The sequence below is a fragment of the Apus apus genome, chromosome 25, assembly GCF_020740795.1.
Source record: "Apus apus isolate bApuApu2 chromosome 25, bApuApu2.pri.cur, whole genome shotgun sequence".
Lineage (NCBI taxonomy): Eukaryota > Metazoa > Chordata > Aves > Apodiformes > Apodidae > Apus > Apus apus.
In genome coordinates this window covers 5,968,678-6,255,495 of record NC_067306.1, presented here as the reverse complement: position 1 = coordinate 6,255,495, position 286,818 = coordinate 5,968,678, and the positions used below count along the sequence as shown (strand labels likewise).

Here is a 286,818-nt window from a genome sequence, read left to right as displayed (position 1 = left end):
TACCCTGGCAGCTCTGAGACAGTGTGATATGGTCAATTTGCCAGGCCTCCCCATATCTGTACTGTGACCACCTCCCCTCCTACTACAAAGGTTTCAATTCTTTCACCTGCTTAATTGCAGCACATGTCTCACAGTCATGGATCACCTGCGCAATAGTGTCCATGGTTAAGTCCACCCCTCGGTCACGAGCCCATTTGTACATTGCATCTGTGCCCAGATGACCTGAAGTGTCATGGGCCCATCGAGCCAGAAAGAGTTCACCCTTATGTTCCCAGTCCAAGTCTACTTGGAACACGTGAGCAGCCTCATCTGCTCGCTCATTGTGTCGATGTTCCTCAGTGGCTCGACTCAGAGGCACGCGTGCGTCTACATGACGCACTTTTACCACCAGTTCCTCTATCCAAGCTGCAATGTCTTTCCACAGGTCAGCAACCCAAATAGGTTGACCTTTTTGCTGCCAGTTGTTCTGCTGCCACTGCTTTAGCCAACCCCACAAGGCATTTGCTGCCATCCTGTTGCAGGGTGGTATCAGGCCTACTGGCTCTCAGGTGCTTCCACGACTTGCAGTGTGGAGAGGTTTGTGAATGAGACCGAGGGTCACACGTGGCGCTGCCTCTCACAGAGGAACAGCCACTGCGGGACCGTATCTTAGAGGGTAGATTAGAATACCCTCTCACCATGGTCACAAATTGTTACTGAGACCAATGTTTAGTTTACAAATTAATTGGTTTATTAAGGGTCAACACAAACTGAGGGATCAAGGTTCAGGAGAGGTTGTCTAGATATCTATTGGAAAAGGGATTAAAAGGTACTGTGGTCTTATTAAATGCACACTGCGAGGGACAGGGGTAGAATCAATGGAGTGAAAGGGTAGGAGTTGAGCACAGCAGGAAAGTTTGAGTGTTTGTGTGTGTGTGTTATATTCAGACTTTCCGCTTACCTTCACTGCACAGCAAAAAGAAGCCTAGAAAAGTGATTGTTTCTTGAAATTTGACTGAATATTTGGTTTCATTGATCTATATTTCAGACTCAGGCTCATGTGAAAAGAGTCATGCAATCCAAAATACAGACTGAATGTAGGCCCTGAGGCTAGCTTTTATCTCTTATCTGTAGATACTACTTTTTCCAACCTGTACCAATGATTCCTTATAATCATTGAACAGAGATACAGATTTGCAGAGGAAGCTTCAGGCTTAACAGTCATAGATTGCTTTTCTAGGATGAATACAGTCACTCTTTGGAGGAGTTAATTTGCCCCAGAAATATGGATTAACACCTAAGAAGCAATTAGACAATCAGGATCACTTTAGATGAATCCCAGCATTTACTAAGGCTAATCTCGATAAAAATATTAATCTCTTTTGCAGTAAAACTATGAATTGCAGTTCAATATTAATGAATTTAAACTATACTGTATCACAGAACAGTAAGGATGAGAAAAGTCTTGCAAAATTACTCTCCTTTATTAGCACAATTGTGATTCAGAAAACTGTAATGTATGTATGTAATCATTTGGCATAAGATTTGTTCAACAAAATATTGGTTTTGTGTCTATGTGTGTATTCCCATTGGGAAGAGAGTAATTATTAGAATTCTCTGAACTGAAATCAGGAGAATAATTTATTTACAGCATCAGTGACAGTTCTTTTGGCTGCAAATCATGGGTTAATTTTTGTGATTGTGACTGTTAGAGTCAAACTTGTTAGTCATACAGTGATATACCAGTGGGAATATGACCGTTGTAGAGGTTGGATGAGTTTACTTTTAACTGTGAGTTCCCTCTCTTCATTATATCCTTTGCTTTCCTTTCCATTAATTTTGCCAAATTATAACCAACAAGATTGATAATGTTGGAGCTGCTCTAAACTCCAATGTTGTTAAGATTAAATAATTGTAAATTATCTTGTGATTTTGATGAACCATTCTGATACTTTCTACCACTGTACAAAAGACGGATTTTGGCATCTAGATTTGTATAAATTCAAATTTATATGAGAATAAACTCATGATCTATCAGTTAAAGCAAAAATATTAATTAATTTTAATTAATAATCAGGGGGGAAACTCCCTGGCATGCATTGACTAATTTCTGTTTAGTCTAGCAAAAATTTGAAACAGTCATAAAAAGACAACTGTATTTTCCACACCTGAGTTTAGATTATGTAAATCTCACTTTGTATTTCTATACTTGATTTCATTATTCAGATATATTTCTATAATTCTGGTCACAGAGGGGTCATGAACCAGGGAGACAGCAGCTCTTTCCTGTTGGGTGGAGGTTCAGTGCTTTGTAAATGAGGAACATTTTGCTCTCCAGAAGATTTCTCAGCAACCTTGTATATGAGTTGCATTGCTACAACTCCTCCAAGAGGGAAATGAGTGCTTGAGTCACTACATACATGCTTACAACATGCATATGAGCAATAGTAAAAGCATGTTAGCAGGGGGAGTACACCACAGGACTCACTGAGAGGGAATGGAAGATTTGGGTGTAGGGATTGCAACAGTGGATTAAACTGAAGAAAATAAACGTTAGAGATCTACAGATTAGCAAAACTCTTTTGGAAGGGGCTGGGTAGCTAAACTGAATGTTGCTAGTGCCCTGGACATAATTAGGACCAGGTTGGGGTTGAGAGGAGAGAGAACTTAAGAATCTGGAGGAAAAAAAGAATTAAAATTAGATAGGAAGAGGCTGGAGATGGATTGCATTGGAGGGGTATGGGAAAGGTGAGGAAACCAAAATAATCAGGAACATGTTTCTGCAAATGGAAGCCATGGGAATACACCCTCCTGCAGAAAAGCAATAGTCATCCAGCATCCCATTGCCTTGTTCACACAGGTTAACAACTTTCTGAGTCTAATTGATGACTGGTTAGATTACTAGCTCAGGGGTACATCTTCATATTGTAGACATCTGGATGAAGGTGAGATTGCCACTTTGGTGCATAAATGCTACAGAAGAATTTTTCAGGAGATTTTATTACCTCTTATTCCCCAAAACCACTAAAATTTCATCAGCCCTTTACTTTTGTGCAGGTAGTAGCAAAAGACAAGACCACCACATAGTCAAAGGAAATGCCCAATGCTCCCTGTGTTTGATGAAAGAATATTCTAAGGAAAAAATTAATTTATTCAATTCTATAATTACTTATCTTTTCATTACCTCTGAAGTATCCTGTATATCAGAATTATGTCTGTGTGGCTAAATTTTAGTGAGTTTAATTCTATCACAACCAGGTGTTCCTTATTTGGAAATAAATGAAAGCTACTTCAAAACATCTAATCTCATAAAAGTAAGTAAGCAAAACTGAAGACATGAATTTCTAATCAGTTCCTGGGATGTTTTTGATAAGAAGTCCTGTGTTTCTGTGTATATACAGAAGCATTTCCATTATTTTCTCCACAAAAAAAAAAGTCTTGAAGACTAGTGATTACACACACTGACATACTTACGTACAAACATACTACAGCCTGTCCTGTTGCTGGCATGCCAGACATGTGATCCCCTTTGACCCACAGTTCCTTCTCTGGCTGCAGGTTCCTGGGCCTCCATACACTTGCAAACAGAAGAGAGTTGCTTCGCACAGGAAGACATTTAGAAATGGAGCTTAATAAGAAGACAGAAAGACTGGGGTGATCAGTCACAGTAGGGCATCACTAGTTAAGCATACTGACCACCAGCTTACACATTACCAGTGCCTTTTATCCACTTTCTCCATTTACCCATGTAGAGTTCTGAAAAAATAGTTGTCTCAGACTCCCTGACAAACTGGACATTGTGCTTGGGTGGGGGGCCTAATTTGATAATCACCTGGACTCCGTTCTCGCAAGGAGAGCCCTTCATTTGGTAACCACCCTGACAAACTGGACATACTACTTGAAAGAGGAGCCTCTTCTTTGGCAGCCACCCTGATAAATGGAACACTGTCCTTACATTGTAAGAAACAGTGGCTGGTAAGAGGAGCCCTGTGGAGCCACAGTGTCATCTTGCGAAGAACCCCTTTCCTGTTTAAGGCCAGAGCACGTGTGTGAAAATAAAGGTCATTGCTCTGTCAACCGGGATGGAGGGGCCAAGGATCATATAGACCCCCGTGCCTGACCAACTCATTTCCAGAAGATTCCCAAATCCAACACTGAGTCTGCACAAAGCAGGCTGAGCCTTACCAGGTAGTAAGGCCCCTTACAACAAAAAATACGTCTCCCATAAAACTATTTCAACATATAAGGGTGACTAAATGGACACCACTCCTGCACGGTGCTTCTGGCACTGGGAACCATTCAAGACCTTGAGGTGCTGTCTTCTTTTGGAAGGGGTCTACCTCCCTGTCTGTGGGTGGTCTCTTCTATTCCAGGACTCAAGATTGGCTGGGCTAGGGCTGGATGCAGATGACATAATACATAACAGCACCTGAAACGGTGTGCTGAGTTGCCCTAACCTGGAGAGAAGTCACTGGACAGCGGGGGGGGGCGCTTCTGGCTCTGTTGAAAGGAGAGTGGAAATCACTGGTAGCCTACAGGCATGGTATTCTGCTGCTGCCTGCCAGATCTTTGTGGGACCTGAAGGGCTAAATAAAGGCTGAAATCTTACTGTTCTTTTAAGAACAGAGAGCCGAGAGCCCAGCTGAGCCAAGCCGAGGACAGCCCAGCGCTGGAGCCCAGCCGAGCCCAGCTGAGCCGAGCTGAGAGCAGCACAGCGCTGGAAGCCAGCTGAGACCAGCCCAGTCGAGCCAGAGACCAGCCCAGCCGACCCGGAGACCAGCCGACCAAGCCGCGATTGCCGCCCCGAGGGAGCCACCACACCGACAAAGCCAGGGGTGGAGCTGGGGAGCATCCGAGCCCTGAGCGCTGCTGCACCACCGTCAACGTGGGAAAACCTGCTGCCCACGTTATGCGTGTCTGCTGCTCTCCAGCCCAGGAGCCGTCACTACTGCGACGTTCTGCTACCTTCAACGCATCAGGAGTATAAGAACTCCATCAGCAAATCTTCCCTTTTTTCCTACCTCTGTATAGTTCACTCCCCATTCTTGCACCCACAAAGGCGACCCCCAATGGTGGGGAACTGTGATGCGCTCTAAATCACCTCCCTTTATTATAACAATCCTCTTCCTATCCTTTGCACCCTATCAGTGGCTTGTATTGTAGTTATATATTTGTACACCTCTGTTTTGTTCATAAAGTATCAGCACATATATACACCCCTCACTCAGTGTTCTCACACCCTGTTTGAGCAGGAATGCATAATAGCCATGGGAGGGGGGTTTCGACAGGTATCAATTAAAGCCTAAGGGGGAGGGGTTAACCGCTCGAACCCCGCCCCCCCTTTGTTTTGGTTTTGAACCTTTACACCAGGAGAGCCAGGGCCAGGTTCCATAAAAGAGGCAGACTCGAAATGCTGGGTGTGTGCACCTATATCATCCAAGGACCACCACATCATGCTGAGATCATCACTGGATCCAGGGGTGGTGATATCTTTCTTATCCTCTTTTTCTTCATCTCTGTCTCTTTGTCTCTCTGTCTGTTCCTCACTCTTCATCTCTCTCCCTCTCTCTCTGTTTCTAAACTTAGTGCATAGGGGTAACATAATTTCTAATTTTGCTGAGTTTTTCCAGTTGTAACCTGTTGTTTTGAGAGTACCATTTTGCTAGTTGTAATCTGTTGCTTTGGGAGTGATATTGTTGTGTGTTTCCTTTTGACAACCTTTATGCTCTTACTCAGTTTTAACTAAAGGTACATTTTGTGAAAGCCTCCTGGGTAATGGTCTTATTCTTGGAATACCACAGAGAAAATTCCCGAGCTTAATCTCACTGAATAGGTTGTTAAAAGAGATTAACTAAGAGAAAAGACCTGTATCTGAATCTCGCTGCGTTGACCCCCACCTCTGGGGAACTCTACATGTGCCCACTTCATGGAATGTAACACTGTACCCACTTAGTGGAAAGTGATATTTAGTATGGCCCTCCACCTCTGGGGAGCTGTGCCCACTTTGTGGGATGTGACAGTGCTGTACCCAACTTGTGGGATGTGACACCCTGTCCTTACTTGTACCCAATTTACTTTTATTCCCCTCTTCCCCTGCCCTTGGTTCCTCCACCAAATTCAGTAGGATTTTTTGCAACCCCAGAATTATCCTCCTGGCATACTATAATGCATCCCAACATCTCAGACAGCAACCCTCCTCACTCTCTAGGGTAATCTGAGGATATTCTCCCCTTTTCATTCATCTGGTGGGTGTGTCACACCATGACAACATAGGTGATAGTCCACTTGTGGTAGCCTTGAGGGTATCCAGGACAGCATCCTTTCCTTGTCTTCTTTAGTTGTTGGGGATCCTCTGCCTGTAATTTCTCCTTTGGTAGCCTCTCCATGGCCCTCCAGATCCAGGCCTCCTGCAAATGGTGATTTTCCTTTATCTGCAAGTCGCTCATATTATGAACTCTGCACTCCATCCCTCCAAATCATATTTTAAGTGTTGTTAAAAAAATCTGAATATATTCCAGTTTCAAACTTCATGTTTTTTCCTGTAAAACACATAATCGAGAACACTATTACAGTTATTCTCTATACCTCAGTATACAAGTAAGTTATTGACATTCTACAAGCAAAAAACAACACCTTTAAGGAGTGAACTAGCACTTCAACAGCTGTATGACTTCATTCTTAACCAAAACATGTCATGATCAATATTAATCTCTTACAACATAGTCATTTTCCCCTAGCAGGGAGGAAAAGGAAAAGGAAAAGCTTTTTTTCCCTTAAACTTGTCCCACATCCTGTAACACTAACCCTGTGCTTATAATTCCTTAACTTGCATTTAATTTCTCTGAAAGTTTTCTATTCTATTCTATTCTATTCATTTCATTTCATTTCATTTCATTTCATTTCATTTCATATTTCATTTCATTATTTCATTTCATTTCATTTCATTTCATTTCTATAATATTCTATTATATCCTCCGCCTTTTTATTCAGAATCTTCTGTAAGCACCAGAATGTAAGATGGGAGCATGGAAAACTCACTGCTGATGTTTCTTTTGATGTCAAGCATAATTCTGGACTCTTGACATTACCCTGAAGCATTATGCATGCTTTTGATCATATTATGGCTTTCCAGTATGTACCTCATCACATGCAGGTTTCTCCTTAATCAACAGCATCAACAGGATGCCCTGGGTTACCAGAAAGGCAAAGCTAACTGTTCTTAATCACTGGAGCTTTTAGGCTTTTTAGGCAGCTTTTAGGCTTAATACCCGAGGGTTTATCTGCCTGTGTTGAAGATCAGCACTGATATAATGTTGTTGTTTAACCTTTTATTAATCTGCTGTGAAACATCTGATTTATGAGAAAGCTGTGGGAGGCCTCACCTGAAAACTCCATTTTGCCAATTGGTTCAGGACTTAGGTGTTTAAGCTTCGGTCCTTTTCTTGTTTCTTGCTCTAGCTCTGCCACAGGCATGCTTTGCCTGACCTTTTATGTTTCTGATTTTTTACTTCACCTTGGCTACTTGAGTTCATGGTCTAAATTTCAACTTGTTTCACTGCTATGGACTTGTCCAGTGAATATAGGATAACCAAAGCCTTTTTTTGTCCAAGAGCCGAGTTGCAGTGCAAACAGCAGCTGGATGCAGTGAGTCATGGCAAACAGGAAAATGCAAATAAAACATGAATTACCTTGGATCAACAAGTGACAATACAACAATGCCTGAAACTGCTGGAATTATGTCATTGAGGACTTTCTGATTGGTAGCCTGCACTCTCATATACGAGGGTAATGTTGTTACAGTGTGCAGACACAAGGGGACCTGAGGAGAAGCTGTCACGGGTTGCTACCAAACAGCCACTCAGGAATCCAATCCTGAAACTGGCTGCGGAGTGTCATCCTCCTCTGGGCTTGATTGTACTGGCTCACTGGAATGGTAGTTTTGGAAAATCTCAGTTATCTGTGTGTTTGCATGTGTGTGTGAGTGTAAAACTTTGCCTCATGTAGCTTATCCTTTGCTTGGTCGACTTTTCACATTGAGCTTAGTGGTGTCCTGGCATCCCTTTCCCTCTGGCTCTCGGCTGACTGGTTACTGTCAATGATTCTACTCTGCTCCTTTTTGGTTTGTACTGTGACTGCTGCCTGTGCTGGTGAGGTGGGCTGCTCCTGTCTGCCTCGCTGTCACTCTTAATCCCTGGGCATTACCAGTCACAGCATCTGTGAACAGAAGTTTGTTACTCAAAACTAAAATCCTAATAGGATAAAGGAGTAATAGATCTCTAAATTCTTTATTGACACAACCACTGCAGAAGCCCAAATTTTCTGGCAATTTCTGTTTTGGCTTATCCTGTGATTTCTCTCTGAATAGAACATCTGACTCTTCAGGCAAGGGGACACATATACAAAGAGGAAATGTCCCAAATTCAAGCTTTCTCCAGGCCAGTCATTCAGGAAAACTGAGTCAAACCAATTGACTCTGTAAACCTTCAAACAGCAGCAAGCAAGGCTTATTGTCCATATCATAAGAGAATCTGTCATATTAATGTGGGAGGAGTGTAAGGGGTGCCTGCAGAAATGCACAGTGCTTCTCATTTTTAGATGGGAGAAACAAAGATTTTCTATGTTTTGGGCAGGTAGTTGAGACACAGAAAATGGATCTGGCACAAGGAACTTTTGCTTTCTGGCAGAAACAGGTAAATGGTGAAGTATATGAAGGATCTGTCACTGAATTTAAGAAAAAAGAGAAAAATAGGGTCTAGAGTGCAGAATCCCTGGTGTGAGACTGAATGGCAGAAGGAAGCAGAGAGAAGAGAGTCTGATGTGAAAAACAAAGCTTTAAGATGTGACAATGAATTCCTTACAGAAACAGTGGGAGCAGGATGAACTAGATCTGGTAAGGCAGAATAGAAGTCTTTCCTGTCCTGGAACGAGTGCTGGGCACCTAAAAACTATAAAAAGCACTTCTTTGTGGAGTCAGGGGATAGAATACTTTTCAAATATCTTCAAATGCTTACAGGATAGGAATCTAGATATAAGCTAGCCTTTTGGGCCTCATTAGAGTCAGTGATGAGAAACAGGCACTCCAAGAACATAGTTTATCTCATCCTAGGGTAGGTATCAAGACTAGGACAAATTGATTACATTCTGAAGCTGCTGTTTCTTCAACCTTGACTTCAAAAGGGCCACACAACTAGCTCATGTACAGAGATTTAGGATGCCAAGGGCTGAGGTCGAGAGAGGAAGAGTCCAATTTATGTCCAAGGTCTTCTTGGAACCAATGATAAGAATACCCATAGGATATTTAAATCTTAATTAATGTGTCTGAGATAAGTGGAATGAAGTACTTGTAACTGTATAAATGAAATTAACTGCAGTCTGTATATTCCAGATCCTCTCTGAATATAAAGTCCAAGGCACAGGTTTCTGCATGATGTGACTAAGAGCCCAATGGGGCTCATAACAGCTTGTTTTTTTCTCATTCTTCAGATTGCTTGACTCACTGTATTGGGTAGAAATTTGAGAAACTGGGCATTCTTTTGTGTGCTGATATGTTGCTTGTTTGTTTTGTTTTGTTTTGTTTTGTTTTGTTTTTTTTCTCAGATTAACTCTGCCTTGAAACAGACATGCCTGCAAAGTAAAAAATAAATAATATGACCTTTTTCCCTTTGACTATTACAGGAGTAGCACAGTAATCACAACTAAATGATAAAATACTAATTTTAATTTTTTTTCTTAATTATTACCAGAGCAGGAATCCCTTAGTGGCCACAGCAAAACCATTTTTGTTCAGAACAAAGAAAATGAATTTAGATTTCATAGCAACTTTGTTCCTAGCATCTACTTTGATGCTCTGACAGAACAAGAGGGTTTTTTAATTTGGTTTTCTCTTTTGAGTCCTCTCTTCAGGCAACTCTGAGACTGCAGATAAAGCAGTGGAATAAAGGCTCTTGATGTGGGAATGGAGAAAGGTAATAGTAGATATTAGTACTGTTGCATGGAGAAGGGTCGTGCCTTACTGCAGAAGCAAATCTATTTATGAAGATAGCAAGTAATTCTAAAGTCACACTGGATTTTAAGGGTATATTTGCAGAGGAGAAGACCGAAGAAAACAGTTCCCAATACCAACACTACCTCAATTGAACAAAATTTCCACTGCATAGTGCAAGGATATAATGAAGTTTCTAGGATGGGGGTTTCTGAGCTAGAAGAAGGGAAAGATTGTATCTCTTGGTGTTGAAAAGCTTTTTATCCTCAGCTTCTACATTTTTCCTCTCACAGGCATGCTTGGATGGTAATGAATGGAGCCACAGAATGTAACCAACCCCGTGACAGAGTTTGTGCTCCTGGGCTTCAAACACAGTCTTAAGATTAAAAAATTACTCTTCATGGTCTTCCTTATTGTTTACCTGATGACCTGCTTGGGAAACATCACCATTCTCATCACTGTTATCAGTGACTACCACTTGCACACACCCATGTACTTCTTCCTGGCCAACCTAGCATTCACAGATATCACTGAATCATCAGTAAATACTCCCATTCTATTGTCAGGCCTCCTCTCCCACCATAAAGCTGTTCCATTCAAGGACTGCATGCTTCACCTGTTTTTATTCCACTTCATTGGTGGTGCTCATATCTTCCTTCTTGCAGTGATGGCAGCTGATCGGTATGTGGCTATCTATAAGCCCTTGCAGTACTTGGCAATCATGAATCCTGCGGTTTGTGCAGGCCTAGTGGCAGGGTCGTGGGCAGGTGGATTCATTCACTCTGCAACACAGATTGCTCTGCTTCTCCCTTTACCTTACTGTGGTCCTAACACCCTGGACAATTTCCACTGTGATGTCACACAAGTACTGAAAGTGGCCTGCATTGACACCCACTTGATAGAGCTGCTGATGGTCTCAAATGGTGGACTGCTCCTCATAGTAATTTTTGTCTTGCTGCTCATTTCATACACTGTCATTTTAGTCAAGATAAGGAGTCAAGTCACAAAAGTAAAGCACAAAGCTTTGTCTACCTGCTTAGCCCAGATAACGGCAATAAGTTTAACATTCATTCCAGGAATATTCATCTATGCTCGGCCATTCGAGACATTTGAACTGGACAAAGTAGCATCCATCTTATTCACTGTGCTTGTTCCAGCACTGAATCCCATGGTCTACACGCTGAGAAATACCGAAATGAAAAAGGCCATCAGGAGACTCGTTTCTAGGGTTCTGTTCTCTGAATAAAAATGAATAGCCTAATACCCTGTTGAATAGGCACCCTTTTTCATTGTAACTATTGTGATTTATCATTATTAAAATACCTGAACTTCCAGCAAAGACACTTGAAGATGAGAAATCTTTTCTGGAGAGCTAAGTCAGAAGAAATGGAACTTGTATTTTCTTCAGGTTCCACTATGTTAACTAGGCTCAAGAAGAAATTTGGAAAGGAAGGTAAAGGAGGGGGAGGGAAGGGGAGACAAAGCTGCCAGGGCTGGCACAGCACTGCATACAGATCTCATTAGCATCACACACAGGGTTCATCATGGTAATAAGGCAGTGGGGCCAATGAAGCTGATCCTGCTGAGCTTCACCCTCTGCACTTTATTAGTGTTCTCTATGGGTGTCATTCCCTCTAATTATTCCTTCTTTGCTTGTCTATAGACAAATGGTATTTGGATTTGCTTTGTTTTGTTGTGTGTTTGCTTGCTTTGGAGTTTGAGTGTTTTGGTTCTCATCTGGGCTTTCAGTTCACTGCAGAAAGCACCTGTGGAACCAGTTGGGACCACAGATCTGATGTTTATGGGGGAACACGATTAACCCTGCACCCACAACGGAGCCAACCCTTAAATGCCAACTGTCCTAGTTGTATGCTTGGTCACTATCCCTGATTATGAAGCTCAGAGAGCACTGACATCATTCACTGTTGGCACACACAGCCATTGCCTTCTCACTATGTTCAGCTGAGCCAGTTCTAGAGTTGCTCTCCAGAGATTCCCAAGAGACTCCTCACTTGAGTAACTGGCTGAAGCACCATGATCTTGGTGCAGTGACTACCCCTCTGACAGTCTGCCCATTTGATTCCTCCCAGATGATGCCAACAGAGGGACCAGAACCAGAAAACCACACTCTGCTGACTGACTTTGTCTTCTCTGGATTGTCCAGCCACCCAGAACTGCAGCACTTGCTGTTCCTCACAATCTGCTTGATTTACACCATCTCCATCACTAGGAACCTTCTCATCTTCCTGGTCACAGTGCACTGAACCCTCCGCATGCCCATGTACTTCTTTCTCAGGGTCCTGTCCCTCCTGGATATTTCCACAGCATTATTTTTTTTTTTCTAAATTTTCCACTGGGCTGTATTGTGACTGTCCCAATAATGTCAGTTGGGGAACTTACATAACACAGAATTCTTTGGGCTTTGGAATGACCACATACTAAGTCGAACACAGGCATTGAGACAAATATCAATGCAGCTGTTCAAAAAAGCCCACTGTTTTCTACAGGATTAGATAAAATCCAGTGCAAGCAAAGAAAATTCATTTCCATGGCAGTTAGAGCTGTGTGCATGAAGCTGACCTATCCCCTGTTCTTAGGCACCTGCAGTGTGGACACCCACAAGTGATGTGGTGAGCCCCCTTTTCAGTCAATGAGGGGCAGGGGGAGAGAGGTCCATGCTGGGATATGGTCTCTCCAGAAGGCGTGTTTTTTCCTCCATGTGAGAGGATTCTCTCATTTAACCAACTGTGTCTCTGGAGCAGCCTGTTTATTTCTGCTGTCTCTAGAAAAAACACGGATGGAAAGTTCTTTTCCTGCCTTCTGTTCCTCACTTTGTCATTCATTCTAGTTATTCTTCATGTAACTGCAGACCTACTAATTTTATTCCTCTGCCTGTAACACAGCTACCTTTTTAATCATGTGTAGAAGACCTCAGAGGGTCTGAAGAACTATTTTGAGCCTTGCATTTCTGTCACAGGAAGGCTGAAATTACATATGTAGCAGGTTCTGGAGTTTCTTGTCTGAAACTGGCCTGGTTCCTTGCTTGTGATATGGATGGTGAGGAACTGTGATGGGAAACATTCTGTTAGTAAAGTTAAGTTTGAAATCCACAAAGATTATGTGAGGTATGGATTCTTCTTATACAAAAGAGGCATTTGTATTGTAGAGATGCTTATTATTCCTTGCAGAATTTTTGGGATGCTCAAATGACTGCTAAAAAGTTGGTTGCATTGCAGATAACACTTCTCCTTTATTTAATACATTAGACACTAAAATTAACAATATTTTATCTTCAAGGACTTTATCAATATTGTGGAAGCCACAAGGTATCTGTCCTCAGTGTGACTTGTTCTTATTGGAAAATCAAAACAGTTTCTTCAGTCTAAATGCTCAATATAAATATACTGGTTCTCAGAATTTTATCCTTGTCTTAAACAATGCAATTTACCTGTCAATATATTGATATTTGCAATGTATAAGCCTCACCTTAGCTAGCTGCCTAAGCTGCTTTCACACTGAACACAATGAAACAATTATTTTCACAAAAAAAATGTTTTAAATATCTTTTGGATGTTTACTCCAGAGTAGCATGAAATCAAGCTCAGTAAGTATTGCTTCCTCCTCAGAGCAAATAATCCCACATGAGGATTTGTCAAAGAATGAAGAGTTGAAATATGGCTGTCACAACTGTTAAGACTATCAGAATTGAATATGTGAATGGTTGGTTTATGGCACCATGGAAGAGGGTGCACCCCACATCACTTTAAGCCTTTAGCCACTTTATTAGGAGTGTAGAGGGCATACAAGCCAGCAGGCAAGCAAGAAAAGTTGTTTGTTGTTGTTTTGTTTTTTTTTCAGACAATGAGATCTGCTAGCTAACACATTTGAATGCAGAGATGTAGGCTTAATCTCACTCACTTAAACATGGCTGCCTAAAATTTAGTTGACACAGTCTACCTACAGTCTCCAGATCCTATCTGTACCCAATGGTAGAAGATAACAACCAGCAAGGAGAATTTACCTCACGACCATTTTCCAAGACAAGTCAGATGAATCACCACAGCTGCTAATAAAATTTCAAAACAGGGAGAAACATCCATTTATCAGAGAAGGAGTAAAGGGGCTGGAGTTGAGATTTCTCTAGATCTGGTCTAGGAGACAAGCTATTTCTTTTCTAGTGGACAGGGCAGCAAATATTGGATTTACCTCACTGCTTTGAGGTGTTTTAATATTTGTCATCTTAGGCAATATCTACAATTTGCCAGCTGAATTACCTGTGTGATTTGCCTGCAGTGCCTCTGCACTGGAGTAATTCATGCCTCGTGATCCAAGACTCTTCTCAGGTGGAATGCTCTGAAACCTGGTGAAGTTCTGAAGAAAGTTCCTTCCATTTTCAGTTTTATACTTGCAGTAAGGTTAACACTAAACAAGCTTTGAATCTTTTCCCCAGGAACAATCTTGCAAAGCTATCCCAGCTTTCGCTGCACTTTCAAACGCTCCTAAATATCCTTGCAATATGTCTTGGACAATGGTACATTTGTAATTAATATAATGTCTGAAACATTTCTGGGTTATGGTTCATGCACTTTGATGTAAAAAAAAAAATAAAATTATCCAAACAAACAAATAAACAAAAAAAAAACCCACTACATTTGAGTATCTAACAATAATTATGCTTTAAGATGCTATATGGTGCTGAGGAAGATCTAGTGTTAACTGGGCATAACATAAATACAGAGCAGTGAGCCTGAGCTGCACTGTCACATGCTCCCTTCTCTGTCTGGACACAAGTGCACTAATGAGAAATTATGTATCTATGTATATTACATGTGTCCAAGGTGAATTCCACAGCAGCTCAGCTCAGACACTCTGACCAGTAATTGGCCTCTGGATCCTGGTATCGCCAGTTGTGGCATCTAATGCAATGCTGGTTGTATTCTCAGAGTAATTATTTAAAAAGAAAAAAGGAAATACAAAGTTTGAAGATTTTCTTTTATAATCTTAATTTACCTTATATAATCTTATTAATCTTAATTTCTTATCAATTTTTTTATACAATCTGCTATGTCAAAGTAGTAAAACAACTGTTCCTTCCAAAGGAATATATTGACTGGAATGTGGCAGTTGCCAGGTAGGACATACAAGTGTTATCTTAGCTCTCAGAAGCTACTAAACTAAGGTCACATTATTGAAAAACAGGTAGATTCCAGTCATTCAGAATCTAGTGTAATGGAACAAACTACAGGCTGGGATTTCTGTGATGAGAGGCAGACTTGCATAGTGTAGACTTGTATAGTACAGATGTCCAAGGTAATTACTTTAGGCACTTTTAACACCCAGTGCAGATATAAACTGACCCCTATCTAAACACTAATACAATCGTAAGCAAATCACTCACTTGGGCAATAGTTTCAAATACAACTGTTATCTTAAATTGCATCTTAAATCAGTATCTAGCCATTAGTTGTAACTAATTGTAACTCCAAACTTAATCTTCTCTTTCATACCAGTCCAGTCTTATTTTACCCTTTCTTCTGGTTTTACTCTAGTTTTAATCTTAACTTAGAGAAATCTTTGACCTCAAATGGAACTTTAATTCTGGTTTGCTATCCTATCATGACCGTCATGAACAAAAGATAAATAAAAAGCAAACAAACAAAACAAACCTTGAAGGTTAAAATACACAAAGCAGGTATAAACATTGGAGTTCTTAAATCAGCTACACAGTAAGGGATGCCATCAATGCAACAACTGGGAAACAAAGAGAAACTAGTAAAGAGTTTTAGGAAAGGTTAGCTGTCAGACATCTGTTATAAGAGACACAAAGTTCAGCTCATGGCTCAATGCACCTGACTGCCAAATGATTCACTGTGGTTTCTTCTTTTTGGTACCAACACACCTAGGAGTGAGAAATATTCCCTATACAGTTTTGCAGAGTGCTGCATTCATTGTTCATCCCAAGGTGACATATATGCACCTACCACATATAAGTGAAAATTCCATACATTGCAGAAAATCTCCTTCAAATCACCAAATGTTAAAAGGTTTAAAAGCTTTTTCCACCTGGAACAGGTATCCTGGCTTGGTTAGTAACCTGGGCCTAATCCTGAGACATTCAAACTACAGTTTCCAGATTAGGATCATGCAAGAGAGATCTTCACTACCAATGTGGTTATGCTCATCTTGGAAGGTTTTCTCTGTTAGGAAACAGTACAGGTTTAGGCTACCCTAATTAACTGACAGTAAAGGCAGTAAAAAGTGGGGATAAGATCTTTCAGTATAATGTTCTTTTGTCTGTTTGTTTGTTTGCTTGCTTGCTTGCTAAAGAGAAAGGCAGCATAAATTAATTCCTGACTTCAGAAATGTCAAAATAAGTTAATGGCAAAGTAATCAATTACATTTTGCAATGTTGTGTTTGTTTAGACCCCACCAGGGAATTTATCTTGCCCAAGTATTATTGGAACCCTTTTTTCCTCATAATTATAAAACTGGAGACCCAGACTTAAGGAACCTTCATTTAAGCTTCTACTGAGTTTGTGTCTGGGAGCTGTTCTAATTTCAGCTCTATGAAAAGAGCTAGAGAATTATTTTTTTCTAATACACTAACACTGGTGTGATTAGCCTGAATCACTTAAAGGGACATTGCATTTCAATTGGTTAAAGCTTTTAAATTAATTCCTCTTTTTTAAAGACATTTCAGACTGTACTCCAAGAAGAAAGAGACATACCAAATAATTAATCCATTTAGAATTAATTTATTATTATTATTATTTTATTTTTAATGAGAGCTGTAAACCCCTCCTGTCAAACACTATCAGCAAGATACTGTGGTCCCTGAATTCATGCCTCTTGCTCCCTGTTTCCATATGTCACATTGTGTGGAAATACTTCAAAGGAAGAGCTGACATAAATTAGAATTTTTGTAGTAGACAGTACATACATCCTCAGTCAGTGTAAATCAGAATTTCGCCTCTAGGAAGGATTGGTTGTTGGTATCTAAGAAACACAGCCATTGATTTTGCTAGAGCCTAGCTCACTTACACTTATGCCATCCTGTCTGGGATGTTCTGGTTACATTACACCATTTAGTGGATTAACACCTTCACAGGCTGTAGCCAAAATAGACCGAGGCAGCAGTCTGTGGCTGGATTAGTCTCCCAAACTCCAATATGTGAAATATTGATTCTAAAATCCCTAACTTTATTTCTAGCTGGTATTAATTTTATGTATTTTTTCTGTCGCTTGAAGAGAAAGGCATGGGACTCTATAGCAGACATTTTCTTCACACATGTAAGGTTGATCCAAACTCCAGTACTTCATGAGGAAGACAGAGGGGTTTTAGTAAATATGTCACAGTAGCCCTCCCCAGATGTCCATGGCATACACCTTGGACAAGTGGGTATTTTTCACTGGGTGCTGCTGTCCCACAGATAGTCTGAAACCTCTCATGAACTGAGGCAGTGCCCATATCTAGTTCCTTATGTGCCTATCAGGAATTAATTTAGAACATTAGTTTAATTTAGAGTTTATAATTAACTGTTACAGAGCCAAACTCATGTTATGGACAAGAATAAAGAAGAAACAGAAGATGCAAAGGCATAATTTGTTGGGTTTTCCCCGTCCTTTAAATGTTAATGCCTATATATGTATTTGCATCTGTGTGTGTGCATGTTCTGAAAAACAAACAGCACACTGAAGTAAATGTATTTGTGATATGTTATATAATCCTATTTTGGTAAATGGTGAGAAAGTCAATTTATTTCCATAACTGAAGATGACATGTAACAAATTATTTTTCTTACTGTGAATTCATTTTTATGGAAGAACGCATTTTAACAAAAGAATACACTTTATAATTTCTTTCCATTAATCATTTTCAGAAGTGTGTGAGAAATATTTAATAACTAATAATAAATTTCTGACTATAATTGGTACTGATCTAATTGATATGGTCTTGTGGTAAGAATAGTTTAAGAATAGTTTCCTACTAGATAATTTTTCAGTGACTGTACATATTTTCTGATTTTTTGTCTGTCTTTTTTTTTGAGTCTGTGTATAGGGAATGCAGAAAGGTTGGTAGAAAAGAGTAATTCTTTCTACCCAGTAATACAGAAGAGTTGAATCATGTTGTGGAGGTGTGCATCTCTCTCCCCTGAGGTTCTGACTACTCTTCTGAGATGCAACTGAAATTTGTAGGAATTTAAGTATTTACAGAAGAGGTAGGTGTCTGTGGTCTAAATCAAAAACATATTTAAAAAATCTTATCCCACCAATTAAAAATGTCTTTCTTGGCCTGAGCTTCTGACATGTTAATAGAGTTTGTGGTTCTGTTAAGGTCTCTTCCTTGTACACTTCTGTTGTAGGAAGTTTGTCTGCTATCATATTTAAATTTTAAACTGTTCTGGGCAAACTTTACAGCTGTGTGTACACAACCAATGCCAATGCCAAGTACAATGAGACTGTGTTCCCGTGATTCCTTTTAAATATTAGTACTACTGTTAGCACTATAATATAGGTCAATAATGATTAACCAGCAATAATTTACATTGTTAAGGAAAATGTATCTTTTTATGTTTGGCATCCAATCTTAATTGTAGTATGATATCAGACTAACTTATTTAAGGTTCATTTCTGTCCAGCTTTCTCATAACACCTTATTGTCATCATTATATTGTTTTTCTTCTACAGGCAGTAGACAAGTAAAGTTCCTTGTGCCACAAAAATATTTCAGAGTTTAAGTATTGTCCTATGGTATATAGACAGAAAACTCTGTGTAAGTATGTATATGTATGTATAATACATTTGTTTAATAAGAGATTGTATATAGTTATATTATATATATATTTAAATACAATAATTAATATTAATACTGTTAATAATATAATTATATAATTAAATAAAAAATATATATAGTGTATATATTATGAAAAGTTACAGGTTAAATGTGAACTAAAAAAAAAAAACAGCGAATTCAGGATCACTGCTTTCCATGTCTGCTGAATGAGTTAATGTATTTGTGTGAATGAGTAGGGGACTTTAAAGGGGTGGGTGAGCACTGAACAGGGTGGGAATACAGGAAGAAGACGGAACATGTCTGAAGAGCAAGGGACCAGCCCTCTGAGGATAATCAAGGGACTCTCATCTCATGCAAAGAAATCAGCCCTGAGTCTGACCAAGGGTCTCTCTGACACAACTCAGACCAACAGGAGGACAAAGAAGTATAACTAAGGCAACCCTTGGTCTTTGTGCTGTGGTGCACGGTACAAGCATCATTATGCACCCAAATGGAAGGCCAGGACAAAATGTAAACTTAACAAAAATTTGTTATCGTACTCTGGGGAGCACCATGCATCATCTATGGGGGCTCTTCCTGCATCATTGCTGGTATGGAGGGATTGGCAGCTTTCTGCAAAAGTGTGGCAGAAGGGAAAGAAGAGATTGGTATTTGCCACATTGGAAGGATGGGGGGAAAGAGTGCCTGAGAGAACTGCAGTTTTATTTTGGCCATACTAAAATGGATCATCAAGCTGCCAAAACTCTCAAAGATTTGAGGTGTCCAAGAGATTATTGAGGATTTTTTTATAAATGAAGTTGTAGATTTTGATTCAATCTACTTTTTCCATTGAAGAACGTTAATAACAAATAAATTACACAGAGCCTGCTGACAAAAGCAGAACATCTGGGGAGCAGAGGCATGTACAATAACTCACTAAGAATTCTGCAGACTCCCCATATGACTTGTTTCATAATAAACTCCTCATGGTCCCATATAGACGTGATATTAAATCCTGCTGTTGTCATATAATCTATCTTTTCTGTGTCATCTAATATGAATCCTTGAATCAAAGAATGGTTTGGTCTGAAAGGGACCTTAAAGATGACCTAGTTCGATCCCCCTGACATGGACAAGGAAACCTTCCACTACACCAGGTTGCTCCAAACCCCATCCAGCCTGGCCTGGAACACTTCCAGGGAGGAGGCAGCCAACATGTCCTTGGGCAAGCTGTTCCACTGTCTTACCACCCTCACAAAAAAGTTTTGCTTCCTAATTATCTCATCTAAATCTACCCTCTTTCAGTTTAAAAATTGGCCCTTGTCCTGTCTCTACATGTCCTTGTAAAAAGTCCTTCCCCAGCTTTCCTGTGCACCATCAGCTACTGGAAGGTGCTCTCAGGACTCCCCAGAGCCTTCTCTTCTCCAGGCTCAACAACTCCAACTCTCTCAGCCTGTCTTCATTGGAGAGGTGCTCCAGCCCCCTAATCATCTTCCTGGCCACCCTGCAGACTCACTCCAACAGGTCCATGTCCTTCTTCTGCTGGGAGCTCCAGAACTGGACACACCACTGCAGGGAGTGTTTCATCAGATCAGAGCAAAGGGGGGTATCCGCTCCCTTCACCTGCTGTTCACACTTCTTTTGATGCAACCCAGGACACCGTTGACTTTCTGGGCTGCAAGCAGAGATTAGCAACTCATGTTGAGCTTCTCATCAACCAACACCCCTTATCCTCTGGGCTGCTCTCAATCCATTCTCCACCCCACCTAATTGTTCTTGGGATTGCCCTGACCCAGCTGAAGGACCTTGCACTTGGTCTTGTTGAACTTCATGAGGCTTGCATGGGCACATCTCTCAAGCCTATCAGGGTCCCTCTGGATGGCATTCCCCCCTCCTCTGTGTTGACCACACCATGCAGCTTGATGTCATTGGCAAACTTGCTGTTGCCAGTTCCCCCTATTCTGGCCAATGCTTGAGATACATTAGCAAGAGGCCATTGTGGGGGCCACTTGGCCTGAGAAATGAGTGTTACATCAGCTCCAGTGTCTATTATTCCACTTAATGCTACTTGTTGTCCTTTACAGGTAGGGATACATTGACACATAGGGCGTTTTTGTGAAATGGATTGCACCCATAAAATCTGTGGTTTCCCTGTAGATCCAAACCCTCCCCGCCTTTGTTGTGGTTCATAAGTGAACAAAGGGTTTTCCCCCCTAGGAATCAATATCAATTGTGCTATATGACTACCTTTCGGCACTGTAGAGGGAGGTAAAGGGGTCCATGCCATCATTTTAATTTCTTCATTACTGTCAGAGTCAATGACCCCAGGTAATACAAAGAGTCCTGACAATGATGTAGATGATCTTCCTAACAAAAGTGCATGCATGCTAGGGGATAAAGGTCCCAAAATATTTTTTGAAAGTAAATGAACAAAAGAGTCAAGTAACTTTACTGTGTGGGAGGTTGCCAGGTCCAGTTCAGCACTGCCAGCTGTTGCTGGGCGAAGACTTGAGGCACTGGTGCTTCCCTCTGCTGAGGTTGTGTCATCAGCTGTAGGACTTGTGTCTGTGTGCAGTGCCGACACACACTCCGTGACTGGTTTCCCTGCAGTGGCTGTCCCTGGAAGTTATACTTAGATTGACATTGATTAGCATAATGATGTCCTTTCTGACATCTCAGACAGATCCCAGGGGCTTTGGGCTTAGCACCCCCTTTTATCGCCAAACAATCTTTTTTCATGTGTCCTGGTTTCCCACACCCATAACAATTCGCTGCGCCTGACGGACCTTTCATAACTGCAAAAGTGGTGGCCATAGCCTCATATTTAGATTCTATGGTACCTATCCTGTTACAGGCTTCAGCCATCTCAATCAAAGTGGGGTGTTGATTAGGCAGGGAATTCAACAACTTTTTACAATCAGCATTAGCATTTTCAATGGCTAGCTTTAACAACAATATTTCCCTAGTTTCCGAATTATCAATTTGACAGTCCAAAGCCTGTTTCAACCTATCAATAAACTGCATATAAGGCTCTCGGGGTTCCTGGGTAATGGTGGTAAAAGCCTTTTGTGGTCTTTGTGAGTCAGGGACCTTGAGAAAGGCTTTTCTAGCCTCTTTGCAAACTGCTTCAAGGGCTTCCCGCGGACAGTCTTGAGCTTGGGTCACCGCGTCTGTGTGCTGACCCATGCCAGTAAGGTGTTCAAGGGTAAGTGCAGCCAGTGCTGCATTATTATGCCCCACATACGTTAAGAGGAGGGCCTGAAGCCCCCTCTTCCAATTCGAGTCCCATAGCAAATACTGAGTCAGGGTCAGTAGCAGCTGTGCTAGAGGCTTTAAGTCATGAGGAGTCATTACATACGTGTCAAACACCAAAGTAAGGAGGCTTGCAAAATATGGGAAGGAAAGCCCGTGTTCTGCAACAGTGCAGTGGAGTTCCTTAATGACCAAAAAAGACAGGGCTTCCCATTGTGGATTTCCCCCTCTCCCAGGCTTGGTACATAACCGAGGCAATGATTTTCTTGGCAATGTCCAGTTCTCCCTCTTTTAGAGCCTGCCATCTTATAGAAGCCTGCACATCGCGTGGATTGGGGGGACACAGGTCCGGCTCATCCTCTGGGTTGATAGGACCCAGGTGTAGGGGGTTATCTGGAGTACAACCTGCTGCATACGCACCCAAAAGTTTAAAATGTTGGTGCAGATTTCCTGACACAGGTTCAGTAGGTGATCCCCCTGAGGGTAACAAGGGTCACCAATTGCAGCAATTGAGAGACAGGACACAGCTTGATGCAAGCAAAATGTCGTTTGTTATATGCACAGGCTGCCTTTTATAAACATTTCCACTGTCCACGCAAATCATGTTCCTGCTTCATTGGTTCCCTTAACCTGTTCACGCACCAGTCATGATCCAAACATGGCTCCTCATAGGCTGCCTTTACCAAAATGCTACTTCTTTATCTAAGCGCAAGCTTCCTTATCTAAACGCAGACTTAGCACATTCCTCTGCTAACACAGATTTATTGTGGCTTATTACTGTCTGCTTCTCAGGGTTAGTGCTTTTCCACTTCACTATCAAGTCCCCTACACGGCACGCGGCAGCGCAGAGCGGAGAGCGGCACCGGCAGCGGTCAGAGCTGCTCCTTTAATTACTGATGATTAGAGAAGGGGCCGGACTTCCCGGAGACGGCGAAGCCGGAGCAGAGCGAGGAGACCCGAGTCTGAGCGGGAATCCTGAGAGGAACAGGAAGGCTGACGTGGCAGGGGGTGTGGCTGAGAATGGCAGCAAGGTTTAAAAGCGGCCATCTCGGCAGCTCCCTCAGAGCACGCGGCCGCGCGGGGCGGAGGGCGGCAGCGGCAGGAGCGGGGGCGGGAGCAGGAGCAGGGAGAGGCGCGAGGGCGGGGAGCGCGAGCGCACACGGAGAGCGAGGGCAGGCAGGAAGCAGAGAACACCGGTACATTTCTCTAGCATGGTGACGACACGCCCTAAAACCGTATTGAAAAAGGATATGGGAACTCAGACGGAGGTTCTGAGCAGGCACGCAGCTGTGCAGGTCTCTGGCTGCAGCGAGTGCCTGAGCCTGGCACTGGTACCAGAGGGAGCCAGTGGCACCGTGTGTGTGCAGTGTGAGCAAATCAATGATCTCCTCAGGCAGGTGGTTAGACTGACGGAGGAGGTTGAAAGACTAAGAACGATCAGAGAATGTGAGAGCGAAATAGATTGGTGGAGTCACACCCTGAGGCAAGGGCAGAAGGAAGAGGTGCTAGAAGTGACGGATCCCCTCCCCTCCTGTCCTCAGACAGAAGGAGAGAACGTTAGGAACATGGAGGAATGGAGGGAGGTCCGTCCTCGGAGAGGCAAGAAAAAATCCTCCCAACTCCCTCCACCCTCCGAATTGCCCCTGAAGAATAGGTATGAGGCCTTGGAACTTCAGGGACAGGAAAATGAAGCTGGAGTGACAGATTTGGCTAGTGAACCGCCTAGGAGTTGTCACTCAGCTCCATGACTTAGGACTTCTTCAACTAAGAAGGAAAGGAGGGTAATTGTGGTGGGAGACTCCCTTCTGAGGGGAACAGAAGGGCCCATCTGTCGACCAGACCCATCCCACAGGGAGGTCTGCTGCCTCCCTGGGGCTCGCATTAGAGATGTTAAAAGGAAACTCTCTAGTATGGTAAATCCATCTGATTACTACCCACTGCTGATTTTTCAGGTTGGTAGTGACGAAATTATTACAAGAAATGTAAGGGCAATGAAGAGAGACTTCAGGGCCCTGGGACGGCTGGTTAGGGGGTCTGGAGCACAAGTCGTGTTTGCCTCCATACCTCCTGTAAGAATGGGTGGAGAGATAAACAGGAAGAGTTTACTTATCAATGAATGGCTACGAGACTGGTGCCAAAGGCAGGGCTTTGGTTTTTTTGATCATAGGCTGCTCTATGAGACACCTGGCCTAATGGTGGCAGGTGGGATGCACCTGTCCCAGAGGGGGAAAAGGCTTTTGGGGCAGGACTTAGCAGGGCTCATTGAGAGAGCTTTAAACTAGATGTGAAGGGGGAAGGGGAGAAAACTGGGTCTGTTAGGGACAAGCCCAAGAGAAACATACCAGGGCCTGAAGGGGGGTGGTCTAAGGAGGATTTGGTCCCACCAGTGTGCTCTACTTGCTTCCTGAAATGCCTGTACACCAATGCACGCAGCATGGGGAATAAACAGGAAGAGTTAGAGGTCTGTGTGCAGTCTAAGGGTTATGATCTGGTAGCAATAACAGAGACATGGTGGGACAGCTCACACGACTGGAATGTGGCCATGGATGGCTACGTGCATTTTAGGAAAGATCGGTCGGTGAAGCGAGGTGGTGGAGTTGCTCTTTATGTGAGAGAGCAGCTAGAATGTATCAAGTTTTGTGCAGGGGCTGATGAGGGGCAAGTTGAAAGTCTGTGGGTAAGAATTAAGGGGCAGGGTGGTATGGGTGATACAGTTGTGGGGGTCTACTACAGACCTCCTGATCAAGATGAGGAAGTTGATGAGGCTTTCTACAGGCAGCTGAAAGCAGCCTCACAATTACAGTCCTTGGTCCTCATGGGAGATTTTAACTACCCCAATATCTGCTGGAAGACTTACACAGCCAGCCTTTCACAGTCTAGGAGGTTCCTCCAGTGCATTGATGACAACTTCTTAATGCAAATGGTGGATAAGCCAACTAGAAGAGGATCTTGTGCTCACCAACAAGGAGGGCCTTGTTGAAGCAGTGGTGGTCAATGGCAGCCTTGGCTGCAGTGACCACGAGATGGTGGAGTTCAGGATCCTGTGTGGGAGGAACAGAATATCCAGCAGGACCAGAACCCTGGACTTCCACAGAGCAAACTTCGGCCTCCTCAATCAATTGTTAAGGGAAGTCCCATGGGACAGAGTGCTAGAAGGTAAAGGGGCTCAAGATAGCTGGTCAACATTCAAGGACCACTTCTTGCAAGCACAGGATCAGTGTGTCCCAATGGGTAGAAAATCTAGTAAGGGAGCTAGGAGACCAGCGTGGTTAAAAAAGGAACTGCTGGGCAAACTCAAATGGAAAAGGAAAATCTATAGATCATGGAAGGAGGGGTTGGTTACTTGGGAGGAATATAGGACTGTTGTCAGAGAATGTAGGGAGGCAACTAGGAAAGCTAAGGCCTCCTTGGAACTTAAACTTCGCAAGTCGGGTTAAGGACAATAGAAAGGGCTTTTTCAAATACATAGCTGACAAAACTAATACCAGAGGCAATATAGGCCCACTGCTGAATGAGGTGGGTGCCCTGGTGACAGAGGATTTAAAGAAGGCAGAGGTGCTGAATGCCTTCTTTGCCTCTGTCTTTACTCCTGCAGGCTTTCCCCATGAGCCCCAGTTTCATATAGCCCCAGAAGAAGTCAAGATAAAGGAGGAGTTTGCCCAGGTAGATGCGGATTGGGTTAGGGATCAGTTGCATAATCTGGACATCCATAAATCGATGGGTCCGGATGAAATGCATCCAAGGGTGCTGAGGGAGCTGGCGGAGGTCATTGCTAGTCCACTCTCCATCATCTTCAGTAAGTCATGGGTAACAGGAGAGGTGCCTGAGGACTGGAGGACAGCAAATGTCACTCCAGTCTACAAGAAGGGCAAGAAGGAGGACCCGGGTAACTATAGACCAGTCAGCCTCACCTCCATCCCTGGAAAGGTGATGGAACAACTTGTCCTTGGCACTATCTCTAGACATATCAAGGAGATGGGGGTCATCAAGAGCAGTCAACATGGTTTTACCAAGGGTAAGTCATGTTTGACTAACCTCATAGCCTTCTATGAGGAAATTACTAGGTGGATAGATGATGGTAGAGCAGTGGATGTGGTCTATCTTGATGTCAGTAAAGCATTTGACACCATCTCCCACAGCATCCTTGTAGGTAAGTTGATCAAGTATGGGTTTGATGATCAGGCAGTGAGGTGGATCAAGAACTGGTTGAAAGGAAGAAGTCAGAGAGTTGTAGTCAATGGGGCAGAATCTAGTTGGAGGCCTGTGACTAGTGGAGTCCCTCAGGGGTCGGTACTGGGACCGGTGTTGTTCAACATCTTCATCAACGACCTGGATGAGGGTACAGAATGTACCCTCAGCAAGTTTGCTGATGTCACCAAGCTGGGAGGAGTGGCTGACACACCAGAAGGCTGTGCTGCCATTCAGAGAGACTTAGACAGGCTGGAGACTTGGGCGGGGAAAAACCTGATGAAGTTCAACAAGGGCAAGTGTAGAGTTTTGCATTTGGGGAAGAAAAATGTCATGCACCAGCACAGGTTGGGGGCTGACCTGCTGGAGAGCAGTGTGGGTGAAAGGGATCTGGGGGTCCTGGTAGACAGGAGGATGACCATGAGCCAGCAATGTGCCCTTGTGGCTAAGAAGGCCAATGGCATCCTGGGGTGTATTAGAAAGGGTGTGGTTAGTAGGTCAAGAGAGGTTCTCCTCCCCCTCTATTCTGCATTGGCTGCATCTGGAGTATTGTGTCCAGTTCTGGGCCCCTCAGTTCAAGGACAGGGAAGTGCTTGAAAGAGTCCAGCGCAGAGCCACAAAGATGATTAAGGGAGTGGAACATCTCCCTTATGAGGAAAGGCTGAGGGAGCTGGGTCTCTTTAGTTTGGAGAAAAGGAGACTGAGGGGTGACCTCATCAATGTTTACAAATACGTAAAGGGTGAGTGTCAAGAAGATGGAGTTAAGCTTTTTTCAGTGATGACCAGTGATAGGACAAGGAGTAATGGATACAAATTGGAGCATAGGAGGTTTAAGGTGAATATCAGAAAAAATTTTTTTACTGTGAGAGTGACAGAGCACTGGAACAGGCTGCCCAGAGAGGTTGTGGAGTCTCCTTCTCTGGAGACATTCAAAACCCGCCTGGACGCCTTCCTGTGTGATGTACTCTGGGTGACCCTGCTCTGGCGGGGGGGTTGGACTAGATGATCTTTCGAGGTCCCTTCCAACCCCTATGATTCTATGATACTTAGCTGCAGTTTGTCCCCATGGTTTACGACCTACAAGGGCCAGAATATCTCTTCCCATTAGTTGAGCAGTGCTCTGGGTTCTGCTCCCCATGTTTCCTCCTTCAGGTGTATATCGGAAAAGGGATTAAAAGGTACTGTGGTCTTATTAAATGCACACTGCGAGGGACAGGGGTAGAATCAATGGAGTGAAAGGGTAGGAGTTGAGCACAGCAGGAAAGTTCGAGTGTTTGTGTGTGTGTGTTATATTCAGACTTTCTGCTTACCTTCACTGCACAGCAAAAAGAAGCCTAGAAAAGTGATTGTTTCTTGAAATTTGACTGAATATTTGGTTTCATTGATCTATATTTCAGACTCAGGCTCATGTGAAAAGAGTCATGCAATCCAAAATACAGACTGAATGTAGGCCCTGAGGCTAGCTTTTATCTCTTATCTGTAGATACTACTTTTTCCAACCTGTACCAATGATTCCTTATAATCATTGAACAGAGATACAGATTTGCAGAGGAAGCTTCAGGCTTAACAGTCATAGATTGCTTTTCTAGGATGAATACAGTCACTCTTTGGAGGAGTTAATTTGCCCCAGAAATATGGATTATTCATTAACACCTAAGAAGCAATTAGACAATCAGGATCACTTTAGATGAATCCCAGCATTTACTAAGGCTAATCTCGATAAAAATATTAATCTCTTTTGAAGTAAAACTTATCAATTGTAAAAGGGTAGGAGTTGAGCCCGGCAGGAAATTTAGAGTGTGTGGGGCCGGCTTCCCGGTAATGGGCAACCACTCCCAGCAGCAGCAGCTGCGGCAAACACAGCTCTAATCCTGGGGCAGGTGGCAAGTGCAGGCTGGGCAAGCTCCTACTGCGGTCTGGTTTGGTTTAGGCTCAGGCAGGCAGCAATCCCTCGGGAGCAGGCAGGCCTTGGCGAGCAGGCTTGAACCCCATGGAGCAGGCAGGGTCACCATGGAGCGGGCACAGGTTCCCCCCTTTCTGCGTCTCCGGGCAGTCGTCGCGGGGCAGCCCCCCCATCCCTCTTGGCTCCTCCAGACAGTGGTGCTGGCATTCCAGGGGCTTCTGGTGCTGCAGCAGGGTCTCCTCCTGGGCAGGCATGGAACCCTGGGCTTGCAGATCTTGCCCTCTTTTATTGATCAGAAGTCACTGTTCAAGTAAAGTGCCACTGTTCAAATTAGCCAATTAGCATTGGCCAGGAACATAACTCCGTCAGAGGCATCTTTAACCTATTGTCCATTTTCCTGCCAGTTATCATAACCCTTATGTTGTTTTTCTTGTTGTGGAGTTATCTGGTAGAGCAAGAGGCCTGTTCCATTCTGTCCTTGGCTAAATCAGCAAAAAGACACCACTCTGGCTTTGCTGGCTTGAAAGGCATTTTGTTTAGTCTTATGTGGGGGAAGAGAAGATGGACCGTTCCCCACACCCAGACTACTCACTGGTGGGATGGGTTGAGAAGCAGAAAAGGTCTTGACACTGTGTAAGCACCACTCCGAAAGAATGAATAACATCTCTGCATTATCAACACAGTTTTCAGGACAAATCCAAAACATAGCCCCCTGCAAGCTATTACGAAGAAAAATAACTCTATTTCAGTCAATACCAGCACAATTCCTTATTTATTCTAAGCAATTAGTTTAAAATATACACATGTAAACATATTTGAGTTGAGATATCAATGTATATGCATGTGCACACATGTGTGTATGGGTATATCCTGGCCCTGAGAAAAAAACAACCAATTATTTTAAAATCATATGCAGTATAATAGCATTGAAATCAGCAGCCCCAGAGACAAGGAGCATAAGGGTTACTTAGCCATCTGACTGGAAGAGAGGCAGGACTTCCATATCAGGGAGTAGATACGACTGTGACACATGCAGATGTGATAGTTGTAGAAATTTACTAAAAATATTACTTTGCTGCACTAAGTTAGCTGAATGGGTTACTTTTAAAACAATGTGCTTTGTGAAACCGTATGCCAAGCATCCTGCAGGTTGTGATAACATCGAGTCTTCTACACCTGTGAAAGGTGTGGAGATCCTGAGGTTGATGATGAAGAAGGTGAAGGAGGTTCTCAAGCAGAAGTTCCCTTGTAACCTATGGCGAGATGACAGGCTGTCCCCACGCACTCATGGAGAAGCACAGTGAAACATTTCCTGAAGGTGCCAGGAGGGACGATTGTGGATTTTCAGCCTGTGGACTTGGATCTGCAGCCATGGAGAACCCTGCGCCAAGGGAGGTGACTGTTCCTGAAGCAGCCCATGACCCTGTGGGAAGCCTGTGCTGGAGCAGCTTGCTCCTGAGCTCGTGGGAAGGATTCGTGATGGAGAGGTTTGTTAAGGACTCTCTCCTATGGGAGGGACCCCGTTGGGAAGCAGGGAAGGACTGTAAGGAATCCTTCTCCCTGAGGAGGAAGGAGCAACAGGAAACAACAGACTGTGAACTGACTCTAAACCCCATCCCCTGTCCCCCTGTGCTGCTGGGGAGAAGGAGGTAGAGAAATTGTGAACCAAGTAATTTGGGCCTGGGAAGAAGGAAGGGGTGGAGTAGTGTATGTAAGCACTGCTCTTTGTGTTTTGTCCTGTATGCATTGGATTAGTGGTAATTCTCCCCACCAAGTTCAGTCTGTTTTGCTTGTGACCTTAGGTGAAGAACCCTCCTTGCCCTCTGTCTCTATGGACATTCTAGTTGTCTTTTGTCCTCCCCACAGTGTAAGTGGGGGGGGGGGGGGGGCAGGGGTGAGTGAGCGGCCATATATCTGGTTCTTTGTTTTCATGTTAGGCCTAAACCACAACAGCTGTGCTTTAAAAGTCTGAGTTGAGTTTATTTTTTTTGTTAAATATATCACGTATATTATACATTACATAATAATGTATAAATACACAATGGAATTAATTTCATGCAACTGTAGCCATGCAGATTGTATATCTTTAAGTTCAAGTTACCCATTTTTTTGTAGGAAGTTAAAAGAAACATGCACCTCCCCATCCTGATTCATCTGACTCCTTGATAATTGAGGGAAGGAGGGAGAACTGGTGCATGTACAGCAGTACTAAATACATGGTTGTGTGGGAGAGGATTCATGGCTGGAAGAGCAAGACTTCAAGTCAGAATTATGGAATTACCCAGCAGAGCTCCTGAAAGGGAGATGCATATTGAAAATGTTAGCAGGTATTTGCAGGATTTTAAAGTTTGGGATTTGAATAAGCTTCAGAAATGTAGTGTTCTGGTGTGGAGTGAAGCTAGAAATTGGGTAGCTGAAGAGCTACTGGTACTTGGGAAGAACTCAGGGACACAGGAGATAGATGTCTGGATTAAGGGAGTTTAGGTCTCAGTTTTCTTGCATTCACACATGATTCAGAGAGGGCTGATAAAACCAATGTCAGCTAGAATAACCCTGAGAGAACTCGGAATCAATGAGGAAGAGAAGTGTCACAGGCATTACTGTACTCATCACTGTATGAGGACTTGAGATGTTGACTGCTTATTTTGCCTGAGGATGAAGGATACTTGACTTTGATCTATAACAAGAAGGATGAGAACTTCAGGGAAAAGGGACAGGCACTTGTTTTAACTGAGTTTATCAGTAAAGACCTTAAAGAGAAATTAGTCTTACTGTGATTGGACTAGTAATAAGTGAGAGTTATGTTTTACTCAGACTGCCAGAACATTAATGAGACTAGCAGTTAAATGCCTTGGATCAGCACTTATTCTTTGGTGCCCATGACCAAATTTTGTAGGTAACAGTGGTTAAAAGCCTAGAATCTCCATTCACTTAAATCCACAGGCAGACATCAGAATTGCATTAAAGTATGCCAATCTCTGAGGAAGTTAGTGGATCTAGCAAGGGTTTGATCATCATCCTTCTAGAAGCAGATGAAATTTGTTTCTGTAGTAGTTACATAATAATCTAGGCTCAGGAATTCCCCATCAGTCAGAAATAGCAAGGAGATAAATTCAGATATTATAGGTACAGTTATTTACAGGTACAAAGATAAAGATACAATTAAAAGTCTGAGCTAGACATGTAGAGCGGAATTCAAATAGTCAAATGTAGTCTGATCCACTCTGATGGCACTGGATGTTGGCTCAGACATCTTCACCAAATCAGCTGATGAGCCACAGGAGGCCTCATTCTAGACCAGACACTAGAGACCAGGCAGGTTTTTGTGGAGCACGTAAAATTGCAGTCAACATCTGTGTTCAGAACATGGGTACCATCACTACACTTTCTAAGGGGAATTACATCTTTTTCCTTCCACTCTGTCCCTCAGGTCACTACACTGACTGATTCAGCTGCAGATACCTACATCAGCAGCATTGTAAATCATGCAGTATGAACATTCCCATAAGCAACTCATTAAAAGATGGCTTCACTGTGGAAAGTCCCAGAATGAGTCATCATGCTCATAAATTGTGATTCCCGAGTCTTGTGTAAGCTGTTTCTTTATGAATTAAATTGTTTGAAGAACTGAAAAGAGACAAATGAGAAAGTGCATTATGTAGCTTTCCTGATAAATTGGTTTCCAGTAGTGAAGATAAGAAATGCAACAGTGAAAATGGAACAGACCTGAGTTCAGAGCAGCCAGTCTTTCTCACTGTGGAAGGCAGACTAAATAAACCACAATCTGCAGCTGAACAGGAGAGAAGATCTTGACACTGGCAGATTTGTAACATCAGGGAAGTAGTTAGAAAAACTGGGAAATATTTACCACCGGTCTAAAGTGATATAGCAGGAAACAGGAAAGACGGAGTAACCTCAGTTGGTTCCTTGCTGATAAGGGCTGAACAACCCAGAGAGCAGTAGATGGTGATCTGTGTAGGATAGTCATAGATGCAAAGACATGGAAGTCAAGTGAGTCCACAGAAGTCTCTATAACCAAATAGAAATTAAGGGAAAGTGTTGCTGCATTAGCTGGATAGCTAGGATAGGATACAAGATGATGCACAACAGCCAAATGTAGTGGTAGGTTTCTGCAGAAATTTTTGTGACAGGATGGGAAGAGACTGGAGTTGACCAAACCACTTGGAGGGAATTTAAAGTGAGGCAAAGAGAAATTCAGATTCAGATGGACAAGGATTTGCAGTGAGCTGAGAAACTTTATACACACATCCAGCACAGTCCATGAAAGAAAGGAAGAGATGGAGAAAACAAAGAATGTAAAGATTATTTTTCTTTTTTGTTCAAGGTATGACCTGGAATTTTGACTTCAAACAAAAGCATCCAGAAAAGTGATGTAAGCAATATTTCTTTTCTCTTACCTCCTTCCTTTCTGGCTGGCTGTCTGTCTGGCTGGCTGTCTGTCTGGCTGGCTGTCTGTCTGGCTGGCTGTCTGTCTGGCTGGCTGTCTGTCTGGCTGGCTGTCTGTCTGGCTGTCTGTCTGGCTGTCTGTCTGGCTGTCTGTCTGGCTGGCTGTCTGTCTGGCTGGCTGTCTGTCTGGCTGGCTGTCTGTCTGTCTGGCTGGCTGTCTGTCTGGCTGTCTGTCTGGCTGTCTGTCTGGCTGTCTGTCTGGCTGTCTGTCTGTCTGGCTGGCTGTCTTCCTCGCTCCTTCCTTCTTTCTTTCTTCCTTTCCATTTTGAATTTTACTTCTTTTTGCCACTTTCTCCTCCTGTTAGTTGTTTTTATTTTTTTTATATATATATATTTTTCCATTGTCAAGACTGATTTCATTTCTCAGTAGCCTCAATAAGGGAACTAAACTAGAACTGTTCTACAACTAAAAAAACCTTACAGGTCAGAGCCTTTTCTCCTACTAATACATTTTCAGTATGCTTTATTCTCTACTTCAACATTGCTGGTGAAGTTACTAACACAGTAATGTGCAGATGCTGTACTTCAGATGGACATACCATCTTTGTAGCAAAATGGAAGAAGTGTTAAAAAAACCAGGAAGCAAAAGCTCGTAACTTTCTTGTAACCAAAAGAAAAGTGAGTGAGAGCAATGAAAGAACTTGGGTAAGTCAAAGGACTTTTAGAAGGAATCTGACCAATTTTTATGGTTTTCTTCATGAGGGAGGTGTCAAAATCCCCAGTTCCATTAAAATATATGTAAATGAAATTATTCAATGCATTCTATGAAAATACATCAGATTTTTTTCCAGACTGCCCTCATGCCAATTCATGGTGGATTAGTTTCATAGAGATATTTAGATAATTGAGTTTTCTTTATGTTTCCAGTGTTCTGTTGACTTCATTGAAAAACTGGACACTGCTGTGGGATTTTTCTGGAGAAAGGTGGAAGTCTGAATGTGATCTAGATAACCTCAGCTCTGTTGAAAGACAATTAAGAAAAATGAAATATTTTGTAAAATACCTGAATTGATATATGCTACAAGGTATACTGACATTACTAAGTATAAAGGGATTTAAAATTGTTTATTTGTTAACAACTTTGCAGCTTTCAGGCGAATTCACCTGAGGAATTAATAAAACTTCCTTCAGATGTGAGTGATGTGTACTTAGATTCCTTTTTTTGATTAATGGATGTGATCTAGCTCAATTGTATTATGTTAAAATGAATTTCATTAGCTTTTTTTTTTAGCTGTCTGCCTAAGAATTGGATGTGTCTACCCTGGAAGGACCTGCTTTTGTCAGCTGGAGAGGGAGTAGACATGACTAGCTCAGATAGAGGCATCTACACCACAAGAATTAGCCTACCCATGGAAGAATGGACTGATACTTTATGACCTATATTCCATTAGTTGCCAGTTCCCAGAGTGCAGAGAAAACAAAGAACATCTGATGAAATATGGACTTTTCCAGTTTACATTTCCAGTTAAAGTTGGTGGGAATCTGGCTTTCAAGTATTTCACCATTAGGAATTCCCTAAAACTAGGAAATGGGAAAAGGGCATGCATTTTAGACAATCTAAATATTACTAAGGTTGTTCAAATGTTTCTGTACATTTGCATTGCTGTTTGATTTTTCCATTATTACTGTCTGTTTTTCAGGGCTATGCAGAATGGAAATGAGCAAGAGAACTATACACTAGTTACAGAGTTTGTTCTTTTGGGATTGACCCAAAATCATGAAGTCCAGATTATTCTCTTCTTCTTCTTCCTCCTCTTCTATATGATCATTCTGCCAGGCAATATCCTTATCATTTTCACAATATGGGGGAATTCCCAACTGGGATCACCTATGTATTTTTTCCTGGCCAATTTGGCATTCTTGGACATCTGCTACTGTTTCATAACCCCACCCAAAATGTTGGCTGACTTTTTCTCACACCGTAACACCATCTCCTACAATGCCTGCATGGCCCAGCTTTTCTTCCTCCACTTCCTGGGAGCAGCTGAAGCTTTCCTGCTCATGGTCATGGCCTATGACCGTTATGTAGCCATTTGCAAACCTCTTCACTACAACAGGCTTGTGAACAGGGGTGTTTGCTGGGTCCTTGTTGGAGCTACATGGGGTGGGGGTTTCATCCATGGAATCATTCTATTTGCTCTCAGCATCCATCTCCCCTTATGTGGTCCAAATATTCTGGACAACTTCTTCTGTGATGCTCATCAGCTCATCAAGCTGGCCTGTGCCAACACTTCCATAATGGAGCTTTTGATGTTCCTCAACAATGGAGTTGTTATAGTGATGTGCTTCACACTTCTCCTAATCTCCTATACTATTCTGTTGCTGAAGCTCCAGACACAGTCCTCCAAGGCAAAGAACAAAGTAGCCTCCACCTGTGTTTCCCATATTATTGTGGTTTTTGTCATGTGTGGCCCAGCTGTGTATATCTATGGCTTACCCTTCCAAGCTGTCCCAATGGAAAAAGTTGTTGCTGTTTTCCATACAGTCATCTTCCCCCTGATGAATCCCATGATCTATACCTTGCGTAACAAAGAGATCAAAGGCTTGATGTGGAAGCTGGTCAGCAAACACATACTTCAGCGTGGAAAATTAAAAAGAAATATTTTGAAGTAAATAAGTGAAGACTTTTAAAAAATTGTATTGTGTTGGTTAATACAATTTTCTTAGCAACACCTCCATAGTGTAAATTTGTAGGAAACCAATATACATTAAGCAAGCTTCAAATAATTTATTCTAATTATCAAAAAGCCTTAGGATGACACTAAAATCTGTGTCATATTTTACCACTGGGCTGGGCTCCAGAAGCTGGAGATTGCAGTCACTCCTAACATACTTCAACAGTTTAGTAATAGGCATGATCTGGTTGAGCTCTCAGTATTCCTGAGAATATGCACAAATAATCTTTAAGTGATGCAGAACTGATCCTTTGTTAACATGCACAGTTATAATCAGACTTCTATAACCACTCTTCTATCATGGGCACCAAAATGGGACTTGTACTATTAAGTTCTTAGCTAAATTTTATCAGTTGGGTTGCAAAGATCTTTATAGAACATTAGAAGAATAAGAGCTGTAAATGGCTACAACAGCAGGCCTAGTGGCAGGGCTTAGTGGTTTGGAGGATGAAAAGAATGATTATCAAAGAACGCAGAAGACCTTCACCAAGTGACAGACCACTCCCTGACATCAAATAAAAAATTGTATTGGCTATAAAGCCCCAGGTCACTGGAAATGAAGGGTTATGTGAGGGGAAATGTCAACCTTAATTAGGAAAACAACCATGTCTTACAATTTGTGAAAGAATGCATAGTTTGGGTTAATGTTACAAAGGGTTCAGGTCTATCACTTGTGTCCATTTCCTTCTGTACATGTGTGTCCATGTGTTTTTGGGATGCACACTGAGCCTCCCTACTGGATGAGCCTGCAAAAAGGAAAGCAGCAGCCCTGGTCATTGACCTGGAATGGAGACCCTTGATTTCCAGGCTTGGCTTTAGCAGCTGGGCAGGAAGAATCTCTAAGCTGTGGAACTGCTGGAGGTAGTAGCTGCTTGTAACATCCATTAACATGCATCAATCCGGATGATCAAGATGACACCAGGATTAAAATAGAAGAAACCAGTTAAAAGGAAAACCTGGAGTTCTTACTAGTGGACTGTTTTTCCATCTTATCCTCATAGTTTTTCTTGGGAAACATTGTAAATAAGGTAAATAGGGCCACTAAAGTGAAATCTAGTAAGTTTATGCTGATGACTGTGAACAGGTCTATCCATTCACGAGTCTGATTCCATGCCTGTTTTTTTCAGGGCAGTCTTTACTTCCTTTTTCCTCAAAGTGTAAATGAAAGGGTTCAGCAGTGACGTTACAAGGGTGTTCAGAAGGGGTACTACTTTGTTCATATTTAGTGAAAATGTCAGCCCTCTTGGCCTGACATAAGTGAATGTGACTGCCCCATAAAGCATTATGACTACAGTCAGGTGAGTGATGCAAGTAGAGAAAGCTTTCTGTTGCCCAGAAGCAGATGAGATCTTTAATATAGTAAAAATGATGGTAAAGTAGATGACAGTCAAAAAGGAAGTGTGAAACAGAACCAGGGTAGCAACAGTGAAAACAAGCCATTCAGTATGGTGGGTCTCAGTGCAAGCCAGCTTCAACAGTGGTCCAATGTCCCAGTTAAAGTGACTGATGATATTGGGGCCACAGAAGGGCATTCTAAACACTAGAACAGTTTGCACAAAGACAGTCAGAAAACCACGCATCCAAGAGCCAAATGAGAGCTGAGCACACAATTTTCCACTCAGGATGGTGGTATAGTGGAGAGGGATGCATATTGCTATATATCAGTCAAAAAGACATGGCTGTGAGGAGGAAAAACTCAGCAGCACCAAGGAAAACGTGGGAGAAGGCTTGGGCTTTGCACCCAGCTGTGCTGATAGATTTCTTGACATTGAAAATATTGGACAAAAGCTTGGTTATAGTGGTTGAGATAGATTATTCCCAAAATGGAGAGATTTCTAAGGAAGAAATACACAGGTTAGTACAGAGTGTTGTCTTTTACCACTGTGGCAATGATGATGACATTCCCACTGACCCTCAAAAAGTAGATGACCAGCGCTCCCACAAAGAGCAAAACATTAACCCTTGGAAGGCTGGGGAAACCAAGGAAAATAAATTCAGTCACAAACATCTGTTTTTCCATCCTCTGCTTCTACTTCGTATGTTTCCTCATTAATAGATATGGCATGTAAAGTTTGAAGATTTTTTTAACGTGAGTTGGAAAGGGGAAATACATAGATATACATGTATGTGCATAAAGATGTGTGTATATATACATACATATACACATGTACATACACAAACACATACATATACATAGGAGATACTTTTAAATAAATTTTAACATTTACTTTAAAGAAACTAAGAGGTTTGAGACTTTAGTAGTTTTACTGTTTCATTTCTCTTTTACGTTTTTAGTGGAAAAGTGATCTTTCTTACACTAGAAGACTGAAGAATTTATGACTGACAGTGATATATATGGGTAATGTTCCCTGTACCAGCTACATTTCTAAAGGTGGGAGACATTATCATAATTTATGTCCTCTATAAGATAGATGGCTATCTAGTCAAAATTAATCTAGGCTCCTACTTCAAAGCCCAGAGTATCACAAAAAGTGATCCATCCCATCTGGACATAGGCAACATGAACTACTCCTTACGACAGGCATTTCTCCATCTGTTGTCCATAGCAGGCATAGGATACCTAGAAGGGAATAATTATGCACAAATTTTATTGTTTAAACAGAGATCAAATGTATATCACCTTTTGTATATACAAGACCTTCATAAGTCTTGAATATAGATGTAAGATTTCACTCTCTTTCCAAAGAATGCTAAAAAATTTTCTCTTCACGTAATATTTTAAATCTCTGCTTTATGAAGTTTTATGTCACCATTTTGTTGTTGCCTTGGTCTTTTTGATCCTCACAGGTTGTTGTCAAGCAGTTCTAACTGAAAGAAAGAGCATATGAGTCACATCTTAAACCTACTCATGCATTTAGTTTTACTGAAGAAAAAAAAAAGTACAAATGTGTGGCTGTCCTTTCATGCTTATCAAAATAAGCATTAAGTTGACTTGGGAGTAGAAATAATTATCTTTTCTTGCCAAGTACATTTTAACAATTGTGCTTCAGGATGGGAATACCTCAAAACATTGTGCCTCTACTCACCCTCATTTCTATAGTTACACATAAATGCAAACAGTTTTAAATTTGTTGGACAACAGCTATTTATGAAATATTTTCTTTTTCTTGTTCCAAACCAGAGTAAAATACTCTTCATGAAATCATTAGGGGGGGAATGGATCTCTTAAAAGGCATAAAGTGTCTGCAAAACTTTAAAAAGCAGCCTAACTGATAAATCTGCTTGGCAAACCAAAGAACCTTAACTGGTATCAAAAATTAAAATATTGTAATGAGTCATAAAAAGAGTCCCAAATTCCAAGACAGACCTGATAAATCACTTGCTGCGGAGTATGTCAGCTCTCTGAATTCAATTAATACAAATATTTGTATTTAGTTTCTCTGCGTTTCATTTTATTTTTGGTGGTAATGATGATTAAAATCTGTGAGCAAGCCTACACAGTCTCTTCTGGGTAAGATGGCTTTGTTAATGGTGCTGATGAAATAGAGTAAGAGCAAAAGACTTGTGGGAGCAGAATACCCAAACTTGTCTATTCTGGGAACTCTTTCTGAAGTCTACTACCATACCAGAATGGCAGCTTCCTTCGAAATTAATGCAGCCAAACACTTCACAAATGAAGTGTTCTGCCCCACATGCTGCTCTCTCTCACCTGAACTCTCACAAAGGAGTCCTTCAACCAAGCAAGGCTACAATCTAACTTCATCTTAACCTGCAGTGTTATAAATATTCTCTGTCATGTTACTATGGTGTGCTATTTTCTTGGCATTAGCCTGCTAGCACCTGTTCCTGCACAAGATTGTAATAAACTTGATACCTCTGTGTGGATTGGACTTTGCACACTGGGTAAAGAACTGATTTTTGGGACAACAAAAGCAGCAGAAATATACTTAGCTTTGTGTATGGTAAGACAGAAGGTATGATTGCTTGCTGAACTGCTGCAAGAGTATATCTAGCTAATTATTACATCAGTGCAGAACAAGGTCACCTGGTTGCCACCAGGTCAGTCTCAGTGGACTCTTCGGTAAAACAGAACTGACTTAACAGGGACAATAAGCAACAACGTATCTGGAGATGAGGAAATACAGAAAAGCACAATTCATGGAAATTAGGGGGAATAAAAGGACAGCTCAAAAGTCATGGGGTGAAATTAGCTGGAAAATTTTCAGTGAAGACTCCACCACCTAATAAAATGCTGTGAAGGTGTAGCAATCCCCTGAAGACCATTGCATATAAGGAGTAAGTGGCCAACAAAACACTTCACCTGAGGAGGCTCAGGCCTGTGCTGGGTTGGGCTTGGCTATGCTGGATGCTGGGCCATGTTGAGCTATGGCTGAGCCAGGCTGTGCCAGGCTGTGCTGTGCCAGCCCATGCTGTGCAGGGCTGTGCCACATGAAGAGCATGTCCATCAGACTGAGGCTGTGCCGTACAAATGCCCAGTAGTGGCAGTGCAACACCCTCAGCAGCTCTTTCTTTCTGTTTGACAGCAGAAATGATGAACACTGTTGTTTTCCTTTAAGAAAATCCTCCAGGAGCTTGAGTGACCCTTCCATGCATGACATCTGAGTGGCGTGCTACACCCTGTTTGGAGACTTGGCTAATGCTTTACAGCATCTGAAGGACATAGTTCTCTTCATAGCGTTAGCTTTTATAAATAGCATTCAAAATGATAGCTTACAGGGTGCGAGTGCTTTTCTTACAAGGACCACAGCAAACCAGCACCTCCTAGTGCAGAAAAGTAGGCACAGGTCTTCTTCAGGCCACCTCAACACATCAGGTAGGATGATCTTGATTCCCCTGTGCTCTGAGTGTGGACTCCAAGAGCCTGTACAACAGTCTTGTGGACCTCAGCAGGTTGATATCTCTCAGGGATATGAGAGCACTTGTCCTAAGGCATCTGAAAATGCCTGCATGACTATATCACTACACCGTTAATAGTGACCATGACTGTGTGGCTATGTTTTTGATAGATATCCATTGCCCATTGTCAGAGTTAGTCATATCACACCTATATTGTAGATACATTGTGGCAAATTTAAACACAACTGATGTCATATCATATCAGATGCCTTTTCTCCTGTCAGTAGAAGAATTGTCACTGCAGGTATTGAGTACTTCTGAGCTTTCAGCTGTGGCTCTGGGGCTCTGTGCTCAGTGTTGCCAGGAGCATCATCTAGTGCATGTTTGTGGTAAATACCCATTAAGAGCCTGAATGTGCTCAGGGGGAATCCATGCTTGAGGAACACCACCCTTTGCCAAGACTGCATCCCAGCATTGTGGGTAAACAGAATGATGTCCCTGCTGATTTCCCCCAGATGTCTTTTGAGCCTTTACAGGGAGATGGAGGTGTTGAAGGAAAGCACCTAGGTGATCCATAGAAATCCTGGGATGGATGGGCTGCTCAAAAAGGTGATGCACCGAAACTCTATTACACCCTTCTCCCAGGCTGGGATGAATTGACCTACACTCTTCTCAAGCCCCTCCAGCATTTTAGCTGAGGTGTATGAGTATCCCAGGGCTGCTGTCCAACAGCACAGTACAGGGTGTTGAGCACCACTCAACATGCCTAACCATGCTCTCTGTAGTTTCAGAAGGGATAAGCAGGAGAAAGACATCCAGGAAAGGGCAGAATAAAACTACAAAACCTTGCCTATTATTTTCACTATGTGCAGATCTGCTGGCTAAACCAGAACAGCCCAGATGTGCCTCAGCAAACATGGTACTTTCCTCTGTCACTTTCAGCAGCAAGTCATGACCTTTCCTGTGGTGGTGCCTGGGAATGAAGACTAAGGTCTGGGTGTCACCTGTTCTACCCTACATCCCTTCCCTCTCTGTTCTCCCCTGAAAACCCTTACCTCACAGGAAGGACAACAAAAAGTTCATCTCTTTCACTCTTCCTTACACAGATGGAGGTCTGGGCCTGCAGCATCTGAATGCCATTTACTGGTGTTATGGAAAAAATCAGTGTCCTGGAGGGTGTCTCCCTTGGGATTCCAGGGAGGGAGCACTGCATAAGTGTATCCCTATGGAGGTTTCAGCAATTGTTGTCCCTCCCCAGACATCCAAAGCAATTCAGCCTGCTCTGAGAAACAGAGCAGCTGAGGTGGTGCAAAAAGCGAAGGCTTTTCCAAACTGATGCAGCAGAACCTAATGAGGCTCCAGAAAGAGGATTCAGCTCACATCCTGCAGAAGATTTGAATGGGCCTGACTCCTTCAGATTTAGGCAGCATGGCTGACTGAGGTTGGCTTTTCTGCCTCTGAGAAAGGTCTACAAGGTCAACATCAGTCTGGTATTCCCTTCAGGCTATGGACACCTACTAAGTTTGATCAGATGTGTCACCCTTGGGAGTCTCTTGGACGGAAGAAGACAAAACCTCTCCTTGAATTACCAACACATTTGTTTGTGGCTGAAATAAGCTGAGCTACCAGTATTTCCTCTGCATGATTCACTCCTCCAAAATGTGAACTCCCCAGTTTCCTCCTTCTGCACCCTAAAGAGCATGGGAGGGCACATTCCCCATCTAATTTGCATATCTGGGGAGGGTGACTTCTCTGACTCCCCACTGACCTCCAGGGCAAGAGGGTATTGCCAGTGCACAGCCCAGTGCACTGTGTCTGCTCCAGAAAGCAGAGGTGAAGCTTAAAGAGAGAACAGCATTTATTTTCAGAGTTGCATGCTCCAATGGATCTAAAAAGGTAAAGCTAAAACAAAAGTGGACATTAATCACGTGACAACTCTTCTGTTACCACTAGGATAAGTTAGACATCAGATACCTATCTGCTGGGCAGTGTTGCTACAGCCACTATGGCTAAGATCCAGCTGAAATAAATTCAAGCCTAATGTAGCCTGGACAAAGCATGGCAAGTCCTCAGCTCTTGTCTTGCTAGCCTAGAACAAGTCTGCATTCTTCCAAGAGCAATGACATCACCTCATCTAGTGTATTAAAATACACAGCTTTCGGGGAAGCAATGGCCTTTCATGCCCCTTCTAGTGACTCATAGATTGCTCCTGGAAGGAAGGATCGTAGGCCCAACTGAAATAAAGGTTGTGTCACACCTCTTTGGCCTACAGAAGATTTGCTCTTTATTGGAAAATTAATCAGAGACTTTGGCAAGATGTAATGAGACCCACTAATATAGGGTCCTGTGATAGGAGGAGAACATTGCTTATCTGGTTTGCTAATCAAAAGCTCCTGCCGTTCCACCTCCAACATGCTGATAGTTTTCAGATCAATCTCTCCCCAGTGTCCCCTTGGACATGATGATGTGCTGGGGCTGATGGCGATGAGTGCTTTAACTCCAAAGCAATTGGTTTACATGGCAATGCAGCTATGGGAATTCCTGACACAGCCTGGTCTTTTGGGGTAAATTGAGGAGGGCAGCAAAGTGGGTGCAGCAGGAAGACTTCACTGGAAGGTACTGCTATTGTGCCTGCTGTGGACACTTCTGAACACTCATATTTACTCGTGTGCACAGCACTCTCTTGTCAAGGGGAAAGACATAGAATTGCAGAATCATTTAGGTTCAAAACGACCCTTGAGGACATGGACTCCAACTGCTAACGTAATTTTGCCAAGTCCACCACTAACCCTTCCACCTGCTTATCAATGCAGAGCTTCACCTGCCTCCTACAGTAACAAGTTACTACTATGACAAGGTACATACAGATTTGCATTAATAGTATCACTACAACAGGGTGCAGCAGTGTGTTGAAGATCCTGGTGGCTGTGAGAGACCAGCCAAAGAAAATTTCTCACCAGTGATTTTCTCCCACCCTCTTAATCCATTCCCAAACACAATGCAGATGCAATCTATTAAGCTACTAATTCCCTACAAAAAGTAGGGAAATTACAAACTACAAATTACAGTTTCAGGAAAAAAATGGTTTGTATACCCTTTACAGGGGGACGAGGTTCCAGCACATGGGGCCAACATGTGTCACAAGTCGTTCTGCCCAGGTTGCATAACACAAGGCCAAACATGCACATGCAGCCAATTTGGTCTAGGATCTGTGATACCCCTTTATCTGTTTCAGCCTCAGACCATTAACACTAATCCAATCCTAAACAACAGATTCTACTAAAGCAGCAGAAGCAGCAGAAGCAACCCATATAATAACCCAGAGGTGCCTCATGTTTCCTCCCTAGCTGCACTCACCTGGAAGGGCCCCAGGGTCTACCCTCTCCACCATGACACTGACTGCAGTGGGGTCTCCATAACACACCAGCAGCTCCGTATCATGCTCCCCTTGGGGGTGCTAGCCAGTGAGACCTGAAGAAGGGGAGCCTGGTCATACACAGGAGGAGGGAACCAGACCCAGCATTCAGCCAGGAGCACAAGCACTGATTGTGGTGCATTCCCTTTGCTCAGTGACAACACCCCTCTCCAGCTCCCCCAGGATCCTGGCACTCAGGAGGAAACACCTGTGCAGTGCTGTGGTCCTGGGCAGTGTAGATCAAAGGGGAAAGGGAGAAGTTGGCCTGGACATTGGGTGGACATCACTCCATGGAGTGACTGCAGGCTAGCGGTGAGCAGCAGGCTGTAGGGCAGATTGTGAGTGCCACAGTTCCAGGCTGCAACAGAAACATGGCACTGGGGAAGACAAAGGCTCTCCCTGTAGGGGTGTGAGGGCCAGGATTTGGCACCCATATGTATAGGACACAGAGAGAATGTGTACATGCCCATGGCCAGGGGGTGGAACTAGATAATCTTTAAGGTCTCTTCCAAGCTGAACCCTTCTATGATTTGAATTGGAGGTTGTCCATAAGGCACATGGAGGGGTCCATGAGTCTGCTTATGGGAAATGTGTGTGGGAGGTGTGGATTCTCTCATGAGGCACAACAAAGTACACAGGGGGAGTGGGGGGCCCCACAGGCCATATGGGGGAAAAATGTGGGTCCCCCTTTGCATGCAAAGGGAAGTTGCATTGGGTGTGTACATAAAGTATATGGGGAGACTGTGGCCCTTCTATGGGGTGTGTGACTGAGGGCAGGTTCCTTATGGGGGGGTCTAGAACAACTCTCCACCGCCAGCTCTCCACCAAGACATCTCTGCACCAGAATATCTCTATGCTGGGACAACTCTCTGTGGATCAGCAGATGACAAAGGGCTGTGCCATGGTGGAAATGTTCAGGCGGAAATGTGTCCCTATGGATAGCTGGAAGGGGAGAGTTGTCCCTTCCCACTTGTGGGGCCACTCACCATACTGTTTTATGTGTGAATGCAGTGAAGTGGCAGCACAAAATGGGCTCTTCCATCTGGCTCTTGTGACAGCCCTTGGACAAAGTGCAATGCCATGACCACTTCTCTGCTGAGGGACAGAGTGTCCAGGGAGCAGACAATACAAGCCAGGATGCCATTGGCCTTGTTGGCCATCTGGGCACACTGCTTGCTCATATTCAGCCACCTATCAATCAGAACCACCAGGTCCCTTTCTGCTGGGCAGCTTCCCAGCCACTCTTCCCCAAGCCTGTAGCATTGCTTGGGCCACAACAACCCAAATGATTTCAAAGCAAGAGCTGGCCATTCTTCACTAGGAAGTGCTGGAAACAACAACGAAGATGACCATTCTGTGCTGTTACTCTCATTTTTAAAGATAAGGCAAATAAGTGAATCAATGGCTTTTATTATTCCCATCTGGTATCCCTATTTCATTGTCTGCCTGTTTCCAAGCTGCTTTCTCCAGCCCCAAAAGACAGTGTCCCATGGGTTTTTTTACCCTTATCTCTAATCCCTTGCTACCACCTGAAAGCCAATAAGATTCAAAAGCATTTCCCTGGTACCACGTGAATCCTTAACTTTTTGTCTTACCTTCCTGCCTTTCCCACTGCATTTTTAAGAGTTGGGTTTTCACTTGTGTAAACAGGTGTTATTCAGATAATGTCTTTGTGGTAGTCCTAGGACCAAGATGAAAAAGGTGAATTCTGCTCAGAAGATGCTGCTGCAGTGGCAGTTCCACACTCCTGGGGGCTGGAACACAAGGGCTGCACTCCTAAACTGTCAGCCTGTTCCTGGGACTGGTAAGCAGTCCAGGGAAACCCCAGGAACAAGTCAGGATTCAGCATGAGTCAGTCTATTCCCAGCAGGCAATTTGAGTGGGGCATCTCAGTGATAGTGGTGTTGAGGGTTTGGTAGAATGGATGTAGCCAGACCATGTCAGCTGACCTCTGGGCTAGAAAACAGACCCTAGCACATACAATTTACTTTGAAAGAATATATAGCTTAAGCGCTTTTAACATGGTGATGACTGCAAGTGAACCCCTTGATGCATCCCTTGGTGCTGAAACAATCTCACCTAAGTTGAAGAATCACTTTACATTCCTAAGAATGGAAGTCTGGTGTGATTCCAGTTTATCCTCCCTTTGTGATCTCCAGGCACTTGTCCAGGAAGTGACTTCTGGAGGCCTCGCACCATAACTGAAAGCCCCATAAACATGCTTGAGAACACCTAGGCTGTCTTAATCTACTCTAGACACTTATGTTTTGTCACCCTGAATGTCTCACCTGAACTTGCATTCATTCATTCATAGAAACATTGCCAGGACACGTAGGGATGATGTTAGGAAAGCCAGTGCTCACCTGAAGTTCAGCTTTCCATGGGATGTGAAGGGCACCAGAAGGACTGCTACATTAGGTGTAAAAGGATGAAAAGAAAGAAAAATTTGGAACATTTATAGCATTTATACCATTTATAACAACAATTATAGTATGGATAAAGATGTCAAGCAGTGTTTGAATTTGTGAGACTTTCTGCAGTACTGATGCAGAACTGCAGAGGGAGCAGATGATGTGGTTTTCTTCCTGTGGTTATGGTCCCTGGAACAAACAAACCCACCACGACACTGAGGGGGTTTCTGGATTTATTTTAGCCCTGGAGGGAATGAAGTTTGTCTCATTGTGGACAGCTGGAACTTGGAATTCAGGAATGCAGTGAAAACGTACATGATTCACACCTTGGATGTATCCTGTGCATCTAGAGGAACCCTGGAAAGTGACAAAGGTCCAGCACAGTACAGCCAAAAATAACAATGCTGCAGAGAAAAAGGATGTCTGATGAGTCCAGTGGCAGGGGATCTCTCAAGGATATTTGGAAAGAGTTGTCCTCTGGAGGTGTTTCTCTCTCTCTAGGCCTACAGCTAGACCCAGCACAACTGCTTCAGATTGATCATATCCATTGTATTATAAACTGAAAAGATCGGTTCTTGTGATCTAATTGTGACCATTATGGCAGCCAGGACAGAATGAACTCTGTTTAGCTTCTGGAATTCATGTAATCCAGTATGCCCACTTCGGGTTGCCTGATACAGCTGAACAGGGCTCAGTTCACCTGTCCAAACATTGATGGTATGGAAACTATAAGAAAACCACAGTCTTCTGAATAGGCATTTGGATGCCATCTGGAGTACTCCCATATTGCAATATTTGCAAGTCCTGCTTTTGTTATGAGGTAAATTTGAGGTTTCACTACAGAAGAGTAACAAATGCTGATTCAGCTATGGTGACAGGGGATCATGTGTGAGCATATTCTAGGAGCGGCAAGAAGCAGAACTTGGGAAGCCTGAGAGGGGCACTGCCAAGGAGTCCTTTGATCAGTCTGGCTTATCTCCTTTGTAACAATGAACATTGCTGGAATTGTTCTTACATAAGTATTAAGATGGACTGTAGTAGGTCCTTACCTACTCATTATCAGAGCTCTGGCAAGAGGTAGTGGGATACATGGACATCAACAGAAGCCATTAAGCTCATGATTTTGATCTCATGGACTGGAGAAGGAGGTGTTCAAGGTCTAGCATAACAGAGGGTGGGGGCTGAGGGGCAACATTTAAGTGTTTGAATCCAGAGATGACCCAGGTTGGGGTAGAAGGAGAGAGGTGTGAGTTAGACTGGAGCCTGTCAGGAGGACTGTGGCTCATTAATGTGTCAGCAGTGTGTGTTTACAGTCACAGTGTCCTGGCTGATCATTATGAGTGAAGCCCAGAGAGCCTGTGCATCTGCCAGTGTTTTGGAAGAGCAAGTTTGGAGAGGTGGATCCATGTCTATTTCCTTTCCACATGCTGCGTGTGGAGACTGCTGACTGAAAGGACCATCTTCCTGGCACCTAGGGATTGCTGTTTGACTTCTGTAAGGGAACTTTGGTACAGGAGAAGTCTCTGGCTTTCTGCACTGCCTGTAGTCAAAGTCTGTGGGTTTCTGCTCTAATAAGCCCCGGTGGGAACACGTTTTCCAACCACATTTCTGCTCTCGCATCTCACACTGGGCTCCATTAAAAGTCCAAGTGACTTTTCTGCTGCTGCCTGTAATTTCTTCAGGGCATCTTTGTCAGATTTTGCCACAGCTGCAAAGTAACAGGGAGGTAGCACCAAGGGGCTCATTAAAATGCTGACAGCCATAATGAGCTCTGCATTTGGCTTTCTGCTGCTCCCTGTAGAATTGTAAGCATCGTGCAGCTAATTAAGGAGCTCCCACATGTGTTTAACTTAATACATACAGCATCGTTTTTGTTTGTAATTTTTTTAATTACATATGATGAGAAGAAGGGAAATTAAGATATTTTGAAAAGAAATTACTCCAGCTTACATCCTGATGGGAATCAGGCAGAGAGAGGGAAAGTATCTTTGTGATCAAGCAACAAGTGGTCAGAGTAAAACTTTAACTCTTGTGCTGGGAATAAGACAGTTCTCATTACAGTCTATTCTCTTGTCACTGCAGCCCACAGCAGTATCAAAGGCTTTATTTGCAATGCCTGTTCTAATTAGCACTGGGTTTACCTGTTGTACTAACTATGCACAGAAACAAGAGAATGTTCATCACCATTGCAAAAGAATTCCAAGGCCTTTTTTAAGGAAAGAAAAAAATCTTAAAAGAAAAAAGCTGTATCTTTTACTCTGATCCCACTGAATTCAAGGCTTCTCAGGACATGAACCTAGAAAAGAGCAGGCTCAATGGAGAGATGAGCAGTTGATAGAAATTTTCAGGGGCAATTAGACTAAGGCCTAGAGAAGCCTAAAGAAGAGAAGGCTCTGGGGAGATCTTATAGCAGCCTTCCAGTACTTGAAGGGGGCCTACAGGAAAGCTGGGAAGGGGCTTTTCATCAGAGAAGATAGTGATAGGAAAAGGGGTAATGGTTTTAAATTGAGAGAGTGCAGATTTAGGTTAGAAATTAGGAAGAGATTCTTCACTATAAAGATGGTGAGGAACTGGAATGGGTTGCCCAGGGAGGTTGTTGATGCCCCAAACCTGGAGGTTTTTAAGGCCAGGTTGGACAAGGTTTTGTGCAACCTGGTCTAGTGGGAGGGTTCCCTGCTTATGGCAGCGGGGTTGGCACTGGATGATCTTCGAGGTCCCTTCCAACCTTCGATGATTCTATGTTTAAACAAGTGAATGAACACAATTAAATTAAGAAAAACTGAACGGACATACAGAAGAGAGTGCTGTTGGCTTGCTAGATCAGAAATTACAGAATTAATGAGGTAAAGCTGTGGAAAGGAACATTTTCTTGGAATGGTGCTGCTTTTTTTTTTTCTCTCTAGTTATGACAATTTCTCAGCCTTTCCATGATGGGAACATACGAAGAAATTTCAGACATGAACAACGTATGCAGCTGAAATAGAGGGATGAATTTACTTGGAAATGTCAAATTAATTGTTGGAACTGTTAATTTAAAATTAATATAATATTTATGGCTGAAGAATGCTAAGAACTATCATCAGCAAAACAAAACAAAAATATAACCATGAGCAAAACAATAGGCAGATGGGAAAGAGGTAAACATTTCTTACAGTTAAAACTGTATGGACTATGAAAAACAATTATTTTGGTGGAGTGAAGTATTATTTCCTTCTGAAGTTCATTGCTTGTTTCTTACTTTTATTATTAAAGCCCTCATAACATTCTTGCTTTTGGTATCCATATTTTTTTCAGTCATGGACTGAAGTAGCTCTCTTCTCCAAGGCTTGCATGTTCTGACCTCTTAGGGGAAGTGCTAAAGACTCCAGTTGGTGTTCCCAGCAGACTGACCTTTAGAATCAGATGTAGGAATTAGACTTTTGAAAGACCCCACACAGGCAGCTGAGGGTTTATTTTGAGTGACCTTAGTGGATTTAGCTGAAATCAACCCAAAAGCCTTTCCTATAGTGTTTACCTAGTAAATGAACCTGTTGAAATAGCAGTACAGCTAGTCATCTGCAAAGTCCTGCACCTGTGACAAAACAAGCTTTCTCCAGAGGACAGGCTGGGTGCCTGGTGGACAAGGTGTGGAATCTGTCTTAGCACTGGGCACTTAAGATGATGAAGAGTATTACCCAAAATAATCAGAAACTGTTTTATGCTGAAATGCCTCTTGTAGATGGTTGGGGGAGAACCAGGGAATTCAAATTTTCCATTTTCTGTGTTCCTTCTCTGGTTTTGTTTTGGACTCAATGCTAGTTCAGAAAGGGTGAAATTCATCAGATGAGTACTTCATGGGTGGGATTTACATCACTATTAAGAAATTTATGTAAAGGCATCACAAGCACATTTCTGAGTAGACAATGGAGGTACAGCCAATAAAGCCATCTGAGTAGGTAGATTTCTATTTCAGAAAGAGCCAGCTTCCTTCTGGAGTGACATGTAGAGGCCCACTTGGTTATCTCAAGGCAAGTCCACTGGCCCTGGATACCTGACTCATTCTCCTAGTGCAACTCAGTTTTCTATCTTGCCAATGGCTAGATTGGGTAATAACAACCTTTTTCTTGTTGTGCAGGGTACCAGATTGTGTTTATACAGCTGAGGAAGGGGGGAAACTTCAGCTCCAATACTTGTGTTGCACTCAGTTCTTCTAGTGTTCTCTCAGCCTCATTTCTGTCTTTGTAAAAGGAGAAGCTGCTTGCAGAAGAATTTTTGTCCCTGAAAATTTATGTCTAAAGATAATCTACTGTGATGGATATCTCCCAGCACAGGCAGTGGCAGAGTCTGCCTTACTGGTTTGCTTTGGGGTAGGGGTGTGATTCAGAAGAGACTCTCTACATCCTCCTCCCTAATGTATTATTTCAGGTTATGGAACAGCTTGGATCGACACGAGCTGTTTCACTCCATGCAAACACTTTGTACATTCACTTTATCCAGTGGACTGTACTAGGCTATGTCTAGTCACAAACCAAACAAACAACCTCGAAAAAATCCCACAAACCAACACCCAACAACACAAAATGAAACCTGGTCATGACAGAAAACAAACCAACTAACAAACCAACAAACTTCTAAAGCATGGATTTGAGAGTCAGCCATGTGGCACCAGGTCTATTTCTTGAGAGCCATTGCAGGAGTTTGACAGAGCAGAGCTTACTGGGATAGTATTGAATGACTGTATAGAGCATGGCCACAACATGTATTCATAGTAGCTTTCATTTTAGATGTGAGATCTGTTCTTTCTTTTACAATATCTCATATCAAATCACTGGGTGTATCACTTGCATCCCAACTGGGTCTGCACACTTGTGTGCCAATGAACAAATCCTTCCAGAAGTCAGAACAGCATTGGACCTAATCAGACATGAGTTTCTTCCACCTCAAACATTAGAGAGCACAAAAGATGTATCACAGACAGTGTAGTGTCCCTCCTAGCGATCTGTAAGTGATTGTAGACCAAGGAATGGAGTGACATAAGCAGCTAGAAAGGCAGCCTGGTTAGAAGGATAAAATTACTCAATAAAAGAAAATGCCTACCAGCTGGGGAACTGTAAGCCTGAGAACTAGGCCTAGGAGACACAAATATTCTTAGAGGTGCAGCTGGCCTCTTTGAGGTACATATGGGGTACCTAGAAACTGGAGACATCCTGAGACAAAATCAGTAAATGCAAACCCCAAAAAACTGTAATGGCACCTTTTAATCTGAACAGGTGGAAACAGTCTGGGAAAATAAATTTAGTCTGGAAGAACAGAAAACATCATCACATATTGACTGTTACAGGTGAAAAATAGAAATTAGCAGAGCCTGATTGCTGATTGAAGTGAAGGTGTTCTGTGATCTCTTATGTCTCTGTGTTATAAAAAGTAATTTATTCAGAATGGAGCCTTTGTCACTGAGAACTTCCCATGCTGCACTTACTTTTCCCTTCCTAAACAGACTGAATTCTCCACATCTGGCTGCAGGCCCCCACTTTAGCCAGGATTCAGCTACCAGAGTATTGAGAATCTAACATGACTGTGTTGCCGCAGCTGTGTAGGCAAGGCTCACTGCAAAAGATCTATGAGGAAAGGCAGGCAGGCAGGCAGGCAGGCAGGCAGGCAGGCAGGCAGGAAGGAAGGAAGGAAGGAAGGAAGGAAGGAAGGAAGGAAGGAAGGAAGGAAGGAAGGAAGGAAGGAAGGAAGGAAGGAAGGAAGGAAGGAAGGAAAGGAAATTAAATTAAATGAAAGTAGAGTACTGTCTGATTACAGATGGAAGTGGAATTGTTGAGATGTGATTTCAGAAAATAAAAAAAAAAAAAAGGTATAAAATCTAAAAGAGAAAGAGATAAAAAAGACAGGCTAGTCAGGGCTGGTCAGGAATCATCAATCCATTTGGTCCACCACAGCTGTCACCAGTGTCAAGAGTTTGTGCCAGACCACAACTTTGCAGCACTGTCAGGGCCATGAGTGTACAACTAAGCCTCAAATGCCCAGGCCCAAGGTTGCATTCCAGAGAGCCATGAAAGTTCATTCTGCCCCTCCTGAACTGATGCTTACCTCATCATCACAGACTCTCATGCCCTCTTGTCAGGGGGGCATATACAGAAGACCGTCATGTTTGAGTAATCCTGGTGGTCTGCTGAGGTTCCCACTGATTGGACAAAAGGTAACATAGCTCCTATTTTTAAAAGGGGAAAAAAAAAAACCTGGGGGAACTACAGGCCAGTCAGTCTCACCACTGTGCCCAGCAAGATCATGGAGCAGATCCTCCTGGAAACTCTGATAAGGCACTTAGAAAATAAGGAGGTGATTGGTGACAGCCAACATGGCTTCAATAACAGCAAATCATGTAATGACTGACCAATTTGGTGGCCTTCTAGATGGAGTTACAAAGATGGTGGACACTGGAAGAGGAACTGACACAATTTACCTGGATTTGTGCAAAGCATTTGACACTGTCCCACATGATATCCTGGTCTCCAAACTGACATGACATGGATTTGACATATGGACCACTGGTTGGATCAGGAACTGGCTGGATGGCCACAACCAGAGAGTTGTGATCTATGGTTCAGTGTCCAAGTGGAGGCAAGTGACAAGTGGCATTCCTCAGGGGTCAGTATTGGGACCAGTGTTGTCCAACATCTTTGTTGCATGCATGGACAGAGGGATTGAGTGTATCCTCAGTAAGTTTGCTGGCAATACCAAGCTGTGTGGAGTAGCTGACACCCTAGGGCAAAGGGACACCATCCAGAGGGACCTTGACAGGCTGGAGAGGTGGGCCAATACCAACGTCATGAAGTTCAACAAGGCCAGGTGCACTTGGGTCAGTGCAACCCCAGGCATAAATACAGGCTGGGGGAAAATGGATTGTGAGCAGTCCTGAGAAGAAGGACTTGGGGGTGTTAGTAGATGAGAAACTTGACATGAGCTGCCAGTGTGCACTCACAGCCCTGAGGGCCAACCACATCCTGGGCTGCATCAAAAGAGGCAGAGCCAGCAGGTCGAGAGAAGTGATTCTGTCCCTCTGGTCTGGTGAGACCTCACCTGGAATACTAGGTATGGCTCTGGAGCCCTCAGCACAGGAAAGACATGGAGCTGTTGGAAGGGGTCCAGAGGAGGACCACAAAGATGATCAAAGGGCTGGAGCAGCTCTGCTATGAAAACAGACTGAGAGAGTTGGGGCTATTCAGACTGTAGAAGAGAAGGCTCCAGGGAGGTGTTATAGTGGCCATCCAATACTGAAAAGGAGTCCACATGAAATGTGGGTAGAAACTTTTCACCAGAGAGGGCAGTGATAGGACAAGGGGAAATCAGGAATAGACCTAATTAAATAGTTAGACACTGGTGTAATGACTCACACAGGAAAAGCTCTGAGAAGAAGCTAGGCTACTAGGCTGATATCCCCTAAAGTAATTGCAAAATGAAAGCCACGTTAATGGCACTAAATTGAGCATTTTCTCTTTCTAAGCATTTAGTGTTGAACCTTTTAGTAACATATACTCTACTTGGAAAAGTAGGTTATATGTGCTTGTAACCAGTATACATTTGTTTGTTTGTGTTTGTTTGTTTGTTTGTTTGTGTGTGTTTTTTGTGTGTTTTTTTTTCTCGCTGCAGATTAGTTGAAGAAAGAGCTCCATACTTGAAACCTCACAAAACAAGATGTGATTTTGTCACTTAAAGGTCACTGAGACCTGTGCATAATAAAACCTCCTCAGAAGAGAAGGCATCTCAGGAGGATGAGGAGTGTTCATTGGCTAAAAAGCAATTTCAAGGCATTAGGTGATAGAACAATACCAATTGATAAGATCTGAAAGGTATTTCTAAGGGTTTGAAAACAGAAGTTCTTCCTTCCAGGAATATGTGATTTTCTCAATTTGCATGGTGAGTTGTGGGAGCCCCCCAATATCGGCTCGTGACATCAGTATTTCTCTCTTTCCTTACAGCAATACCATAACAAAGATGATCTGAAGGATGAAATTTGATCCAGCTCCCTCAGGGGGATGAAAATATGTCTATCTGTTAAGATATTGTGAATTATCTTCTCTCCAAAACAAGAGGTTTTCTAGCCCTTGAAAACTTGTCTCAGTGTGCTATCGATAAATGTCAATATGGATATTCTATGTTATTACTCCCACAATTGTTTTTATCTGCTCTTATTATTAAGATTTTGTGATAGACTCATCTCAGGATTCTTGTTAACCTTTAGTAATAATTCATACTTCCTTCATTGTAATAGGCATGAATTAAAATATTTCCATTAAGAGTCCAAGGAGTATCCATCTCTACAAGTTGGACATTCAAATCTGAGGAAGTACCTTAAGCTCAGTGTATTGTGAGTGCCGAGAGGAAGAGGTCCAGAAGGCAATTTTCAGATGTATCTTCACTACTCACTTAAGATGAAGATGAGTTGTCCCTGCCAATGTTTATTGTTATCAACTAAGTAGAAAAATCTCCTATGACAAGCTCAAAACTTGCACTTATTTTAGGCATTTAGCAGCGTAAATGCCTGATTTGGTTACCTACATACAGGTGTCTAGTTCAGTTTGAAATGTCTCAAGGTTACCGGACCAGCCTCCCACTGTGTTCTCCAGTGGCAATGGTCCTCCCCAGAGTCTGCAACTCCTCTGTAGATGTCTTAAATATCTAGGAATTAAAGTGGATCCCTCTATGTTTAAAAGTTGCCAGAATAACTCAGTGATATTTTCATGAGTTAAAATGTTCTCTCTCAACTCTAGGTTGCAGAAAACTATAAATACATGTCCAACCTGCCAGCACGAAATCGATGTCATGGATAGTCAGTACTACCTAAGGTGTTATCAGACTTTTATTTTCATCTCTGTCTTTTTTTTTTTTTTTTTTTTTCTGTTCTGGGACTGTTATAGACAATCCAGGAACCCAGTTATGTAATCTACCTTAACGTGAGCTGAACCATGTCCTACACATACCTTCTATATCAAAAAAGGGTTTCTAGATGATTTGGTCATGTAGCCCTTTACCAGGAAAGATGTTAGAGATGGCTGAGCCAACTCACTGTTTCTGGAGACAGACTCCTCTGTTATTTGAATCACACTTCCGCAAATCCAGCGGCTAATCACAGGATCATAGAATGAACCAGTTCATTTTATTAGGGAACAAATTCCTCTCTGAAAGTGCTGGGTACAAGTTCTATGATAACCTGCTTGGATTTAGCACCTTATTTTTAGCAAGGTAGAGATATGTAGGATGAATTTAACTAAGAATATGACACCAGGGGCTGGGAATACTGTTGGGAGGTTTAGTTAAACCTTGGCAGTGGACATATTCACAAAGGCTATGTTCAATCAAGTGATGCTCCTTTTCTGAGCTCCCATTGGGTATGCCCCTGCTTACATGCTATATCAGAGCCACCCACAGTAAAGCTCCAGTCCTTCAACTCCCTGCCTCCCTGTGTCCCACTTAATTTTAACTGTGTCTTTAGGCTCTGAAGATCAGACACAGGAGAAGAAGGAAGGATCACTGCTTCATACTCAAGAGCTTCTTCTAAGTGTGAATTCATTTACCGTTACATGCTCAGCATTGAGTGTTGCTCAGAAAGCCAGTGTAGACTTCATCTTAGAAACCAGTGGGGAGGAGTAGAATGTGATTCAAAGGGGAGGTCTTCTTGAGCCTTGATGGTTGGAAGAACAACCAGTAAAAAGGAAACACTGTCTGATTTCAGGAATAAGGTTTTGGAGAGTCTCGTTCATTATTTTTTGGTTTTTGAGTGCTTTCCTAAAAACATTTTTATCTGTTTGAAGATAAGCTACAGATGGAGAATAAAACAACAGTGATGGAATTCATCCTTTTGGGTGTTACTGATGAACAATTCCAGTATGTGCTCTTACCATCCTGTTCATCACCTACATCTTGACATTAGCAGGTAACATTCTCATAATCACCATCACCCTGATAAACCATCATCTTCAGGCTCCCATGTACTTCTTCCTCAGGAACTTCTCCATTTTAGAGATTGGCTTTACCACCACTGTCATCCCCAAAGCACTGGCTAACCTGGCATTAAGGAAAAACACTACTTCTTTAAGGGGTTGCCTCACTCAAACTTTACTTCATGCTAGGTACCACTGACTCTCTCCTATAAGCTGTAATGTCCTTTGACAGATATGTGGCCATCTGCAAACTGCTACACTATGTGGCCATTATGAATTCACAAGTCTGCAGCCTGTTGGTGATTACTGCCTGGATTGGTGGGGCTGTTGTTATTCTTTCCCCATCAGTGGTGCATTTCCAGATGCCATTCTGTGGTTCAAATACCATCAATCATTTTTTTGATGATGGCACAACAATGATTCCGCTCAAATGTGGAAATAACAAGGTCCTGGAGTGCATCAGTTTAATCTCAGCAGTGTCCTCCCTAGTGGGTAGCCTAGCTATTACAGCTGTCCCCTACATCAATATCATAACTGCTGTGGCCAAAATCCCCTCTGTGGCTGGCAGATGGAAAGCCTTTTCCACCTGTGCTGCTCACCTCACTTTGCTGTCTATCACATACAGCAGCTGCATCTTCAGGTACCTCACGCCCAGCCAGACCAACAGTTTTTGTTCTCTGATGAAGGAAGTAGTGTCAAGTTTGTAGCATTTGTAGGTTTTAGAAATTCATGTCATGCTTGCTGCAACCATCTCATTTAAGCTTTAGGAAACTTGGGCAGGACTAATCTTACCTAACATCAGTGACTGGATTCAGCACCTGATTTGGATCTATGTATAAGCATCTAAAAACAGGCATTAGGATATGTCTAAGGATGGATGGAAAGACAACAGGAGCAATTAGAAGGCATTGCAGACAGCAGAAGGGGTGCAATGTGTATATAGCTTGACCTGAGGGCACTGCTGGCAAAACAGCAACACGGGAAATGACAGGACACTATTGAAAACAAATGGGGAGTATGAGCTTAACAGTTCTAATCAACCAGGTAGAAATTACCAGAGCAACCATAAAATATCAAAGAAATCTTTAAATGTACAAACCCCAGGCTAATGAATGAGTAAAGGGTATGCAGGTTTGGGCTTTTTATTTAAGGTGGTAGCTAGTGGTAAAGCGGAAGAACTTGGGAGGGAAAAAATAATATCAAGTGAAGCAACTTGTGTGATGGTGGCTGTTCAGGCCAGCTGGCAAAGAATCCTCCTCCTGATCAGTGCAGTTTTAAATAAGAGAAGAAATCTTTTGCTGTCATAGCCATGCTTGCATCTGACACTGTTGCATTAAAGGACAGAGTAATTTGGCAGCAAATAAATCCCCTGGTGTTCCAGCTTGTCCTCAGGTATCAGAGGGGCCAGGGGGCAAACCTCTAAGTTTGTCTGTTGTAGTGTAACTCGATAACTTTGCCTTCCACAAGCAAAAATGTATTCTAAAAGGTGATTGGCAAATTCCATCTCTAAAGGCTATGAGTGGAGTCACCACTTCAATAGGATGCCAAACTGAAAACCACACTGAATGCACAACAGTCTTACACACTACTGTAGAATACACCAGGAGCACACTGAAACATGATTTTGATCACACACGTGCTTGTTCCTATGGACATGAAAGTTGGAGTGTGTTTACCATAATCTGCTCGGCACTCACAATGTGTTTTTGGGCCAACTTCAAATTACATTCCAGCATGGCTCTCCAGTTCAAAATCAAAATTCAACAGCCATTTTTACCAGCTTGGCTTCCTATTAAATGATCTCCTCACATCTATAACACAGGTCCTTACAAAATTAAAAATCCAGAACAACAGCAAGTTCTCTTTAACTTGATTTCTAGAAAGGATGGAGCTAGCGCTGTACATTAATGTATCAGCAATTAAATCGGACTGTTCTGCCTTTCTGTGAGTTACCCACACTGGCTGGCTAGCATGGTTACATGGATGAAGCTGCACCAGGGGAGGTTTAGACTGGATAATAGAAAGAACTTCTTTACTGAAAGAGTGGTTGCTCAGTGAAACAGGCTGCCCAGGGAGATAGTGGAGTCACCATCCCTGGAAGTATTTAGAAGAAAGACTGATGTGGTGCTTAGCTACGTGATTTAAGCACTGAACAGGTAAATCAGGTTTGCCATCCTGTACATGAACGAACACAATATCCTGCTGGAATCAGCTCACTATCACTACCACATTGCAACTGAGCATTTGAATTCTCAACTCAGGCATTTCATCCTCTTCCCAAGATGATTTCACACATAAGCAAATTTGAACATGCTTTTACTGGGGGCCAGAAAGCGGAGCAGGAGGCAGCCCTGCTGGGCAGCAGTGGGAGGAAGGGCACAATAGGAAACTGTGTGTAATTGAGACCTGCATTTTTACTTTGCCATGGAGACAGCCATGAGCACAAAAGCACATCCGATGAGGGCATCTTGGACTCCATTACATCTGTCTCTGGAAGCCTCTCAGCATCAGTGGATGTTTGATGCATTGTGAAAATGGGGCACTGAGCTTTTCAGTCAGAGGAGGGAGAGAGAAGTAGCTCTTGGAGCACAAACTTCCTCAATTCTTCACGCATCCAGGGCTCAAAATAGGAGACTGTGGTCAATACTTTAGGGAAGATGCAGTATTTGAGTCCATACAAAACAATGCCATGAGCCTTCCCATTGCAGACTAATGGGCCACGAGAATCACCCTCTGAGGGGAAAGAAGAGGTCAGACATGTCAAGAGCACAGCTCCTCCTGCCCTAAGGAAGAAACTGGCCCTCTTGTATCCCACCAAATGAAGAACCTGCCCTTTCCCCAACTCCCTCCAGGCCTACCTCCACAGGGCTCGTAGCTGCCTTACTACTCCTCTAAGCCAATCCATGAAGCAATGCAGGGGTAGGTCCAAAAACTACCCTAACAACCCTGGAAAGAAGATTCTAGTCCTACTTTAGACATGTGGGAATATTCCAGACATCCTACTGTGTCAGGAGTGTATGAGAAAGGATCTGCAGCCTGCTGCAGCAGCGGTTAGGCTGGGTAGAATAACTTCAGGTATGTAAAAAGGCCACACTATACTGAAAGCTCAGGGAGTGCATCAGCTTCAGACTCCCTGAGAGGAAACTCTGAACATCATCCAGAAGAACAGAGTTCATTTAAATCCCTTTTATCACCCAGCTGAGAACCAACCTTACTCCCTAGTCCCAACCCCACCCCAAGCTTGGAGCCCAGAGTAAACACTTACATGGAAAGTTGATTTTTTTGCCATCCTTATCACCAATGCAGATCATAGACCGATACAGACAGAGCTCTTTGAAAGACTTCTCACACACTTTGTTACGCTGAACTTTCAGGTCCACCTTCATCAGCACACTAGTATTTGCCCCGGTCATCCATGTGCCACCCCACCCAGCCACTGTGCAGATGGTTCCTGGTTTCACACGCTCACACTGGGCAAGAGGATATAACTCACTTCTTCAGAGAGCCTGGCCTTTGGCTCCAGCTGCCAACCACAGAGAACATGTGGTTAGAGCAGATAAAGGAATGGGAACAAGCTCAAGGGTCTGGGGAAGTGAGCAGGGGGAGATGCCTGAAGCAGCAAGGCTGTGTGAAGGCAGACCTTCAGCAGCATGAGGTCATTTTTAAGGGTATCTTCTGAGTATTTGAGGTGGATAACCCAGTGGCCAATGTGGAAAATCTGCTGGCTCAACTCTTTCTTCCAGATATTGTGGGCTCCCAGGGCCACGGTGATGCTCACCTTCCTCCCAGGAAACACCAACATGTTCCTGCTGCATTGCCCACAGTGACACAGCCCTTGTGGAAGCTGGTTTGAGGGAGCTGTTGGTGGGATATGCCTCCTCAGAGTTTAGTTCTCAGCAATTTGCCTTCTGTAGCCTGGATTCCTTCCACAATTCAGCTGAGGGTCCCTTACCCCATGCTGATGTAGGGCTGGGGTGTCCCATTCCGAAGACAAAAGGGAAGGAGGGATTCGGAGACACCATACTCTCTTTTCAAGCAGCAGCTCTGACCTGAGGTAAGAACCATCAGGATAAGGACACCGCTGCTGAGGAGTCCTGTCCTGCTCACACAGCCCTGGCAGACTATTTCTGCAACACCCAGGGGATGGTTCGGCTCACAGTGAGCCCTGCCGTGCCTGAAGAGACACAGAGTGCTCTTCCACTCCAGACCAGGACTGTGGCTCTTCCTGACTGTGTGAGACTTGAAAAAAGGCACACATGGAAAAAAGACTGAGCCTTATTTTTTGCCAGGCACACAGTGAGCTGCTGAGACCACTGCATCTGAGCAAAGCAGGAATCCTCCACGTGCAAATCTAGCTGACTCGCTTACAATAAATGAGCCATGTAAGGCCTGGAGTGTGGCTTAGCTTCAGACGCACCAATGATCTTTCCTGGAAGAGAAATGAGAAGTGTTAAGATCATTACGACTCTTTCCCATCAAGTTCAGAGGTGGGTGAGGGGAGAGGGTCACCTGCTGACCTTGTAGCCCAACGGCAGCAATAACTCTCCTTCCTTGGGCAGTCCAAAGGATTGCTTATGGACAATGGAGAGGAAAACAAGCAACATCTCCTGGGCATGACTGAACTGACTCTGGATGTCTAAAATGCTGTCACCAGAACCTGTAACATGTCACTGGTTTCGGGCACATCTGAGCTGAGAGTTACGAGTAGAGAGCAGAGATATGAGAAATCCTTTGGACTGCCCAACTACAACCACAATAGGGTGACTGTCACCCCACAGCAGAATTCTAAAATGAGACAAACTATCATCACAACCAAGCATTGTTGTTGTTGCCTGCAAAGGGAGATCTTCAGGAGTTATGTGTATTTGCTCACACTGCCAGATTGGAGGACAAGAAAAGTCAGTGTGACAAAAATACAGTAAAGACATTGATACTAGCAGGAGAACAGAGAAGGCTAAGGCTAGCATACCTCCAAGAGAAAATACACCAAAGAAAATAAAAAGAATGATACTACAGCTGATCCTACCTTACAGCAGAGAGATAGGAGCAGTTATAAATTAAACATTTGACTAAACCATGGCACTTTCATATGCTGCCTCTACAATCAAAATTTCCTCCAGAGTTTCACGGAACAGTGAAACTGTCTCTACAATATCTGCAACTTGCACTTTCTGTCTCAGAACAATCAGGATGCAATTCAGATCAGGTCAGGACAGAAGCAGGTTATTGCTACAACTGTAGGGGAGAGCAGAGAGCAGCAGTGACAGACTCTGCTTATGTGAACAGCCCAAACAGGGCTGTTACAGAGTTCATACACCTTTGGATTATAAATGTCATTCTTAATCAAGCCATGTCAGATAATCAAGACATGGTAAATCACAACAGAGAGAGGATTACTTCAGACAAGGAGTGTCTAGACACTCCATCCTTCCACAAACAATTAATTCCTTCAGCAGCTTGGTCCTGACTCAGTGAGGCTATCAGGTCATGGTGCAGATACCTCCTAAATAGAGAAGTCTTCAAATCCCTGCCTATGAGGTATTAGCTATTTTACTTCTACACTGGGGGGAAAAGACAGCACAAGGAAAAAGTTTCCACAGCTTTCAAGCTAGCTTGCCTGCAGCAGAAGAGATGGATTTTGGATAGCATTTTGTTAGCAAAAGCCTAAGGACTTTCACTCATCCGTCCAAAAAGAAAGCTCATGCAACAAATAATACTTGAGCACTCCTTCCAGGTTTTTAGGTGGAGTAATAGACATTGATTTCTTCTCCAAAGGCCTTGTGAACAACAGAATAAGTTACGTGGTTTGTGGTTCGGTTTGTTGTTGGTTTTGTTTTTTTTTTGTGTGTGCTTTTTTGTTTGTTTGTTTGTTTGTGTTTTTTTGGGGGGGGGTTGTTAAGGGTTTTGTGTGTGTGTGTGTTGGGTTTTTTTGTTGGGTTTTTTGTGTCTTTTTTTCTTTTTCAGCTGTCAAATTGGTTGATTCCATCACGAGGAATTTAAAGTATATTAGATACTAAATTTCAGGTTCGTTCTAGACAGAGAACAACAATGCAGGACAGAGAAAAAGACTAAGGAGATGGTTAGGGGACCAAAAGGAAGTGGTGATGCAGAAAAATGGGCAGAAGATATCTGTGAAGGTTGCTAGCATTTGGGGAAAGAAGCAAAGGACGTGGCTGTGGAACCCATTCCCACACAGGCCTTTTTTCCCAAGCCGGACAAGAGAGGGGACACAGGCAAATTGTTATTCCCAGAGATGCCACAAAAAAGGGAAATCGACCAAGAGGAAAAGGTCCCAGTTCCCTTATGTGTATTGCAAAGAAACCCTGGGGGAATATGCATGCTCAGGTCCCAATTTCCATGGCAGTTTGCATAGAAGTGTGGGCAGGGAGGGCAGTCCTTCGAAGGGGTCTGCTCTGAGGTCATCTGCTCTGGCCAAGAGTGCTCACCCTAACTGAACCACAGGGCAGAATGGTGGGCACTCAGCAGAGAGCCAAGGCTGCAGCTCTGGCTGGGGGGGTCTGCACCATTTACCCCAGTGGTGACTGGTGCCTCCACCCAGATGGAGAGGCTGAAGAGAGAGGTTGCTTTACAGACTTCAGGCTATGAGAAGTGCCTAGACCTCTTGCATGGGGCAGGGATAGGTGGGAAACCTGCGTAGCTGACCTGCAGGGAAGTGAAAAGGTTGTGTGACATCAGGGAGGCAGAAAAGGCAATAGAGAGCTGGATCCAGGCCCAAAATGCAGTGAAGCAGTGTGTGGCCACACAGCCATAAACTACCCCACCAGTACACACACAGAAAGGAGGTAAGTAAATAATGAAGAGGAAGAAAATATTTCAAAGGCAAAAACCAGCAGGAAGAAGAGGCTTCTCTCAAAGCCCAAGGTGCGCCTGCAGAACCACTCTACAGTTCTGCAGACTGATGAAGAAAACCATGCAGCACCAGGTGAGATGCTGGAGACGAGTAAGGCAGCCCAGTCAGCTCACCATAACAACCAGTGCAAACAAGAAGTGATGGGTGATAGTAGTGGGAGACTGTCTTCTGAGAGGTACAGAGGAGTGCAGACAGTATTTTCATCAATCCAACCAATCAAGGGAAGGGGCTTGAAAGGGCAAATCTTATTGGGAAACTCAATAAAGGGTCACATGAGTGGTGCCACAGCCAGGGCTTTGGCTACTTAGATCATGGAAACCTGGTCTCCTAGGGGCTGATGGAGTTAATCTCTAAGAGGAAGGGCAGAGCATCTTTGGCCATAGGATTGCCAATTTAGTAAAGAGGGCTTTAAACTAAAGTTGTTGGGGGAGGGAATCCTCAATCCATCCCACTGCCAACACTTTGTGGCCACTGCCACTAATAGATATGCTGGGCCTGGAGAAACAAACAAGAGGAGTTAAATGTGTGCAAGCCTGCAGGGCTATGATGTTAGTGGCATCACTAAGATGTGGTGGGATGACACCTATGACTGGAGCATGGGTACAAGCCCTTTAGGAGGGACAGGCAGGGGAGAAGAGGAGGGGGTTTTGCCCTCTATGTCAATGACCTGCTGCAGTCCATGGAGCTCCACCTGGGGATGAATGAGGAGCTGAGCAAGAGCTTATGGGTCAGGGTTAAAGGTAAGACAGGGACACGTGATATCATAGTGGGGGTCTGCTACAGGACACTGGATTAGAAAGATGGAGCAGATGAGGCCCTCTGTGGGGAGATAGGAGCACCTTCACACTTACAGGAGGATTTCAACCATCCCAGTATCTGTTGGAAGGACAACACAGCAAGGCATCAGCAATTCAGGAAGTTCCTGGAATGCACTGACAACAATTTCCTCCTCCAAGTGGTAGAGGAACCAACGAGAAAAGGTGCTGTGCTGGACTGTGTTCCCAACAACAAGGATGGGCTAGTGGGTAACATGAAGCAACAGTGCAGCCTTGACTGCATCTTTTGTAGAGGTTTTCTTGGAAAAAATACCATCTGGCATTTGACATCTCTCAGAAAACATGGCCCTTTACATGAAACAACCTGTCTTCTTGTTCTCTTCTACAGTGTGAACAGGGACCAGTGCATGGTCTTTATAAGCAGCAGAGCTTGACGGTATCTACAGACTTGTGGAAGCTCGTTCAGACATGGGAGTAGAATTTAATTCTAGTGCCGAGTTTATGGCAATTAGAGGCATTGCGAACTGGTAAAAATCAGGGCAAAAAATAAACCCCCTAGAAACTCCACGGTGTTTTGTTGGCCACAGGCTCCGGTGCAGCCACAGGAGGGTCCCAGCCCAGAGCTCTCCCTGATGCTGAATCGTGAGGAGGCCGAGTCTCACACACCCACAGGGAGGCACTCGCAGCTCGCAGAGCAGGAGCTGCAGCGGCAAAGCGATTACCCTGGGCTGCTTCTCCTGTGAACATGCCGGCTCTAGCTGTCCTGGGCCTAGGTCTCTTTTTTAACGTGAGTGAAGAGCTCAGTGTCCATTCACAGTCACTGCACCGAGTCCCCTCCTGCTCCACATCAATACAAAGCTGGTACCAGTGTAAAAAAAAACACTTAATGCCTGGGGCTGGAGGGTGTGTCAGAGCTGGCATGAATTCTCTGTTCTACCACCATAGAGATAGAGAACGTCCTTTGAGAGAGTAAAGACCCTGCTGCATCCTACCTCTCTGCTCAGAGCCTAGGAGCCCCAGGTTTCACGCTTCTATGGTTTTATCACTGCAGCGTAGTTGAAAATGATGGTAACAAGATCACTGCCCTGGACTTCAAGAGAGCAGATTTCAGCAGCATCTTCAGGGAACTGCTTGTACCATAGGATAAAATCCTGGAGGGGAGAGAAGCCCAAGAAAGCTGGTCAGTATTCAAGGATCACCTCCTCCAAGCCCAAGAGCAATGCATCCCAACAAAGAGGAAGGCAGACAAGAATGCCAGGAGACCTGCATGGGTGAACAGGGAGCTCCCGGACACACACAAAAAAGGAAAGTTTTCATAGGGTGGTGTCACAGGCTGGTATTGGGGGGCTACCGGCTGTCAGGATGTTTTCGTGACTTCCCCCCCAGTTTGGAGAGGTTTGTGAATGAGAGGTTTGTGGAAATGAGGACAGGTAGCCTAGAGTACAGAGGAGTTGTCCGGGCAGCCAGGGATCAGGTTAGGAAAGCTAAAGCCCCAGTACAATTAAGTCTGGCCAGGGACATCAAGGGTAACAAGAAAAGCTTCTACAGGTACCTTAGTGATAAAAGGGAGACTATGGAAAACGTGGGCCCTCTCCAGAAGGAAACAGGAGACCTGGTCACATGGAACATGGAGAAGGCTGAGGTACTCAATGATTTTTTTGCCTCAGTCTTCAACGGCCACATCACCCAAGTTGCAGAAGGCAAAGGCAGAGACTGTGAGAAGGAAGATCCACCCACTGTAGGGGAAGAGCAGGTTCAAGACCACCTAAAGAACCTGAAAGTGGACAAGTCCACAGGACCTGATGAGATCCATCTGCATCTCCTGAGGGAACTGGTGGATGAAGTTGCAAAGCCACTTTTCATCATATTTGAAACGTCTTGGCAGTCTGGTGAAGTTCCCACTGATGGGAAAATGGGAACGATAACCCTCATTTTTAAAAAGGGAAAAAAGGAAAAACCCAGCAAACTACAGGCCAGTCAGTCTCACCTGTGTGCCCTGCAGGATCATGGAGCAGATCCTCCTGAAGGCTCTGCTAAGGTACATGGAAAATGTGGAGGTGGTTGGTGGCAACCAGCATGGCTTCACCAATGGCAAATTGTGCCTGACAAATTTGGTGGACTTTTACCTGGTTGGTATCACAGCATCAGTGGACAAGGGGAGACAAATGACATGATCTACCTGGACTTGTGCAAAGCATTTGACACTGCCCCACATGACATCAAGGTCTCTAAGTTGGAAAGATATGGATTTTACGGATGGAGAACTCAGTGGATAAGGAACGGGATGGTCACACTCAAAGAGCTGTGGTCAACAGCTTGATATCCAAATGGAGACCAGTGATGAATGGCATTCCTCAAGGGTCAGCACTGGGACTAGTGCTGTTTAAAACCGTTGTTAGTGACATGGACCAAGGAATTGAGTGCACCCTCAGCAAGTTTGCTGATGACAGCAAGCTGTGTGGTGTGGTCAACACCCTGGAAGGAAGGGAGGCTGTCCAGAGGGACCTTGACAGAGGCTGGAGAGGTGGGGCCATGCCAAGCTCATCAAGTTGAACCAGTCCAAGTGCAAGCTCCAGCACCTGGATTGGGGCAATCCCAAGCACAAATACAGGCTGGGGGAAGAATGGATTGAGAATAGCCCAGAAGAGGACTTGGAGGTGTTGGTTAATGAGAAGCTTTACATGAGCCATCAGTGTGCACTCGCAGCCCAGAAATCCAACTGCATCCTGGGCTGTATCAAAATAAGTGTGGCCAGCATGTCATAGGAGGGGATTCTTCCCATCTGCTGAGACCCTACCTGGAGTAGTGTCAAGTTCTGGAGCCCCCAACATAAGGTCACAGAGCTCTTGGAGCAAGTCCAGGGGAGGGCCATGAAAATGATCATAGGGCTGGAGCACCTCTGCTATGAAGACAGGCTGAGAAAATTGGTGTTGCTCAGCCTGGAGAAGACTCCAGGGAGACCTTAGAGCACATTTCAGGAACTGAAGGGGCTCACAAGAAAGCTCGGGATGGACTTTTTATAAAGGGTATGCAGTGCTGGAACAATGCGGGAATCACTTTAAAATGGAAGAGGGGAGAATTAGATTAGACACTATGAAGAAATTCTTTACCATGAGTGTGGTGAGACACTGGAACAGGTTGTCCTGGGAAGCTGTGGATGCCCCATCCTTAGAAGTGTTCAAGGACACATTGGACAGGATCTTGAGCAACCTGGTCTTGTGGGAGGTGTCCCTGCCAATGCAGGGAGGGTGCATCTAGATGATCTTTCATGTCCCAACCCAAACCATTCTATGATCCTATGATTTCTCCATGACTGGTGAGACTTCTAACACATCAAGATTCCAGAGGCTGTAGAAGGAACACAAGTAACCTCCCAGACTGTGTCCTAGCAAAATTATGCTTCTAATCATATCTCCTAGTCACAGAGACTAAGCTTAGAAATGTAGGTCTCTTCTACAAGACTAGACTCCTTCAGGAGGCACTGGTGGCCTGATTAGACAATGGGGGAGAAAGCACACAAGGTAGAAGGGCTAAGGCTTCCAAATATTCAGGCTACAGGATGCACAAATGTACACAAATACCACTTCTTTCAGAAGGCAGGCGGTAGGAAAATGCCCCACCTTAATTTGAGAGTGTGTTCGGGAGTATTTGCTGCCCACATTGAGAGCATCCCTGGTTTGCAAGTGACAGGAAGGCTGGAATTATTTAAACAGCAGGAAGATTTGGGCAGAAAAAACTCTGCTTCTTTGCTTGCTTCTTGTCTCTTGAACAGTCTTTTTTTTCTAGAGCCTAAAAGAAGCAGAGTCATTTTGCTGTCATTTCAGGGTCGTGAGAGTTTTAAATCAAAAACAAGGAAACCAACTGTTTGCCTTTTCCTTGGCCTTGAGGAGGTCAGAATAGCCAGGACCCCACCACCTTCCTGGAAGAATCTGGCAGTGTTGCTGTAGCACAGCCAGCGCAGACACACTCCGCCCTGAGCCGCTCTCCTCCCAATCAGCCGATGCCACCTCAATCACCAGCATCTCCCAGCAGGATCCGCCATTCTCAGCACTGCTGGTTTACCCAAAACAGGCCCTTTTCAGACAGGCAGCTCGCTGCAGCCTCCGGGCCCGGCCCTGCCGCCCGCAGCCCGCACTGACCCGGGAATGCCACCGTCCCCACGGGCTCAGCAGCGCGGCCCCATCCCCGCCCTCGCCACTCCCTCCACCGCACCGCTTTAGGGCGCCCCGACACCGGGGATCGGGATCCCCGGCAGCCTCCGCGGGGCGAGCGCTGGTCCCGGGTGGCGGCCCCGGGTGGCGGCCCCGGGTGGCGGCCCCAGCGCGGCAGCCGCCCCGCCCCCCCCTCCCGCCGCGCGGCTCTCGCGGGCTCTGGAGGCCCCGGACTCAATGAAACCTTCGGCGCGCGCTCCCGAGCACACGTGCCCCGCCCCCCGTCAGACGCACGGCGCATGCGCACGGCGCACGGCGGCGCTTCTCAGTTCTGCCCTTTCGCGGGCAATACAACTGCGCATGTGCAGTGCTCTCTGACCTGCCGGCGGGCAGGCCTGTGCGCCCCGAGTGCCCCGGAAGCGCTCGTCTGGTTGTTTCCGGCCAGCTCAGCCCGGGCGGCAGCATGTCGGGCGCGGTGGGCGCAGGGGCCGCGGGCTCGGTGGGCTCCGTGGTGCGGCGCTTCCTGGTCGAGTACGGCAGCGGCACGCCGAGCCGCCTCAAGGTGCTGGACGCCTACCTGCTGTACGTGATGCTCACCGGGGCGCTCCAGTTCGGCTATTGCCTGGGCGTCGGCACCTTCCCCTTCAACTCCTTCCTCAGCGGCTTCATCTCCGCCGTTGGCAGCTTCATCCTCGGCGGTCAGTGCCCCGTCGCGCCCGCGCCTGTCACCCTGGAATCCCCCTTTCCACCGGGCACTCTCCGTAGCAAAGCCTGGTTCTCCCCCAGCAGCCGCGGAATCCCCAGCAGCTCCCAGAGGCCTCCGGCCATCGGGGAGGTGGCCTAGAAATACCCAGATCTGTTGTAACCACCGGCTTCCCATGGCAGCCAGAGGCGTTCCCCAAAAACTCCAGGGAGTCACTCACAGCAGCCCTCAAGCCTACCTCTCAGCCAGGGAGTTCCCATTAAAATCTCCAACACCCTCCTCATCCCTTTCCCCATAACACCCATTTCTCCTCCACGAACCCCCAAGTTCCTGCCTGTGTTCATCACAGAGCCCAGCTCAGGTTCTGGAACAGGCTGCCAAGGGAAGTGGTTAAATCACCATCCGTGTAGTTATTTAGAAGATGAGCAGTTGTGTTGCTAAGGGATGTGGTTTAGTGGTGGACTTAACAGTGCTGGGTTAACTTTGATCTTAAAGGTTTTTTCTAACCAAAACAGTTCTATGATCAGCCCCACAGAGTCCTTGCTTCTTCCTAGCAGTTGAGGAGCCCTCTTGTATTGATGTCCTTTAGCAACCATAGTATGGTGAAACCCAAACTCTAGCAATGACTGCTTCAGGGTTTTGGTCTCCCATAATATCCCCCAAAGCCACCTTAGAATCATTTAGGTTGGAAAAGATCTGTGCAGCCTTCCCCAGCACACCCAATACAGGAGACAGAAATAACCCTAATTTCTATGCAAGTCCAATTCTGTTATAAGTCTGTTCCCCTCAAGACTTACTTGGCCAGCTCTGGTAGTGTGTGACTCTGTGAGACCTGGTTGCATGGAAGCCCTTTGCTAATTCCCAGCCAGTGTCCTGCTCAGCTTATAATACGGAGTTAACCCTTTCTTGTGGTACTCTGGTGGAAGAGTGACCTGGGGTGGGCTGCCCCAGGAAGACTGCTTCCTGCCATGACTTCATTTTGTGATCCCTAATCTTTCGTTCTTTCTCTGCCATGCAGTTTGCCTCCGGATCCAGATCAACCCCCAGAACAAAGGCGAGTTCCAAGGCATTTCACCGGAGCGAGCATTTGCTGATTTCCTCTTTGCCAACACCATCCTCCATCTTGTTGTCATCAATTTTGTTGGCTGAGCTCTAGAAGAGACAGTGAGGTACTGATTGTTGGCATCACAAAAAGAGTAACCACAGCTCATGTGATTTCATAGTTTTGTGGAGTTGGGAGAGAATTAGACAGCTAGTGAATCAAGGAGTCCTAGTTCCCAGCTCCCTCTTAGCCAAGTACAGTTAAGCTGTTGTCTTCTAGGTGGATACAGGGTTAGCATTTACAGTGCTCTGGTTTTGTGCCTGTAGGGGTTTTTTTACTTTTGTAATTTAAAAGGTAGTTTAACTAGAAGTGTTACAGAAACCTGCCCAGATTTCCCTCTTTTTGAAGGACTTTGGAAGCTGAAACTCCTGGGCTCTATTTCGAGGCCATGGTACAGCTGATTTTCAAGTTAGGAATTTCTCAGCAGATGAGGGGAGAGAGTTTGGGACAGGGAGAGTTTGGTGCTGGGAAGTGGAGGACATGCCCTGTTGCTACAGTTGCAAGGGGCCACAAGATCATTGTAGCTTGTGGGGTGTTTCTTCTCCCTCTGCAGAAACATCACTCACATTGCCTTTCTCTCTTTCCAGGTCTTGGGTTGCTCTTGAGCTCTGATGCCAAAGCCTGGCATTGGGAAGTGCTGTTTGCCAGCAGACTATTGCCTACTTCCCTGGTGGAAGGAGGGGAAGCAGGGCTCAAGATTTTTCACTGCAGACTGTCCTATGGAGGGGTCTGCTGCTTCATTACAGTCACTGTAATCCTTCTGTCAATAAAACAATTTCTAACACTGCAGTCTTTTCACTGTTGGTGACAAATACTGACGTTCTTCTGACACCCAAGTTCTCTCTCATTCACAGCCTCCTGTTTTTATACCCCTCCTTCCCTTTCTACCCAGCAGGCTTTTTTCTGTGCCCCAGTTTTCAAGGGCAGCAGGAAACAAGTTGTCATGGAAACACAAATGTCTTCCACCCTTTTCATCTTCCAGTTTCCTGCCCCTTTATGTTACAGAAATAAGTGTGTTCCCAGGCTTCAAAGCAGTGGAAAATCAGCGTTAGGCTGTGGTTAGCAGTCATGAATGGAAGGAAATGGAGGGTGCCCTCCAGCACATCCCAGGTGTACCTGTCTTCCCACCTAGCCTCCCATATCCCTCAAAACCATGTGGGGCACTGCTGGGTGTCCCAACTGGACTTGCAGGCTCGCTGAGGCCTGCTGGTCATACAGCTACACCACCACAGTGTTCTGTGGTACCACTGTTCTGAAGAACCACTGTTCTTCAATCTGATGTGCTGATAGACCCAGCAATGTTGGAAGGGGCTGCCAAACAGTGTCAGTGCCTCAGACAGAGCTGCACTTGATCTGTCTTGGGTCCATGGAGAAGGTGACCCCTCTGACAGCTGCATTGAAATCCCTTTCCCTTTCCTCTCTAACACATGGCAAAATGCTTAAACTGAACTGCTTTGACCCTTGGCCATTGCCTCCTCATGCCCAGCTTAAATCCTGCTTGAGGTCAAATGCTTCTTTTCCTGTTGGAAGAAAATCCTGTGGTGATCAAATTACAGGCACAGAATGGGCCAGCTAGCCCCTCCACACCTGTGCTGAATTTATCTGGGCTATCATGCATGAGTCTCTATCCTTGAACTAATCCTGCTTCACACTTGTCTAATTTGCTCTGCAGCTGAAGCCCTTGATAGTTAAATGTGTATTGAGCCGCTGTGACAAGTACTCGATAAAACATGAGGGCTGATTGCTTCAGTTTCTCAGCAAGGGTTATGGCTTCTGTAAGCCATCATTTTCAACTACGCTGCAGTGATAAAACCATAGAAGCGTGAAACCTGGGGCTCCTAGGCTCTGAGCAGAGAGGTAGGATGCAGCAGGGTCTTTACTCTCTCAAAGGACGTTCTCTATCTCTATGGTGGTAGAACAGAGAATTCATGCCAGCTCTGACACACCCTCCAGCCCCAGGCATTAAGTGTTTTTTTTTACACTGGTACCAGCTTTGTATTGATGTGGAGCAGGAGGGGACTCGGTGCAGTGACTGTGAATGGACACTGAGCTCTTCACTCACGTTAAAAAAGAGACCTAGGCCCAGGACAGCTAGAGCCGGCATGTTCACAGGAGAAGCAGCCCAGGGTAATCGCTTTGCCACTGCAGCTCCTGCTCTTTGCGAGCTGCGAGTGCCTCCCTGTGGGTGTGTGAGACTCGGCCTCCTCACGATTCAGCATCAGGGAGAGCTCTGGGCTGGGACCCTCCTGTGGCTGCACCGGAGCCTGTGGCCAACAAAACACCGTGGAGTTTCTAGGGGGTTTATTTTTTGCCCTGATTTTTACCAGTTCGCAATGCCTCTAATTGCCATAAACTCGGCACTAGAATTAAATTCTACTCCCATGTCTGAACGAGCTTCCACAAGTCTGTAGATACCGTCAAGCTCTGCTGCTTATAAAGACCATGCACTGGTCCCTGTTCACACTGTTAGAAGAGAACAAGACAGGTTGTTTCATGTAAAGGGCCATGTTTTCTGAGAGATGTCAAATGCCAGATGGTATTTATTCCAAGAAAACCTCTACAAAAGATGCAAATTCAAATTAATTTCCTATCCATAGTTAGGTATTAGAGTCTGGGATCTGCTGGAGGTGGATCAAGGCAACATCTCCTTCCCTGCCAATGTGGGAGGACTCTCTGGCATGCCCCATCTTTCTCCCTTCCTGCCTTTTGGGTCAGGAGAGATGAAAGAATGTTTGTGCTCAGATTCACTGCCTATATAATAGGATGCAGAGGTCAGTCAATTCAAAAGTCTTACACACTTATAAGATCTTTCTCTGCCACCGCCACCCTTTATAAATGTATTTTCTCCTCTCCATTCCCCTGCCTATGCTATACATAGCTCAATCTTTCTTGCTGTACCCAAAACAATGCCCCCATACCCAAAAGTAGGCTGTGGTGAGGGGCTGGGAAGGAAAGGTGCTTTAACCTTATTCAACTTTGGCTTGCGGTCTAACGTCTGCTGTTCTTTTCCACGTTTCTCCTCCTCTCTGCCACATGCCTCACCAGCCCTGCTCCCACACCCTCTGTTTTGCTCTCCGTTTTACAGAGGAAGCGGTTTCTGCGGTAGGGCATAGAGAAGCATCAAAAGGTGACCCAGATCTTGATTGTGGCGTCATGGAACTGGTGGTGTGTCCTCTTCCTACCCCACCTGGCCCATGAGACCCTTTCCACATCCTGTCTTACTGTGTTATTTCCTGCCTTTGCTTTGCACTGTGGTTTTTCTTTCTTGAAATAAACAACAAAGTGCAAAGTGCTGGGGGGAGGTACTGGAGGCAGCACATTGTGGTGGTGGTAGCTGAAAGTATTTTTGAACTAGATGTAGAAATTCAGTGTTTTGCAGTTCACATGCTAAGAATCACTTTAGTAGAAATATGTAACTTTAGCAGAAATATGTAACTTTAGCTGTACACTCATCCCCTCATTGGGCAAATCTGACCGCTCGGGTTGTTTAATGTGGAAGAGAAAAACAGATTTGGAAACAGGCAGCACACTGTCCTTCTTCCTTACAGGGAGAGCAGAGTTTGAAGTGCAGCACAACAGATTCAAGATGGATATTCATTTTTAAAAGTGACCCTAAAGGTAAATGAGCATGGAAACTTTTCCTCCCACAGCCCTAAATGTTTCTGGAATGACGTTAATCAGTTGGAAATCTGTGAAATGTGATAACTTGCCTTGTAATTAAAACATGGTTTAGGGAACTTCATCAGGCTGTTTCCCTGTGACATGCCAAACCTCATCATGAGTGTAATGTAAGCTTCCAGAGCTGCCTGGAATCTAGCATCTAAGAGCTGTGGGCTTTTTGCAGCTGGGGAGAAATTGGTGACTGTTGTGCCAAGGGAGAGACGAGAATGAGCCCCTGAACATCTGTTCTATAAAATAATCAGGGTAATAGATCCAGAAAGTTCAAAGTTGCCCTTTGGAAGGAGGGGTCAGTAGCTGTCACATATGACAGGCCACTTGCTAAATGGTCAGGGGGCAGCACATGGCAGGAGATCAGGAGACTGTTGTGTTGACACTCAGCACTGTGGATTCCAATCTGGCAGCAGGGATGTGGGCATTGTCTCCGCACAGGCATCCTGTCCCACACAAAGCACCAAGGCTTTTGGCTAAAAGCATGTGAAGCATGAGCCTTTCAAAAATCAGTGTTTCTTGCAATGACTGTGAATCCAGCAGGGTGAGAATTATGCCATGGGAAGGAATCACCTCCCACCACTTTGCCGAGGCTTTCCCAGCCACTTAGTCTGGGCACTGCTGTGAGGTACAAGCAAGGTTCAGGTTTGCAGGGGGTGTATGTTTCCCTCAGAGTGTCCTTCTTGTTTCTCCCTCCAGAGAAATCTCTGGTGCTTCAGAGACAGACAGAGAAATCCACATCACAAAAGGAGAAAATTTCCTTTCCAGTCTTGCCAGCAACCAGCTGAGCCTGGAGACAGGCCTGTTGTTATTAATGCAAAGCTGGCACCTTGCTGTCCATTGACACTTGGGAGTGGGGGATATTGAGAGGCAGGACATTTCAGGCAGCTATGTTCCCCATAGCAGTAGTCATCTACCTTCAAGAACCTTGACTGCTTCCTAGTCCACTCACTGTGGGCAAGTTTTGTTTCACCATTGTCTTCACATAGCAAAGTCTTTTCCTGGAGGAGATGCGCTCTCCTCCATTTCCCTCCCTCCAAGGCAGTCATGGTGTTCTCACCTACACACAGCGTGTTGATGTCCTGGAAATGGACTTGGTGTCTGTTTTCCCCATGAGTGAATCTGGCCAGTTGTTGCAAACTGACTGGTGGCCATATCAGGCTGAGAGAAAAGTCCAGGCGTCCCTTCACTCCTTCACCCCAAAGGCCAGGCTCATTCCTAAAGCTCATCTGAAGGGTAAAACGAGTTCCTCAAACTACAGATACAAAAGACAAACAAGTTTCTTATTTTTTATAAGAATTGTTTAATAGCAGGCCTACAGAAATGCCAAGATATCAGGGTGGTTGCTGGTACAATTAAAGAATTAGCAGCATACAAATTTCACATACATGCACTGTTTCCAAGGGGTGGACACGTACTTCAGTTTTATGCAATGATTATAATAGAAACTGGAAAATCTAAGGCTGTTTGAACTGAACAAAAAGAGCAAAGGTTGCTTTTTTACTACACACAAAACCAAATCTTAAGCTGGTTTAAATTCAGAAAATGGACAAGGACAGGGAGACTTAAAAAACAGTAAAAACCATTTTTTTCTTTTGTGATAATGAAGTGAGAATTTCACTGAATTTGGGACTTCTGGGAGACCTAGCAGCAAATCTTTTAGGGGAAAAATGATACCTTGCTCTGCTTTAGCAAAAGATAGCAGGACATTGGCCATAACACCTTATATAAGACTCTCTTTGCTTTTCAGAGTGTTTCATTTGCAACTGAAATGGTGTCTGCAGGGTGTACTCTAAGTAGTGCATATATGAAAGGAATCCAACTATGAAAAATTCACATTCAAGTGATATTTAGCTATTTAGCTGGCTGTTTTGAACAACACTGCCCCAAGCAGAAATTGTGTGTCATTTTAATGCAATTAATAGTGATGTTTGGCAATTTATAGTTATTTATAGTTATAGCAAACTGGGCTTGATGCAAAAGGAGTGAATCAGGCATGTGGGGGAGCAGAATGCTGAGAATTTTTTAGTAGCTTCCTAACAATGCAAATAAAGCAATTTATACTATAATGGCTGGCATGATATACAGAAACAGCAAGTGATACAGCTCATAACAGAAATGTCTGTGCTCTCTCTTGCACATGATGCTCTGGTAGATTCCTCAGCAGATTTTTTCGTACTTCAGAATGTCACCATGTCATAACTTTCATTCCTGTAATAAAAATAAAGGTATGTTAGACCATTATTTGGTACACAGGTGCAGCTACACAATTGTAGAACAGAAGTGCCTAGGCAATAGAAAGAGGACAATGAGACGCTGGGGCAAAACTAATATATTAGGTCTGAGATCTTAAAGCCAATATGCATAAAAATTTCCCAGCTGGAGACTGGTCAGGGGATGAGTCTGATGGATGAGGATAGAGAATGGTAGGATGTAGACAAAGAATGGATAAATTAAGTTAAATTTGCATGTGAATAAGGAAGAGTAAATAGGCTTGAGATGTGGGCAAAACCAATTATTATGGCCAAAGAAGTGGAGGGGTTTTACTGTTGGTAGACAAAAGGTGTATGGATAGGCTGCATAAACAGTTCTTAGAAAGAGAAGGAACATTTGTAGCTAATGAACTGATCCAGATGTTTTCTGTCAGAGACTTTACCACCTCTCATGTACACTTACTTTTTTATTCCACATAAGCATCGTCATCAGCACATTAAAAATTATTCCTTTCATTAAAACTATCTTAAGGCCCAGCTGTGATAAAGACAGCATGTTCAGGTTTTCATCTGTAAAAGTAACAGAGGAGGAAAGTCACAAGAGCACTGAGGTATCCTCACATCCGCACAAGCTTACAAGCACTTCTTAATGAAGCTGTTCCACTTTGTGTGACTGAGCCAGCTACTAGGATAGCTAACGAGTCAGTGAGTGGGACTGTCTCACTTAGAAACTTTGATTTCTTCTAGTAGGTGTTTCAAGTCAGGTTTTCATTCAACAACTACTTAATTATGCAATACGCAAGACTGCCAATCATCTAGCTGATTTTGAATGCAGTGTGTTATGAACCTAGGGCACTGGAGATTTCCCTCTTTCCTCTCCCTAAATATTTTTAAATGGAGATGAAGAAAATGAGTTAAATTTTATTCAAAGAACAAAAAAAAATCTATTTGGATTTTCTATTAATCTTAAGTTACAAAGCCATTTTCATTTGAAAATATATTAGGGAAGCAGGGAGCTTTAATCAAAAAGTAATTCTGTGCTTATCTTTGAAAACCTCTCTCTGAAAAGACTGATCAGACCAGACAAGCTTACTGATGAGTATTTTTCTGAAGTGGTATTTTGGAAACATTCGGTTAACTGTTGGTTTTTGTTTCAGCAAGGCTGCAGTTTGCAAAAGTACAGGTATTCAGCAAACAGGGCAAGTGCAGAGGCAGGCTCAGCTCCTTTGAACTAGCAGGAACATCAATTGCTTGGAATCCAGCACTGGCTAGTATACTCCCACAGCTGTGAGCTGAAGCAAAGCGTGCTCAGAAGCACAGTGTCTTTAGTGCAACTGGGCTTCTGAGCACACACTGCAGAAATCACCTGCTTAGTGTTCGGTTAATTAGTTGTTTGTGCACCCCAAAATCAACAGCTCTTTTGAAGTCTGAAATGCAGACAGACCTACAGTAAGGCTGACTCATATCAATGCCTTAAATAATTCTTTGATGGGGAGTGGCTGGCTAGCCATAGCAAGAGTATGTGGGCACTGGCTACACTCATCACATAAAATAAGCAGCTCAGATCTGGAAGACTACATTAACCCAAAAATTTCCAGCCTGTGTGACCTTTTAGGAAAGTTCCAGTCTGAGCTTTTGCTCCAACAGGAATTCTGCATACAGGAAACATTAGCAAACACTTGATAAGCCAAGCTTTACTTGTGAAATGTACATACCTGTCCTGAAGTGTAGAGACACCCCTGTAACACATACACTGCTAGTACCTGCAGATAGTAACAAATAATTTAATTAACAACATAAATGTACTTATTCTGGAAGTTCTTAAAGATATCTCTATTTAGAAAGGCTGGATTAGAGTTTTTGGCCAGTAAACCCTCCCATAAACACTCTTTTCTGCTATTTTCAGGGCAAGAATAAAGTAGGATGTAGTAAAACTTGAGCATCCCATTCAACAAAGAAATTTCAAGCTATATATAGAGATTTTAAGATCTCTCTGCTGTGACTGTACCAGTTTGCTGGTACCCTTAATCTTGCTTCCACCAAGGAGGCAGACAAGGGAAAAGAGGCAAAGAGACAATGCTCCTCTGGAGTGTAGGAGCCTAATTCAGCATTGCTTGTAGGGCTGGGAGGTGTGAACAAGTCCTGCTCTTACTAATAGCAGAGACTGGAGTACCTCTCGCCCTGTACACACATTCAACAGTGCCATTACCACTTTCAGGATCCTCGCCCTCTAGTTCTCCAAAGCCCTCATGATTTGCACCACACTGCATTTCATCTTTCTTGGCCCAGTAGGTTGACAGGTAGCTCGCTTCCTGTTTGTTTTCAGATATTGCCACCTCCACAATAGCACTTGTCTGCTTATCAGCTGAGTTAAGAGTAAGCTTTTCAGGGGAGTAATCTGTGATAAGGCACATTTCCAAATCCTCATCATCTTTAGAGGTCAGCCTGTAGACTGAAGGAGATGGAGTAATATCTGAAAATGGAGAAGAGACATTAGATGAAAGCACACTGTCACAGTTCCTTCAATTTTAACATACAGACATTTACGTATGGAGGTTTTTCCATTATTCCAGTGGGAATCGTGTGCTAGGACATCTTTAGAGAGTCAAGACATCCACAATAGAGCTACATGAGATGTATGTTGACAGACACAGGGTGGTCAGGCAGGATTCCCAGAGCATCTCAAACAGTACTCACATGCTCACCCACATCCTAGATGTCCACATCTAACCTAGTCATCCCTCTCTGTAACAACGCATTCAGCTCTACCCTGCAGTCTGGGCTTTCTTTTGGATCTCGACCTGAAAGCACTCAGGAATGTGTGTAACAGGAGGAGTGAGCACTCTCTTTGTGCTTCACTGCTACTGAGTAATGTGTCTGGAGAAAACTGAGCAGCCCCTGTTCTGCAAAAGCTTAGCCAAAACCACCACAGATATTCAAAATCCCACTTCCTCCACCTGTCCTGAGGGACAGTGGATAAAAATACCTAGTCTGAAGTGTGTCCACATTTACCACCCATATAATTGTGTTCCTATGGGAGAAAGCTACGAAAGGCACTGCAAAGTCGAATACATTGTTATATTTAGTGAAAGAAAGATGAAACAAATGTTTCACTATGTTCATTATGTTCACAGACAAGGCAGTGGAAGATTTTTTTCTTAAATTTTACCTAGAAGAAGAGACGCTTGGGGAACTAAAGGCTGCAGATTTAAGACACCTGGAGTTTATTTCAGTTTTCTTGCTTCAAATTCTGCTAGCAAGTCAGTTAGAGTAGGATTTTCCACACATATCAAAACATTACCTGTGGTTAAACTCTTTTTTTCACATTTAGCTTTGTAAACTTGTACTCTGAGCGTACATTTCATCTCACTCAGCTCTTGAAGTCTGATTCTTTAAGAAGGTGCTTTCCTAAATATTTGTTCATGTGTAATAGTAAAATGTTTTTGGGCATGGAAGTACTCTAGTGGTAAACAGATGAAATATCATAAAAGACATAAAGTAGGCAATATGGGATTTGGAGCTCAGCAAACCTCTGGCTGCATTTTCCATTGAACTTGACAACCACAGGTTTGAACCGGACCTTCAGTTCACACATAAACTGACAAAAGTGTTATCATGTAGGGTTGAGAGTTTAGATTCATATTAATTTCATTCCTGTTCATACATCACACTGTTAAATATTGTAGAAATACTAAGGACAGCTTAGCTCCCAATTTAATTTTAATTTCTTCACATGGGGGCAGTTAGGACTAAAACTTGATTTTTAGAAACAATCTCAAAATCTTTTTCAGTGCAGGCCCTAGTTCTATCCCTGAGACAAATGTTTTTCATCTGTTCAACTGCCAGTTGTTTGCACCTTAGAGAAATAGCCATACTTCTTTATTAGTATGATCTCAGAAAAAAAACCTAATCCACAAAGCCTAATGACTCATTCAGTGGCCCTTTTATCCCAGTTTTTTCCCTAGCTTCGAGAAAACCTGATGGGACTGTCTCTTTCCCAACTATGCAGAATATGTTCTAATGTAGGTTCTGACTTCCCCAGTCCCACTGCCCACCTCTCATACTCCCAGTTATTGTTTTGGAAATAGATTTTTGTGAATGTTTGTTAGGGAGAGGAAGGTAGGAGCAAATAAAAAGCTTGATAGAAGATCCTCACATAAAAGAAAGATTAACCAGGGTACATATTGTATATGGATATAAAAGAGAGGGGAATAACTTCTTTCCTTCTCTTCCATCCATGGCTGGCATCCAGGGAGGACTCCATCTGTCCATCCCTGTTGATCCCCAGGCTCATGCATCCCTGACCCTCATCACTCTCCCCTCAGCTCCTGTCTGCTCTGCCGCTCCCTCCGCCAGCTATGGGACGTTTTGAAACTGCTCACAGCTCAGGAAATGCTGGGGGAGCTGCTGGAGGTGGGGGGAGGCAATAGGGTTTTGCATATTCCTCAACACATTTGTATATAATTGTACATACTTTCTTTCATCATTAGTATTTAATTAAAGCTGTCTAGTTTTCAATCTGGGAAGTCTCTCTCCTTCATTATCTCTCCTTTCCCTACCTGGGCAGAAGGGGATCAAGAGCATTATTGTCGCTGGTTTAATTGACAATCCTAAGTCAAGCTGTGACACCTGACCAGCCTACAGAGAAAACCAACTCCAGAGGCTGATTTCAGAGAGAGATCAGCAGAAGCCTGTTCCAACATCAGACTGAGACCTAAGCCTTTTTTTTCCAAACAAGCTAAAGTAGAAATCTTGAACTGTTTTCACACACAGCTTGTATTATACAGAGATTTATCTCATTCTTCACTCCCTACAAAGAAAACTCTGGTCATCTCTGGCCAGACTGGAACTGGTGTGATAGAGTTCTTTTATCCTCTTATCAGTCCTCAGGCTGAGACATGATATTCCACAGCTACAGTCAACCTCGACCCATCCCCCAGCTCAGAGAAAATTTATACCCCCTCACGCACTAACACAGGCTAATCTTGAGCAACTTCAGTGACTTAACAAGCACTTTAGTGATGTTTGCTAGCTGTCCTCCAACAGAGGTTACAAAAAGTCCACCAGAGGTCCTTTGTGATATCTGCTAGCCCTGCATGGATGATAGGATGTCTACAGCAAGGTTAAATGTCCACATTTAATACCTGAACCCTACTCTAGACTTCCAATGCTTGTGTCTGAAGACACTCAGATAAAAGAAGCTAGGTTCTAATCCAGCATCAGCCAAGTAATCCAAAGTACAATGACTCTGTGAAGAGATTCAGTGTTTGCAAATATGAATATGCTGCTTCACTTACAGTGTGCAGGCATAATTCTGGTCTTCATCCTAAAAATGTGTTTGTAATTGCCTCTGTAATTATACTTGGGGAAGTCAAACCATGCAAATCACCCAAGATCTTTCTTAAAAAAACCTTCAAAGAGGAAGATTTCTAGCTGAGCCAAAACTAATGATAAATTAATAGAGTAAGATACCCACTATGTCAGAAGAAATCAATTGATCAAATAACCAAATAGTTCTCTAATACCAAAGCAGGATACATCTGGGCTTATAGCATGTATTGACCTTCAGGAAAAGTTGAGATGGAGTTTCCTTAAATTTCATATTGGGAAGCAATACCCTAATTGTGTTCACATATCAGTTTATTCATCCATCACCCAAACTGCAGGAGAGATTTACTATGACCTTGTCTGCTGTTCCTTTCACCAGTGTTAGAGGAAGATTTCTGGAGATCACAAGAAGAAATTTTGCTTATCTAATCCAGTCTTTAAAGCTCACAAGTGAATAAGCTGGCTTAATGCATCTGTGTAACAATTGTCTGGGGAAAAAAATACTTGAACTGGCTGTTCATGAAACTCTGTCATTTTCATAAAATACTTTTGCATGCTTTTTCTTCCAAAATCAGAGTAGGTTTTAATTGCCAGTTTCCAATTTTATATGTCAGAGAAGTCTAGAGAAAAAGTCATAGAATAATAGAATGGTTTGAATTGGAAAGGACCTTTCAAGATCATCTAGTCCAAATGTCTATTCAAATAATTTCAACTCCAAGAAACAAAACTTTCTGAATTAGAGATTAACAAATCATGTGGTGCCAGCCAAGAAAACCCTATTTGTTTAATGAGTAAGAAAAACTCCAAAAATATTCAAATTAATCAACCTAAAATCCCTTTCTAAAAAGAGATGGAGGATGATAATTTCGATGTTGATTTAAAAATACTAGAAGAACTTTTGATCATACATTTGGGGATTTACCTCGGATGTCGATGTCTGTTTCACACCAAAATCATATCCATTCCTGATTGATCTATTTAATGGGTACTTGTAATTAGATAACTTATCTGAGATCATAAATAGCATTTCCAAAAATTACTCTCCTAGCTCCAGTTTCCCACACACCCCATTTTGAATCATTGCATTTACCATAGCATAGTATCCTGGGAAATTTCTTCCCAATGTAATATGAAATTGTGCATTAAAAATTAATCCAGAGACAACTCTGAATTTTTTCCCCTTCAATCTAAGTAAAAGATACACTATATGGTGTTTGTAAAATAAGTCAGCTCTGCCTGGGCTAATATTTCCCTATTTATGATTACTGCAAAAACACTGACAGGACTGACTGACAGGACTCATAACTTGACGTTAATGATAGGTGAAAGCTAAGAGATTGATGATGCTGTCTCATTTCCTCCTATTTCCAGTCTCCCTGTCTCATCTTCACAAGCACATTGTTGAGAAATAATACTGGGTTCATTTTGTTACAGTCTTCATTCGTCCCTCCACTCTTCACCTGGAGTTCATAAAGTTAGACCTATTCAGAAACACCAACCAGTAGTCACTGCTCCCATCTTCCGCCCTTCATAGCCTGTCCTCCAAATCTTACTCACCAGGACTGACTTTAAATCTAGTTCCTTTTTCAAACATGAATTTATTGTATCTTTCAGTTTCCTACTCAACAAGAAGCCTCTGCAATAAATTTCTGCCTACCTGCTGCATATTCCAATGGTACCCCATTTTAAGTATATGGAAAAAGTGTCTACCAGGGGATGACATGAAGATATTTGAAATTTCATCCCATCTTTTCAGGTTTCTAGAGCATTTAGAAGTATAACTGAAGAAAGGGAAGAGCATTATAAATCATAACAAGTTTAGTTTCCCTTCCAAATACATTTTTTCTAGCTCCTGACTGCTCACACTGTAACACCAGTTTTTACATATATGGAAAGGGACTTTACTTTGGTATTTTACAACCCCAAAATGTCATTACACGTTCCCTTAGACTAAGAGATAAAAAATCCAATTTCTAAGCCGGTAGTCAGAACAACCTCCAGAAATTTTATAATTAGCATCTTAAAAATGTAAAAATCAAGTCTGAAAACTTTAATAGCTATAAACTCCATAAAACTGCTAAACCTTTTATGTAGCATTCAGCCATGTGTTAACTGCTTGTAGCACTCTGTGTGTTATTGCACCATGGCTATTAAACCTGTGTGGTCATCACTGTCTTCTTTAGCTGTTCTCTGCAGTGGGTCACTGCTGCACTGTAGCCAAACACTCCCTGGATTCCAAGACAGCATGTCTTTCCCAACTAATTTTCATTAAGGGATACTGAAAAGAAGTGGGAACATGGTTCCATGAATATCCCTAGTCCATCTACCCAGCAAACAAATTATTTGGCAGTCCTGGTATTAAGATGGAACAGAAAGCTCAAACTTACTTGGGGTAACAAGAAGTTGAGTCCCAGTTGCAAATATGAGTTTCACATATCCCTGATTGGCACACTGGTGTCAACCTCTACAAAAATGTTTTAGTTTTTTTCCCAACTCAAACTGAAAACCAGGTTAACAGACATTCCAGAGCAGGGAATAACTTAAGGGAGCAATGATGAAACACATTTATTTAAGTCACCCTCAAAGTAACAAAGAAATCTACTAGAAAATTATCAACATAAGAAATGGGAAATAATAATAATAAAAATAAAAATAAAAATAATAAAAATAATAATAAAAATAATAATAATAATAATAATAATAATAATAATAACAACAATAATGTTAATTTATTAACTTTTTACAATTGTGTATTTTGCCTTTTGGGGCAATACTAGGAATAATCTGTGTTTTGCCACCTGTAAACATCACCTACCATTCCCGTTCAATGTGTCGTTTACTGAGGCCCACTGTCTTTCTGTCCAAGTTTTCTCCTGAATGTTTCACCATTTACTACCCACCTGACTTGATCACCAGCAAGGTTCCTCTTCCTAACACTGGCCTCTATCCTCCTCCACCCCCATAATTCACACTACCCAGGAAACATTTACAAGAACCCCTTTGACCTTGATTATAGTCACCTCCTTAAAGTTTTCAGTAGCACATTTTAATCCTGTCTAGATCTTGGAGTTTGACAGAGAGCTGCAAGGACAATCTGAGCCTTCTAATTCTATTACTTCAGGATCCTCACTTAGACATGCGGTTGAAAGGAGTAAGCATTAAGTAAGGCCTTTCAGCTGTGACAGCTCAGCAAATCGTGATTCAAGTTCCAGTCACAAATAGAATCCACTTGCAATATTTGTGGATAATACAGTATCTGTACATCAGACAAACAAACTAAAGGCAGTCCAATTCCCATTCCAGTGTTAATATTAAAAATGTTAAGAGTATACTGTTCCTTGGTGGGATTCTGCTACAAGCAAAGACTAAATAAAATTATGCTAATCGCCATAAGTGGATATTTTCTAAATACTATAGCCATTCCTGTGTTTCAATACAGAATCACAGATTTGCAGAATCACAGAATTCTTCTGGTTGGAAAAGACCTTTAATATCAAGTCCAACCATTACAATCCAATGCATTTTCATCTGACTTACATAATCCATTACTTTGGTTAAGGTCAGCGGAAATGGCACTCTTTACCCTTAGGAGAAAAAAAATCCACATGACTTACTTGAGCAAAACCAGACTTTGTCTTAAGTTATCACAGGAAAGCAATTGATGGAAGAGCACTGAAAGCATGTCTGCATGCAGCTGCCTCCAGGAAGCCTGCTTGCACAGCCGCCATGGAATAAATCCTACTAGTCAAGATGAGATCCAGGCTACTATTATCTTTGACAGATGCCAGTTCTCAGATCTTGTGTATCCACAACAATCGTGCAAATTAGGCAAAGAAATCAAGGTAAATGTACCTGGCGAAACCAGAAGTCTTGTCCCAGATCCAAATGTGAGTTTGTAACTATTTCCATAGTCACACAATAGTGCAGGCTTCTACAATATCCAGAGTGGTTTTGAATGGAACCTTCAACAACTAAATACTCCATCAAAAGAAATCCTATTTATCTCTATGACCATCTCATTATCAGTTCTATATCTCAGATCACCTTCTCTTCCATCTAATTTTCTTTCCATTTGGTGTTTTGCATCTTTCCAATTCCCAAACACGTCTCTTAATATTTCCCCTCTATCATATTTATCCCATTGCTTCCAGAAAGTCATCCGCATCACAAGTTCTATTCTTCATCTCATTTCTTGTTTATTTGGCCTGCTAGTCATATTCCTCTCTAAAAAATCAGTTTATTTGCTGTTACTTCACAGCTGACCTAGTGATCAATGGTGTAGTATAAACTTCATCATCCCATTCCCTTGGATTTGCCATCTGTGTTAGTCAAGAGTGATTCTAGAGCACATTTGCCATTTAGCTTTTAAGTAGAAAGAACACTTTTTGGAATGCTATTTCTTTGTGGCAAGGAGACCATTGCTTATTGTGCCATTAAACTCTGAAGTTTCAGTATACATTTGGAAAGGTGTTAGGTTCTACAGTGTGATCAGAGCAAGTTCTGGAGGAGATGCATACAGACAACATATTAAAATGAACTCAGGCGGAGCCCAGATTTATAGCTCTTTACACTGCTGTATATGAATTTGAGATTCTTATTTTTCTCAGCGGGTCAGGAGGGTCATTGAAATACAACAAATTACCTCAGAGCTTTTCAGAATAAAGCTTCTTTCCATTGCTGTGTTTTTTAAATTTCAGAACAAAATTATTTTGAAGTTATCTTAACAATCATCACCATTTTAAGAAATGGAAATACTACTTTTTACAAGAGTAAAACCAAAGCATTGAGATATTAAATGTGCCTTCAAGTATTATGGAGATATTTGGAAAAATTGAAACATTTACAAAAAAACTATTGGTGTCTCAGGGTCTGCCTTCCTTTTTTTCACTTTTCCAAAGAGACTGGAGTGAGGAGTTTGGGGGAAAATTTTTTTTCAGACATTTGGGTTGCTGTCTTGTGGCAGCAACTGTCAAAGCACTATTTTATCATGCTATTTTGTTCAGAGAAAAATGTTTTGTGATCAAGGTCACCTTTCCATCTTTCCATAAAAGTCATTCAGTAGTGAACTTTATTTCTTGACCTCTTTTCCCCTTTGTCTATCCCTAACTTTTGAGACTGGTCACACTGTTCTCCAACTGTTTCACTCCTAATATGCTCCAAGCTTCATGTGGATGTTGAAGGCCATGGTAATTTCACAGTACTCAACACTAGTTGGCTGTGATTGCAAACTTGGTATAATTCTCAAGGATAATCTTGCTTTCTGAGCTTCCAGTATTTATATATGCTTCACAATGTGACAGACACCCACCCCCTATCATCACTACAGCTTTATTGAGTCTCTCCAAAGCAATTACCCAATATATGTTTATTTTGCACCCACATAAAATTAGGAATTTTTGTTAGGAAGTTTTGTTAAAGCATTAGCATTCACATACTAGAAACATCCTTTTTTGCCTGCTACAGCTTTATGAGACTAGTCTCATTGCTCTACGTTTTGCTGGCTCATGCTGGCTTTCACCATTTCCCTTTGCTTCTCTTCTAAATTAGGATTTTTTTATTTAGGACCCCACTTTCTGATGGCTTTCCAAGAAAAATCCTCTTGCATATGGAAAACTTCTTCTTTGGCCAGTTCAGCATCAGAAATACAGAGGGGTAAATATACATGCAGCCATGAAAATCACTTGCTCATCTACTTGTCAAAAATTTATAGTCCTAATATATTGTAGAGTAATGATATAGGCAAACTAACCTGCAAAGTGAAAAAAGTGCTTCCAAGAGGAATGACACCTGAGAACTCAGACATACCTGGAAAAACCATGAGTTTGGTTCCAGCTCCAAATATCAGTTTGCCATAATTCACATTATTGCACTGTGACATTATGCTTTGCAAAAAGGTGCCTTGATATGCACATATGCTGGATTGAGACCTGAGAACATGGCAATGCAAGATCTTACTGAAATAATATAACCAATGTTATGAGCCACCTCCTCGGCACATATAGTGGAATAAACACATCCTTGAGCCACATTCCTCTGCCTGCTTGATCATTCCTGACACTAGTCTCGATACTATCCACTACCTAATTAGTCATCTGTTTATTCTTTCCTCTGCCTCCACACAACAGCAGCATATCAATCAGTGTGTACATAGACAACTTTTCAGATAGTGTTTAGAAGCTTTCTGACCACTGCTGCTGAGTCACCAGACTGTGGAGGAGGTGAGAAACTACCAAATCTGAGATTGTATCATGTCCCAAAGTCTGCACAGTGATTAAGCTCACAACAGAAGTCTCCCGTCCAGCTTCTCCAGAAAGAAGCTGAAGAAGAACAAGGTCTTCCACAGCACCACAGGTTCAGCAATGATGTTTACACAGTGGCACACACACAAGCACACACTCTGTAAGTGCAATGAATAGTTAATTCTTCCATTTTCCAGAGCCACAGAAAACTGAGTTGCCCTAGGTAGCAGAAGACCCCAAATAATACGAGAAGGGCTGACAAGAATAATGCAGAAAAATCAAATAACAGAACCTGAAATCAGACCATGCATTTACAGAAGTTTGCATCTGAGCTAGTAAAAAAAACCAAAAACCGAAACAACAATAACAAAAACTCCACCAACTCCTTGCCCCCAACAACCAACAACAAACCGAAACCAGTTGGAGTCAAACTTCTATAATTTAGCCAAGAGTGTCCAACTACATCCTCACAATTTTCACAGCTTTGTATGATAAAAACTGGCTTAACATGTTGGAAGCCCTACACACCAAGTCATATATAACTGTAAAAATACATTCACACAAAACCAGAGATCAGGGCACACTGCATCAACATCCCACATCCTTCCTTAAATTCAACCCATTAAAGACCCCTGTCCCTGAAAAGAATGAGATTGTAGTTAATTCACTAGTTAATGAGCACACAAAATCCAAGCACAAGTGACACCTCTCTATCATTCTTTATGTGAAGCCTAAACTGCAATTCAGTTTGCTTTCAATTCCAAAGACAAAATGGGATTTAATGTCTGAGAAAGCAGAGAAAACATCTACGCTACAGGTGATGTAGTCACAATTCCATTCACTGTCTTCCAATCAGGAAAAAAAAAAAAAAAATTCTTTTTGGCAGCCTTCCAAGTGTGCTTTACTTTTCTTAACTACTTTTTCTTTTTAGAAGTTAAAATCTACAAAAGAATCTAGAATTGTGGCTGAAAATTTAATTGAAATTTAATTAATGAAGTAGTCAAAATTTTACTTAGGGGAAATGCCCCCTTATTTATAGTTACTGACCAATTTTGTTCTTCATTTTATTCCTGATGAAGGAAAGAGACCACAGACCTGGTCTCCTATTCTGCAATATTCAGCAGATACTCTAATAACCAAGAGATATCTCTTTCTACTTTTTGAAAACAGCCTCCTTCTGAATTGCATGTCATTATTCTCCTAGCAAAAGTTTAACTTGGTTTTGGGTGAACTGGATTTTTCCACCAAACAACTGAATGTGTCAGAATGTCAGAAATCTTACTTGGTTTTACTCTGAGCCTGGTTCCATATCCAAGTGTAAGTAGGTAGTTATTCATAGACACTGTGTTGTTTCCCATATCAAAAACCTTTGTACCCTCCTACCCACCTCAATCCCCCTGAATAACTGCTCTCAAGGAAATCCTTCAGTTTCTCCACACACACTTGCAGTGCATTACGTCTCACCTCCGTGTCCCTTGCTTATTCTCCTCCACACACTATAGGTTCCTTAATACCACATTGAAGAGCCACAGGGCAAATCCCTTTCCTCCTCCATCCTTGACACATCCAAACCTGCACCGCTCAGTAAAGACCATTTAATTTTATTTCACGTCTTTTTTCTTGCATTTCACTTACTTGTGTTCACTTTTCCCTTGCTCCCTTTCCCCAGAATGGATGCCTTCTGGATCACACTGGTTAGTCTAACACTTCTGTCCAGAGACAACTAAAACCAACCCAAATTGCTTCACAGAGCTACTACACTGCTATTTTTGCAGCTAGAGTACAGTGTTGTCTCTATTGAGGCCACCATGACTCAGAGAAGAGACAGCTCACCTGGGGCAATGAGAAGTTTGGTTCCACTCCCCCATGTGAATTTTTCCCATCCTCCAGTACTAGCACCATAGGACAGACCTTTACAAAATGGGCGTCATCATTCAAGGACATTTGGAGCAAGTGTGTGGCCACTTTCTCCATCCCAGGCAAAATGGCATTAAGGGTCAATCTGGATCATGCTGACACATTCCCTTGAAGCAAAGTCCATCCCTAGATATGGTCACACATAAATGACCAGACAGACAGTCATGCTGCTGCTCTGAATCCCCCAGTGAAAGGCCCCAAAGAGTACAGTAAGTGTGGAATCAGTGTTGGACTTACATGGCCTGACAATGACTCTCGTCCCTGAGCCAAAGACAGACAAACCAGCTCCCCTTGTCACACAGCGTTTCCTCTCTCAGCAAAAACCTTCCCAACCACTTAGCAAAGCTGGTCACCCACATCCCACTGAGACATTGCTGACTGTCACTGAGAGTCAGCTACATCCTGAAGATGCCCCTGATCACTCTGGGACCAAGAGCACCATTGGACTTATGCATACAAACCTGGTTTAAGAGAACTGCTGCTTCTGACCTGGCCCACACAAGTGGGGATTTAATGCAAGTTCATAATCTCAGAGACACCTCATCCTGATCCGTCTTAAATGAAAAATACTCTATGTTCTCTTTCCCCCATGAAAGGTGACCTAGATATGACATGCATATCTGCAAGGCACTCCAGTGCACACTCAAGGACTTTTGACAGAGGATGCACCAAGGAGAAGCTGCACACTCACTGGGCTGGACAGACAGTCTGGTCCCTGAGCCAAAGGTCAGCTTGTTGTAGCCAGAGTCATAAACCCACAGCATTTCCTCACATAACAAAAAGCCCAGACACTTCAGAAGCAGCACCTCTCCTCAAGCTTTTGCCTGGCCATCTTTCGGCTAGGAGGGGCAGCAGAAAGGTGACAGTGCTTCCCACTGCAACCTGGCAGGATCACCTTTGGACCTATGGGTATTTGTGAGAAACGCTGCTTCTCCTGAGCAAAGTCAGTCCTGCAGATAACCAGGCAACATGTGGCCTGAAGAGCCACAGACCCAGGAAAAGAGATGCCAGAAAGCCCACTGACCACTGGGCTGGGAATCAGCCTCATCTGATCAGATAAACAGAAGTTCTTAGGGATTTGGGAAGGGAGGACTGAGAAAACAAGGCACAAAGAAAACCTCCAGCTGGGCAGCAGTTGTACTCACTGGGTTTCACAGCCAGGCATGTTCCTGTCCCCAGTGTCAGTTTGTAGCTCCCTGCATTCACACAGTCCTTCACACCCCAGCAAAAACCGTCAGCTCTCAGGCCAATTACTCTACAACTCATCTCAAGGAGACCTGCTCCTTCCCACTGACACCAGACATTTGAAGTGAGGAATCACAGTAGCCTTGATAAGAACTCTCTTGGGAATCTCATCTGCAGAAGGGATGACAACTGACATTCTGGTGCAAACATAAGCATGATTAATTTTGTCTTTCTACAGCAGAGCAAAGGGTAACTCCTCAGGGCTGTGCTAGACAGAGCCACTGACAGCCCACCCCAGTTCTCACAGATATGAATAGCCACAGCACAAAATGTCCAACCCAGAGCAAGAGGGTTCAGGACCTGGTGTGCTTATGTGAAAGGCAGAGAGCAGGAGCGGGCAGGAGTAAGCAGAAGGAGTGAATTCACAGCCTTGTTGAATCACAGTGTCTGCTGATACCAAAAAAGCAGAGCAAAAAGCCCCACAGGTTGACCCAGTCTCCTGCCACGGGAGTTTTACCAGATCATGACCACAAAACTGTTCCACCAAATGGAGCAGGGAAAAGTTTAAAACATACTGGGATTTATCCTTAGCTGAGTTCCACCTCCAAAGACGAGCTGGTTGCCATAATTATTCACACAGTGTATGCCTTCACAACAAAAACCCCCTAAGTCACATTTGCCCTGCACTAGCTTATTGCTTCCAAAGCTGTGGTTCCCTGGCTGGGCACTTCTTTTACAACAGTTGCAGCTGGTGATCCTTTCAGCTCTGACAGAGATGACCTCTGAGTGCATCCTTGTCCCAGGAAGAGAAAAGAGGCAGGATTATGATCACAAGACCTTTCTTAGCCCTAAAATTTTTTTCCTAAAAGCAGAGATCTCCTGCATACATGGCACATCTTCAAAATTTCTTTCTTGGTTCTGGCTCTATGTCATTTACACAAACATACACACACTTACTCCTTCAGTCTGGGTTTTGACATACCAGGTTTCACCATCAGCTGTGTCCCACTCCCAAAGGCAACTTTCCTGGTGGAATCACACTGTGACGCATCCACTAACAAAAACCACAGACGCTGTAGAAAACAGTATAAGATTCCCAATAGAGATGAAGGGGGAAAACAGATGTCACCCTTGTCACATGCCTCTGATTCCCAATAGGCATATCTTTCTAGTTACATTCCTCTTCCTTCTCCAGGTGAAAACAATCATTAAAAGCATTAAGTGAGAAGTCCAAAAACCTGCCCAGATGCACAGATGAGAAAAGTGTCACCCCAGAGACAGGGGGTTTTATACCACCCCATAGCATCTCTGCAGCTTCCAGAACTGTTTAAGCAGAGACAGAAGTAGGCTGGTGAATGGATATGGAGTCTCAGTGGATGCAGCACACATCCCCATCTAAGTATAGAATGAAGGGAGAATCCTTCATTCAGGTTAACCTAGACATTGTAAAATACCTCAGGAAGGCAAAGCAATGGAACACACATAAAGCAAGACCTTGGGGCTTCTGAAGAATTCCATCAGCCAGTTTGCAAGCTTTTCACAGCTAAACAAGAAACTTTCAGAAACTCCTCTCATGGTTTACATCATCTGCATTAAATGAAACAGCACCTATCTTCTCCCTCCCATCTGTAATGTGATTCAGATACAAGTACATCTACAGTGCTTCAGTGGACACTCAAGGATTTTTGATAGACAACACAAAAGAAAGCTGCACACTTACTGGGTTGGATGGACAGTCTGGTTCCTGAGCCAAAGGTCAGCTTGTCATAGCCAGAGCCATAATCCCACAGCATTTCCTCCCATAACAAAAACCCCAGCAAAGGACTTCAGAAACAGCACCTCTCCTCAAGCCTTTGCCCAACCATGACAAGGCCAGGGAAACACAAATCCTCCATGCCTTGCTCCCGATTTCTCTTTTGGTCTTAAGCTGTCTAAAAGTGGGAATGCAGCAAGAGACACCATAAAGTAGAGGAGCTGGGGAAGAAAACATACTTGACAGAACGTGTAACTTTGACCCTGGACCAAACTGGAGTCTTCCTGTGTTGGTGTTCACACAGTGGTATACACTTCATCAAGAACCCAAGGCTCCGTCTGATTCTCACCCCATTTGCTCTCCTTTTGAGGAGAGGGATGAGTCCCTTGAACAGGAGACAGTGTTTGCTCTGGGAACTGCAACAACACAAGGAGGTGTCCTGGTTTTGGTTGGGATGGATAAAAACTCTGAAATTACTTTTTCAGGCTGCTTGGAGAATACCAGTCATTCACTGCCACCAGGAATTTTTAGGAGCAATGTCCCTGTCAGCCCTACAAATGACCTTGTAGAAAAAGCTATGGCAAGGTTCTCTGATGCAACTGGCTCATAGACAGAGCTGATACCCAGAACATGGGGAAATCTGTTCCTGAAACTATGTCTTGGGAAAAGTTGCTTTTCCAAGTTGGACTTTTGTGCACGTCTCAGAGACTTCCCTTGTGGCTTACCTACTTTGCATTGAATGAAAGAGTGCTTATCTTCTCCTTCCCATCTGTAATGTGACCCAGAAACACAGGTATGTGTAAGGGACAGAGGACACAGAGGAAAACTGCACACTCACTGGGCTGGACAAACAATCTGGTCCCTGAGCCAAAGGTCAGCTTGTTGTAGCCATAATCCCACAGCATTTCCTCCCTTAACAAAAAGCCCAGCAAGGCACTTCAGAAACAGCACCTCCCCTCAAGCCTCTACCCTGCTGTGTCAAGGTAATGGAAACACAAATCCTTCATGCCTTGCAACTGATCCTCAGACTTCTTGTTTTGGTCTTAAGCTGCCTAAAAGTGGGAATGCAGCAAGAGGAATCAGTGGGAAAATGGAGGAACAGGGGAAGAAAACGTACTTGGCAGAACATGTAGCTTTGTCCCTGGCTCAAACTGGAGTTTTTCCAAGACATAGTTCACACAGTGCTACACAGCCTAACAAGAACCCAAGGTGCAGTCTTCTCACGTACATCCTCTGGTCTCTTTTAGTCATAAGAGTGGTGAGCCCCTTTTATAGGAGACAGGATTTGCCTTGTGAACTGGGGGAGGGAAAAGTAAAACCGCACTTTCTCAGACTGCTGTGAGAATACCCGACGTTGACTGACACAGGGACATTTCAGGACAGAGTGCCAAAATAGCTTGGCTTATATTGCAGAAGGAAAAAAGCACTAAAAACATTTAATATCAGAACCTGAAATCAGGCCATGCATTCATAGAAGCTTGCATCTGAGATAGTATATGGGAAAACAACAGCAAAAACAAAATTTCCTTGATAATACCAGAAAAAGAAGGGACAATTCAATTTGCTCTCAATCCCAAAGACAAAGTAGGATTTAATTTCTGAGAAAGCAGAGACAATATCTAAGCCATAGCTCTTTCCACCCTCTTCCAATGAGAGAAAAAAAAAATGGTTAGGTATTCTTCTAAGAACTTTTTATTTTTCTTAACTGCTTTTTCTTCTTTACAATTAAAAATCTCCAAAAGTGCCTACAACTCTGTCTGAAAACTTAACTGAGATTTAATCAATGAATAGTTAAAATTTTACTTGAGGTTTCTGATTCAAATATTCAGGAAAGTTTCTTAGGCATGAGTATATGTGCACAGTTTTTAAAGGAGGAAAGAATTAATTTGGGTTTTTTTATATTGCATTGTATATCTCCAAATCCAAGCAGCCATCAGTTGGGATCAATTTTGTTCTTTATGATTTTATTCCCAATGAAGGGAAGAAAAACCACAGACCTGGTCTCCTATTCTGCAATATTCAGCAGATACTCTAATAACCAAGAGATATCTCTTTCTACTTTTTGAAAACAGCCTCCTTCTGAATTGCATGTCATTATTCTCCTAGCAAAAGTTTAACTTGGTTTTGGGTGAACTGGATTTTTCCACCAAACAACTGAATGTGTCAGAATGTCAGAAATCTTACTTGGTTTTACTCTGAGCCTGGTTCCATATCCAAGTGTAAGTAGGTAGTTATTCGTAGACACTGTGTTGTTTCCCATATCAAAAACCTTTGTACCCTCCTACCCACCTCAATCCCCCTGAATAACTGCTCTCAAGGAAATCCTTCAGTTTCTCCACACACACTTGCAGTGCATTACGTCTCACCTCCGTGTCCCTTGCTTATCCTCCTCCACACACTATAGGTTCCTTAATACCACATTGAAGAGCCACAGGGCAAATCCCTTTCCTCCTCCATCCTTGACACATCCAAACCTGCACCGCTCGGTAAAGACCATTTAATTTTATTTCACATCTTTTTTCTTGCATTTCACTTACTTGTGTTCACTTTTCCCTTGCTCCCTTTCCCCAGGATGGATGCTTTTCTGCTGCACATTGGTTAAATTGGCATCTGCAGTACCACTAGATAGCTATGACTGTCACTGAGAGTCAGCTACAGTCTGAAAATGAAGACTTTCTTCTTGGTCTGTGGGATTGAGATAATTGCTGGACCTATGGATACAAACCCAATTCTTGAGGATCATTGCTTCTGCCCTGAGCCAAAGCCCCTCATGGAGAGAAGCAGGTGACATGAAATCCCATAAACCAGGAAGAAAGATACTGGACAGCTCACTAGGCAGTATGTAGCTTTACCTCACATGTAAGGCAACTACAGGAAATTGGCAGCACTTACTAGGCAGAACCTGAAGATGTGTCCCTCTGCCAAGTGTGTGCTTGTCAAAGTTCACACAGTGTTTTCACCTCAACAAGAACACAAGCTCATGTCTGCCCTTAGCTGCACGCTGCTTCCATAGGTGAATTTGTTTCTATAGGTATTCACACAGTAATTGTCTGCAAAGGAAAAACCCTTTTTTTGTCCTCCTGTCACTCCTTATATTCCTGCTTGGCATTTCTTTGTCTTTCTCTACCCAGCTAAAGTCCTTGGCAACTTTAACTTAGATTTCCTTTGAAGATGTTCCTTGTTGATGGTCTCTTTCTATTTTGACAGAGATGATCACTGACTGCAAGTTTTGTCTTTCATTCATGCAGGGAAATGCTCAAGAACTAATAGTAAAATTCCTCTTTCAGCATTAGATCAACATTAAAAGCAAGGATACCCCCCTGGACCTTCCTGCACATAGTGCCAATCTTCAAAATACCCTTCTTGATTCCCCAAAGAGGCTTTGCTTGTTCAGAGCTCTGAAAGAGACAACCCAGCTTCTTTTGTCAAGGAGTGAAAACCTGAGTGGAAACTTGCCTGTAGCCAGAAACAGGATCAGCATATTAAAAGATAAGTCTGTTTTTTCCATCAGAGACAAATCTGCAGCTTCTGAGAATTAATGAGGACAAGCTTCTGGGTAATGGAAATAAAAGGACAGTGAGTGTCCTTAGAGGTCTGGCAGATTTCTGGGAACATGTAGTAGTGATAAAAATTAGTATTTGGGGTCAGAGTCCTCTATCCAGTTGTAGAAAGATATAACCCAGTGTTTTTCTTATTCTTTTTGAGGAAAAATAAACATCCAGCATACAGTCCATTGGGATGGATACTCTCTGTCCTCTCACAAGGACAATTAACTTCAATAGAGGCTGCCTGGAATATTATTATTGGAGTCAGTGCTCCAGAACCTACATTTAACTAATTTTGATCATTCACATATGAAATAAAGCATTTATCTCTCAATGACACACAAAGGAGAGCCCAGTCCTCCAAGAAGGTGTTTAGCTTTAAAATTATTTTCTTTTTCCCTGATACAAGGTCAGCCTTGAACTTAATTGCTCAAAGAAAGAAAGAACAATGGAATTTTAATGGCTGGTTCATAGAAAGGGAAATGAGCCTTTCCTACCCTTAATCCTCCAGGCTGCATTTCTACCTACCTGGTTTCACCACCAGTTGTGTCCTGCTTCCAAAGCTGACTTTCCAGTCACCTGAATTCACACAGTGAAACATCCACCAGCAAAAACCACACACAACTTTTGGCCCAGACAAGTATATGCATTTTTCAATAGAGATTAAGGGGGAAAACAGATGTCACCCTTGTTGCATAACTTTGACTTCCAATTAGGATGTCTTTCTAGTTGCATATCTTTGATCTTTCTGTAGAAATGCAGATAGAAATAATTCTGAAATGCATGAAGTAGAAAATCAAGCCTCTTACCCTGTTGGAATAATACAGTTGAGGCTACTTGGACATTTTTTAAGTAGCATAATTTTTGCCATAGTTAGGAGTACAGGATATCAGCCTTACTGATAGAATATCAGAATATCAGCCTTGGTGATGCTTGTTTTAAGATGTACCTGATTTCATAACTAGTTTTGTTCCTGTCCCAAAGATGAGTTTCCAGGAAGATTCAGTTGTGCCACAGAAATAAGCCTCCGTACAAAAACTGCAAAGGAGAGAAGCCTCATCATTTAAAAGCCAAAACACACTGTTGGACATATTGAAGTGAGATGAAATTTCCACCATTTCTTTAAACAACTAGTATAGCTGTTCCTAAAACTTCTCATGGACACAAGAGCTTAGACGTATGCCAGCTAGTCAATCTCAGAAGATAAGCAAGGGACCAGACGCTTAAGAGAAAGAAGTCAAGAAAAAATAAACAGAAGGAAATTCCTAGAGAAAACCAATTTAAGTTCCTGATTTTTCTTGTTTATTTAGTTGGCAATTAACTCAGTAAGGGATCCAAACCTCAGTTTCAAAGACCAGTTTCACCTAACATTTTCAGCAAGAAAAAGTTATTACTGAAAACTAATCTCAAATATATTCCCCTGTAGGAATGCTTCTTCTGGCATGGTGCCTGAACAACACAAAGGTCATTCACTGATTTTAGCAGAACAATATCAATTCCCTATCTGTTCCACTCACATCTACATGACAGAGAAGTTAAAAGCGAATTGTTCAGAATGTGCTCCTCTTGCCCCATGCCCTCTTTCTTGTGTATTTTACAGACGCTCTTCCATCTGCATTTTAAGGAAGATCTGACAAAAGACCTAAAGTACTCTTTCCTAACCACAGTAGTGAAGAGATACCTACTTCTTATTGCTGCCTTCTTTACCCTAAATGTTTCAGTCACACTTTCATTTCAGCCCTAGAAGCAGTAGATACAGAGGAGATTCCCAGGATCATTATGTACAACCAATTTCAAGCATCAGGTTCTCCAGTATTTCTGAAGATACTTTCATCATCATGCACTTACATGGTTTAACGCTGAGCCTTGTTCCTTTGCCAAACTGCAATTTGTTATAACCGGTTCCTGAATTCACACATCATTTAACTCCTTTGCAAAAACCTTTTCTGCTCTGCAATTGTACATAAAACAAGGAAACCCTTGATTTATGATGATTTCTGAACAGGAATGAATCAAGATGGCTACATTCCAGACTTACTCAAGCTGGCAAGAAAATCTAGGCATAATTTTGAAATGTCATTAAAAAAACATTTCTCATAGCATATGAGCTACCTGGACAGGAAAATTTTTACACCCTAAATAAAAGCCTTCAATCTTTGTTCCTCCCTAAGAGTTTAGATCTTATATACAAACTAAAATATAGGGAGGGAGAAAGAGAACTTGCCCTTGCAGTCAAATAATTGACCGTGCTTCTAATCAATCTGGGTAATTAATATGCACAATTCGGCTATTGCATATACTATGCCATCCCATATATATTTAAGTGGGTGCAGTAATGAAGATATCATTAATGCCACCCTATGCAATACTCCTTTTTGCACTTCATCAGGGCATAAATCACTCACTGCAAGTGGATCAAGTGAAGACCCTAGCTCAATTAACCTACATGTTATGTTTCTCACTTAGAAAATCTTTCGTCCTAGCATTTTCTATGTACTGCTTTTCATGAACAGCACCTTCCCCTCCCTCCTGCCCCAGTACTTTCTACTCTTTGGAAAAGAGAAATGCTTGTCACAGAATTCTGTAGAACCACAATTTCTCACCTATGAAGCTAAGGCAAGATCTGTCAGAAATACTGATCTGATCACAAATCCAGAATCAGAACTTACTAATATTATTTAGCCTGACCCCTACATAACACAGGCAGGAAAATCAAGCGTAAGATTGCTGCAGTATTTGAGATTGTCACAACAGATGAACAGTGATCTACAAATAGGCATAATGGAGCAATAACTTGAGCTGGATACATATCCAAAATAGCTTTGGAAAACTTCAGATATTTTTTGCTTTAACCCAGAGCAAGTGAAACTTGCCCTTCAAACTATATTTTCATGTCCTTCAGTAAATTTGATCACTTTACCCCCTGGCCTTTGACCAACTTCCAAAAGAACACCTTAGGAATTTGTATTTCTTACATGAAAAATACACTCACTAGAATGAACTCCTTAACACCACTGAGTATTTGTCTTATTATTTATATTCAGCTTTCAATTTCTCTCCCTCACACTTTATCTTCAAAGCCAGATCTCCACGTCTTAAAGAATATGAAAAGAAACAGATAAAAAATCTGAGTGTTGTTAACTAGTTTACACTTGGTGCCACAACTGTGTTCCCTGTCCAAATATCTGACTTCTTCCTCCTATAGTTTCACTTCCTGACAGTCTTCAACAAAAAGCAACTCTGAAATTTGAATTTAAGAATCTCTTGGCTAAAAACACCCTGGTAAGTCCCAGGACCTGACTATAAAGAAAAAGTTGTACCTTTCATAGAAGAAAATTAAAAAAACAACAAACCAACCTAGTCATATATATAAAAATATTTTATATTAAATGCCACCTGATTTTTTTTCCTATTCTCCTCAGATATTTTCTTTAAAATCCTCTACAAAATACCTAATTGAAATTGTAAGAGCAGAATAGAATTTAACAGAAAATCAAAATTAGCCTGTCTGATTTATACTACTGCACAATTCTAGGATGAATCTGAATTAATCTGATGAGTGTCCATGTGCTCTGGAAGAAGACAACTCAGACAAAAGCACAAGAACATTTCTGTGTCCAGCTCTGCTGAGGACACAGGACTCACACTGAATGGACTCTTACTGGACCTGGGATGGGCTGAAACACTATCGTCTGAGATCACTGTTACTACTTAAAGACTTACTTGGAAGCACAAACAGGTAAGTTCCTCCACCAAAAGTGTATTTTCCATAATTACTGCCTACACGGTGACAAGGAGCTTTACATGAACCATTACAGGAAGAATTCAAGAGATTCGCAGTCACTACTGCAATTAATCACTGCCTTTCTAAAATCTCTAGTACCAGTATGAAGCAAAATGTCTTACTTTGCTGATGACTGTATTCACATACATTTATTTTTGTTGGCTAGAAATCTGTTAAACCAAATCTTTTCACAAATGGCATTAATTAATACTTTACCATTCACATCAGTATATCTTTTGTGTCTATAAAAGCAAAGAAGTTTTACATTTCACTACTTTTCATTTTAAGCAATTTCAGATGAAGCATGGATACAAAAAAGAGGACAGTATTTAGCATTGCAACATTTATTTCCAACCATTATTTTGTCAACATACTAATTTTAAAAGAATAAAAAAGGTTCATCTGAATCATTCCATACCACTGCCCTTGTAAGATAGTACATTTGGGAAGGCTATGGGGTTGACATAATAAAAATTGATATTGAAAGGTTTTTCAGTCTTATAGATACTCATCAGAACAAAGATTCCCTAAACATTTAAACAAATTCAATGTAAAAAAAAAAAAAAAAAGGTAGAAAAAAAAAGTGCATGGAAGTGTAATTAGTAGAATTGGGTTATTATGAAAAGCTAAACCTTGGATAAGGAAGTTAGGCTGTTAATGTTTTTGTATTAAATTATTTAATTCTTACTTACTTGGTTTTACAACAATTCTTGTTCCTTGTCCAAATTTCAATTTCCCAGAGTTTCCTGTATTCACACAGCTAGCAAATGCTTTACAAAAAACATCCAGAGAAATATATTTGCCTTCTCAGCTCCTCCTTTCTTAGCAGAGAAGTTAACTAAATGCAATTGGGAGCATTAAATTATGATATCCGTAGTTTATTACTGGACAAGACATTGCTTAACTAAAGACATTACCCTCAGCCTGTTTTATATAAATATTTTAGATATAAACAACAATACTAACATGTTTCTTGTAGAAGTATGTGTCCCTTTTCTTTCCACTTTAATTTGGAAACTGATTTTATTCATCACAGATTAATTATCATTCCTTCTTATCTATACATCTATTTTCAACTATAAAACCATTTCCAAGGCAATTTTTCACTTGGAAAAAATACCTGGTTTTTACCATTCATTTATTTCCATTCCTGAATGTGAATTAACACAGTTGCAGGGAGAATGCAAAACAATGGTGTATATATACATTAACAAGAGCTTTAATTAAATTAGTTTTTACTGGTACTTCATTTGTTGGCAAATGTATTATCAGCTCTGGTTTAAAATTTGAGAGATACTTGCTCCCTGTGAACACTGCCAAAACATGCTGCAGTAAATTGCTTCTACTTCTGTTTAAGAACTGTGTCATATCCAATCACACCGGCAAGGTATCCTAAGTATTGGGCTACTATATGTGATATGAAACCTGCTCTTTGCCCAGCTTTGGAAGTCATCGGGAAATAAACAAATATAGGTACTTCTAGAAAACACAAAGTTGCTACCTGATCGTGATGAAGAACTGATATTCTGCCTCAGGACAAAAATCTGTGCATACTCATATTTTCTGACTACTAAAAACACTGGTTGCCAAAACACTAAGAGAAAATATTCTTCAAGCAAAATACAAAAAAAAATGTTTTTCATCAATAGATTTCAGTGATCAGGGACCCCAGAGAAAGACATTACTAAGTTATTAGCAACCTTTGACATTCTAGTGTTTTTAAAACCTAAGCTATATGTAAATTAAAAGGCAAAAATTTCTTGCAATATTGAAATGTAAGCACTCACATGTCACTCCCCATTTCTGTTCTAGAAACTCAGGAAAAAACCAATTACCTAAATCATCATGTAAACTCTATGAGGAACTAGTACTGGACATATGTCTCACATTTGTATGCATGCAATCCACAGAAACACAGTCACTTGTTTTCTAAAGCCTTTCATATTTCATTTAGGCTTTAATGGGTTTAATTTAATGCATGGCTTTAATTTTAGAAGCATTTCTCTTTCAAATTTTAGCTCTTTATTGCCATCTCCAGAGTTGCAGCACAACAGCGCTTTACAAAATCCTGACCATGGAAAGTTTCAATCCATGACAGTCTTTCTACTTAATAAATGGTCTTTCAATTTCTAACTGTGAAACTAGTAAAAACCTTGATTTGAAAAGCCTTTTTTTTAGCCTTCACATGGTGCAAAGAAAATGAGGCTCTGCACTACATGTTCAAGGATATTAAGTGTCTTGAGACAGACAAAAAACCATATCCTGCACATCTGAGCTGCCTAAATTTAGCCTAGTGTTTCAGTTTCCCTCTATAATCAGTAGAAAACCAGATATTTTTCAAGCACAGTTCTTATCTTGAAAAGAATAACTCTAAAGTAACCAAACCTCAAGAACAAGTGATGAAGACAGAAGCAAAATCACCTTGGGCTAGCTGATTTCACCTTGAATGCCTTGTACTAAAGGGAGAAAATCTAGACTCACAAGTCTGGCAGTTTTAAGATGAACATTTGCTTATTCTTTATCTGAAATGTGACACATTCACTAGCTCTGGAAACATAGTTGGAAAGTTTCTCATTAGGGGAAGAAATTATCTTTAAATCATTAGTTCCAAAGCTCATCACAGTACCCAACAAGCCCAGTTTTTGAGATGTTTATTTCTGGCACTTACTTGGATGAACAGAGAGCCTTGTCCCCTTTCCAAAAGTGAGCTTTTCACAGGCAGCTCTGAAGTTCCAATCTGACAAAGAGCTCAACCAAAAATACTAGCAGTAGCTTTTGATTCAAAGGAGTTCTTTTTAACTTTGGTATGTAAACATAGATCTCCCGGAGTGTTTCTTCTCAGATCAAAATCCTAGTAGAACTTCTCATGACAATTCACTACTGTGCTTTGATATGCTTTGATATCGTATCTCACCAATCCAGCTCATACCTATCACAGAGCAGTTTGTAGTTGCATCCTTCCTGTAAAAGTCAGAATAATTAACTGTAAGCATGAAGATGGATAAGAAAAAGCAAGACAGGAGTGGAGATTTTTATATAGCTCTTCCTTCATTTACCTCAGTTAGTGCTCATCTTACCCTAGCCTGCAACATGGAGGCACCTCCACCAAAACTATCTAAACTCTTCATCCAATAGAGCTCGAACACAACAATTATATTTCTTCACTTTGTTTTGTTTGTTTTCCAAATGCTCCCCATCCTCTGAACAGCACCAAGCCTTCAGGATTTCTTCCTCTCTAATATGTGAATTTATTCCTGTTACTGCATTCCCAGTTTTGGGAAGAAAAAAACAAAACAAACCAAAACACAAACACTTCCATAATCTTCCTTTATAACTAAAATTCTACACAGACACTGTACAGAGCAACGCATTCCCATTTTTTGCCTCTATTTTCATTCTAATATATGCACAGAGATTACTAGAAACTGGCATTGCAGCCCCAAAATTCAGTATTATCTCCTTCTTGTCTGCACATGACCAGCTACACATCAGTAAGACTGAAAACTTACATGCAGACTAACAGTAGAATATACACTGATAATTCTCTATTCCAACATGTTTGTTTGTTATTTTTCTTCCACTCTACTCACTTGGATTTACCTTCAGAAGAGTCTCCATCAAAAAACTAAGTGGATTTCCAACTTCCAGCATTCCCACTGCAACCTCAAAATGCATCTCAGAACTCAGGTTTAAAAACCTGTGGAAGCCACCCAATTCCAGACAACCTTGTACTGCTACTTAGTAGTTACTCTGGAATGATCAGGATTGTTGGTGTTCTTGAGACTTACTTGAATGTACTGTTAAGTTATTCCTTGACCAAAGATAATTTTCTCAGAACTGATATATCACATCTTGAAGAAACTTTACAAAAACCTAAGCAGTTTTGTAAAAACCTAAGCTTGAAATTTGCTGAGTTCTCACAGCTTAAGCAAGGAGAATTGCTTGTCTGGTGCAAAACATGCTCTGCTCTTTCAGGCAAATTCAGAGTATTACTTCCAAGATGTAAATCTAGAAAAAGTGTCTGAGACAATTAAATGCTTCTGCTTCCACCACTTTCTTTCTCAGAATTCTTTATTAGATTTTCACTGTAAAACTACAAAAGCCCATAATTTTCTGCTTCAATAGACACCTTACAGAGCTGTACCATCTGGTATAGTGTTGTTTACAGTATTAAAGCTTGTTAAAAGTAGTCCCAATTGTTCACTTTGATTAGCAAGATATTGGATGAGAGCTGCTGAATTACTGAGAACAAGTACAAATTTGATTCTGTTCTCTTAGTTCAGCTGTAAACCAACAGACATAATATTTCCCCCCATTTGGACTTACAAAAAGCACACACAAAAAGCACATGCAAACATATCCACTTCCAAATATGCATCTTGATATGAACCACTCAGTGATATGCCACCATGAAAATATTTACACAATGGCCAGCTTGTCCACTATTTTAACTATTCGGTACTAAAGAAGGTTCCAGGAAATGGTCTACAATTATGCTTTGTTAGTTGTGGGATACTACAAATCTACGCCCAAACCTCACCAATTTTGCTAAAGGATCTTCAGAGCCACAAAATGCTTACTGCAACCCTATAGTATGTATTTCAGTTAATATCTTGAAAGCATTACACTTTTACCAAAGTTTGGTATTCACTTTTTGTTCTTTCCTATACAGCTGTGTCTTCATTATAATTCTAATTAAATGGCTTAGCCTCCAGACTGGTTGACATCCAAGCCCTATTCTGAATACAGCCTCTCCTCCCTATGGAGTGAAACTCCTCATAAGACACAGAAGCAGTCATGTATCACTGGTCCACTCCTGCTATATGAACAGTTGTATGGTCCTCACTACTATGGGGCTTCCTCCTGCATGATGAAGTCAGAACAAATGACGCTAAGCAAGAAACAGGATTTATTAAAACCTGTCCCATTCTTGAAGGGAATTAATCTCTCCTACACACAAGACAAGGTTATGGAAGTAAAAGGAAACCATTACAAAATCTTGTTATATTTCTTTTCTACAGCTTTTCTCTTCAATTGTAGAACAGAGAGGCTGAATCAAATCTGCACTTATTCTATGGAATCATGCACTTACCACATAATTACAGCAATTAAGCATACTCTTAGAGACTGTATGAAAAAAGTGCAAAGCCTTCATATTGTGGTCAGTAACATATTGTGTCTATTAACTGTTGACCCAAGATCAAGAAGCTTGGTCTATTCTAACATAGGTAAGTTTTTGCTAAGGGAAAAAGAGCTTGCACCCCCAGTCTCATTCTTTTCAAGACCTCACTTTTTAACTGGTAGAATGGCCTTTCACATCCACCTGTACTGCTATATCTTCTGTTCTTACCAGGATTTACTTTCAGTCTAGTTTCAGTTCCAAGAGTTATTATCCAGCTATTCTTCACACACTAGCTAACAGCTTTACAAGAACACTCTCCAAGGGTAATGCCCACTGTAGTTTCCTTTTTTTACCATCTTTTGTCATTGAAAATTAAGCACTTAGTGCTCCTTCCAGGGCTGCTCCAGTCCCAGACACAAACATCTTTTTCCTTCTCTTTCAGCCCATTGCAAAAAAAATTCGTTTTTCCTTTTGCTCCTCTTTGCACTTTACTCTTGCCAACTGTAAGACATGGGATGTTATATAAAATCACATATCCCATTTTGTAAGCTAATCTTTCCATTTAGCATTACAATGCAATTTCTTTTCAATATTTTTTAACACAGAGCTACAACATCTGTGCAAATTCTTTCCAATGGAAAGTTACAGAAAAAGGTTAAAATCAGGTTTTATTACCATCTGTAATAAAAAGAACACATAAAGCCACACAGTCACAGAATGATTGAGGTTGGAAGGGTTCTCTGGAGGTCAATCTGGTCCAAGCAGGGCTCTGCTCAAGAATGACCACCTAGATAGAGCCAGTTTTCCAGGACCATCTCTAGACAGCTTTTTAATGTCTCCAAGCAGGGAGATTCCACAACCTCTCAGGGCAACCTGTGCCAGTGCTTGGTCACCCTTACAATCTTTAAGTATTTCCTGATATTCAGATGGAGCATCTTGTGTTTCAGTTTGTGCCCGCTGCTTCTCATCCCGACACTGGGCACCACTTATGCTTGCATTTAGTATTTTCTAATGGCATCCTCCAAATTGCTAAGAACTAGTCTTGTAGTGCAGAGAGGTTCCTAAACTGATCTAGCTTGAGATATTCCATACATTTACAAGAATAAACATTTCTGCTTCCAGACTTAGTTGCACTGACTTTCAGACATATTCTCTTCTGAAAGACTTGCTTTGAGTAGGCTACACCAGTGCTATGCAGCAGTTGAGAGCTTCACATGAGATTATGGGGACTGTGGCCCCTCAGAAAACTATTGAGTGCTCTTTTCAGCTCAGATAAATGACAAGCCTCACTTGGCTTCAGTGGAGTGCTCCTTCTTGACTGTGTACACTTCTCTAAGTATAGTTTCTCCAGATTCAGCTCTTGATTCAATTCTGCTTAACTCATGAATAATAAACTTAGGTAGATAGACTCACCAGATGATAGAGCAATGAAGGCAAATTTCTATGCTTTGACATTCCTCACAGATAAGTTCAAAGCTTTCAAGCAACTAGGGTTGAACCCTGCAGGTGAAGGCCACTTCTTAGCACTCAGTGATCATTCTTATTTAATTGACTTTCTACTGAAAATTATGGGGAATAAACTCTCTGTGTTGCTAAAGGAAAGCTAACATAAACCCTCTAGATATCTCCTGTCAGTTCTTTTTATTTAACCAAGGTATTTGATAAACAGTGTTGTCAAAAACAATGGCCTAGAATTTATGACTCTCAGTAACAAAGAAAATAATATTTTTAAGTAATAGTTTTCAGGGCTTTTGCAAGAGTTAGTTTTGTAAGATATCCAAGAAGCAAGTAATATCAGGTATCATAAGTAAGGATAAAAAAAAGTTGAAGCACAAGTGAATTCTGTTAGTGTTTCTAGACGAAAATATTTGTATAGGCATCTTCAAATTGTTGTTTAAAATGAGTATGCCAGAAAATCAGGGCTTATACAATTGAGCCTACAGACTCATATTTAAGAAATAACCTGTCTTTTAGGAGGAAAAAAAAATAAATCCTAAATTTGTATGCTGAGTTAAATTTAGTATTAGATATACCTCCTTGACAAAAGTTTGGTATTTGCCACAAGTGTTTTCACTACTACAGAAAGCTTTGCAAAAACTCGTTTATGTCACAAACCAAAACACAATAAAATAAAAACAGAGCAGACTGAAACATCTTATTTTTTAGTCTCATGCACTAGTTATAGTTTTTTTCAAATTGCTGATATACAGAAGAGAAGCATTGTAGTATTTTAATGCAAATTTTTCCTTTCTCAAATATAACTTCAAATCCCTCCCTAGAGGACAAACCATCCTACTCTGGGTTTCTGTCTGTAAACAGACAGCAACTTTCAAATCTTTTCTAATGTAAGGCTGGACTGGCAATCATCATCAGCTTGTCCAGAATGCAGGCCTGAATTTACAGAATAATGTCAAACTGAAAACACATGATTTAGTGGTAAGGATATCAGTTAATACTGACCTTGAAAAATAACACACAGCTAACTAATATAATTTTATGTGAATTTAGGTTCTATTAAAAGCACAGGAAAAAAAAAAAAAAGTCTATTCTGTGCATATCCATCTAGTTGCAGTATTTTTTCCCAATTTTTCTTACCTGGGTGCACTTTCTGTTCTTAATGTCACCTCTGGGAAGATGCTTCATCACTGTAATAGCTTTGAAAGAACCTACTGTAAGCAGGGTTTTACTGATTATCTTCCTTTTACTTCATAAAACTGGCTGCTATATTTGGCAGAGAAGTGATTTGTGTGTTTGTCAACTTGTTCATGTTTGGGAATTTTAAATGGGAGCAAAGTCCTTGGAAATAACATTCTCATATTTATCAAGCTAAAAATAAGCAGCTTACCTGAATGCACTGTTAGATGTACTCCACCCATAAATGTGAGCACCTCGATGAACATACCCACAGTAGCTCGGCCCTTCACAAAAACACCACTTCCATCCTCTCCTAAAATGTAAGACATTCTCATTGCACATTATGAATTTCAACTATTCTTCATCACATTCTTCAGCACTGACAATTTTAATTTAAAGCAATTATATGCAGGGACTAAATATTTAAAGCCATGAAAAAAAAAAACATTTAAACAAACAGCATCTCAAAAAACAGCCATACCTTTATCTGCTGAAAAAACGTAACTGACATAATTGTGATGAAATAAATAATTCTCCAGTAACTCTTCTAAAATAACTGAATATGTGCAGATTTTCTTTAAAGAAAAAATAACACTTATTCTAAAACTTCTGTTTTTCTCACAAATGTTATATTTCTCTCTGTGTCACACTCCATAGAGAAGAAAAACAATTTGAATGGATATTCAGGATCAGCTGAAAAAAAATCAGGGCATCTCTTCCAGAACAGCTCAGCCAATCATTTACATTCCCGACAAGCAGTCTCAAGCACATTTACTTGCAGGAAATGCAAGAATAAAAAACTTAGAACCAGCAAACGCAAATACTTCTTCTTGCATAGCAAGGACAGTAGGGATCATGTTATTACTCAGAGTTGCAATGTCTGAATTGAAGAGCATATGTGGCTCCTGTGCAGCAGCAGTAAGTTTCCTTCCAAACCCTAGGATCACAGTGTAACAACATTAAAAAAAAAAAAAAAAAAAAAAATCCCTTCATACCACACAGGGATCAATTTTTATCTATAAATAAGTATAGCACAATTTGCATTAGAAATTTTTCTTAGATTGCCATTCCCAGATTCCAGAAGCATTGTACATTGTAGTGAGGAGGGAGGAAAAGAAGAAGATGAGGGAAGGAAAAGCTCTCCAGTCTGTTATAGGATGAAATCACTCAACAATATCTTATCCAGAGTTCCAAATACATACATGTAGTCAACAAATGGAAAATATCCCTCTGATGCTAGTATAAAATAAATAAATGGAACAGAATTAAAAGCAAAACCAGACGAATCCTGTCTTCCTGTTTAAGTCATTCTATCCCTCTCTGAGTGCCCACTGCAGCAGGGTACAAAAGAAGTTCTAAGAAATTTAATTTCTCTCTCCTTTTTCACACATAGTGGACACAAAAGGATAAGTAATTTTATCTCAGTTCCATAGCAAGTGACCACCTCTAAGGCCAGTCCTTTATCATCTGCAGTCCCCTTGATCAACTGTACCACTAAACCCCATTATGACTGTTCAGGAACTTAGTGTGACTGTAATTCCGATGTATGACACCCTGGATTCTTAGTTCAATTATATTAAACAAATATTATATACACAGGTTTGTGGCATGCAAAATTCCTGGCCAATAGCAAAGAGACTTACCTGTTTTTAGAAGCAGTCAGGTCTACAGGCAGAACTTGATGGAATTTATGTGGCTTGGTCCTTCCACAGTGAGAATCCCCTCTGCAGAGAACCTCACAGTTCAAAGGAGCAGAAAGCCTCACCAGAAGACCACAGCTCCTGAGTGCATCCATTTGTAGTCATCCTAGATGAAAGAACTTGTCCCACAATTTATCACAGGTGTCGCGAGCCGGTATTGCGGGGCCCACAACAGGGCACCAGACACTTCAGCATTTGTATCCATCCATTATCTTCTTATCCACCTCTTCACTGCCTGAAGCCAGAAATATTGTAGTTTCAGTAGTTTCCTTGTCTAGCAAGACATTTATACCTTTGGAAGACTTTAGCCTGCTTTAGACATAACAGCTTTTTAGGGCACAAACACACCCCTTAAGCCCAGAAAGATGTATTTCCTCTAGCCTAGGGTATTCTGACCTCCGAGTTTACTCAGTAGTTTGCAGTTTAAAGCTCCCTTAGAAGTACCAATGAATTTCAAAATCAGTACTGCATTTCCTGTATTATACTCCATTTCTTCTGTTACAAATCACCTACAACTCTACAACTGTTTTAGCTTGTATCATTGAATAAAGATTCTTGAATCTCAGTTCCACTTTTCATCTCCTTTCATCTGTAGTTTTCTGGCACTGATTTTTCTAAAGTCTCTAGAGCACATACCAAGGGTTTTCATCTGGACTTGCTGGCGATGCAAGAATGCAAATGAAGAACAAAAAGTTTAAGTTGTGATATGTGCAGAGACAACACTTACTGTGAGGTTTGAGTGCTTGGCTTCTTTTTCCACTTGACCTATTTACTGGATTTCACCAAATTGAAAATGTTGTTAGAACAATAAACACTTTGACCAGCAGGTTGCAGGAAAGATCAAGGAAAGAAATTCAGTTTATATCAATACTTCTAATTTTATCAGGAGCTTTTTAGCATTTGGGGAAACAGAACAGGCAGATCAGACTACGCCCAGCAGAATAAATGAATATATTTCTTGTAATTTTAATACTGTGTAACACAACATAATTATTCAGCTGTAAGAGAAGCTATTTAATATTCACCATTTTCATGAAGTTTGATATTTTTTAAAGTAAGAGAGAGAAGAGAACGATAAATTTAACTTCTTAAAAATATCTATAACAGGTTATATAACCATAAAGTTAAATAAACCCCGGTTTATCATCTCAATAATAATTTTTTCATTGAAAAGGATACACAAGTGGAGTTTTATTAAAAAAAAAAAGGTGGGTTTTTTTTTACCTCATTTTTGTGTATTTTAATTTCTTTTACCAAGTTACAACTCCCAGAAATTCTGCGTACCCTTTGAGTACCCTTTTAAGTACCTGCATACTCTGAATTCTAAATGCAAACCTTGCCCAAGAGGATGCAAGCACATGCAATAATAATCTCAGACAACTACTTTACACTCAGCTGGACTTTACAGTAGTAAAATTGCAGACACATTACATCCAGATTCATTTTAAGATCAACTTACAGCAAATCTCTTTTGGCAAATATACCCCAAGTAAGGTTGACATACATAAGCAGCTTAAAGACTTGAGGGTGAGAAAGTATTCTAGCTCTAGAATACTTTTTTTACATGTTGTTGGAGTAATTATCTGTTTGTGTTGTAACAGTTTGTCAGAGGATACAAAATCCTGTGTTTGAAGCTGGTCTAAACACTGTTCTCTGGCAGTCTACATACAGAGATATTGATACTATCCCTGAGCATTCTGTGTATCTCCCTGTCTGTGACACTCTTACTGGCTCTGACAAAGCGAAGACACTAAAGACTAGGAGTCCTGCCTTGTGCTGCTAGAGCCTTCTTAGCTATGAATCTTTACCATATTATGTGTGTTGTAGCAATTTAGGCACTGAAACCTCACAGATACACATTCTTGTTTGGGGTGTGCCCACAAATCTCTGAAAAAGCAAGAAATGTATAGACTGGAAGCACAAACACTTCTCTTCACATCTATGAATAAAAATAACAGAGAAAATGTTCTCCTAGTCTTAGTTTTTCCTTGTTCGTCATTGCACTTTTCCATTCAACCTCTTGAAAAATGTTTATTCACTTAGGGCGCTTTTAATGTTTTCTGCCACAGGAGAGAGCTGTCACCACTTTGACTTGCTCTGCAAGAAGGGACACACAGGTGTTAGCACACTCTATCTGTGACACCCACCACAGGGAAAGACCATTGAGCTTGCTTTGCTGCAAGTGAGTATCTGCCTGAAAGTACTTAAAAGGTTTCATTTAAGTTCACAATGTGGGTGACGTGTCCTTTTATAAAGAGACCCACAATGTTGCGCTTTCTGGGTCATCCTGGTTCTGTGAACTTCTCTGGATTCCCATCCTGCCTATAGCATGCAGTTAAAAATGGCTGGCTCATTAGAAGCATTTGCAGCTTGGAGGAGAAGCTATCAAAATGGCAAGCAGCGTATCTCCAGCAGAAAGGTGAAGATGTAACTTTTTCATCTAATGAGCTGTAAACTTTTGCCAGGGAATACCCATGAGTCTCAGCAGCAGTCAGAAAAGATCTGTAGACTTAGACTGGGCTAAGACAGTGTTAGCAATAGGGATTTGATGCTTCAAAAAATGATGGTTCAAAAAAGATCCGAAGTCTCCCTGACCCGGGCTGTGAGCTAAGGACTACCAATGGGTAAAACATGAGCATACCATATGTATCCTGCTAAGTTAAAATAAGAAAACAATGCAAAAAAGATTAAATTATATTATAGTAGAACAGCCAGAAAATTATACCAAGGAGAAACACAATTCTGAAATTTCCTGATGCTGACAGAATTGAACAGTACTTGAAATACCACTGGGAAAGGAATGTAAAACAGCTCATCTTATCTAAAACTTGCTGTTCTGTTTAAGTAGCATCCAGGTGAAGAGATTTTCAGGAATTAGCAAAGTAGTTTAGATTTTCACTTGAAATCCAGACATCATCATAATTTTAATGAACTTCTTCCTCAGGCAAAGAAAGTAGCCTCCTGAACAGCTGAGCTATAGAAGTTATTCTGCAGTTGAAATAAATCTAACAGAGAAATGACCCTGATAATGTCTAGACAAAAATGAAAGTTTTTGAAATACGATAAGAAAAAACCCAAGTCTATACAACCATCTGTAACCTGCAACCAGAAGTCTTGAATTTACAGAAAGCTGTGACAGGATGTAATTTGATTATGTACTATTAAGTATTTCCATTTTGTTTAAATAAAACTGCTGCTGCTGAAATTGGTTCCTTAAGCTTTTTGTTCAAAATGGGATTGTGTTGCAGCAGATGTAGTAAAACTTAGAAATACTTAGGAAAACTAAAGCAAGAAAACCTTGTGTTAGTAAAAAAAGCCGTATGTTCTTCCACCAACTTAGTAGGGAAGGACACATTACATGTTCTGCTCCCTGAAACACCTGACTTTCTTGTTGGAATCCATTTGTCACAAGCTTGTTTTAGTCCATTAGCTGGGAATAATCAGGAGAGGCCTTTGCTGGCTTAAAAGGCATTTTGTTTAGACTTATGTGGGGAAGAAAAGAACAGTTTCCCACACCATTAAAGAAGAGAGCTGAGCTATTCAACATGTAGGGCCAAGTATTCTCCCCATTTTTTTCGCTAATTCTGATGCTGGACTCCCTGAGAGTGCAAAGGATCTTGAACTTAAAAGCTACCGGGAACTTTAGCTGCCCATAATTTCAGACCTAGAGAGCATTTTAAGCACCTCACTCCTTTTCACATCTTATGGAGGAAAATCTAGCATCTGCAAGGTACACAGAAGTAAGAATACTCTTCTTGAGATGAGTCCTCTTCCAAGATGCCGAAGTAGATACAGACACTGTATATCTTCTGTGTCACTCTAGACATTTGTGGCAGTCCTGCAGTGCCAGCTGCAATGCTGAAAGGGCACAGTACCCTAGAGGTGCTGTGACACACCTGTTATAGCTTCTCCTTGCATCTGGTTTGGTCTCCTGAGGACTTTCTATATCAAAGTTTGACCTGGTTCCTAAAAGTGCCACCCTCTCTCTTGGAAAGTAGAAGGCAGAGGGAAAAGTACAGGCAACAAGCTTGCTTTGGATAACAATTATAAACACATGAACATCAGGCTATTTCCTACCTTTTGCTAGAGAAAAAAAAAAGCTGCAAATTGTTCTGCAGGCGGCAGAATGGTTTCATAAAGCAATTTAACAGGGAGGGGAAGCAAAAATCCCTTGCTGACAACTGGCAGAGAAGGAGGGAAGACACTTTTGAGCAGTCACTCTGAGCAAATTGTGCACAATTCCACCAGTGATGCACTTGCCTTATTGAGTCTCATTGCTTGGGTGATTAGTTTGATGCTGTATCAATGGGATCCATCCCAAGTACTTCGAAACTTATCTAGGGAGCCATGCACTTAGTCATTTTCACTACAATCAATGTCTATAACTTCCAGCAGACTTCAATTATAGTTTCAGGGGTTATGGGCATGCTGTTGACTGGTATATACCAGATGAACATCTTCTGTGGCTTCAGTTTCTTAGGTCTGCATTAAGTAGAGAAAGGGTGTGAATCAGAAACTTCAAACAAATGAAAAAAAAAACAGCCCCACAACACAACAGCAATTGCACAGAAGAGGTGAGGATATACGCATAATGAACAACTTTAGGGCATTCAAACCCCTCGTCTGACATACAGACAGCCTTTACAGAATCACACAGAGTCACTCTGATGGGAAAGGCCTTTAAGAGCATTAAGTCCAACCATAATCTGACTCTACCAAGTCCAGTGCTTAAACCATGTTCCCAAGGACCACATCTATATGTCTTTTAAACATCTCCAGGAATGGTGATTCAACCACCTCCCTAGACAGACTATTCCAGTGTTTAATTACCATTTCAGTGAAGAAGTTTCTTCTAATATCTAATCTAAACCTCCCCTGATGCAGCTTAAGACCATTTCCTCTGGTTCTATTACTTGCAACCTGGGAGAAGAGACCAACTGGCCGCTCACTCCAACTTCCTTCCAGGGAGCTGTAGCGAGCGAGAAGGTTCTCCTCAGCCTCCTTTTCTCCAGGCTAAGCAACCCCAGTTCCCTCAGACACTCCACATAAGGCTTGTGCTCCAGACCCTTCCCCAGCTCTGTTATCCTTTTCTGCACTTACTCCAGCCCCTCAACATCCTTGTAGTGAGGGGCACAAAGCTGAACACAGTATTTGAGGTGTGGCCTCACCAGTGCCAATCACTGGAGGACAATCCCTGGCCACACTATGGCTAATGCAAGCCAGGATGCTGTTGGCCTTCTTGGCCACTTGGGCACATGCTGGTGCAACTTCAGCTGCTGTCAACCAACACTCTCAGGTTCTTTTATGCCAGGCACTTTTCAGCCACTCTTCCCCAAGCCTGCAGCTCCCTGGAGACATCTCTGCTATAGGCTCAACAACCCCAACTCTCTCAGCCAGTCTCCCTAGCAGAGGTGCTCCAGCCCTTGGATCCTCTTTGTGGCCCTCCTCTGGACTTGCTCCAACAGCTCCATGTCCTTCTTGTGTTTTGGACTCCAGAGGTGAACACAGCACTGCATGGGGAGAGTTCGTGAGAGTGGAGTAGAAGGGGAAAATCACCATTCCTTGACTTGTTTGTCATTATTCTGTTCATTCACCCAGGACATGGCTGGCTTTCTGGGCTGCAAGCACACATGGCCAGCTCATGCTGTGATTCTCATCTACCAACACCACCAAGTCCTTCTCCTCAGGGCTGTTCTCAATCCATTCTCTACCCAGCTTCCATCTCTGCTTGGGCTTGCCCTGATCCAGGTGCAAGACCTTGCAGTTGGCCTTATTGACCTTCATGAGGTTAGCATGGGCCTGTTTCTCAAGCCCCTCTGTCCCTCTGGATAGCCTCCTTTCCCTCCAGCCTGTCAACCACACCACACAGCTTGCTGTCATCAGCAAACTTGCTGAGGGTGCACTCAATTCCACTCTACATGTAACTGACAAGGACCTTAAAGAGCACCGGTCCCAGCACCAACCCTTGAGGAACACCACTTGTCACTGCTCTCCATTTGAACATCAAGCCACTGACCATTACTCTTTGACTGTGACCATCCACCAAGTTCTCCATCCATAAAATCCATATCTTTCCAATTTAGAGACCTTGATGTCATGTGGGGCAGTGTCAAATGCTTTGCACAAGTCCAGGTAGATCATGTCATTTGTCTCCCCTTGTCCACTGATGCTGTGATACCAACCAGGTAAAAGTCCACCAAATTTGTCAGGCACAATTTGCCATTGGTGAAGCCATGCTGGTTGCCACCAACCACCTCCACATTTTCCATGTACCTTAGCAGAGCCTTCAGGAGGATCTGCTCCATGATCCTGCAGGGCACACAGGTGAGACTGACTGGCCTGTAGTTTGCTGGGTTTTTCCTTTTTTTCCCTTTTTAAAAATGAGGGTTATCTTTCCCATTTTCCCATCAGTGGGAACTTCACCAGACTGCCAAGACGTTTCAAATATGATGAAAAGTGGCTTTGCAACTTCATCCACCAGTTCCCTCAGGAGATGCAGATGGATCTCATCAGGTCCTGTGGACTTGTCCACTTTCAGGTTCTTTAGGTGGTCTTGAACCTGCTCTTCCCCTACAGTGGGCGGATCTTCCTTCTCACAGTCTCTGCCTTTGCCTTCTGCAGCTTGGGTGATGTGGCCGTTGAAGACTGAGGCAAAAAAATCATTGAGTACATCAGCCTTCTCCATGTTCCATGTGACCAGGTCTCCTGTTTCCTTCTGGAGAGGGCCCACGTTTTCCATAGTCTCCCTTTTATCACTAAGGTACCTGTAGAAGCTTTTCTTGTTACCCTTGATGTCCCTGGCCAGACTTAATTGTACTGGGGCTTTAGCTTTCCTAACCTGATCCCTGGCTGCCCGGACAACTCCTCTGTACTCTAGGCTACCTGTCCTCATTTCCACAAACCTCTCATTCACAAACCTCTCCAAACTGGGGGGGAAGTCGCGAAAACATCCTGACAGCCGGTAGCCCCCCAATACCAGCCTGTGACACCACCCTATGAAAACTTTCCTTTTTTGTGTGTGTCCGGGAGCTCCCTGTTCACCCATGCAGGTCTCCTGGCATTCTTGTCTGCCTTCCTCTTTGTTGGGATGCATTGCTCTTGGGCTTGGAGGAGGTGATCCTTGAATACTGACCAGCTTTCTTGGGCTTCTCTCCCCTCCAGGGATTTATTCCATGGTACCAAGTCTTGTTCTGCACCCTCCTTATTGTCCGAAGGATCCTGATTTCCACCATTTTGTGGTCAGTGCAGGCAAGGCTGCCCTTAAGCTTCATGTTATCCACCAGCCAGTTCTTGTTGGTGAGAACAAGTTCCAGCACAGCACTTTTTCTTCTTGGTTCCTCTACCACTTAGAGAAGGAAATTGTTGTCAATGCATTCCATTGCAATCTTCTGGATTGCTGATGCCTTGCTGTGTTGTCCCTCTAACAGATTTTGGGGTGATTGAAATCCCTCATGAGGATCAGGGCCTGTGAACATGAAGTCCCTCTCTGTCTACAGGGGGCCTCATGTGCTCAGACTTCCTGGTCAGGAGGCCTGTAGCAGACTCCCACTATATCACCTGCCCCAGCTTCCCTTTAACCCTGAACCCTAAGTTCTCAGTCAGCTCCTCATCCATCTCCAGGTGGAGCTCCATGGACTCCAGCTGGTCATTCACACAGAAGGCGACATCTCCTTCTCTTCTCCCCTGCCTGTCCTTCCTAAAGATCATCCATGCATTGCTCTGGAGGTGTCATCCCACCACATCTCAGTGATGCCAATAATACTGTAACTCTGTAGGTGTGCACGTCTCTAAATCCTCTTGTTTTTTCCCATTATTTGTTATCACTAGTCTTAATTTTTCCGTGTTCTTCATGACTCTTTTCCATTCAATCTCTTGAAAAGATGTTTATTCACTTAGGGCGCTTTTAATGTTTTCTGCCACAGGAGAGAGCTGTCACCACTTTGACTTGCTCCGCAAGAAGGGACACACAGGTGTTAGCACACTCTATCTGTGACGCCCACCAAATTCAGCTGCTGTCAACCAACACTCTCAGGTTCTTTTATGCCAGGCACTTTTCAGCCACTCTTCCCCAAGCCTGCAGCGTTGCCTGGGGTTGTTGTGCCCCAGGTGCAGGATGCAACACTTGGCCTTGTTGAACCTCATACAATTCGCCTCACCCCATCGCTCCAACCTGTCCAGGTCCTGCTGTTAAGCTTTCCTACCCTCAGGCAGATCAACAAATTTACGGATGGTGCACTCGGTCCCCTCTTCCAGATCATTGATGAAGATGTTAAAGAGAACTGTCCCCAGCACTGAGCCCTGGACTCACCTTTTCATAGAAGATATGGTTTGTCAGGAAAGACCTGCCTTTCATAAACCCATGCTGACTGGGTCTGATCACCTGGCTGTCCTGCATAATGGCACTCAAGATGGTCTGGTGCATAACCTTCCCTGGCACCAAGATCAGACTGACAGGCCTGTAGTTCTCTGGATCCTCATTTTGTCCCCACTTGTAGGTGAGGGTCACATTTGCTAATCGCCAGTCTACTGGGACCTCTCCAGTTGGGCCTGGTGGCTTGGTGAGCCCTTCTGCCAGCTCACTTAATACCCTTGGGTGTATCCAATCTGTCTCCATAGACTTGCACATGTCTAAGTGGTGCAACAGCTTGCTAACCATCTCCTCTTGGATTGTAGGGATCTCAAACTGCTCCCCATCCTTGTCTGCCAACTCGTGGGAATGGGTGCCCAGCAAACAACTGGACCTGCTACTAAAGACTGAGGCAAAGAAGCCATTAAGTGCCTCAGCCTTCTCCTCATCCTACTGCATCCAATAAGGGATAGATGGTCTCCTTAGTCCTCCTTTTGTTGTTATTACATTTATAGAAGCATTTCTTGTTATCTTTGGGTGAATAGTTCATTGGAAGTTGTTCTTGTTCTGAAAACAACAACAGTGTTGAGAACAGTTTCTTAACCCTAGGCCAAGGCATAAGTCGGAAGACAAAAAAGTTGTAGTCAGCTGGACAGGAAGGAAAGGTCAAACCACAGTCATTACTAGTGATTTTAGAAACATTTTCTGTGCTTGAAAAATGTTCAGTTATAACTTTGAATAACTACGAGTCCTAGACTGAACAGATCTTATTTTCCCCTATGCACATACATGAGAAAATGAAGTTGATGGATAACAAAGGTGATATGATGTGATACGGTGCCCTTAGTGCAGCAGTAATGGTACTGCTTTCTGTAACCATGTCAAGAGACCTCAAAGCCTGACTAGTTTTGTATGCTTTGAAGGTACCCCACCTATTTGTCTATCTACTAAGATAGTGCTTGCCTGACATTGTCTTCAAGAAATCACAGATTGTGTTAAGGCTCTGTAAGCTTGAATTGCCACTTTAGCCGAGTTTCTGCTGGCTGTCTGCAACACCTCCCTGGGCTTCCCCAAAATGGACTTTACTCATGAGCTGAGGGCTTCAGCTCCCTGCAGCGTGTCTCACACTAGCAATATTGAAATGGGTTGACTTTCTCCTCCATCTCTCACTGTGACAGACAGCAAAGGAAAGTATTCAATGCCTTGTGCTAGGTGGTACTGCTAGCACTGTCTTCTCCACCCCCAGAGATATTCACAGGTGGTCTGAACAGGATTAAATATGGACACAATTAAATCTGTAGGAGAATATGGATAGTCCTATTAACATGTTTTCTATTACTCTATGGTATTGCCTTTCCCATTAACTTCTCCTCTCTAGACATCAGCTGCAGAGGCACCAGAATTTCTCACGGGGTACAGACACCTCTGTTCTCCCCAAGGGTGTATTTAAGCAGTTTGTTCCTTCTTCCTTTCTTATCTAAGAGTTAGTCTAAGCCAGTGCAGGTTGATTCTTGCCACAGGAAGCTAATCCTTTCCTTCCAGAAGATGGTCAGACACAGCCAGCAAAACAGTTTTCTCCAGGTAAGTGAGAAAAACAGACTGCATTTGGTTTGGCTACAATGTGGGAGGGCCTGGGCTGCCTTCAGTATCCATCCTTGGCATCATGTTTCAGAAACAGTTTTGGCCAGCTGTGACACAGCCCTCTTATTTTGCATCGTCTGACCTGAAATAACATCTTAGGGGAGCCAGAGGCCTGGCCACCAGGCTAGCCCCACTCCCGTGGGGACTAACTCTGTGCACCCTGGGTGAGCAAGAAACTGTGGTAAGAAACTGATGGATGGGTATCCCCTGCTTCTCATGATCCACAGACCTGAAGACTTTGAACCGTCTTCTCAAAGACAACAATTTCTCTGGTTTTGATGGAAACTTAGATAACGGAGACTGACATTTTAGGGGGTAATAGGGGCATGGATGTTCCCACACTCACCTGTTTCCCATTGGTGCACATGGAGGTCTGAAAAGCCCAACCTTTGAGCTATCACTCAAGTCATGAATCTGATGGTGATGAAAATGAGGGCTCTGGTGTCCTATGTGGCTCTGGTGTCCATCCCATGCAGATGGGTTTTTCAAACAAAAGAGACAGATGTCTTTATCTGGCTGATAAATTTCAGTTTAAGCCAATGCTGTCCCTCAGTTGTAGATCCCTCTTTTTGCTCATGTGTTCCTGCAGTATTTTAATTCCGCCAAGGCTCTCAGGCACAACAAAGGATGATCAGGAAAATGTAATTTCTTGATTTGCCCAGAGACAAAGAAATGATACTCCTGGACTGAGTCTTGCCTGAAAGACTGGGAAAAGGTGTGGAACGCAACATCAAAAAAGTTCAAGGTATCATCAGAAAAACAGCATAAAAATATTAGTGAACGGTCCCCTGATTGACATTATGGTGGTAGAATGCACTAAATAACCATTTGGCAGCATTTGCATTTGCCATGGAAATTCCTCTTCTGCATAGGGTGAGGGTCATCCTCTAGATGTCTGCAGGGTCTGAGAGACTAACCTGACAAAGATTAATGAAGCAAACCTTACTATGCACTCTGCAGTTGCAGTTCTGAAGCCAGCAGTAACTCAGTCAGTATGTGAAAAAACCTTATTACTCCTTCAGGATGTGATCAACTTGTTTTTCAAAACAAAGGGGAGTTCATCTTGCATGGTGCAACTTAGTCATAAACGTCTGTTGCTGGTGAGAGAAAGATGAGTTGGGGAATATGTGTGTTGGGGTTTTTCTGACTAATAAACAATGTGCTATGGAAACTATCTCGCCATCAAACCACCATATATTATTTCCTGTTGGCTTCTTCCTAGTGTCAATGAGTGGAAAAAAACAGAATGTTTTCTTCTCTTCTGATAAGTGTATTTTCCTTCTTCATGCGCATATCAAGCTGCCCCTCAACCGTGTGGCCAGCAGGTCAACGGAGGTTTACTGGCACCCCCTCTGGGGAGGATAACCCTCCCTGTGGTGAGGCCTCACCTGAACGCAGTTGTGTGGTTCTGTGTGCAGCTCTGAGCTTGCCAGTTCAAGAAAGACAAGGAACTACTGGAGAGAATCCAGCACAGGGCCACCAAGATGATTAAGAGACTGGTGGTCTCCTGAGGTGCCTTCCAACCCCTACCATTCTGTGATTCTGTGTGATTCTCTGATTCTGTGATCTCTCCTTACACATCTTTTTGCTATGATGCAACACAGCCTGCTGAGGTCTCTCTAAAGTGACCTGGAAGACCAGAACTCATTTGAATCCCCCAAGTCTAGAATTCACAGCCCCACTGAAGCTTTTTAATGCACAAAAGAGAATCTCCACCTCCTCGTACAAAGTCTAGAAAAGACAAATTCAGCCAACAGGAAATCTCGGATATCGAAGCTCTATTTCTGATCTCACTGGTCATTAGCACAGTTGAATTTCAGCAATCTCCATCCCAAATTCAGAAGAAAAAGCACAGAGCAAACCACAGCATTTTTGCTTAGTAAAATTTTATTTTGGTCGTTGCTACTCTCACCTAAAATGCATGTGCCGTACACTTTGCAGAAGAAATACAGGCTTAATAAAGAAATGCTTCTATGGTTGAACATTATCTGGTTGAAGTGAATCACTTCAGATCCAACACGGGTCTCCTCACCTGGACTAGAAGAATTTTGTTATTAAAGCTATCTAAAAAACTAACGCTGAAAGTACTATCTACTGTGTTTGAATTCTGTCAGCAGTAATACATCAGATAACATAACATGCCTGTAAAAGGTGTTTTTAAAGGGTCCTACGTCTGTAGTATTTTCAAAGCTATTGAAGCAGGTTCGATGCTTCCATACAAAGGCTGGACAAGTGGGGAGTTCAATTTCTACTTAGCAGGGGGATGAGGAAAAATGTACTCTCCTTAATTCAAAGAGAAAAAGAAATAGCAAAAGCAGCTGCAACTGTTAAAACTAAGTAGAATACCTAGGAAGGATTCAACAGCATAAAATGTCTTAAGGGGAAGGTGCTATGTGTGTTCTGCATGGCTGTTGTCAGCAGATTAGACACTGGTTGTTCAACCCATTGTGCTGCTGGTCCATGCTCTCTCCTGCTGTTCTTCAGATAGCTGTTGCCTTGCTTCCCCACTGTCTGGAAGAGCAAAGTGTGTTTGAAACTACATTTAATGCAATTGGGCCCATGCGCCACTGTTTGATAGCTGTCAGATCAAGACAGGTAGACTCACAAAACTTAGGCTGGACTGTCTTTTGGTCTGATCTATTTACTTTAACATAAAAATCCTTCCCCCTCCTCTCCCTCCTCCCACTGCTTTGTAGGTTTCTGCTCTGGCAAATAAAGTTTTCTGCAAAGAACCAACCACAGAGAACTAGAGAACTCAGCTTTGGATACAGAAAGGGGCTGTTGCCTTTGTAGTTTAGGAGAGAGGGTAGGGGGTTTGTTTTGAGTTGCTTTGTTGTTGTTTTTTGAGGGGGTTGTTTAGGCAGGGGAGTGTGTTGCTGTTGTTTTCCCCAGAAACCTCCATGAGTTATGTAAACAAAACAGGAACAGATGAGAAGGCATCACTGCTTGTGGGGTCAGAGGAGTACACAAAGACAGTTGGTCATTCCCGGCATGTGCTTCCAGTATTTCTACAGATCAAGCTATGTGCTTCCTTACCTCAGAAGAGAAACAACTTGATACTCATGAGTGTATTGAAGGCGATACTTTTTGCCAGCAGGACTCTCAAACCCAAGACAGCCATAGACAGCATGTTCGCTTTCTCCACTTTGGGATCTGCTTTGTGAGAGAGAAGAGATGGGCGAGATCACAGTCTAGATTTGGGTATTGGGATACTGGCAGAAATTACCATGGAAAAAACACAGGTAATAGTTTCAGGGAAAGAAACAGACGCAAAGGAAATAATGACACAGCAGCGTGGCATCAACAGGGGAGGAGAGCATCTGTCTAGATTGGATTTTGTTTCCTGTTGCTTGTTTGTTACTAAACTGGCTGCCTTGGAAAAGCAGGTTTTGTTTAGCAAATAAGTTGTATTCTGCTTCCTCTACCCCTGAGAAAACACATTTCCGTTTATTTGTCCCCAACATAGTAATTTAACTCCACGGTCCGTTTTGGTAACTAACCTTGTGCAGAGATGTCTGTGGTGTTGCAAATATTCCCCGCTACTGGTTCTTCAGCCTCCTGTTCTGTAGTGCGATAAAGAAAAGGTATTATAAACTACGTCCAACAGGATTAAAGAAAATGTTCACATGACCCTTCCCAAAGAAGCATGGGGCCAGTGCAGTCACAGGCTCAGATGATTGGAAAATCATGCCTGTGTTACTTTGAGGAGAACATTTCTCCATGCAATTGCAAGAAACAAAATGTTTCCTGAAGGGATTTTTGTTTGCGTGTTCATTTTCTGCTATTTGAATGAGCTTCATGATGACAAAAAACCAAACTCCCAAAATTTATAAAGCGGTTGAGGAGTAAAACAAAGACACCATCACTCTAAATATATGTTGTTTTTAGAAAGGCTGTTTCAGGCTGTGAACAAGGAGGTTTACTGCTATGTGGTGAAGTATTTAGTCATAAGTAAATGTACATTTGAAAAAAAGATTGTGAAAATTATGAAACAGTTGAGACCTTTTATTTTAGATGCTTTGAAATACCTTTCAGCTCTACGTGCTTAAGAACCAGGTGTCTTTCCCATTTCTGCTGGTTACTCAGGGCAATGCTTACTAGCAGGAGAAATAGCTAGCACGGGGAGACACCGTCTCCACAAAAATTTGCAGTTGTACCACAAAATTGTACCTGGCGATGTTGTGTTGGCTATAAAAGTGCTGTTGTTGAATTTGGCCACGCAGGTTACCTCTGTGTCGTTTTTCACACGGATCACCTTAACAGCATTGTACAACCCCTCTGATGTCAAAACGGATGTACTCTGTTCATATATGACCTCATTGGAGGACATCTCCAAGCTGATGCTCTTTGTATAGACGTTTCTTGCCAAGCAAGCTGCCTTCTCAATGCTGCCATCTTCTTCCAGTTTCTTTGATTTCATCACAATGACTTCTGGGACAGAACTTTTTTCTTTGTCTGTAAAACAAACAAATAAACAAACAAAAAAAACCATTGTTTGGACATGACTTCATTGCAAGCTTGCCTGAGTGCTAAGTTCATATATACTGCAGCTCTGACTAATTCCTAGCATTATCAATGACTAACTGCCTTTGTTGTCATTACTTATTGCTGCTGCTTCCAAAAGATCCCATCAAAGACAGGAAGGGTGTTATGACAGCAGTTTTTCAAAAGGAGGGAGCTTTAATTCCATAGGATTCTAAGCTTCCTTTTGCCAAAGCTGGTGCCTATATGTGAATTCTTTTATTTTTTTAAGGAAGGGACCTGCAAATGGGAAGAGAACTTCTACGCATACCACTCCTAGAGTTAAATTAATCTGTTTTCTCAACAATCAATATTCCTAAAAATAACATTTCTATCAAGGACTGTCTTACATATTCATGAGATGTGGGGGAATAACTGTTTTTCCTTTACTCTCCCTCCCCTCCCCCAAATCTTCTTCTGATGTGGCTAAAGAGCGGTAAGGCAAAGAGAAGTCAGTTGGTTGCTTCACTGTCGTGCAAGGTTACTGCAGTGAACAACATTACTTGCAGAGATTAAATACTGCTGCTGGAGTGGGGACAAGCTTGATCTTTCCAATAACAAATGCCCAGACGCTAGAAGGATTTTTGTCTCTAAGATGGAAAAGTAGGAGAGAAGCAATGAGAAGTCTGTGAATTGTGTATCTTTTGGGTCAAGTTACCAACGAACATTTTCAAGGCATGAAAAACATGCCCTGGAACTGGAGTTTTGAAAGAAACTAAATGAAGATGACAAATTTTCACAGGTTTTGGCATCCTTCCTCTTTCATGTATCTTTCACAAGAGTTACTCTGAAACTTTCAGATGGATTTTTTCTATTTTGAAATAATTTTAGAGTTGAATTTCCGATTTAAAGCAACGTACATGAATGGCAAAGGCTTGACAACTGTAAAAGCCTGAACTTCAACTATATAGCAGCAGCTTTCTCTGAGAACTTCTTGTAAGATAGACAGGTATTGAAGTAAGATTCACTATTACTGAAGTCATCAACAAATAATCATGATGGCGTGATCTTTTAAAACTAAAATACCTATGCCCTCAGGTCATGGGAGGAGAAACTAGGGTGACTTCACACACCCATGTGAGAACAAGATCAGCAACATGAATTATAATAAAAACATGAAACGGAAAGGAATCATCTAGTAAGCTTCCTTGCGAAAAAGAGCTCAGCTTACAGATCAAAGAAAGAGTTCTATGTTCAGTTTGACAGGAGCATCCTGATGCATCTCTGTGCTAAAATGAGGTGCATTGAAGTTTGAATTTTACATGGCATCTGTCTTTCAGTTTGGTCAAGTCCCTCAGTTCTAACATTTTTTTTTTCCATGACAGTATGTTTCAAGTTCTATTCATTCATTCTGTTCCAGTTCTATATTAATTCTATTCTCTCTCCCCCACCCGCCACATGCCAATACTGAGGTTAAAGCCAACCCGTACTCTACCGTAAATTTATCGGTTGGTTGTTCTATAAAAACAGGCACAACTCCATGCTTGTTGACACCTACAGCACATACCAAACAGGAATCAAATATTCCTGTGTTTGACCTATTCAGTTAAATTCAAGCTCTGAACAATTTCATAAGATCAAACTAGTACAGAAAAATTGCGTAAGATTCCACTTAACGCTTTTGCATATTATCCTTCTCTCCCCTTGTTGGTGTCTTTCTAACTCTGAGAGAGTAGAAATTCTTAGGAACTTAAATGTCAACCTCCAAAGGAACTTTAGTTCCATTCAGACTGTCCAAACATGGACAGTCTAACAATTAATAAGAAATCATTATTAGGATGCCTCAGGAGGCGTATGGATGTCAAGTTCCAAAGAAATTCAGCATGACGGCAGCCAGGACTTGCCCTTGTGAAACATGAAGTCTTTGGTCACTTGCAAGAAGCATAATCAGCATTAACTTTATTATTAACTTGCCTAATCGCATATCAAAACGTTATACATAGAAATACTGAAGTCTAATTCGTGACTTTAAATCATGGGTCAGCAGCTGCCTGAATTCTAGGACAAAGAAAAGGACAAGAACTTAAAATCTGAACAACAACTTGGACGAGGTTAATGCATGAATAATACATACTTGGTTCCACCGTCAGTTGAGTCCCCTTCCCGAAGACAAGACCAGCGGTAACACACAGTTAAAATGTGCAGATCAAAAAGGGCTCATTTTGCTTTTCCTCCTACATACATTTCCTTTCCAGGTGCTGTAATATGTTTTTGTTGGAGCCTGTTAGTCCTGTGCATTCTTAGTTACCTGAGAAGATCTTTAGAGGTTTTTCTTGTTTTCTGATCTCCAGTATTTCCAACCACCACTATCAAGCTGCTTCTCTGGGACAACTCACTGGGAAAGATCCTGAACAAGAGCTAATGGCACAGGGTGCACTTGTAGTTCACATAATTATTTATCAGAACCCAGAGGCTCAGCTGAGTCCCACTATTTTCCATTACATGAAAACACAGACATGAATTCCTACCACTGTTTCCTTTTGGGAGGGATTTTTATTAGCACAAAAAGTTGTGCATCTTTTCCCTTTCATCTTACAAAGTAATGGGAAGAGCTTTATGTTCCGTGATGTTCTGGGCCTTAGTTTTCTTAATGGAAGTTTTATCTAGAATAAACTAAACCCCTTATCTATCCTTAACTCAGCCCTCTACAGGAGATTATGCCTTGAACTGTGACTAGTGACTACCAATGCATGTTTCCAAAAAAGCTACCTTGTCATAACAGAAAGCTAAGGACCTATCTCAAAATGAGACAGTAAAAATCCATTGGAGGATCGCACACTTCAAAGTAAATGTGAACCGGAGTATTATCCAGACTGGGAATAAACTATAAGGTGTTAATTGTCCATCATGCACTCCAGGTGTTTGGGATTAATGGAGTAATGCTGATATACAGAGGTAACACAATTGTTCCTCTAAAGCTTTCCTAAGCAGACACAACCTGAGGATTCAGCTGGAAACTCTGGCTAGAGAGAGTCCACTCTAGGGATTACTGCAGCAGAAAATTCTTACAGTGAACCCAAACCACCCCTTTGTCCTCCCTCACCTTAATTTTAACATAATTTTGAGAAATAAAATAATGATACTTACTTGGCTTAACTGTGAGAGTGGTCCCCTTTCCAAATGTGAGCTTATCATTCCTCACACTGCTAAGCCTTAGTCATATAAATAACTCTTTCCTCATGGTATTCAAAAGTGTTGTAAAAACAGGACATAAGAAGCCAGATATTTGTCCCAATTATCCACGTATGCAATCCCACAAGGGTATCCAGAGTCAGACTTTCTTCCAAAACTGGAAAGGGAAAAACCATAACTGAATAGCTCAATGATTTCAAACAGCTTGACTGAACACAGAATTTTCAAGTTCTCCCTTTCTTCCATCTTTTAGAAACTCTGTGAGCTCTGTATTCCCAGGATAAACAGAAATATGAAAAGTATTCTGCATTCGTCTCCTAAATCATTTCAGTCACCCATACCCTTTCCTCCCCAAAATATATTGCCTTTTTTTCCCATCACTGGGTTTTTGCACAGGTCCCTATGCTGTTTATATCATTGTGGTACTCCAGTCCCAAACACAGCGATATATTCCATTACAAAAACTGTTTCTTCCTTTTCACTACACAGAACTGTGGATTATAGAGACAGTCACATGACTTCTCGAGCGGTTTCTCTCCCAACATGCCACATCAAGGAACTTGACATGGCTTTCACAGAATGGTCTAAAATAAGACAAGAAGACTGAATTATCAGTCAAACCTTTAGGATTACTAGGCAGCTCTGAAAAGTCTCACGGAGTCAAGCTGGACAGAAAGTAGGAAAAAAAGCAAGTCAGTACTTTCAGTGCTATTTCAAAGCATTACGGAAAATCCTTCTGTGCTGCAGGAAGCTGTCTACTTTTTCACCATGAATTTGGTTTCAGTGCTCAGGAGCATGAAGAGTGTGCCTGATCTGGGCTCTTAGAGTTTGTGTCTGGGGTTAAATGGTGCTTTAGGAAGTCTTCATGCTCTTTTAGGTAAGGTGAGAAAGTAGACACAGTGGTGGTGCTTTGTTAGGCTTTGTTGATTGATGATCAATTTCTGCATTGTTAGAACTACCCGAACCTTGATGGCAAGCAATGGACTCAATCTCTGCGACCCTGCAGCTTCAAGAGCCCACCCCTCCCTTTTCTATCAAAGGAGAAGCAGGTTGAGTCTGTGCATATCAAGCTGGGAAATGGAAATTCCCATGAAGATGAAGACTAGGAGCTTATGGCTTCTGACAGTGAGAAGGAGATGTGGCTGGGTCCTGCTGCTCACAGTTGGTTGCACAGCTGGCATTGGCAAAAGGGACTTGTTTTCTATGACCAGGGCTATGATCTCTTTGCAATTACTGAGACATGGTGAGATAGCTTGAACGACTGGAATGTTGTCATGGATGGCTACGTACTGTTCAGGAAAGACAGGACAGCAAGGCAGAGTGGTGGAGTGGCTCTTGAAGTGAAAGAGCACCTTGAATGTATCAAGCAATGCCTAAGAGAGAATGAAGAACCAGTTGAGAGCTTTTGGGTAGGAGTTAAGAGGCAGGCTAACATGGGTAACACTGTTGCGCGACACTTGCTTCAGGCCATCTGATCGGGATGAGGAGGTCAATGAGACCTTCAACAGACAGCTGAAAGTAGCCTCACAATTACAGGCACTGGTCCTCACAGGGGACTTCAACCACCCTGAACTTTTCTGGAAAAGCAACACAGCCAGGCACACTCAGCCCACGAGATTCCTGCAGAGTGCTGATGATAACTTGCTAACATAGGTGGTGGAGGATCCTTCCAGGAGAGGTGTACTGCTGGACCGAGTATTAACAAACAAAGAAAGACTTGCTGGGGATGTGAAGGTTAGGGGCAACCTTGGCTGTAGCGACCACGGGATGGTGGAGTTCAGTATCCTGCATGGATGAAGTAAAGAACTAAGTAGGATTACAGGCTGCCCAGGGAGACGGTGGAGACACCATCCCTGGAGGTATTCAGAAAACATGTAGACACAGCACTTCAGGACATGCTCTAGTAGGCATGGATGGCTTTTTTCCTGGGTTCACGGTTGGACTCAATGATCTTAGAAGTCTTTTCCAACCATGAAGATTCTGTGATTACCATGGGTAAGGGCTCTAGAAGGGCATGTCCATGAGAACTGGTCTTATTCAAACACTACGTCCTCCAAGATCAAGATCAGTTTGTCCCTATGAGTAAGAAATCAAGAAGAGGAGGCAGGAGACCTGCATGGATGAGTGAGGATCTTCTGGAGAAACTCAAATGGAAGAAAGAAATGTACAGAATGTGGAAAACAAGACTGGCCACCTGAGAGAAATATAAGAATGTTGTAAGAGAATGCAGGGCTGCAATGAGGAAAGCTAAGACCCACCAGGAATTAAATCTGGCAAATGGTATCAAAGACAACAAGAAGGGTTGTTTGGGTTTTTTTCAGTACATCAATAGAAAAAGGATGACTAGGGAAAATGCAGGCCCGCTGATGAGTGAGGTGGGCACCCTAGTGGTGGAAGACGCAGAGAAGGCAGAGTTATTGAATGCCTTCTTTGCCTCAGTCTTCACTGCTAAAACTGTCCCTCATGCATCCCAGACCATGGAGGTGAGATATAAGGCATGGAGAGAGGAAGGCTTTCCCTCAGTAGAGGAGGACCGGGTTAGAGACCACTTGGCCAAACTAGACACCCATAAATCCATGGACCCTGATGACACGCACTCACGAGTGCTGAGAGAGCTGGCAGGTGTTATTGCTAGGCCACTGTGCATCATCTTTGAGAGGCCATGGAGAACAGGAGAGGTGCCTGAGGGCTGGAGGATGGCCAATATCCCTCCAGTCTTGAAGAAGGCAAGAAGGAAGAGCCAGGGAAGTACAGGCCAGTTAGTCCAACCTCTGTCCCTGGAAAGGTGATGGAACAAATTACTCTGGATGTAATCTCAAAACATGTGAAAGCAAGGAAAGTCATTAGGAGAGAGGTCAGCATGGATCCACCAACGTGAAATCACGCTTGAGCAATCTGATAGCCTTCTATGATGTCATAACTGCCTTGTTAGATGAGGGGAGAGCAGTGGATGTTATGTACCTTGTCTTCAGCAAGGGTTTTGACACTTTGTTATGATTTGGGAGACCCCGGTATGGTGTTGGATACCTATAGAGAGGATCATTAGGACCCTCTAAGACAGGAAGGGGTCAGTATTCCTGCCCTCTTCCTGTGACAATCTATAAAAGCCAGGAAAGCTGGAAGCCGGTCCCTTCTCCGTTCCTGCTCCTTTCTCCTTGCTGGGGCTTCTGCCGGTTCCTTTGGAACCTCTCCTTTGGGAGAATCCGAGTTGGATTCTCGCTCCAGAATCCAACTGCATTGGGTGCTGGGAGGGGCCATGAACCTCTCCCCTGGAGCAGCCCTGCCTTTCCCATATCCCCCATATCCCTGCCATCATCGAGATCAGTTTTGTGTATATATATCTATATATATATCTATATATATATATATGTTTTTCCCCCACATTTTACCTTTTTCCCTTGTGTTACAGTACATTTGTTTCTAATTTCAATTTTCAAAGTCTAAGGCTCTCCTCCTTACTCCCCTTCTATCTTCACTTGCGAGGGAGGAGGGAGAGGGGGATAATAACAATTCTGTCCTCTGTTTTTTTTTGATTCACCTTTAATAGTTAAACCAGAACACACTGTCTCCCATAACACCCTCACTAAGAAACTTAGGAAATGTTAGATGGTTAGGTGAGTGCACAGTGAGGTGGGTTGAGAGCTGGTTGAGTAACAGAGCTCAGAGGGTCATGACCAGTGGTGCAGGGTCAAGTTAGGGGCCTGTTACCAGCGATGCTCCCCAGTGGTCTGTACTGGGTATGGTCTTGCTCAACATATTCATCAATGACCAAGTTCACTGATGATACAAAACTCGAAAAGGTGGCTGATACTCCAGAGGGCTCTGCTGCCATCTAGTATGACCTGGACAGGCTGGAGAGTTGGGCAGAGAGGAACTGCATGAGGTTCAACAAGAGCAAATGTAAGGTCCTGCACCTGGGGAGGAGCAACCCCACACATCAGTATACGTTAGGGGCTGACCTGCTGGAAGAAAGTAAGAAAGTGGTGGAAAGGATTGGTACAAAAGCCCTCATAGTTTTTGGGAAATCAGCAGGGCTGGGTGCCTCTCTGAAGTGCCTGCACACAAGGACATGGAAAATGGGGAACAAATGAGAAAGTATATCTCTGCTAGTAGTTTCAGGGCTGTGATCTCATTGACAACACAGAGATGTGGTGGGAGAGTTCACACGACCCAAGAACTGACACACATGGTAAAGTGCCAGTTAGTGCCCACTGCCCGGGCTTCTCTCCTGCATGGCCCAGTTTTTCCCCCATGACCTGCTTGCAGAGCTCTGGGATCATGGACATATTGTGCAGTAGCTTAAAGAAGTATGGATAGAGCCAGGCTGTTTAGGAAGGACAGGGTGGGAAGCCAAGGAGGAGCAACTGCCCTGTCTGTCAGACAGCAGCTGGAATGCATGGAGCCCTGCTTTGGGAGGTTCAGTGAGCCAGCTAACAGTGTACAGGTCAGGACTGGAGGGCAGATCAGCAGGGGTGACATTATGGTGGGTTGCTACTAGAGATACCTGCTCAGGAAGAAGAAGCAGACAAGGGCTTCTTCAAACAAGTGGTCCTCATGGGACCAGTCATGAACAATGCCAGATGTCTGCTGTCAAGACAGCACAGCAGGGCCCAAGCAAACAGGCAGTTTTCTGTAGTGTACTGATGAAAGTATCCTGACACAAATGATCTGGACCTCCTGCTTGCAAAGGAGGAAGCATTGGCAGCCTTGGCTTTAGTGACCCTGTGCAGTGACTAAGCTCAGGATCCGGAGAGGAGGATGCAATGTAAAAAAGCAGGACCACCAACCTGCACTTTTAACAAACATCAAGAGACTTAGGACAAAAAATCTTAAAGAATATCTGGGGACCAGCTGCCTGGTATTTGTGTTCCCAAAGCCTGTTTTTCTATGCCAAATAAAAAGTAAGCCCACATCTATGAATTGTCCAAAGGTTATTTTTGTTTAGGTGATGGTAGCTTAATGGGTTCTGTCTTGATGTGTGAAAGTTGCTGAATTACTCAAGTATTTGAATTTTAGTATTTCTTGGTTTAGTGCAATTTTTGTAAGGGTCTTGGGAGTTTTTCTCCTCATTACATGCACCACATTTTCCTCAGTTTCTTTGATCTTGTGTACTGGATTATTTGACCACTGAGCTGGATATGCTTTGGACTTTGGATTGAATTATGCGTGCTTTTAGCTGAGCTTGAAGGTGGGCAACATTTAGTTATGGTTGACTAAATTTGGGGTTTCATTTGATTTTTATCTGACTTTAATGTTTTTGACTAATGGTTACCTGGAATTGTGCAGCAGTTTCTGAATCCTCAAGTCCAGTTCTAAGGCATAACAGGAAACAGCATTGTTTCATCTGTTCACAAATCTGCCTGGTTCCATGCTGTATTACTCAACATGTTCATTTGCATTTTTGTTGCTACTAACCACAAGGGTATATTTCTCATTTTTAACAGCTTTTTTTAATACCAGTGCCCCTGCATGTTCCACTGTTAACATGAACATGTTCATCTGCAGTTCCCTTTATTGTGTCAAGTTATTTTCTCCTTATTGCCTCACTTCTCCAGGAAAGTCATCAAGTTGGCTTTCAGTGTCTTGAAGTGCTGGCAGAACAAAGAGAACAAGCTCTAAATAGCCCTTGCCACAGGCCTGGGTACATACTGCTGCCCCTCTCACACCCTTTGCTTGCTGCTAAATCTTCCCAGAGCAGTGAGATTGCAGCCTGCTTGTCAGTGAGAGCTCAGATGCAATTAAACAGCCTTTCTCCATTTGGGTGACTGCAGAAACACACCTGTCTTCACAGCCTCCCACAAGCCACACACTTGCATTTGTTCCATTTAAATCCTGAGGAGGATTATAAGGAGGACAAATGGCTTTCTCTGCCAGCTCCAGCCTCTTCCTGAACAGCAGAGACCAATACCACTGCTTCCACAGCAAGTGTGGTTACAGGAGGCTTTACCAAAACTGTTCCTCCTGTTGTTGCTGCCTCCTCCTCTGCTGCAACAAGTGCTGTTGTGGCTACTGGTGCTCCTGTAATAGGCACCACTCCTGCTGTGGGAAGGATTATTGCTGCCCACACTGCAAGCACTGCTCCTGCTGTTTCTCTAATGCCAGTTGCTGCTCCCACTGCCTCTTCCCCTGGAACAATTAAACTTCTGGATTTCAAAGATGGGAAGGAAGCACCACTAAAAATGAGACCTGTAATCAAAACTGAGGTATCAAAGGGGTTGCAAAGAGGTCAGAGGAGAACTAAAATTAAGAGTGCACCTTGAAATCCTCTGCAGATGTCAAAATTACAGAATAAATATGGGTGGCAGCCAGGAGAAACAGGAAGTCAGTATTTATGGAAAGCGTGCCTTGCTGGAGGAGAACCAGTAATACTAGATAATACTGAAGCCGGTGGGCTTTGGAGTCCAGAAGTCCAGTTAAATCTTGGTCCTGGTCCTCATTCTATCACTAATCAAGTTGCCTATTGAGCTGGAGGAACAGATCCACAGGATAGGGGAGAACCAATTATTATACCCATTCATTGAATTGATGGTCTGTTAACTGCTATTACAAAAGCAGCCTGTTTACAGGCAATGCATGATCATGCTGACAGAGGTACCCCAATCACTGCTGAGGTGAATCCTGATATGATAAAGCCACTATAAAGGGGTGCTCTGGCAGATCTAAAAGGTTATTTAGGAAGGTGCAAAGATGGCACCATAGCAGATCAGCTTTACAATCAGGAATTACAAGCTGGTCAGCCAGGATGGCTTATTCCTATGTGGGCAGAATTCTTACACATAGTAACTCGTGCAAGAGATACAGGCTGGTCAGATTCTAACAAGCAAGCTAAACCACCAGACAAAGCTTTAAAACATGAAGGGCAAATATGCTTCAGACACCAGGTGCAAACTTCGACTTCTGCTCTTGTGATAGAAATGAAAAGAAAAACCAGCCTCCCTGCACAGCAGAGGAACAGCATCAGCTTTGGAGGAAGGCACTACCCTTGGAACTCCCCTGCACATTGGTCAGCCAGCAGCTCACATACCAGAAATGGTGGCTGACACAGAACAGGCAGTAAAAAAAAAATAATTAAAAAATAAAATAAAATATTTATGTATATAAAAAATTAGAGTGAGAGAAACCAAAAACATCCTGCGGGGTGGGTGGGGAGGAGAAACCCAGGTTCCCTGGAAGGGAGAGAAAAAAACTGTAAGCGCCGGGCAAACTTTGGGTCTCCTCACTCAATGTATTATGACCTGTCAGGGGTCTGATAAAGCAGGGCCTGACATTTATTTCTGGATTATTAATTGCCTTTAAAAACAGGCATGCTGACACTAAAACTACTGCTGCAGGACTTTGCTTCTGGTTTTCTTCTCTTCCTACCCCAGACTGGATTAATTTGCAAAGGCAATGCCCTAAGGGCTCGAGACATTTGTCTAGATACTGAACAGTGTTTGTCATTTTGAAATGTGTTCTGATGATAATCCTGAATCTATCATAGTACATCCTGGGGAAGGGTGTGTATGCTTAAGAACTCTCTGTAGCAATTGAACAATAGAAAATGAAACAGTACAACGTGACAATCATTCAAATCTGTGTGTTTGTAATTTCGCCGTTATATGCGGGATGTGACTTCAACTACTCTGTGCCCATGACCACACACCAGACTTTACAAGAAGATGACGTGTTGTACAACACCATATCTTCAACCCAAATGGGGATGGAAATTACTTTGGTCAAGAAACTATTACAGGAACTGATATAACAATTGAAAGAAAAAGGCCAGAGAATTCTGATTACAGTACATTGTGACACAGACAGAATACACCTGAAAAGAGTGTAGAGCCCTGAAGAGTCAAGAAGCATGGAGAGCACCAGTGGTGGAAAACCTTGTTTGAATGTTCACCAATGGCAACTGGAATTTTGAACTCAAGTTTTACATCTTATCAAAACATTTTCAATATTGGTGAAATTATGTCTGGTTTTAGTAGTTGCACTATGTTTAAAAGTATAGTGCACAAACTGCAAAATGCAATTGATCCCACGTAAACCACACATATTAAAATATTAAAATAGTATAGTAAAAGAGAAGAATTAGTCTCTCTCATTGTATTTAATTTGATTTAATTTAAATTAATACCAATATACAGGCACAGGTTTTCTCACACATTTTAAAACCTATTTGTGATGCATTCCTATACATGAGGGATACTTTTCTAGCAGGGAGGCAAGACGTACCTGCATTACCACTTCATGAGGTCATGAGGACGCTCCATCTCTCAACAGGTTCCCTCTATGATTCAACTGCTTTTTGTCTCTCAGTTTTGCAGGCCCAGACCTGGAGTGGAAAGATTCCCATGAGAAGGGAAAGGCCCAGCAAGCTCTGAGCTGGTAACAACCTTGAAAGGTACAAACAGAGGCCAAATTGATATACATAACACCAACTGCTCTCTGGTGCTGGAAGAAGTCTGAGCCCAGCCCAGCCATGACAAGACCTGAAACGGCGATAAAGTGAAGGAACAGACATAAGACTTTACTTGGTGATAACAAGACCTTCATGGTTTTTCTACTGTTTTCCTTTTATTCTCCAATGAGAGATGTTGGAGGTATGGATAATAGTTAAATGACAGCAGTCAATTCACTTTATTCTACAGAAGTCTGGTCCCAGCTTTGACTGGGGGGCTTCTCGTACACTTTCTCAGGAGGTTGCTGGACCTTCTCTCCTCTAGCGGGGATGCCTGCCAGAGAGACTAATTCTCGAGAATGAATACCCACCCAGGGACACCCAGCTGTGGCTGGGCAAGGGTGAGACATATTAACTCTTTCATTGTCTTTATTAGCCAACTTAATGTCCAGTAATTTTCATCACTGAGTTTTAAGATTATAGAATCCTTTAAAAGTGAAAATTAATGTTTTAGGCCTAGTATAAAACTTGATAATAGCTAAGTTGCTAGCATTTTAGTGGTTAACCTTTGATGTTTGATCTAAATACAAGCAATACATTTTATTGTTAAGATACCTTTTGCATTCTAATTCAACTTCTGTTCCAGCCTCAGAGTTTCCCTACAATTTGACTGTGCTTGTGCCTTCTACTGTAAGTAGTTAGGACCCCAGTGTTATATGCAATCAATCTTGATCTGTGCATATACCTCTCATCTGCCATCCTGTCCTGTTCGGGACACAGAGGAAATTATAAAAAAGCTGAAGAGGGACACTTACAAAGGCACTTAGTGAAAGGATGAGGGAGAACTGTTCCAAACTGAAAGAGAGAAGAACTAAAATATATAGAAGGAAGAAATTCTTCACCATGTAGGTGGTTAGACACTTCCAATTTGCACAGGGAAGTTGTGGATTCCTAGAAGTATTCAAGGCCAGGTTGGACTGGGCTTGGAACCAAATGGTCTAGTGGACGTTGTCCCTGCGCATGGCAGGGGCAATGGAACTAGAGGATCTTTAAGGTATGACTTTACGATACCCAGGAGAAAAGTCACTCTGCTGCCCAGCTCCTGCAGTTGCACTACTCTGAGGCTCCTTAAACAACATGAGGTTTCAAAACTCAATTCAGCTCTGGCTCTTCATGTTCAAATTTCAGTTCTTCAATGCTTAAACTTCTGCTTAAACAAAAACTGTAAGAGAAAACCACATGTTACAAGAGGAAAGGCTTAGCGAACTGTGTTCACCCTGGAGAAGGCTCAGGATCTCATCAATAGAAACAGGTGAAGGGAGGGTGCAGGGAAGGTAGAGCCAGGCTCTTTGCAGTGGTGCTCAGTGACAGATCAAGAAGCAAGGCACACACACTGAAACACAGAGGGATTAATCTGAACATCAGGGAGCAGCTGAACAAAACCAGCCAAAAAGAGATATTCCATACTGCATGACATCATGCAAAGCAATAGAAGCTGGGGAAAAGGAGGAGGAAAGAGGGATATTTGGAGTCATGACATTTGCCTTTCCCATGTAGCCACCATGCATGAAGAAGCCCTGCTTTGCTGAAAATGCCTAAGTATCTGCCTACCAATGGGAAGTAGAGAATTAATTCCTTACATTGCTGCGTTTGTACTTGTAATTTTGCTTTACATATTAAACTGCTTGTATCTTAACACAGACTCTTCTAACTTTTACCCTTCCGATTCACTCTCCCAACCTGTTGCAGGTGACTAAACAGACAGCTCCGCGTGGCATAGCTGTCTACTGAGGTTAGGGATGGTAGGCTGCCCACAGCCTTCACCTGTTCAGGTTTGAATATCTCCAATGGTGACTACACAGCCTCCGATATTTACACACACTGACAAATCCTCCCACAGCATTTTCTTCTCTATGCTAAATCAACCCCAATCTCTCAGGCTCTACTTGTAGGTCTTATGCTCCCTTCCTCATCTTCATGGCCCTTCACTGCGTTTGCTCTGGTATATCCATGTCTTTGCTGCACTGGGGAGCCCAGGAGTGGACACTGTAGATTAGTCTCACCAGTGCTGAGCTCAAGGGCAGTCCATACTAGCAAGCAAGGAGTCAGGGGAAGGTGTTTTAGATTTGTTCTTATTCCTCATTATCCTATGCAGATTTATGTTAATATCCCCAGGCTGTCTGTTTTGCTTGTGACAGTAACTGCTGGGTAATCTCCCTGTCCTTATCTTGGCCCAGCAGCCTTTCATTGCATTATCCCCTTTGTCCAGTTGAGGAGCAGGAGTGAAAGGGTAGGAGTTGGGCCCGGCAGGGAAGTTAGAGTGTGTATGTATGTGTGTGTGTGTATCTACCCACCTTTCGTAGCGTGTGGTTCCCGGGATGCAGCTGGCAGGCTCGGCAGGAGATCCGTGGGGGGGCTTCCCGGGAACCGGGGCGACCCCTCCCAGCAGCAGCAGCTGCGGCAAGCATGGCTCTAGTCCCGAAGTGGGTGGCAAAGGCAGGCTGGGCAAGCTCCTACTTTGGTCCGGTTTGGTTCAGGCTGGGCAGGCAGGGTCCCCGCGGCGCGGGCACAGGCGGCCCCCCCTTCCCTCTCGGCTCCTCCGGACAGCGAGGCTGGCGTTCCGGGCAGGTCCAGGTACTGCAGCAGGGTCTCGTCCCGGTCAGGCAGAGAGCACCGGCCTGCGGATCTTGCCCTCTTTTATAGATCAGAAATCACTGTTCGAGAAAGTATCAGTTCAAATTAGCCAATTAGCACTGGCCAGGTACGTGCTCTGTTAGAGGCAGTCTTTAACCTATTGTCCATTTTCCTGCCAGTTATCATAACCCTTATGTTGTTTTTCTTGCTGTGGAGTTATCTGGTAGAGCAAGAGGCCTGTTCCATTCTGTCCTTGGCTAAATCAGTAAAATGACACCACTCTGGCTTTGCTGGCTTGAAAGGCATTTTGTTTAGTCTTATGTGGGGGGAGAGAAGATGGACAGTTCCCCACAAAGACTGTAGAATCCTTTAAGAGTGATAATTAATATCCTAAGCCTAGTATAGAATTTGATTAGAATCCAGTTGCTGGCATTTTAATGGTTAACCTTTGTTGTTTGATTTAATTACAAGTAGTAAAATTCACTGCTGATACACACTTTGCATTCAAACTGCAGTTCTGTTTGGATCTCCCAGTTTCTCTATGCTTTTCCTGTACTTGCGCCTTGCATGATGAATAGTTAAGACCCCAACGTTATCTGCAATAAATCTTGACTAGTGCATATACATCTCATCTGCCGTCCGTTCTGTCTGGGACACAGACCTTGCATACTTCATCCTGGAGCAATGGAAGAAACTGGGCCATGCTGGACAGAAGCCCAGGCACTCACCTGCACTTCACCATACAGCCTCTGAAGTTGCCACTTCATAGATCCTCCTGCATCATACATGCTCTTAGCCCTTCATCCACACTTCCCTTCATCACCCTTTACTGCAAGCACACCACAGGTCCGTTTCCTGCACCTGCCATTGTGTGACACCAAACTGTGGTTATCAGGTGCTAGAAAGAAATGCTGAGAGATCTGTATTTCTTCTCAGTTTTTAGTCCCCTCTGCTGCAGAGTTGCTCCAGGGTGAGCCTAGCAGCACAGTAATACACTGCTTCATCCCCATGCTTTGCTGACAGGATCTGCAGGGTGCATCTGTTCTTGGAGCTTTCCACTGATCCCTTAAAGCGATCCTGGAAACCTGTTCCATAGGCATCACCCTCCCGGTAAATCCAGTCCAGAGAGCCACGAGGCCCCTGTCGGTACCAAAACATGTAGTACCTGTCCATTCTGTCTCCACTCATGCTGCAGTGGAAGGTGACTCCATTGCCCTCTTGCACGGCCACTTTCCTGACATGTTGCTCCAAGGCCACCTGGGCAGTGACTGCTGCAGTGAAGAAGAACAAGCCATGATCACTCCAAGATTCAGCAAACGTCAGGACAATGCTGGTGAGGGCATTACAATGGCACTGGACCAGCAGGAGGACTAAATCTTTTGTCTTTGAACGCAGCTGACCAAGATGGGCAGAGGAATAGAGCTAGGACTAGGAATCAGGGCTCATAAGGAGGGAGACACCCCATTTCCCTCTTTCCTTTTCCCTGTCAGACAGGAACTTTTCCCAGTTCTCCTATCTGAAGCAGGAAGGTTTTGCACCATGCGTAGGCAAATCCCTTTGTCTTTGCCAAGCTGGAAAAACAAGGAACCCACTCTCCTGTTCCTGAAACTCTTCTGAATGTTCACAGGGGACGACGACAATGACACCTGACAGCCAAGTGCAGCTTAAGCCCTAAGTTGCTGTCCTCAACCTGGTCTTTGCAAGCATTTGACACTATCCCACAAAATATCATCTTTGTATTTACATTGGAGAACATGGACTTGATGAATTGACCACAAAGTGGATAAGGAATTGGCTGGATGGTGGCCCTCAAAGACTTGTGGCAAATGGCTCAATTTTCAGGTGGAGACCAGTGGCAAATGGTGTTCCTCATGGGTAGGTACCGGGAACAGTGCTGCTCAATATCTGTGTCAGCATCACGGATAGTAGGATTGAGTGCACCCTCAGCAAGTTTACTAACTATACCAAGGTGTGTGGTGTGCTCAGCACTCTTGGAAGGAATGGATACTATCCAGACAGATCTTGACAGGCTTGAGAGTTGGGCCCCTGAAAATAGCAGGAAGTTAAAAAATGCCCAGGGTAAGGTCCTGCACGTGGTTTGGGGCAACCCCAAGCAAAACTAAAGGCTCAGTGGAGAATGCATTGAAAGCAGCCTTGAGGTAAAGGACTTGAGGGTGTTGGCCAATAAAAGGTCAACAAGAGTTATTAATGCATGCTTGCAACACAGAAAACTATTGGATCCTGGGCTGCAGCAAAAGAAGTGAGACCAAGTCAAGGTAGGTGATTCTCCCCCTCTGCTCTTGTAAGACTCTACAATACCCAGGGGAAAAGTCTCTGCTGCCCAGCTCCTGCACTTGCACTACTCTGAGGCTCCTTAAACAACATGGGGTTTCAAAACTCAATTCAGCTCTGGCTCTTCATGTTCAAATTTCAGTTCTTCAATGCTTGTTGAGTTTCTACTTAAACAAAAACCCTTTCCCTGTTTCATTCTGCCTGTGAAAGAGACTGAAGAGGAAGGAAGCAAGAAGATGTGGGAAACTGTGGGGCCCGTAGCCCCCCTGGAATCAGCTCGCAACAAGGTTAAGAACATGTTTGTGGTTTTTATGTGAGAGACTGTGCTGCTGTTGCTTCCACAGCACCTCTGCTCCCTTCTTCAGGAAAATTGGACCTGACTATTCCAAAGCAGCATTCCTGCAGCCAACCACAAAAGATCTTGCTTAATTAAAGCCCCTCCTTCCAGTTCTGCCTTGGGTTCAACCGAGACAATATAATTCATGGTCAAAACCAGAGCAAGACTATATATGTACCTCACCAGTTTGTCCATGACATGTCCATGGCTTGCCCTACTAGGAAATTATGGAAATGCCATAACTTGTTTCTGAAGCATTTTTGGAGTGTGAGAATTGTGATGATTGGCAGGAAACATGGGAAGAAGGCAAGCAGAATGGTTAGAGCACATTTGGGGACAGAAAACGTTCCTTTTAGTAGGTTCCTTTTTAGAATCAAACTGTATGATGTAACAAGATGACTCTCTGGGAGCAAACCCAAACATCTGTGGGACAAACCTCCCTTCCAGCTCAGAGGCTCAGAACCAACATCTGGCATGAGGTTTGTGGTAAAGCTTTGCTAGATATGCTGTCTCCGTGTGACTAGCACAGAAGTAGCAGGCAGTGTCCCGGTGGTGCAGCGCAGGCAGGAACAAAGACAGCTCGGACCGGGAATTGTCCCGGGACAGCATGGCTCGACCCTCCACTGTGGCCCCGTATTTTATGACACCCCAGAAACTCATGTAGCACAAAAACTCGGGACTGTTGTTGGGTGCCTGACGGTACCACCAAATGGAGGCTTGCTCAAAATTGAAGCCGGACCCGCGGCAGGAGAGAAGCACAGAGTCCCTGGGTGCTCGCATCCCTCCACCGGCCTCCACCAGCCTCGGCTGCGCCCACACCCCTGCAGCGGAGAGCACAGGCAGCCGGGCAGGGCGCGCCCCGGGCCCGGGATGTTCACCCGCTGCCCCGGCAAAGCCGCGCGCCCGGGAAAGGCCCCGCTGCCCTCCTGGCGGCTGAGGCACAGCCGACCGCGACACTCCGGCCCCGGTCTGAAAGCCTCCCTCGCCCTTCACGCTCCCTCTGTGCCTTCTCTCCTTCCTACTGTCTACTCCCTCTCCCTTTCTTTCTCTCACCCCCTCCCTCTCGCGGGAGCAGCCCCAATCGCGGGAGCAGCCCCGGTCCCTGCGCCGGCCCCGGCCTCGCTTCCCTCTGCTGCCGGCTCTCACCTGCCGGCCCCGCGGCCAAGGACAAGGCCAGAAGCCACGGCCCCAGCCCGGCCGCCATCATTCCTAGCCGCAGAGGAGTCGAGCAGAGCCTCGCCCGGCCCGCTCCTGCTCGCCCCGCTGGTTCGGCCCCTCGCCGGGGCAGCGCCGATGCCTCTGCCCGCCCCCAGCACACCCGGGCCCGTCGGGGCAGGAGAAGGGAGGTGCGGGGAGGGACTCGGGGCCGGCTCCGGGCCAGAGGAGGAGCGCAGCGCCCCGGCAGACGAGGGCTCCTGGCCCGCGGCTCCCAGTGCGGCTCCGCCGCTCTGCCGCCTTCTCGCCCTGCCCAGCCCTGCCCAAGGGGTCGGTGCCTCAGCCCCAGCCCCGGACCTCGCCGCAGGGCCAGGGGCGGGCTGTCGGTCCGCAGCGGCCCCTCGCCGGACCCTCCCCTTCTGCACCCCAGGCCCGTCCCGGCCTCACTCCCATGCCCTGCCCGCGGGGACGAGACACACGGGGGGCTGTACTGCCATCCACGGGGAGCTCGGCGGGCTGCATTAAGTAGAGAAAGGGTGTGAATCAGAAACTTCAAACAAATGAAAAAAAAAAACAGCCCCACAACACAACAGCAATTGCACAGAAGAGGTGAGGATATACGCATAATGAACAACTTCAGGGCATTCAAACCCCTCGTCTGACATACAGACAGCCTTTACAGAATCACACAGAGTCACTCTGATGGGAAAGGCCTTTAAGAGCATTAAGTCCAACCATAATCTGACTCTACCAAGTCCAGTGCTTAAACCATGTTCCCAAGGACCACATCTATATGTCTTTTAAACATCTCCAGGAATGGTGATTCAACCACCTCCCTAGACAGACTATTCCAGTGTTTAATTACCATTTCAGTGAAGAAGTTTCTTCTAATATCTAATCTAAACCTCCCCTGATGCAGCTTAAGACCATTTCCTCTGGTTCTATTACTTGCAACCTGGGAGAAGAGACCAACTGGCCGCTCACTCCAACTTCCTTCCAGGGAGCTGTAGCGAGCGAGAAGGTTCTCCTCAGCCTCCTTTTCTCCAGGCTAAGCAACCCCAGTTCCCTCAGACACTCCACATAAGGCTTGTGCTCCAGACCCTTCCCCAGCTCTGTTACCCTTTTCTGCACTTACTCCAGCCCCTCAACATCCTTGTAGTGAGGGGCACAAAGCTGAACACAGTATTTGAGGTGTGGCCTCACCAGTGCCAATCACTGGAGGACAATCCCTGGCCACACTATGGCTAATGCAAGCCAGGATGCTGTTGGCCTTCTTGGCCACTTGGGCACATGCTGGTGCAACTTCAGCTGCTGTCAACCAACACTCTCAGGTTCTTTTATGCCAGGCACTTTTCAGCCACTCTTCCCCAAGCCTGCAGCTCCCTGGAGACATCTCTGCTATAGGCTCAACAACCCCAACTCTCTCAGCCAGTCTTCCTAGCAGAGGTGCTCCAGCCCTTGGATCCTCTTTGTGGCCCTCCTCTGGACTTGCTCCAACAGCTCCATGTCCTTCTTGTGTTTTGGACTCCAGAGGTGAACACAGCACTGCATGGGGAGAGTTCGTGAGAGTGGAGTAGAAGGGGAAAATCACCATTCCTTGACTTGTTTGTCATTATTCTGTTCATTCACCCAGGACATGGCTGGCTTTCTGGGCTGCAAGCACACATGGCCAGCTCATGCTGTGATTCTCATCTACCAACACCACCAAGTCCTTCTCCTCAGGGCTGTTCTCAATCCATTCTCTACCCAGCTTCCATCTCTGCTTGGGCTTGCCCTGATCCAGGTGCAAGACCTTGCAGTTGGCCTTATTGACCTTCATGAGGTTAGCATGGGCCTGTTTCTCAAGCCCCTCTGTCCCTCTGGATAGCCTCCTTTCCCTCCAGCCTGTCAACCACACCACACAGCTTGCTGTCATCAGCAAACTTGCTGAGGGTGCACTCAATTCCACTCTACATGTAACTGACAAGGACCTTAAAGAGCACCGGTCCCAGCACCAACCCTTGAGGAACACCACTTGTCACTGCTCTCCATTTGAACATCAAGCCACTGACCATTACTCTTTGACTGTGACCATCCACCAAGTTCTCCATCCATAAAATCCATATCTTTCCAATTTAGAGACCTTGATGTCATGTGGGGCAGTGTCAAATGCTTTGCACAAGTCCAGGTAGATCATGTCATTTGTCTCCCCTTGTCCACTGATGCTGTGATACCAACCAGGTAAAAGTCCACCAAATTTGTCAGGCACAATTTGCCATTGGTGAAGCCATGCTGGTTGCCACCAACCACCTCCACATTTTCCATGTACCTTAGCAGAGCCTTCAGGAGGATCTGCTCCATGATCCTGCAGGGCACACAGGTGAGACTGACTGGCCTGTAGTTTGCTGGGTTTTTCCTTTTTTTCCCTTTTTAAAAATGAGGGTTATCTTTCCCATTTTCCCATCAGTGGGAACTTCACCAGACTGCCAAGACGTTTCAAATATGATGAAAAGTGGCTTTGCAACTTCATCCACCAGTTCCCTCAGGAGATGCAGATGGATCTCATCAGGTCCTGTGGACTTGTCCACTTTCAGGTTCTTTAGGTGGTCTTGAACCTGCTCTTCCCCTACAGTGGGCGGATCTTCCTTCTCACAGTCTCTGCCTTTGCCTTCTGCAGCTTGGGTGATGTGGCCGTTGAAGACTGAGGCAAAAAAATCATTGAGTACATCAGCCTTCTCCATGTTCCATGTGACCAGGTCTCCTGTTTCCTTCTGGAGAGGGCCCACGTTTTCCATAGTCTCCCTTTTATCACTAAGGTACCTGTAGAAGCTTTTCTTGTTACCCTTGATGTCCCTGGCCAGACTTAATTGTACTGGGGCTTTAGCTTTCCTAACCTGATCCCTGGCTGCCCGGACAACTCCTCTGTACTCTAGGCTACCTGTCCTCATTTCCACAAACCTCTCATTCACAAACCTCTCCAAACTGGGGGGGAAGTCGCGAAAACATCCTGACAGCCGGTAGCCCCCCAATACCAGCCTGTGACACCACCCTATGAAAACTTTCCTTTTTTGTGTGTGTCCGGGAGCTCCCTGTTCACCCATGCAGGTCTCCTGGCATTCTTGTCTGCCTTCCTCTTTGTTGGGATGCATTGCTCTTGGGCTTGGAGGAGGTGATCCTTGAATACTGACCAGCTTTCTTGGGCTTCTCTCCCCTCCAGGGATTTATTCCATGGTACCAAGTCTTGTTCTGCACCCTCCTTATTGTCCGAAGGATCCTGATTTCCACCATTTTGTGGTCAGTGCAGGCAAGGCTGCCCTTAAGCTTCATGTTATCCACCAGCCAGTTCTTGTTGGTGAGAACAAGTTCCAGCACAGCACTTTTTCTTCTTGGTTCCTCTACCACTTAGAGAAGGAAATTGTTGTCAATGCATTCCATTGCAATCTTCTGGATTGCTGATGCCTTGCTGTGTTGTCCCTCTAACAGATTTTGGGGTGATTGAAATCCCTCATGAGGATCAGGGCCTGTGAACATGAAGTCCCTCTCTGTCTACAGGGGGCCTCATGTGCTCAGACTTCCTGGTCAGGAGGCCTGTAGCAGACTCCCACTATATCACCTGCCCCAGCTTCCCTTTAACCCTGAACCCTAAGTTCTCAGTCAGCTCCTCATCCATCTCCAGGTGGAGCTCCATGGACTCCAGCTGGTCATTCACACAGAAGGCGACATCTCCTTCTCTTCTCCCCTGCCTGTCCTTCCTAAAGATCATCCATGCATTGCTCTGGAGGTGTCATCCCACCACATCTCAGTGATGCCAATAATACTGTAACTCTGTAGGTGTGCACGTCTCTAAATCCTCTTGTTTTTTCCCATTATTTGTTATCACTAGTCTTAATTTTTCCGTGTTCTTCATGACTCTTTTCCATTCAATCTCTTGAAAAGATGTTTATTCACTTAGGGCGCTTTTAATGTTTTCTGCCACAGGAGAGAGCTGTCACCACTTTGACTTGCTCCGCAAGAAGGGACACACAGGTGTTAGCACACTCTATCTGTGACGCCCACCAAATTCAGCTGCTGTCAACCAACACTCTCAGGTTCTTTTATGCCAGGCACTTTTCAGCCACTCTTCCCCAAGCCTGCAGCGTTGCCTGGGGTTGTTGTGCCCCAGGTGCAGGATGCAACACTTGGCCTTGTTGAACCTCATACAATTCGCCTCACCCCATCGCTCCAACCTGTCCAGGTCCTGCTGTTAAGCTTTCCTACCCTCAGGCAGATCAACAAATTTACGGATGGTGCACTCGGTCCCCTCTTCCAGATCATTGATGAAGATGTTAAAGAGAACTGTCCCCAGCACTGAGCCCTGGACTCACCTTTTCATAGAAGATATGGTTTGTCAGGAAAGACCTGCCTTTCATAAACCCATGCTGACTGGGTCTGATCACCTGGCTGTCCTGCATAATGGCACTCAAGATGGTCTGGTGCATAACCTTCCCTGGCACCAAGATCAGACTGACAGGCCTGTAGTTCTCTGGATCCTCATTTTGTCCCCACTTGTAGGTGAGGGTCACATTTGCTAATCGCCAGTCTACTGGGACCTCTCCAGTTGGGCCTGGTGGCTTGGTGAGCCCTTCTGCCAGCTCACTTAATACCCTTGGGTGTATCCAATCTGTCTCCATAGACTTGCACATGTCTAAGTGGTGCAACAGCTTGCTAACCATCTCCTCTTGGATTGTAGGGATCTCAAACTGCTCCCCATCCTTGTCTGCCAACTCGTGGGAATGGGTGCCCAGCAAACAACTGGACCTGCTACTAAAGACTGAGGCAAAGAAGCCATTAAGTGCCTCAGCCTTCTCCTCATCCTACTGCATCCAATAAGGGATAGATGGTCTCCTTAGTCCTCCTTTTGTTGTTATTACATTTATAGAAGCATTTCTTGTTATCTTTGGGTGAATAGTTCATTGGAAGTTGTTCTTGTTCTGAAAACAACAACAGTGTTGAGAACAGTTTCTTAACCCTAGGCCAAGGCATAAGTCGGAAGACAAAAAAGTTGTAGTCAGCTGGACAGGAAGGAAAGGTCAAACCACAGTCATTACTAGTGATTTTAGAAACATTTTCTGTGCTTGAAAAATGTTCAGTTATAACTTTGAATAACTACGAGTCCTAGACTGAACAGATCTTATTTTCCCCTATGCACATACATGAGAAAATGAAGTTGATGGATAACAAAGGTGATATGATGTGATACGGTGCCCTTAGTGCAGCAGTAATGGTACTGCTTTCTGTAACCATGTCAAGAGACCTCAAAGCCTGACTAGTTTTGTATGCTTTGAAGGTACCCCACCTATTTGTCTATCTACTAAGATAGTGCTTGCCTGACATTGTCTTCAAGAAATCACAGATTGTGTTAAGGCTCTGTAAGCTTGAATTGCCACTTTAGCCGAGTTTCTGCTGGCTGTCTGCAACACCTCCCTGGGCTTCCCCAAAATGGACTTTACTCATGAGCTGAGGGCTTCAGCTCCCTGCAGCGTGTCTCACACTAGCAATATTGAAATGGGTTGACTTTCTCCTCCATCTCTCACTGTGACAGACAGCAAAGGAAAGTATTCAATGCCTTGTGCTAGGTGGTACTGCTAGCACTGTCTTCTCCACCCCCAGAGATATTCACAGGTGGTCTGAACAGGATTAAATATGGACACAATTAAATCTGTAGGAGAATATGGATAGTCCTATTAACATGTTTTCTATTACTCTATGGTATTGCCTTTCCCATTAACTTCTCCTCTCTAGACATCAGCTGCAGAGGCACCAGAATTTCTCACGGGGTACAGACACCTCTGTTCTCCCCAAGGGTGTATTTAAGCAGTTTGTTCCTTCTTCCTTTCTTATCTAAGAGTTAGTCTAAGCCAGTGCAGGTTGATTCTTGCCACAGGAAGCTAATCCTTTCCTTCCAGAAGATGGTCAGACACAGCCAGCAAAACAGTTTTCTCCAGGTAAGTGAGAAAAACAGACTGCATTTGGTTTGGCTACAATGTGGGAGGGCCTGGGCTGCCTTCAGTATCCATCCTTGGCATCATGTTTCAGAAACAGTTTTGGCCAGCTGTGACACAGCCCTCTTATTTTGCATCGTCTGACCTGAAATAACATCTTAGGGGAGCCAGAGGCCTGGCCACCAGGCTAGCCCCACTCCCGTGGGGACTAACTCTGTGCACCCTGGGTGAGCAAGAAACTGTGGTAAGAAACTGATGGATGGGTATCCCCTGCTTCTCATGATCCACAGACCTGAAGACTTTGAACCGTCTTCTCAAAGACAACAATTTCTCTGGTTTTGATGGAAACTTAGATAACGGAGACTGACATTTTAGGGGGTAATAGGGGCATGGATGTTCCCACACTCACCTGTTTCCCATTGGTGCACATGGAGGTCTGAAAAGCCCAACCTTTGAGCTATCACTCAAGTCATGAATCTGATGGTGATGAAAATGAGGGCTCTGGTGTCCTATGTGGCTCTGGTGTCCATCCCATGCAGATGGGTTTTTCAAACAAAAGAGACAGATGTCTTTATCTGGCTGATAAATTTCAGTTTAAGCCAATGCTGTCCCTCAGTTGTAGATCCCTCTTTTTGCTCATGTGTTCCTGCAGTATTTTAATTCCGCCAAGGCTCTCAGGCACAACAAAGGATGATCAGGAAAATGTAATTTCTTGATTTGCCCAGAGACAAAGAAATGATACTCCTGGACTGAGTCTTGCCTGAAAGACTGGGAAAAGGTGTGGAACGCAACATCAAAAAAGTTCAAGGTATCATCAGAAAAACAGCATAAAAATATTAGTGAACGGTCCCCTGATTGACATTATGGTGGTAGAATGCACTAAATAACCATTTGGCAGCATTTGCATTTGCCATGGAAATTCCTCTTCTGCATAGGGTGAGGGTCATCCTCTAGATGTCTGCAGGGTCTGAGAGACTAACCTGACAAAGATTAATGAAGCAAACCTTACTATGCACTCTGCAGTTGCAGTTCTGAAGCCAGCAGTAACTCAGTCAGTATGTGAAAAAACCTTATTACTCCTTCAGGATGTGATCAACTTGTTTTTCAAAACAAAGGGGAGTTCATCTTGCATGGTGCAACTTAGTCATAAACGTCTGTTGCTGGTGAGAGAAAGATGAGTTGGGGAATATGTGTGTTGGGGTTTTTCTGACTAATAAACAATGTGCTATGGAAACTATCTCGCCATCAAACCACCATATATTATTTCCTGTTGGCTTCTTCCTAGTGTCAATGAGTGGAAAAAAACAGAATGTTTTCTTCTCTTCTGATAAGTGTATTTTCCTTCTTCATGCGCATATCAAGCTGCCCCTCAACCGTGTGGCCAGCAGGTCAACGGAGGTTTACTGGCACCCCCCTCTGGGGAGGATAACCCTCCCTGTGGTGAGGCCTCACCTGAACGCAGTTGTGTGGTTCTGTGTGCAGCTCTGAGCTTGCCAGTTCAAGAAAGACAAGGAACTACTGGAGAGAATCCAGCACAGGGCCACCAAGATGATTAAGAGACTGGTGGTCTCCTGAGGTGCCTTCCAACCCCTACCATTCTGTGATTCTGTGTGATTCTCTGATTCTGTGATCTCTCCTTACACATCTTTTTGCTATGATGCAACACAGCCTGCTGAGGTCTCTCTAAAGTGACCTGGAAGACCAGAACTCATTTGAATCCCCCAAGTCTAGAATTCACAGCCCCACTGAAGCTTTTTAATGCACAAAAGAGAATCTCCACCTCCTCGTACAAAGTCTAGAAAAGACAAATTCAGCCAACAGGAAATCTCGGATATCGAAGCTCTATTTCTGATCTCACTGGTCATTAGCACAGTTGAATTTCAGCAATCTCCATCCCAAATTCAGAAGAAAAAGCACAGAGCAAACCACAGCATTTTTGCTTAGTAAAATTTTATTTTGGTCGTTGCTACTCTCACCTAAAATGCATGTGCCGTACACTTTGCAGAAGAAATACAGGCTTAATAAAGAAATGCTTCTATGGTTGAACATTATCTGGTTGAAGTGAATCACTTCAGATCCAACACGGGTCTCCTCACCTGGACTAGAAGAATTTTGTTATTAAAGCTATCTAAAAAACTAACGCTGAAAGTACTATCTACTGTGTTTGAATTCTGTCAGCAGTAATACATCAGATAACATAACATGCCTGTAAAAGGTGTTTTTAAAGGGTCCTACGTCTGTAGTATTTTCAAAGCTATTGAAGCAGGTTCGATGCTTCCATACAAAGGCTGGACAAGTGGGGAGTTCAATTTCTACTTAGCAGGGGGATGAGGAAAAATGTACTCTCCTTAATTCAAAGAGAAAAAGAAATAGCAAAAGCAGCTGCAACTGTTAAAACTAAGTAGAATACCTAGGAAGGATTCAACAGCATAAAATGTCTTAAGGGGAAGGTGCTATGTGTGTTCTGCATGGCTGTTGTCAGCAGATTAGACACTGGTTGTTCAACCCATTGTGCTGCTGGTCCATGCTCTCTCCTGCTGTTCTTCAGATAGCTGTTGCCTTGCTTCCCCACTGTCTGGAAGAGCAAAGTGTGTTTGAAACTACATTTAATGCAATTGGGCCCATGCGCCACTGTTTGATAGCTGTCAGATCAAGACAGGTAGACTCACAAAACTTAGGCTGGACTGTCTTTTGGTCTGATCTATTTACTTTAACATAAAAATCCTTCCCCCTCCTCTCCCTCCTCCCACTACTTTGTAGGTTTCTGCTCTGGCAAATAAAGTTTTCTGCAAAGAACCAACCACAGAGAACTAGAGAACTCAGCTTTGGATACAGAAAGGGGCTGTTGCCTTTGTAGTTTAGGAGAGAGGGTAGGGGGTTTGTTTTGAGTTGCTTTGTTGTTGTTTTTTGAGGGGGTTGTTTAGGCAGGGGAGTGTGTTGCTGTTGTTTTCCCCAGAAACCTCCATGAGTTATGTAAACAAAACAGGAACAGATGAGAAGGCATCACTGCTTGTGGGGTCAGAGGAGTACACAAAGACAGTTGGTCATTCCCGGCATGTGCTTCCAGTATTTCTACAGATCAAGCTATGTGCTTCCTTACCTCAGAAGAGAAACAACTTGATACTCATGAGTGTATTGAAGGCGATACTTTTTGCCAGCAGGACTCTCAAACCCAAGACAGCCATAGACAGCATGTTCGCTTTCTCCACTTTGGGATCTGCTTTGTGAGAGAGAAGAGATGGGCGAGATCACAGTCTAGATTTGGGTATTGGGATACTGGCAGAAATTACCATGGAAAAAAACACAGGTAATAGTTTCAGGGAAAGAAACAGACGCAAAGGAAATAATGACACAGCAGCGTGGCATCAACAGGGGAGGAGAGCATCTGTCTAGATTGGATTTTGTTTCCTGTTGCTTGTTTGTTACTAAACTGGCTGCCTTGGAAAAGCAGGTTTTGTTTAGCAAATAAGTTGTATTCTGCTTCCTCTACCCCTGAGAAAACACATTTCCGTTTATTTGTCCCCAACATAGTAATTTAACTCCACGGTCCGTTTTGGTAACTAACCTTGTGCAGAGATGTCTGTGGTGTTGCAAATATTCCCCGCTACTGGTTCTTCAGCCTCCTGTTCTGTAGTGCGATAAAGAAAAGGTATTATAAACTACGTCCAACAGGATTAAAGAAAATGTTCACATGACCCTTCCCAAAGAAGCATGGGGCCAGTGCAGTCACAGGCTCAGATGATTGGAAAATCATGCCTGTGTTACTTTGAGGAGAACATTTCTCCATGCAATTGCAAGAAACAAAATGTTTCCTGAAGGGATTTTTGTTTGCGTGTTCATTTTCTGCTATTTGAATGAGCTTCATGATGACAAAAAACCAAACTCCCAAAATTTATAAAGCGGTTGAGGAGTAAAACAAAGACACCATCACTCTAAATATATGTTGTTTTTAGAAAGGCTGTTTCAGGCTGTGAACAAGGAGGTTTACTGCTATGTGGTGAAGTATTTAGTCATAAGTAAATGTACATTTGAAAAAAAGATTGTGAAAATTATGAAACAGTTGAGACCTTTTATTTTAGATGCTTTGAAATACCTTTCAGCTCTACGTGCTTAAGAACCAGGTGTCTTTCCCATTTCTGCTGGTTACTCAGGGCAATGCTTACTAGCAGGAGAAATAGCTAGCACGGGGAGACACCGTCTCCACAAAAATTTGCAGTTGTACCACAAAATTGTACCTGGCGATGTTGTGTTGGCTATAAAAGTGCTGTTGTTGAATTTGGCCACGCAGGTTACCTCTGTGTCGTTTTTCACACGGATCACCTTAACAGCATTGTACAACCCCTCTGATGTCAAAACGGATGTACTCTGTTCATATATGACCTCATTGGAGGACATCTCCAAGCTGATGCTCTTTGTATAGACGTTTCTTGCCAAGCAAGCTGCCTTCTCAATGCTGCCATCTTCTTCCAGTTTCTTTGATTTCATCACAATGACTTCTGGGACAGAACTTTTTTCTTTGTCTGTAAAACAAACAAATAAACAAACAAAAAAAAACCATTGTTTGGACATGACTTCATTGCAAGCTTGCCTGAGTGCTAAGTTCATATATACTGCAGCTCTGACTAATTCCTAGCATTATCAATGACTAACTGCCTTTGTTGTCATTACTTATTGCTGCTGCTTCCAAAAGATCCCATCAAAGACAGGAAGGGTGTTATGACAGCAGTTTTTCAAAAGGAGGGAGCTTTAATTCCATAGGATTCTAAGCTTCCTTTTGCCAAAGCTGGTGCCTATATGTGAATTCTTTTATTTTTTTAAGGAAGGGACCTGCAAATGGGAAGAGAACTTCTACGCATACCACTCCTAGAGTTAAATTAATCTGTTTTCTCAACAATCAATATTCCTAAAAATAACATTTCTATCAAGGACTGTCTTACATATTCATGAGATGTGGGGGAATAACTGTTTTTCCTTTACTCTCCCTCCCCTCCCCCAAATCTTCTTCTGATGTGGCTAAAGAGCGGTAAGGCAAAGAGAAGTCAGTTGGTTGCTTCACTGTCGTGCAAGGTTACTGCAGTGAACAACATTACTTGCAGAGATTAAATACTGCTGCTGGAGTGGGGACAAGCTTGATCTTTCCAATAACAAATGCCCAGACGCTAGAAGGATTTTTGTCTCTAAGATGGAAAAGTAGGAGAGAAGCAATGAGAAGTCTGTGAATTGTGTATCTTTTGGGTCAAGTTACCAACGAACATTTTCAAGGCATGAAAAACATGCCCTGGAACTGGAGTTTTGAAAGAAACTAAATGAAGATGACAAATTTTCACAGGTTTTGGCATCCTTCCTCTTTCATGTATCTTTCACAAGAGTTACTCTGAAACTTTCAGATGGATTTTTTCTATTTTGAAATAATTTTAGAGTTGAATTTCCGATTTAAAGCAACGTACATGAATGGCAAAGGCTTGACAACTGTAAAAGCCTGAACTTCAACTATATAGCAGCAGCTTTCTCTGAGAACTTCTTGTAAGATAGACAGGTATTGAAGTAAGATTCACTATTACTGAAGTCATCAACAAATAATCATGATGGCGTGATCTTTTAAAACTAAAATACCTATGCCCTCAGGTCATGGGAGGAGAAACTAGGGTGACTTCACACACCCATGTGAGAACAAGATCAGCAACATGAATTATAATAAAAACATGAAACGGAAAGGAATCATCTAGTAAGCTTCCTTGCGAAAAAGAGCTCAGCTTACAGATCAAAGAAAGAGTTCTATGTTCAGTTTGACAGGAGCATCCTGATGCATCTCTGTGCTAAAATGAGGTGCATTGAAGTTTGAATTTTACATGGCATCTGTCTTTCAGTTTGGTCAAGTCCCTCAGTTCTAACATTTTTTTTTTCCATGACAGTATGTTTCAAGTTCTATTCATTCATTCTGTTCCAGTTCTATATTAATTCTATTCTCTCTCCCCCACCCGCCACATGCCAATACTGAGGTTAAAGCCAACCCGTACTCTACCGTAAATTTATCGGTTGGTTGTTCTATAAAAACAGGCACAACTCCATGCTTGTTGACACCTACAGCACATACCAAACAGGAATCAAATATTCCTGTGTTTGACCTATTCAGTTAAATTCAAGCTCTGAACAATTTCATAAGATCAAACTAGTACAGAAAAATTGCGTAAGATTCCACTTAACGCTTTTGCATATTATCCTTCTCTCCCCTTGTTGGTGTCTTTCTAACTCTGAGAGAGTAGAAATTCTTAGGAACTTAAATGTCAACCTCCAAAGGAACTTTAGTTCCATTCAGACTGTCCAAACATGGACAGTCTAACAATTAATAAGAAATCATTATTAGGATGCCTCAGGAGGCGTATGGATGTCAAGTTCCAAAGAAATTCAGCATGACGGCAGCCAGGACTTGCCCTTGTGAAACATGAAGTCTTTGGTCACTTGCAAGAAGCATAATCAGCATTAACTTTATTATTAACTTGCCTAATCGCATATCAAAACGTTATACATAGAAATACTGAAGTCTAATTCGTGACTTTAAATCATGGGTCAGCAGCTGCCTGAATTCTAGGACAAAGAAAAGGACAAGAACTTAAAATCTGAACAACAACTTGGACGAGGTTAATGCATGAATAATACATACTTGGTTCCACCGTCAGTTGAGTCCCCTTCCCGAAGACAAGACCAGCGGTAACACACAGTTAAAATGTGCAGATCAAAAAGGGCTCATTTTGCTTTTCCTCCTACATACATTTCCTTTCCAGGTGCTGTAATATGTTTTTGTTGGAGCCTGTTAGTCCTGTGCATTCTTAGTTACCTGAGAAGATCTTTAGAGGTTTTTCTTGTTTTCTGATCTCCAGTATTTCCAACCACCACTATCAAGCTGCTTCTCTGGGACAACTCACTGGGAAAGATCCTGAACAAGAGCTAATGGCACAGGGTGCACTTGTAGTTCACATAATTATTTATCAGAACCCAGAGGCTCAGCTGAGTCCCACTATTTTCCATTACATGAAAACACAGACATGAATTCCTACCACTGTTTCCTTTTGGGAGGGATTTTTATTAGCACAAAAAGTTGTGCATCTTTTCCCTTTCATCTTACAAAGTAATGGGAAGAGCTTTATGTTCTGTGATGTTCTGGGCCTTAGTTTTCTTAATGGAAGTTTTATCTAGAATAAACTAAACCCCTTATCTATCCTTAACTCAGCCCTCTACAGGAGATTATGCCTTGAACTGTGACTAGTGACTACCAATGCATGTTTCCAAAAAAGCTACCTTGTCATAACAGAAAGCTAAGGACCTATCTCAAAATGAGACAGTAAAAATCCATTGGAGGATCGCACACTTCAAAGTAAATGTGAACCGGAGTATTATCCAGACTGGGAATAAACTATAAGGTGTTAATTGTCCATCATGCACTCCAGGTGTTTGGGATTAATGGAGTAATGCTGATATACAGAGGTAACACAATTGTTCCTCTAAAGCTTTCCTAAGCAGACACAACCTGAGGATTCAGCTGGAAACTCTGGCTAGAGAGAGTCCACTCTAGGGATTACTGCAGCAGAAAATTCTTACAGTGAACCCAAACCACCCCTTTGTCCTCCCTCACCTTAATTTTAACATAATTTTGAGAAATAAAATAATGATACTTACTTGGCTTAACTGTGAGAGTGGTCCCCTTTCCAAATGTGAGCTTATCATTCCTCACACTGCTAAGCCTTAGTCATATAAATAACTCTTTCCTCATGGTATTCAAAAGTGTTGTAAAAACAGGACATAAGAAGCCAGATATTTGTCCCAATTATCCACGTATGCAATCCCACAAGGGTATCCAGAGTCAGACTTTCTTCCAAAACTGGAAAGGGAAAAACCATAACTGAATAGCTCAATGATTTCAAACAGCTTGACTGAACACAGAATTTTCAAGTTCTCCCTTTCTTCCATCTTTTAGAAACTCTGTGAGCTCTGTATTCCCAGGATAAACAGAAATATGAAAAGTATTCTGCATTCGTCTCCTAAATCATTTCAGTCACCCATACCCTTTCCTCCCCAAAATATATTGCCTTTTTTTCCCATCACTGGGTTTTTGCACAGGTCCCTATGCTGTTTATATCATTGTGGTACTCCAGTCCCAAACACAGCGATATATTCCATTACAAAAACTGTTTCTTCCTTTTCACTACACAGAACTGTGGATTATAGAGACAGTCACATGACTTCTCGAGCGGTTTCTCTCCCAACATGCCACATCAAGGAACTTGACATGGCTTTCACAGAATGGTCTAAAATAAGACAAGAAGACTGAATTATCAGTCAAACCTTTAGGATTACTAGGCAGCTCTGAAAAGTCTCACGGAGTCAAGCTGGACAGAAAGTAGGAAAAAAAGCAAGTCAGTACTTTCAGTGCTATTTCAAAGCATTACGGAAAATCCTTCTGTGCTGCAGGAAGCTGTCTACTTTTTCACCATGAATTTGGTTTCAGTGCTCAGGAGCATGAAGAGTGTGCCTGATCTGGGCTCTTAGAGTTTGTGTCTGGGGTTAAATGGTGCTTTAGGAAGTCTTCATGCTCTTTTAGGTAAGGTGAGAAAGTAGACACAGTGGTGGTGCTTTGTTAGGCTTTGTTGATTGATGATCAATTTCTGCATTGTTAGAACTACCCGAACCTTGATGGCAAGCAATGGACTCAATCTCTGCGACCCTGCAGCTTCAAGAGCCCACCCCTCCCTTTTCTATCAAAGGAGAAGCAGGTTGAGTCTGTGCATATCAAGCTGGGAAATGGAAATTCCCATGAAGATGAAGACTAGGAGCTTATGGCTTCTGACAGTGAGAAGGAGATGTGGCTGGGTCCTGCTGCTCACAGTTGGTTGCACAGCTGGCATTGGCAAAAGGGACTTGTTTTCTATGACCAGGGCTATGATCTCTTTGCAATTACTGAGACATGGTGAGATAGCTTGAACGACTGGAATGTTGTCATGGATGGCTACGTACTGTTCAGGAAAGACAGGACAGCAAGGCAGAGTGGTGGAGTGGCTCTTGAAGTGAAAGAGCACCTTGAATGTATCAAGCAATGCCTAAGAGAGAATGAAGAACCAGTTGAGAGCTTTTGGGTAGGAGTTAAGAGGCAGGCTAACATGGGTAACACTGTTGCGCGACACTTGCTTCAGGCCATCTGATCGGGATGAGGAGGTCAATGAGACCTTCAACAGACAGCTGAAAGTAGCCTCACAATTACAGGCACTGGTCCTCACAGGGGACTTCAACCACCCTGAACTTTTCTGGAAAAGCAACACAGCCAGGCACACTCAGCCCACGAGATTCCTGCAGAGTGCTGATGATAACTTGCTAACATAGGTGGTGGAGGATCCTTCCAGGAGAGGTGTACTGCTGGACCGAGTATTAACAAACAAAGAAAGACTTGCTGGGGATGTGAAGGTTAGGGGCAACCTTGGCTGTAGCGACCATGGGATGGTGGAGTTCAGTATCCTGCATGGATGAAGTAAAGAACTAAGTAGGATTACAGGCTGCCCAGGGAGACGGTGGAGACACCATCCCTGGAGGTATTCAGAAAACATGTAGACACAGCACTTCAGGACATGCTCTAGTAGGCATGGATGGCTTTTTTCCTGGGTTCACGGTTGGACTCAATGATCTTAGAAGTCTTTTCCAACCATGAAGATTCTGTGATTACCATGGGTAAGGGCTCTAGAAGGGCATGTCCATGAGAACTGGTCTTATTCAAACACTACGTCCTCCAAGATCAAGATCAGTTTGTCCCTATGAGTAAGAAATCAAGAAGAGGAGGCAGGAGACCTGCATGGATGAGTGAGGATCTTCTGGAGAAACTCAAATGGAAGAAAGAAATGTACAGAATGTGGAAAACAAGACTGGCCACCTGAGAGAAATATAAGAATGTTGTAAGAGAATGCAGGGCTGCAATGAGGAAAGCTAAGACCCACCAGGAATTAAATCTGGCAAATGGTATCAAAGACAACAAGAAGGGTTGTTTGGGTTTTTTTCAGTACATCAATAGAAAAAGGATGACTAGGGAAAATGCAGGCCCGCTGATGAGTGAGGTGGGCACCCTAGTGGTGGAAGACGCAGAGAAGGCAGAGTTATTGAATGCCTTCTTTGCCTCAGTCTTCACTGCTAAAACTGTCCCTCATGCATCCCAGACCATGGAGGTGAGATATAAGGCATGGAGAGAGGAAGGCTTTCCCTCAGTAGAGGAGGACCGGGTTAGAGACCACTTGGCCAAACTAGACACCCATAAATCCATGGACCCTGATGACACGCACTCACGAGTGCTGAGAGAGCTGGCAGGTGTTATTGCTAGGCCACTGTGCATCATCTTTGAGAGGCCATGGAGAACAGGAGAGGTGCCTGAGGGCTGGAGGATGGCCAATATCCCTCCAGTCTTGAAGAAGGCAAGAAGGAAGAGCCAGGGAAGTACAGGCCAGTTAGTCCAACCTCTGTCCCTGGAAAGGTGATGGAACAAATTACTCTGGATGTAATCTCAAAACATGTGAAAGCAAGGAAAGTCATTAGGAGAGAGGTCAGCATGGATCCACCAACGTGAAATCACGCTTGAGCAATCTGATAGCCTTCTATGATGTCATAACTGCCTTGTTAGATGAGGGGAGAGCAGTGGATGTTATGTACCTTGTCTTCAGCAAGGGTTTTGACACTTTGTTATGATTTGGGAGACCCCGGTATGGTGTTGGATACCTATAGAGAGGATCATTAGGACCCTCTAAGACAGGAAGGGGTCAGTATTCCTGCCCTCTTCCTGTGACAATCTATAAAAGCCAGGAAAGCTGGAAGCCGGTCCCTTCTCCGTTCCTGCTCCTTTCTCCTTGCTGGGGCTTCTGCCGGTTCCTTTGGAACCTCTCCTTTGGGAGAATCCGAGTTGGATTCTCGCTCCAGAATCCAACTGCATTGGGTGCTGGGAGGGGCCATGAACCTCTCCCCTGGAGCAGCCCTGCCTTTCCCATATCCCCCATATCCCTGCCATCATCGAGATCAGTTTTGTGTATATATATCTATATATATATCTATATATATATATATGTTTTTCCCCCACATTTTACCTTTTTCCCTTGTGTTACAGTACATTTGTTTCTAATTTCAATTTTCAAAGTCTAAGGCTCTCCTCCTTACTCCCCTTCTATCTTCACTTGCGAGGGAGGAGGGAGAGGGGGATAATAACAATTCTGTCCTCTGTTTTTTTTTGATTCACCTTTAATAGTTAAACCAGAACACACTGTCTCCCATAACACCCTCACTAAGAAACTTAGGAAATGTTAGATGGTTAGGTGAGTGCACAGTGAGGTGGGTTGAGAGCTGGTTGAGTAACAGAGCTCAGAGGGTCATGACCAGTGGTGCAGGGTCAAGTTAGGGGCCTGTTACCAGCGATGCTCCCCAGTGGTCTGTACTGGGTATGGTCTTGCTCAACATATTCATCAATGACCAAGTTCACTGATGATACAAAACTCGAAAAGGTGGCTGATACTCCAGAGGGCTCTGCTGCCATCTAGTATGACCTGGACAGGCTGGAGAGTTGGGCAGAGAGGAACTGCATGAGGTTCAACAAGAGCAAATGTAAGGTCCTGCACCTGGGGAGGAGCAACCCCACACATCAGTATACGTTAGGGGCTGACCTGCTGGAAGAAAGTAAGAAAGTGGTGGAAAGGATTGGTACAAAAGCCCTCATAGTTTTTGGGAAATCAGCAGGGCTGGGTGCCTCTCTGAAGTGCCTGCACACAAGGACATGGAAAATGGGGAACAAATGAGAAAGTATATCTCTGCTAGTAGTTTCAGGGCTGTGATCTCATTGACAACACAGAGATGTGGTGGGAGAGTTCACACGACCCAAGAACTGACACACATGGTAAAGTGCCAGTTAGTGCCCACTGCCCGGGCTTCTCTCCTGCATGGCCCAGTTTTTCCCCCATGACCTGCTTGCAGAGCTCTGGGATCATGGACATATTGTGCAGTAGCTTAAAGAAGTATGGATAGAGCCAGGCTGTTTAGGAAGGACAGGGTGGGAAGCCAAGGAGGAGCAACTGCCCTGTCTGTCAGACAGCAGCTGGAATGCATGGAGCCCTGCTTTGGGAGGTTCAGTGAGCCAGCTAACAGTGTACAGGTCAGGACTGGAGGGCAGATCAGCAGGGGTGACATTATGGTGGGTTGCTACTAGAGATACCTGCTCAGGAAGAAGAAGCAGACAAGGGCTTCTTCAAACAAGTGGTCCTCATGGGACCAGTCATGAACAATGCCAGATGTCTGCTGTCAAGACAGCACAGCAGGGCCCAAGCAAACAGGCAGTTTTCTGTAGTGTACTGATGAAAGTATCCTGACACAAATGATCTGGACCTCCTGCTTGCAAAGGAGGAAGCATTGGCAGCCTTGGCTTTAGTGACCCTGTGCAGTGACTAAGCTCAGGATCCGGAGAGGAGGATGCAATGTAAAAAAGCAGGACCACCAACCTGCACTTTTAACAAACATCAAGAGACTTAGGACAAAAAATCTTAAAGAATATCTGGGGACCAGCTGCCTGGTATTTGTGTTCCCAAAGCCTGTTTTTCTATGCCAAATAAAAAGTAAGCCCACATCTATGAATTGTCCAAAGGTTATTTTTGTTTAGGTGATGGTAGCTTAATGGGTTCTGTCTTGATGTGTGAAAGTTGCTGAATTACTCAAGTATTTGAATTTTAGTATTTCTTGGTTTAGTGCAATTTTTGTAAGGGTCTTGGGAGTTTTTCTCCTCATTACATGCACCACATTTTCCTCAGTTTCTTTGATCTTGTGTACTGGATTATTTGACCACTGAGCTGGATATGCTTTGGACTTTGGATTGAATTATGCGTGCTTTTAGCTGAGCTTGAAGGTGGGCAACATTTAGTTATGGTTGACTAAATTTGGGGTTTCATTTGATTTTTATCTGACTTTAATGTTTTTGACTAATGGTTACCTGGAATTGTGCAGCAGTTTCTGAATCCTCAAGTCCAGTTCTAAGGCATAACAGGAAACAGCATTGTTTCATCTGTTCACAAATCTGCCTGGTTCCATGCTGTATTACTCAACATGTTCATTTGCATTTTTGTTGCTACTAACCACAAGGGTATATTTCTCATTTTTAACAGCTTTTTTTAATACCAGTGCCCCTGCATGTTCCACTGTTAACATGAACATGTTCATCTGCAGTTCCCTTTATTGTGTCAAGTTATTTTCTCCTTATTGCCTCACTTCTCCAGGAAAGTCATCAAGTTGGCTTTCAGTGTCTTGAAGTGCTGGCAGAACAAAGAGAACAAGCTCTAAATAGCCCTTGCCACAGGCCTGGGTACATACTGCTGCCCCTCTCACACCCTTTGCTTGCTGCTAAATCTTCCCAGAGCAGTGAGATTGCAGCCTGCTTGTCAGTGAGAGCTCAGATGCAATTAAACAGCCTTTCTCCATTTGGGTGACTGCAGAAACACACCTGTCTTCACAGCCTCCCACAAGCCACACACTTGCATTTGTTCCATTTAAATCCTGAGGAGGATTATAAGGAGGACAAATGGCTTTCTCTGCCAGCTCCAGCCTCTTCCTGAACAGCAGAGACCAATACCACTGCTTCCACAGCAAGTGTGGTTACAGGAGGCTTTACCAAAACTGTTCCTCCTGTTGTTGCTGCCTCCTCCTCTGCTGCAACAAGTGCTGTTGTGGCTACTGGTGCTCCTGTAATAGGCACCACTCCTGCTGTGGGAAGGATTATTGCTGCCCACACTGCAAGCACTGCTCCTGCTGTTTCTCTAATGCCAGTTGCTGCTCCCACTGCCTCTTCCCCTGGAACAATTAAACTTCTGGATTTCAAAGATGGGAAGGAAGCACCACTAAAAATGAGACCTGTAATCAAAACTGAGGTATCAAAGGGGTTGCAAAGAGGTCAGAGGAGAACTAAAATTAAGAGTGCACCTTGAAATCCTCTGCAGATGTCAAAATTACAGAATAAATATGGGTGGCAGCCAGGAGAAACAGGAAGTCAGTATTTATGGAAAGCGTGCCTTGCTGGAGGAGAACCAGTAATACTAGATAATACTGAAGCCGGTGGGCTTTGGAGTCCAGAAGTCCAGTTAAATCTTGGTCCTGGTCCTCATTCTATCACTAATCAAGTTGCCTATTGAGCTGGAGGAACAGATCCACAGGATAGGGGAGAACCAATTATTATACCCATTCATTGAATTGATGGTCTGTTAACTGCTATTACAAAAGCAGCCTGTTTACAGGCAATGCATGATCATGCTGACAGAGGTACCCCAATCACTGCTGAGGTGAATCCTGATATGATAAAGCCACTATAAAGGGGTGCTCTGGCAGATCTAAAAGGTTATTTAGGAAGGTGCAAAGATGGCACCATAGCAGATCAGCTTTACAATCAGGAATTACAAGCTGGTCAGCCAGGATGGCTTATTCCTATGTGGGCAGAATTCTTACACATAGTAACTCGTGCAAGAGATACAGGCTGGTCAGATTCTAACAAGCAAGCTAAACCACCAGACAAAGCTTTAAAACATGAAGGGCAAATATGCTTCAGACACCAGGTGCAAACTTCGACTTCTGCTCTTGTGATAGAAATGAAAAGAAAAACCAGCCTCCCTGCACAGCAGAGGAACAGCATCAGCTTTGGAGGAAGGCACTACCCTTGGAACTCCCCTGCACATTGGTCAGCCAGCAGCTCACATACCAGAAATGGTGGCTGACACAGAACAGGCAGTAAAAAAAAAATAATTAAAAAATAAAATAAAATATTTATGTATATAAAAAATTAGAGTGAGAGAAACCAAAAACATCCTGCGGGGTGGGTGGGGAGGAGAAACCCAGGTTCCCTGGAAGGGAGAGAAAAAAACTGTAAGCGCCGGGCAAACTTTGGGTCTCCTCACTCAATGTATTATGACCTGTCAGGGGTCTGATAAAGCAGGGCCTGACATTTATTTCTGGATTATTAATTGCCTTTAAAAACAGGCATGCTGACACTAAAACTACTGCTGCAGGACTTTGCTTCTGGTTTTCTTCTCTTCCTACCCCAGACTGGATTAATTTGCAAAGGCAATGCCCTAAGGGCTCGAGACATTTGTCTAGATACTGAACAGTGTTTGTCATTTTGAAATGTGTTCTGATGATAATCCTGAATCTATCATAGTACATCCTGGGGAAGGGTGTGTATGCTTAAGAACTCTCTGTAGCAATTGAACAATAGAAAATGAAACAGTACAACGTGACAATCATTCAAATCTGTGTGTTTGTAATTTCGCCGTTATATGCGGGATGTGACTTCAACTACTCTGTGCCCATGACCACACACCAGACTTTACAAGAAGATGACGTGTTGTACAACACCATATCTTCAACCCAAATGGGGATGGAAATTACTTTGGTCAAGAAACTATTACAGGAACTGATATAACAATTGAAAGAAAAAGGCCAGAGAATTCTGATTACAGTACATTGTGACACAGACAGAATACACCTGAAAAGAGTGTAGAGCCCTGAAGAGTCAAGAAGCATGGAGAGCACCAGTGGTGGAAAACCTTGTTTGAATGTTCACCAATGGCAACTGGAATTTTGAACTCAAGTTTTACATCTTATCAAAACATTTTCAATATTGGTGAAATTATGTCTGGTTTTAGTAGTTGCACTATGTTTAAAAGTATAGTGCACAAACTGCAAAATGCAATTGATCCCACGTAAACCACACATATTAAAATATTAAAATAGTATAGTAAAAGAGAAGAATTAGTCTCTCTCATTGTATTTAATTTGATTTAATTTAAATTAATACCAATATACAGGCACAGGTTTTCTCACACATTTTAAAACCTATTTGTGATGCATTCCTATACATGAGGGATACTTTTCTAGCAGGGAGGCAAGACGTACCTGCATTACCACTTCATGAGGTCATGAGGACGCTCCATCTCTCAACAGGTTCCCTCTATGATTCAACTGCTTTTTGTCTCTCAGTTTTGCAGGCCCAGACCTGGAGTGGAAAGATTCCCATGAGAAGGGAAAGGCCCAGCAAGCTCTGAGCTGGTAACAACCTTGAAAGGTACAAACAGAGGCCAAATTGATATACATAACACCAACTGCTCTCTGGTGCTGGAAGAAGTCTGAGCCCAGCCCAGCCATGACAAGACCTGAAACGGCGATAAAGTGAAGGAACAGACATAAGACTTTACTTGGTGATAACAAGACCTTCATGGTTTTTCTACTGTTTTCCTTTTATTCTCCAATGAGAGATGTTGGAGGTATGGATAATAGTTAAATGACAGCAGTCAATTCACTTTATTCTACAGAAGTCTGGTCCCAGCTTTGACTGGGGGGCTTCTCGTACACTTTCTCAGGAGGTTGCTGGACCTTCTCTCCTCTAGCGGGGATGCCTGCCAGAGAGACTAATTCTCGAGAATGAATACCCACCCAGGGACACCCAGCTGTGGCTGGGCAAGGGTGAGACATATTAACTCTTTCATTGTCTTTATTAGCCAACTTAATGTCCAGTAATTTTCATCACTGAGTTTTAAGATTATAGAATCCTTTAAAAGTGAAAATTAATGTTTTAGGCCTAGTATAAAACTTGATAATAGCTAAGTTGCTAGCATTTTAGTGGTTAACCTTTGATGTTTGATCTAAATACAAGCAATACATTTTATTGTTAAGATACCTTTTGCATTCTAATTCAACTTCTGTTCCAGCCTCAGAGTTTCCCTACAATTTGACTGTGCTTGTGCCTTCTACTGTAAGTAGTTAGGACCCCAGTGTTATATGCAATCAATCTTGATCTGTGCATATACCTCTCATCTGCCATCCTGTCCTGTTCGGGACACAGAGGAAATTATAAAAAAGCTGAAGAGGGACACTTACAAAGGCACTTAGTGAAAGGATGAGGGAGAACTGTTCCAAACTGAAAGAGAGAAGAACTAAAATATATAGAAGGAAGAAATTCTTCACCATGTAGGTGGTTAGACACTTCCAATTTGCACAGGGAAGTTGTGGATTCCTAGAAGTATTCAAGGCCAGGTTGGACTGGGCTTGGAACCAAATGGTCTAGTGGACGTTGTCCCTGCGCATGGCAGGGGCAATGGAACTAGAGGATCTTTAAGGTATGACTTTACGATACCCAGGAGAAAAGTCACTCTGCTGCCCAGCTCCTGCAGTTGCACTACTCTGAGGCTCCTTAAACAACATGAGGTTTCAAAACTCAATTCAGCTCTGGCTCTTCATGTTCAAATTTCAGTTCTTCAATGCTTAAACTTCTGCTTAAACAAAAACTGTAAGAGAAAACCACATGTTACAAGAGGAAAGGCTTAGCGAACTGTGTTCACCCTGGAGAAGGCTCAGGATCTCATCAATAGAAACAGGTGAAGGGAGGGTGCAGGGAAGGTAGAGCCAGGCTCTTTGCAGTGGTGCTCAGTGACAGATCAAGAAGCAAGGCACACACACTGAAACACAGAGGGATTAATCTGAACATCAGGGAGCAGCTGAACAAAACCAGCCAAAAAGAGATATTCCATACTGCATGACATCATGCAAAGCAATAGAAGCTGGGGAAAAGGAGGAGGAAAGAGGGATATTTGGAGTCATGACATTTGCCTTTCCCATGTAGCCACCATGCATGAAGAAGCCCTGCTTTGCTGAAAATGCCTAAGTATCTGCCTACCAATGGGAAGTAGAGAATTAATTCCTTACATTGCTGCGTTTGTACTTGTAATTTTGCTTTACATATTAAACTGCTTGTATCTTAACACAGACTCTTCTAACTTTTACCCTTCCGATTCACTCTCCCAACCTGTTGCAGGTGACTAAACAGACAGCTCCGCGTGGCATAGCTGTCTACTGAGGTTAGGGATGGTAGGCTGCCCACAGCCTTCACCTGTTCAGGTTTGAATATCTCCAATGGTGACTACACAGCCTCCGATATTTACACACACTGACAAATCCTCCCACAGCATTTTCTTCTCTATGCTAAATCAACCCCAATCTCTCAGGCTCTACTTGTAGGTCTTATGCTCCCTTCCTCATCTTCATGGCCCTTCACTGCGTTTGCTCTGGTATATCCATGTCTTTGCTGCACTGGGGAGCCCAGGAGTGGACACTGTAGATTAGTCTCACCAGTGCTGAGCTCAAGGGCAGTCCATACTAGCAAGCAAGGAGTCAGGGGAAGGTGTTTTAGATTTGTTCTTATTCCTCATTATCCTATGCAGATTTATGTTAATATCCCCAGGCTGTCTGTTTTGCTTGTGACAGTAACTGCTGGGTAATCTCCCTGTCCTTATCTTGGCCCAGCAGCCTTTCATTGCATTATCCCCTTTGTCCAGTTGAGGAGCAGGAGTGAAAGGGTAGGAGTTGGGCCCGGCAGGGAAGTTAGAGTGTGTATGTATGTGTGTGTGTGTATCTACCCACCTTTCGTAGCGTGTGGTTCCCGGGATGCGGCTGGCAGGCTCGGCAGGAGATCCGTGGGGGGGCTTCCCGGGAACCGGGGCGACCCCTCCCAGCAGCAGCAGCTGCGGCAAGCACGGCTCTAGTCCCAAAGTGGGTGGCGAAGGCAGGCTGGGCAAGCTCCTACTTTGGTCCGGTTTGGTTCAGGCTGGGCAGGCAGGGTTCTCGCGGCGCGGGCACAGGCAGCCCCCCCTTCCTTCTCGGCTCCTCCGGACAGCGAGGCTGGCGTTCCGGGCAGGTCCAGGTACTGCAGCAGGGTCTCGTCCCGGTCAGGCAGAGAGCACCGGCCTGCGGATCTTGCCCTCTTTTATAGATCAGAAATCACTGTTCGAGAAAGTATCAGTTCAAATTAGCCAATTAGCACTGGCCAGGTACGTGCTCTGTTAGAGGCAGTCTTTAACCTATTGTCCATTTTCCTGCCAGTTATCATAACCCTTATGTTGTTTTTCTTGCTGTGGAGTTATCTGGTAGAGCAAGAGGCCTGTTCCATTCTGTCCTTGGCTAAATCAGTAAAAAGACACCACTCTGGCTTTGCTGGCTTGAAAGGCATTTTGTTTAGTCTTATGTGGGGGGAGAGAAGATGGACAGTTCCCCACAAAGACTGTAGAATCCTTTAAGAGTGATAATTAATATCCTAAGCCTAGTATAGAATTTGATTAGAATCCAGTTGCTGGCATTTTAATGGTTAACCTTTGTTGTTTGATTTAATTACAAGTAGTAAAATTCACTGCTGATACACACTTTGCATTCAAACTGCAGTTCTGTTTGGATCTCCCAGTTTCTCTATGCTTTTCCTGTACTTGCGCCTTGCATGATGAATAGTTAAGACCCCAACGTTATCTGCAATAAATCTTGACTAGTGCATATACATCTCATCTGCCGTCCGTTCTGTCTGGGACACAGACCTTGCATACTTCATCCTGGAGCAATGGAAGAAACTGGGCCATGCTGGACAGAAGCCCAGGCACTCACCTGCACTTCACCATACAGCCTCTGAAGTTGCCACTTCATAGATCCTCCTGCATCATACATGCTCTTAGCCCTTCATCCACACTTCCCTTCATCACCCTTTACTGCAAGCACACCACAGGTCCGTTTCCTGCACCTGCCATTGTGTGACACCAAACTGTGGTTATCAGGTGCTAGAAAGAAATGCTGAGAGATCTGTATTTCTTCTCAGTTTTTAGTCCCCTCTGCTGCAGAGTTGCTCCAGGGTGAGCCTAGCAGCACAGTAATACACTGCTTCATCCCCATGCTTTGCTGACAGGATCTGCAGGGTGCATCTGTTCTTGGAGCTTTCCACTGATCCCTTAAAGCGATCCTGGAAACCTGTTCCATAGGCATCACCCTCCCGGTAAATCCAGTCCAGAGAGCCACGAGGCCCCTGTCGGTACCAAAACATGTAGTACCTGTCCATTCTGTCTCCACTCATGCTGCAGTGGAAGGTGACTCCATTGCCCTCTTGCACGGCCACTTTCCTGACATGTTGCTCCAAGGCCACCTGGGCAGTGACTGCTGCAGTGAAGAAGAACAAGCCATGATCACTCCAAGATTCAGCAAACGTCAGGACAATGCTGGTGAGGGCATTACAATGGCACTGGACCAGCAGGAGGACTAAATCTTTTGTCTTTGAACGCAGCTGACCAAGATGGGCAGAGGAATAGAGCTAGGACTAGGAATCAGGGCTCATAAGGAGGGAGACACCCCATTTCCCTCTTTCCTTTTCCCTGTCAGACAGGAACTTTTCCCAGTTCTCCTATCTGAAGCAGGAAGGTTTTGCACCATGCGTAGGCAAATCCCTTTGTCTTTGCCAAGCTGGAAAAACAAGGAACCCACTCTCCTGTTCCTGAAACTCTTCTGAATGTTCACAGGGGACGACGACAATGACACCTGACAGCCAAGTGCAGCTTAAGCCCTAAGTTGCTGTCCTCAACCTGGTCTTTGCAAGCATTTGACACTATCCCACAAAATATCATCTTTGTATTTACATTGGAGAACATGGACTTGATGAATTGACCACAAAGTGGATAAGGAATTGGCTGGATGGTGGCCCTCAAAGACTTGTGGCAAATGGCTCAATTTTCAGGTGGAGACCAGTGGCAAATGGTGTTCCTCATGGGTAGGTACCGGGAACAGTGCTGCTCAATATCTGTGTCAGCATCACGGATAGTAGGATTGAGTGCACCCTCAGCAAGTTTACTAACTATACCAAGGTGTGTGGTGTGCTCAGCACTCTTGGAAGGAATGGATACTATCCAGACAGATCTTGACAGGCTTGAGAGTTGGGCCCCTGAAAATAGCAGGAAGTTAAAAAATGCCCAGGGTAAGGTCCTGCACGTGGTTTGGGGCAACCCCAAGCAAAACTAAAGGCTCAGTGGAGAATGCATTGAAAGCAGCCTTGAGGTAAAGGACTTGAGGGTGTTGGCCAATAAAAGGTCAACAAGAGTTATTAATGCATGCTTGCAACACAGAAAACTATTGGATCCTGGGCTGCAGCAAAAGAAGTGAGACCAAGTCAAGGTAGGTGATTCTCCCCCTCTGCTCTTGTAAGACTCTACAATACCCAGGGGAAAAGTCTCTGCTGCCCAGCTCCTGCACTTGCACTACTCTGAGGCTCCTTAAACAACATGGGGTTTCAAAACTCAATTCAGCTCTGGCTCTTCATGTTCAAATTTCAGTTCTTCAATGCTTGTTGAGTTTCTACTTAAACAAAAACCCTTTCCCTGTTTCATTCTGCCTGTGAAAGAGACTGAAGAGGAAGTAAGAACAAACCATGAACAAATGTGTTACTCCTCTGCCTTTATGCTCCAAGGCCCTGTGCTAGGATCCTAGCAGGACGCTTGTGTTATAGCTACTCTGGATTTCCTGTCACCCTGCAAATGGTAGAGAACAGCGCAAAAGTAGCCAGTAGTGTCCCGGGAATGCAGGGCATGCAGGGACAGGTAAGACTCAGACTGGGAATTGTCCCGGGAAACCGTGGCTCGACCCTGCTCTACTGCTCCATAATATGGATTATCCGAGGCCCAACAGGTGGACACTAACTCGAATCTGCCATTCGGTGTCTGACGGTACCACCAAATGGAGGCTTGCTCAAAATTGAAGCCGGACCCGCGGCAGGAGAGAAGCACAGAGTCCCTGGGTGCTCGCATCCCTCCACCGGCCTCCACCAGCCTCGGCTGCGCCCACACCCCTGCAGCGGAGAGCACAGGCAGCCGGGCAGGGCGCGCCCCGGGCCCGGGATGTTCACCCGCTGCCCCGGCAAAGCCGCGCGCCCGGGAAAGGCCCCGCTGCCCTCCTGGCGGCTGAGGCACAGCCGACCGCGACACTCCGGCCCCGGTCTGAAAGCCTCCCTCGCCCTTCACGCTCCCTCTGTGCCTTCTCTCCTTCCTACTGTCTACTCCCTCTCCCTTTCTTTCTCTCACCCCCTCCCTCTCGCGGGAGCAGCCCCAATCGCGGGAGCAGCCCCGGTCCCTGCGCCGGCCCCGGCCTCGCTTCCCTCTGCTGCCGGCTCTCACCTGCCGGCCCCGCGGCCAAGCACAAGGCCAGAAGCCACGGCCCCAGCCCGGCCGCCATCATTCCTAGCCGCAGAGGAGTCGAGCAGAGCCTCGCCCGGCCCGCTCCTGCTCGCCCCGCTGGTTCGGCCCCTCGCCGGGGCAGCGCCGATGCCTCTGCCCGCCCCCAGCACACCCGGGCCCGTCGGGGCAGGAGAAGGGAGGTGCGGGGAGGGACTCGGGGCCGGCTCCGGGCCAGAGGAGGAGCGCAGCGCCCCGGCAGACGAGGGCTCCTGGCCCGCGGCTCCCAGTGCGGCTCCGCCGCTCTGCCGCCTTCTCGCCCTGCCCAGCCCTGCCCAAGGGGTCGGTGCCTCAGCCCCAGCCCCGGACCTCGCCGCAGGGCCAGGGGCGGGCTGTCGGTCCGCAGCGGCCCCTCGCCGGACCCTCCCCTTCTGCACCCCAGGCCCGTCCCGGCCTCACTCCCATGCCCTGCCCGCGGGGACGAGACACACGGGGGGCTGTACTGCCATCCACGGGGAGCTCGGCGGGCTGCATAAAGCAAAAGCCTGTTCTTTGTCACCTTTATGGCAATTCTTCACTGTCGTAGCGATAGAGCACTGGCACAGGTTGCTCACGGAACTTTTGGAGTCTCTCCCTCTCTCCAGTCGCTTCCCCATAGGGGTAAGAGACACAGTGAGGAAACCCCCCACACTCCTTTTGCCTTGCCCCACACTTTTCCACAGTGCACAGCTCCTGCTACCTCATCAGCATTGCAGCCTTGCAAGCCCCAGGATAATCACTCCCATGTCTTGCCGACTTTTCTTCTCTTGTTTCTGCTGAGCTGTTTTGAAATTGACCAGTGATATCGGGGTATGACTGCTGTGCCTTCTAAGTTGAGAAAACAGCACAGGTGGGCAGTGGGTGACACTGGTAGGGAGGTGCTGAGGCTGCAGGGTCATGCTCAGAGCCTCAGGAACTAAGTGTTCTTGTAATACTTTCCAGGATGGGAAATAAACACTTGGACACAGGAGTCCATATAGCTGGGACTGCTGTGTCTTAGCTACCCCTGCCTTTTCCCACATTTACCCTACCTGTACCCTTGTCACCCCTACCTGCCCTGCCTTCATCCCAGTCTGTGCTCTAGCCAGAGCCCTGTTACTCCCTTGGTACTGGACTGGTCTGTGCCAATCCTGGACCCAGTAGCTGAGATGCATTAAGAGAAAGTGCTTAGAATTGCTAGGTCAAGCTGAGTCCTGCCTGGGCTCTGGGCTGTCCAAACCAAATTGTCTTTGGCGTCGTAGTGCTACCAAGCAGTGAGCACAATCCCAATAGAATGCCATCATCCTCTTCCTCATCTTCATCTTTATCAATCATCATTATTTGATGATCTCAGGGAAGTAACAGGGGGTATACAGACCCTATTGCTTCATGGGCTTGATACGTCATAGGATATTCGTTAGTAAATTCAATAGAAATATAGCCAAATAAAAATTTACTGAAATAATGAATTTGCTATACTAAGGGTTACTTTTAAAACTCTGTGCTTTGTGAAACTATCAGTCAATTATGCCAAGCATCCTGTAGGTTGTGATAACATCAAGTCTTCTAGGAACCTGTGGTGCCTACAGGCAACACTGATGTGGATTCTGACCCACCTGGGCAATCTACCAGCGGGACACTGGAGACAGGACCAGGAGGGGAGACAGGACTAAGACGACAAAGGACTAGAATCAACAAAGACCCCCACAGGAGACCCTCGAGCATGCATAATGACAAAGATAGCCAATTCCAGGAAAGAAAATGACTATGTAAAATAATTCTGGGAACTCGTTGACATGGAACTGAATATGCGTGTTTTTGGTGTATATTAGTTGTGGTGTTTCACTCTCACCACTCATGGTGGAGAATCCCCAGTGCTGCCCAGCGCTGCAATGAAGAATGCCTGCTCAGTAACAGCTTGGTTGTTGTTACGGGGTCTTGATCGCGCAATCCTTACCCAGTCACACCTAGCCTCTCACTTTGGTGAGGAGTGTTAGAAAGCAGGGGGGTTTGGAAGCTCTGAAATTTTTGTTTCAGGCTACAATGCTACTGGTCATTTAGGTATTTCTTAGTTTTACTGCTCTTTCTTAGCTTTTCTCTTTTTTAGTATTTACCAAAGAAAATGACTTTTTGCTGACTAGAGTGTGGGAGGATCTAATCATTTAACCATATACAGCACAGAGGATACCCCGCCCTGAGGCATTAAGGTAAATGGTGCTTTCCTAGTCCTTGGCTGCTCTGCAGAGAGGAGAAAGATTACAGTCTGTGGTTCATCATGTAGCTGTGTCGAGGGCTAAGGCAGGCAAAGCAGAGACATAGATCCCCTGTCTCTGCTCACAGCAGGGCCAAGACCTCAGCCAGGATGCTGTTACCCCAGCAGAACTGAGTTCTGCAGTGTCACCTCCCAGGGGAGCCAAGAGCAGGTAAGGATTGATGCTGCATGGCCAAGGGTGTTGATAATTTCCGTGAGGGGTATTGGTTTCTGTGTGAGGAAGTGAGGAAAGCTGAGTATCTCAGCTCATCTGCAAACAGACCCATCATCCTGTGTTTCTAATTCCCTGATCTGAATACCTCTGCAGAGATGGGTTTTTTGAGGAAAGCAGGGAGGAGTTAAGATGGAAAACATAGGAAAGGTTCATATAAGGATCATTTCAGGAATGAAAGCACTGCTACGGTTGTAAAATGCAGAGTTGCACCCCTTCTGTGCAGTCCTTGGTGATGCAGATTTTGCACGAGCTAAGATGGAGCTTAGATTAACGTGGTGTTTCAGAGCACAGTAGTAAATTGCAGTGTCCTGGGAAGAGACAGTTGCTATTTCTAAGGGGGCTGTCTTATTTTCATAGACCACCACAGAGAACTTGCCATTATGGAACTTGTCATTCCCTGAAGCTCTAAATGCTTGCAGGATAAATTTCAAGCTCTTTCCTGAGAACTGGCGGTACCAGAAGAAATTAAAAGTTCTGACATTGTCCTCGGTGGTGGACTGACAGGGCAGAACCACTCGCTGCCCAATTCTGGCTGACACCTCAGAGAAGAATTGCTTCTGGGGGTCACCTCCAACAAGACCTGTAACAAGGGCAAAAATGTGTCTGTGGAGCAGCTTGCTTTCTTCTCTGTGTATAAGGCTGTGTTTGCTCCAAATCTTTCTGTCTTTCCCAAGTAAAGGTAACTTCAGATATCTGCTTCCCTCACCCCTCTGCATTTCTCCCTTGTCTCATAATCTCATCAGCACAGACCTCCGTATAGCCTACTAAAAACTGTGGGAGACAATAGGAAGTGCATGAATACACCCACCTGACTGGATTAGGAGAACATATGCTGGCACAGCCATGGTGAAGATCATTTTTCCCAGCTCCAGAATCTCTGTCCCTCAGGAGACTCTCAACACAGTACTGAACAAGGCACTGTTGGCAGCACAATGATACAGCTGTGTCCTGCAGTGTGCCAGTATGTGTGACACAGTCACACCTCTAGAGTGAGGAGGGCAAAAATGAGGCCAATCCACTTTTTACCTTTGCTTGTCTTAGCAGCAGGAAGTGGACAGTCTCCGTGGCTTCCTGCATTTTTTACATGGGTTTCCCTCTCCCGCCAAAGATTTACACTGCAAGGGAAGATCTCTCCCTTGTTGTATATCTGCGCTTTGTGTGCTCTTTGTTGGTGGGAGGGCTTTTGAAAGCACAACGGCTCCTCATAACATCCAGGGCTCTGAGAAACACAGGTGTAGTGTTCCTTTCAAAAGGTTTCAGGTTTCTCTTAGTTCAGACTCTTATTTTGGAAGCAGCTGTTGATTGTTTCTCCATGCATGAAGACTCAGAGACAGGGGGACAAAGCTGGAAAGGAGGAAAGAAAGGCATTTTAACCAGTGAACGTATACATTCCTAGAAGAGGGGGATGGAGTCCTCATTGTGATGGGTTGGCTCAGTGCTGGCTGGAGTAGGGCAGACTGTTGGGATGGTGGAGTGGTGGGATCTGCAGCCTCACCCCCAGTGCAGTTCTACATCTGTGCCAGGCATAAAGGCAGGACTGCTGGGACAGTGGAAAGGATGTGGGACTGGGACAGGGACAAGGGTGGGAGGCAAAATCTTGGTGTTTGGAACTGGTGAGCAGAGAAGTGCCAAGGAGCAGCCCTGGCACTGGGAACAACTGCTCCTTGGCAGCACCTTTCTCCCTCTCCAGTTTCCCGGCAACGTCACAGCCTTTGCTGTGTTTCTCATTTAAGTGGGTACTTTGCAAACGATGGTGAGAGGACCCTTCACTGCAGTACATTAAATTCTGCAGTAATACACTCTGTCAGCCAAATCCACAGGGTAAGGTTGGCCCAGTAAATCACAGACCCTCAGCTGAAATCTGCCCAGGTGGTGAACATCCCCTGGACAAAGCAGCCAACACTTCTGGAGGACTTAGCAGTATCCCGGAGGTCACTGTTTCTGGGTGACTAGTGCCAGAAGAAGGAAATTCAGTGCAAGGAGGGGTTGGTGCAGATGACTGTGACAGCCTGGCCAACAGGTGTGAACATCTTGAGACCCACAATGGGAAGGAGCTGGTTTGGTGTAGCACCTGTGAGAGGGGAACAAGACACCCACACTTCCCACTTTGAACACAAAGGGCGAATTTCTCCACCTGGGGAGGACCAATATATGCTGAGGACTGCCCAGCTGGAAAGCAGCACTACAGAAAATTAGTTGGGTTGTGCTGCTGGACACCAGGTGGACAATGAAGCAGTTATGTGTCCTTGCCTCAAGGATGTGTCCTTGCCAACAGGATTCCATGGGCTTCATGGAATCATTGGCTCTTCCTTCCTATCAGTCTGCCTCCTACATCTAATCAAACACCACTACCACTTCGGATTCGAAGCAGCAGCCTGATACTGGCACTTTGTAGACGTTACCTGATTATTCCTCTACATAACCATTTACTGATGAGGATCCTGCTCTTCTAGTATATTAAATACAATTGACTTCCAATCTCTAAAATCTGGTACAACCCCAGAGAAGAGCAATACATAATCACATTCATACTTCTCTCCCTTGCCCTAAGCACCATCCTAACCACATTAAACTTCTGACTTGTCCAAATTACTCCAGACTCAGAAAAATTATCCCCATACGAATGTGGATTTGACCCACTAGGATCTGCCTGCCTCCCATTCTCAATTTGATTCTTCCTCAGTAGCAATCCTATTCCTACTATTCGACCTAGAAATTGCACTCCTAGTTCTACTCCCTCGAGCTACACAACTTCAATCCCCCCCCACCACTCTAGCCTGACCCTCTATTATCATCCTCCACTCTAGGACTAATCTACGAATGAATTCAAGGAGGCCTAGAATGGGCAGAATAAATAGAAAGTCAGTCTAACCAAGACAATTGATTTTGGCTCAGTAGACCATAGCCTGCCCCTATGACTTTCTTTATGTCACTCACACACCTAAGCTTCTACTCAGTCTTTACCCTAAGTGGCTTAGGGCTAGCCTTCCATCGAACCCACCTAATCTCTGCCCTACTATGTTTAGAGAGCATAATATTATCCATATACATTACCCTGTCAATCTGACCCACCGAAAACCAAGCAACCTCCTCCACCCTAATACGAATTCTTATACTCGCATTCTCAGCCTGTGAAGCTGCTACAGGCCTAGCAATACTAGTAGCCTCCACATGAACCCATGGCTCAGACCATCTACACAGCCTAAACATATTACAATGCTAAAAATCATCCTTCCAAAAATCATACTTCTACCAAAAGCCCTCCTATCCCCCTCAAAATTCTTATGAGTTAACACAACACACAGTTTCATAATCGCTACCTTCAGCCTCCAATGATTACTCCCCACATACTACCCCTACAAAAACCTAACACAATGAACTGGCATTGACCAAACTTCCTCCCTGTATTTCCTGTGCCTGAAATGCTTCTTCTGGGTTTCTCCCTCCTCCAACTGCAAGACCTGTGGCTCCCTCAGCCAACTTGGAGCATCTGCACAATGTGAGGCCTTGGAGGCTCTGGGGCTCCTGGTTGAGGGAAGAGATTGTGTTTCCAATCATCTTACAGTGGAGTCCTTACCTGCCCAGTTAGAATCACCTGCTGTTCTGCATATCCACTGCTGGGCCATTTAGGATGTTAGGGGTTTATTCTTCAATGAGGTTTCACACCTCAGTTCTCTGAGGATGTTGCTATTTCTTCTTGAAACAGAAGTATTCTCTGTTTCTCTCATATTTCCCCTGTCATTCTTCATCTGCCTGGGAAAAACGCCCCTTCTGCGAGTCCAGAGAACAGCAGGTGAACCCTGCTGTACACCAGCACAGGGGTTCTGTGTTCTGCACTGGTGGGATAATCTATGGTCCAAGAGAGAAACCTGGCTCCAGTGTGGCTGTTGGATGCCACAAACCCAGAGGTGGCAAGGGCAACTTATTCCATACCAAAGGTGGTGAGGGTTCAGTAGGGAACAGGATGAGGGATCAACTTTTTTTTTTCCAATTACAATTTTTAAAAAATCTTTTTTTCCCCCTTATCTCAACCCATGAGCTATTCTTTGCATTTTCTCTCCGCCTGTTCAGCTGAGGGACATGACTGATAGTGAAGCCTGATGGGCACCTGGCATCCAGCCAAGGTAAACCCACAACAGGTGCCCACACCATGCTTTTGCTGTGCCTCCTTTATTTTACCTCCAGAGGTTCTGAATCTTTGTCAGACAAGCTTGTTGTCTCAACACTGAACCTCAGTGAAGAGTGCCTGAAGGTGCCTCTGATCTCAACATCCCCTTCTCATGTCAGTGTGGAGCTTAAACTCCTGACTCCTTTAAATGACTTTCTAACACTAGCAGGAACCTCCTGAAACCTTCCTAAGAGTCTAACTAGAGGATGCAGTTTTAAGTGTCATATGAGAGCTTTAACAAAGTAACAAAATATGAAACCTCTTCTAGTTGTGCTTTCCGAAGTCAAGTTTTGCGTTAGCTCCTTGGCACTGGAGTCCCACGCTGTGTTCAGAGGGCAGAGGAAAGCCCAAAGCCCCTGCTGAGGGATGCCGTGGCTGCCCTGGTGGGGGCCGTCAGAATCCCGAGCAGAGGCCCTGGATGTTCCATGTCGGGTGCCTGGGCAGGAGCGAGGGCTGCCCGGCTGCCCCTGGGCAGGAGGATCTCTGCTGCCCCCTGGCGGGCCCGCCCGGGGCTGTCCCCCCGCCCCACACGCCCGGCCCCGCCCGCGGCGGTTCCTGCGCGGCCGCAGCCCCGGCTCGTCTCCCCGTGTCTCCCAGGGCGCAGTAATACACCGCCGCGTCCCCGAGCCGGGGCCAGGCGAGCCACAGGGCGCTGGACCGGCGGTCTGCCGCCACCGACAGCCGGCCCGGCGGCTCCGCCACATCTTTGGACCCTTTGTGATTGAGCGCGATGAATGTGAGGCCTCGGCCCAGGAGCTGACGGTACCAGTGGATGAACTCGTATGACTGGATGTTGGGGTGTGAGCAGTTGATGCTGATGCCGATGCCCTCGGTGGTCTCTGCCGACGGCTCCTGCTGCACCTGGGCTCTGCCCGCAGCCACTGCCGGGAAAGGAGACGGAAAGGCGAAAATTAATCAAAGATCACTGAGCTCTGATACCTCTTTACCCGCAGAAATCATGACCAACTGTGGCAGTGAAACAGAGCCACACTGGAACCAAGCAACTGGGATGGAGAGTGACCCCGGTGTGGGTGTGTGGAATGAGGGGAGAAATATGGTAGGAAATTTGAAATGGGTGCATGCAGAGATAGAATGACTGAAAGCCAGAGGGATGGATGGATGGATGGATGGATGGATGGATGGATGGATGGATGGATGGATGGTGAGAGGGAGAGGAGACAAGGGAGGTGGGTGTGTTACAGTGAAAGGCTGAATTCAGAGGAAGAAACTGCAACATGCACAAGGCAATGAGTGGTTGTGGTGCTGGAAAGCAACCTTGTGCCTACAGACATGAAGGAACTGGAGGGGGAGACAAGAGAGGTCTCCGAGTTGGAAGAGGGGCAGGGATGCTAGATGTTGAGTAGACAAGGAGGGAGCTTCTTACAGGGAAGGACAGAGGGCTAAATTGAGGGCAATAAGAACAGCTGAATGCACAGGGGAAAGAGCAGGTGCAGGCGGACAGGAGAGCAGGCTCGTACTGACAGAGATGGTGGAGAAACAGGGAGATCAGGAAGAGACGATTGGGAAGGGGGACAAGATATGGCAGAGAGGAGGGAGAGGAGGGAGAAATACACGTAGAGGAAGTACAGGGAAGAGTTGGCGCTGGGCTCCCCGGGGAACAACCCGGCTCCATCCCCGCTCACCCAGGAGCACGGCGGCCAGCCCCGCCAGCCCTGCGCCCCGGCACCGCCGCATCCCGCCGCTCCGCCGCCCGCGCCTCGCTGTCCCCGCCAGCCCCGGCTCTCTGCTCCGGCCGCGCTGCCTCCTCCCGGCTGCCTCCCCTCCTCTCCGCCGCCGCCAGCTCCGCCCCGGGGCTGAGCCCTGCGCCGGCGCCGCGCAGAGGGGTCTCTTCAGCACAGAGAGGCTTCGGGGGCTCTGCACGGACCAGCTGCCTTCCGGGGACACGCGCTCCCCCCCGTCCTCCAGTAAGGACTCCTCAGCAAGAAGCAGCCTGCACAGTGCCCGCTGCAGCCGGGGAAAGCTGCAGGGCCCTGACCCAGGAGCTGCAGCAGCAGGGAGTGTGAGGACAAATGTGCCCATGGGCATGCAGGGGTAAGGGAGGGCAGGAGTAAGGTGGAAATGACAGAATCAGAATGGGACCACCAGAGGTCATCTAGGTCAACTCTCTTCTCAGAAAAGATCTCATTAGAACAGGTACCTCAAGGTCACATTCACTCCTGCCTTGAGTACCTCCTAGGAAGGGAGGCTGCACAACCTCCCTGGGAAACCTGTTAAAGTGCTTTTAGCCTACTGCTCAATGAGGTTCCTCCATGTGCCGGATGCTTGCCCATTGCCATGGGCAGGCCCAGTTCTCTCACCTTCTCCTCATGTCACATTTGACAGTGCCTTAACCACCTTGGTTGTCGCTGTTGGACTCTCTTCAGTATGTTGAAGCCTAGTTCAGAAGCAGCATTCCAGATGTGGTCTGCCATGTGTCATAGGGGAAGGATTACCTTCCTGGACCTGCTGGGAACACAGCACATGATGTGGCTGGTCTTCTTTGCTGTAAAGCACACTGCTGTCTTCTGTTAGCGAAGTGTCTCCTAAAACTCCGCATCCACCTGTGTGGCTCTGATTCCTAGATGCTGACTACCCAACATGTGGGAGATGAGCGCCCTTAGTCACAAGGAGGGTCTATACTGGACAGGACTGCAGGACAGCAGCTGGCTTTGGGGTATGTGGTCTCAAATCCAATGTCCCTTCCACCCCAGGGGCAGTTTCCTAGACTGAGTTTCCGACGTGTGGGGCTTGAAGGTCCTTGTTGCCTTAAGTCCAAACCAGCCATCAGCCCTTAGGCTTTGCTGTACAAGACACAGGGTCTGTCCTTCCCCTCACAGCACAGTGATATCAGCCTTCATGGTCCTTTCATCCAGTACATGCATGATCCAAGGTCTCAGACTCTGCCTGACACAGCAGCAGGTTGATGAACTGCACAAGTATATTTGTTATTGACATGGACATGAGAGAGGGCTCTGTCCCTCCCCAGACAGCACCAACATTGCATGGGAAGCAATGACACCATTGACACTGCATGGGAAGCAGATCCACTCAGGGATGGCCAACACATGGTCAGCAGGATTCCTCAGCCCTTCTCCTCACCCATGAAGCAATTCCCATCTCTCTGTTGCTGGAGTGAGCAGCTGTGTCCTGGCCAGGAGAGGCAGGGAGGGGGAACTGCCAGCCATGCACCATCTGCCATGGCATCCTTACAGAGAAACTCAAAGAGTGTTGATTGAACAATATGGCAGTGCAGTACATTGGGAATTGATTGAAGGACAGAGCTCAGAGAGTTGTGGTAAATGGGGTAGTTTAGTAATGTTCCCCAGGGATTGGTATTGGGTCCAGTCCAGTTCAATATATTCATTAATGACCTGGATGAAGAGACAGTGTCTGTTCAGCAAGTTTGCTGATGACACAAAATTGGGATGAGTGGCTGACACACCAGCAGGCTGTGCTGCCATCCAGCATGACCTGGATAGGCTAGCGAGTTGGGCAGGGAGAAACCTAATGAAATTCAACAAGGGCAAGAGTAGAGTGCTGCGCCTGGGGAGGAACAACCCCAAGCGTCACCAGCTGATATTGGGGAACTACCAGCTGTCAGGTGCTTTCGCGACTTCCCGCCCTGATCTGGAGAGGTTTTTGAATAAGACCGAGGGCTCACACGTGGTGCTCGCCCCTCACAGAGGAATGAGCACTGTGGGACTGTATTTTAGAGTGGTAGTTAGAATGCACCCCACCCCCCCAGCTCACAAATTGCTTCTAAGACCAATGTTTACTTCACGAATTAATCGGTTTATTAAGGGTTAACACAAACTGAGGGATGATGTTGTCACCGTTTGACTCGGGTCCCACAACAATGCTCTCGATCCCCTCCCCCTCCCACCCAGGTAGGGAAGGAGAGAGACAGAAAAAGAGAGAGACTTGGCTGGATTGAAAACTAAACTACACCGCTTTAATTAAACACTAATGATATAAGAAAATATATACAATTATATACAGATATGTTCAGGTATGTGCAAGAGCCTCTCACCTCCCCCCACCCCCAGCAACTCCCACCACATTCCCCTGAGCTGGAACAGTTCCAAGAAATCCTGGAGCTGCTGCTGGAGAAAGTGGAGAGTGATGAGGGTCAGGAAAGCTCGAGCCTGGGGATTGACAGTGCTGGATGGACAGAGTCCTTCCCGGATGCCGGTCATGGATGGGAGAGAAGGGAAGAAGAAGCAGGAAGGAAGTTGTCTTCTGTGATCTCTGACCTTCCTCTGAGCTTACGTAGATATATGGAATGGAATATGTCTGGCCAGTTTTGCTGTCTGTCTAACTCAGCCTCCTACAGGGGGGTCATTGATCTCCCCGTAGTGTCTGAGCGAGCAGAGTGAAGGTGTGACCTTGAAGCCCCAGCAGTTAGAAAAACATTCCAATGTCTTATCAGCCTAGCTAGAACAGAAAGTTGCTAGTTAAAAGAAAGCTCACTGGAGGAAAAAAAAACAGTAAAAAGGAAAATTGGCTTCATTCTGGCTCAAACCAGGACAGATGTTTAGGGAAAATGTAAATGGCTACCAGGGATATATATATATATATATCCTGTGTGTATATATATATACACATATATATACTGTGTATATATATACTGTGTATATATACACACAGTAAGAAAGTGTCCTTTAGGGAAGTAATGCAAAAGGTCCTGTGCTTTTAAGGGAGAGGGTTAAGGACCAAAGGGAGGAAGGAAGAGGGAGGAAGCCTGATGTCAGTCCTCCTTAAGAGGTCACGCTGCGTGTGCGAGTATGAAGAGAGGAGTGTGTCTGTGTGTGTGTGTGTGGTGATGTTACCCTCCTTGTCCCCGATGGCTCCTTTCCTAGCGGCAGTGGCCGTTGGTGGCTTGTCCCCGACAACCAGCAGCAACACGGGGAGGGGGCTCCGGCCCCGACCCCAGGGCTCGGGACCCCGGCACGCTCGGCGCTGAGGCTCAGGCTGGACCCGGGGCAGGCAGGCAGGCAGGGTCCCAGCACCAGTGTCCGCAGCAGGGGGGTGTCCCATGCAGAAAGCATCAAAACGGGCCTCAGGGAGGAGGGAAGGGCCCACCTGCTGCCCTCGCCACCTTTGATACCCCCTGACCCACCTGTCCAGTCAGTGTCACTGTCCAGAGCCAATGAGCGTCCATGAGCCCCACGTTAGGGCGGTGACTGCCAGGGGCACAGGATGGCTTGTCACCCATCCTTTCTGTCCTGGACCACATCCGTTGTTTTGGGTTCGGCTGTCCTTGAGAAGCAAGTCTGTTTTAGTTCGTTAGCTGGGAATAATCAGGAGAGGCCTTCGCTGGCTAAAAAGGCATTTTGTTTAGACTTATGTGAGGAAGAAAAGAACAGTTTCCCACACCATGTATCACTGCAGGTTGGGGGCTGACCTGCTGGAGAGTAGCTCTGGAGAAAAGGACTTTGGGGTCCTGGTGGACAACAGGCTGTCCATGAGATAGTGATGTGTCCTTGCAGTCAAGAAGGCCAATGGTGCCCTGGGGTGCATTAAGAAGAGTATGGCCAGTAGGTGGTTCTTTTTCCCCTCTAATCTGCCCTGGTAATGCCACATCTGGAGTATTGTTCTGGGCTCCACAGTTGATGAAGAAAAAGAAACTATTGGAAAGAATCTACCTCAGGGCCACAAAGATGATGAGGGGAATGGAGCATCTGTCCTATGAGGAGAGGCTGTGAGAGCTGGGTCTGTTTAGCCTGGTGTCACAATCCGATAGTTGGATATGTATTTTCTGTGATCCTGCTAGGACAAGACAAAGATAATACAATATCAGGTGCAAAAATAGGCTTTTATTTAGGTACAGATCAGCTGGTAAGAGTTATAGCTATATATTTGTCATAAGCTTATAATAGATGTGACAACGAATCCTTAACTACAGAAGAGAAAGATCAGGAAAGCAAATAAAGAGTTAAAGGAAAGTCACCAGCCAAAGCTCCAGCAGTGTTCAGTTGGTCTTGTAGTAGAAGGGGGATAGTGGTCCAGTCCTAGGATGCATCTGTAGACTGGCACTCTTTTATACAGTTAATTCCTGGGATACACCACAGCGGTTACCCAATCACTGTTCCACATTTGTAGCAAAAATTCTTTATCACCTTTGCATTCCTTTGTGGTCCCATCCTCAGGTCCTTCCCTCAGAACACTGTGGTGGGTTCCTCCACCTCTGCTGCTGTTGGCAGCATCCTCAGTTGTGACAGAGTGCCCATCAGTTCCAGGTGCTGTGACCTCTCTGGCATTTCCAGCCACTACTGTGGCAGAAGGATCCTCTCCTGATAAAGATGCTGGGAATGCCCCAGGAATACACACCATGGAACTCAGAACATGGGTCTGGCCAAAGGATTGATTTTTGGATTAGCTTTCAGTAGAGATTAATAGCTTTGCCCATTTTTTTTTTTATTTTATTTTTTTTTCCTTGTTTCCCTTTTGAGGAAGGCCACCAACACCAGCACGGTGGGAACCATGTGTCTCCTCTCCCTCTAGGGGGAAGGCAGGCAGACATCGTGCACAACTTCTCCACAGACAAGGGATGGCAACTCTTGTCTTCCTCCAAGGCTCCCTGAATTGCTTTTCTTCAGTTGGAGTGATTTGTTTCCCTCTTTGATCTCATTAAATTCTTTTGCATTTAAGCCTGGACTCCATATGGTTCTTCCCCCTTTGAACAGGTCCCAAGCTGCCAGAGGAGGAAGGTGTTGCTCTCGGGTGGAATCGAGTGAGGGAACAAGGAGCCCTTTTTCCATTTACAGAGAAATGGGAGGTTGGAATCACACCTTGCAGTTCCTCTTCTTCTGGGCACCATCACTTGGAGTTGAGAAAGTAATCCCCGGCTGCCCTGCTGCCAGTGACTATAAGGCTTTGCCTTGCTATCTCTGCCCACAAATGCCCAGGAAGGCATGAGGCCCTGAGGGCTCAGCAGCACCATGAGCATTTGAGGAAGGGTGTTCCTGCTGTGGTTTGAGCTGCATTGAAGTGACAGGGAGTTGGTGTGGTGATCCAGAAGATTATTTGCTTTGCATAATATCAAGAGTGGTAAAGCAGGGAACAACGTTTGGGATGGCACACAGCTTCCTCTCCCCTCCACCACCCAATCTAGGGGTCATGGCCAGCAGCCATAGGCAGGAGTAGAGGGTGGAAATTGAGGGTAAGGATGTGGAAGCTGAAGACATTCAGCACAGAAATGGGAACAGTGAAATGGCGTATTTTTGAGGGAGACCAAATTGCTCTGATAGAGAGCATGGAGTAGAGCATGAAGATAAGCGAGGATGAGGGTACTGGCTGCACTTCTCAAAAGGACTGCAAGGGGGTTCAGAGCTCTTGACTGCTTCAATGGTCCCCCCAGAGAATGTGTGCTCAGGAATTGGCTGCCATTCTGGGTAGAGGTTTTTTTCACATGTCAGTCTCATCACTTCTCATTGGTGGAGCTATGTCTTTTTAGCTACTACAGTCTCATATACTGCATGAAAATGTAGATGTCTTGACAAAATGTACAAGTGGAAGGATGGAAATCCCCACATCTATGACCTCCATCAAAAGGGAATTATGTATAATTAAGCATATCTCAGAATGACTGAAGGACAAAAGCTTTATAAGGGTGTTGCACTTGCAGGTCTGAAATATTTTACACCTCCTTGTACTATTAATAACCATCACAAACAGCAACACAGTTGGACTTCCTAACCTTACTGTACTAAACCTCGTAATAAGCAGAAGGCACCCCAGGTTGTTTGCAATGGAGTTACAATCTGCAGTTGTTTTTATAGAAGAAGAAGGGGTGGCATTGTTTTAAAGTGGGGTTGGGGATTCGTTGCATGGCTTAAGTGGGGAGACACAGGCACACAAAAATAAGCAAAGCAGGTGCAATTTATTAAGCTACTAATTTCTAGCAAAATGCAGTGTTACTCTTAACAGTTTGTACATATTGACCTGACAGAGATGAAGACCCACAGTCCCAGGTCTAGCATCATGTGGTGCATGAGGCAGTTGGCAGGTGCAGCGCTTTACGTGGGCGTCCCCACGGAGGCAACAGTGACCTCAGCGATGCACCAGCCCCTGCCCTCAGGAAAAATGCTGGTTTTATACCCTTAGCAGGGGGGACAGAGTCAAAGCACAGGGGACCAGCCTGTGTCACAAGTTGTCCCACACAGGTCACATCACACGAGGCAAACACACATGTGCAACCAGTTGGGTCTGGGGTCCATGATGCCCCCCCAGGTGTTACTTCATCCGCCTTCCTCTACCTCTCTTGTCCTTTGGCTGCCCTTTCCATGCAGTCACTGTCCATGCTTTAATCATGGGAACAGAACGACCACAGCTGTGGCTTGTACAAATGCCAGGTGCCTCCCAAGGTTCTGTTTCTTCTTTATCTGTTTGACCACGAATTCCCCCCAGGGTTCTGCTTTTCTTATCTGTTTCAACCATGGACCATTACTCATCACTATTAACCCATTCCAATACAGGCATTTATTCTGACAAACAAGTAAGCCCTTTGGCCAAAGCACTGCCAGAGTGCTGCTACTGGCTCTGGGCATTGCCTCTAGTTTGGCTGCACAACTTAGAACATCTTGGAAAGGTGGGAAAAGGGCACAAGATCCATGCCTGTTTTACACTTCCAACTAAAGGCATAGTAGCCAGAGGCTGTTGTGGGTTTCTTTGTTTAACAGTGATTTAAATCATGCTGTGGCTCTGTGTTTTGGAAAGCAACCACTGAGCCATCTCAGTTTGTGCTTCCCGTTTCACCTCTGTGGCATTTCTATGGCCCAGGTGTCTTCACCTACATGGGAACCCCCTCAAAAAGTTCAGCAGACAGAGCAGTGTCTATCCTTTACATTGTTCTTACACCACTGGTGAACTTGATTTACAACCTAAGAAACAAGCATGCAACAGCTGCTCTGAGCAGGCTGAAGAGCTGGTATTTGTTCACGTGAAGGAAACAACTGACAGGGTGCCTGGTTCCTCACACAAAGATCACCGTACATCAAGGGATTAGTAATCTAAGGGACAGATATCTGAGGAAGCCCTGGCCTCTACTGTGCTGTGCTACGTGCAGGGTTTGGCATTCAGGCCCATATGGTGCTGTGCAAACCACTTGGCCATGGGCAAAACTCAGCCAGCAGGTTGTAACCAGTGAGCCTGTGGGCAGCTCCTGTTTGGTGCCAGTGATTGCAATCCCCAGGTGTCCTTGTTTGTTTGCAAAAGTGCACTACGAGGTTGTCATGTGAACTTCCATTCTGTTTGACAGCAGAAATGATGAATAGAACTGTTTTCTTTTCTGAAAATCCTCTAAAATCTTGACTGACCAAAAGGGTCCTTCTTGGGCAGGATCTATGTGGTGTGCTGTATCCTGATTGGAGCAGCCTTCCCCTCACCCTTCCCTTCTTCCTGGGTTCAGCTTTGCTCCTCATTCTCTCCAGTGGCACAGGGCAATGAGCTGCGATTGCAACCAGTGTCTAGAATGTTTAGAAAGGCCATGAGAGCTTCGAGTCTGGTGAGGTTTCTGTCTGTTTTACAGTGAGAAAACAGCTGACTGAGGCACTGCCAAGCCCTTGAGCTCACATAAGCTGATGGGTCTGCCTGATTCATTGCCTTAAACATAGGGTCTGAAGGACTTGCCTGGAGCCATCCAGAAGGGCTGAGATCTGATGTCAGGAGTCCTGGTTCTCAGTGGTGTGTGTGCATGATCGTGCTCACATATGTGTTTCTACTTCTATTCCTGTGTGCATTCACACATATATGTGTACACCTGCAGTAATGCACATGCAAATGTGAGTGTGCACAAATGTTCTGTGTGTTTGGGCAATTGTGTTTACGAGTATGTAAGTGCTTTAGTACACACGTGCCTTCGTGCTGGAGAGCATGGATATGTGTGACTGGTCTGAATATATGTAACTGTATGGGCACAGGTGTGTGCATATATATGCTTTTTTGTGTGTGCATCTGTGAAGAAGAACATACGTTTGTATGTAAATGCACAAGTACAGGAGAGTACATATGTGTAAGTGTGTGTGTTTGAACATCTCTGTGTACATATAGGTATGGGGCATGGTTGTGCATACTGGTATGGACATGGGCTCCTTTGGAAATGTGTGTGCACAACACCTCTTTGTAAGTGCACATAAATGAGTTGCTCTTTGGGTGTGTGTAAGCTCATGTGTGTGGTTGTGCCCATATGTGTGAATTTGTGTGTGAACTGAAAGGGAAATTCAAATTGTAACTGCTCAGCAGTGATAATTTCTGACAAAGGAATGATCTGGTATGTTGGACAAGAAGGGCCAAAAGCTGAAGAGGTTAAAGTGGCTGACAGCAGGGATGCCAGAGACTGAATGACTCTCTGTAAGGGAGTGCAGTTTCTGTTGGTGATGAGATATTAGAGAGCCACAGCTTTGTCTTGTAGATCAGTGGCCACCTTTGGACATCAGAGCTGGTGCTGGGGGAATGATGCAATGCCAGGCTGAGGCGTCCCCATGCAACCAAACACAGGTGCTTGTATACATAAGGAATCATCTAGTGATGTATCTTTGCAGATTCCTTGTGCAACTGCATCTGATGGTAGGACTCTAGCCAATATGTGCCATTTGGTGCCTTTTTTTTTTAATATCTCAGCAAAGTATGTGTCTAACTAGTCTCAAGGGGTACAATAAAAATTCCCCAACAGCACACATTATCTGTGTGTGTGTGTGCATGGCTGTGAGTGTACCTACCTTAGTGTGTGTGTGTCTGTGTGTGCACCCATGAGGGTATGTAAAAAGTCTTGCTAAAACCAAGGTACACTCCAGCCAGTGCTCCTCCCCTTCCCCACAGTGCCAGTCACCTCCTCATAGAAAGCAATGAGGCTGGAGAGGCAGGATTTGTCCTCAGCTCCCTTCTGGCCTGTCATGAGTTTAGAGAAGGCTTTTGAGAGTATTTGCTCCACCTGCTTTCCATGGACTGAGTAGAGACTCTGAAGTCAGCTCCTTCAACACCCTTGGATGCATCAGAAGAAGAATCCTCCCTTGTCTGCAGGGAGGGCATAGATTATACCCTGCATTTTGGCTGGTCTCTCAGAAGAGATACCCTGGTGAGAAACCAGCTCAGAGGATTTTGCCTTCAACCACTGAAGCATGGATATCTCTGCCCAAGTTGATATGTCTGACTTACCCACCTCAGCTGCTCTCTGGGCTCCTGCCTTAGTCCTCAGAGGCAACCTGCCCTTCTAGAGGGCTTTTAGACATGTATATATGATGGGATGAGCCATGTCTCTCTCCCTCATGCCTTTTCTCTGTCCATTTAGAAAGGAGGGTAAGATGAGGAGGTGAGGTAAAGAGTATTTAATTTTAAGTCTCTCATCTTGTTTCTCTTTTCCCTGATTCTGAGATGGCAAAATTACAAAGAGGTGAATCTTGCTCCTCGAGCTATGCAGAGAAGCAGACTGCCATACTAGCCTGCTGCCCTGTGCTGCTGCCACCTCAGTCTGAATCGCTTGTGATAAACTGACCTAGAAGAGGTAAGAAAATTTCTTCTAGACCCAAGTGGGTTTTGGTTTGGTTTGGTTTGTTTTTTTCCCCCCAATCTCCCCATCTGCTTTGCTGAAAGCACAACTCAGTATTTCCTGCCTTGAAGAGTGCAGGTAAATTATTCCCTTCCTCTACATCAGCCTTTCACATACCTGGAGACCCTCAGCCTGCCATCCATAATTTTCTAAAAGAGATTTTCATCTCCCGGTAACAATTGCATTCACCATGTTCTAAAGGAGACATCTGTGCTTGATCTGATAAACTTTTGTGGGGATGATGGCTTTGTTTCACTACTAATAGCATCTGAAGGACCAGCACAGAAGCTCACAGAAGCTTTCCCATCTTTTCACATAGACTTCAATGCTTGGGAGGGCATGGCAAAGTGTGGAAGAATTCATCCTTCTTGGCTTCCCAGGCAATTTGCATTCCAAGGTCTCCCTTGTGGTGGTATTTGCACTGATGTACTCCCTGACAGTAACAGGCAATGCATCCATCATAGCCCTTGTGTGGACCAAAAGGAACCTACATACTCCAATGTACTTTTTCCTCTGTCATCTCTCCTTTCTGGAGATCTGGTACACTATAGGCATTGTTCCCAAAGCCATAGGAGTCATGCTAGGAAAGAGTCAGACCATTTCCTTCAATGTGTGCATCCTCCAGTTGTTCTTTCTCCTCTCCCTAGGCTCCACTGAGTGTTTTCTTTTTTATCTGTCATGGCCTATGACCACTACTTGGCCATATGCTACCCCCTGAGATACAGCTCTCTCACAACCAGTGTCCTCTCTGCTCAGCTGGTGCTCAGCTCCTGGCTGGGAGGCTTTCTGGCCTTCTCACTGCTGAACTTTCTGACATCCAGGCTGACCTTCTGTGGGCCAAATGTCATCAATCATTTCCTCTGTGATATAGATTCCTGCCTTGCCCTCTCCTGCAGTGACATATGGCCCGTGGAGCTGGCAACCTTCCTTGTCTCCATAATTGTTGTGGTGGCCTTCTGTGTGGTCACCCTGGTCTCCTATATATACATCCTCTCTTCTATCCTGAGAATTCAGTCAGCCCATGGCTGAAAAAAAGCTTTTTCCTCTTGCTCTGCTAATCTCAGTGTCATCACGCTCTGGTATGGCTCCACCATGTTCCTGTATGTCAAGCCATCGGCCCCAAATTCCCTGGATCTGAACACGCTTGTGAATACCTTTACCACAGTTGTAACTCCTTTGTTGAACCCCTTCATCTACACACTCAGGAACAAGGAAGTGAAGCAAGCTCTGAGGCGGGCTTTCCAGAAAAATTGAAGTGGCTTTTCAAAGGGCCGCAGTGGGAGCAAAGATTCATCTCCTCCCTCCCATGCTTTCTAATCTGCAAAAGTTTCTCATCAAAGTGTAATGAGTTTGGGCATCACAGGTACTGAGAAGCCACAACTTCCCCAGTGAGTTCATCTTACTCACAGCCATCTAGGGCTGATCTGAGTCTTGATTCTGATGGTCTCACCTCCTTTTGTTCACTCCTGGGTAATTCAGGATGTCTGACAGTGCTCTGAAGGCCAGTGCTTGGGAAGGGTCACAAACCCCATCCAGAAACAGTTCTCCAACAGACCACTGGAGATGTGGTCCTCCCACAGGTTCAGATTCCAGTTTGCCTAGTGCTTCACTTTCAGTCTTTAGAGCGTTGTCAGGATAGGTGGACACAGGAGAACCATCTCCAGAAGCACCATTTCTTCCAGAAGGGACCAGTAGGTGTTCAGTTCAGACCTGACCATCTCACTTTGAGAGCTCTACATTCAGGTGAAATCAGTCCCATACTGTTCATAAAGGTCTGCCATGTTGAGGCCTCCTTATTAAGAAGTGGTCACGTGGACCAGTGGGGCATTTGCAAACCTGATCTGTCTTGTTTATGGTGTAGCCTCAAATGACTCTGCCTCAACTCAGGTTTCCTGGTCACTTTTTATCATCAAAGACCCTGCACCTAGAGGCAGCTGTAAAGTCACACTGACATGTGCTTCACAGCAGCACAGGCTGGGGAGGCAGATGCCCAGCCTCACCACAGCCCCAGGTGTCACTGCTGAGCAGGCTGATCTCAGAGCTACATGCAAGCAGTGGCAGGAAGAGAACTGCTCCTCAGAGCACCCGCCACCTTTCTGTACAGTGCGTCAAGCTGTGGGCACCAGGGTGGGCTCAGTGCACAGAAATAGGCAGCGCTGTCCTGGAGCTCAGCATCCTGCACATGCAGAAGCACCTGGGAGTCTTCTGCAGACAGCACGGAGGAGAACCTCCCTGAATCCATCTGAGGTTTCCATCTGTCCACCTGCAGCAGCATCTGAGGGGACTGGGTCTGCCTCTGCTGGTACCAGAAGATGTAAGGATTGGAATAGCTGGTGGAGAAATAGCAGTGCAATGTTGTGTTGTGTCCCACCTGGATGGTCATTTCTGCTGGGAACTGGAGCACAGAGTCCTTTTGGGCATGACCTGTAAAGGCAGAGAGGGCTTTCAGCTAGGCTTGCCTGTGTACCTGTCAATCTGTCTCTTCATCAGCTTGCTCCCTGTCCCAGCTTCCCATATCACTTTTTCTAGCCTCTGAAATGCTGAGCTCTTTGTACCTACACACTTCTTGCTGCATGTTCTTGCCACTCCTCACCCCCCCCATCATCTTGCTTACCAGTCTTTCAGTGCACTGATTCTCTCCACATCTGCCTCTGAACTCTGTTAATAGCTGGTATCTCCTTTAGCAGCAATAGACATGAGCTGCTCTTCTCCCCACCTCTGACCATACCTTCTTGCTTGAAAAGTTAATCCATATGGCACACAGCATCCTCTGCCCTTGCCCTGTCCGTGTGTGGCATTTCCGCTCTTCTTGCTTTGAGATAGCCTTCTCTACTTGTCCCCTGAGGTTTATGATTGTCCCTACAGAGACTGGAAGCATTGTATCTAGTACTTCTAGGAGAGAAGCTCCGACATGCCATGTCACTCATTCCTTAGCATCTTCCCCTCTTTCAGGATTCACACATATTAGCAGCACATTCAGGGTGCTCAGTACCTGCACATTTAAGGTGAGGTCTTATTCCTCCTCTGATGCCCAATACTCCTAACATCTCCCAGATTATTTGCTGTACTCCTCTGCAGCCCCTGCCCTCCCTACAGAAACACTCCTGCATCCCCCAGGGAGTCTCCTCCCTTCCACCACCAACGGCACACACTCTTGCCTCATTCTTCCCAGCCTGTAGATCACATCTCACCAAAGTCTGTGAGTGCCACCAGGGCTGCCAGGAAAATCAGGACCATGTCTCTCTCCTTTCAGGTGATGCCCAGGGACCAGCTAGCATGAGGGATCTGATACTTGCAACTTCATTTCTTCTTCTGCCTCTGCCAGATAAAAGAGGCCTCAGACCACAGCCCAGAGGGTGGAGCAAAATTCTCTCCCTGCTGCTCCAGGCAGGCTTCTTGGGGTCCATCCCCCAACCTCTACCACAAGCAATCTCTGTAGGGAGATAACAGAGTCATGGTTTAAGTACTGTCCATTAGAGAGACAAGCATCCATCATTAACTTCTCCTGAGACCAACCACCTAGCCAGCTGCACAGGCCTGCACCCAGCTATTCAGCAGATGGAAAAAGCACCCCTGCACTCACCCTTGTCCACCCTTTCCCTGGGACTGTCTGGATGGAGAGAGGACCAGACATACACTGAAGTGCCTGGACCCAGGTGTCACCCACTCTGTCCCTTATCCTCTCGCCATAGAGGAGGCACCTGAAGAGAAACATCTCTGCCAAGAGCAGCTGCTGCAGAGACCAGCTGCACAAGGACAGACAGACACTCCCACACTCTGGCAGGAGGAGGACATGGCAGCACAGCTTTCTGTTGTACAGGCAGTCCCCCTGTGTCCCCGCACCTACCCACAACCTGCTTGTCCCACGCCAGACCCTAGAACCCACAACTCAGGCAAGCAAAAAGGCTACTTGATTGTAATATCTTCTGCTGCCTGGAGTAGGACTCCTCTACCACTTCTCACCCAGGGCTCACACAGTTGGCAGGGACTGCAGGAAGCAGGTTATTAGCATAGCAGCCCCCATTAACAACCCTATACCCACAGGGCCTTCAGGGTCCTGGTGTTCAGTTGAGGACATGGCAGGGGGACACTGGGCTGCCCTCTGCTCTCCAGTGACTATAAACCTGCCAGGAATTCCCTTGCAAAACAACAAGAGCTGTCACAGCAGTCCCCAGCTGAGGCAGGGAATCCTGTACAACAAGCTCTGTATCCCAAACACCAGACACTGTGGGATACAGTTGAAAGTGTCTGTGACAATCAGTATCTCCTCATGCTGGTGCCAAGGCAGCCTTGCCAACTCCTGCCTTACCAGCCTAGTGGCTTTCTACAATGGAATGACTGCATCCGTGGACAAGGGAAGACCCATGTATGTCATCTATCTGGACTTCTGCAAGGCCTTTGACACAGTCCCCCACAACATCCTTCTCTCTCAATTGGAGAGGTATGGGTTTGATGGGTGGAGCAGCCCTATGGAAAAAGACCTGGGGGTACTAGTGGATGACAAGCTGGACATGAGCCACCAAGGTGCAGTTGCAGCCCAGAAGGCCAACTGCATCCTGGGCTGCATCAAAAGAAGTGTGACCAGCAGACTGCGAGAGGTGATTCTGCCCCTCTACTCTGCACTGTTGAGACCTCACCTGAAGTACCGTGTCTAGCTCTGGAGCCCCCAACACAGGAAGGATGTGGACCTGTTGGCGCATGTCCAGATAAGTGCCATGAAAATTATCTGAGGGATGGAGCACCTCTCTTATGAAGACAGGCTGAGGGGGTTGGGGCTGCTCAGCCTGAAGAAGAGTAGACTCCAGGCGGAGTTCCAACAGATGCTCATTGCCCTCTACTTCTGTTGCAGAAGACTTACACAGTCTTTTCCATCTTCTCTTTTGTCCTTGAACAGGTATTTCATGGCTCTGATTGGAAAATTTTGGCTAACAGAGATCAGTGTAACACATGTTCCTTGTGGTTGGGTGTCACCCTGAAACACATAGGAGTTCCCACTTCTTGCAGTGTCCATGAAAACATTGGATTATTAGTCCTACTGCAGATCCCTGAAAACCTCAGTTGGGCTTTGCACCATGGTCACAGCTCTTTACACCTGGTCGTTAAGCTAAATATCCACCCACCTTCTCATCCTTTGACTGAACCATTCATCTCCAATTTGGTAAAAAATTAAGTACAAGACAGGTCTTGCTAAACTGTGAACACACATCCCATGCCCTTTCCTTGCCCACAGTGCCCATTTCTGCTGAGTGCCTCATCAGAAATAAATGAGTTTGGCCCTCAGCTACACTAGATCCTCTGCTCAAAGGAAGCTACACAGAGAGGGAATTCAGAGCTCCCTAGCAATGATCTCACCTAGGGAAGGATCTTACTAAATGGAAGGAGGGATGCCTTGGTTGCACTGTCTCAAAGTTGGACTTAAGCCCAGGCAGACAAGCATTCAGGGAGATTGGCTCGCAAATTTTGCACAACATAGACAACCTGTGTTGGAAAGAGGGTCTGTTATGGACATCCTTGTGGGACAGAAGTAGCTTTGGGGGTTGTGAACATGAATCCAATGTCCCTTCTCACAATGATGCAGTTGCTGGGCTCTTAGATTGAGATTCCAATGTGGAACATGAAGGTCCTTGTTGCCTCAAACACAAACCAGCCATCAGCTCTTTGGCTTTGCTGTGCAAGTCACAGGGTCTGTCCTTCCCCTCACAGCACAGCAATATCAGCCTTTATGGTCCTTTCATTCAGTACCTGCGTGATCCAAGGTCTCAGCCCCTGCCTGACACAGCAGCAGGTCGATGAACTACACAAGTACATTTGACATTGACACAGACATGAGAGAGGGCTCTGTCCCATCCCATACAGCACCAACACTGCACAGGAAGCAGATCCACTCAGGGATGGCCAGCACCTGGTAAGCAGGATTCCTCAGCCTTTCTCATCACCCATGAAGCAATACCCATCCTTTTGATCTCTCTAACATGAGTGGGAGCAACTGTGTCCCAGGGAGGGAGGGACTGCCAGCCATGCTGAGGCACTGCCAATAGGGTCACATGGAATTAAACTAAGGATCCAAATGGAAAGAAATCCATCCATTTTGCGGCGTGGAATCAGCGGCAGCAGAATGTGAGCTTTGTGGGGGAGAAAAAGGAGGGCTCAGCAGACAGAAGCTGCATGCCAGTGCCTCTTCACTGGGCAGATCTCTGACAGGCTGGTGCCATCACCACTGAGCTGCACTCAGGGTTCTTCTGACCCTGGGAACCTGCTGCTCTGTGTTGCTCATGGAGAGAGCAGTGGAGAGTGTCCCTGCCATGAGCAGCACATTCCCGCATGCTCAGGGACAGACACACAGGTTCATGCACACCAGCATGGAATGCTGCACAAATCTGTGCTCCTGTCTGTATCCACACAACCCTGGCTGCTTACAAGTACGTACCTGGGAAGAACACACATTGGTACACCATGAGACATTGACTCTGCTTAGGACTCCTGCAGACTGGGGTCAGCACTTCAAAGAACCCCACCAGAGTGATCCAGATTGATGTTACTTCCCTGCTCTGGGCCCATTCATCTCCTGAGCTGAGTCTTCGGCCTGCACAGATGCATTCTTGCCCTCAAAATCCTGGGGCCTTTCATCCCAGTGCTCAGAAGAAGCCTTCACTGCAGAATGGACATGGGACAGACCTGGAGATGAAAAGGCAGCAGTGTTGGAAAGCCATGCACAGCCCATCTAATTAGCTGTGATGCTTTGCATTGAAGATGAGCTTGTCAGGAAATTGTTACCTCTGCCAAGGGTGCCTCTGGTCCTGCAGCAATGAAGGGCGACAAAGTCCCTGCTCTCTCATCATCTTTTTTTGCCTCCTTCTCCTTGGCAACCAGGTGACTCTTTTCTTCCTTTTCTGATGGGAGATCTCTCTTTGATGGACCTCTTGTCTGCTATTGGCTCTGTCCTATGCTGGGGTTTGACCTCCTTGTAATGAGAGAGGGAAGTGGCAAGAAGGTCTGCTTTGAGAGAGGCTGAGAGGTGGCTGTTGGGGCTTTTCATTTATGATTTATGAGACAGCCTCTTTGTGCCAGGCTGCTTTTTGTAGGGGGATGAGGACATTGTGTCTCCTGGAACAGCTTCCATTTCACCACTCATTAATGGCCCCGGCTACTTTGAGACAGGATAACCAGGCTGCTCTTTGTGCTTTGCTTTCTCCTTTCCCTCTCTCCCAGGTGCACTTCCAGCCCAGAGACATGTCCTGCTACAACCAGTGCCTGCCATGCCGGCCCTGCGGCCCAACCCCGCTGGCCAACAGCTGCAATGAGCCCTGTGTCAGGCAGTGCCAGAGCTCCACTGTCGCCATCGAGCCTCCTGCTGTGGTGGTGACCCTGCCCTCAGCTCCTTCCCACAGAACACCGTGGCTCCTCCACCTCCGCTGCTGTTGGCAGCATCCTCAGCTGTGACGGAGTGCCCATCAACTCTGGGTGCTGTGACATCTCTGGCATTTCCAGCTGCTAATGTCCTCACACTACTGTTCTCCACCAAAGAGGTACTTATCGCTAATGAAGCGTATCTCAGAATGACTAACAGCCAAAAGTTTTTTAAAGGTCCTTTCATTTCTATGTCTGAAATCTTTTTTCCCAAGTCAGGTGTCACGTTTTGATTCAGGATTGGCAATTGAACCAGTTACAATAATGCTCTCCATCCTGTTGCAGAGAAAAGCCAAAATCAGGACTCAACAGCCATGTTGATTATTAAGCAGGTATTCTGTATTGCAGCGCTGGGCACACGGGATTGCTCCGCCTATCATGTGCACCTTTGCTCTTTATTTTACAGTATTTTATACAATTACCTAAGACATATTCATTATGTTTCCCAGGACAGGTGGAGACCCTGTAATCACAAGTTTCCTCCCTTTGGCACATGAGCATTGCCCTCTGGGGATCTTCTTCATGGGTCTCAGGGGGAAGGCTCTGAGTCTTCCTCAGTGTAGAACTTCTTGCCTTTCCCTCTCACACATGCTCAGAAAGTAGTTTTTTTACGGTGTTGCCAACAACAGCTGGTTTAGATCAGCTCCCAACCTGTTATCTGCAGAGCCCAGCACATATATCTTTAACACAAACTTTAACAAACAATAGCCATACAGGCTATGTCACTCAGTCATTCTGCCTTAAGCACAATAGCCAATTTGTTTCCCTCTTCAATCCTCTCCCCTCCCTCCCAAGTAGGGAAAGGAGAGAGAGACTTTCTAAATTGAAAACTAAATTAGACAGCTTTAATTAAATACTAGTGATAAAATACGTACAAATACATACAAGTATATACAGGAATGTGTAAACCCCCTATTGCCTCCCCACATCTCCAGCAGCTCCCCCCAGCATCTCCCGAGCTGTGAGGAGGTCCAAAATGTCCTGGAGCTGCCAGAGAGAGGGCAGAGCAGACAGGAGCTGAGGGTAAAGTGATGAGGGGCAGGGATGCATGAGCCTGGGGATCAATGGTGATCAACAGATGGGGTCTTCCCTGGATGCCAGCCACGGACGGAAAAGAAGGGAAGAAGAAACAGGAAGGGACTTGACTTTCATGATCCCTGAATTTACACCGAGCTTACGTATATATATGGAATGGAATACTTTGGTCAATTTTGCTGTCCATCTAGTCCACTCCTCTCTATGGGAGGGTTGCAGATACGACTCTTCTGCTCCTCTAACATCTGAAACTGCAGAGCAAAGTGTCCTTGATATCTTGGCAATAACATAAACATTCCAGTATTATCAATCCACTTGTTGGAGAACTTGCTGCTAGTTAAAAGAGAGCTCACTAAATTAAAAAAAAAAATCAGTAAAAAGAAAATTGGCTTCATTCTGGCTCAAACCAGGACATCATGCTACTAATAACTGTCTTCATCATTCCACATAGACTATGCTGCTGCACTAAACCTTGTAATAAGATAAAGGCATGTCTTTTCCTTCATAATGATGATACCACCTGCAATCATCCAGAATTATCTAGGAACAAAAATAAACATACTCTGCACACAGACAGCTTTCCTGGGAATGCCACCACCACTCCAGTCCACACAAGTGGGCTACAAGGTGCTGGGCTCTTCTGAATATCTGGAGTATGAACCATTGTATTTTTCCTGCTTGGACTAGGTACATCTCTTTTTCTTCAGGCTAAGAGACACATAATTCCATTGCACATCATTCCTAGTCTGGCCTGGTGTGATTTACTATGGAGAAGGAAAAATATCTCTTTCTTTAGGGACAGAAGTGTTAATTGGCATAGCGGTTTAGGTCCAGCTGGCAATTAAGTACCACGTGGCCATTTGCTCATTCTTTGCCGTCCTGGTGGCATGTGGAGGAGAAAAGGAAAGGAAAAACTTGTGAGTCAAGACAAGAACAAGGAGTGATAACTCATCAGTTATGGTCATGGGCAAAACAGACTCAACTTGGGGAAAAAATCAGTTTAATTTGTCACCAATCAAAACAGAGAAGTATAGTGAGATATAAAAACAGATCTTAAAAGCAACTTTCCCCACCCCTCCCTTCTTCCCAGCCTCTACTCGGCTCCCAGTTTTTCTACCCTCCTCCCTCACAGGGAATGGGAACTGTGGCCAGTTCACCACATATTTTCTCTGCTGCTCCTTTCTCTTCAGGGGGGACAACGCTTCACACTCTTCCACTACTCCAGCATGGGGTCCCTATCATGGCAGACAGTCTTTCACAAACTTCTCCAAAGTGAGTCCTTCACACAGCCTCTCTGCCCAGTTTCTAACTCATGGATCAGCCTTTGAAATACTCATGGCAGGGTGAAAGACTTGTGGCGGGTTGCTCCTCATATGTCCCTGTGCTCTGATTCCACCTGACCCTCTCTGCCAGGTGCTGCTCCAGGCTCAAGACGTCCTGCTACAACCAGTGCCTACCCTGCTGCCAGCCCTGCAGCCCAAACCTGCTGGCCAAAAGCTGCAATGAGCCCTGTGTCAGGCAGCACCAGAACTCCACCATTGTCATTGAGCCTTCTGCTGTGCTGGTGATCATGCCTGGCCCCATCCTCAGCTCCTGCTACTGTGGTAGCAGGTGCCCACCCTGCTAAAGCAACTGATGACAGCCCAGATAAGGACCCCATGGAACCTAAAAGGTGATGCTGGACTGAGGACACAGCTACTGGCCCTTGATTTCAGTGAGGTTAAGCATCCAGTTCTGTCCTTCCACAGAAAGGCATGTGGGGCTATCTGAAAACATGGCCAGAGGCTAAGTTCTTCTCCCACTGAGAGCCTGGAGAGAGCCGTACAGCTACAGAGGCAATGATCCAGGATTAGGGAAAGCCCATGAGGCAGGGCATGAGGAGGGCTCTCAGGACCAGCAGAGTGCACTGGGGAGAGCAGGTCCTCCGGATTCCAGCACATGGCCTTGTGGAACCTGGAGAATCCACAGAGTAGTTCTGAGTATTTTCCAGAGTTGTAATCATGTAATGCCAGGAAGAAGCATTGCCCTGTGGTATGTTATTTAAGTTTTTCAGTTTATTTTAATTGCTCACCTCTGAGGCACACATCCTAGAGCAGGTCCTCTAAGAAACAGGCCTGCAGGAAACCCTAAAGAACAATTTGGAGTATAGAAAACCATAAAGCAAAGACTGTTGGAGGAGACCATTGTTCAAACATTCCCAGTCTCCTGCATTGCGGGTCCCCTCACCAGAGCCATTGGGCAGAATATCCATGTAACCCACAGTGAAAACGAGGAAGCCTGAGACTCTTTCACCATGTTGGCTTACCTGTCAAGCCACTAACACTGTCCTAATTTGGCCTGCACGGCAGAGGACAGGGGGAGTTGAGAATAATTCTGGAGCAGAGATACCAAAATCACTGAGGAAAGAGGGGGGGTAGGTGCCCAAGCAGAGGTTCCCCTGCAGCCCATGGTGACACAGCAGGCTGCAGCCCATGAAGAGGGTGGATCAGTTTGTCAAGTACCATGCTTGAGCAGATGTGGACCTGCAGCCATGGAGGGCCCTGTGACAGGGGAGGTGACTGTTCCTGCAGCAGGCCATGGCTCTGTGGGCAGCCCGCACTGGAGCAGTCTGTTCCTGAAGGACTGCACTTCCCAGTGCTTATGAAGCTCTAGGTACAGGCTCATTCCATCACTCCTGTGGCTCTGGAGACCACTGGCTCCTGGTTTGGTTTCTGAAGAGAAGGTATTTATGGTAAGGACACTTCATCAGGCCAGCTTCCTCACTGCTGTCCCAGCCCCAGCATTTGCAGCTGCAGGGTATCTGGCTCGCCCCAGACGCACAAACCTTTGCGGCTGTGTGAGCACGTCAGGGCGGCACCTCCCCCTGCACCGAAGCTGGAACTGGTCCCAGACCTCCACAGCCACCCTACGGCGATCACCAGGGATGGGCTGGATCTTGTCAGATTTTGGGATTACTTAGACTGGCTAGGTGGGGAGCCCCTGTGTTATAGGTGAATCATGAAATCAATTTGCTGATCAAATGTGAATGTATATGGTTGAATGTTAAAATGCAATGTTTATTAAAATGCTGGAAGTTATGTTTGTTATATGTTGGAAGTTATGTTAAATGCTGGTTGTTAAATGTTAGAAGTTATATTCATGTTTGTAAAGCATTGAATGTTGTGGTTATGTGAGAGTTAATGTTGGAAGCTATACCCTGTCATGTATCAAACCTTAAGTTATATAACATTTTGAGTGACTGCGCATGTCCCGAGGAACGGCTATCACCATGCAGAAGATGGAATTTTCCAAGAAGGGGCAGAGCTTTGCAACGGCGGGAAAAAGAACGCAGAGTATGGAATTTTCCAAGGAGAGGCGGAGCCTTGCACCAGCGGGAAAAAGAACTCTATAAGAAAGGACCCCGCGAGGACCCGAGTGCGCGTCTTGGTGGAGCGGTGACTCCTGACGTGCCCAGCGCTGTTTGCTCACTTACCTCAAATAAATTAATTAATTCTAAAATTTTTCTGGCTGTTTATTGCCCATTACACCTGGATCTGCAGCAACAGGGACAGTCTCCAGCCTTGACTTTGTCTCGGAGGCACACAATTAGCATGTGAACAGGCTGCATGTCCAATCAAGACACTGAGGTTTGGACACCAGTGGACATTCTCTCATTCCTGTAATGAGAACACAGTCCACCGAACTACTCCTGCCCAACCCACCAGACCCCAGAGCCCTCTGTTGTCGTGAGCTCCACCTGCGATGGCTGGTGCTTGATTTACATTCTTAGCACTGGGCTAAGTCAGGGGCACTTAGCTGTCAGGGGCACAGAGGCAGAGAGCTGGACGGTGGAGTCCTGGTTCTCAGTGGGTGTGGGGAGAGGCTGTGCTTCCTCAGGTGCGTTTGCACCTGCCTGTGCTTGTGAGTGTATTTGTGTGTGCCTGTGTGCAGTTGTATGTTCATTTCCAAAAACACATGTGAGAGTGTCTGGCAGGGTGTGTATGAGCAATAGCATTTCTTTGTGCATATCTTTGTGCACAAACATGTTACCACAGGTAGGAACTAAGTGTGCATTGTCAGCAAATGTGTGTGTGTATGTATGTGGGCATATGTGTGTGCAGCTGAGCAAGTCCCAGTCCCAAGGCTCAGAAGCAGCAGAGTGTGTCCTGGAGATGGAAAGCACAGGATGAGAACCTCCCTCTGGGTGCCCCTCTGCAGCCCAAAGCCAACGCCTTAGACATTTGCAGGGTGAAGTAGATGAGGGGAGTAATGGACTTGTGGGTGTGTGGGAGACTGGAAGCGATGGAGGGAGGGACATGAAAAGGAGGGAGGGAGAAGGGAGGAAGAGTGGAGGGAGAGAGAAGGGAGGGAGGGAGTCATTCAGCCTTGGAGGGAAGAAGGGAGGCGGGGTGAGAAGGGTGTGACATGTCCTGAGGGTGTGGGGCTCAGGACTGCAGGGCTGGAAGCAGCCAAGCCCCTCCCTGCAATCAGGGACACAAACCACCCCACCAGAGTGCCACAGCCTTACATTAACTGTCTGCACAGGAGCCCTCTGTCTCTTGCTGTACATCTGCTGCCCACACTGATGTGTTTCTGCCCTGGAAATCCTTGGGATCATCATCCTGACAGTTCATGAATGAATGGGCATGGTAGAAAGGATAAAATGAAAAGGCAGCACTGGAGGAAATCCTGTGTCACAGCCTATGTCATTAGCTGGGACATTGTGATTCAGGGGTGAGCACGTCAGAAGATTATTACCTCCACAAAGGGTGCCTGAAGGTCTTCCCTGAGACAACTCTTCTTCACAAGAGGCACTCCCAATCAAACAACTTCTCATGTGCCACTTTTAACAGTGCCTTAAACCGTCTTGGTTGCACTGGCTGGACTCTCTTCATTATGTTGATATTCTTCTTTGACCCAGGAGGCCCAGTCCAGAAGCAGTAATCTAGATATGGTCTGCAGTGGGTCAGAGGGGAAGGATTACCTTCCTGGACCTGCTGGCAGCACTTTGTCTGTCACAGCTCAAGATGTGGTTGGTCTTCTTTGCTGCAAAGCACATTGCTGTCTTCTGTTGAGCAAAGTGTCTCCTAAAACACCACATCACTCTGTGTGGCTCTGATTCCTAGACATTGACTCCCCAACATGTGGGTCTCCATGATACAGTTTCCATCCCACATGCAAAACCTTGTCCTTGCTTTTTTTTTAGCTTTCTTAGGTTTCAGTAAGCCCATTTCTTCATGGTCACAACTCTTTGTTCCTGGTAATCCAGCCTATTTTCCACCTGTCTCTTCATGAACCCGTACGACATCAGGAAGAACAGGAGAAGGAATCAAAGTCCTTTGAAAATCCGGGGACACACCTCCCCTGCCATTCTCTTCTCCACAGTGCGTGTTACTTCATGAGGCAGCAACGAGGTTGGCCTTTGGCTACACTCGAGCCTCAGGACAAAAGCGGCTCCATGCAGAGGGGAACCCAATCTGGCTGAGCCCACCCAGCTCAGCTCCCTGGCACTGGTCTCACTAAGGTCACTCAGGGATAGGGGAAGCCCTTTGCTGTACTGCCTGCTGCAAGTTGGACCTGAGCTCTGGCTGACAGAGGGGAGAGGAGCTTAGAAAACTTACCCAATGGGCACAGCCCTTGTCATAAAGATGGTACGTGCTCTCAAATCCAGTGTCCCTTCTTCCCCAGGGGCAACTTCCCAGAATGAGATTCCAATGTGTGAGGCTTGAAGGTCCGTGTTGCCTTAAGTCCAAACCAGCCATCAGCTCTTTGGCTTTGCTGTGCAAGTCACAGGGTCTGTCCTTCCCCTCACAGCACAGCAATATCAGCCTTTATGGTCCTTTCATTCAGTACCTGCGTGATCCAAGGTCTCAGCCCCTGCCTGACACAGCAGCAGGTCGATGAACTACACAAGTACATTTGACATTGACACAGACATGAGAGAGGGCTCTGTCCCATCCCATACAGCACCAACACTGCACAGGAAGCAGATCCACTCAGGGATGGCCAGCACCTGGTAAGCAGGATTCCTCAGCCTTTCTCATCACCCATGAAGCAATACCCATCCTTTTGATCTCTCTAACATGAGTGGGAGCAACTGTGTCCCAGGGAGGGAGGGACTGCCAGCCATGCTGAGGCACTGCCAATAGGGTCACATGGAATTAAACTAAGGATCCAAATGGAAAGAAATCCATCCATTTTGCGGCGTGGAATCAGCGGCAGCAGAATGTGAGCTTTGTGGGGGAGAAAAAGGAGGGCTCAGCAGACAGAAGCTGCATGCCAGTGCCTCTTCACTGGGCAGATCTCTGACAGGCTGGTGCCATCACCACTGAGCTGCACTCAGGGTTCTTCTGACCCTGGGAACCTGCTGCTCTGTGTTGCTCATGGAGAGAGCAGTGGAGAGTGTCCCTGCCATGAGCAGCACATTCCCGCATGCTCAGGGACAGACACACAGGTTCATGCACACCAGCATGGAATGCTGCACAAATCTGTGCTCCTGTCTGTATCCACACAACCCTGGCTGCTTACACATATATACACAACAAGAAGAGACATAGGAACATCATGAGACATGGACTCTACTGAGGAATCCCCTGCAGAGCGGGGTAAAATTCTAGCAGCGTAACACATACACCTTGGGAGACAACGACAAGGGACCTATAAAAATAGAGCTGAGGAGGGAGGTTAAGAGAAGGCCACGCAATGTCCTCATGTATAGCAGCCCATGGCAACCAGTTGAGGATTGCTGGAGCTTCTTCCTGAAAAGGACGCTTCAGACAACCCCACCAGAGTGTTCCTGGCTGATGTCACTTTTCTGCTCTGCACCCATTCAGGTCCAGAGCTGAATCTTCTGCCTGCACTGCTACTTTCCTGCCCTCAAAATCCTGGGGCCTTTCATCCTGGTGCTCAGAAGAAGCCTTCAATGGAGAGTTGGCATGGAACAAACCTGGAGATGAAAAGGCTGCCGTTTTGGAAACTGAAGCACAGCCTATATCATTAATTGTGATGCTTTGCATTAAGATGAGCTTGTCAGGAAATTGTTACCTCGGCCAAGGGTGCCTCTGGTCCTGCGGCAATGAAGGGCGGGTATAAAAGGCAGCTCAAGTCCCTGCTCCTTTGTCACATTCTCTTGCCTCCTTCTCCTTGGGAACCAGGTGAGTGTGAAGCCCCTTTTCCTCCTTTTCCAAAGGAAGATCTCTCTTTGATGGACCTCTCAGCTCATATTATCTCTTGTCCTGTACTGGATTTTGGATCTCCTCCTCATGATGGAAATAAGCGGGAGGAAGGTCTCCTTAAAGAGAAGCTGGAAAGTGGTTGAAGTGGGTTTTGTGTTTTGACTTAGGAGAGAGCTTCTCTAGGCCACGTTGCTCTTTGTTGTGCAATGAAGATGGTGTGGTTCCTGGCTGAGACTCCAGCTCCCAACTCACTTGTGTCTTTGGCTCATTCAGAGTATCCACACTGCTTCTCATCCACCCTTGTGCTCTGCTTTTTTCTTTCCCTCTCTCCCAGGTGCACCTCCAGCCCAGAGACATGTCCTGCTACAACCAGTGCCTGCCATGCCAGCCCTGCGGCCCCACCCCGCTGGCCAACAGCTGCAATGAGCCCTGTGTCAGGCAGTGCCAGAGCTCCACTGTTGCCATCGAGCCTCCTGCTGTGGTGGTGACCCTGCCCGGCCCCATCCTCAGCTCCTTCCCTCAAAACACCGTGGTGGGCTCCTCCACCTCCGCTGCCGTTGGCAGCATCCTCAGCTCTCAGGGAGTGCCCATCAGCTCCGGGTGCTGTGACGTCTCTGGCATTTCCAGCCGCTACTACAGCAGAAGGTTCCTCCGCTAATACAGACGCTCGGAAAGCCCAAGAAGACACACTGAGGAGCTCAGAACACGCATTTGGGCAGGAGATCAAGAATTTGTATGTGTTCTCTGTATAGCTGAATAACTTTCCTTTTCCTTCCCTCCCCTTTTCTTTGTTTTCTCTGGTTCTCACCAAGACTACCCTGGATGGGACCATTTGTCTCCGCTCCCTCTAAGGGGCAGGCAGACACACATCATGTAGGAACTTCACAGTCATGGACTGCAGAGTCTTGGCTTCTCCCAGGACTCCCTGTGCTGCTGTCCTCCAGTTGCAGTGACTTTGCTTCCTTCTTTGTTCTCATTAAAGTTCTGCTGCATGCAAGCCTGGCCTCCACATGTTTCGTATTTCTGAGGGCATGAAGGCAAAAGGAGACCCTTCTCTGTTCACAGAGTAATGGGAGTTTGGACACTGTAGTCTTGGCCCAACGGCTAGTGATGAATGGAGTTCAATCCAGTTGGTTCCAGATAAAAGTGGTGTTCCCAAGGGTTCTCTACGGGGAACAGTTCTGTTTCATGGCTTTATCAGTCATCTGGAGGAGGGAGCTGAGTGTGCTCTCAGTAAATGTACAGATGACCCCACATGGGAACTGAGTGCTAATCTATCTGAGCGTAAGAAGGCTCTGTAGATGGACCTGGATTGGCTGGATCAATGGGCCAGCTATTATGAGAAGCTTCTGAGGGATCTGGGTTGTTTATTCTGGAGAAAAGGAGGGCTGACCTTCTTTTTGTAGTGCGGGTTTTTTGGTTTCTTCTCCCAAAGAGCAAGTGATAGGACAAGAAGGATTGGCCTCAAGTTGTGCAAGGCAAGGTTTAAACTGTATTTTGGGAAAAAAAAATTTACTGAAAAGACTGTCAGGCAATGGAACAGGCTGCGTAGGGCAGTGGTGAAGTCACCATCTCTGGAGGGATTTCAAAGACATGTAGACATGGTGCTTATATCCAGTCATTTTGCTCCTGCAGCAGATACTGAGCTGGAACAAGTCACCCATGAGAATCACAGAATTGTCAGAGCTGGAAGGGACCTCTAGAGATCATCTAGTCCAACACCTCTGCTAAAGCAGGATGGCTTAGTGCACATTACACAGGACTACATCCAGGTGGGTCTTGAGTGATTATCTCCGGAGAACGGGACTCCACAACCTCCCTGGGCAGCCTGTTCCGGGCTTTTGTCACCCTCACAGTAAAGAAGTTCCTTCTCATACTTAAGTGGAACTTCCTATAATCCAGATTGTGTCCATAGTCCCTTGTCCTGTCACTGGCAACTATTGAAATGAGTCTGGCTCCATCTTCCTTGCACCCACCCTTTACATACTTGCAGGCATTAATAAGGTCTCCCTTTAGCCTTCTCTCCTCCAGGCTAAAGAGTCCCAGCTCTCTCAGCCTTTCCTCATAAGAGAGATGCTCCAGCCCCCCAGTCATCTTCCTTGCCTTCAGCTGCACTCTCTCTAGTAGTTCTCTGTCTCTCCTGAATTGGGGAGCCCAGAACTGGATGCAGTATTCCAGATGTGGCCTCACAAGGGCATGTCCAGCATGTCCACCCCTAACCTATATTGGTGCATAGGGTTCTTCCTCCACAGCTGCAGGACCTTACACTTGCCCTCATGAGGTTCTTCTCTGCCCAGCTCTCCAGCCTGTCCAGGTCACACTGGATAGCAGCACAGGCCTCTGGAGTGTCATCCATCCCTCCCAGTTTTGTATCATTAGCAAATTCACAGAGGATATACTCTATCCCCATGTCCAGGTCATTGATGAATATGTTGAACAAGACCTGACCGAGTATTGATCCTTGCAGGACACCACTGGTTACTGGCCTCCAACTCAACCCTGCTCCACTGATGACAACTCTCTGAGTTCTGTCACACAGCCAGCTCTCAGTTCACCACCTCACTGTCCACTCATCTAGCCCACACTTCCTGAGTTTCCTAATGAGAATGTTATGGGAGACAGTGTCAAAAGCCTTGCTGAAGTCAAGGTAGATTACATCTGCTGCTCTCTCCTCATCCAGACAAGCAGTTATGACATCAAAGAAGGCTAACAGATTGGTCAAGCATGATTTATCCTTGGCAAATCCATGCTGACCACTCCCAATAAGTTCCTGTTCCTCAACATGTTTAGAGATGACATCCAGAACAAGTTGCTCCATCACCTGCCCAGAGACAGAGGTGAGACTAACCGGCCTGTAGTGCCCTGGCTCTTTCTTCTTGCCCTTTTTGAAAACTGGAGTGATATTGGCCTTCTTCTAGCCCTCAGGCACCTCTCCTGTTCTCCATGACCTTTCAAAGATGATGGAGAGTGGCCCAGAATAACATCTGCCAGCTCTTTCAGCATTTGTGGGTACATCCCATCAGGGTCCATGAACTTATCGATGTCCCGTTTGGCCAGGTGGTCTCTAACCCGGTCCTCCTCTACTGAGGGAAAGCCTTCCTCTCTCCAGACCTTATCTGTTACCTCCAGGGTCTGGATTAATGAGAGACAGCTTTAGCAGTGAAGTCTGAAGCAAAGGCGGCATCAGTAAGTCAGCCTTCTCTGTGTCTTCCACCACTTGGGAACCCACCTCATTCATCAGCAGGCCGACATTTTCCCCAGTCTTCCTTTTTCTATTGATATACTGAAAAAAACCTGTTCTTGTTATCTTTAAATGCAGTGGCCAAGTTGAGATCTGCTTGAGCTTTGTCCCTTCTAATTTCCCCCTTGTATAGCTTCACTACATCTTGGTATTCCTCATAAGTTACCAATGCCTTTTCCAAAGGCCATGAGCTCACCTTTTGTTCCTGAAGTCCAGCTAAAGCTCTGTATTTTTCCAGGCTGGTCTTCTTCCCCATTTGCTCATCTTTTTGGACCTGGGGATGGCCTGCTCCTGTGCCTTGAAGAGTTCCTCCTTGAAGTATGATCGGCCTTCCTGGGGTCCTTTGCTCTTCAGGACTGTCTCCCAAGGGACACTCTCAACCATGCTCAGAAATAGGACAAAGTTTGCCCTTCAGAAGTCCAAAGTGGCAGTTCTCCTGGCTCCCCCCTTGCTTCTCCAAGAATTGAAAACTCAATCATTTTGTGATCATTTTTTCCAATACAACCTCCAAGCCTTACATCCCCCACAAGACCTTCTCTGGTACCAAGTAGCATGTTCAGCAGGGCACTTTCCCTAGTTGACTCCCTCACCAGCTGTGTTAGGAAGTTGTTTTCCACACATTCCAGGAACCTCTGGGACTGTTCCCTCTCTGCTGTGTTATATTTCCAGTAGACATCAGGGAAATTGAAGTCCTCCATGAGAACAAGGGCGAGTAATCATGAGACCTCTTACAGCTGCTTCTAAAATATTTCATCAGCCTCTATATCTTGGTTGGGGTATCTATAACAAACTCCCACCATGATGTCTGCCTTATTGGCCTTCCCCTTGATTCTTACCTACAAACACACAACACTGTCATTCCCATCGTTAAGTTCTAGGCATCCAAATCTATTCCTAACATAGAGGGCCACCTCACCATCTCTCTTTCCTTGCCTCCCCCTTCTGAAAAGTTGGAAGTCCTCAATCACAGCACTTCAGTGGTGCAAGTCTTCCCCCCACATTTCTGTGATGACAACTATATTATACTATTCTTGCTGTACAATGGCTCCCAGATCCTTCTGTTTGTTGCCTGTGCCCTGAATTGGTATTGATGCACTTCAGCTGAGCTAATTACCCTGACACCTTCTGGGGGAACAAGCCCTAACTCCCACCTGACTGCGCTCAGACAATTCTGTAGTTACCCTCATGTCTTTGCTGCCACATGGATCACCATCCCCTGCCTCCCCTGAGGTAACAGACTGCAAGATGTTGCTAGCACTGCTACCCACAAGCACTGGAATGCTGCTCCCAGGCTCCTCTCTAATAAGCTTGGTTTCATCCTCATCCCCCTTCAAACCTAGTTTAAAGCTCTTTCAATAAGCCCTGCTAACTCTTGTCCAGGATCCTTCTTCCCCTTCGGGTCAGGCTTTCCTCACCTGTTGCCAGCATGCCTGGTGTCCTGTAGATCAACCCATGATCAAAGAAACCGAAGTCCTGCTGGTTACACCAGTCTAGGAGCCAGCAGTTAATCTGCTGGCTTTTCCTGTTTATCCTCTCATCAATCCCTGCAACTGGTGGGGTTGAGGAAAACACTACTTGTGCCTGGTCCCTTAACCAGCTTTCTGGTAGCCACCTCATCACTGTCTATCTGAAACACCACTTGCGGGGAATGGTCCATCTTTTCTCCCCCCACATAAGACTAAACAAAATGCCTTTCAAGCCAGCAAAACAAGGGTGGTGTCTTTTTGCTGATTTAGCCAAGGATGGACTGGAACAGGCCTCTTGCTCTACCAGGTAAGTCCACAACAAGAAAAGAGCATAAGGGTTGTGATAACTGGCAGAAAAATGGACAATAGGTTAAAGATGCCTCTGACAGAGTATGTACCTGGCCAATGCTAACCGACTAATTTGACAGTGGTGCCGAATTCAAACAGTGATTTCTGATCTATAAAAAGAGGGCAAGTTTTGCTGGCGCTGCTCTCTCTGCCTGCCCGGGAGGAGACTCTGCTGCAGCACCAGAAGCCGCCTGGAACGCCAGCACCGCTGTCTGGAGAAGCTGAGAGGGAAGGAGGGCTGCCCCGTGACCACTGCCCGGAGAAGCCGAGGTGGGGCCGCCCGTACCCGCTCCGTGGGGAGCCAGTCCGCTCCCTGACGGGTCGCTGCTTGCTGGAGCCTGCCTGGCTGCAGCCTGCCCGAGCCTAACACCAGAGCCAGAGCCAAACTGGACCGGAGCCCGCAGCTGCCTGCCCTGTCCGCCTGCAGTTCTGCCCGGGATTGGAGCCGTGTCAGCCTGCCTGCCTGCTGCTGCGGGGTCACCTCTGCTACCGGGAAGCCAGTCCCCCACGGACCTGCTACCTCACCCTGCCAGCCGAAAAGAAGTCACATCCCAGGAACCACACGCTACGGAAGGGTGAACACACACACACAGACAAACACACACAGACACACACACACTCGAACTTTCCTGCCGGGCTCAACTCCTAGCCTTTTACTCCATTGGTTCCACACCTCTCCCTCGGGGTGTACATTTAATAAGAGCATAGTACTTTGGAATTATTTCCCTGACATATTCCTAGCCTACCTCTCCTGAACCTTGGTCCCTCATTTTGTGTTAACCCTTAATAAACTGGTTAATTTGTAAACTAAACGTTGGTCTCAGTAACAGTTTGTGGGCGTGGTGAAGGTGGTCCAGCGGTCCAGCAGCGATCGATCCTCTGTGCGAGGCAAGCGCTGCGTGTGCCCACGTTCTGTTTTAAATACCCCTCTGCATTGGGAGGGAAGTTGCGGAAGCATCTTGACTGCCAGCAGCCTCTGTGACAGCACTGGCTCATGACATCAGTAATCGGTAGTAATCAGATGACCGAACTAAGGTAGGAAGTTTTCTCTGTATATCCTTAATCCTGGCCCCAGGAAGGCAGCTGACTTCGCTACAAAGTGGGTCTGGCCCACATATAGGGCCTTCCACTCCCTTTAAAGTGAGTCACCTATGACAAGGACCTGTCTTTTTTCTTAACCGAGGTGGTTTTGATGCGAGGCATAGTCTGACTTTGTGTTGGTGACACCTCCATGTTTGGTGAACCATCATCTTCATCACTATTTGGTTCCACTTGCAGAGCATCATATCTATTTTACAATCTCACCTGGGAAAGTGGAACACAACTTTGCGCATGGAGGAACTTGTCACCGTTGCTCCCTATCCTGTAGGTCATCATGCTCAGCCAGGCGGAGAGACAACAGGGAGCGCTCTGCATCATGAGCTGTGACTGTGAGGTTTTCCCCAAATGCTTGTAGAAGACTTCATCTGCCTTTTTACCTTGAGCAGGAGGTGTGTGGCAGAAAGGCACTCTCCCCTGACAGTCTGTCCCCAAGGGGGACTCTCCCCTCACAGTCTGCCTGGGGAACATAGCCTAGAGCCCTTCTTGGCCAGCAATCACAGCCTTTGGGAGGTGAGACACATGACTGCACGATGGTTGGAGAGGGGCTGTCTGTAAAGCAGGGGGGTCTATTGCGTGTTCCCACAGCCAGCAGAGTGAAGGAAGTGCCTGTCCCTGTGGGGGCAATTCCTGCAGAATCCGCTCTTCATGCACCCCTGGGTGCACAGGGGAAGCAGCACTGCCAGGGGAGAGCTGAGGGTCCCTTCCCCCAAGCTCAGCCTGGCACAGGCACAGCCCCTCCCTCCCCGGGGTTGTTGCACAGCCAAGGAAGCTCCCTGCACCAGGGTGTCTTGCACAGCACAGAGGTACAAGGCACTGTCAGAGACCTCAACATCCTCCAGCTGCAGGAGGCTGTATTTCCCCGTGGTGTTCAGAAAGGTGGTGAAACGGCCGCTGCGCTTGGAGCCAGCTACTGCCTGATATGATACCAGCTGGAGACCTGGTCCTGTCCTCTGCTGATACCAGAGCAAGCCAGAAAACTGAGAAGTCTGGTAGGTGCATGTGGTCTGGAAGGTGTCTCTCTCCTGTACTGTGATTTCTTGTTGCTGGGTGATGGTTGTCTGCCCCATGGTGCCTGGAAGAAAGTGAAGGTCTGTAGCTCAGCAAGAAAAGGTTCTGGAAAGCAAACCAGGAGTGGGTGAAAACTCCTGGTGGAGAAGGCTCCCTGTCCTATGCCCTGCAAACAATCCTGAGGCCAGGTCACAGCCAGGGGAAGAGCAATTATGGGCAGAAGCTCAGAACTCTCAGCACAGTGAGGACCCTGATGAGAGCTGTGCTGTGTCCCTGCTCTTCCCCCCAGTCTCTGATTGCCCAGAGAACCAGGGAACAGTCTGTCATGCCTGACAATTGCGTGCTGGGACCAGCCCAATGACAGCAAATTGAGGATCCCTGGGAACAATGGCAAGAAGATTCATCCTGCTTCTTCATCCCTGTCAACTCCAAGGGTTCCTATCTCCATGAGTCCGTGCAGCACTGAGATGAATGTTGGCAAGAGGGAGGCCTGGCAAAGTTTACAGCAAGGAGAGAACTGGAAGCTCTGGCAGCCAGCCAGGCAGCACAGCCAGGTGGCACATTCAACGTCCCTGTGGCAGCAGCTTTGACAAGATGTACTAATTTGCACTGGGATGGGAGAACTTTGAGGCTTCAGAGACAGCTCAACAGTGACAGCAGGTGGATCAGAAGGAAAAGGCAGAGAAAGATGGATTGAAGGGGAGAGAAAAGACCCAAAAAAAGCATCTGAGGCATCTCTCCTCTCTCTTCCATTCTCCTTTCTGAACAGTAAGATATTCTTGAAAGAAACAGTGAAAAAGCCACAGACATGATATTTGCTAGCATTTTCCTGTAATTCAAGAGGATTTCCACACTTGGACCATGACAAGGCTATTGAGGTTTTCCACAGGGGATAACCTTCCTGTAAATTCTCCTTACTCCCCACATGGACCCAATAAGGCTGCTAGGAGTTTCCTGGGGAGAAGAGGTATGCCCTGAGGGAAAGGCAGGACTTACCCAGCAGTTGCCCCAGGAAGGCAGTGAGGATGAGGTATCTGAGGTGCATGTTGAGACAAAGCTGCCTGTTTGTGGAGTGAGAGAAAAAACCACCTCCCAGCCCTGAGACACCAGAGCTGCCGGAAACCACTCTGTTGGGGGAGCAAAGGGAGGAGCGGGGAGGAGAAATGACCTGTTCCTTCTTCAGACAGAACCTTCTGCATTTCAGTTTGTTCCCAGTGCCTCTTGTGCAGCCCTCAGGCATCAGCACAGGCCTCAGCCCATCTCATAGCCCTTCCTGGAGCCTGGGCCCTCTCACCCAGCACCTGGCTCTCCTTCTCTCTGGCCAGGCCAGCCTGATGTTCCCAAGCCAACAGATGTGTGCAAGCACCCACTCACCTCACAATCAGCCCCACACCCTTGGATCCCTCAAACATTGTCATGGCTTGGCAATAGCAGCCTGGGACCTGTTTTTCCTTCTCCAGTTGCTGGAACCCAGACCTTGCTTACACCCCAATCCCTCCCACTGCTGGCACAGACACCTACAGGTCCTGTGACCAGAGGCCTCTTCTCCACTTGCTGGCACTTAAGCCTCGCACATCACACCCCCTGGGCCATCCAGGACTGGCACCCAGGCCTACAATCCCTACAGCCATTGGTTGTTTGCCCAGCTACAGGCACCCAGAGCTCTCTTTCATACCAGTCTCTCCAGTTGCACTAGCTGACACACTTGCTGCTAGTTAAAAGAGAGCTTACTGAAGGAAAAAAAAATCAGTAAAAAGAAAATTGGCTTAATCCTGGCTCAAACCAGGACACTCAGCTTCTTGAGGAGCCTCTGTGTGCTGCTTTTTGCCCCAGAGTGTGGGTCCACCCATCTGTCTCTCTCTCACACTCCCTGATACTCGACCACCTTTGCAATTTCTCCTCTAGTTCTGCCCCATGACTGAGTAGATCATTCATGTGCTCACACTGTGAGTTATAACCAGTGCCTGCCCTGCTGCCAGCCCTGCAGCCCGACCCTTCTGGCCAGCAGCTGCAATGAGCCCTGTTGCAGGCAGTGCCAGCCTTCCACCATTGTCATCGAGCCCTCCCCCGTGGTGGTGACCCTGCCCGGCCCCATCCTCAGCTCCTTCCCACAGAACACCGTGGTGGGCTCCTCCACCTCCGCTGCCGTTGGCAGCATCCTCAGCTGTGACGGAGTGCCCATCAACTCTGGGTGCTGTGACCTCTCCTGCATTGCCAGCCGCTACTGTTGCAGAAGGTGTACCCTCTTCTAAAGCCTTTGATGACAGCCCACATAAAGGCCACCACGGAATCCCAAAGTTCATGCTGGACTGAGGACAGAGCTCCTGGCCACTGATTTCAGGGAGGCTGAGCATCCAGTGCTGCCCTTTCAAAGCAGATACAGCTGGGGCTCTCTGAAAACATGGACAAAGTCTAACTTCCTTGCTTCAGTCTCTCTCCCACCTCTTTCTTATCTTCAGATCTTCTGGGCTGTTAGATCCTCAAAGCCCACCTGAGGCATCTCCTGACTCCTCTCCCTTTGTGGGGCAGGCAGATGGGTGCCCTGTGGGTGCAGACTTTCTGCAGCTGCCTCTGATCTCCCACTATCAGCAGCCTCCTCTATAAGGGAACTCATTTCCCTCTTCAGAGTCATTAAAATGTTCTGCATCCCAGCCTCTGCCTCCACAAACTCCTTTTCTTGGTGGACATTGTCTCAAGCTGTCAAGGAAGAAAGGCATTGCCTTGGGTGACTGAGGATAAGGTGGGGCCACAAAGGAAACTTTCCCCAAACCCAGAAGAAGGGGAGGGTGGGACACAGGACAGTGGGTCCTTTCCAGCCACTGTCTCTGAGGAAGACATACTCAGCTCCTCCACAGCCAGTGCTGATCAGGCCCTGCATTCTGGCATCTCTGCTTGGATGTGGCCCCTGCATTCAGAGCATGTCCTACAGTTGATGAGATTGACCACTGCAACAGCCAAGAGGGAGCCTGGTGCTGCTGGAGGCTCTGAGAGTTCAGCAGATGACAAGCCTGTGCAGAAGGGAGTTCCTCCTGCCTTGTATAGCCCTGTGCTGGGAAAACCTCAGTCAGAAGGTCTCAAAAGGTGCAGGAGTGAGGACAGAGTGAGAAAAAGCCTTTGAAACAGACCAGGACCTTATCCTCCTTATTTTCACGCCTATTCCCTAAATGATGGTATACGCAAAGGTAAAGATAGCAAGGCAGGTCATCTATACATGTGTTTCTTCTCCACAAAGAGTTGCCCACACAGCCCAGAGGTCACATACATGTACAGAGCTAGAGGCAACTCACATGTTGATGTTGAAGATAGCCTGGCCAAGCCACACATAAGGGCGTCCATTGCCCAAGCCCTCATAACTACTTGGTGGTTCCTGGCCTTCCCCCAGCCATGATGCAGTTGTCCCCAAGGCTAGCTCTTCCTGTTTCAATGTGTGTTGCCCACCTCTACTTGGTGGTCTGCTCTCCCACTGAGATCTTAAGAGTTAAATATGTCGGTCCTACTGTAGAAGAAATGAGAAAAGGTTGAGGGAAGCCCATGAGATAGGGCATAAGAAAGGTGCCAAGGACCAACAGAGTGTGCTGGAAAAAAATTAAGTCCTCCAGATCACAGCACATGGCCAACACAACAACTGATGAGTTCATAGGGTGGTTCAGAGTATTTTTCAAAACTGTTGTAATCACATAATCCCAAGAAGGAGAAATGCCCCATGGCATTTCCTCTATGCTTTCAATTTACTTTGAACTCGGACCTCTGAAGGACACATCCCAGAGCAGGTACGCTGACAGGCCTCCAGGAAACCCTGAAGAGCAATGTGCAGTAGAGAAAGCCATAAAGAAAACTGGCGGGAAGGAACCATTACATAAGTGGTCCAAAATCCTTCATTGTCCATCCCCTCTCCAAAGATATGGTCAGAAAAACCACATAACCCATGGTGAAAATGAAGCAACTGGAGACTCTTTTATCACCACCTTCTTCCTCTCAAGCCACTGACAGTGTCCTCTCCTGGAAGAGAATCTTGGCCTGCAGATCCCTGGGTGCACAGGGGAAGCAGCACTGCCAGGGGAGAGCTGAGGGTCCCTTCCCCCAAGCTCAGCCTGGCACAGGCACAGCCCCTCCCTTCCCAGGGTTGTTGCACAGCCAAGGAAGCTCCCTGCACCAGGGTGTCTTGCACAGCACAGAGGTACAAGGCACTGTCAGAGACCTCAACATCCTCCAGCTGCAGGAGGCTGTATTTCCCCGTGGTGTTCAGAAAGGTGGTGAAACGGCCGCTGCGCTTGGAGCCAGTTACTGCCTGATAAGAGATATGCTGTGGGGCCTGATATGTCTTCTGCTGATACCAGAACAAGGCATCAAAGCCAGAGGTTTGGTATGTGCATCTGGTCTGGAAGATGTCTGTCTCCTGCACCATGACTTGTCCTCCTTGCTGGGTGATGGTGGTCTGCCCCGTGGTGCCTGGAAGAAATCAAGGGTCAGCAACATTTTAGGGGAAGACTTGTCATGTCACTGTATCAGCTTTCAAAGGCTCTGCTTGTCAAAAAATGTGTGCTGCTGAGATAGAACAGAGCTTCTGGAATGTTGTGTTTGGGAAACACTGGGTCTAAAGGGATCAGAAGAGGGAGGCAGAGAGAGGTGAACAGCTGGCAAGAGAAAAGGAAGGCAAGAGGTCTAAGAAGATTGGAGAGGAGCTGTTTCCTCTCAGTCTCATCTTTTCTTTGCCAGAAGTAACAGCATCTTGAAAAGCAGGTGCAAATCCACCCATGTGTCTGGATAGTTCCCAACATTTGCCCATAAGTCAAGAGTAGCTCCTGCAGAGAACTGTGGAGGGCTGAGGGTCTACTGGGGAGACGAGGAATTGTCCTGACAGTCAAAGCCAGTGCTTACCCAGTGGTTGCCTCAGGAAGGCAGCAAGGATGAGATACTCAAGGTGCATGCTGAGACTGATCCTCCTGCATGTGAGAGAGACTCAGAAACACACATGTCCACAGCAAGAGCCCTGAGGGGGCAGAGCTGCCGGAAATGACTGTGCAAGGGAAACAAAGAAGGAAATGGGGAGGAGGAAATTCTAGGTTTTAGCGTACCTGAATCACCCATGCTGTGGGCTTCTCTCCTCCAATAGTGATATGTGTTGTTCCTGCAGTCAACATCTTCTGCCTTTCCAAGGTGAGGGATTAAAGGGGGATAGGCTTGTCCCTGGTGACCAGCCTCTCTCACACATCCTTCTGTGCATCATCTTGCCAGTCCCATTTCCTTGATGCTTTGTGCCTCCAGTCTCATCAACCCCAAGACCACAGCTGAGTTGGCTTCTCCTGGCTCCTGCATGATGTCCAGTCCCAGGCACACCCCAGGGCTGCAGCTCTCACCAACGTCAACACCCTCAAGTCTGCACCCACAAACAGTCCCACTTCAGCCCTCCAGGCACTGGGAAGCAATAACTAGATTTTCCTGCCACACTGCCCATTCCATCTCATAAGTCAGCATCTGAAAAACTTTTTTGAATAAAAATAAAACCACTTAAACGCCAAAAAGCAGTCCTTTCACTTGACCATAACCTTTCCATTCTCTGTTTTCTCAAAACCAGTTGGATCTGCAGTTGTTTTCTTTCCATTGGACAAGATCTCTGCAGACCACCCATTCCAAGTCCCTGCTCAGAGCAGGTCTCACTGGATCAGGCTGGTCAGGGCTGTGCCCTGCCAAGTCACCAAAAATGTCCAAGGCCAAAGCCTGACCAACATCTCTGGACAGTACCTTCCAGTACTGGAGAGTTTTCAGGGACAAAACCAATTCAAAATAAAAACCATTTCTAGTATCTAAATAGAATTTCCAAGGTTCCAAATGGTGTCTTTTCCCTCTTGTCCTACCACTGTGCACTTTGAGAAGATCCTGGCTCCATCTTTTCCACATCCTCAAAGCACGTACTTGTAGACACCCATAAGGTCTCCCTTGACCTGTCTTTTGCTATGAACCCATTCCCTCAGGCTCTCAGTGTGTCATGTCCTCAAGCCCCCTGAGTGCCTTGGGCGCTTCCCCTGGGCTCCCTCCCACATGTCAGTAACTTGGCTACATGCTGAGGAGACAGACTGAACACAGGACCTCAGGCAAGGTGTCAAAGTGCCAAAGAGAGAAGGACCACTTCCCTGGGTCGGCTGGCTACACTTTTGCCAAGACATCTCAGAGTGCAGTAGGTCTGCTTTGCCACAAGGGCACACTGCTGCCTCACCTTGCCCAGAGGAACTGGCTGTTCTCGGCTCAGGCCTTTGCAGAAATGTCCTCTTTTGTTGTGTCCTACCTGGATGGTTGTTTCTGGTGGGAACTGCAGCACAAACTCCTTCTGCACATCACCTGTAAAGCCACACAGGTGTTTCAGCTTTGCTTGTCACCATATCCAACTACCTGTCACTTCATCAGCTTGCTCCCTGGGCTTGTTCTCCACCTCACTTTCTGTGAGCTGCCAAAGGGTGGTCCATGTATCTGAATAGTCTCACATTGCAGGCTCAAAGTTCAGCTAGTTCCTAGTTGCAAGGCAAGAGAGGGATTTTTGAGCAGCTGCATGAGCTACTAGAGCTATGCACCCTGCACTGGGAACCAGCTGGACAGGGAACTCCCCCACAGTGGCTGATTTTCAGCTTCAGCAAACCTTAGATCATCAGCCAACTTAGGCAACCCAACAATTCTCTTTCTGACTTCCTGAGACATGATCCTCACCCGTGTGTCTAGACAAGGCATGTCCAAGCTTTCATCATCACCTGCACACGATAAGGCTCTGTAGTTGCTGTAGGGGGAAATCCTCTACAACAGCCTCCTGGTCTGGAAGCTATGGTGAAAGCCTGAAGGTTTCAGTCCCCTCTACATCACTGTCTCATATCCGTGTTGAGCTCGAACTCCTGACTCTGTGGTATGGTTTCTGAGTACCAGAAGAGATTCCCCAGGGGAACACAATGGAGGTGCTAGAAGAAGTCTGTTGCCAATGTCGATGCTCGATGCCCGTGCCAGTGCTGGTGCTGATGCCAATGCCAAGTGGCAGGAGAACTGACCCAGGACCTGTTGCAGGGCAGGGCTGGTTTCTCCTGGCAGGCCTGGCCGGGGCTGTCATGGAATTCCATAATGTTCTTCCTGTGTCTAAGCTAATCTACCCTCTGTCAGTTTACACACTTCAGCCATTGTCCTGTCTGTACCGGGACCAATAGGATTTGATATCATCATTAATATCATAGAGAGTGAGATTGAGTGCTCCCTCAGTAGGTGTGCAGGTGACTGCAAGCTGAGAGGTGCAGTTTGTGCTCTTGAGGGAAGGGTGCCATCCAGAGGAACCTAGAGAGGCTTGAGGAGTAGGCCCATATGAACCTCATGAAGTTCAACAAGACACAGTGCATGGCCCTGCACCTGGCTTGGGGCAACCCACAGTGTCAATACAGCTTGGGGGATGATTTGATTGAGAATAGCTCTGTGGACACAGACCTGGGGATACTGTGTACAAAAAGATTGGACATCAGTCAGTAATGTTGCACGTGCTGCCCAGAAAGCCTGAACTACATCCTGAGCTGCATCAAAAGACTTATGTCCAGCAGATTCGGCCTTCAGATCCACTGAGATGAAGCCCCACCTGTAGTATTACCTCTGGGATTCCCAATAAAGGCATATGTGTAGTGATCCTTCCAGAGGATGGCCACAAAAATGATTTGAAGACTGGAACAACTGTCTGATAAGAAAAGCTGAGAGAGGTGAAAATGTTCAGCTGGACAGTGGAGTCCTGGCTCTCAGTGGGTGTGGGGAGAGGCTGTGCTTCCTCAGGTGCATTTGCACCTGCCTGTGCTTGTGAGTGTATTTGTGTGTGCCTGTGTGCAGTTGTATGTTCATTTGCAAACACATGTGAGAGTGTCTGGCAGAGTGTGTGTGAGCAAGAGCATTTCTTTGTGTCTGTGCGTATCTTTGTGCACAAACACGTTACCGCAGGTGAGGAACTGTGTGTTGTCAGCAAATGTGTGTGGGCATATGTGTGTGCAGCTGAGCACAGGTGCTTCTACATGACCTTCATGTATACCTACATTCAAGTGTGAGTGGGCAAGTGTGTTTAATATGCAGGAACATTTATGTGGTGACACATTCATGTGATGATTAAGGGACTTGGACATCTCTCCTATGAAGAAAGTCTGAGATAACTGGGGCTGTTTAGTCTTGAGAAGAGAAAGCTGAGAGGGGATCATATTAATGTCTATAAATATCTGACGGGTGGGTGTCAAGAGGAAGGGCTCAGTCTCTTTTTGGTGGTGCCAAATTACATGGAACAATGGATATAAGCTAGAACGTAGGAAGTTCCACCTCAACATGAGGAGAAACTTCGTTACTGTGAGGGTGATGGAACACTGGAACAGGCTGCCCAGCAAAATTGTGGAGTCTTCTTCTCTGGAGGCTTTCCAAACCTGCCTGGATGCGTTCTTATGTGGCCTGCCCTGGGTGATCCTGCTTTGGCAGGGGGTGTAAGAGTCAATCAGAAGATTAGTATTGTCTCTACACTGTCATCAGTGACTAGACCCCCAAAACTGGACTAACACCTCGACATGAGTTGGCAGTGGCTTGCTGCAGATGCAGAAACCATGGAGAACAGACTGAGGTACGGACAGTGCTGGTACCTGGTATGGGTCTATTCTACTGGAGCAGTAAAGCGAAGAACTGCTGTCAAGGAAGGTGGATGGTGCTTGATGTGCCGACACCAAGGAAGCCTCAGCTGAACTTTCCTCGTTATAATGTTATTATAATACAAAAACACACCTCCTGGTAAGAAGCTACCCACCTCAAAAGCTGGCTACGCCTCAGACACTCCTCTCTGGGCATGCGTGGAAGCCTCACTCCAGACAAGTGGAGACTGGCACATTTCCACGGGACAGAGGTGGAGTGGAGGTGGGTCCAAGGAGGAGCAAGGTGTGCTACCCAGGATAAAAGATGGTTCCTTCGTAACCAGACTTGCAAGATCTTCCCCACCGAGAGATCGAAGAAGAAGCAGCAAAACCCCTTCTGGATTCGGGACCATAGGGACGCCTTTGGACCTGTGGTGGTAGCTATTATCCTCTTTCCCCCCCTTTTTACCTCGTTTTTCCTATTCTTTCTTCCTTTCTATCACAAGCCGCTTTACGGGCAAGACCAATAGAGTGACTGTGTGTTGGTAACTTAACTCCCTGGGCCTGTTGGCATTTCATTTTTGCACTTTGGGATCACAGCTGAAACGAACCACCACGTGTCCACCGAGGAGTGGACCGAGACAGGGGGGTTGGACTAGAAGATCTCTAGAGGTCCCTTCCAACCCCAGCATTCTATGATTCTGTGATTTCAGGAGTTCATGTGTGTGCGTGTGCAGGAGTTCTTGTGTAACTGGGTGTGCATGCGCATGTGTTTTGATCTGTGCTCACACGTGACCACATGACTTTGTGCAGGCACACGTGTGTGCTTCCCCTGCTATATGTGCATAAGAGCCCATGTGCATCTATGAAGATGCATCCTTGTGACTGCACACACCTGTGTGAGCCTCAGGATAGACATGTGTGTGCACCCTGTGTGTGCACACAGGTGAGCCATCTGCATGCACATGGCTGAGCATTTCCTTCCATTTGCTTGTGATGTCAATGTGTTATAGGTGAATCATGAAATCAATTTGCTGATCAAATGTGAATGTATATGGTTGAATGTTAAAATGCAATGTTTATTAAAATGCTGGAAGTTATGTTTGTTATATGTTGGAAGTTATGTTAAATGCTGGTTTAAATGTTAGAAGTTATATTCATGTTTGTAAAGCATTGAATGTTGTGGTTATGTGAGAGTTAATGTTGGAAGCTATACCCTGTCATGTATCAAACCTTAAGTTATATAACATTTTGAGTGACTGCGCATGTCCCGAGGAACGGCTATCACCATGCAGAAGATGGAATTTTCCAAGAAGGGGCAGAGCTTTGCAACGGCGGGAAAAAGAACGCAGAGTATGGAATTTTCCAAGGAGAGGCGGAGCCTTGCACCAGCGGGAAAAAGAACTCTATAAGAAAGGACCCCGCGAGGACCCGAGTGCGCGTCTTGGTGGAGCGGTGACTCCCGGCGTGCCCAGCGCTGTTTGCTCACTTACCTCAAATAAATTAATTATTTCTAAAATTTTTCTGGCTGTTTATTGCCTATTACAAATGGATGAGGTCAAAATGAGAACAAGAGCTCTCAACCCTTCTGTTCCTCCAGAGACAGGAGCAAAAGAAGGAGAGTTTGGAGAAGTCTAAAATCCCACTGTCCACACAGGAGGAGAAAGTGGAAGCTTATCTGGAGGTTTGCCAATGAGAGCAAGTCTGCACAGACACATGCCTATCCTGGGACACCTGAGTGGCCATGGCATCTGGAGGTGTCAAGTATCCCAGTCCCAAGGCTCAGAAGCAGCAGAGTGTGTCCTGGAGATGGAAAGCACAGGATGAGAACCTCCCTCTGGGTGCCCCTCTGCAGCCCAAAGCCATCGCCTTAGACATTTGCAGGGTGAAGTGGATGTGGAGAGTAATGGACTTGTGGGTGTGTGGGAGACTGGAAGCGATGGAGGGAGGGACATGAAAAGGAGGGAGGGAGAAGGGAGGAAGAGTGGAGGGAGAGAGAAGGGAGGGAGGGAGTCATTCAGTCTTGGAGGGAAGAAGGGAGGCCGGGTGAGAAGGGTGTGACATGTCCTGAGGGTGTGGGGCTCAGGACTGCAGGGCTGGAAGCAGCCAAGCCCCTCCCTGCAATCAGGGGCCCCACCAGAGTGCCACAGCCTTATATTAACTGTCTGCACAGGAGCCCTCTGGCTCTTGCTCTGCATCTGCTGCTCACACTGATGTGTTTCTGCCCTGGAAATCCTTGGGATCATCATCCTGGCAGTTCATGAATGAGTGGGCATGGTAGAAAGGATAAAATGAAAAGGCAGCACTGGAGGAAATCCTATGTCACAGCCTATGTCATTAGCTGGGACATTGTGATTCAGAGGTGAGCATGTCAGAAGATTATTACCTCCACAAAGGGTGCCTGTGGGCCTTAGCAAGTGCAGGGTCCTTATGAAAGCAAGTACAGCTCCTCTCTCCCTCACCCACTTCTCTTGCTGCCTTTTCCATTGAGGCACACACAAGGGAAGCTCTTTCTCTGCCTCCAGCAACAGCCGCCCCAGACAATCCCTGTGTGCTCGTGTGTGATGAATGTGGGGCCTCATCCCTGGAGCTGACGGTACCAGAGGATGACGTCGCTGGTCTGGATGTGGGGATGTGAGCAATTGATGTTGATGCTGATGTCGGTGCCTTGGGTGGTCTCTGCTGATGGCTCCTGCTGCACCTGGGCTCTGTCAGCAGCCACTACCAATGAGAAAAAGAAGAAAGAAACAAGAAATCCTACTTTCTTCCCAACCTTGCCTGCTGTTTCCCAGAACAAATTCCGCAGAATCAGTCAGGAACAGATAGAGATGTTGAGGCAAAGAGATTACTGAGGATGGCAATATGTGCAGTCTTGGAAATGTACATTCATAATTGGTGGAGAGGTGAATGCATGAATGACAGGTGGTAGTGCTGAGAAAAAAAGAAAGAGAGAAAAAGGTAGAAAAGGAAATGAGAAGCAATGACTGCATGAGTTATAGGGGAAGACAGAGGCAAGGAAGGGAACAGGAAGGGTTTTTCAAAGAGTAGAATGAAGATTTTTCTGAATGAACGTGGGATGATTGGAGAGGGAAGGGATAGACCGGAGGATGGTTTTGGGGGCCAAAATCTGTGAAGAAGCCAGAAAAGGTGGCAGCCTTAAGGGTCCTGCGGGGCCCCATGGAGAGAGGCCTCTGTGGCTTTGCATGGGCACCAGCTGCTCTCTGGCTACATGCATTCTCCTCTGTCCTCCAGCAAGGACTCCCAGAAAAGAAGAGCTCTGACTCAGGAGATGAGGCAGCTTCCCAAAGCTCACTCCAGCTCCAAGGCTGGAAACAGCAGCCACTAGTTTCCTGTGGATGGCAGTGAGGAGGCTGAGCCCCCTTCCAGCTGCCTCTCTGCAGTCCCAGCACGATGCCAAAAAGTTGTGAAGTGGCAAGGGGAGTGTGAAGACGTGCCCATGGGCGTGAAGTGAGGTGGGAATGACAGAGTCAGAATGGAGGTGAGAAGGGACCTCCAGAAGATATCTAGATCAACACTCACTTAGAAGAGATCCCATTAGACTAGGTTTCTCAAGCTCACATTCCATTCAGCCTGAACACCTCCCAGGATGGAGATTGCACAACCTCCCTGGGAAACCTGGTCCAGTGATTTTAGCCTACTGCTCTATCAGGTTTCTCCATGTGCCTTGGGTGGTCTCTGCTGATGGCTCCTGTTGTACCTGGGCTCTGTCAGCAGCCACTACCAATGAGAAAAAGAAGAAAGAAACAATAAATCCCACTTTCTTCCCAACCTTGTCTGCTGTTTCCCAGAACAAATTCCGCAGAATCAGTCAGGAACAGATAGAGATGTTGAGGCAAAGAATTTACTGAGGACGTCAACCCATGCAGTCATGGAAGTGTTCAGTATTAGTTAGTGGAGAGATAAATACGTGAATAACAGGTGTGAGAGTGCAGTCATTGAAAAAAGAGAGAATGGGAGTGAGTAAGAGAAAGAGAAAGTGAGAGAGAAGCAATGCAGGAGCAATGTCTGTGTAAGTTACAGGAGAAGACACAAAGGAAAGGAAGGCAACAGGAAAAGCTGGAGAAAGAATAGAGCAAAGAGTTTTCTGAGGGAATGTGGGATGACAGCAGAACGAGGGATAGAAATGGATGATGGTTTCTTGGGCAGAGATGCATGAAGAAGCCAAATGGGATGACAGCCTCAAGGGACCTGCAGCGTCCCCAGTAAGAGTTTCACCCACACAGAAAGGCCTCAGGGACTCTGCAAGGACAACAACTGCCCTCTGGGGACATGCACTCTCGCATGCACCAGCAAGGACTCCTCAGCAACAAGTAGCCTGCACAGTGCCCACTGCAGCCAGGGACAGCTGCAAGGCCCTGACCCAGGAGCTGCAACAGCTTCCCAAAGCTGGCTCCAAGCTCCACAACTGGAAATGACAGCCGCTGGTTTCCTGTGGATGGCAGTGAGGAGGCTGAGAGCTCTCCTCTGCAGTCCCAGCACGATGCGGAAAAGTCGTGTTCGGGCAAGAGGAGTGCAAAGATACATGTGCCCATCGGTGTGCATGGGTCAGGGAGGCCTGGGGAGAGGTGGAATGACAGAGTCCGAATGGAGGTGAGGAGGGACCTGCAGAAGTCGTCTAGATCATCCCCCAGCTCAAAACAGATCCCATTACATGAGGTTCCTCAAGGTCACACTCAGACCAGCCCTGAACACCTCCCAAGATGGAGACTGCACAACCTCCCTGGGAAACCTGGTCCAGTGCTTTTAGCCTACTGCTCTATCAGGTTTCTCCATGTGTCAGTGGCTTGTCCATCACCTCTACTCCTACTGCTGAGCACTTCCTGTATCTTGGTCCATCTTCGCAGCCTCCACTGGTGAACTAGTTGTAGAAGGCAAGAAGTTCTTCCCTGTGACAACTCTTCTTCACAATGGGCAGGCCCATTTCTCTCAACTTCTCCTCATGCGTCACGTTTGACAGTGCCTTAACCCCCTTGGTTGCCATGGTTAGACTCTCTCCAGTATGTTGATTAGGGAGGCCCAGTTTGGAAGCAGCACTCCAGATGTGGTCTGCAATGGACCAGAGGGAAGGGATTACCTTCCTGGACCTGCTGGCAGCACTTTGTCTGTCACAGCTCAAGATGTGTTTGGTCTTCTTTGCTGCAAAGCACATTGCTGTCTTCTGTTGAGCAAAGTGTCTTCTAAAACACCACATCCCTCTGTGTGGCTCTGATTCCTAGACATTGACTCCCCAACATGTGGGTCTCCATGATACAGTTTCCATCCCACATGCAAAACCTTGTCCTTACTTTGGTCATATCTTTGCCCAGCCTCTTCAGACACTACTGGGAGATCTATGACCCCCCGTAGGGGAGGCTGAACTAGACAGACAGCAAAACTGGCCAGAGATATTCCATTCCATATATCTACGTAAGCTCAGAGGAAGGTCAGTGATCACAGAAGACAACTTTCTTCCTGCTTTTTCTTCCCTTCTCTTCTCTCCAAAGCCAGCATCCAGGGAGGACTCCATCCATCCATCACCATCAACCCCTAGGCTGTGCATCCCTGACCCTCATAACTGTCCACTCAGCTCCTGTCTGGTCTTCCGCTCCCTCTGGCAGTGCTTCGGGACTTCTCAGGACTGTTCACAGCTAAGGAAAGTGCCATGGGAATTGCTGGGGGCGAGGGGAAGCAAGAGGCTTTTGCACATTCCTGAATACATTTGTATATAATTGTACATATTTTCTTTTATCATTAGTTCTAATTAAAGCTGTGCAGTTCAGTTTTCAATCCAGAGAGTCTTTCTCCCTCATTCTCTCTCTCCTTCCCGACGTGGGTGGGAGGGGCAAGGGATCGATTGTTGTCTCCGGTTTAATTGCCAATCCTAAGTCAAACTGTGACAGTGCTCCAGTCCTCTGATCATCCCTGTGGCCCTTCTCTGAACCCTCTCCAGCCTGTCTGCATCCTTTTTGTAGAGTGGGGACCAAGATTGTATGCAATACTCCAGGTGTGGTCTGACAAGGTCTGAGTAGAGTGGGAAGATAATGCCTTTATCTTTGCTGGTGATGCCCTTCTTCATGCAGCCCAGCATCCTGCTGGCTTTCTTTGCCTCTGCAGCACACTGTTCAATCATGTTGAGCCTGTTATCCACCAAGACCCACGGGTCCCTGTCCACAGGGCTGCTCTCTAGCTAGATGGATCCCAGTCTGAACTGCACTCCTGGGTTGTGTGTTCCCAGGTGCCAAACCTTACACGTGTCTCCACTGAACTTCATAAGGTTTCTGCCACCCTCCAGGGTGGCTTAGAGGAGTGGGCTAGCAGAAACCTTATCAAGTTCTATTTGTTGCTTCCACTATTGTTATTTAAAGAATCAACAACCTAATTTTCATTAATATTTTGCAGAAAATAATATTTAGACTATTGTGAATATTCACCTGCCTCCCTCAAAAAAAAAATGCTGAAGATAAAATTACAAATGCAGAAGTAATTTATTTGCTCAACCATGTGTATGAAAACAAAGTACGTTTCTCTGCATATTCTGACCAACTAGCAACCCAGCAATATTTTAAGACTGTGTAATATCAGAATTGAGTATGTTTTCATAACTGCAGTTGTCAGGATCATAGCGCAATGCATTTTCTTTGTACAAAAGAGGCACATTTGAGTGAGATGGTAAAGGGTTACATTTGCCTTTGGAATTAACCAACAGCCTAAAGGAAGTATGCGCATTGAATTCCTTTTTGTTAAAATAACGGTGATTATAGAAAAATTCCATGTTTTAAAAAATCTATATTCCTTCAAGGAACAGATGCAGACACACAGTTTAAACAGGAGATTCAAGAGCATCAACAACCACCTATGCATAAAGCAAGACACCCTCTAGTCCCACAACAGCATGGGACACAGGTAACAAAACGCTCAATCAGGTTTTAGCTAGCAAGAGGGAGATGTTCTTCACAAGTGACAGACAGTATGAATAAAACACCTATATTCTCAGCTATAACTGAGTGGTTCCTGGTGGGAAATGAGAAGATCACTGAAGTATCAGATGCAGTTCTTGTTGCATTAATCATCACTTACAAGAATAAGAGTGCATGCAAACAGTTTCAATGGGGCCAGATAATATCCCAGAAAGATGTGTTAGGAAAACGTATTCCTTCAGTTCTCAGCAAAATCTATGTCTCTGGGATTTTCACTATACCTGGAATATCTACATCCTCCTTTTTTGTTTGTTTGTTTGTTTGTTTGTTTGTTAAATAAGTGAACAAAAAACCCCGAACAAAATTGGGCTTACAGATTGCTTTTCTAGGTCTGGGTGAAGAGGATTATCCAACTGCAGGTGCAAAAGACTGCAAGGTGAGACCTGTGGTGTCACAGATTAACCCAATTAAAAAAGAAAACTAACCAGAATGAAGAAAATCAAGTATGCAAATTAACCTTGCTCACCTTGGTTAGCAATTGTATTCATTGTACTCCTCCATATAATATATGAGCTTACTGCCTCTCCTAGATAGTTAGTTGTCCTAATTTCTTTCAAGAGACAACTTTGCTTTAAGGCAAAATTGGAGTTACACATGCCACTCTCTCTGATCAGAAACAGTGAGGCAAGAAAGGAGAACTAAGCTTGCCTACAACTTTACCAGTTTATTTTGTGTGACAGATAATGCATTTCTACAGCCTCCCATGAGAACTCATGCAGAGGAGGTTTAGCAGGCTATCAACACACTTCGTATCTCATATCACATTACATTAATCATCAGCTTACACTAAAAAGTGCACCTGTCCTTGCCTGTTTGTTCCATGCAATGAAAAACCTTCCTTAATATTGCAGTTGTTCAATGGATCTCTATATTTGTTAGAAGATTTTGCACATTAACATCTACTCATACTGCAAACACTATATTTACAGCTCTTCTTGTCAGAGTGTATGCCTCTTGTTTTCAGGTATAAGGGAAATGAGCTAACCAAAATGACACAAATGGGTTAGTTCTGTGCTCAACTGCTGACAATTTAAAAAAACAAAATTAATATTTATATATTTTGTGTCTTAAATGTTCAGATAAGGGTCTTACAATTCTACCTCACAGTCTGGACCTGATGGTGAGATGCCGTAAATTCAACACAAAAACTTGCGCTGATGAAATTTCTAGCCCAGTTTTGTTCACTGAAGCAACCTGGACAAGCATCTGAGTTTTCAAGTATTTACCCAGAACAAACCCAATCTCAGCTACACAGCACAGGTCAACTAGGCACAGTTTCATGCAGAGTGGAACCAAACCTGGCTGAGCTCTCCCAGCTCAGCTCCCTGGCACTGGTCTCACTCAGGTTGCTCAGGGAAAGGGGAAGCCCTTGGCTGCGCTGCCTGCAAGTTGGACCTGAGCTCAGGCTGACAGAGGAGAGGTGTGCTTAGAAAATTTACCCACGGTGCACAGTCACAAAGATGGTTTATATCGGACATGACTGTGGGATGGCAGCTGGCTTTGGTGTACCTGGTCTCAAACCCAATGTCCCTCTGCCCAAGGGGCAGTTTCCTAGACTGAGATTCCAGTGTGTGAGGCTTGAAGGTCCTTGTTGCCTCAAGCACAAACCAGCCATCAGCTCTTTGGCTTTGCTGTACAAGACACAGGGTCTGTCCTTCCCCTCACAGCACAGCAATATCAGCCTTTACGGTCCTTTCATTCAGTACCTGCGTGATCCAAGGTCTCAGCCCCTGCCTGCCACAGCAGCAGGTCGATGAACTACACAAGTACATTTGGCATTGACACGGACATGAGAGAGGGCTGTGTCCCACCCCAGACACCATTGACACTGCATGGGAAGCAGGTCCACTCAGGGCTGGCCAACACATAGTTGGCAGGATTCCTCAGCCTTTCTCCTCACCCATAAAGCAATTCTCATCCTTTTGAACTCTCCAACGTGGGAGACAACAGCTGTGTCCGGGCCTGACAAAGCAGGGAGCAGTGACTTCCAGCCATTCTGAGGCACTGCCAATAGTGTCACACAGAATTAAACTAAAGATCCAAACTGGAGTGAAACCATCCTTCTTGTGGACTGAAATTGGTAGCAGCAGCAGAGTGTGAGCTTCCGTGAGGCTGAAAAAGAAGCACTCAGGAGGCAGGAGCTGCATTCCAGTGCCTCTTCACTGGACAGATCACTAGCAGGCTGGTGCCATCACCACTCAGCTGCACTCAGGGTCATTCTGACCCTGGGAATGTGCTGCTCTGTGGTGCTCACGGAGAGAGCAGTGGAGAGTGTCCCTGCCTGAGCAGCACATTCTCTCATGATGGGGGATACACAAGGACACACACAGGCTCAGGCACACAGGCATGGAACACTGCTCATATTTGTGCTGCTGTGTGCATCCACGCAACTCTGGCTGCTTTCAGGTACATGCACAAGAAGAACACACGTCAGTACATCATGAGCCATAGACTCTACTGAGGACTCTCCTGGAGACTGGGCTGCTTGTGGTAAAAACAGAGCAGCACAACACATACACCTGGGGAGGCAACAAGAAGAGACCTAAAACAACAGATCATCGGGGTGAGTTGAGGAGGGAGGGACAGAGAAGGCCATTGCATGTCCTTATGCACAGCAGCCTGTGGCATCCTGCTGAGGATCACTGGAGCTTCTTCCTGGCAAGGGCACTTCAAACAACCCCACCAGACTGGCGCAGGTTGATGTCACTTACCTGCTCTGGACCCATCCAGCTGAGCTGAGCTGAGTCTTCTGAATGGATTGCTACATTCCTGTCCTAGAAATCCTGAGGCCTTTCATCCTAGTGTTCAGAAGAAGCCTTCACTAGTGAATGGGCATGGAACAAACCTGGAGATGAGAAGGCAGCAGTGTTGGAAACCCAAACACAGCCCATATCATTAGCTGTGATGCTTTGCATTGAAGATGAGCTTGTCAGGAAATTGTTACCTCGGCCAAGGGTGCCTCTGGTCCTGCGGCAGTGAAGGGCGGGTATAAAAGGCAGCTCAAGTCCCTGCTCTCTCATCACCTTCACTTTCTTCCTTCTCCCTGGGAAGCAGGTGAGTGCGAAGCCCTTATTTCTCCTCTTCCAAAATCTCTCTTTGATTGACTCTCATCTGGTATTGGCTCTATCCTGTGCTGCGGTTTCAATCTTCTTGTCATGATGTAGAGAAGCGGTAAGAAGGTATCCTTAGAGAGGGCCTGGAACTTGGCTTGGGGGGGTGGGGAGAGTGCTGTGTTATGATTTAGAAGAGAACCTCTCTGGGCCAGATTGCTATGTATTGGGCATTGAAGACCCTGTGGCTCCTGGATGAGCCGCCAGCTCCTCAGGCAGTTTTGGCCTTCACTCACTTTGGATAACCAGGCTGCTCCTCACCCACCCTTGTGCTCTTCTTTTCCTTTTCCCTCTCTCCCAGGTGCACCTGCAGCCCAGAGACATGTCCTGCTACAACCAGTGCCTGCCATGCCGGCCCTGCGGCCCCACCCCACTGGCCAACAGCTGCAATGAGCCCTGTGTCAGGCAGTGCCAGAGCTCCACTGTCGCCATCGAGTCTCCTGCTGTGGTGGTGACCCTGCCCGGCCCCATCCTCAGCTCCTTCCCACAGAACACCGTGGTGGGCTCCTCCACCTCTGCTGCCGTTGGCAGCATCCTCAGCTGTGACGGAGTGCCCATCAACTCTGGGTGCTGTGACCTCTCTGGCATTTCCAGCCGCTACTATGGCAGAAGGTTCCTCCGTTGATACAGATGCTGGGAAAGCTCCAAGAAGACACACTGAGGAGCTCAGAACACGCAGCTGGGCAGGAAATCAAGACTTCTAATGTGTTCTCTGTATATCTGCATTACTTTTGCCTTCCTTCCCTTTTCTTTGTTTTCTCTGGTTCCCCTCACCAGCAAGTTCTCACCAGGGTCTCACCCTGGATGGGACCCTTTTGTCTCCTCTCTATCTATGGGACAGGCAGACACACACCATGTAGGAACTTATCCACAGTCATGTATTGCAGACACGAGGCTTCTCCCAGGACTCCCTGTACTGCTGTCTTCCAGTGGCAGTGACTTTGCTTCCTTCTTTGGTTTCATTAAAGTTCTGCTGCATTTAAACCTGGCCTCCATGTGGTGCTTACTTTTGCAGGCATGAGGGCAAAAGGAAACGTTTCTCTGTTCACAGAGAAAGGGGAGGTTGGGACACTATGGTCCAGGCCCAAAGGGTTGTTTTGAATGGGTGAGGGGGTGTTGGTTTCTTCTTCTGTATAACGAGTGATAGGACAAGAGGAAATGACCACTAATTGTTCAAGATTTAGATTGGATTTTAGGAAAAAATTCTTCACTGAAAAGTTTCCCAGGCAATGGAACAGGCTGCATAGGGCAGTGGCGGAGTCCCCATCCCTGGAGGGATTTCAAAGACGTGTAGAAATGGTGCTTGTGTCTAGTCATTCTGCTCCTGCAGCTGATACTGAGATGCTACAAGTCACCCACGAGAACCAGGGCCTGTGACTGTGAGGCTTTCCCCAAATGCCTGAAGAAGGCTTCACCTAATCTTGAAGGCTTAAAAAAGGCCTCCTTATCTTGAGCAGGAGTTGTATGGCACACAGAGAGCCTCCTCTGGCAGTCTGTCCCCAAAGGCAGGCCCAGGGAACAGGGTCTGTCCCTCCCTGGTCATCACAGTATTTGGAAGGTGACAAATGTGACTACATGAATGTTGGAGAGGGGCTGTCTGTAAAGCAAAGGGCTCTGCAGGGTGTCCCCACAGCCAACAGAGTGAGGGACAGTGCCTGTCCCTGTGGGGGCAGTTCCTGCAGACCTCTCAGCAAAGTGTGGACCCTGAGGAGAGCTGTATAGTGTGCCTGCTCATGTCCCCTGGTCTCTGACTGCCCAGAGGTTCAGGGAACAACCTGTCATGCTTGACCATTGAATGCTGGGACCATCACACCAACAGCAGATTGAGGGTCTAAGGGAGCAGTGCCAAATTAATTCTGCTTCCTCATCCCTATCAACTCCAAGGGCTCCTGTTTCCAGGAGTCCATGCAGCACTGAGATGAATGTTGGCAAGAGGGAGGCCTGGCAGAGTTCACAGCCAGTAGAAACTGGAAGCCATGTGTGGGAAACTGTTCTTTTCTTCCCCACACAGCCAGCCAGGCAGCACAGCCAGGTGGCACATTCAACGTCCCTATGACAGCAGCTTTGACAAGATGTACTAATTTGCACTGGGATGGGAGAACTTTGAGGCTTCAGAGACAGCTGTGATCTCCAGTGGGGGCAACAGGAGGCTCAGAAGAGAGAAGCAGAGGGAGATGGATTGAAGGGGAGAAAAAAAGGCCCCCACCCAAAAAAAGAGTCTGAGGCATCTCTCCTCTCTCTTGCATTCTCCTTTCCAACAATAAGAGCCTCATGAGAGAACCAGTGCAAAACCACAAACATGAGGTGACCTTTGCCTGCATTTCCCTGTAGTTCAAGAGGATTTCCACGCTTGGACTGGTGATGGTTTCCACAGGGGAAGAAGTATGTGTCTGTAGAAAACAAAGACTTACCCTTCCCTTTAACTTCCGCTTATTCTTCACATGGACCCAATAAGGCTGCTAGGAGTTTCCTGGGGAGAAGAAGAGGAATGCACTGAAGAAAAGGCAGGACTTACCCAGCAGTTGCCCCAGGAAGGCAGTGAGGATGAGGTATCTGAGGTGCATGTTGAGACAAAGCTGCCTGTTTGTGGAGTGAGAGTCAGAGCACCACCTCCCAGCCCTGAGACACCAGAGCTGCCGGAAACCACTCTGTTGGGGGAGCAAAGGGAGGAGCGGGGAGGAGAAATGACCTGTTCTTCCTGTGCCTGAAATGCTCTTTCTGGGTTTTCCCCCCTTCTCCTGCAGCAGCACCTGTGGCTCCCTCAGCCAATGGCATCCTGAGTGTGTCCACAACAGGAGGCCCTGGGGGTTTTGTACCCATGTACAAGAAGCTGAGGATTTCTGCATTTCTACAAAGAGGAGAAATGGAGCCACAGGCCTCAACATGCAGCCATCCTTGCTGTTCCACAACCCTTGGAGTCTCTTCTTCCTCAATGCTTTTGTGTCTGCTGAAAACCTGTTCAAGATAATGTCCTGAGAGTTTCTGAATTCCTTAAAGGACATAGATTCCACAGAAACTCTGGGCATCCTGTGCCAGTGCTTCCTCACCCTCACAGTCAAAAAGGGTTTCCTGCTCTTCAGACAGAACCTTCTGTATTTCAGTTTAGGCCCACTGCCTCTTGTCCTGTCACTGTACACCATGGAGAAGTGCCTGCCTCAGCCTTCTTCATAACCCTTCTTGAGATCTTCATACACATTGATGAGATCTCCCCTAAGACTTCCCAGTGCTGAACAGGTATCTCAGCCTATCACCATGTGATAGTTGCTCCATTCTCTTCATCATCCAGCAAGACCCTTCCCCTGACTGTCTCCAGCAGGGCTGAGACATGCAGCTCCCTAGTGAAAACACACCCCCTCACCCTGTGGAGTCACAAGCACACCCACATTTGTGCACTCCTCAGACATCAGCACAGGCCTCAGCCCATCTCTTAGCCCTGCCTGGAGCCTGGGCCTTCTCACCCAGCACCTGGCTCTCCTCCTTTCTTTCTGGTGTGCAATCCCCCACTCACCTCACAATCAGCCCCACACCCTTGGATCCCTCAAACATTGCCATGGCTTGGCAATATCAGTCTGTGACCTGCAGCAATGCTAAGCTGAGGCATTCACTTTTCTGGATGCCTGAGTAGTTCCAAATCTGAAGCAAATGGAAAAGATTGGCCATAAGAGCAATCAGTTCCAGATGTAACATGAGTGTAAAAAGTAACCCAGGTCACTTAAAATGTGGGCAATGAGATAGTTTGCACCCTCATATTCTAACTTATTTATTATCTGCTCTCCCATATATCCTGTGTTTCCTGCAAAAAGTTCTCATGGGTCTTTGCGTAAAGCTCAGAATGAGGACAGACCTGAGTGCCAAACAATAGCTTTCCTAACCCACCCAGTTGGAAACGGGGCTTCTCATTCATGAATAGGTACATCATAGAGACACTTTTCTCCAGGTTTCTCACTCTCTTCACCTCCTTCTCTTTCCCTCTGGCCCATTCCTCCTTTGGGCATAAACTTGTATAGAGGTGCTGCCTCTCAGCTCCAAGTTCCATTGGCAAAGGGCCCTGGGAAACACGAATGATCCTGCAGGAGCCTGATGAGATAAAGCTGTTGCTTCCAGTGAATAGCAGGCTGCAGGCTTTTATCCTGCTCCTCCTGGACATCAAAGCAAGCCCAGTCAGACCCCAGCAAGGAAGAAGTGTCCATGGTGTACTTCTGCCACACAGTGCCGAGCCAGAGACAGGGGCTTACACCCACCTCACAATCAGATGGGGACTGGCCCCTCTGCAGACCTTCATAGAATGGTTTCAGTTGGAAGGGACCTTAAAGATCATCTAGTTCCAACTCCCCTATACGAGCAGGGACACCTCTCACTAGATCAGGTTGCTGAGGGCCTCATCCAACCTGTTCTTGAACACTTCCAGGGATGGGGCTTCCACAGCTTCCCTGGGCAACCTGTTCCAGTGTCTCACTACACTCACAGGAAAGAATTGCCTCCTAATGTCTTACCCAAATCTTCCCTCTTCCAGTTTTGATCCATTGCATCTTGTCATCTCACTACAAGCCTGACTTTGATGCTTCTTTGTTGCTCGGTAGTGTCTGAAAGTAGTTTCTGACTCTGTCCTCACAGGGGGTTTCCCTCCTTTCTCAAATATGTCTGGGAACAGCAACTGCTGTGAACATCCCACCCAGAATCAGACACACCACCTCTCTCAGGCAGGAGGACATCCAGCACAACCTTCTGCTCCACAGATTTCTACTCCCTACTCATTCAGGTATCAGGATGTGGCCTCCCTCTGTGGGGATGAACTCTCCCAGAAGGCTGAGAAGGGAGGATCGTCTTATAAACTGAGGGGTGCTTCTGCTTACAAGGGGATCAAAACTCCTAAGGGATGCGCTGGAAAAGTCCTTCTGGATTGTACAAGACATGGGATGTTTAAGGGAAGCAGTAGAAACAGGGAAGGGGAAGGATCAAGGCAGTTTGGCCTGGAGCAAGCATGGGAAGGGAGATGGAGACAGGGATGAGTGGGGCCATTCTCATGTGTACATATGTCTGGTCTGTGTGCTGGCTTGGCCGTGTTGCTATACTTTCTTTGTCCACCTGCCAGGAGTTCCCTGGAAAGGAAGTCCTGCTTTCAGGTATTGGAATGTTGCTATAAGGTCCCCCCAGAGTCTACTCTTCTTCAGGCTGAGCAGCCCCAGCTCCCTTGGACAGTCTTCATAAGAGAGGAGCTCCAGCCCTCTGATCATTTCTGTGGCACTCCTCTGCACGTGCTCCAACAGGTCCACCTCCTTTCTGTGTTGGGAGCTCCAGAGCTGGACACAGTACTTCAGCTGAGGTCTCACCAGAGCAGAGTAAAGGGGCAGAATCACCTCTCTTGATCTGCTGGTCACACTTCTTTTGATGCAGCCCAGGATGCAGTTGGCCTTCTGGGATGCATATTGATGACTCATGTCCAGCTTTTTGATCTATTAGTACTCCCAGGTATTTTTCCACAGAGCTGCCCTCTAGCATGTCTTCCTCCAGCCTGTATTCATATCTCTGTTTGCCCCAGCTCAGGTGCAGGACCCTGCACTTGGCCTTGATGAACCTCACAATGCTCACGTGGGCCCACTTCTCCAGCTTGTCCAGGTAAATAAATTCCTTCTAATATCTATTCTAAACCTCCCCTGACACAACTCCAAGCCACTTTCTCTAGTACTATTGTGATTTACTCAGGAGAAGAGGCCAATATCCACCTCACTACAACCTTCAGGTAGTTGTAGAGAGCAATAAGGTCTTCCATCAGCCTCCTCTTGTACAAACTAAACAACCCCAGTTCCCTTAGTGTCTCCTCATGGGATTTGCTCTGGACCCTTCATCAGCTTAGACGCTCTTCAAACAACACAGAGGCCTTCTGGGGAGCGCTTGAAGGTTCCTGAAACCTTGATATCTGCTTCTCTTACTGGTGTGGGGCTTGGACTCCTGATTCTATGGGATGACTTTGTAATGCTAGCAGGAACCTTCTGAAAGCTCCTTGAGAGCCTGTAGCTGGAGGACTCAGTTTTAAATTGTATATCTGACCTTTAACAGAGTAATAAAATGTGAAATTCCTGTTCTTTGCGCTTTCTGAAGTAAAGTTTTGCATTAGCGACTTGTCACTGGAGTCCCTCTCTATGCTTAGAGAACAGAGGAAAGGTCCTGCTCAGGGATCCCTTGGCCGTCCTAGTGCGGACAGTCAGAATCCCGAGCGGAGGATGTTCCATATTAGGTCACTGGCTGGTGCCGCTGCAGGTGCCGGTGGAAGCGGAGATCGGGCGGGCGAACCCGCCGGGTCGGACGGGGCGAGGCGGTCCCGGCGGGCGGAGCGGCAGCGCCCCCTGGCGGGCCCGCCCGGGGCTGTCCCCCCGCCCCACACGCCCGGCCCCGCCCGCGGCGGTTCCTGCGCGGCCGCAGCCCCGGCTCGTCTCCCCGTGTCTCCCAGGGCGCAGTAATACACCGCCGCGTCCCCGAGCCGGGGCCAGGCGAGCCACAGGGCGCTGGACCGGCGGTCTGCCGCCACCGACAGCCGGCCCGGCGGCTCCGCCACATCTTTGGACCCTTTGTGATTGAGCGCGATGAATGTGAGGCCTCGGCCCGGGAGCTGACGGTACCACTGGATGAACTCGCTGGTTTGGATGTTGGGGTGTGAGCAGTTGATGCTGATGCCGATGCCCTCGGTGGTCTCTGCCGACGGCTCCTGCTGCACCTGGGCTCTGCCCGCAGCCACTGCCGGGAAAGGAGACGGAAAGGCGAACATTCATCAAAGATCACCGCAATTTGATGGCTCTTTTCCCAGTCAGGAACAGTCACGAACAGTGAGACAGAGCCAGACTGGAACGAATGGGGACAAGTCCTCATCAACACGGATGGAGAGTGATCCCGGTTTGGGTGTGTGGAGCAAAGGAAGAAATAGGAGAGGGAATTTCATAATGGTACCTGCAGAGACAGAATGAAAGCCGGGTGCATGGGTGGATGTATAGTGAGAGGGAGAGGAGACAGGACTGAGTTGGTGAGTTACAGTGAAGGATGGACGGCTGAATTCACCAGAAAATTAGATTATAAATGAACAGGGGGGTCACTGGATGTGTGCACAAAAGCAACCTTGTGCCTACAGATAGGAAGGAAACAGAGAGACGAGATTGTGGTCTCAGAGTAGGAACAGGGGTTAAGAACGGCAGATGTGCAGAGATGCTTCAAAAGATGGGTGGGGGGATGGATGAAGAGAGGAAGAGTAAACAGAGACAGGTTGTTTCACTGAAGGAGAGAGGGCTAAGTTCAGGGCAGTAAGAACAGCTGAATGCAGAGGGGAAAGAGCGAGTGCATGGAAAGGCAGGTGGACATTCGAGTAGGCTCGTACCAAGCTCTGAGATGGTGGAGAAACAGAACAGGAGAGCTTGGGAAGGGGGACGAGAGATGGCGGAGAGGAAGGGAAAGGGAACGACACGTTGAATAAGGAAAGGGAAGAGTTGGCGCTGGGCTCCCCGGGGAACAACCCGGCTCCATCCCCGCTCACCCAGGAGCACGGCGGCCAGCCCCGCCAGCCCTGCGCCCCGGCACCGCCGCATCCCGCCGCTCCGCCGCCCGCGCCTCGCTGTCCCCGCCAGCCCCGGCTCTCTGCTCCGGCCGCGCTGCCTCCTCCCGGCTGCCTCCCCTCCTCTCCGCCGCCGCCAGCTCCGCCCCGGGGCTGAGCCCTGCGCCGGCGCCGCGCAGAGGGGTCTCTTCAGCACAGAGAGGCTTCGGGGGCTCTGCACGGACCAGCTGCCTTCCGGGGACACGCGCTCCCCCCCGTCCTCCAGTAAGGACTCCTCAGCAAGAAGCAGCCTGCACAGTGCCCGCTGCAGCCGGGGAAAGCTGCAGGGCCCTGACCCAGGAGCTGCAGCAGCTTCCCGGAGCCGGGTGCCAGCACCAGGGCTGAAGCAGCAGCCGCTGGTTTCCTAGGGATGGCGGTGAGCAGGCTCAGCGCCTCCCTCCAGCTGCCTCTCTGCAGTCCCGATAGGATGCCAAAAAGCTGTGCTGAGAAAAGGGAGTGTGAGGACACATGTGCTCATGGGCATGCACTGCTCAGGGAAGGCAGGGACAGAATAGAAATGACCAAGTCATAACATAAGTGAGAAGGGACCTCCGTAAGTCATCCAGATCAACTCCTTGCTCAGAACTGATCCCATCAGACCAGAGAGCTCAAGCTGACGTTCAGTCCCTTCTTGAATGCCTCCCACCATGGAGATTGCACAACCTTCCAGGGAACACAATGCTCTTCTCAGTATTTCTTGAAGCCTGTTGTTTTAACCAGAACTCCCCATGTTCTACCCCCTGCGCTCTTCCAGTGGCTTGGTCTGTCTTCTCTGTCTTCTCTGTAAAAGTAGTTCTAGAAAGCAAGAAGTTCTCCTCTGAGACATCTTTCCTCCCGGATGGACAGGCCCTGTTTCCTAAGCCTCTTCTCGCATGTTGTATTTGTCAGCCCCCTCATCCACCTCAGTGGCCTTTCTTGGAGTCACTATACTGTATTCAATACTGATCAATATTCTCTGTGGACCAGGGAGCCCCAGCTGGACACAGTACTCCAGATGGGGTCTCACAAGGGCCAGAGGGGCAGGATCACCTTCTCGGACGCGCTGGCAACACTTTGACTAACCCAGCTCAGGATGCAGTTTCTCCTGTTTGCTGCAAGGGCCCACTCTGGTCTGATGCTCAGCTGGGTGTCTCCTTCAACAACACATCCTAAAGGGAAGGGGGAAAGCCCTCAGCTGCATGGTCTTGAAGCTGAACCTGAGGCCAGGAAGACAGACACTCCAGAGGTGAGATGGGAATTACCCACTGTGCACAAAGAGGGTCTATGTCCATAGACATGACTGTGGGACAGCAGCTGGCTTTGGGGTACGTGGTGTCAAAATCCAGTGTCCCTTCTTCCCCAGGGGCAGCTTCCTGGACTGAGCTTCCTTTGTGTGGGGCTTGAAGGTCCCTGTTGCCTCAAGCACAAACCGGCCATAGGCTCTTTGGCTTTGCTGTGCAAGACACAGGGTCTGTCCTTCCCCTCATAGCACAGCCTTTGTGGTCCTTTCATTCAGTACCTGCGTGATCCAAGGTCTCAGCCCCTGCCTGCCACAGCAGCAGGTTGATGAACTACAAAAGTACATTTGGCATTGACATGGACATGAGAGAGGGCTGTGTCCCACCCCAGACACCACTGACACTGCATGGGAAGCAGATCCACTCAGGATTGGCCCGCACCTGGCAAGCAGGATTCCTCAGCCTTTTCCCTTCACCCATGGAGCACGTCCCACCCTTTCAATCGCTCTGTCGCTGGAGAGAGCAACTCTCTTCTGACCTGGGGAGGCAGTGACAGGACGCTGCCAGCCATGCCGAGGCACTGCCAATAGTGTTACATGGAATTAAGCTAGAGATCCCAAGTGGAGTCAAGTCATCATTGTTGGGGCCTGAAAGTGGCAGCAACCGAGGATGAGCTTTGCACGGACAAAAAAAAAAAGGGCTCAGGAGGCAGGAGCTGCATGCTATCACCACTCTGCTGTACTCCTTCCGACCCTGGGATCCTGCTGCTCTGTGGTGGCCACACAGAGAGCAGTGGAGAGTGTCCCTGCCATGAGCAGTGCATTCTCAGATGATGAGGGACACACACGCAGGCCCATGCGCACCAGCAAGGAATGCTGCACGGATCTGTGCTCCTGTGCACGTCCACACAAACCTGGCTGCTTACACCTGGGAAGGCAACAACAAGGGACCAGCCATAAGAAGGTATAACAACAACAGATCACCAGGATGAGCTGAGGAGGCCAGGAAAGAGAAGGCCATGGCACGTCCTTATGCATGGCAGCCCATGGCATCCAGCTGAGGATTGCTCGAGCTTCTTCCTGGAAACGGCACTTCAAACAACCCCACCAGAGTGACCAAGGATGATGCCACTTGCTTGATCTGATGAGTTCCTTCCCCACTTGACCTGAGTCTTCTGCCTGCACTGCTGCATTCCTGCCCTGGAAATCCTGGGGCCTTTGATCCCAGCGCTCAGAAGAAGCCTCCACAGGAGAATTGGCATGGAACAAACCTGGAGATGAGAAGGCAGCAGTGTTGGAAAGCCAAGCACAGCCCATATCATTAGCTGTGATGCTTTGCATTGAAGCTGAGCTTGTCAGGAAATTGTTACCTCGGCCAAGGGTGCCTCTGGTCCTGCGGCAATGAAGGGCGGGTATAAAAGGCAGCCCAAGGCCCTGCTCTCTCATCCCCTTCTCCTGCCTCCTTCTGCTTGGGAGCCAGGTGAGTGTGAAGCCCCTTCTCCTCTTCTTCCAAAGGAGATCTCTCCTCAGTGGAACTCTCATCTGATACTGCCACTGTTCTGTAATGGATTTGGGGTCTCCTTGTCATGACAGAGGAAAACACGAAGGTCAGCTCAGAGAGAAGTTGGGATGTGGCTGAAGGCGGGGGGTGGGTTATGGCTTAGGAGAGAGCCTTCCTCATCCAGGATGTTCTTTATTGGGCAATGAAGACTATGTGGCTCCTGGTTGAGCCTCCAGCCACCCGCTCGTTACTGGCCTCGGCTCCCTCTGTGTAACCAGGCTGCTCCTCACCCACCCTTGTGCTCTGCTTCCTCCCAACTCTCTTTCCCAGGTGCACCTCCAGCCCAGAGACATGTCCTGCTACAACCAGTGCCTGCCATGCCGGCCCTGCGGCCCCACCCCGCTGGCCAACAGCTGCAATGAGCCCTGTGTCAGGCAGTGCCAGAGCTCCACTGTCGCCATCGAGCCTCCTGCTGTGGTGGTGACCCTGCCCGGCCCCATCCTCAGCTCCTTCCCACAGAACACCGTGGTGGGCTCCTCCACCTCCGCTGCCGTTGGCAGCATCCTCAGCTGTGACGGAGTGCCCATCAACTCTGGGTGCTGTGACCTCTCTGGCATTTCCAGCCGCTACTATGGCAGAAGGTTCCTCTCCTGATGAAAATGCTGGGAAACCCCCTGGAGACAACTCGAGGAACTCAGATTTCTTCCATGTTGCTTCCAGTACAGCTGAACGCATCTGCCCTTGTTTGCCTTCTCTCCCATTGCTTTGGTTCCTGCTGGCAGTAAAGACCCACCAAGGCCAGCCTAGTGGGGACCACGTGTCTCCTTTCCTTTTCCATTGGACAGGCAAAAGACAGGTCTTGTGGAAGAACTTCTCGATGGCCAAGAATACAGACCCTCAGCTGCCACTATGACTCTCCACACTGCTGACCTACACTTGGAGTGACTTTGTTTCCCTCTTTGGTCTCATTAAAGCTCTGCTGCATTTCAAGCCTGGCCTCCACGTGGTCTTTCCCGCTTTGAACAGGCTCCAAGCTGCCAAAGGAGAAAGGTGTTGCTCTGGGGCAGAAGGGGGTGAGGGCACCAGAGAACACCTCTCCTTTGGCAGAGCAATAGGAGGTTGGGACAGCATGTGCATGCAGTGACTCCTCCTTTGGGCAGCACCCCCTGGAGCTGAAGAAGTCCTCGCTGGCTGCTCTGCTGCCCATGAGCATCAGGCCTTGCCTTGATGTGTCTCTGCCCACAAATGCCCAGAAAGGCAGGAGGCCCTGAGCTCAGCAGCCCCAGGAGCCCTTGAGGAAGGGCATTCCTCTTGCTATGGTTCAAGCTGGGCTGGGGTGCCAGGGGCTCTAGGAGATGATCTGTGTTGCAGAATGTCAGGAGCGGTACAGCAGGGAACAGCCTCTGGGATGGCCCATCGCCGGTACTCCACTTTCCTCTTCCCTCCACCACCCACTCTAGGGGCCATGGCCAGAACACATGGACAGGTGTTCCAGGAGAACATCACCCATGCTGCTGAAAGTGTCAAGGTGGCCACTCTCATGTCGCAGTCTCTGCAGTCTCATAGCCTGTTTCCTGCATGAAAAAACAAGTGTCTTGAAAAAAGTGTACAAGTGTTAGAACAGAATGCCCACACTAGTGTCCTCCACTAAGAGGCAATTATGGCTGATGAAGCATATCTCAGAATGACTGAAGGCCAAAAGATTTATAAAGGCCTTTCCTTTCCATGGCTGAAATCTTTTTTCCCTAGTCATGCTACTGATAACCATCTTCATCATCCTATGACAGGGCCATTCCTGCACGGGCTGAGGATGTGGGGCATCCCTCGCAGGCCAGGTTCTGTGGGAGGCACTGCTGAGCTAGGTGGTAACACAGGAACATTGAGCATCAGGAGCAAGCCCACTCAGACCAAATGCAACCATGGGTCCCAGCACTGACCGGCCCCTGGCCCAGGGTCTCTGTGCCATTAGAAAATATCTCATGTTTGAATGAGTGACCTTTATGTTAATTTTCGGTTTCTCAGATTCGATTGAGATGCCTTTATCTAATCATGAGATAACTGAGAGCAGTTGCAGAGCAAGGTGGACACCTCTGATGGTCAAAAGAAATGAAGGCATGGCCTTAATCATCTAGCATATGTTACAAATGGTGTGACTCAAACCTCGGACTTCCACACATATACACAGAGCTGGGGTATCTGGTCTCTCACACCAGCTTTGCAAGACCAGAGCTGGGTTAGGGCACTTGTGAGGCTGTAGAGCTGCTGGGCCCTGAGGGCCATCAAGCAGCATGTACAAGACAACCAGTGGATGAGGCCCAGCCGACATGGGTTTTGGAAAGGAAGGTCCTGCCTAACCAATCTGATCCCCTTCTACGACTGGGTGGCCCACATAGTGGACGAGGGGAAGGCTGTGAGTGTGGTCTACCTAGAATTCAGCAAAGCCTTTGACACAGTCTCCCACAGCACCCTCCTGGAAAAGCTGGCAGCCCGTGGCTTGGACAAGTGCACGCTTCGCTGGGTTAAAAACTGCCTGAATGACAAGGCCCAGAGAGTGGTGGTGAATGGTGCTGCATGCAGCTGCCGTCTGGTGACCAGCGGTGTCCCCCAGGGATCAGTACGGGGTCGAGTCCTATTCAACATCTTTATTGACGACGTGGATGAGGGGATTGAGCCTACCCTTAGTAAATTCGCAGATGACACCAACTGAGGGGCAGTGTCAACCTGCTGGGCTGATGGGCCGAGGCCAGTGGCATGAGGTTCAACAAGACAAAGTGCCGGGTCCTACACTTTGGCCACAATAACCCCAGGCAGCTCTACAGACTTGGGGAAGAGTGGCTGGAGAATGGCCCAGCAGAGAGGGCTCTGGGAGTACTGGTTGACAACCGGTTGAACATGAGCCAGCAGTGTGCTCAGGTGGCCTGGAAGGCCAATGGCATCCTGGCTTGTATCAGGAATAGTGTGGCCAGCAGGAGCAAGGGTGTAATTCTCCCCCTGGACTCAGCACTGGGGAGGCCTCAATCGAGTACTGTGTGTAGTTTTGGGCCCCTCACTTCAAGAAAGATATTGAGGTGCTGGAGCAGGTCCAGAGGAGAGAATGAGGCTGGTAATGGAGTCTTATGAGGAGAGGCTGAGGGAGCTGGGGTTGTTTAACCTGGAGAAGAGGAGGCTGAGGAGGGACCTTATCACTCTCTACAACTACCTGAAGGGAGGTTGTAGTCAGGTGGGGGGCAGGCTCTTCTCCCAGGAAACTAGTGACAGGACGAAAGGGCCTGGCCCGAAGCTGCACCAAGGGAGGTTTAGGCTGGATATGAGGCAGCACTTCCTCATGGAAAGGGCGATTAGACATTGGAATGGACTGCCCAGGGAAGTGGTGGAGTCACCATCGCTGGAGGTGTTTAAGGAAAGACTGGATGTGGCACTTGGTGCCATGGTCTAGCTGATGTGGCAGCCTTAGGTCGTAGGCTGGACTTGGTAATCTCAGAGGTCCTTTCCAGCCTCAGTAAGTCTGTGGTTCTGTGATTCTGTGAAGCTGCTCTGTGCTTGCACAAGACAAGGCACCAAAATGCATCCATGTGTCACTGAACACCAGTCACTGTATTGGGGCTGCCTTCACCCAGGGAGGTGTTGGGTTCACAGGGACAGGGGTCACCATTGTGTGGGCTGCTGTAGATGATGCCAGTGCTAACTTGTGAACACCTCAGCCAACATGTAGGCAACAGGTGGCCCAGGCCAGATGCTGTGCTGAAGGGTGATAGGGCTGCATGTGGAAACTGTCTCTGCTGCCCGTGGCCAGCCTTGCTGGCCATCAGGTGATGGAGGAGAGGGGCAGGGTAAGTAGGGACTGGGGGCCATCCCCAAGGCTATTTTCCCACTCCAAATTCCTGCCATCCTTTGGCAACCTCTTCTTCTGAGCCTCCTTTCCCAGCACAGCTCCACCCAATGCAAGAGGAGCACTTTTCCTCAAGACATCGTGAGACTGATGACGTCCCAGGGGTTCCCACATGCCCACAGTTCCTCTCTTGAGGGCAGCAATGGTCAGAATTCCAGTTCACATGGTGTGCTCCAGGGCCAAGAAGATATTTCCCGGCAGAGCAGAAGGACTGATGGCCATTGACTGTGGAGGAGCTATTAGTGTCTTCCTCAGCTTCCAGAGGCAGTGCCTGAAAGAGGACTCGCTGCAGTAGTCCTACCTTCCAATAAAGAGCGACGAAGTGTTTCCCCATGCCTCCACCTAGTTTTCAGCCTAAAACCAGCTTTGTTCCTCAGCCTCTTCCCCGCCAGCCCTGCGCCCCGGCACCGCCGCATCCCGCCGCTCCGCCGCCCGCGCCTCGCTGTCCCCGCCAGCCCCGGCTCTCTGCTCCGGCCGCGCTGCCTCCTCCCGGCTGCCTCCCCTCCTCTCCGCCGCCGCCAGCTCCGCCCCGGGGCTGAGCCCTGCGCCGGCGCCGCGCAGAGGGGTCTCTTCAGCACAGAGAGGCTTCGGGGGCTCTGCACGGACCAGCTGCCTTCCGGGGACACGCGCTCCCCCCCGTCCTCCAGTAAGGACTCCTCAGCAAGAAGCAGCCTGCTGATGGCAGACACTGGGTTTCCAGGGGTCAGATAAGAGAGGTGCAGGGGGGAAAACCCAAGTCAGAACACAGGTCAGAATTTTTGACATCCCCCCGACTTGGAACAGTTCCCATTACATCAGGCTCCTCTTGGTGGAGAATGCAAAAACTCCCAGGGAAATCAAGTCTAGTTCCCACGATTTCTTTAGACCTGTTGCTTCACTAGAACTCCCCATGTTCCAGCAGCTCTTCATTGCCTCTAGTCTTGTTACAGAAGACCCCCACAGTCTTGTCCATCTTCTCTGTTTCCTTTGAACAGGCAATACCTCGACCTACTGGGTACATTTGGCTAACAGAGATCAGTGTACCACCTGTTCCCTCTGTTTGGGTGCCACCCTGAAACTTGTGAAGAGTGTCCTCCTTCCCACTACTCGTGGCATTCCTGAAATCAAAAAACAGTGTTGCTAATCTCTGAGAAAGTCCTGGTTTGCTCGAAGATGAAGCCAGTTTTCTTTTTACTGATTTTTTACAAGAGCTGCTAAATAGAAAAAATTCTGGAGACGGTCCTTCCAGGAAGAAGACTGCACCAGTCTCCAGTGGCTGGTCTTTCAACGAAGATGGTGCATCAAACTCTAATGCTCAACATTAGAGGTGCCCTGCCTCCAGCCAGGAGGAGGAGAGGGGCAACTGAGTTTACTGGACTGTGTGGATTCAGTGGCTTGTCACATTAGAACCACAGAAGTGTAAGGCCTTGGTGGACACTGGTGGTGCACCCTAATGCCACAGAGTCATAAAGGGACAGAATCGGTGATGGGAAGAATCTCAAGAACTCTTGTGGAGGCTGATGTGAGCCTCACTGGTAAAAAGTGGCAAATGCATCCTACAGTGACTGGCCCTGATCCTCCATGCATCCTTGACATCCTCGGCATAGACTATATCAAAAAAGGATATTTTTGGGACCTGAAAGGGTTCTGATGGGCCGTTGGTAGAGCAGCTATAGAGACTGAGGACACGGAACAGCTGCATACCTTGCCTGGTCTTTCAGATGACCCTTCTCTAGTGGGTTTGCTGAAGGTCAGAGACCAGCAGGTGCCAATTGCCGCTTCAACGGTGCATAGATGATAATATTGCACCAACAGAGACCCTGTGATCCCCATCCATAAGCTGATCCAGCAATTGGAGAGCCAAGGAATGATCAGCAGGACTCACTCACCCTTCAGCAGTCCTATCTGGCCAGTGCGGAAGCCTGATGGCCAGTGGAGGCTGACAGTGGACTATAATGGCCTGAATGAGGTTACACTGCTGCTCAGTGCTGCTGTGCTGGACATGCTAGAACCTCAGTATGAGCTGGAGTCAAAAGCAGCCAGGTGGTATGACACTATTGACATTGCTCAGGCATTCTTCTCTATTCCTCTAGCACCAGAGTGCAGGCCTATGGGAAGCTGTTCCCCCAATATCAGCTTGTGACAAGGCCACAGTTGGCTTTCACCTGGAGGAGAGTCCAGTACACCTGGAATCAACTGCCCCAGGGGTGGAAACAGCTCAGCCATTTGCCATGGACTAATCCATGCCTCACTGGAGAAGGATGAAGCTCCAGAACACCTGTAGTACAACAACAACATCATTTTGAGGGGTGACACACCAGAATAAGTCTTCAAGAAAGGTAAAAAGATCACCCAAATTATTTTGGAAGCTGGTTTTGCTGTAAAAAGAAGCAAGGTCTAGGGACCTACATGAGAGATCCAGTTTGTGGGAATTAAATGGCAAGATGGACGTTGCTAGATTCCAGTGGATGTGATTAACAAAATAACAGCTATGGCCCCACCGTCTACTAAAAAGGACACTCAAACCTTTTTAGGGACTGTTGGTTTCTGGAAAATGCATATTCCAGGTTACAGTGAAATTGTGAAGCCTCTCTATGAGGTGACCCAAAAGAAGAGTGACTTTAAATGGGGTCCTGACCAAAAGAAAGCTTTTGAGCACATTAGGAAGGAGGTTGTGTAGGCAATGGCCATTGGACTAGTTCAAATATGGCCAGACATGAAAAATGTGCTCTACACCGCAGCTGAGTACAACAGTCCTACCTGGAGGCTCTGGCAGAAAGCACCAGAGGAGACTCGAGGTGGACCCTGGGGATTCTGGAGCCAAAGCTACGGAGGTTCCAAGGCCAACTATATGTCAACTGAGAAGGAGAGACTTGCAGCATATGAAGGAGTTAGAGCCACTTGAGAAGTGATAGGCTCTGAAGCACAGCACCTCCTGGCATCCCAATCGCCAGTACTGAGCTTCTTGTTCCAGAGCAATATTTCTCCTATCACCGAATAACAGAATATTAGGGGTTGGAAGGGACCTCCGAAGATCATCGAGTCCAACCCCCCTGCCAGAACAGAACCAAAAAGACTAGAGCAGATCACTCAGAAAGGCATCCAGACAGGTCTTGAAGGTCTCCAGAGAAGGAGACTTCCTAACCTTTCTGGGAAGCCTGTCCCAGGGCTCTGTCACCCTCACAGGAAAGAAGTTCTTCCTCATGTTGAGGTGGAACTTCCTGTGCTCGAGTTTGAATCCATTGCCCCTCGTCCTATCACAGGGCACAAGTGAAAAGAGGTTGTCCCTGCCTTCTTGTTGCCCAGCCCTCATGTATTTATAGACATTAACTAGATCCCCCCTCAGTCTTCTCTCTAGACTGAAAAGCCCCAGGTTTCTCAGCCTTTCCTAGTAAGGCAGGTGCTCCGGTCCCTTAATCATCCTCATAGCCTCTGTTGGACTCTCTCCAGTAGATCTCTGTCCCTCTTGAACTGGGGAGCCCAGAACTGGACACAGCATTCCAAGTGAGGTCTCACCAGGGCTGAGTAGAGGGGGAGGAGAACCTCCCTCGATCTGCTGGAGACACTCCTCTTATTGCTCCCCAAGATAACATTGGCCTTCTTGGCCAGAAGGGCACATTGTTGCCTCATGGATAACTTGTTGTCTGCTAGGACTCCAAGGTCCTTCTTCACAGAGCTGCTCTCTAGCAAATCACCTCCTAGCCTGTACTGGTGCATTTTTTTGTTTCTTCCCAGGTGCAGGACTCTGCATTTGCTGTTGTTGAACCTCATTAAGGTCCTCTTTGACCAGCTCTCACTGAATGGTTGCACAGCCTTCAGGTGAATCAGCCAATCTTCCCAGCTTTGTGTCACCAGAAAACTTGCTGAGAAGACACTCTGTCCTGTCATAATTGATAAAGATGTTAAACAGAACTGGACTATCCATCATGCCACCAATGTGACATGGAGTAAACGGATTGCTTTAATTACCCGGTGAGCTTGAGTAGGAATCCCTAATCATCCAGGAGTTGCACAAGCAATTACAGACTGGCCAGAAGGTCAGGTGCAATGCTACCACAAGAAATGGTGAGATGGGCTCAAGAAGATTGTGGGAAACTGTTCTTTTCTTCCCCACAGAAGTCTAAACATAATGTCTTTTAAGCCAGCCAAGACCTCTCCTGATTATCCCCAGCTAATGAATTAAAACAGACTTGCTTCTCAAGGACAACTGAACCCAAAACAACAGCTGTGGCCCAGGACAGAAAGGATGGACGACAAGCCATCCTGTGCCCCTGGCAGTCACCGCCCTAACGTGGGGCTCATGGACGCTCGTTGGCTCTGGGCAGTGACACTGACTGGACAGGTGGGTCAGGGGGTATCAAAGGGGCGAGGGCAGCAGGTGGGCCCTTCCCTCCTCCCTGAGGTTCGTTTTGATGCTTTCTGCGTGGGACACCCCCCTGCTGTGGACACTGGTGCTGGGACCCTGCCTGCCTGCCTGCCCCGGGTCCAGCCTGAGCCTCAGCGCCGAGCGTGCCGGGGTCCCGAGCCCTGGGGTCGGGGCCGGAGCCCCCTCCCCGTGTTGCTGCCGCTGGAGGGGAAACCAGCGGCCGCTGCACCCGCTGCCGAGAGGCTGCCCCTCCGACACCACGGACCTGCCGTCCTGCCCTCCGGCCACCGACCGACGCTGGACAAACCGCCGGAGGGTAACATCACCTCACACACACACACACACACACACACACACACACACACTCCTTTACTCATACTTGCACACATACCGCGACCTCTTAAGGAGGACCGGCGTCGGGTTTCCTTCCCGCCTCCCTTTGGTCCTTAATCCTCTCCCTTAAAAGGACCTTTGCATTGCCTCCCTAAAGGACACTTGCTCACTACATACATATTGATATCCCTGGTAGCCGTTTACGTTTGCATTGTCCCTAAACATCATCCCTCGGTTTGTGTTAACCCTTAATAAACCTGTTAGTTTGTGGAGTAAATCTTGGCTTCAGAGGCAATTTCTGAGCATGGTGGGGTGGGGGTGCTTTCTAACTACCACCCTGAAGTACGGTCCCACAGTGAATCGTGTCAGTTTGCAGAGGTAAAAGCCATCCAGCTGGCTTTGGACATTGCTGAGTGAGAGGGATGGCTGAGAGTCTATCTCTACAGTGACTTGTGGATGGCAGCAAATGCCTTGTGGGGTTGGCTGAAGCAGGGGCAGCAGAACAACTGGCAGTGAAAGGGTAAACCTATTTGGATTGCTGACCTGTGTAAAGACATTGCAGCTTGGATAGAGAAACTGGTGGTAAAAGTGCGTCATGTAGACGCACGCGTGCCTCTGAGTCGAGCCACTGAGGAACATCAACACAATGAGCGAGCAGATGAGGCTGCTCACGTGTTCCAAGTAGACTTGGACTGGGAACATAAGGGTGAACTCTTTCTGGCTCGATGGGCCCATGACACTTCAGGTCATCTGGGCACAGATGCAACGTACAAATGGGCTCGTGACCGAGGGGTGGACTTAACCATGGATGCTGTTGTACAGGTGATCCATGACTGTGAGGAGTGCACTGCAATTAAGCAGGTGAAAGAGCTGAAACCTTTGTGGTATGAGGGGAAGTGGTCACAGTGCAGGTATGGGGAGACCTGGCAAATGGACTGTATCACACTGCTTCACACCTGCCAGGTTAAGTGCTGTGTGATTACAATGGTGGAAATAAGTACAGGATGGTCGGAAACATATCCCATGTCTCATGCCACAGCCCGGAATACTATTGTGGGCCCTGAGAAGCAAATTCTATGGTACTCCAGAAAGAATTGAGTCAGACAATGGGACTCATTTCAAAAACAGTCTTGTGACAGACTGGGCCAAAGAAGATGATATTGAATGGATATACCACATCCTGTACCATGCACAAGCCTCAGGGAAGACTGAAAGGTACAATGGTTTGTTAAAAGCTATCCTGAAGGCAACGGGTGGTGGAACTTTCAAAAACTGGGACAAAAATTTGGCCAAGGCCACCTGCTTAGTTAACACCAGGGGATCCATCAGTCGGGCTGGTCCTGCTTAGGCAGACTTTCTACATACAGTAGATAGGCATAAAGTCCCTGTGGTATGTGAAAAGAATCTATTAGGGAAAAAGTGTCTGGATTTTTCCTACTTTGGGTAAAAGCAAACCTGTCTAGGTAGATGCTTTTGCTCAGGGACATGGACATACCTGGTCTGTGATGATGGAGGATGGTGAAATACAATATGTACCTCAAGGTAATCTGAGTCTGGGGGAGAACACTTGACAGTTGTTAAAATATAGAGCTTATGTGTAATATAGATGGTCTGGAATAAGGGGTGGAATGTCCTGGTTTGAACCAGGAGGAAGCCAGTTTTCCTTCAGCAAGCTCTCTTTTAACTAGCAACAAGTTTTCCAGCTAGTGGACTGGTAACACTGGAATGTGGTTCCAAACTCCTTCATTGTCCATCCCCTCTCCAAAGCTATGGGCAGAATAACCGTATAACCCATGGTGAAAATGAAGCAACCAGAGACTCTTTTATCACCATCTTCTTCCTCTCAAGCCACTGACAGTGTCCTCTCCTGGAAGAGAATCTTGGCCTGCAGATCCCTGGATGCACAGGGGAAGCAGCACTGCCAGGGGAGAGCTGAGGGTCCCTTCCCCCAAGCTCAGCCTGGCACAGGCACAGCCCCTCCCTCCCCGGGGTTGTTGCACAGCCAAGGAAGCTCCCTGCACCAGGGTGTCTTGCACAGCACAGAGGTACAAGGCACTGTCAGAGACCTCAACATCCTCCAGCTGCAGGAGGCTGTATTTCCCCGTGGTGTTCAGAAAGGTGGTGAAACGGCCGTTGCGCTTGGAGCCAGCTACTGCCTGATAAGAGATATGCTGTGGGGCCTGATATGTCTTCTGCTGATACCAGAACAAGCCATACAAGTTAGAGGTTTGGTATGTGCATCTGGTCTGGAAGATGTCTGTCTCCTGCACCATGACTTGTCCTCCTTGCTGGGTGATGGTGGTCTGCCCCGTGGTGCCTGGAAGAAATCAAGGGTCAGCAACATTTTAGGGGAAGACTTGTCATGTCACTGTATCAGCTTTCAAAGGCTCTGTTTGTCAAGAAAATGTGTGCTGCTGAGATAGAACAGAGCTTCTGGAATGTTGTGTTTGGGAAACACTGGGTCTAAAGGGATCAGAAGAGGGAGGCAGAGAGAGGTGAACAGCTGGCAAGAGAAAAGGAAGGCAAGAGGTCTAAGAAGATTGGAGAGGAGCTGTTTCCTCTCAGTCTCATCTTTTCTTTGCCAGAAGTAACAGCATCTTGAAAAGCAGGTGCAAATCCACCCATGTGTCTGGATAGTTCCCAACATTTGCCCATAAGTCAAGAGTAGCTCCTGCAGAGAACTGTGGAGGGCTGAGGGTCTACTGGGGAGACGAGGAATTGTCCTGACAGTCAAAGCCAGTGCTTACCCAGTGGTTGCCTCAGGAAGGCAGCAAGGATGAGATACTCAAGGTGCATGCTGAGACTGATCCTCCTGCATGTGAGAGAGACTCAGAAACACACATGTCCACAGCAAGAGCCCTGAGGGGGCAGAGCTGCCGGAAATGACTGTGCAAGGGAAACAAAGAAGGAAATGGGGAGGAGGAAATTCTAGGTTTTAGCGTACCTGAATCACCCATGCTGTGGGCTTCTCTCCTCCAATAGTGATATGTGTTGTTCCTGCAGTCAACATCTTCTGCCTTTCCAAGGTGAGGGATTAAAGGGGGATAGGCTTGTCCCTGGTGACCAGCCTCTCTCACACATCCTTCTGTGCATCATCTTGCCAGTCCCATTTCCTTGATGCTTTGTGCCTCCAGTCTCATCAACCCCAAGACCACAGCTGAGTTGGCTTCTCCTGGCTCCTGCATGATGTCCAGTCCCAGGCACACCCCAGGGCTGCAGCTCTCACCAACGTCAACACCCTCAAGTCTGCACCCACAAACAGTCCCACTTCAGCCCTCCAGGCACTGGGAAGCAATAACTAGATTTTCCTGCCACACTGCCCATTCCATCTCATAAGTCAGCATCTGAAAAACTTTTTTGAATAAAAATAAAACCACTTAAACGCCAAAAAGCAGTCCTTTCACTTGACCATAACCTTTCCATTCTCTGTTTTCTCAAAACCAGTTGGATCTGCAGTTGTTTTCTTTCCATTGGACAAGATCTCTGCAGACCACCCATTCCAAGTCCCTGCTCAGAGCAGGTCTCACTGGATCAGGCTGGTCAGGGCTGTGCCCTGCCAAGTCACCAAAAATGTCCAAGGCCAAAGCCTGACCAACATCTCTGGACAGTACCTTCCAGTACTGGAGAGTTTTCAGGGACAAAACCAATTCAAAATAAAAACCATTTCTAGTATCTAAATAGAATTTCCAAGGTTCCAAATGGTGTCTTTTCCCTCTTGTCCTACCACTGTGCACTTTGAGAAGATCCTGGCTCCATCTTTTCCACATCCTCAAAGCACGTACTTGTAGACACCCATAAGGTCTCCCTTGACCTGTCTTTTGCTATGAACCCATTCCCTCAGGCTCTCAGTGTGTCATGTCCTCAAGCCCCCTGAGTGCCTTGGGCGCTTCCCCTGGGCTCCCTCCCACATGTCAGTAACTTGGCTACATGCTGAGGAGACAGACTGAACACAGGACCTCAGGCAAGGTGTCAAAGTGCCAAAGAGAGAAGGACCACTTCCCTGGGTCGGCTGGCTACACTTTTGCCAAGACATCTCAGAGTGCAGTAGGTCTGCTTTGCCACAAGGGCACACTGCTGCCTCACCTTGCCCAGAGGAACTGGCTGTTCTCGGCTCAGGCCTTTGCAGAAATGTCCTCTTTTGTTGTGTCCTACCTGGATGGTTGTTTCTGGTGGGAACTGCAGCACAAACTCCTTCTGCACATCACCTGTAAAGCCACACAGGTGTTTCAGCTTTGCTTGTCACCATATCCAACTACCTGTCACTTCATCAGCTTGCTCCCTGGGCTTGTTCTCCACCTCACTTTCTGTGAGCTGCCAAAGGGTGGTCCATGTATCTGAATAGTCTCACATTGCAGGCTCAAAGTTCAGCTAGTTCCTAGTTGCAAGGCAAGAGAGGGATTTTTGAGCAGCTGCATGAGCTACTAGAGCTATGCACCCTGCACTGGGAACCAGCTGGACAGGGAACTCCCCCACAGTGGCTGATTTTCAGCTTCAGCAAACCTTAGATCATCAGCCAACTTAGGCAACCCAACAATTCTCTTTCTGACTTCCTGAGACATGATCCTCACCCGTGTGTCTAGACAAGGCATGTCCAAGCTTTCATCATCACCTGCACACGATAAGGCTCTGTAGTTGCTGTAGGGGGAAATCCTCTACAACAGCCTCCTGGTCTGGAAGCTATGGTGAAAGCCTGAAGGTTTCAGTCCCCTCTACATCACTGTCTCATATCCGTGTTGAGCTCGAACTCCTGACTCTGTGGTATGGTTTCTGAGTACCAGAAGAGATTCCCCAGGGGAACACAATGGAGGTGCTAGAAGAAGTCTGTTGCCAATGTCGATGCTCGATGCCCGTGCCAGTGCTGGTGCTGATGCCAATGCCAAGTGGCAGGAGAACTGACCCAGGACCTGTTGCAAGGCAGGGCTGGATGGGACATGGTTTCTCCCGGCAGGCTTGGCCGGGGCTGTCATGGAATTCCATAATGTTCTTCCTGTGTCTAAGCTAATCTACCCTCTGTCAGTTTACACACTTCAGCCATTGTCCTGTCTGTACCGGGACCAATAGGATTTGATATCATCATTAATATCATAGAGAGTGAGATTGAGTGCTCCCTCAGTAGGTGTGCAGGTGACTGCAAGCTGAGAGGTGCAGTTTGTGCTCTTGAGGGAAGGGTGCCATCCAGAGGAACCTAGAGAGGCTTGAGGAGTAGGCCCATATGAACCTCATGAAGTTCAACAAGACACAGTGCATGGCCCTGCACCTGGCTTGGGGCAACCCACAGTGTCAATACAGCTTGGGGGATGATTTGATTGAGAATAGCTCTGTGGACACAGACCTGGGGATACTGTGTACAAAAAGATTGGACATCAGTCAGTAATGTTGCACGTGCTGCCCAGAAAGCCTGAACTACATCCTGAGCTGCATCAAAAGACTTATGTCCAGCAGATTCGGCCTTCAGATCCACTGAGATGAAGCCCCACCTGTAGTATTACCTCTGGGATTCCCAATAAAGGCATATGTGTAGTGATCCTTCCAGAGGATGGCCACAAAAATGATTTGAAGACTGGAACAACTGTCTGATAAGAAAAGCTGAGAGAGGTGAAAATGTTCAGCTGGATGGTGGAGTCCTGGTTCTCAGTGGGTGTGGGGAGCGGCTGTGCTTCCTCAGGTGCGTTTGCACCTGCCTGTGCTTGTGAGTGTATTTGTGTGTGCCTGTGTGCAGTTGTATATTCATTTGCAAACACATGTGAGAGTGTCTGGCAGGGTGTGTGTGAGCAAGAGCATTTCTTTGTATCTGTCTGTATCTTTGTGCACAAACACTTTACCACAGGTGAGGAACTGTGTGTTGTCAGCAAATGTGTGTGGGCATATGTGTGTGCAGCTGAGCACAGGTGCTTCTACATGACCTTCATGTATACCTACATTCAAGTGTGAGTGGGCAAGTGTGTTTAATATGCAGGAACATTTATGTGGTGACACATTCATGTGATGATTAAGGGACTTGGACATCTCTCCTATGAAGAAAGTCTGAGATAACTGGGGCTGTTTAGTCTTGAGAAGAGAAAGCTGAGAGGGGATCATATTAATGTCTATAAATATCTGACGGGTGGGTGTCAAGAGGAAGGGCTCAGTCTCTTTTTGGTGGTGCCAAATTACATGGAACAATGGATATAAGCTAGAACGTAGGAAGTTCCACCTCAACATGAGGAGAAACTTCTTTGCTGTGAGGGTGATGGAACACTGGAGCAGGCTGCCCAGCAAAATTGTGGAGTCTTCTTCTCTGGAGGCTTTCCAAAACTGCCTGGATGCGTTCTTATGTGGCCTGCCCTGGGTGATCCTGCTTTGGCAGGGGGTGTAAGAGTCAATCAGAAGATTAGTATTGTCTCAACAATGTCATCAGTGACTAGACCCCCAAAACTGGACTAACACCTCGACATGAGTTGGCAGTGGCTTGCTGCAGATGCAGAAACCATGGAGAACAGACTGAGGTACGGACAGTGCTGGTACCTGGTATGGGTCTATTGTACTGGAGCAGCAAAGCGAAGAACTGCTGTCAAGGAAGGTGGATGGTGCTTGATGTGCCGACACCAAGGAAGCCTCAGCTGAACTTTCCTCGTTATAATGTTATTATAATACAAAAACACACCTCCTGGTAAGAAGCTACCCGCCTCAAAAGCTGGCTACGCCTCAGACACTCCTCTCTGGGCATGCGTGGAAGCCTCACTCCAGACAAGTGGTGACTGGCACATTTCCACGGGACAGAAGTGGAGTGGAGGTGGGTCCAAGGAGGAGCAAGGTGTGCTACCCAGGATAAAAGATGGTTCCTTCGTAACCAGACTTGCAAGATCTTCCCCACCGAGAGATCGAAGAAGAAGCAGCAAAACCCCTTCTGGATTCGGGACCATAGGGACGCCTTTGGACCTGTGGTGGTAGCTATTATCCTCTTTCCTCCCCTTTTTACCTCGTTTTTCCTATTCTTTCTTCCTTTCTATCACAAGCCGCTTTACGGGCAAGACCAATAGAGTGACTGTGTGTTGGTAACTTAACTCCCTGGGCCTGTTGGCATTTCATTTTTGCACTTTGGGATCACAGCTGAAACGAACCACCACGCGTCCACCGAGGAGTGGACCGAGACAGGGGGATTGGACTAGAAGATCTCTAGTGGTCCCTTCCAACCCCAGCATTCTATGATTCTGTGATTTCAGGAGTTCATGTGTGTGCGTGTGCAGGAGTTCTTGTGTAACTGGGTGTGCATGCGCATGTGTTTTGATCTGTGCTCACACGTGACCACATGACTTTGTGCAGGCACACGTGTGTGCTTCCCCTGCTATATGTGCATAAGAGCCCATGTGCATCTATGAAGATCCATCCTTGTGACTGCACACACCTGTGTGAGCCTCAGGATAGACATGTGTGTGCACCCTGTGTGTGCACACAGGTGAGCCATCTGCATGCACATGGCTGAGCATTTCCTTCCATTTGCTTGTGATGTCAATGGATGAGGTCAAAATGAGAACAAGAGTTCTCAACCCTTCTGTTCCTCCAGAGACAGGAGCAAAAGAAGGAGAGTTTGGAGAAGTCTAAAACCCCACTGTCCACACAGGAGGAGAAAGTGGAAGCCTATCTGGAGGTTTGCCAATGAGAGCAAGTCTGCACAGACACATGCCTATCCTGGGACACCTGAGTGGCCATGGCATCTGGAGGTGTCAAGTATCCCAGTCCCAAGGCTCAGAAGCAGCAGAGTGTGTCCTGGAGATGGAAAGCACAGGATGAGAACCTCCCTCTGGGTGCCCCTCTGCAGCCCAAAGCCAACGCCTTAGGCATTTGCAGGGTGAAGTGGATGTGGGGAGTAATGGACTTGTGGGTGTGTGGGAGACTGGAAGCGATGGAGGGAGGGACATGAAAAGGAGGGAGGGAGAAGGGAGGAAGAGTGGAGGGAGAGAGAAGGGAGGGAGGGAGTCATTCAGCCTTGGAGGGAAGAAGGGAGGCCGGGTGAGAAGGGTGTGACATGTCCTGAGGGTGTGGGGCTCAGGACTGCAGGGCTGGAAGCAGCCGAGCCCCTCCCTGCAATCAGGGGCCCCACCAGAGTGCCACAGCCTTATATTAACTGTCTGCACAGGAGCCCTCTGGCTCTTGCTCTGCATCTGCTGCTCACACTGATGTGTTTCTGCCCTGGAAATCCTTGGGATCATCATCCTGGCAGTTCATGAATGAGTGGGCATGGTAGAAAGGATAAAATGAAAAGGCAGCACTGGAGGAAATCCTATGTCACAGCCTATGTCATTAGCTGGGACATTGTGATTCAGAGGTGAGCACGTCAGAAGATTATTACCTCCACAAAGGGTGCCTGTGGGCCTTAGCAAGTGCAGGGTCCTTATGAAAGCAAGTACAGCTCCTCTCTCCCTCACCCACTTCTCTTGCTGCCTTTTCCATTGAGACACACACAAGGGAAGCTCTTTCTCTGCCTCCAGCAACAGCCGCCCCAGACAATCCCTGTGTGCTCGTGTGTGATGAATGAGGGGCCTCATCCCTGGAGCTGACGGTACCAGAGGATGACGTCGCTGGTCTGGATGTGGGGATGTGAGCAATTGATGTTGATGCTGATGTCGGTGCCTTGGGTGGTCTCTGCTGATGGCTCCTGCTGCACCTGGGCTCTGTCAGCAGCCACTACCAATGAGAAAAAGAAGAAAGAAACAAGAAATCCCACTTTCTTTCCAACCTTGCCTGCTGTTTCCCAGAACAAATTCCGCAGAATCAGTCAGGAACAGATAGAGATATTGAGGCAAAGAGATTACTGAGGATGGCAATATGTGCAGTCTTGGAAATGTACATTCATAATTGGTGGAGAGGTGAATGCATGAATGACAGGTGGTAGTGCTGAGTCATGGAAAAAAGAAAGAGAGAAAAAGGTAGAAAAGGAAATGAGAAGCAATGACTGCATGAGTTATAGGGGAAGACAGAAGCAAGGAAGGGAACAGGAAGGGTTTTTCAAAGAGTAGAATGAAGATTTTTCTGAATGAACGTGGGATGATTGGAGAGGGAAGGGATAGACCGGAGGATGGTTTTGGGGGCCAAAATCTGTGAAGAAGCCAGAAAAGGTGGCAGCCTTAAGGGTCCTGCAGGGCAAAGAATTTATTGAGGACATCAACCCATGCAGTCATGGAAGTGTTCAGTATTAGTTGGTGGAGAGATAAATACGTGAATAACAGGTGTGAGAGTGCAGTCATTGAAAAAAGAGAGAATGGGAGTGAGTAAGAAAAAGAGAAAGTGAGAGAGAAGCAATGCAGGAGCAATGTCTGTGTAAGTTACAGGAGAAGACACAAAGGAAAGGAAGGCAACAGGAAAAGCTGGAGAAAGAATAGAGCAAAGAGTTTTCTGAGGGAATGTGGGATGACAGCAGAACGAGGGATAGAAATGGATGATGGTTTCTTGGGCAGAGATGCATGAAGAAGCCAAATGGGATGACAGCCTCAAGGGACCTGCAGCGTCCCCAGTAAGAGTTTCACCCACACAGAAAGGCCTCAGGGACTCTGCAAGGACAACAACTGCCCTCTGGGGACATGCACTCTCGCATGCACCAGCAAGGACTCCTCAGCAACAAGTAGCCTGCACAGTGCCCATTGCAGCCAGGGACAGCTGCAAGGCCCTGACCCAGGAGCTGCAACAGCTTCCCAAAGCTGGCTCCAAGCTCCACAACTGGAAATGACAGCCGCTGGTTTCCTGTGGATGGCAGTGAGGAGGCTGAGAGCTCTCCTCTGCAGTCCCAGCACGATGTGGAAAAGTCGTGTTCGGGCAAGAGGAGTGCAAAGATACATGTGCCCATCGGTGTGCATGGGTCAGGGAGGCCTGGGGAGAGGTGGAATGACAGAGTCCGAATGGAGGTGAGGAGGGACCTGCAGAAGTCGTCTAGATCATCCCCCAGCTCAAAACAGATCCCATTACATGAGGTTCCTCAAGGTCACACTCAGACCAGCCCTGAACACCTCCCAGGATGGAGACTGCACAACCTCCCTGGGAAACCTGGTCCAGTGCTTTTAGCCTACTGCTCTATCAGGTTTCTCCATGTGTCAGTGGCTTGTCCATCACCTCTACTCCTACTGCTGAGCACTTCCTGTATCTTGGTGCATCTTCTCAGCCTCCACTGGTGAAGTAGTTGTAGAAGGCAAGAAGTTCTTCCCTGTGACAACTCTTCTTCACAATGGGCAGGCCCATTTCTCTCAAGTTCTCCTCATGCGTCACGTTTGACAGTGCCTTAACCCCCTTGGTTGCCATGGTTAGACTCTCTCCAGTATGTTGATTAGGGAGGCCCAGTTTGGAAGCAGCACTCCAGATGTGGTCTGCAATGGACCAGAGGGAAGGGATTACCTTCCTGGACCTGCTGGCAGTACTTTGTCTGTCACAGCTCAAGATGTGTTTGGTCTTCTTTGCTGCAAAGCACATTGCTGTCTTCTGTTGAGCAAAGTGTCTTCTAAAACACCACATCCCTCTGTGTGGCTCTGATTCCTAGACATTGACTCCCCAACATGTGGGTCTCCATGATACAGTTTCCATCCCACATGCAAAACCTTGTCCTTACTTTGGTCATATCTTTGCCCAGCCTCTTCAGACACTACTGGGAGATCTATGACCCCCCGTAGGGGAGGCTGAACTAGACAGACAGCAAAACTGGCCAGAGATATTCCATTCCATATATCTACGTAAGCTCAGAGGAAGGTCAGTGATCACAGAAGACAACTTTCTTCCTGCTTTTTCTTCCCTTCTCTTCTCTCCAAAGCCAGCATCCAGGGAGGACTCCATCCATCCATCACCATCAACCCCTAGGCTGTGCATCCCTGACCCTCATAACTGTCCCCTCAGCTCCTGTCTGGTCTTCCGCTCCCTCTGGCAGTGCTTCGGGACTTCTCAGGACTGTTCACAGCTAAGGAAAGTGCCATGGGAATTGCTGGGGGCGAGGGGAAGCAAGAGGCTTTTGCACATTCCTGAATACATTTGTATATAATTGTACATATTTTCTTTTATCATTAGTTCTAATTAAAGCTGTGTAGTTCAGTTTTCAATCCAGAGAGTCTTTCTCCCTCATTCTCTCTCTCCTTCCCGACGTGGGTGGGAGGGGCAAGGGATCGATCGTTGTCTCCGGTTTAATTGCCAATCCTAAGTCAAACTGTGACAGTGCTCCAGTCCTCTGATCATCCCTGTGGCCCTTCTCTGAACCCTCTCCAGCCTGTCTGCATCCTTTTTGTAGAGTGGGGACCAAGATTGTATGCAATACTCCAGGTGTGGTCTGACAAGGTCTGAGTAGAGTGGGAAGATAATGCCTTTATCTTTGCTGGTGATGCCCTTCTTCATGCAGCCCAGCATCCTGCTGGCTTTCTTTGCCTCTGCAGCACACTGTTCAATCATGTTGAGCCTGCTATCCACCAAGACCCACGGGTCCCTATCCACAGGGCTGCATTGTGTAATATCAGAATTGAGTATGTTTTCATAACTGCAGTTGTCAGGATCATAGCTCAATGCATTTTCTTTGTACAAAAGAGGCAAATTTGAGTGAGATGGTAAAGGGTTACATTTGCCTTTGGAATTAACCAACAGCCTAAAGGAAGTATGCACATTGAATTCCTTTTTGTTAAAATAACGGTGATTATAGAAAAATTCCATGTTTTAAAAAATCTATATTCCTTCAAGGAACAGATGCAGACACACAGTTTAAACAGGAGATTCAAGAGCATCAACAACCACCTATGCATAAAGCAAGACACCCTCTAGTCCCACAACAGCATGGGACACAGGTAACAAAACGCTCAATCAGGTTTTAGCTAGCAAGAGGGAGATGTTCTTCACAAATGACAGACAGTATGAATAAAACACCTATATTCTCAGCTATAACTGAGTGGTTCCTGGTGGGAAATGAGAAGATCACTGAAGTATCAGTTGTTAAATAAGTGAACAAAAAACCCCGAACAAAATTGGGCTTACAGATCGCTTTTCTAGGTCTGGGTGAAGAGGATTATCCAACTGCAGGTGCAAAAGACTGCAAGGTGAGACCTGTGGTGTCACAGATTAACCCAATTAAAAAAGAAAACTAACCAGAATGAAGAAAATCAAGTATGCAAATTAACCTTGCTCACCTTGGTTAGCAATTGTATTCATTGTATTCATTGTACTCCTCCATATAATATATGAGCTTGCTGCCTCTCCTAGATAGTTAGTTGTCCTAATTTCTTTCAAGAGACAACTTTGCTTTAAGGCAAAATTGGAGTTAGACATGCCACTCTCTCTGATCAGAAACAGTGAGGCAAGAAAGAAGAACTAAGCTTGCCTACAACTTTACCAGTTTATTTTGTGTGACAGATAATGCATTTCTACAGCCTCCCATGAGAACTCATGCAGAGGAGGTTTAGCAGGCTATCAACACACTTCGTATCTCATATCACATTACATTAATCATCAGCTTACACTAAAAAGTGCACCTGTCCTTGCCTGTTTGTTCCATGCAATGAAAAACCTTCCTTAATATTGCAGTTGTTCAATGGATCTCTATATTTGTTAGAAGATTTTGCACATTAACATCTACTCATGCTGCAAACACTATATACTATATATATACACAGCTCTTCTTGTCAGAGTGTATGCCTCTTGTTTTCAGGTATAAGGGAAATGAGCTAACCAAAATGACACAAATGGGTTAGTTCTGTGCTCAACTGCTGACAATTTAAAAAAACAAAATTAATATTTATATATTTTGTGTCTTAAATGTTCAGATAAGGGTCTTACAATTCTACCTCACAGTCTGGACCTGATGGTGAGATGCCGTAAATTCAACACAAAAACTTGCGCTGATGAAATTTCTAGCCCAGTTTTGTTCACTGAAGCAACCTGGACAAGCATCTGAGTTTTCAAGTATTTACCCAGAACAAACCCAATCTCAGCTACACAGCACAGGTCAACTAGGCACAGTTTCATGCAGAGTGGAACCAAACCTGGCTGAGCTCTCCCAGCTCAGCTCCCTGGCACTGGTCTCACTCAGGTTGCTCAGGGAAAGGGGAAGCCCTTGGCTGCGCTGCCTGCAAGTTGGACCTGAGCTCAGGCTGACAGAGGAGAGGTGTGCTTAAAAAATTTACCCACGGTGCACAGTCACAAAGATGGTTTATATCGGACATGACTGTGGGATGGCAGCTGGCTTTGGTGTACCTGGTCTCAAATCCAATGTCCCTCTGCCCAAGGGGCAGTTTCCCAGACTGAGATTCCAGTGTGTGAGGCCTGAAGGTCCTTGTTGCCTCAAGCACAAACCAGCCATCAGCTCTTTGGCTTTGCTGTACAAGACACAGGGTCTGTCCTTCCCCTCACAGCACAGCAATATCAGCCTTTACGGTCCTTTCATTCAGTACCTGCGTGATCCAAGGTCTCAGCCCCTGCCTGCCACAGCAGCAGGTCGATGAACTACACAAGTACATTTGGCATTGACACGGACATGAGAGAGGGCTGTGTCCCACCCCAGACACCATTGACACTGCATGGGAAGCAGGTCCACTCAGGGCTGGCCAACACATAGTTGGCAGGATTCCTCAGCCTTTCTCCTCACCCATAAAGCAATTCTCATCCTTTTGAACTCTCCAACGTGGGAGACAACAGCTGTGTCCGGGCCTGACAAAGCAGGGAGCAGTGACTTCCAGCCATTCTGAGGCACTGCCAATAGTGTCACACAGAATTAAACTAAGGATCCAAACTGGAGTGAAACCATCCTTCTTGTGGACTGAAATTGGCAGCAGCAGCAGAGTGTGAGCTTCCGTGAGGCTGAAAAAGAAGCACTCAGGAGGCAGGAGCTGCATTCCAGTGCCTCTTCACTGGACAGATCACTAGCAGGCTGGTGCCATCACCACTCAGCTGCACTCAGGGTCCTTCTGACCCTGGGAATGTGCTGCTCTGTGTTGCTCACGGAGAGAGCAGTGGAGAGTGTCCCTGCCTGAGCAGCACATTCTCTCATGATGGGGGATACACAAGGACACACACAGGCTCAGGCACACAAGCATGGAACACTGCTCATATTTGTGCTGCTGTGTGCATCCACGCAACTCTGGCTGCTTTCAGGTACATGCACAAGAAGAACACACGTCAGTACATCATGAGCCATAGACTCTACTGAGGACTCTCCTGGAGACTGGGCTGCTTGTGGTAAAAACAGAGCAGCACAACACATACACCTGGGGAGGCAACAAGAAGAGACCTAAAACAACAGATCATCGGGGTGAGTTGAGGAGGGAGGGACAGAGAAGGCCATTGCACGTCCTTATGCACAGCAGCCTGTGGCATCCTGCTGAGGATCACTGGAGCTTCTTCCTGGCAAGGGCACTTCAAACAACCCCACCAGACTGGCGCAGGTTGATGTCACTTACCTGCTCTGGACTCATCCAGCTGAGCTGAGCTGAGTCTTCTGAATGGATTGCTACATTCCTGTCCTAGAAATCCTGAGGCCTTTCATCCTAGTGTTCAGAAGAAGCCTTCACTAGTGAATGGACATGGAACAAACCTGGAGATGAAAAGGCAGCAGTGTTGGAACCCCAAGCACAGCCTATATCATTAGCTGTGATGCTTTGCATTGAAGATGAGCTTGTCAGGAAATTGTTACCTCGGCCAAGGGTGCCTCTGGTCCTGCGGCAGTGAAGGGCGGGTATAAAAGGCAGCTCAAGTCCCTGCTCTCTCATCACCTTCACTTTCTTCCTTCTCCCTGGGAAACAGGTGAGTGCGAAGCCCTTATTTCTCCTCTTCCAAAATCTCTCTTTGATTGACTCTCATCTGGTATTGGCTCTATCCTGTGCTGGGGTTTCAATCTTCTTGTCATGATATAGAGAAGCGGTAAGAAGGTATCCTTAGAGAGGGCCTGGAACTTGGCTTGGGGGGGTGGGGAGAGTGCTGTGTTATGGTTTAGAAGAGAACCTCTCTGGGCCAGATTGCTATGTATTGGGCATTGAAGACCCTGTGGCTCCTGGATGAGCCGCCAGCTCCTCAGGCAGTTTTGGCCTTCACTCACTTTGGATAACCAGGCTGCTCCTCACCCACCCTTGTGCTCTTCTTTTCCTTTTCCCTCTCTCCCAGGTGCACCTCCAGCCCAGAGACATGTCCTGCTACAACCAGTGCCTGCCATGCCGGCCCTGCGGCCCCACCCCGCTGGCCAACAGCTGCAATGAGCCCTGTGTCAGGCAGTGCCAGAGCTCCACTGTTGCCATCGAGCCTCCTGCTGTGGTGGTGACCCTGCCCGGCCCCATCCTCAGCTCCTTCCCACAGAACACCGTGGTGGGCTCCTCCACCTCCGCTGCCGTTGGCAGCATCCTCAGCTGTGACGGAGTGCCCATCAACTCTGGGTGCTGTGACCTCTCGGGCATTTCCAGCCGCTACTACAGCAGAAGGTTCCTCCGCTGATACAGACGCTGGGAAAGCTCCAAGAAGACACACTGAGGAGCTCAGAACACGCAGCTGGGCAGGAAATCAAGACTTCTAATGTGTTCTCTGTATATCTGCATTACTTTTGCCTTCCTTCCCTTTTCTTTGTTTTCTCTGGTTCCCCTCACCAGCAAGTTCTCACCAGGGTCTCACCCTGGATGGGACCCTTTTGTCTCCTCTCTATCTATGGGACAGGCAGACACACACCATGTAGGAACTTATCCACAGTCATGTATTGCAGACACGAGGCTTCTCCCGGGACTCCCTGTACTGCTGTCTTCCAGTGGCAGTGACTTTGCTTCCTTCTTTGGTTTCATTAAATTTCTGCTGCATTTAAACCTGGCCTCCATGTGGTGCTTACGTTTGCGGGCACGAGGGCAAAAGGAAACGTTTCTCTGTTCACAGAGAAAGGGGAGGTTGGGACACTATGGTCCAGGCCCAAAGGGTTGTTTTGAATGGGTGAGGGGGTGTTGGTTTCTTCTTCTGTATAACGAGTGATAGGACAAGAGGAAATGACCACTAATTGTTCGAGATTTAGATTGGATTTTAGGAAAAAAATCTTCACTGAAAAGTTTCCCAGGCAATGGAACAGGCTGCATAGGGCAGTGGCGGAGTCCCCATCCCTGGAGGGATTTCAAAGACGTGTAGAAATGGTGCTTGTGTCTAGTCATTCTGCTCCTGCAGCTGATACTGAGATGCTACAAGTCACCCACGAGAACCAGGGCCTGTGACTGTGAGGCTTTCCCCAAATGCCTGAAGAAGGCTTCACCTAATCTTGAAGGCTTAAAAAAGGCCTCCTTATCTTGAGCAGGAGTTGTATGGCACACAGAGAGTCTCCTCTGGCAGTCTGTCCCCAAAGGCAGGCCCAGGGAACAGGGTCTGTCCCTCCCCGGTCATCACAGTATTTGGAAGGTGACAAATGTGACTACATGAATGTTGGAGAGGGGCTGTCTGCAAAGCAAAGGGCTCTGCAGGGTGTCCCCACAGCCAGCAGAGTGAGGGACAGTGCCTGTCCCTGTGGGGGCAGTTCCTGCAGCATCCGCTCTTCATGCAGATCCCTGGGTGCACAGGGGAAGCAGCACTGCCAGGGGAGAGCTGAGGGTCCCTTCCCCCAAGCTCAGCCTGGCACAGGCACAGCCCCTCCCTCCCCGGGGTTGTTGCACAGCCAAGGAAGCTCCCTGCACCAGGGTGTCTTGCACAGCACAGAGGTACAAGGCACTGTCAGAGACCTCAACATCCTCCAGCTGCAGGAGGCTGTATTTCCCCGTGGTGTTCAGCAAGGTGGTGAAACGGCCGCTGCGCTTGGAGCCAGCTACTGCCTGATAAGAGATATGCTGTGGGGCCTGATATGTCTTCTGCTGATACCAGAACAAGCCTTTGAAGTTAAATGCTGGATAAGTGCAGGTTGTTCGGAAGGTTTCTCTCTCTTGTACTGTTACTTGTCCTTCCTGGGTGATGGTTGTCTGCCCCATGGTGCCTGAAAGAAAGTGAAGGTCAGTAGTTCTGCAGGGAAAGTCTGTGGAAAGCACATGGGGTGAACAGAATATCCCACTGTGAAAGGCTCTCTGTCCTTTGCCCTGCAGGAAAGTAATGAGACCATTGCACAGCAAGGGAAAGAGTTTTTTATGGGAAGGATCTCAGACCTCTCAGTAAAGTGTGGACCCTGAGGAGAGCTGTATAGTGTGCCTGCTCATGTCCCCTGGTCTCTGACTGCCCAGAGGTTCAGGGAACAACCTGTCATGCTTGACCATTGAATGCTGGGACCATCACACCAACAGCAGATTGAGGGTCTAAGGGAGCAGTGCCAATTTAATTCTGCTTCCTCATCCCTATCAACTCCAAGGGCTCCTGTTTCCATGAGTCCATGCAGCACTGAGATGAATGTTGGCAAGAGGGAGGCCTGGCAGAGTTCACAGCCAGGAGAAACTGGAAGCCATGTGTGGGAAACTGTTCTTTTCTTCCCCACACAGCCAGCTAGGCAGCACAGCCAGGTGGCACATTCAACGTCCCTATGGCAGCAGCTTTGACAAGATGTACTAATTTGCACTGGGATGGGAGAACTTTGAGGCTTCAGAGACAGCTGCGATCTCCAGTGGGGGCAACAGGAGGCTCAGAAGAGAGAAGCAGAGGGAGATGGATTGAAGGGGAGAAAAAAAGGCACCCACCCAAAAAAAGAGTCTGAGGCATCTCTCCTCTCTCTTGCATTCTCCTTTCCAACAATAAGAGCCTCATGAGAGAACCAGTGCAAAACCACAAACATGAGGTGACCTTTGCCTGCATTTCCCTGTAGTTCAAGAGGATTTCCACGCTTGGACTGGTGATGGTTTCCACAGGGGAAGAAGTATGTGTCTGTAGAAAACAAAGACTTACCCTTCCCTTTAACTTCCGCTTATTCTTCACATGGACCCAATAAGGCTGCTAGGAGTTTCCTGGGGAGAAGAAGAGGAATGCACTGAAGAAAAGGCAGGACTTACCCAGCAGTTGCCCCAGGAAGGCAGTGAGGATGAGGTATCTGAGGTGCATGTTGAGACAAAGCTGCCTGTTTGTGGAGTGAGAGTCAGAGCACCACCTCCCAGCCCTGAGACACCAGAGCTGCCGGAAACCACTCTGTTGGGGGAGCAAAGGGAGGAGCGGGGAGGAGAAATGACCTGTTCTTCCTGTGCCTGAAATGCTCTTTTTGGGTTTTCCCCCCTTCTCCAGCAGCAACACCTGTGGCTCCCTCAGCCAATGGCATCCTGAGTGTGTCCACAACAGGAGGCCCTGGGGGTTTTGTACCCATGTACGAGAAGCTGAGGATTTCTGCATTTCTACAAAGAGGAGAGATGGAGCCACAGGCCTCAACATGCAGCCATTCTTGGTGACCCCAGGGCCACATCCCTTGGAGTCTCTCCTTGCTTGTCTCTCGTCCTCCTCTCTGGCTAGGCCAGCATGATGTTCCTAAACAAACAGAAATGTGCAACCACCCACTTGTATCACAATCAGTCCTGCACTTTTAAATCCATCAAACATCCATGGCTTGGTCATATCAGCCAGTGACCCTTTTTTCCTTCTCTGGTTGTTGGCACCCAGACCTTTCTTACACTCCAGTCCCTTCAGCTGCTTGCACAGTCACTTTCAGAGAGAGCTTTCTTTTAGCTAATGTATGATAGGTGATTAGTGCCTAATCAGCCATCCACGATGCTGCTGACAGTCAACCCAGAAAGAATGACCCCCCCCCACTAATTAGAGGTCTCCCCAAGTCCTTGAAAATGTATGCCATTCACATTCAAGACCGTTGAAGAATGGCACAGAGTAGCTCAATTAAAGACCTTTTCAGAGCCGTGGAGACCCAGCAAATCCCCTCCCGGGTACTCTCCCAACTCCCACGTGGGGGGTGGTAACCCAGGAGCTAATCCATTAATCCAGCAGGTAGGAATTCCCAGAACTGAGCCCAAAGGGAAGGCACTTAAGAGTGTGAGGTGGAGCCTCTATCTTCTGAATTCTTCAAAAGAAACTCAGAAATGGAACTGACCAGGAACCAAATCTGGAAGGAGGGATTGGTTAAAGGAATACCTGGGAACTTGATTAATGGCCTATCCCTTTCCATCTAAAGCTATTAGTTAAAATGTGGAACACAGAGAGGAAGAATCCATGTCCCTGATGGCACACACACGTCCAGAGCAAGGTAACTTCAAGTACAGCTCTCCAGAGCTGGGAGATGAGCGGTGAATGTATATCAGAAGGCTCAAAGAAAACTCCCAAGGGGATCTGATTGTAACTGTCCCTATTGGTCCATTAAATATCCCTGTGACCTTTCTAGTAGGTACTGGGGAGCAAATGTCGGCTATCAGGGAAGACAGCAACTAAGTGCCACATTCTCCCAAATAAAAAAAACCAACCAACTCTGGGTTACAGATGTTTTTGGCAAATCACAAGCTGAAATTTACAGCTAGGGTTAAATGTTTGCTGCCCAGTGACCACTCTACTACAATAGCTATAGATATTGTGGGACCTGTACCCACAAACATCATTTTGATTGGATTTACTAAAGGGAAGAGTCTGGACCAATTCCCTAGGCAGGAATGGAAGTTTGGCTCACCCCAAACTACTATTGTATTACTACCACCTGGTCTTCAGTTGCCTCCATCTAAAAGACTGAATGTGAAATTCCCTTACCATTGGGAGCTAATGAAAGAATCACATCAGTGATTACAGATTTGCAAGAAAGGGGAAAAAAAAAAAAAACAACCTGGTGCCCCCAGCTCAATGCATTTTGCCCTCAACTTGCTGCACTCCTCCCAAAGTCTGCAGAAGCAAACAAATCCTATACAGTACTCCACCATCCCTGGACAGTCAGTCCTGATAGAGCTCTCAATTGTGCTGAAAACCCCGCTGAGCAGACACACCTGGGTAGTCACAGATTCCCATAGCAATGAGTACAAAATCAGTACCAAGTGAATTGTCCCATCTTTCTGACAGATTGGTTCAAAGGAACCAAGTTTTCTTTTCTTGTCTTCTCTTATAGAAAGAAGAAGCGGACCTTCACCTGTCCAGCATTGCTTGCTGCGAGTGTTATGTCATTAATAGAATAGTTGTAACTGTTAATCTTTTATCTTTGTTACCATAAGTTTTGCTGCTGTTTTATACAATTCTGATATGCGTGGGTTAATTCTGATATGCTTCATTCTTTCCTAATCATGGGGGCAGGAGGAGGGGGAGGAAAGAGGGAATAAAAACCATGGTTCTTCCATTTTATCATGGCAGTTGATTCAAGGCTTCGTTTGTACCTGGGATAACACAGACCAAGGAGTGTTTATATACCTTCCTCCCTCAGCTGAGCAAGGACTGAGATTTTTTTGTCACTCCTGTTGATTGGAATCTAGCTTCCTTAATGCACAATTTAATGCCCTTATTCCCTCTTTCCCAGAACTTAGAAGGGTAAATACAACATACGCTTGCTCTAGAGACCAGATATGCTTCTTACGAAAAGATATAGAAGCCAAGACTATATGTTAGGGTTTGAAAACTTTACACTTTGTTACAATTACACCTATTTTATTAACTAAAACAGTAATTTTGTGGCACATTATGAGTGCAAACCTTTAGTTTAAATGTGACAGAATCATTAACTGTACCACAGGACCTGGGAATCCCCCAGAAAAATGGCTGAGCATTATACTGTGTAATACCTTATAAAATTGGACCAAATATTCTTTACAGACCCAACACGTATCAAAAATAACATTACAAAATCGTTTAGCCCTTAATATGCTGCTGTCAAAAGGTCAAGGTGTGTGTGGTGCATTGAATCCAACTGATGGAGAATGTTGCATAATTATACACAGTACTATGAGCTCAATGAAAGAAACCCATGCCAAGATGAAGGAAGGTGCCAATCAAACTGCTGTACTGTTCTGATCACTCCAACCCAAAGACCGGTTTGATGGGCTTCCAGCTAACTCCTGGTTTACCTCTCTCCTGATGTCATTGCGAATCACATGGTGGGGAAAATGTTTGTTACAAATTTGGCTTATTTTGTGACTTGGATTTTTGTTCCTTATAATTGGATTAGCCATTGTTAGATGTATGATAACTCATTTCCTATCTTCTGTCTCCTCTCTCCTTTCTCCTTCAGTCCACTGTGTTTGAATCACCACCTTGGAAGAACTCCAAGAGACATCATCTGTCTAACTCGTCCGCACCACGGGGTGGTGTCAGAGACTGTTTGGTGACCTGCTAGGGTATATGAAACCACAACATCCCTTGTTGTACCTCAAACAACTCAGACAGAGTCCTGCGTTAGGCAAGAGTGAACAGCGCTTGCGTGATGGCAGGCTATCCCACTTCTGCCCCCTGCTCCTCTCCAGCTTGCCTTCCCTCTTAAATTTCCAGTAGCTGCTCTTCCCGTTTGCCAACTACCAGGGCTCACTTTGGACTCTCAGAAGCAGCTCCCTCCAACCCCATTCCAGAACTCTCTGAAATGTCAGACAGCCCCAGACCCCAGAATCTTGAAGAACAAGGAACTGTGCAGGTGCAAAGCATGTTACCGCCCCGAGGCTGGTCTCTGGGGGACTGAAGGGGTGAAAGTGTGTCACACAGTTGTCAACCCACCACCTGCGGACCAGGACCCCAGGCTAGAGGCTTGCAGATCAGGATGGCACTCCGAGAAAAGACCTCGCTGGAACGAAGAGTGGTTATATATCTGTCCTATCTTTTAATCTGTCTTTCAGTTTTTTCTTTGTTTCTTCTTCTTCCTTTTGTTCTACGGTTTAAAGTGTTAAACACTGGCCGTTTCCCTAGTTTGCTCCATTCGCCGGTTAGAGCAGCTGTTATTGCGAGGTAGTCTTGGCGATTGCTCGTCATTAGCATCTAAGTAGGGGGCACTCAATAAACCATTGTTATGTGGTTCCTCCAGGCCGTTTGCCGTGGCTCTTTTCACTGCTGCCGAGGCTGAACTCGCCACTTTTTGGAGGATAAAAGATTCCTCTTCCTCGAAACCCACAGAGTGAAACGAGAGGGACACCGACAGACCCCTGTGACCAGAAGCCTCTTCTCCAGCTCCTGGCACTTAGACTTAGCTGCACACACCCCTTGGTCCATCCAGTGGCTGGCACTCAGGCCTACAATCCCTATGGCTATTGATTTTTTTGCCCAGTTACTGACAGCCAGATGTCACTTTCACACCAGCGTCTCCAGTTCCTGGCACTCACACAGAATCACAGAATGGTAGGGGTTGCAAGGGATCTCTGGAGATCATCTCGTCCTGCAACCCCCCTGCTAGAGCAGGAGCCCTAAAGCAGATAAAACAGGAACCCAGGTGGGTTTTGAATGTCTCTGGAGGTGGAGACTCCACAAGCTCCCTGGGAAGCTTGTTCTAGTGCTCTGTTACTCACAGAGTAAAGAAGTATTTTCTTATATTTAGGTTAAACCTCCTGTTTACCCGTTAGTGACTATTGCTTCTGGTTCTGTCACTGGACACCACTGAAAAGAATCTGGTCTCAGAAAGCAGGAAACATGGGACATTACCCAGAAGGATAGGTAAGAAAGGATTTAATAAGGAGGCGGGGGGGCTGTGGTGATGAGGCACAGAGCTCATCCCAAATGCACAGACAAGCCCCTGCTTAGGTGCAGGGACCTGCTTTCACCCTTCCTGCTCTATATTGCGTCCCCTTGCTCCTCCCCAGCCCCCTCTTTCCCCTAGTTACCTTTGACCCTTCCCCTAAGCATTCCTTAATAAGTGTTGCCTGGTCCCACAGGACCGCCTCAAGCACCCACAGTCCTCATGTTCCACTTGTCACCCCATCACTTACAAAGCCCAGCCTGACCCACTTCAAAGCCACACCCACCGATCCCTAATGGCCCAGTAATTAGTGCCTGAAGAGCTCTGGTCTGCCTCCTTGTTCCCCTTATCACTTCCTTCGAGATTGGTGTCTCTGTGTGTTTTGCTTATCACTTTCCCTTTTCATGCTCTTCCCTTTGGAAGGAAAAGGTACTTGACGTGACAGCCTTAGGGAACCAGCCGCTCTCACCTTCCACAGGCCCTGACAGCAGCCTCTGATGAAGTTCCTCAAGTGTGTGAGTTCCTGAGGGAAAATCATGTATCTTGAGACTAGGGTTTGGGGGGAAAGCTCATCTAGAGCTCAGTCTTTGAGGCCTCTCCTGCAGCAATGCTAAACCAAGGCGTTCACTTTTCAGGACACCTGAGTAATTAGAAACATGAAAGAAATGGAAAAGATTGACCAAATGAGCAATCAGTTCTGCATGTAACATGAGTGTAAAAAAGGACTCAGGTTGCTTAAAATGTGGGGAACGAGATAGTTTGCACCCCCGTATTCCTATCTATGTATTACTTGCCCTCCCACGTGTTCTATGTCCCCTGCAAGACACTCTCACAGGTCTTTGTGTAAATCCCAGCATAAGGACAAAGCTGAGTGCCAAACCGTAGCTTTCTTACCCCACCCAGCTGGAAATGGGACTTCTCATTCATGTACAAGTACATCACAGAGACATCTTTCTCCAGATTTCTCACTCTCTTTGCCTCCTTCTCTTTCCCTCTAGCCCATCTCTCCTTCGGACATCCTGGGGTGAGGCGCTGCCTCTCGGCTCAAGGTCTCACTGATAAAGGGACCTGGGACACTTGAAAATTCCCAGAGAAGTCTGAAGGAAGAGAACAAGCAATCTGTTGCCAGGCAATAGCAGGCTGCAGGCTGTTTTCCTGCTTTTTGCTCCTACTGGAAATCACAGCCAGCCCAACAAGACCTCAGCAAGGGAGGACTGTCCATCGTGAACTTCTCCCACCTGATCAGAGAAAACCCTGCACCCATCTCTCACGGAGACGAAATTACATGCCTCTGCAGACAACAGTGAGCTCCTTGTCCCTCAGTAGTGTCTGAAAGGTGTTTCTGTCTGTCTCCACAGGGGCTTTCTCTCTCTTCTCAAATGTCTCTGGGAACAGCACATGCTACTCCCTACTCATTCAGGTATCAGGATTTGGCCTCCCTTTGTGGGGATGAACCCACCCAGAAGGGTAAGAAAAGAGAATAATCTTATAAGTTTAGCAGTGCTTCTGCCTACAAGGGGATCAAACTGCTTACAGGATGCACTTCACCTGTCAGGAGTTCCCTGGAAAATTGGCTAGGAAGTCCAACAGGGAGAGGGAGTAGGGCTGACCTTTAGTGCCTCTGAAATATCTGGCCATGGGCTTTGAACAGCTGTGTCAGCTACTCGAGACACCAAGAGTTCCCCAGGGACTGGCTGGAGTCCAGAGTCTCAGAGGCCTCCTGACAGCTCTCCCCCACCTCAGACCTCCAGCCACTTAGGGCAACTTAGCCAATCCCTTCTGACTCACTGACCAAGCAGGAACCTGGCATTCCTTGAGGCTGTACTCAGTGTGTCCAGTCCAAGTTTTTACCCTGTCTCCTGGGCCTCTGCTTCAAAGCTTCTAAATCCTGTCAAACAAGGTTGTGGTCTCAACACTGAACCACTGTGGTGAGTGCTTGAAGTTACCTGTGACTTTGGTATCCCCTTCCGATTGTGTAGAGCTTGAGCTTGTGACTTCTCAGGATTACTTTGTAACACTAGCAGCAAATGAAAAGTTGAGTCTGGTAGAGGATAAGGTGGTGGCACAAGGGGACCTTTCCTCTATCCCAGAGAAAGGGGAGGGTGGGACACAGGACAGCGGGTCCTTTCCAGTCACTGTCTCTTGGAGCTGAGCAAGACATACTCAGCTCCTCCACAGCCAGTGCTAATCAGGCCCAGAATTCTGGCAGCTCTACTCAGATGTGGCCCCTTGACCTCAGAGAATGTCCTGCAGGTGAGGAGATTGACCACTGCAACAGCCAAGAGAGGAGCCTGGTGATGCTGGAGGCTCTGAGAGTTCAGCAGATGACAAGCCTGTGCAGAAGGGACTTGTATAGCCCTGTGCTGGGAAGAAAGACACAGTCAGAAGACCACCTCAAATGGTGCAGGAGTGAGGAGAGAGTGAGGAAAAGCCTTTAAAACAGCCCAAGACTCTATCCTCCTCATCTTCACACCTATCCCCTGAATGACAGGATACCCAAGGGCAAGACACCTATACACCTATTTCTACTCTGCAGTTTCCCACACAGCCCAGGGGTCACACACGTGCAGAGCTGGAGGCAACTCACAGACTGATGCTGAAGTCAGCCTGGCCAGGTCACACATGAGGGCACCCAGTGCCCAAGTGTTCTGGTTTGATCCAGGGTGAGGTGAATTGTCTCTTTGCTGATTTACTTTTTCTTTCAGTAAACTTTTTTTTTTTTTTTTTTTTTTTAGCAGCACCAGTGTCCTGATGGAAAGGACATTTCTGAAGCTCATGTCTGCAGCCTTCTCCCATGATGGGGGAGCAGACTAAACTGAAGGCAAGATCAGCAAATCAGAATATTCCCTTCTCATAATATTTTCTCTATTTGGCTTTCAGTGTAGGTTAAGACATTACAGAAGTCAAGTCTTTTGCTTCCTTTTTATCTCTCTTTTTTTTTTTTTTTTTTCCTACTTACTGTCACTTCTATCACCCTTTCTTTGGCTCTTTTTTTTTTTTTTTTTTTTTTTTCCATTTTACTTCATAGCTGACATCCGAGGACCCCGTCCACGAGCCTGGACACTCCCCCCTTCAGCCAGGATTCTTCAGAAAGAAGAGTTGCTGTGAGAGTTACTGGGGGAGGAGGGAGTGGATCAGCTGTTGCACATCCCTTTATAAATATATATATTCCCTTATCACTAATAATTAAAATTAATTAGTTTCACTTTCCAACCCAGAAAGCCTCTGTCTCATTTTTTCTCCCTCTTTCGCTAACTTGGGGGAGGAGAGGAATCGAGAGCATTATTTCTATTTGTTTGACTGCCAAGACAGGACACCAAGCCCTCACAGGTGCTGAGTGGCTCCTGGTCTCTCAGGCATGAAGCAATTTTCCTTAATGCCAAGCAGAGTGCAAGAGGGAGAGTATGTCCTCCAGGTCTCACCATACTGACAGATTTATACGGTGGGACTCAATATGTTCCAGAATTGATTTAATTGTTTCATCCCAAGAAGGAGCATTGCCCAGTGGCATGTTACTTATGTTTTTCAACTTACCTTGAAGAATGACCTCTGAAGGACACATCCCAGAGCAGGCACGCTAAGAGACACGCAAGAAACCTTGAAGAGCAATGTGAAGTAGAGAAAACTGTAGAGCAAATAGTCGTGGGAAGGAGCCATTACACAAGTGGTCCTAAAATCCTACATTGTCCATCTCCTCTCTCAGGCTATGGGCAGAATAACCACGTAACACATGGTGAACATGAAGCAACCTAAGCCTCTTTTATCACCACCTTCTTCCTCTCAAGCCACTGACAGTGTCCTCTCCTGGAAGAGAATCTTGGCCTGCAGATCCCTGGGTGCACAGGGGAAGCAGCACTGCCAGGGGAGAGCTGAGGGTCCCTTCCCCCAAGCTCAGCCTGGCACAGGCACAGCCCCTCCCTCCCCGGGGTTGTTGCACAGCCAAGGAAGCTCCCTGCACCAGGGTGTCTTGCACAGCACAGAGGTACAAGGCACTGTCAGAGACCTCAACTTCCTCCAGCTGCAGGAGGCTGTATTTCCCCGTGGTGTTCAGCAAGGTGGTGAAACGGCCGCTGCGCTTGGAGCCAGCTACTGCCTGATATGATACCAGCTGGAGACCTGGTCCTGTCCTCTGCTGGTACCAGAGCAAGCCTTGGAAGTTGGAGGTCTGATATGTGCACGTGGTCTGGAAGGTGTCTCTCTCCTGTACTGTGACTTCTCCTTCTTGATGGATGATGGTGGTCTGCCCCATGGTGCCTGGAAGAAATCAAAGCTCACCAACTATTTAAGGAAAGACCTTTAATGTCCCTGCATCGGCTTTCAAAGGCTCTGTTTGTCAAGAAAATGTGTACTGCTGAGATGGAAAAAGGCTTCTGCAATGACATGTCTGAGAAACACTGAGTCCAAAGGGATCAGCAGAGAGAGGTGAACGGTTGGTAAAAGAAGAGGAAGGCAAGAGGAGCTTGATAAGGAGAGGGTTTGTTCCTGTTCCTTTCTTCTTTTCTATTGGTAACAGCATCTGGAGAAAGCAGGTGCAAATCCAGCCATGTGTCTGGATAGTTCCCAATATTTTCTCAAAAGTCAAAAGCAGCTCCCTGCAGAGAACTGTGGAGGGCTGAGGGTCTACTAGGGAGAAGAGGAATCGTGCTGACAGATAAAGCCAGTGCTTACCCAGTGGTTGCCTCAGGAAGACAGCAAGGATGAGATATTCAAGGTGCATGCTGAGACTGGTCCTCCTGCATGTGAGAGAGACTCAGAAACACACATGTCCACAGCAAGAGCCCTGAGGGGGCAGAGCTGCCGGAAATGACTGTGCAAAGGGAACAAAGAAGGAAATGGGGAGGAGGAAATGCTTGTTCTTAGCATGATTGTATCTCCCTTGCTGTGGTCCTGTATGATGCCCATCCCCAAGCTGCTGTCAGCCTACCCCAAGGCTGCAGCTTTCATAAACCCAGTGGTCAACACTCCCAAACCCTACAGACACTGCTTCTGATCTCCAGGCACTTTTCAAGGAAAGTATAAATGAAATGTCCTGCCACACTACTAATCCTATCTCATAAATCAGGTACTGAAAAAGCTGTTCAGGAAAAAAAGAAACCAAACAACCCTCTACTCAAACCCAAATAAACTTGAGCTTAACCCTTCTATTCCCTGTTCTGTTAAAAACATTTGGATCTACTGTTGTCCTCTCCTTACTTCTAGCCTTTAACAAGGAAACCTGCCAAATTATTTTCTTTGTACCAGATCTCTGCAGTCCACGTATTCCAAGTCCCCGCTCAGAGTAGGTCGCATTGGATCAGGCTGGTCAGGGCTGTCAAGTCATCAAAAATGTCCAAGGCCAAAGCCTGACCAACATCTCTGGACAGTGCCTTCCAGCACTGGAGAGTTTTCAGGGACAAAACCAATTAAAAAAAAAATATATAAAAAAGCACTTCTAGTATCTAAATAGAATTTCCAAGGTCCAAATGGTGTCTTTTCCCTCTTGTCCTACCACTGCACACTTTGAGAAGATCCCGGCTCCATCTTTTCCACATCCTCAAAGCACGTACTTGTAGACACCCATAAGGTCTGCCTTGACCTGTCTTTTGCTATGAACCCATTTCCTCAGGCTCTCGGTGAGATGAAGGCTTGTATGTCTTCCTCCTCTTCCTCCTCTTTTCACCTCTGGCATTCCTTTCTTTTGAATCTGGTTGATCTGCCAAGGTCTGCAGGACTTTTCTGCTTTCTCAACAAGCTCCTGTTTAAACATCCCCTCACACAATACCCTCATTTACATTCCAAGCCTTATCTAAGCTAAACAATGCCATCTTGTTTACTCCTTATGTGCTAGTCCCCTTTATCAGTCCCCCCTTTTCTATAGTTAGTAAATTCTTTTACTTTTCACTCATACATAAATCCTTTGTCAAGCATTTTTTGAAAATATTTGTTAGATTCCAACTTTTGACGTAATTGGTGCTTCTTCCAATTACTATAGGTGTTTCCCATGTTCTGAAAGCACCAAAGAAAACATTTTAACAACATGCAGGTTAGAATTCCCAAAATCAATAATCCTACTAATACCGCAAACAGTTGTCTCAGCCAGGCAAGGTTAGGAAGCCATGAACTAAGTTTCTCCCATAGCTCTGTAAATCCTCAAGAAGTATTGTCCTAGCCCATCAAGTCTCCTACCTCTTGTGCTGTATAAAAGAGCCAGAGGCAAGGACTGTGGCCAAGCCAGGTTTGTCTCCTGCCCCAATTTTACAATTTGTTGTTTGATCAGGTGATTAATTTTCTCCACCTGGCCACTAGATTGAGGCCTATAGGGAGTATGCAGTTGACAGATGTCCCAGGCCATTTGCTTCTCAAGGGCCAACTAGGGATGAATACTCCCATAAACCTGAGGTTAGCAACATTAACATTAGTTTCGGGCCAGGAGCCTTCCTGACTCTTGAATTGTGGATCCAGGCAATGTGCTTTTCAAGCTTGATCTTTAAAGGGGCCACTCCCCTTCTCTTTGAGAGGGTCACCTGAAATGTTTTTAACATAAACCAAATCCCTAGGTTTAAATAAATGCACTAGGGAATCCAACCCCCACGTTTTGGTAGACACTAGTGTTTCCCTAATGCAACCAGATATTCTTGTGTATTAATTTCTCCCACCTGAGTGAGATCCTGTCAGAGCCATAAAAATGCAATAGGGAGGGCTTGATCCCACTCTAACTGTATTTATAACCTGCTGAATCACTTGTAGCACAAAGTGTGGACCCCTATCAGAAGAGATCACTTCTGGCACTCCAAGCCTAGGAATGATTTTTACTTTTTTGAATTCTTACTTCCTTTGCTTGATTGGTGCGACCTGGAAAATCCTCAGGCCAACCTGAGAAAGTATCTACTAATGCAAGCAAATACCTGTATCCATTTTGCCTTGGTAGGGCTGAGCAGGTGAAGTGGGCCTGCACCCCCTCCACTCCTCAGGTCCTTATCGGTGTGTGGGAAACTGTTCTTTTCTTCCCCACATCAGTCTAAACAAAATGCCTTTTAAGCCAGCGAAGGCCTCTCCTGATTATCCCCAGCTAACGAACTAAACCAGACTTGCTTCTCAAGGACAACTGAACCCAAAACAACAGCTGTGGCCCGGGACAGAAAGGATGGGCAACAAGCCATCCTGTGCCCCTGGCAGTCACCGCCCTAACGTGGGGCTCATGGATGCTCGTTGGCTCTGGGCAGTGACACTGACTGGACAGGTGGGTCAGGGGGTATCAAAGGCGGCGAGTGCAGCAGGTGGGCACCCACCAACAAGAAAGAACTACAAGGAATACTAGGAACCCTTCAGTACTGGAGAAAGCATATCCCAGATTTATCCATCATAGCACGTCCTCTTTTTGATCTATTAAAGAAAAATCGTCACTGGGAACGGGATCAGTCTCATGATGAGGCCCTTGAACTATTATTATTGGAGGTGCAGACATACCAAACTCTGGGGCCCCTTCACCCGGAGGATCCAATAATAATAGAGTGGGGGTTTTCAGCCAGTGCCTTATCATATCATTTTTGGCAACAGGGACCTACTGGGAGTACTCGACCAATTGGCTTTTACTCTCAGTCATTGAAGGATTCAGAAAAACGATATTCTATTCTGGAAAAGGGATTGCTAACAGTGTGTACAGCACTAAAAGAAATCAGCAAGATCATTAAAAAACAAAAAGTAATTCTTCAAGGCCCGTTCAAGGTAGTTAACCAAGTACTATCTGGAAAGGCCCCTCCAGAAGGAATATCCCAAAAGGGTAAATCAGAAAATGGTATAGTCAAATTGAGTACTATTCTGGACTGTTCCAACTTGAAGAAGGCCCAGATAAACAATTGAAAATCCAGGAACCAATTGAATCTACAAATGAAAAGGATTTGATAATGAAAGTTCCCAGCCCTATCAAATAAGCCCCAGAATATAGAAGTGAAATGGTTAGTGCTTGGTTCACAGATGCTTCATCCCGCAGAGAAGGGAAAACTTGGATGTTCAAATCCCCTGCAGTTAAAGCTGCCACAGGCGAACAAATCATAAACCAAGATAAGGTCAGCGCCCAGGTGGGAGAATTGGACGCTGTTCTTAATGTTTTCCTAAAAGAAAAGGCCTCCAAGGATGCTGTGTACATTTTACACAGAATCCTTTGCAGTTTTTAAAGGCTGTGTGGAATGGATTACTTTCTAGGAAAGTAATAATTGGGAAATTAATGGAGTGCCTGTCTGGCATAAAGAGAAGTGGCAACAAGTTCTGAAAATTGCCAGAAAGAATCTTAATTTTCATGTAGGATGGGTACCTTCACACCGAGCTGCTCTAAAGGATGAAGATAGTAAGTGGAATAACTATGTTGATGAGCTAGCTAGAATTGATGTGAAGGAAATCCGATCAGCTATCACAGAAGGAGAAAATCAGGAATGGAAAAGATTGCTCGAATGGCTTCACTGTAAGAGGGGCCATTCAGGAATCTTTGATCTATACAAGGAGGCACAAGCTTGTGGGTGGCCTGTCACCCATGAGCAGTGCAAAACAGTCATCTCCTCATGTGGTCTTTGCAAAATTAGACTTGGGGAACATCCCCTAACAACTAACACTCTGCATATCAGGGAAGGAAAACCCTTGTGGGCCACATGGCAGGTGGACTACATCGGTCCCTTCCAAAGATCAGGAAACAAACAATATGTCATTGTGATTGTGGAAGTGGTGTCAGGATTGACCTGTGCCGAAGCTGTTTCTAAGGCAAATGGTGAAAACACGGTTTGCTTCTTAGAAAAGGTCTTTGGAATTCTACCTAAACCGACAAATATCCAATTTGACAATGGAACTCCACCTCACACCTTGTACAACAGTGGGCTAAGGGGGAAGGTATTAAATGGACATTTCATGTCCCATACTACCCACAAGCTAATGGAATGGTGGAACGCACTGATGGGTTAATTAAAAGCCTTATTCGCCCACAGGACTCAAAATGGGATGAAAGATTAAGGTATGCAGTCAGTACTATAAACAATAGGTGGGGGGTGAATGGCTGCCCTCACCTGAATGCTTTTTTCCCTGAGTTACCCACTCAAGATCACAGAAGAAATGAAAGGTCTTTTAAGCAATCTAAAACTCCTCTCCATCCTGGACAAATTGTCCTGGCAAATTTGCCATATATTGCTAAGGTCAAGCTCGCCTTACAAACACCGGTGAATTCAAATGCATGGGTTGCATCTGATTTAAATGACAACACAAAATCAGTAGAAGATGGATAATTCATGTGGAGTAAATCAGTGTTTCAGTTTTGTATGTATGTTTATATTTCTGTGTGTCACAAGCCGGTACCGGGGGGCTTCTAAGGGTTTGTGTTAACCCTTAATAAACCAATTAAATGTGGAGTAAACCTTGGCTTTAGAGGTAATTTCTGAGCGTGGTGGAGTGGGGGGTGCTTTCTAGCTACCACCCTGACATACAGTCCCACGGTGGCCGTTCCTCCATGAGAGGCAGCGCCGCGTGTGACCCTCGGGCTCATTCACAAACCCCTCCACATCGGGAGGGGAGTCGCAAAAGCACCTGACTGCCGGTAACCTCCCGGTACCGGCTTGGGACACGGTGTCTCCATTCTCTGCGAGGCCTTTTGGGATGCAAACGAGAGGGGTCACAATGGAGCTTTGACACATATTCCAGCCTGAGGACTGGTTCCTCACACCACCCTGTGCCTCAAACACACTGCAGATCCAGCATTGGGCCAGCCAACGAAGGGAGTGGGGGTTGGCGTCAGTGAGGCTCCCCAAGCCCACCATTTTAGCCTCCTGTTCTCACTCCCAAAAGCGGCGCTGGGCATTCAGGTATGTGTAGCAAGGTCCATTTTCCCAGCTCTCTCCTGAGGAGTTGGGAAAAGGACATAACATCTCTTTTCCCTGTCACACCAAGAACTGGTATAGAAAACTTACCTAAGGGTCCCTTGCAAGAATTTAGAACAGCATAACCAGTTCCTGTATTCATCAAAAATTAATCCTGTCCTTCCCCAGCTTTATTGTTCTGCTAGGGAATTTACTTCTACCTCCAGCCAGTCTAAGTCCCTATCTATCGTTAAGATAGGATCTAATTTAGACCTAGAGGCTTCAGCCAGGATTGGGGACAATTCCTTTTCCAATGCTGCTCTTGCTTACAATATACACACTGATTTAACCCAACCAGGCTTGATTTCAGCAGTGACTCATAGACGATGATCTCACTCTAGCCTGGCCTCTGCTTTTTGCTTTCTGTTATCCAGGAAGACTGACATGTAAACAACATGTTAAACATTTTACAGTTAGCTTCCAGGTCCCAATATATCAATTTTATAGCAAGCTCACATAGTCTCTCAAAAGAGATTGAAAATGCTTTGTCAGACCCCTGTTTAACCTCATGCACAAGTTTGTTAGTTTGTTGAACCCATCCTGGACCCCATACAAAATTAATTGTTGATATTCCTTTAGTCTGTCCAGATCCCTCCTGGAGTTAGGATTCCAGTCTGGGTTCTCCCTGGGCGTAAGATGGTTAATATAATCTCGTGGATATTTATATTCCACTTCTTTAGCTTTTTCAACTATTGACTATTCTCATTACTGAAGAGGATTTTTTTTTTTTTTTTAAATTATCATTATTGCTTTGAGTAGCTTCAACACTTTTCTTCGCATTGGCCCCACAAACTGTTTCCAATTTAACAGTTCCGATGCTTTATAAGGGACATGCACATCAACAAGTCACCCCTCCACCTTGACTACTTATCTTAAAGGGGCATGAACAGTGGGACACTTCCCCCCTCTCCCAGCCACCTGACTGGAATTTGTATCCTCCAAATGTCCACTCGCCCCCATTTCACTCCCCCTCGTATTACCAGGGCGGAGAGGGAGAGCTGAGGGTTCCATTAATTGATCCTCTATATTCTCATCCCCTTTCACTGTCTTACAACAACTTCCATTACTAAACTTACATTTAATTACCATAAAACCATTCACACACGGCACATCTCATCCTCCTTCATGTTTGCAAAACCACATTGGCTGCAATCCATGAATTATCAAAGGCTTACTCCCAAACTTATTCCATTCTCCAGAATACATCCTAATGGTGAGTATTTAGTAATGTCACATCCTGCTGAGGATACATTATCCGTGTTACAAGACACAAGTGAAACAAAAGGGCAGTGTCAGACACAAGCTAAACAACACTGTGTAGCAGTTACCAGACAAGTAAAATAACTAGATTTTTTTTTCAGAATGCCACCTTTAGATTGTTCATTCATTCAGGACACTCGTCCTTACAGTGCTCTGTTCTTTTACAAGTGGCATATTAATTCCTTCTCAATTGGCCTCTCCATGGGCCATTTACTACTTGATCCCTTATTACAGCAACTACTTGTCTCTGGGTTCGTTGGTTTGCTGCTTCCCTGTTGCTGAATATCCTCCAAGCCTTATCCAATAATATCTCCAAATTTCGGCTTTCAACGGGTCTAAGTTTCTGCAATTTGTGCCTGATTTTTCTGGGCTGTGTGCATCGCTGCCCAATACTACAGGCAGAACAGCATCTCTTTAATTTACCTTTTAATTCCTTAGCCTGTTCTCTTTCTAATGCTAACACTAGCAGGTCAGAGGGTGGGACCATCCCACAGTCCCTTTGTCACTCCAGATGATTTCGCAGGGAAAATAACATATCTGCATATGATACTTCAAACCCATTTTTCTCTCTTCTGAGAAATAACATAAATTGAAGGAGGGTATTAGAATCTGGGGTCCCATTTGTTGGTCACTTTTCTTCTCTTTCTAATCAACATGGTGGCCGCCATTGGTTACAATATTTGATGAGAGTCTTTTTACTAAGTGACCCTCCCAGCCCTCCTGCAATATTCTTCCAGTAGGCCTGCATACAGCCCAGGGGACTTTTCTTAAGAATTCCACTGTCCTGTGTGTTTTCCATTTTTAACCCAACACAATATACTTCAGTGAGGCTATAAATTCTTCCCAAATCCTCCCCAAATACCAACAGGTCAGCCCCACAATTAATAATGCCCATAATACCACTGCCTCTATAATACATACATTAGTCACATAAGACACAGGATACCGGGACACTTACAAAACACACAATAAACAATTATCAATCCAGTTACTATCCCTTCGGCAACTGCTAAGAAACTCCAAGTTACCATTAGCCAAACTTTGTTATTGTTTAAATTTAAAAAGAGAGATCTCTTTAAACATAGCTACAAATGACAAAACTTTCACTTTGTTCATCGCTGGACGTGCCCCTCGTGGAACTACGGAACCGCGGATCAGAACGGCACACTCACTTCATGCTTAACTGCACATCTCAGTCACACACACAAACAAATACCAGTCTTTTTTCTGTTCCCGGGTGAGGGCTGCAAGCCCCAAGCTACCTGTTCTGGGTGGAGACTCAAAACCCCAAAACTGTCCCAGGTGGGGACTCAACCCCCAAAAGACCGTTCCTAGGTCCCTCTACCCTGGGGCAGGCAGCAAACCCTTTTCCTCGCGTAAGAGTCTCTCTACGATTCACAGGAATCCTCTTCTACCAACCTAAGCCCCTCAGGTAGGGATTTAAACTCTTAACATACCTTGTCCGCTGCAGATGGTCCTTGTCTGCTCCTGCAGTGAGCGGCTGGGAGCGGAGTTCCTTCGAGAAATCCCAGGGCGAGCCTAGGACGTCCGCTCCTCAGTCGATCCTGCAGCTGAGCAGAGAGAGTCCCATCTGGGGTGCCAAAACTGATGTGCGGAATAACAAATTTACAACCTATAAGTTTATAAAGAAGAACATTTATTCAGTGCTGGGTGCACGGAGGATTGCTCCTCCACAAACGTGCACACCCTAGAGCTCTTGGCAAGTTTGTTATATGCCACAAAGTAACACATATTTATCCATACTGTTGCATATACATTAGGTGTCTGAGGATAGGGAGGGGTTATCACAATTAGTTCCAGCAAATCATTATCACAGTTGCTACCCCGGACTCCTCCTTGCTGCGTCTGCGCAGTGTCTCCTGGGAGTCACGGGCAGGGGTCTTTGGGATGAAGGCCGTGTATCTTCATCGCTGTGCACTTTTCATCTCTGGCATTCCTTTCTTTCGAATCTGGTGGATCTGCTGAGGTCTGCATGATGTTTCTGCTTTCTCAGCAAGCTCCTGTTTAAACATCCCCTCACACAATCCACTCATTTACATTCCAAGCCTTATCTCAGCTAAACAATGCCATCTTGTTTACTCCTTATGTGCTAGTCCCCTTTAACAGCATGACTTTGGGTTCATGGCTGGAACTATGGCTGGAGCTACATGTGGAAGCTGCGGGCTGCACGTGGGGGCGGCGAGCTGCAATGCATCCCTGGTACACGGAAGCTCCAGCACACACTGGCTGCAGCAGCTGCCTTGGGAGCGCTTGATGATGGAGAGTTTGGGGAGCGAGCAGTGATTCCAGCTCTTTTAGTTTTATCAGCTCTTTTAGCGTGCTCCGTCTCCCTTCTTCCATTTCTTTGGCTCCTTTTCCGCAGCTTCTCAGTGAACGGGCTTCAGGAGAAAAAACAGGAATACCTCACCACAGAAAGCTCTCTTTTATTTGGTGTTCTATTCCTCTTTCTTCTATCTTCTTCTCTCTCCTTTCTTCCAGCAGGAGTGAACTATGAGCAGTAACAACAGATAACAACCCCTACAACAACTGTCTTTTGCAGGGTGGTTAATAGCTTTTTTTGTTTGTTGGTTTGGTGTTTGTTTTTCTTTTTTTCTTTTTTTCTTTTTTTCTTTTTTTTTTCTGGAGAGATATCTTTTCTGGAGGACAGTTCTCCACAACTTACTATTCACTAACAAAGAAAACCAGTAATACCTCAGTTAGTGACAGACTTTGCTGCAGTGACCATAGTATTGTGGAGTTTGGGATACTGCTGATCACAATGAAGGTTAACTTCAGGTCAAAGGTTTTAGATTTTAGAAGAGCAAACTTCAGCTCACTCAGGGCTCAGTTGAAAGGGATCCCGTTGGAAACTTCCATGGAAGGTAAAGGAGCTAGTGAGTGCTGGGAGTTACTCAAGAACCCTCTTTTAGATAAGCAAAACCAGTTCATCTCCTCTAAAGGCAAAGGAAGGAGGTGAAGCAAGAGACCCCCTTGGCTTAGCTGCGAGCTTCTGGGCCTACTCAGAACCAAAACAGAAATGTAGAGGTGGAAAAGTGGAACATTACCTGTTGAAAATTACACAGGCATTGCCAGGGCATGCAGAGATGCAATTAGGAAACCAAAAGCTCAGCTTGAGCTGACATTGGGCAGAGATGTCAAAAACTTTAAAGAAGGGTTCTTCAGATACCTTAACCACAAGCAGAAACAGAAGAGGTGAACTAGTCACCAACAATGCTGGAAAGGCAGAGGCCCTCAACACTTTCTTCACCTCTGTCTTTACCAGTGCTGTTGGGTACCAGGCCATAGGAACAAAAGTCCAGGTTGATGCAGACACCGACCTGCCGTCAGCGAAGGAAGAGTTGGTGTGTCAACTATTACAGGAGCTTGACCTGTACAAACCAACGGGCCCGGATGCCATCCACCCTAGGGTGCTGAGAGAGCTGGCTGATGTCATTGCAGACAGTCTGCATAATCTTTGAGAAGTCGTGGAGATCAGGAGGTGTCCCCGAAGACTGGAGGAAGGTTAATGTCACCCCCATCTATAAGAGGGGTTCAAAGGAGGACCCATGTAATTATAGACCCATTAGTCTCAACAGACCCGTGGAAAGTCATGGAGCAAATCCTTGTGGTGACTGTCACAAGTCACTTGAAGCACGTGATTGGGAAAAGCCAACATGGATTTTTCTAGAGGCAAATCGTGCTTGACATACCTTTTTGTGTCACCTTCTATGACAAAGTAACCCACTCAGTTGATGCAGGGCAAGTGGTGGACATTGTCTATCTGGACTTCTCCAAGGCTTTTTACACTGTCCTCCACAGCCTTCTCATGGAGAAACTTGACAAATGGTCTGTGCGGTGGGTGGGGAACTGGCTGACAGACTGTACCCAGAGCGTGATAATGAGTAGTTCCTTCTCAAACTGGCAACCCATCACAAGTGGGGTCCCCCAGGGATTGATATTGGGCCCAATGCTATTTAAACATCTTCAGAAGTTACCTGGGTGTTGGGATCAAGAACACCCTGATGAACTTTGCTGATGACATCCAGATGAGTGGAGAGGTTGACACTCCTGAAGGGAGAGCTACCCTCCAGGATGACCTAGGCTGACTGAAGGAGTGGGCTAACAGGAAACTTATGAAGTTCAATAGAGAGAAGTGGAAGATCTTGCACTTGGGAACACATGGTGTTCTGCTCTCCTCCTCGGCAGGAGTTAGCAGGGCTCACTGACAGAGCTTTAAACTAGATTCTAAGGGGGAAGGGTATAAAACAGCCTGCTGTAAATAAGCCCGGGGGATGCATGTCTGAGTTTGTAGAATGGTGTACTAGAGACTGACCCAGTGTCAGGAGATAAAGCATTCCAGAAACATGTACAGATGGCATCACCATACAAACTGCTCTGTGTTTCTACCTGCAATGGGAACAGAACAAATGATGTGATGCAGGAAATATATTTTAATGGTGCTTAGGAGAAGCAGAGAAGGAAAAGAATCAAGGCAGTTTGGCCTTCAGCAAGCCTGGGAAGATACATGGAGACAGCGACAAGAGGGGGCAATCCCATGTGAACACACATCTGATCTGTGTGTTGGCCTGACCATGCCTCTTACTCTGCCTTCTTTGTCCAACTGCCAGGAATTCCCTGGAAACCCAGTTAGGAAGTCCAGCTGGGACACGGAGTAGGGTTGACCCTTCATGCTGTGCCTCTGAAATCTCTGGCCATGGGCTTTGAACAGTGGTGTCAGCTAATCAAGACACCATGAAATTCCCTGGGGACTGGCTGGAGCCCAGTCTCCTCCTAGAGGCCTCCTGACAGCTCTCCCTCACCTCAGACCTCCAGCCTCTTAGGACAATTTAGCCAATCCCTTTCTCGCTGATCAAGCAGGAACCTGGCATCCACTGAGGCTACAGTCAGTGTGTCCAGTCCAAATTTCTAACCAGTCTGCTCCAAACCTTCTGAATCATTGTCAAACAAGATCATGGTCTCAACACAGGCACTGTAGTGAGCACTTCTAATTGCCTGTGTCTTCATCATCCCTGTGGACCTTGAACTCCTGAGACATTTAAATGACTTTGTAGCGCTAGGAGGAACTATTTACAATCTCCTTAAAGGCTACAGTGGGAGGACTCGATTTTAAAATGTACATCTTAACTCTTACAAAGTAACAAAATGTGAACCTCCTGATGGTTGAGCTTTCGAAGTCAAGTTTCGCGTTACCACCTTAGCACTGGAGTCCCACGCTGTGTTCAGAGGGCAGAGGAAAGCCCAAAGCCCCTGCTGAGGGATGCCGTGGCTGCCCTGGTGGGGGCCGTCAGAATCCCGAGCAGAGGCCCTGGATGTTCCATGTCGGGTGCCTGGGCAGGAGCGAGGGCTGCCCGGCTGCCCCTGGGCAGGAGGATCTCTGCTGCCCCCTGGCGGGCCCGCCCGGGGCTGTCCCCCCGCCCCACACGCCCGGCCCCGCCCGCGGCGGTTCCTGCGCGGCCGCAGCCCCGGCCACAGTAGCGGCTGGCAATGCAGGAGAGGTCACAGCACCCAGAGTTGATGGGCACTCCGTCACAGCTGAGGATGCTGCCAACGGCAGCGGAGGTGGAGGAGCCCACCACGGTGTTCTGTGGGAAGGAGCTGAGGATGGGGCCGGGCAGGGTCACCACCACGGGGGAGGGCTCGATGACAAAGATCGAGCTCTGGCACTGCCTGCAACAGGGCTCATTGCAGCTGTTGGCCAGTGGGGTTGGGCCGCAGGGCTGGCAGCAGGGCTGGCACTGGTTGTAGCAGGACATGTCTTGGATGCCCAAGGTGCA

At 45.9% G+C, this 286,818-nt stretch overlaps 9 protein-coding genes, 1 long non-coding RNA gene, 2 pseudogenes and 7 gene segments (V, D, J or C); 7 read left to right on the top strand and 12 right to left on the bottom strand.

Moving 5' to 3' along the window:
• Window positions 1-10,274: 10,274 nt before the first annotated feature.
• Window positions 10,275-11,207, top strand: LOC127394312 (olfactory receptor 4D1-like). The gene has a single exon (XM_051640157.1). The coding sequence runs from the start codon at window positions 10,275-10,277 to the stop codon at window positions 11,205-11,207; it is 933 nt and encodes a 310-aa protein (XP_051496117.1).
• Window positions 11,208-34,188: 22,981 nt separating this feature from the next.
• On the top strand, window positions 34,189-35,127 carry LOC127394291 (olfactory receptor 4N5-like; the record flags this gene model as incomplete). The annotated part of the gene is made up of 1 exon (XM_051640119.1): window positions 34,189-35,127. A coding segment is annotated over exon 1 (939 nt), but the record flags the coding sequence as incomplete, so codon positions are not given.
• Window positions 35,128-36,313: 1,186 nt separating this feature from the next.
• LOC127394290 (olfactory receptor 6X1-like) lies at window positions 36,314-37,239 on the bottom strand (annotated as a pseudogene).
• Window positions 37,240-58,340: 21,101 nt separating this feature from the next.
• Window positions 58,341-67,888, bottom strand: LOC127394289 (mast cell protease 1A-like; annotated as a pseudogene).
• A 116-nt stretch (window positions 67,889-68,004) lies between these two features.
• DAD1 (defender against cell death 1) lies at window positions 68,005-70,181 on the top strand. Its single transcript, XM_051640544.1, has 3 exons — window positions 68,005-68,285; window positions 69,309-69,459; window positions 69,980-70,181. Exons 1-2 carry the CDS (start codon window positions 68,051-68,053, stop codon window positions 69,437-69,439), a joined length of 366 nt encoding a protein of 121 aa, XP_051496504.1. The 5' UTR covers window positions 68,005-68,050; the 3' UTR covers window positions 69,440-69,459; window positions 69,980-70,181.
• Window positions 70,182-74,307: 4,126 nt separating this feature from the next.
• LOC127394543 (T cell receptor alpha chain MC.7.G5-like) lies at window positions 74,308-190,341 on the bottom strand. The gene is made up of 7 exons (XM_051640581.1): window positions 190,296-190,341; window positions 189,231-189,528; window positions 91,664-91,728; window positions 77,484-77,747; window positions 76,990-77,037; window positions 75,738-75,844; window positions 74,308-75,272 (listed from the first exon to the last, which is right to left on the bottom strand). Exons 1-7 carry the CDS (start codon window positions 190,339-190,341, stop codon window positions 75,267-75,269), a joined length of 834 nt encoding a protein of 277 aa, XP_051496541.1. The 3' UTR covers window positions 74,308-75,266.
• Window positions 101,706-108,764, bottom strand: LOC127394551 (uncharacterized). The gene is made up of 3 exons (XR_007891648.1): window positions 108,425-108,764; window positions 106,993-107,094; window positions 101,706-101,986 (listed from the first exon to the last, which is right to left on the bottom strand). It is a non-coding gene; the product is annotated as an uncharacterized LOC127394551 (long non-coding RNA).
• On the bottom strand, window positions 120,339-177,305 carry LOC127394550 (T cell receptor alpha chain MC.7.G5-like). Its single transcript, XM_051640586.1, has 8 exons — window positions 177,203-177,305; window positions 176,136-176,440; window positions 158,549-158,556; window positions 154,558-154,616; window positions 151,119-151,403; window positions 150,449-150,511; window positions 121,506-121,625; window positions 120,339-120,980 (listed from the first exon to the last, which is right to left on the bottom strand). The coding sequence occupies exons 1-7, from the start codon at window positions 177,252-177,254 to the stop codon at window positions 121,507-121,509; spliced, it is 891 nt and encodes a 296-aa protein (XP_051496546.1). The 5' UTR covers window positions 177,255-177,305; the 3' UTR covers window positions 120,339-120,980; window position 121,506.
• On the bottom strand, window positions 137,573-141,096 carry LOC127394544 (T cell receptor delta variable 2-like). The segment is given in 2 exon segments: window positions 137,573-138,410; window positions 140,915-141,096. Coding segments are annotated over 2 exon segments (393 nt in total).
• Window positions 166,053-169,072, bottom strand: LOC127394545 (T cell receptor delta variable 2-like). The segment is given in 2 exon segments: window positions 166,053-166,890; window positions 168,891-169,072. Coding segments are annotated over 2 exon segments (393 nt in total).
• Window positions 190,342-202,655: 12,314 nt separating the features above from the next.
• Window positions 202,656-203,358, top strand: LOC127394548 (feather keratin Cos2-3-like). The gene is made up of 2 exons (XM_051640584.1): window positions 202,656-202,679; window positions 203,035-203,358. Exon 2 carries the CDS (start codon window positions 203,056-203,058, stop codon window positions 203,356-203,358), a length of 303 nt encoding a protein of 100 aa, XP_051496544.1. The 5' UTR covers window positions 202,656-202,679; window positions 203,035-203,055.
• Window positions 203,359-208,656: 5,298 nt separating this feature from the next.
• On the top strand, window positions 208,657-229,544 carry LOC127394546 (feather keratin Cos2-3-like). The gene is made up of 2 exons (XM_051640582.1): window positions 208,657-208,790; window positions 228,862-229,544. Exon 2 carries the CDS (start codon window positions 228,883-228,885, stop codon window positions 229,183-229,185), a length of 303 nt encoding a protein of 100 aa, XP_051496542.1. The 5' UTR covers window positions 208,657-208,790; window positions 228,862-228,882; the 3' UTR covers window positions 229,186-229,544.
• LOC127394288 (T cell receptor alpha variable 1-2-like) lies at window positions 213,580-214,791 on the bottom strand. The segment is given in 3 exon segments: window positions 213,580-213,660; window positions 214,018-214,313; window positions 214,743-214,791. Coding segments are annotated over 3 exon segments (426 nt in total).
• Window positions 229,545-234,791: 5,247 nt separating the features above from the next.
• On the bottom strand, window positions 234,792-236,202 carry LOC127394287 (T cell receptor alpha variable 21-like). The segment is given in 2 exon segments: window positions 234,792-235,292; window positions 236,080-236,202. Coding segments are annotated over 2 exon segments (553 nt in total).
• A 1,209-nt stretch (window positions 236,203-237,411) lies between these two features.
• Window positions 237,412-239,507, top strand: LOC127394286 (feather keratin Cos2-3-like). The gene is made up of 3 exons (XM_051640118.1): window positions 237,412-237,440; window positions 238,760-238,832; window positions 239,184-239,507. Exons 1-3 carry the CDS (start codon window positions 237,412-237,414, stop codon window positions 239,505-239,507), a joined length of 426 nt encoding a protein of 141 aa, XP_051496078.1.
• A 9,238-nt stretch (window positions 239,508-248,745) lies between these two features.
• Window positions 248,746-250,216, bottom strand: LOC127394285 (T cell receptor alpha variable 1-1-like). The segment is given in 3 exon segments: window positions 248,746-248,805; window positions 249,442-249,737; window positions 250,168-250,216. Coding segments are annotated over 3 exon segments (405 nt in total).
• A 12,312-nt stretch (window positions 250,217-262,528) lies between these two features.
• Window positions 262,529-262,831, top strand: LOC127394547 (feather keratin Cos2-3-like). Its single transcript, XM_051640583.1, has one exon. It carries the CDS (start codon window positions 262,529-262,531, stop codon window positions 262,829-262,831), a length of 303 nt encoding a protein of 100 aa, XP_051496543.1.
• Window positions 262,832-262,976: 145 nt separating this feature from the next.
• LOC127394284 (T cell receptor alpha variable 1-2-like) lies at window positions 262,977-265,375 on the bottom strand. The segment is given in 3 exon segments: window positions 262,977-263,036; window positions 264,037-264,329; window positions 265,327-265,375. Coding segments are annotated over 3 exon segments (402 nt in total).
• A 7,588-nt stretch (window positions 265,376-272,963) lies between these two features.
• On the bottom strand, window positions 272,964-274,608 carry LOC127394283 (T cell receptor alpha variable 1-1-like). The segment is given in 3 exon segments: window positions 272,964-272,975; window positions 273,850-274,145; window positions 274,560-274,608. Coding segments are annotated over 3 exon segments (357 nt in total).
• Between the last annotated feature and the right edge of the window lie 12,210 nt (window positions 274,609-286,818).

Coding starts and splice junctions, on each gene's coding strand:
- LOC127394286 (XM_051640118.1), top strand. CDS start 237,412: ATGACTGTGGGACAGCAGCTGGCTTTGGG. Junction 237,441..238,759: donor GGACAGCAGCTGGCTTTGGG/GTACGTGGTGTC, acceptor GCGGCAATGAAG/GGCGGGTATAAAAGGCAGCC. Junction 238,833..239,183: donor TCCTTCTGCTTGGGAGCCAG/GTGAGTGTGAAG, acceptor TCTCTTTCCCAG/GTGCACCTCCAGCCCAGAGA.
- LOC127394548 (XM_051640584.1), top strand. CDS start 203,056: ATGTCCTGCTACAACCAGTGCCTGCCATGCCAGCCCTGCGGCCCCACC.
- DAD1 (XM_051640544.1), top strand. CDS start 68,051: ATGTCGGGCGCGGTGGGCGCAGGGGCCGCGGGCTCGGTGGGCTCCGTG. Junction 68,286..69,308: donor TGGCAGCTTCATCCTCGGCG/GTCAGTGCCCCG, acceptor TCTGCCATGCAG/TTTGCCTCCGGATCCAGATC.
- LOC127394543 (XM_051640581.1), bottom strand. CDS start 190,341: ATGGTCCTGATTTTCCTGGCAGCCCTGGTGGCACTCACAGACTTTG. Junction 91,729..189,230: donor TTCTGTGCACTGAGCCCACC/CTGGTGCCCACA, acceptor GGAAATGCTGTG/GGATTATGGCTCTGGCTATG. Junction 75,845..76,989: donor GTCTCTACACTTCAGGACAG/GTATGTACATTT, acceptor TTACTTTTACAG/ATGAAAACCTGAACATGCTG.
- LOC127394547 (XM_051640583.1), top strand. CDS start 262,529: ATGTCCTGCTACAACCAGTGCCTGCCATGCCGGCCCTGCGGCCCCACC.
- LOC127394550 (XM_051640586.1), bottom strand. CDS start 177,254: ATGCGGCGGTGCCGGGGCGCAGGGCTGGCGGGGCTGGCCGCCGTGCTC. Junction 151,404..154,557: donor CACTCTCACAGTTAAGCCAA/GTAAGTATCATT, acceptor TTTGTTTTACAG/ACAAAGAAAAAAGTTCTGTC. Junction 121,626..150,448: donor CACAGACATCTCTGCACAAG/GTTAGTTACCAA, acceptor TCTCTCACAAAG/CAGATCCCAAAGTGGAGAAA.
- LOC127394312 (XM_051640157.1), top strand. CDS start 10,275: ATGGAGCCACAGAATGTAACCAACCCCGTGACAGAGTTTGTGCTCCTG.
- LOC127394546 (XM_051640582.1), top strand. CDS start 228,883: ATGTCCTGCTACAACCAGTGCCTGCCATGCCGGCCCTGCGGCCCCACC.